Source organism: Pelmatolapia mariae, linkage group LG16_19 (genome assembly GCF_036321145.2).
Source record: "Pelmatolapia mariae isolate MD_Pm_ZW linkage group LG16_19, Pm_UMD_F_2, whole genome shotgun sequence".
Lineage (NCBI taxonomy): Eukaryota > Metazoa > Chordata > Actinopteri > Cichliformes > Cichlidae > Pelmatolapia > Pelmatolapia mariae.
This window is the reverse complement of record NC_086241.1, coordinates 37531982-37820339: the sequence shown is the minus strand read 5'-3', so window position 1 is coordinate 37820339 and position 288358 is coordinate 37531982. Positions and strand designations below refer to the sequence as shown.

General features: G+C 41.8%; 3 protein-coding genes and 1 long non-coding RNA gene across 8 annotated transcripts in view; 1 reads left to right on the top strand and 3 right to left on the bottom strand.

Moving 5' to 3' along the window:
* LOC134644162 (MAM domain-containing glycosylphosphatidylinositol anchor protein 2-like) overlaps nt 1-18142 on the top strand; it is a 186642-nt gene extending 168500 nt beyond the window's left edge. For both annotated transcript variants that reach the window (XM_063496913.1, XM_063496912.1), the window contains 4 exons: nt 7301-7453; nt 7542-7672; nt 10802-10901; nt 11509-18142. In XM_063496913.1, the coding sequence (XP_063352983.1) occupies nt 7301-7453; nt 7542-7672; nt 10802-10901; nt 11509-11597 (473 nt within the window). In that variant the 3' untranslated portion in view covers nt 11598-18142. The remainder of the gene's footprint in view (nt 1-7300; nt 7454-7541; nt 7673-10801; nt 10902-11508) is intronic.
* LOC134644163 (uncharacterized) lies at nt 17154-30984 on the bottom strand. The gene is made up of 4 exons (XR_010096467.1): nt 30901-30984; nt 30053-30148; nt 29561-29645; nt 17154-17248 (listed from the first exon to the last, which is right to left on the bottom strand). It is a non-coding gene; the product is annotated as an uncharacterized LOC134644163 (long non-coding RNA).
* Nucleotides 30985-49930: 18946 nt separating this feature from the next.
* On the bottom strand, nt 49931-54585 carry LOC134644771 (dehydrogenase/reductase SDR family member 13-like). The gene is made up of 6 exons (XM_063497824.1): nt 53839-54585; nt 52839-52957; nt 52146-52269; nt 51741-51913; nt 51190-51343; nt 49931-51033 (listed from the first exon to the last, which is right to left on the bottom strand). The coding sequence occupies exons 1-6, from the start codon at nt 53963-53965 to the stop codon at nt 50774-50776; spliced, it is 957 nt and encodes a 318-aa protein (XP_063353894.1). The 5' UTR covers nt 53966-54585; the 3' UTR covers nt 49931-50773.
* A 101972-nt stretch (nt 54586-156557) lies between these two features.
* On the bottom strand, nt 156558-279310 carry raph1a (Ras association (RalGDS/AF-6) and pleckstrin homology domains 1a). Of its 4 annotated transcripts, XM_063499656.1 has the most exons (21): nt 279117-279310; nt 201010-201131; nt 199450-199510; nt 184958-185092; nt 184759-184867; nt 184176-184315; nt 183845-184087; nt 182480-182635; nt 180155-180325; nt 175586-175660; nt 171127-171204; nt 169581-169655; nt 169403-169487; nt 167228-167349; nt 166625-166690; nt 166334-166477; nt 166146-166256; nt 165935-166033; nt 164923-165043; nt 164544-164674; nt 156558-162407 (listed from the first exon to the last, which is right to left on the bottom strand). In XM_063499656.1, exons 4-21 carry the CDS (start codon nt 185090-185092, stop codon nt 160068-160070), a joined length of 4401 nt encoding a protein of 1466 aa, XP_063355726.1. In that variant the 5' UTR covers nt 199450-199510; nt 201010-201131; nt 279117-279310; the 3' UTR covers nt 156558-160067. The 4 variants fall into 4 exon arrangements, with proteins under 4 accessions (XP_063355726.1, XP_063355725.1, XP_063355728.1 ...); XM_063499655.1 differs by lacking the exon at nt 201010-201131; XM_063499658.1 differs by lacking the exons at nt 175586-175660; nt 201010-201131.
* Nucleotides 279311-288358: the final 9048 nt, after the last annotated feature.

Genomic DNA, 288358 nt, shown 5'->3' with positions numbered 1-288358 from the left:
CGATGCTCACTTGTCTGAGCCTGAGCCTGATACTTGGTGGTGTCTCATCTTTTGTACGAGTTCATCAATGTTCGGGGTCAGGCTCTGAGCTGAGGAAATCCTCAGAATTGAGTCAAGGTGTTTATCAGTAAGACGGCTCCAGTGTGATGTTTTGTTTAGCTTCATCAAAGAGAACAATTGTTCACACAGGTATGTGCTGCCAAACATGGAGAGCGTCTGAGCAGCTTGGATGCGCAGCTGAGGCATTGTGTCGGGGATGAAATGTGCAAACTCAGTGGCACCCACTCTCTCATATTTTTCCCTCAGTGTGTCATTGCACTGGAGCTCAATCAACTCCATTTGGAGGTTTAGTGGTGCACTTTCCACATCAACTCCAAAAGGATTGGCAAGTAGTTCAAATCTGCTTTTTTGACCTTCAAAGTCAGCAAATCGGCGTCGGAACTCGGCGGCAAGTATGTTGAGTTTATCGGCAAACCGTGCACTTGGGAACACAGCGGTAGAGAGCTTCTCTTTCATGGTCTGGCAGCTGGGGAAGTGGCTCAAGTTTTCTTTCTGCATCTGCGTCTCCCACAGACTCAGCTTGGTTTTAAACGCCCTCACCATACTGTACATATCAGAGATGACACGCCCCCGTCCCTGCAGTTGCAGGTTCATCACATTCAGATGGCTTGTGATGTCGCACAGAAACGCCATTTCACACATAAATGTTTCATCTCAAAGCTCTGTTGTGTCTTTCCCTTTGCTTTCCATGAACAGACAGATCTCCTCACGAAGCTCGAAACATCTTTGCAGCACCTTTCCCTGGCTTAGCCATCGCACATCTGTGTGATAGGGCAAGTCACCATACTCTGTATCTAACTCGCCCAGAAATGCCTTGAACTGGCGGTGATTTAAACCTTTGGCTCTGATGAAGTTAATTGCACGTGTTATGATGGTCATTACATGTTCCATTTTCAAGGCTTTGCCACATAACGACTCCTGGTGTATTATGCAGTGATAGGCTGTCAGCTCCTCTGTGACATTTTTGTCCCGCATCCTCTCACGTATCCTTGCCACCAATCCACTCCTGTGTCCACACATCGCGGGTGCTCCGTCTGTTGTCAATCCCACGAGTTTTTCCCAAGGCAGTCCCATCTCATTTACACATCTGGATACCTCTTCATACAGATCTTGTCCTGTAGTCGTGCCATGCATCGGACGTAATGCCAAAAACTCTTCTGTTACGGTCAGGCTGGAGTCCACTCCACGAATGAAAATTGACAACTGGGCAATATCAGTTGTGTCAGTGCTCTCATCCACAGCAAGGGAATATGCAATGAAATCTTTTCCCTTTTCCACAAGCTGTTCTTTTAGATTGGTGGACAGCTGGTCTACACGTTCAGCAACGGTGTTTCTGCTCAGGCTCACGTTTGAAAATAGCTGCCTTTTGTCTGGGCACACTGCGTCACAAACTTTAAGCATACAGTTTTTGATAAACTCTCCCTCTCTAAGTGGTCGGGCTGATTTTGCAACTTCTTCTGCCACAAGAAAACTCACCTTGACAGCAGCCTCGCTTTGTGATTTTGCTTTTGTGAACAGAGCCTGCCGGGACTTAAGACCTCGTTTTAATTCTTCCACCTTCTGTAGCCTTTGTTCCGTGTCCATATTCTTGTCTTTGTCTTTGTGTTTCTTAGAGGTTTCATAGTGCCTTCTTAGATTATATTCTTTCATTACAGCCACACTTTCTCCACACAGAAGACAAACAGGTTTGCCTTTTACCGCGGTGAACATGTACTCTGCCTCCTACCTGGCTTGAAATTCCCTGTGCTCACCGTACACCTTCCGTTTAGCCATTATTGGGGAGGGGAGTTGCTGAAAGTTGACATCTGCTCTGAATGCTGATGAATAATGATGAATAATGAAGCCGAGTCCCGCTTCCAGCGCTGCAGTGAGTTCGCGGGCTTCCGTTGCATTGTGGGGAATGGAGTATTGGTGCGTGCAAAACCCCAGCAGGCGGCTGTGACCTGCGGGCCGATTCTAATACTAATCAAATATCATCCCGGGGGCCATAATAATTCATTCTGGCCCGCGGGCCTTGACTTTGACACATGTGAGTTAAAGTCTTTGTTGTAGAGTCTGACAGCAGTGGGGAGGAAAGACCTGCGAAATCTCTCCGTCCCACACCGTGGGTGCCGCAGCCACTGAAGGAGATGCTCAGTGCTGTCAGAGTCTCCTGCATGGGGTGGGAGATGTTGTCCAACAGGGATGACAGCTTAGCCACCATTCTCCTGTCACTCACCACCTCCACTGGGTCCAGAGGGCATCCTAGAACAGAGCTGGCCCTTCGGATCAGCCTGTTCAGTCTCTTCCTGTCCCCAGCAGAGATGCTGCCGCCCCAGCAGACCACACCATAAAAGATGGCAGAGGCCACCACAGAGTCATAGAAGGTCTTCAGGAGTGGGCCCTCCACTCCAAACGACCTGAGTCTCCGCAGCAGGTACAGCCTGCTCTGCCCTTTCCTGTAGAGGGTGTCTGAGTTATGAGTCCAGTCCAGTTTGTTGTTCAGATGAACACCAAGGTACCTGTAGCTGTCCACAGCCTCAATGTCCATACCTTGGATGTTCAGTGGTTGCAGTGGAGAATGCTTGTGCCTGCGGAAGTCTACCACCAGCTCCTTGGTTTTACTGGCGCTGATCTGGAGGTAGTTCAGCTGGCACCAGTCCACAAAGTCCTGAGTCAGTCCTCTGTACTCCTTGTCGTCCCCATCAGTGATGAGGCCGACTATTGCAGAGTCATCAGAGAACTTCTGCAGGAAGCACTGGGTGGAGTTGTAGGAGAAGTCTGCAGTGTAGATGGTGAAGAGGAACGGAGCCAGAACCGTTCCCTGTGGGGCCCCCGTACTGCAGACGACCCTGTCCGACGCACAGCCCTGAGTTCTCACATACTGTGGTCGGTCGGTGAGGTAGTCCAAAATCCAGGTAGTGAGGTGATGGTCCACTCCAGAGTTCTCCAGCTTGTCCTTCAGGACCGAGGGAAGAATGGTGTTGAAGGCACTGGAGAAATCGAAGAACATGATTCTCACAGTGCTTCCAGCGGTCTCCAGGTGAGCGAGGGAGCGATGTAGGAGGTGAATGACGGCATCATCCGCTCCAATGCCAGGTTGGTAGGCAAACTGAAGTGGGTCCAGTGATGAGCTCACCAGGCGCCGAAGCTGAGCCAGGACCAACCGCTCCAGGGTCTTCATCAGGTGGGATGTCAGAGCCACCGCCCTGTAGCTGTTGAGGTCCTTGGGGCGTGAAGTCTTTGGCACTGGTACAACACAGGAGGTTTTCCAGAGCTGTGGGACTCTACCCAGCCTCAGGCTCAGGTTGAAGAGGTGCTCGATCACCCCACACAGTTGGTCTGCGCAGGACCTGACGACCCTCGAGCTGATGCCATCTGGGCCCGCTGCCTTCTTGGCTTTAATCCTCCTCAGTTCCCTCCTAACCTGGGTGGTTGAGAGAGACAGGCTGGAGCCTTGTGTTGAGTGTGTGTTGGATGCTGTTATTGGGGGTGGGGAGGCGTGAGCAGGGTGAGTAGAGGAGGTGTGAAGCGTCTGAGGTGTCAGAGGTGGAACAGCAGCAGTGGGGGTGGGTGAGTCTGCAGCCGATGTTGGAGACTGCCTCATGGCTGAATCAAATCTATTGAAGAAATGATTCAGTTCATTTGCCCACCTCACATCCCTCCCAGGCAGAGAGTTCTGATGTTTGTGGCCTGAGATGGTTCTGAGGCCTCTCCAGACTTCACCAACGTTGTTTTGCTGAAGCTGGTTCTCCATCTTTTGCCTGTAGCTGTCCTTCCCATTCCTTATCAGTCCCCTCAACTCTCTCTGCACCCTTTTCAACTCCTCTTTGTCTTTGGATTTGAAGGCCCTCCTCTTCTGCTTGAGGACAGCTTTAATTTCTGGGGTAATCCAGGGTTTGTTGTTGGAGAAACACCGTACAGTCCTGGAAGGTACGGTGTTATCCACACAGAAATTAATATAGTCAGTAATGCATGTAGTAAGGCTGTCGATGTCCTCTCCGTGGTCGTCACAGATCACCTCCCACACAGTCGACTCAAAACAATCCTTAAGAGCCTCCTTGCTCTCCTCCGACCATCTCTGTATTGTGCGGGTGGCTGGTGACCAAGAAAGAGAGTGATGGAGTGCTGATGGCTTCCACAGTCACCTGACCTAAACCCAATGGAGATGGTTTGGGATGAGATGGATCACAGAGTGAAGGCAAAAGGGCCAACAAGTGCTCAGCATCTCTGGGAACTCCTTTAGGACTGTTGGAAACCATTTCAGAAGACGAGCTCATGGAGAGAATGCCAAGAGTGTGCAAAGCAATAATCAAAGCAAAGGGTGGATATTACGAAGAGTAACAGTTTAAAGTGTAGTGGACAGTGCAGTTGTAGTGTGTTAAGTGTTAGAATGTGGAGTTGAAATGCATTTAAATTGACATTGAAATTTGAATCATAACTAAGCGATCTGTACATGTTTGCCTATTTGAAATAAGGACCCAATAAAGAGCCCAGTAAGGTTTTTATGTTCAGCATTGTTAAATGATGATGATGTTATAACAGTGAAAGCGTCTGACAAAATCACGATTCATATACGTGAATGACAGTGGCTGTGCTGTTATTTCAGCTGCCATAGGCTGGTTTTAAAAGATGAGCATCCTGGTCGTTTTGCACACTGGATCAGCTGTATGCAAAACAGGATCAGGCTGACCAAAAGTGAGAGCGCCATCAGAAGAAAACTACATCATAATGTGTTCATTGAGAAAGCATGGTCATTAGAAATACAGAATTTTTTAAATTAAAACCAAGACTCCAATCAGCCAAAGAAGCTGCCTCACGGTGCTCTCAGAGGATAAGGAGTGTCTCACAGCAAGTTCTCACAAGTGGAAATAATGTTCTCAGGATGAGAATATTAAAATGTTTAAATACAAAGTTACGATCAAGATAAACAAAGTATCCCTGCAGACAAGGATTCATACTGAAGCAGACCGAATGAGACTGACTTTCCTCCAACCCTTTTATTTATGTAGACAAACAGTTTAGAGATTACGCAAAGTATGAAGCTGATATTGTCATTTGTAATGAAATTTATATTTAAATTCATACTGTGTCGGATCCCACTGTGCACACCTTTATCAACAGTGAGTAGTGTTGTCCTCATTTCTAAAATCTGTTGTAAATGCATATATTAACATGCATTAGGTACTCACATCCTGCTTGTTAAGATATGAAAGGTTTAAATAAAATGTTCCTGGCAGCAGTTGGCAGCTTAAAGTGGATTAACAGTACAACGTGGAAAAATAAAAATAGCTGTGCGTGCTCAGAGTTTAATCCCTGAGTAAACAAAGGTTAAAAGAAGTGAGAGCACACAGCTGACATGTGACAGCGGCTCTTTGGGTTTTTTTTTTATCTCCTTTTCATTTTCTTCTAGAAAATCTCTTCCTTTTCTGTGGCTCGTTTCCTTTGCAGGATCTCAGTCTGCAGCAGAATCTCATTAAAGCGAGCCCTTGGGGTAAACTGTGTAAACACGGCCGCGTCTCTCCACACTCGTGTACAGTTTAATTTGTTCCGATTGTTTCCATGCTGGATGAGCCCGGGGTGGATTTGCTTGCACTGCTGTTCCTGCAGCAGGACTGTGACATCACTTTTTACAGTTGCTGCCTCAAGGACGCATCTGTGCAGATCAACGGGAAGGAAAGTGAGGCAAGGGCAAGGTTATACGTTCAGTTCCCTGGACAGCTGCAGAGGTCAAAGGAAATTTCCTGGAGAGTTTGCCCTGCGGTGCTCATTTTCTTCTTTCTTGCTGTTCCTTCATCTCTCTAACTGTTCCTTTATCTCTCTCTCTAGCTGTTCCTACATCTCTCTAACTATTCCTTCATCTCTCTCTAACTGTTCCTTTATCTCTCTCTAGCTGTTCCTTCATCTCACTCTAACTGTTCCTTCATCTCTCTCTAACTGTTCCTTCATCTCTCTAACTGTTCCTTTATCTCTCTAACTGTTCCTTTATCTCTCTCTAACTGTTCCTTTATCTCTCTCTAGCTGTTCCTTCATCTCTCTAACTGTTCCTTTATCTCTCTCTAACTGTTCCTTTATCTCTCTCTAACTGTTCCTTCATCTCTCTGTTCCTTTATCTCTCTGTTCCTTTATCTCTCTCTAACTGTTCCTTTATCTCTCTGTTCCTTCATCTCTCTGTTCTTTTATCTCTCTAACTGTTCCTTCATCTCTCTAACTGTTCCTTTATCTCTCTCTAACTGTTCCTTTATCTCTCTCTAACTGTTCCTTTATCTCTCTCTAACTGTTCCTTCATCTCTCTAACTGTTCCTTTATCTCTCTCTAACTGTTCCTTCATCTCTCTCTAACCGTTCCTTCATCTCTCTAACTGTTCCTTTATCTCTCTAACTGTTCCTTCATCTCTTTAACTGTTCCTTCATCTCTTTAACTGTTCCTTTATCCTCCGTGTTGGTCAGGTGATTCTTCCAAAACAGGGATTAGTGTCTCAGTGTACAGTATGTATCCTGTATCCCAACTTTTATCGTTCTCTGTGTCTATAAAATCACTTACAAAGCAATTTCAGTAACATTAAACAGGTAAAAGTAAAATAAAAATAAATGCCTGAAATGTGAAAGAAAAGTAATACAGGAAAATTGAAATATTTGTGTGTGTACATTTCTTAAGAAGTCCAAGTTTCACAGTGAAAACAAAAACAAAAGGACTTAAACAATAAATTTAAAAACAATATATCTGAAATCTTTTTACTCTCACATTTAACAAATGCATATGTATAGCTACAAGCATATGCACATTTATGCACAGGTCACTATTGCAATGCCATGAATTAACATTTTTTATATTTATAGCATATATTTTATATATAAGCAGAGTTTTCAGTTAACATTGTTTGTAATTGTGTTGGCTATGTGATAGTGTAATTTTCTAAACTTATATTTTAACTCATTTAATGTTATGTTGACCATGTGAAAGGTTACTTTTAAAGGTTTTTGAATGTATTTATTTTCATTTTCCTGGATAATTGTCACATTCGTATGACTCTTCAGCCAATCACATGCTTGTTGCTTGGGGAATTTTTTTGCATTTGATGTTGGCTGATTCACAAAGTGTTTGCTCTGCTGTTGCTCTAACTAACATGTTGTATGACCACCTTGATAAAAAAGTCAGGTGTCATGTTACTGGCTGGCAGCGTTAGAGTTTTAATCATTGGTTAGTTTGTAAACCCTTTACCTGACCTCTGACCCCGACTCGTGTTTTTGTGATCTGTCAGGTTTCTACATGTACATAGAGACATCAAGGCCAAGGCTGGAGGGCGACACAGCCAGACTGTTGTCCCCAACATTCAACTCCAAAAGCTCCTCTGTCAGCAACAACCCCACCTACTGCTTTGCGTTTTATTATCACATGTATGGGAAACATATAGGTGAGAGTGAAGCAGAAATCCACGTGTCACAGCTACACCACGTGATGAATAAAAATAACGTTGAACAGCGCTGCTTCATGTCTTGTAGGAGCTCTGAACGTTTTCCTGCATCAGAAAGGTCAAGCGGTCACAGATACCCTGGTCTGGAGTCTCACCGGTAACCAAGGAGACCGCTGGCGTCAAGCCAAGGTCAACATCCACCCAACTACAGCCTTTCAGGTACAGACCACACCAATCCCCACAGACTCTTTACTGCACACCACCCAACATAACAACTGGCAGCTGTAGAGCAGAGCGACCTTCTGTAGAGACCACGCCACAGCAGCAGCACTGCTCCAGAAAGCATGCTCTATAGAGTTTCAGTCAACACCTATACTTGAGTCAAGTATGTATGTAACTGGAGACAAATAAAGTTCCTAACACGATTCATCACAGCAACGGGTAAAAAAGAGGAGAGCAACTTGGGGGTTAGTATCTTGCCCAAAGTTGCCGAATGAATGTGTGTGAATGTTAGTTAGAAGAAAGTGACTGGGTGAATGTGACATGTTGTATAGAGCGCTTTGAGTACTCCGGGAGAGTAGAAAAGCGCTATATAAGAATCAGTCCATTTACCAAGATGCTAGCAGGCAGGGCATACTTGGATCGACATAACCAAGTGGCCGACGTATTATACAGGAACATCTGTGCCGAGTATGGCCTGGAAGTCCTGAGGCAACGTGGGAAGCTTTTATAGAGCTGTCTATTTGTCGGCCAGCTAGATGTTTTATTATAGTGTTGGGACTATGAACCACATAAGGAATATAAAGAAGCAATTTATTACAATTACATATTGTGTTAAGGCAAAATAAGCCACTGTGAATAGATCCAAAATAGATGTAATGAGCTGGGAAATAACCAGATCCAGGGCTGATCCAGTCTGAATTCTTGATCCCCATCCACTTTGGATCTGTACCACCATGGAAGTGCCCGGATGTGGTTTGCCTATCCATTGTGGAGCCTGTTATACTTGATAGCAGGCAGAGTCACTGCTGTCACTGAGACAGATGTAGGTGATCTTGAGCAGAAAGTATGGGGAAGTTCTGTACTTTTAAAATGTTTAATGGCTGAATCTGTGAAAACACGTCATGTTCAGAGCACAGTCAGACTGTCTGCAGCTGCTTTTATGAAATCGCTTTAAATACATGAAAATCCTCAGGAGGAGACGATTTCACTCTGAGCTGACACAACTGCTTTCTCTGTCCTTATATATTGATGAGTTCTGTGTCACGGGTTGCCGGGGCAAGCCATGTGTGAATTGTTAAAGGACACAAGGTGCAGACTGCTTTGGAAGTGAGCGAGCTTTATTAACATGAAGGTGAAACAAACAGGAACGTGGTGGACAAAACCAAAACCTAAGAGTAACCTAAACTGGGAAAAGCTAAGCAAAAACAAACCTGAAACCTTGAAACCTTGAGACATGAAACAGAGATGCAGGGAGAACAACGCGGGGAGAATGCACAGGAAGACGGAGGAAGATGCACAGAATGACGGACGGAGAGACGCAGACGAACCAGCAATGAGGACGAGGGAACACACACTATAAATACACACACCAGGAATCAAGGGGTGGGAAACAGGAGGGGAACACACCTGGAAGACATCACAGCTGACGAGGCAGGGGAACGTAAACAAAACGCACTGACATCAGGCAGGGACCTTCAAAGTAAAACAGGAACACATACACGCAAAGACACAGACTAAGAAACGCGAACTAAACACAGAGACCTTACTACACAAAGGGGGATACACAGGCAGGGATGACACCAACCAGAGGGAACACAACTAAACCCTGGGAAACCAGGGTTTAGTTGTGACCCTCCAGCAGAGACACGAGACGAACATGAAGGCAACGGGCGCTGCGCTGAGCACTGGCTCTGCCCAGACAGCGCTGACACGGTGCAGTTCTCAGGGGGCTTCTTAGCCTTCAGGGATCCAGAATCAGCTAATGGCTGATACCCTGCCTCTGGGGAGGCCCTGAAGGAAGTTACAGTCTGTAAAGTAGCCAGTTCATGAGAGACACCTAAGGTTATCGTGAGATTCTCTCCCTGCATGTGTGATGTGATGTGTGCATGTCCGAATGAATGTGTGAGGCCGGTGACACTGGGGCCTGAGCTACGGGTAGCGGTGACACTGGAGCCTGAGCTACAGGTAGCGGGGACACTGGGGCCTGAGCTACGGGTAGCGGGGACACTGGGGCCTGAGCTACGGGTAGCGGGGACACTGGGGCCTGAGCTACGGGTAGCGGGGACACTGGGGCCACACTGAAGCCTGAGCTACGGGTAGCGGGGACACTGAAGCCTGAGCTACGGGTAGTGGTGACACTGGAGCCTGAGCTACGGGTAGCGGGGACACTGAAGCCTGAGCTACGGGTAGCGGGGACACTGAAGCCTGACCTACGGGTATCGGTGACACTGGGGCCTGAGCTACGGGTAGCGGGGACACTGGGGCCTGAGCTACGGGTAGCGGGGACACTGGAGCCTGAGCTACGGGTAGCGGGGACACTGGTGACACTGGAGCCTGAGCTACGGGTAGCGGGGACACTGGGGCCTGAGCTACGGGTAGCGGGGACACTGGGGCCTGAGCTACGGGTAGCGGGGACACTGGGGCCTGAGCTACCCGTAGCTGGGACACTGGAGCCTGAGCTACCCGTAGCTGGGACACTGGAGCCTGAGCTACGGGTAGCTGGGACACTGGAACCTGAGCTACGGGTAGCGGGGACACTGGGGCCTGAGCTACGGGTAGCGGGGACACTGGGGCCTGAGCTACGGGTAGCGGGGACACTGGGGCCTGAGCTACGGGTAGCTGGGACACTGGAGCCTGAGCTACCCGTAGCTGGGACACTGGAGCCTGAGCTACGGGTAGCGGGGACAGTGGAGCCTGAGCTACGGGTAGCGGGGACACTGGGGCCTGAGCTACGGGTAGCTGGGACACTGGGGCCTGAGCTACGGGTAGCGGGTTAGGGTTAGGACCATGACATTCTGAGCTTTGATGCCAACTTAATTAACGAGGAAATGAAAGTATCAGTCAGCTGGTTCATGTGCAGCAGGAGGGAAAGAGTCTGAGAGGAAACCTGTCAGCAAGCAGGTTAAATTGACAGAGTCTGGAAGCCTGCTAACTAACTCTGAGAGAAAACCTGGAGATTTCCTCATCTGAGGGTTAAGAAACTCAACCTGCGTCCTGGAATGGCAGCCACAGGGTATATAACAGATACCGTGTATATCCACTGTACTATATACAACTAGTCTTCTAGAAACCACAGTTACTTCCTCTCAAACATCCTCTGAGCTTCCTGTCACTGTGTCTCTGTAGATGGTGATGGAGGGCGTGCGAGGCTCTGGTATTGAGGGAGATATTGCCATCGATGATGTCGCCATTGAGGAGGGAGAATGTAAAGACCCCCCTCCCAACAGTGAGTATGCCCACAGCACCTTGATGAAAAACTTTTATTTGATTCATGGCTCCTTCAAACACACACTCAGTCTCAGTTCTTTTCTAACCAAGTTTTATTCTTACTGAGGTGGAAGACCTCCAGGACTTGTTCTTGAATACTTTTTGTTTCTGAATTCTGTAAACATGAAAGATGTTCAGAGCTTTCGAACAATAGCCTCCTTTTTAAACTTAAGTTTAAGCCAAAAATGGCCAAAAGTGTCGACACAGACATCTACAGCATGTATCGTCCAAATGAAGCTGCAACTTGGTGAAATCGCTGTGAAAGGATTGTTGTTGTTTTGTAATCGATCGTTTATGCTCTAAGTCTGTGTTTGCAGTAGCGCAGTGCACCATGTGGACGTGTGATAAGATGAAGTCCTGATAAACAGAGGAATGTAAAAGTCCACACTTTGATACATCATTAAATATTTTTGTCAGAGTTCTGCTTTCACATGCACACCTGCAGCTGCCGCTGTGCTTCACACTGCTTAAATGCAGCTTAAACTTGATTTGAATGTTTTATTTAAACATGGCAGTCTTTACCCTGTGAGTCATTCATACTCGCTCTCTTTCTTTTTTCCACACAGATCTAAGGTCACTCGCCCCACCCTCATCGCCACATATATGGCAGCACTGCATCACTCTGATTCTGGCTCTGATTGGCCAGCAGAGGTGACCCCCCCTCTCTGTCGGACATTGCGACCTTTGACTCTTTGCCCACCTATTCCTGCTCCATCATTCCCGACATTTAACCCCACTCCATCCCTCTGCTACCAAAGATACAGTCAGAGACGAGATAGCTAAAGCAGGAGGTCATGCGATGGTTTGGTGACGTGAGAGTTGAGTTTAAAGGTGCCAGATTTATTTTATTGGGCTCCTCTTCTCTCTCGAGTCACAGTGATCGGTTTCAGACAGAGCAGCTTCAGTCCAAGACGTGTTTGCAGTAGCTGAGCTTAGAGACTGGAAGCAGGGGGAAACTGCTGCGCGACAAGCTCTGACAATGAAGAACCTTCAAACCACAGCAGTATTGTCTGATTAGTCACCATATTTCTCTACGTGTTCCAGGAAAAGCATTCATTTTGTAAATCAGACAGCTTTATTTAGAATTAAATTGGCTGCTGGACTTTGTTTGGTTTGACATCGATGAGATAAACAGTTGATTTTTCTCTGGTGTTTCTTCCGTGTCTTCCGTGCACACGCAGTAGGGAGGTGACAGTTACCTGTTTGGCATTTTAACCCCCAAAGACATTCCTCAGGTATAGCTTTTTTTTAAGTTACAGCTTTATTTCAAAGCAGCATTTTCTTTAAATATGTTTTTTTGATGCAGTAGTACCTGTGGCTGCTGATGAGAAAAAGGACTTAGCTTTAACATCTTTTATCAGATCATTTCAAAGCAGAACCAGAAATTTCAGTCTGAATTTTCTTCTTCTCTCCTTCATCAATGTTTATTTTTGGCACTTGTGTAAACTGTGCCGTGGGGACCTGTGCTGGTATCATTAATGGGTATCACTCTGCATGAATGAAGGAACATGTCATGTTTATAGGCAGATCACACTTTGAATTATGTTCCCATCCTGCCAGAAGGCCCTGGTTATTAGTGCAAATCCAACATTACAAACACAAGTAGTTTTCCAGCATAAATTTCAGACACGTGAAGCCAGAAGGTCTGAGAGGCACTGCTGGGAAATGTTGGCATTTAGCAGCAAGCATGTGTGCAGAAGAAGAAAGAGGAACCAAAAAGAAAGAAAACAAACTATTTGTGTGGCGTCGTCACAGCAAATCCACGTCAATCAGCCGATCCTGATATTTGATTTGGCACTTCCTGACCCTTCCCTGTCTTTCCTCCTGGTCTTGAGTCAGGGATCTTTCACATGTCTGATGTTAACCATCACATTATGGAGTAACCAACAAATGATGCACGCTCTTAAAGTCTTTAGGTAGTCCAGGATCAGACTCACTCGTTGGTTAGACACCCTAATGTGGATTAGGGTGAAGAATCCATGGATGCCTGTTTTTAAAGAGTTTGCTGTCTTAAAGATACTTCATCAAATTCCCGTGTAAAAGTTTCCAAAATTATAAAGCTGTCAGCAGTAAAGCCGTCGATATTAGTTTATGTTTTGTGTTAAAAAAATGTCAAAGTTCAATTAGGCCCGGCCTGCAAACATCAGTTTGTACCATAAGATGGCGCAGTGGACCATCTGGGCGAGTTGTTACGAGCACATTATTGACGGTGGCAATCTGAGAAAAGGACAAACATCTGGAATAAATGGTGGGGTAGCTAAAGAGAAATAAGAAACAAAGCACACATCTGGACACACTGCAGGACACCCACTGAACTGCTGCCCACAGTTATTCATTCATTACAAAATGAGCCTTTAAAGTAGAAATAACTGATCTACAGTCAACCACTCCATGTGTGATGGAACAGTTACGTTTTTCAGTCTTTACTGCCAACATCACGGGCTGTTGTTCTGCTTTTACACAAGCCCTGAGAGCTAAACACAGGTAACCTACAGCTTAGTACTGCCCCTGAAGGCCTCCTGCCCTGAAGGTTTCACGTGGACATGCAGAGTTTCCCATCACAGTCAGGTTGTCCCATCAGCAGATGCAGCTTATGTCTCTGTTTCCAGTCTGACATCCAGTTTTCTACAGTGAAGCTCTTTAAACTTTCAGGCAAAGTCAGTGTTAGAAGAGAGGACATGCACAGCTTGAATGTCAGCCTTCCTCCCTGTCCCACCTTTCCCTCTCATTATCCACGTCCCCATGAATCCATCCTCCCCCTTAGCACATCAGCAGTACTGTACTGTGAGATGGACCGACAGTCATCTCTCGCTTATCCTTTTATGCTTTTGGAGGGCGGGTGGACCAAGCAAATGGCATTTAAAAAATAAAAAACATACTTTCAGAGCCTACTTTGACATCTGTCTGTCTGTGGCAGACCAAGGAGGAGAGGTCAGCATCTGCCATCAAGTGCCTTCAGATTCACAGAGGGAATGCTCGCTGGGCCATGGACCGCCAGCCTTCGTCACAGAAACGAAGAGTCAAACATCTTTCTGTCTTAATGACTGGCGTGAACATAAAATGTCCTCCGGTTTGATTATGCAGAGAAACACTTTATTTCTTTTTCTTTTCGTGGAGATGTTGTATTTTGTGAAAACCTAAGCCATGCTGAATGGCATTTTAAAAAGGCACCAATAAAGAAGCCATGGACAAGGAAACTGACTGTGGATACAGGACATCTGATTTATTTAACCACGTAAATAAAAGACCAACACGCGACCATCATCTGATGATATGATGATACCTGCGTTGGACAGTTCTCATCCCTGTTTCAATGGGATTCAAGCGTTGGCGTTTCAGAACCATTTTAGTATTCCAAAATAAGAGTTTCTGGTAGGAGCCGAAGACTTTAATGCTACCTGAGACCAACAGTTACCTTAAACTACAAAATTAGCTAAAGATTTTCAACAAATAAAACAAGAACAGTATGTCAAATCAAATCCTCTGTTGTTCCTACGATAGTTTAAAAATGGTGTTGGGGAGGGGAGGCTGTTTTTATTTTGTTGCTTTTAACATGTGTGGGGGTTTTAACTGAATTTTTCTTTGGGTTTTGAGATTTCTATTAAATCTATAAAAAGTATTAAAGAAGATTTTAAACTTCAAAGCATTTTTGTATCCTAAAGAAACTGACATCGTGGTTGAAGAGGTCATGCTCGTATTTCGAAGCATCTATTAGAAAAGCACAAAAGATTCATAATTATTAAACAGAGTCAACACACGTGCACACCTATGATTCCTGATTCATCGTCTCTGCTCATATATGTGTAGGTATGGAAGCCCATTTCTGCCAAGAAAAATGGCTCCACAGTTAGCATGATAAACACTGAAATAAGCTATCATTTACCATTTGTTTATTTTTGTCTTTATTTTGACTTATTTTGATTTTGTTACCATCCCCTCGTTCTGCCACAGAAAAGAAAAATACTGGATTACAAATGAGCATGATTAAAAATAAATAAATGGATGGATAAAAAAAGACAGCTGGGATAGGCTGCAGCGCCCCGCGGGGAGGGTAAATCATGGACTCCCTCTCTGCATGGGTGTTATCTCTCTATTGTAGGCGGCAGTTTGGGTTTAATGTATCATAGGTCATAATTCGCCTTACTAGATCCTGACTGAATTTATGTGGGTCTGTAGGTACAACTTTTATTTTTTTCCTTTCTTACGTATTTGTAAAATCTGGCTTCATTTCATCATTTGGAGTTTAAATTATACATTTTGATTTTTACATAATGATTAAAATGTCTTTTTTTGTTGTTTTAAGAACTTTCTTTCACAACTTTGACTCTTTTTTGCATGAATGGGCTTCTGTACACCAGCTGGAACTCATCCTACTTCCATTTTGATCACATGGTTTCATAAAATCATCTTGACCTGAAAATTTATTTTAATCAAAGTAATGAAACCATGCTTTGAATGTATGTGACAAAAGTTCTCTGAATAGATCCGAATATGTAAATCTGTGGGGACGTTTCGATCAAATGGAAGTGCACCGGACTTATCCAACCGTGACAACCTTATAAAAATAGTTTATTATTGTTATTCATTGTGATTCACTGTGTCTTTAAAAAAATTCCTCAGCAAACAAGTTTTCAGCCGATAGAAATGAGACGTATTTCCATCCCAGAGGATTAGCAGAGGATTCGTGGGACGAATGACTTCCCCGGATTTTTCTTCTTGCTTTTTCTCCCTCTGGTGACTTTTTCCTTCTGTGTTTTTCTGCTGCAGCTGATGATCAGATTATTATTTCAGCTCCTCTGGGTATTAGTTTTCCTCTGCTACATTATTATCACATTAGCTGGAAATGGGTGGTTGCCTCTGAAGAACATCAGTAGGTTTATGTATGTTTTTCACATATATTGAACAGTTTTCATGACTCTACAACCTTTTTACAGAAAGAAGCCTCATTTAATCAAAAATAGATCATTTATACAAATATATATTATTATGTTACACTTCAGCATACGCTCAACAAATGAAAGGAAACAATTCACACTTGTCATAAAAATAAATGAATAAAAAACTGTAACCCTGAGTTTTGACATACATGTCAGATCTTTTCAGTCACTGTCACAGTTTTACAGCAATACTTCAGTAAACATGGACACGTGACTTAGTCTGCACAGGAATCACATTCATTGAAATGTAACTGAGAGACAGTAAAGAACCAGTCAGCAGCCAATGAAGGGAAAACTATTCCAACACCACATTTACTACATTTATGTTCTTGAAGGTTTTTTTGCACATTATGTGAAGCCTCTATATTTTCCTTAGATGATATTTTCTCTTTATGTTACGTTTGGATAATATTATCAGTATTCTCCTGAACTGTAGATCAGCCACCCTGTTTTCCTTGTTTGACCAGATTTTTATGTTGGCAGCCACAGAAGTGAATGTACCAAAGTGTTCTTTTGGCACGCCCGGATTGATTTGTTTGCTGTTTGCATTGTTAGCTCATGTTTCAGAATGAAAAGGCCACTCTTGAAATTAAGACTTAATTCAAAGAAATAACAAAAGAACAGCCCAGATCTCTCCATGAAACCAGTTTGAGGCTCAATTATATCGGAGCCACTGGAAACAGAAGCGTTGTCCATAAAAATAAAATAAAAATACCTGTAATTTATCAATGAAGGCAGTAGCTTTGTTTTAATCCCCAGATGAAAGCTTAAGGTTATAACTTTCATAATTTAACTGCAGTCAGCTAAAGAGAAACAGTGGAGTCACTTATTCACAGCTCACACAGCTCTGTATGTGACTCACATACACGATGAAGGATTCGACTTTGCAGTTTTTCTCCCCTCCGCTCCTTCAGACTTGTTGTTGGTCCAAGTTCAGGTCCAGATGTGCAAGTGACAAAAGGCTCGATCCACAGTAACCCACACTCCTGCATTCAGTTCCATTTATTTCTCTTTATTTATTCGTGTGGCTGAACATAATATTTCTGATCCATTTCTGATCCATTTCCACTCTGATCCATTTCCACTCTTTAGTTCAATTCTATTCAATTCAATTTTATTTATACAGCACCAAATCACAACAGCAGTCGCCTCAAGGCGCTTTATACTGTAAGGTAGATTGTACAATAATAGATACAGAGAAAAACACAACAATCATTTGACCCCCTGTGAGCAAGCACTTTGGCGACAGTGGGAAGGAAAAACTCCCTTTTAACAGGAAGAAACCTCCAGCAGAACCAGGCTCAGGGAGGGGCGGGGCCATCTGCTGCGACCGGTTGGGGTGAGAGAAGGAAGACAGGATAAAGACATGCTGTGGAAGAGAGACAGAGATTAATAACAGTTACCCTGCAAACTGTTTGTTCTTGTATGCAGACCATAGCTGTAGCTTTGTTTCTCTCCACTTTGGTGCAATCTGCACTAACAATTTGAAGTATTATTAAACACTGGCCTGGGTGTCAGTATAGCTCACTGGGCCCAGGTCTGACTCCACCCTGAGTCATTCACAGTGTGTCAGCCCTCTCTCCCTCCCTGCCACTCTCTACTGCTCAATCATAAAATATTTGGGCTATTATAAAGTAAATGAAACCAAATCAATAACTTTTACATTTTAACTACCTACGGTGTCATAATAATTAATAATCCCTTATATTACATGAAACATTTTAAAAGACCTTATGGTAGAATGGTCAGGGTAATATTGATGAATATGATAGTTAAAGCAATAGAAAGTATTATTGTTGGTTATTTTTCTGAGGAATAACATAAAATAAGACTAAAAAACAGCAAAAATAAACATAAAAACACTGGAACTTAAAAGCTAAACTAAAACCTTTTTATTACTTTAAAGATTTTATTTCTGCAGGAATTGGTCACATGTTCTAAACTCAGGCAGCACGTAGGCAGGTATACTCAGGCTTTAATACCATATGACACTTGTTCTTTTTCCAGCCCAGACCTTACATTTCGAATAATCTCTGCTGGACAAAGCGTCTCCTGTCGACTTTCCAGGGGAAAAGCATATCCTCGTTAACTTCCTCAGAGGTTCTTTTGCTTGTGTTGTATATGTTTGGATTTTTGGAAAAGGAATGGGCAATAAAGTTTTAAAAGCTACCATCAAGTCTCTGTGGACATTGGAAGAAAATATTTTTATAACTTTCATTATTTTCCGCAGTACATTCTCACCTAAGTGATGCTACACTGCATACTGGTCATTATTATTATTATTATTATACAAATAAATACACTCCAAATGTAACACTGTTCTGTTGTGTGCGTATTCATTACTCCCATCACATTCACCCAAAGTTCAAGCATTTGAGCATGGTCAGCTGCAGAGCATGAACACAACACACAATCCTCACATTAAACTCAGACTGTGGTTAAGGCCAGTCTAAGTGCACAGCTAGCCTTTTAAGCCTAACGCTAATTACTGACTCAACGATCTTTGGAGCTCAGCATCTCCCACTTTAGATATGGTCTTCATAAGGTATAGTATCTATTTTTATCTAAATACAACAACATGACTGGCAGTAGGAACTGTTTGTTTTGTTTGCTTTAGCCATTGTTTAACAGTGATTGTGACGTTAATGTTCACTCCACACTGTGTTAGCAATCAAACGACACTCTAGTTTCCTCTATTGTCAAAAACGTGATGAAACTGTGCATTGCACTGCATTTATGGAAGCCTCTGAAAACTTTCACGTATTCAGCTAATCGTTTGATCAGGGAGTCTTTCAAGCCTTTTTTCCCGTCTGAAGCCACCAGAGTAAAACTGAACGTGATGACAGACCACAGACACCTTAAAAAAACATAATAGCTATAAATGAGAGTCGATGCCTGTGTGGTTTCTGCTGACTGTTGGCCCTGTTTGATTTCAGTCTGGAAAATGGAAAAAATGAAGGTAATTTCTATCATTTGAACAGAAGGACTGACAGGATAAAATGAAGCCGAGTAATGAGAGTTTGCAGCAGGCAAGAGGGAGCTGAACGAGAAGCTTTCACCTACTGGATGGAAATGACAGATTTCAGTCAGACCTGAAATGTTTTTACTAAATCAAGTGACGTCCCTGCAGGATAAAACACAGCACTCAATTCAACATACAATTGTTTTAGACACATTTTCCAAAATTAATCCTGATGTAAATTTGTTGATGTATGGATATCTGATCAAAAAATTGTTTGGGGGCGATAATGTCTTCTGTTTTGGTTCAGTAGTTTCAGCTGTCGGTCTGCTGCTGCTACTGGGATGACTTGTGTCTTTCCATTAGGTCAAACTGGAAACTGTCATCGATAATTATTTTTAGGAGTCCACTCGGACGTGGCCCGTGAGCCATGACACTGTAACGAGCGTGTACCCCAGCTGACCATGTTCAGCACTCTCACACTGCAGCAGACATGTTTATCCAACCTTCATTTACTGAATCCAGCAGCCTCAGGAGCCTTACAGCCACCATTCATCATCCTTCAATTGATTTTCAGTTGCAGCCCTGGCGTGCGTTAAGCAGATCACACTGAGGCTGGTCTGGACGGGCTATAAGTGGGTTTTGTTACCTGCGTTCTGTTATGATTCCTTATGATTTCTAAATTGCATAATTATGGTGTGAGAGGAGTGGCACTGAATTGGTTAAGGAGTTATTTAGAAAATAGGTCGCAATATGTACATTATCTCGGCAATATTTCTGAAAGATTGAAGATTGTATGTGGCGTTCCTCAAGGTTCTATTTTGGGACCTAAACTTTTTAATTTATATATTAATGATATTTGTGACGTATCAAAAAGGTTAAATTTTATTTTATTTGCAGATGACACAAATTTTTATTGCTCAGGAGAGAATTTGAAAGATTTGGTTGAAATTATGATTTCTGAGATGTTAAGATTAAAAAAATGGTTTGATGTAAATAAATTATCTTTGAATCTGACAAAAATGAAATTCATGATATTTGGCAATCGTGTAAAGGAGGAAGAAGTTATTATGTCCATTAATGGAGAATTGATTGAAAGAGTTACTGAATTTCACTTTTTGGGTGTAATAGTAGATGAAAATTTGACGTGGAAATCACATATTGAGTATATTAGAAAGAAGATGGTCAAAAACATTTATATTTTGGGAAATGTAAGAGATTTATTAGACCACAAAACAATTCGCATTTTATATTTTTCATTGTTTTTCTCATACTTTAGTTACTGTGTCGAAGTCTGGGGGAATACATATGAGAATACTATAAAACCTATAAACTTATTACAGAAGAAAGTGATACGAATGATTCATAATGTTAAATATAGAGAACATACAAATAAATTATTTATAAAATCGAAATTATTAAAATTAGGAGATTTAGTGAAACTACGGACACTATTAATTATGTTTAAGGCTAAAAATAATATTTTGCCTTTTAAGTTACAAAGATTATTTTTAATGTGTTCGGGGGGAGAAGACAGCAGAAGGAAATTTTCTTTTAAGCATCAGCTAGCTAGGACTACACAAAGATTAATGAGTCCAACGGTTAGGGGTATACGACTGTGGAACTCTCTTCATTATAATTTAAAGAATTGTATAAATTTACATTGTTTTAAAAAGTGTTACATGTCTAAAACGATAACTCAATATGAAGAATGTGAATGAAATTGGAGTTAATTGAAAAAGGATCCATTATTTTTTGCCTCATTTATTTTATTTACTTATCTTTTCTCCTTGTTACTATGTGGAGTGGTATGTTGTGATTGTTAATTTGTTGTTTGGTTTGAGTTAGGACTGGAGATAAATGTTAATGTTAGTTTGTTCCTTGATTTTTGGTGCCCACTTGCAATATAAGTTGGATTGTAGATAGGGGGCAGGGTTTAATAAGAATATATTCTTCTTCCTGCTCCTTTTCACACATGGTTGCAGTGCATTACTGATAGAAAGTGTAGTTGGTTTATCTGAAAGAACTAACTGTGGAAATTGTGTACCAAGTGTGAAATAAATAAATAAATAAATAAATAAATAAATGATTTAAACCAGTGATTTTTAGTGATTTCGCCCATTCAAAGTAACATTTTCTTTACAACATATCTAAATAAACTTGCCTATAAACGCTTTCCTCTCTGCCTCTCCTCCTTCACATTTACAACCCAAGAAGGAGCTCCTAATGTTTTGTTGTTTGATTTCTGGTTCCTGCCTTTATGTCACTGATATTCCTCCTGGTGTTAGGGTTCGTCTGGTCTTTCTTGGCTTCCCTCTGTTGGTCAGTGTGCTTTATTATCATTTTATTTGATTATGCGGAATGCCATTGTTGGGTGACAGAATTCATTTATTTGTTTATGCTGAGATCTGCTAATGAGCAGGTTCAACTTTATGGCTGTGTTTTGATGACAACCATCCCAAAAACTGCTTAAAAGATCCAGTGTCAGGTCAAATTTTGCAGTTTGATCTGGTTCAAGCATTAATCCACATAAGGAGAACAACAGCACCGCTTACAACCGCAAAGCTCTCCAGAGAGTAGTGCGGTGTTCTGAACGGATAATTGGAGGTGAGCTTCCCTCCCTCCAGGACATCTACAGGAAGCAGTGCCTGAGGAAAGAGGGGAGGATCATCAAGGACTCCAGTCACCCCAGCCATAAACTGTTCAGACTACTTCTATCAGGCAGGAGGTACTGTAGTATCAGGAGGTACTGCAGTATCAGGAGGTACTGTAGTATCAGGAGGTACTGTAGTATCAGGAGGTTCTGCAGTATCAGGAGGTACTGTAGTATCAGGAGGTACTGTAGTATCAGGAGGTTCTGCAGTATCAGGAGGTACTGTAGTATCAGGAGGTTCTGCAGTATCAGGAGGTACTGTAGTATTAGGAGGTTCTGCAGTATCCAGTCCTGAACCTGCAGACTGAGGGGCAGCTTTTTCCATCAGGCCATCAGCTGCTGAACACTTCATAGACACCTCACCGTCACTTACCGGAACCTCAACATCATGCACCCCATACTGTACATAAATGCCACTTGTTTTGCACATTTCCAACTGCCGACCTCTATTTTATTTTATTTTATTTTATTTTATTTTATGTATATACACACACACACACACACACATAGATATAAATATTTAGTATACATATTCAGTAATGTGCATACACTCTTATATTTGTACATATATTTATTGTTATAATTCTCAGATTTAGCCATTCTTATATTTTGCTTGTTCTTATGTTATTGTATTTTTGCACACCTCTGTTGCTTGTGAAGCTCGCACACAAGAATTTTACTCGCATGTGCTGTACCAGTGTACCTGCACATGTGATGTGACAATAAAAGTGATTTGATTTGATTTGAGAATGACCTGACCCTAAACCCCATTTTGTTACAATGCACCTGAAAATAACATGTTTAATTTTGTTGGTGTGTCGCTCTTTTGTGGGCAATATTTCTTCTATTGCCAACGTACATGTGGCTTTACGCCCCCAAATACGGGGGCAAAAGGGAGGAGACTGCATTTAGGGTTAGGCGTGGATACTTAAGAGGTTAATAGAAGGGTTGTGCCCTTTGCCCCACTGTGGTTTTGTTTCCAAGCACTCCATGTAACTAGTTAAAAACTGCACGTTTGGTTAGGTAAGATGTCAAGCATCAAAGCTATTTAATGGAATATCTGAAACCTGTTTAATGATCAGTTGGCTGTTATTAAGGTGGGAGGAACATCAGTGAGTATTTGCTGCTAACGAACAGTTTCAGCTCATGGTGCTTTGATGCTGACAGATGAAGATGAGGTTCGGTGGTGGACACATAGGTCTGGGAACAATCGCCTCCAAATTCTTTGATTTGTTGTGAACAGTGAGTTCAAACAACAGCACACTGACACATTTTGAATTCTCAGTCATGGTGGGAGAGGGTGGAGGGAGCTTTGGCGTCGTCATGTTCAGATCAAACAGCTTTTAGAGCAGCACAGTTAAGCAGTCACCTGAACACAAAGCTGCTCTCTGATCTGTCAGTTAACCTGAGTGAACCTGATGCCTCATAAGTCAGTGGAGGTTTGACTGTGTGGAGATCAACACTTGCAACTAACTGGAAGAACTCAGTGCAGTAAGCAGTCCCAGACTTTTCTCCCTGTTGGTGTATGATGTGATGGCTGCATGCAACCACACAATTCAAATACTTGGGTAATATTCATTTTACCTTTTTGTTTTATTTTTACATTGTGCATGTGAGGGTGCTGGGGAGCATCTCCCTCACTAAATGATGTACGCACTCACAGTGTCTGATAGGAAGTTTTGATTTTGTTATGCTTTTGTTTGAAGTCCATTAACCTCTCTCTCTCTCTCTCCCTTGAAGTCAACTTCCTGAAGGCCTTAGTCATGGAGTGCACACATGATTATGGCCTAATGATGTTCACCTGAAAGGAGTTTTCCAATCACCCACTGATAGTGGGTTGAACCATCTGAGCCTCGGGAGGAGCAGCTGCATCCCGAGACTACAGATTTGGATTCGATTGCGGGCCTGCTACAACAGTGTGTACGCTTCCAGCGGGACATGAGTGACAAGTGGGAGAAAGAATCAATAAAGCAAGATCAAAGATGGCGCCAGATGCAGATCCAAATGAATAACCTTCGAGATGAGCTGGAGCAGCAACAAAGTGCAGCAGGCCAGCCCCAGGAGCAGTCTCCGCCCCAGCAGCAATTGAGAGAAGAAATGGTGATCCCACCGAGTGTTCCGAGAGACCAAGAAGGTCGGATGCTGGGGGAAGGCAGTGATACCAAAACTGGAGGTGGGCGATGACATTGAGCAGTACTTGATAACCTTTGAGAGGCTGGCGGTGGCGTATCAGTGGCCTGAAGTGGAGTGGTCGGTGAGGCTGGTTCCTTACCTGTCAGGAAGAGCTCGAGCAGCTTATGTGGCCATGGCAGCAGAGGACACTGGGGATTACCAAAAGGTTAAGGAAGCAATTTTTTCAAAGTATGACATTAATGAAGAGGTGTACCGACAGCGGTTTCGAGACCCTGACATCCGGCCCGGCGAAAGTCCGAAAGAGTTTTATAATCGTCTGAAAGACCTGTATGGCAAATGGATCCAACCAGAGAAGAAAACCAAGGAGCAGGTGGGAGACGCCATTATCCTTGAACAGTTTTATCGCTCATTGACTCCAGAACTCCAGGTGTGGGTGAAAGAAAGGGGTCCAAAGTCAGCGCAGGAAGCTGCTCAGCTGGTGGAAACATTTCAAGCAGCAAGGCGAGGAGCTAGAAGCTTTCGATTTGGGGCTTTGGCCAAATCTTTCACTTCACTTGGTAAGTCATCTGGGGTTGGGGGTGGTCCTAAGGAGTTAGAGCCTTTGAAGTCGGGGGTTGGGTTCGTAAAAACAAAATTAACCACAAAACCTGTTTGTTACTATTGTGGGGGGGAGGGTCACATTAAGCCAGAGTGTCCTGTCAGAAAGGCTAGGGCAGCATATGTGTGTACCCTTCCAAGGCCCTGTGAGAATAAAGTTTGGGAAGGGAAGCAGCAAACCACTACAGTGAAAATAAATGGTAGGAAAGCCCAAGCCCTTCTGGACACTGGTAGTGTGCAAACATTGATACATCCAACACTAGTCCAGCAAGAGTTGCCTCTGGATAAGCCTGTCCTTAATATTTCATGTGTACATGGTGATTGTAAGGCCTACCCCGTAACAGTAGTTTATCTAGAAGTTTCTGGGCAGAAGTACCTTATCTCAGTTGGGGTGGTGGAAAGCTTGTCATATCCTGTAATTTTAGGTCAGGATGTGCCTATTCTGCAGGAGCTGGTACAAACTTGTAAACCTGTAAATATTGTCACAAGGTCACAGGGACAAAAGCAGAAGGAGGAGGAACAGTGCAATGAGCGGGTGCCAATGGCTGAGAGTGGTGTCAGTGCAGTTCCGAGGCTAACTAGTGAGCACATGTATGAGACTCAAAATGGGGCGGAGGACCAGAGTGAGCAATCTGATATTTTCGCAGAATTGCCATTTTTTGCAGAGGTGTTGCCAGACGTTGCCATTAAAGCTAGGAAAAGCAAAAGACAAAGAAGAATAGAGAAAATGGCAGGGACGGTTAAGAATACTGTTGAGCCGTCAGTGCCCGGTAGCGGAGAAACTGTCCAAGAAGACTTTTCAGAGCTGCAGAAACAGGATGTGATATTGGAAGGACCTTTTAAGCAGGCAGCAGAAGTGCGGCCCGGTCAGTTGATAGAAGAGGGTTATTACCTAAAAGGACAAGTGTTGTACTACAAAGGCACCAGGGATGACAAAGGGAAGTTAGTAGTCCCCCAGCAGCGGCGGGAGCAAGTTTTGAGACTGGGGCATAGTATTCCCTGGGCGGGGCATCTGGGAACGCAGAAAACAAGGGACCGAATAGCCAGCAGGTTCTTTTGGCCAGGTATGAACAGAGGTTGAGGAGTTTTGCCAGTCTTGCTCAATCTGTCAGCTGGCTGGGGATAAAAAAGTCCCAAAGTTTCCTTTACAGCCTTTACCTGTTATTGAGGTTCCATTTAGTCGTATTGCAATGGATGTAGTGGGGCCGCTAGAGCGAACCCAGGCAGGTAATCGCTATATATTGGTGGTTTGTGATTACAGTACCAGATACCCAGAAGCTTTTCCCCTGAGGGATATTACAGCTAAACAGATAGCTTATGCCCTTCTGCAGCTTTTTTCCCGAGTGGGAATTCCGTCTGAGATTTTGACAGATCAGGGAACAAACTTCCTTTCACATACCCTGAGGCAGGTTTATAAGCTTTTAGGTATTAGAAGTATCCGGACCACCCCTTACCATCCCCAAACAGATGGCTTGGTGGAGCGATACAATCGAACTCTGAAAGCAATGTTGAAGAAGTTCATCTCGGCTAATGCCAAAGACTGGGACAAGTGGCTTCCCTATTTGCTGTTTGCTTATAGGGAGGTGCCTCAAGCCTCAACTGGCTTTTCACCTTTTGAGCTCCTTTATGGCAGGCAGGTGAGAGGACCATTGGATGTTCTGCAGGAATCCTGGGTGAAGCCGAGGAGAGAGGTGACGAGTGTTTTGGACTTCGTCCTACAGATGAGGGAGAAAATGGAGCAAAACACCAAACTGGTAAAGAAGCATTTGCAGAAGGCGCAGCAGCGACAACAGGCCTGCTATAACCGGGCAGCAAGGGAGAGATCGTTCAGCCAAGGACAGCAGGTACTCTTACTACTTCCTACTGCTGAAAACAAATTGTTGGCTAAATGGCAAGGTCCATATACTGTGCTAAGAAAGCTGAGTTCAACCACTTATGAGATCCAGATGCCTGAGAGAAGGAATCCGAGACAAACATTTCACATCAATCTGCTAAAGGAATGGAAAATCCGGGATAATCCAATCCAGCAGCAGTTGCTGGTGCGAACAGTGGCGGAGGAGGATGAAATGGTTGAGGGGTTTATTCCTGTTGGGCTTAACGCTGCCTCTCTTGACCTCTCCCATCTCTCTGTATCTCAGCAGGAAGAATTGCGTGCCATTATTCCACCGGGTCTTTTTCAGGAGAAACCGGGGGCAACAAATCTTGTGGAGCATGACATCCGTCTGAAAGAAAGTACACCAATAAGGCAGAGAATGTACAGAATTCCACAAAAATTGCTGCCTGTTTTGGAGAAGGAGGTAGCTCTGATGTTGGAGTTGGGGGTTATTGAGCCCTCCACCAGTGAATGGAGCAATCCTATTGTGATGGTGGTAAAAAAGGACGACAGCCTCAGATTCTGCAATGACTTCAGAAAGGTAAATGCACAGTCTGAATTTGATGCTTTTCCTCTACCCAGGCTGGAAGATCTGATCGAGCGTGTGGGGCAAGCAAAGTTCCTCACTACGTTAGATCTATGTAAAGGATATTGGCAGGTGCCGTTGTCGGATGCTGCAAAGCCTTTAACTGCCTTCAGAACACCGCAGGGGTTGTGGCAATACACTAGGATGCCATTTGGCCTGCATGGAGCGCCTGCGACCTTCCAAAGGTTAATGAATAAAGTGTTGGCAGGTATGGAAAAATTTGCTGCGGCCTACCTGGATGACATTGTCATTCACAGTTCTTCGTGGCAGGAACATCTGACTCACTTGGAGGCGGTGTTTGGGAGAATCAAGGAAGCCGGCCTGACAATACACCCCAAAAAGTGTACCCTGGCAAAGCAGGAGCTTGAGTATCTGGGTTACAACATTGGAAACGGGGAAATCAAGCCAGTCAAGGATAAAGTGGAGGCCATCCGGATGAGGGAGAGACCTCACACCCGCAAACAGGTAAAGTCTTTCCTTGGACTACTGAGCTGGTACCGACGCTTCATTCCGAACTTTTCAGAAAGGGCGGCACCCTTGTCAGATCTCACCAGTACAGTAAAATCTAAACTGGTTTGGGGAGAGGAGCAAGATATAAGGCCTTCAAAGATTTGAAGGAGGCCCTGTGTTGTGAACCTGTGCTTCAGAGTCCCAACTTTGACTTGCCTTTTACGGTACAAACTGATGCTTCTAGTCGAGGAATTGGAGCTGTCCTGTTGCAGGGTGTGGGAGAGAACCAGAGACCAGTGGCCTTTATTAGCAGAAAGCTGTTTCCAAGGGAGACCCGGTATTCAGCAGTGGAGTTGGAGTGTCTGGCAGTGAAGTGGGCTATTGACACGTTGAAGTATTACCTGCTCGGGAGGGAGTTTGTCTTGGAGACAGATCATAAGGCGTTGCAGTGGTTGGAGCGGATGAAGGACACAAACAGCCGGATTACACGCTGGTTCCTGTCTCTACAACCATACCGGTTTATCATCCAATATCGACCGGGAAGGCAGAATAAAGTGGCTGACTTTTTGTCTCGCAACTGTGTTGGCGAGCCTGGTGTAGGGGGGGAGAAATGTGAGGGTGCTGGGGAGCATCTCCCTCACTAAATGATGTACGCACTCACAGTGTCTGATAGGAAGTTTTGATTTTGTTATGCTTTTGTTTGAAGTCCATTAACCTCTCTCTCTCTCTCTCCCTTGAAGTCAACTTCCTGAAGGCCTTAGTCATGGAGTGCACACATGATTATGGCCTAATGATGTTCACCTGAAAGGAGTTTTCCAATCACCCACTGATAGTGGGTTGAACCATCTGATGAGAGCTGAGGGGGGAGTGGGTTGAATTTTCAGTTTGATTTGATTTAGTTAGTTGGGATATTGTTTAGCTGGGGGTGTTTTGTAATCAGATATTTGTGAGGTGTCTTAAAATAACTGCAATGTTTCACTGTATAGGTTTTTGTATTTGGGCTGTGTCGGGGTAGGAAGACCTTTTTACATTTTATTGGTGATGGTATGACCAGCATCTATTTAAGGAGGGGTTTGTTGAGAGGCTCAAGTTAGTTATTTCTAGATGTGTTGCTGGTGAGCATGACAAAACCTCTGTACCACAAAAAAGAGAAAATATATTCAAAGCTTTGAAAACAACTGAAGGCTCGTGTGGTTGCTTTTTCCATTTGGGCCCCTTCATATTGCCGTGCCACCGTTACAGTGCATTAAAGCTTCTGTGATCGTAAGTTAACCAATTTAAAACTTTGAGTTTACCTGTAATGCATGACAGCAGTAAGCTATAGTCCAAATGGTGGCATAGACTCTGTTTCGCATTGTTTGTTATTTTATATGGTATATTAATTATATTTCTGTTCTTTTTGAGTTAGCTGGCTGCCGCTCCAGTCCTTCCTGGTTTGGGTGAAAGAGGAGGCTAAGGGTGGAGCTGGTTTAAATGCAGAAGCCAATAAAATGGACTGAACCATCTATTGTGATCATGTAGGGGGGATGGGGCTCTTCTTGAATGATGGTTAGCTGTTATCTCTCTAGTTTTCACCTTTGGTGTATATAATGGTTTATTCATTTGCTATATAACTGGAGCTGTTTCTCATTTGGGCAGGCAGAGTTATGTTTTGGTCTTGGTTCTTAAAATAGCTTGTTTTTGGCATTTTGATTTTTTGTAATCATTTTGTCCATTTTGAAGATTACATCTGTGCCTGTGTGTTCCTGGCTGCTTGGTCCATGATAACATCGTGAACCAAAGAATGATGTGACATTTTTAACTCTGAATAAAACAGTCAGTTCTGCTAAGACAGTTTGTTGAGATGACATCAGTTTAAATACAAAGTGAAAAAACTAAACACTTAAGCAGAGACGGACGATAACTACAAAGAGATGTCACTACACAAAGACAGAGAGAAACAAAATCAAGCTTCAGCCATAAACTGCACGAGTCCAGCTGTCCCCCCTCCCCAAACTGGTCCCAGCAGATGGCCCCGCCCCTCCCTTAGCCTCCCTTCTGTCTGAGTTTTTCCTTCCCACTGTCACCAAGTGCTTGCTCACAGGGTTTTGTTTGTTTTTTGGGGAGTTCTCTGTATTATTGTAGGGTCTATACCTTACTATATAAAGCATCTTGAGGCAACTCTTGCTTTGATTTGGCGCTGTATAAAAACATACCTGCTAAGTAAGAGACAAACAAAACACTCGAATTTTGCTCTATAAAACTGCAGTGCAGATCAGGGCCGTGCAGAGACGTTTAAAGGGGCGGGTGCTCAAAATTAAAAATTGGCACATTGAACCAGGCTGAATAACAACAACACACATTCATCAAGAATCTAATATGGGATCGCACCATACTATATCACTGTTGTGAGGTGGCGACAAGGCAAAGCAAACGTAGCCTATGTTTTACCTGATGGGTACATTGTTGCTGTTGAGGGGTTTCTGCTGCTCCTGCTGCTGATAGTGCTGGAGTGCAGGGCTGTGCTGATGTGAGACTGTAGACATTAAAAAGTCCATAGGAGAAATGGTAGCTGATTAAACAAGTGTCATGAGATAATAACAAAATGCAAAGAACATAACAAAATGTGCTTGGAACCATAAGGCAACAAAAAACTGTGAGAAATAAACTAGGCTCTGCCTGTAAATCTCTCTTTGCTTCTCTTCTTCCTTCCATCCCCTCATTTCATATAACACTCTTCACTTGCTGTCTATCTGAGAATAAGGCACAACTTGCTATTGCAATAAACTATAATTTAATTATCCACACCTAACAACTCCTGCACTTAATCTATAATAAAATGATGACAGAAAAATGTTATAGAAGCAAAACATTCCAGTTGTGCTTATTATTATTTTTATACTGGAATACCTCTCCAACAACTGGTACATGTGTTAATGTTACCTGTGCTCTTTGTAATCCAGCTGCTGAGGGATCCACTGCCTTTAGTAGCCTCACACAGCTCCTACTGTTTCCTCCTCATGTCCTTATCAGGCATGTCTGGACAATGTTATATCATTAGTAATTATTTTTAAAAATCCATATAAATAAAACACACACATGCACGCACACACAGTGACATTTTAGACCTTCTTCAGAATACTGTATACACTATGGGCATCATGGTGCTGATCCAGAATCCTTCCCTTATTATTTATTACTAGAGCTACAATAATAAAGCAATGAGGGGAAAAAAGTAATAAATATGAAATAATGTATTTATGATGATTCCATTTGTTTCACTATCCACTCTGTGCAGGCAGAAAGTTTATTAAATGTTTAAACTGCAGAGATACAATAATTTTACTGCTGTAAAATCAGCATTTTAAAATATAAATCTAATATAATCTGTGTCTTAATGTATGTTCTTTAAAATACAGCATATGTTTTTTTTTAAATATTATAATTATAATAATCCATAATTATGTGGACATGCATATTACATCGTTTTTAGTGAAATATAATCCCCCCAGAAAGGCAGGGAAAGCCCTGTAACTTACTTTAAAACTAAATATATTCCCTTAAACGGTGACAGAGCTACAGACCCATGACAGCCTTACACAGGTAGCCAGCAGCTATGACCAGCACTACTTGTGCAGTTAATAAAAGGACAGGTAATGTTTGTCGCGCTGTTACGCACACAGCATTTGTTTCAGTTCGTCAGTTGCAACAAGACAGCTTACCAACGTGTACACAATAAGCTAATACTCCTGTGTGCTATAGACTACAGTGTACGCTGTACACCTACTTACTGGTTTTGTCGCATCAGTCTGTCTCTGAGTTAATTTGTGTTTCTCCTACAGCTCCGGACCGCTAAAAATGCGCGTGCTCTTTATGAGCTCGTTCCCGGCTCGTAACCAGCGCGTTCTGCCGTCAAGGGCGATCATTGGTTAATAGTGATCATGTGACTGATGCAAGCCAGATCCTTTTATTTAGCAAAACTGTGATTAATAGTTAAATATTATTGTTGAGGGGCACAGACAGGACTCCACACGCACACACATTAAAAAAATAAATAATTTTTTTTTCTTTTTTAAAGTTGCCTCAACAAAAGGGCACTTTGGGCACCCATCAGGAAAGGGGCGGGTGCTCAAGCCCCTCCAGCCCCCCCCCTGCACGTGCCTGGTGCAGATTTCTTCCATGCAGTGAGTTCAATGAGTTGAAGCATTAAAAACAGCTAGAAGCCTTGTTGGGGTACCAGCTAAAACAGCTGAAAATTATAACCCCTGATGAGAATTAAACTATAAGTTATAAAAACAATTTTAGCCTCTGTAAAGTTATTGTGGAGTGGAAAATTAAGCCTGATGCAAAAAAAAATTTTCTACTGCATTTTAGTTTGTGCATGACTGACAGTATGGATGTAAAAACTCAGTGGCTGCTGCCATCTGTTGGTCACATCTGAGATTAAATGTAGGAAAATGCAGCAGAGCTCAGAGTCATTTTACATACTGCAATAATACATGAACTGAAGTCTACTACAATACATCTGACTTCATTCTGTTCCCCGATGGATCCACATGAATTCTGTATCAATTTTACTTTGCTCCTGGGAATACTCCAGTCGTTTAGCCACGTTTTGTTAAACACAAACATGCAGATCTTATCAGTTTGTCCTGAATATGATTGGAGGGCTAAAAGTGTCAAAATAAAAATAAGTGTACTCCAATGCGTACTCCAAATGCGTACTCCAAATGCGCCGTCGATTTCCCCAAATTTGAAGTGTGGTCCGGTGTAGACTTCGTGGTCCCATATATCCCACAATTCATAGCGCAGCGGTGGGTGTGGATAATTTTGCCGAAAAATACGGCAGACGGCAGAAGGGAGCGGCCGAAGAGTGAACTGTCAAAAGTAAGTACTGGTAACACCACCTGGGTCTGGGTGCAGTTTCCCCCTCCAGGGGCAAGGGTACCTAGACCCGGTTCTTAGAGTACGCTTGGGGAGTGTGATTGTGTGTACAGCGTCTCTTTATGTCTGTCTCCACGTTGGTTGAGTGTGGAGTAATTGCCTATGAGAGCATGAGGGTGGGAATGGATGTTTGTATTTGAGTGTGCCTGTATGTCTGTGTCTATATGTCAGGTTGGGTATCAGACGCCACCTCTCTGGGGACATCTCAGGCCCTCCAAGGTTTGGAGGCCTATCTCCCCCCACCACTTCCCCTGCCGGTGGCAGACGCCCTCAGACATCGGTGCGTTGGTGGTTCTTTGTGTCCGGGGGTGGGCGTCCGGGTACACACCGGCTCACTCCTTGGTGGCTGCTTATCGGGGCCTGGAACCTGGGGCTCGCTCGGGCCACTTCGGGGGTGGGGTGCCCTCGGCCTCTCGGCCTGGGGCTCGGTCACTCAGGCACAGCTGGCTGCCGGCGGAGCTCACAGGCACGTCACTGCAACCCCCCCTGGCTTCTGCTCCGCGGCTGCTGAGTGATCCCTCATCTGGGACTCTCCTCAGCTCTTTCTGGGATAGTGGCGCGGCTGCCCCTCTGTTGGTCTTCCTTGGTCTCTTGTGTTCTGGGGGCCTCTGGATGTCTGGAGTTTTGATCTCCTCCATACCTGCTTCATGCCCTGGAGGATGGGACTGTGGCCCCCCACACCCTCTAGCAGATCATTACATTAAGGAACCTTTTAAATACAAGCGCGCTCATGCTCACAGGTGTACACACAGGTGATCACACACACAAACTACACCCTTTTTGGCTCCTACCTCAAAGCACACTGTGCGCTGTCGATCTTACGTGCTGCACAATAATGTTTAATATTAAGTATTTAGTGTTATATTCCCATATATCATTGTGGTGTTGTTTATTCTATTACTCTCGTTTTCTTCTGCTTGTTTTCTTTTTTTCCTTCTCAACAGGTGATCCAGGCGATCGATATATGTATTTTTTGTCTGCTTATTTTGTTGGTTTTTGTTTTTTGCCCTTTATCCCCGTCCCTCTTCTCGGCTGTTTTTTTTTTTTCCCCCTCTTTCTTTCTCCCTTTTCTTTTCCCCTGTCCCGTATCTAGCAAGTAAAAATAAAAAAAAAAATAAAATAAACAATAAAAGGTAAATCAAATGGACCATTACGGCAAGGCTGGGATAGTCCATTTGGTAAAGTAAATCCGTTGGGCATCTTTCTTCGCCTTTAGACAATAATTCTGATGGCAAAAGAACCAAACGGGACAGGTTTATAAAAAAAAAAAAAAAAAAAAAAAAAGTAAGTACTGAATATTATGTCACTTGTTTATGTGCGAATGTTTAATAATGAAGAACATTAAAACATTACTGTTGGCCACATGACGGCAAAGTTATGTGACATTAGTGACGTTTGTACTAACTTGGTTTTAAAGCCTTTACTTTCAAATATACAATAGTCGACCTTAATCTTACAGAGAATGTGATGATTTTATGGATAATTAAAGTCAGTCATATATCCACAAACACAACAAGCTGAAAGTCAGTGATGCTGCTCGGTTTGCAGTCCTGAATATCACGGCACAAGCAGGATTCACTGCACTGTTAATGTTAGCTATGTTATATTGCTGCCTCTGTTCGGTGGTGTCGAGCCAAACGGACTTTAACGTGTGTTTGAACGAGCTGACGGTTCACTCGTTAAGCTGAAAGAAAGATGCTTTAATCACAGGAGTCACACATGTGTCCACTGTACCATCTGGGAACTCTTTTTGTTTAGCACCTGTAATAACACAAACACTAAATCCTCCTTCTCTTGTGCTGTTTTGTAGCAGTGTATACACCTGAGACTGTCACCTGTCTGTCTGTCCTGCACTCTCTCTCTGTTTCTTTCTCTCTGATTGTGGAATAAAAGTATGAACATGTATTTATAAGTTACACTTGTGTTTGAATCCTGCAGCTTATCACACATTTGATTTCCATGTGTGACAACTGCAAGTGTCCAGAGTGAGGACAGACTGAGGGACCCACTGCTGCACATCATCTGTGAGGCTTTGCACCCCTGATGATCCACCAGGACAAACTCAGCAGTGTGTGAGGAAGAGGAGGAGGAAGAGCCAGCAGCAGCTGACAGATGGAGAGAATAGACAGACTGTTCCCTGTTTGTGAAGGACTGCTAGGAAAGTTTAAAATAACTAACTGTCTGTCCTGAATCAGTCTTATTAGGTAATGTTCAAATAATTTATACAGTTATCACAGCTCGTACATTTTGTTTTTACACATATATGTAAGCATTGAGCCAAATGTAATAATGCCAACATATTAAACGAACAATATTTGTCTCTTATATATAATACATCTATATATACACTGTCAAAGGTACTTGTCTTTGAGTGAAGATTTAAGGTGATAGGAAATATAAATAACTGCAACTTGAATCTTTGACCCAGAGTTCAAGCTCGCTGCTGTAATATATCCTGTAATATATATATATAAATATATATATATATATATGAGCTGACAATGAATATAATATTGGCCATATTATATTTACATTACCACAGTGAGATGATTTTAGTCTCATGAACAACATTAGCTAATTGTTATTTACTAACTAATCTTGAAATGACTGTTCAGTACAGGAATGAAGCCCAGCAATCATGTTTTACAGTCCCGTGGTCTCAGCCTCAGATACTCAACTAATCAAAGTGATGTCTTAAAAAAATGGATGAACAAAAAAAAACATTTCTTCTCCTTCATTTCTGTCAAACAAAGCTGTATGAAACGTTTCTTGCGGTTAGTATCTGTCAGGGGTTGCAGTGTGGGGGAGGGAAGGAGGACCCAAACGCTGGACTCACAGGTAGGTGAAGACTGGTGTTTATTGCAGACCGATATGAACGAACAGAACTGAAACAGGAAATGGCTGACAGGCTGACTGGCTGGCTAAATGACTGACTGATGGAACTGAACATATGACAACCTAACAGCGACATCAATGACACGACACCGAACTGAGGAAAACCGAGGACTTAAATACACAGACTGATGAGGATGATTGTGCTGTCCTCGCCCTGAGTCTCTTAGTTTCACCAGCTAGACAGCGAGATAACGATGCTCCAATAACCAGACTTATTTTCCTTTTTGTGCTGATTTATTGAAGAATGGCCTCTGACCATTGCCTTCTCTTTGACCATCGTAAAACTGAAAGTACAAAATACTGTATTAGCTAACTAACATTGTAAACTAGCTTGTTACACTCTTACTGCAAGCTAACAAGATGAAACTTTCAAATGTACAAATTATCGTACCATTTTTACAAAAAACAAAAGATAATAATTATTTTATCGTCACTCTTACTTACAGACATATCTTGTCCAAGGCAACAACATTTTAAGGTCCGTATCAGCTTAGAATGATAACATTTCGGCATCACTTTCCGCCATCTTTGATTTCTTCTTCACGTTCTCATTTTTTCCCTTCCCAAAGTAACCAAACCCATATTACAAAGCAGCCACTAGAGGGAGCTCTAGGGCAGTTTACAACCGTAATATTCAGTTCAAGTTATAAAAGGCAGAACACTCCCTGCCTGGTACAATACAATTGTGCCACTACAACAAACTTTTCTGATAAACATTTAGAACAGTTTACGGCTATTACAAACACACTTATTTATCACTTGATAAAAGCAAAACCATATCAGCGATGGGTCTCAAAAACACTTCATTTCCATCTTTCACAGTCTTTACTTCTGCTTTTCGAACCTTATTGTCCTTGCTCTCAAATGTTTTTACAACTTTTCCCATGGACCAGTCATTTCTGTGTGCGAGAGCATCTTTTAATAACACAACATCACCAACTTTTATGTTTGCTTTACCATCAGTCCATTTTCTCCTTTGCTGTAGTGTTGAAAGATATTCACTTTTCCACTGTTTCCAAAAAGAGTCTGCCAAACACTGTACTTGCTTCCATTGCTTTGAGTAGAGGTCTAGCGGTCCAAAGCTTTCTGTTGGTGCAGATAATGCATTGACCTTTTGTGTAAGGAGCATTGCTGGAGTGAGAAGGTTTGGTTTGTCTGGATCTGTTGAGACTGGTACAAGTGGTCTTGCATTCATTATTGTCATTACTTCTGTCATGAATGTACTTAACACTTCATACGTTAGTTGGACATGTACGGCTTTCAACAGAATACCATCTAGGATGCGCCTTGCAACTCCAATAAGTCTCTCCCACGATCCACCCATGTGTGACGAGTGTGGGGGATTAAACAGCCATGTGCATCCTTTTTCTTGCAGGTATGAGTTTAGTTCTGTGTCCTTGTGATCAATTTGCAACTCACTGCATGCTCCAACAAAATTTGTACCTCTATCAGATCTGAGTATTTGAGCAGGTCCACGGATGCAGAAAAATCTCCTTAACGCATTGATGAAGCTGGATGTTGACATTGATTCAATGAGCTCAATGTGCACAGCTCTCGTGGACATGCAGGTGAAAAGCACAGCCCAGCGTTCGCTGTCTGCACTTCCTCCTCTGGTGCGACGTGTGGTGACCGTCCAGGGTCCAAAGACATCCAGTCCTACACTAGTGAACGGTGGCATTGGTGTCAGCCTGTCCACGGGTAAATCTGCCATCGTTTGGGCCTGAAGTCGTCCTCGAAGCTTTCGACAGAGAACACACTTGTAAATAACAGAAGAGACAAGCCGTTTACTGCCAATAATCCAAAATCCAGCACCTCTGAGCGCTCCTTCCGTTAGGTGACGCCCCTGATGTGCTACCTTCTCATGATAGTATCTAATAAGAAGGATGGCCATATGATGAGCATTTGGGATAATGAGTGGATGTTTCTCATCTTTTGTTAGGTTAGCAGGTGCCAATTGACCTCCTAGTCTGAGGAGCCCATCTTCATCAATAACTGGATTTAACCTTTGAAGACAGCTTTGTTTTGGAAGTGGCTGATTTTCTTTTATGCATCTGTACTCTTCCTTGAACGTTTCACTTTGTACTGTGTGAATGATGAACTTTGCTGCTTTAGACACTTCATCTGTGGTGTTAGTTTCACTGAAACACTTCCAGCCTTTACCTTCTGTGTTTGTTTTCTTGAATGATGCTGCCACACATTTTAGTGATGCAATAGTGTGACACAATCTCATCCAATGAGAGAATCTTTCAAAACGGCATGGCTCTAGCTGTGTTACTGAGGCTTTGGTAACAAAACATGTTATATCAGGTCTGATCTCTGCATCTGTGTCAGGATCGATCAGTGTGAAACTATCACAGTGAGACTTCTCTATGTCGTGTTGTGTCAAAAAGGAAGGACCACTAAACCAGTTCGTGGAAGCCAATGCAGAAGCTGCAATCGGTCTAGTGGCTGTGTCTGCTGGATTGTCACTAGTGGCTATGTAAAACCACTGTGCTGGATGTGTAGTCTTTCTGATTCTAATCACTCGGTTAGCCACGTAAGTGTGGAACCTCTTTGTGTTGTTGTGTATGTAACCAAGAACGATTTTACTGTCTGTGAAAAATCTGACAGTGACTACTTCAATGTCAATCTCATCTCTAATGAGTTCGTACATCTCTACAGCTAACACTGCTGCACATAACTCCAATCTAGGAACAGTGTGAGCGGGTCTTGGGGCTACTTTGGACTTGCCCATGATGAAACCTGTGTGCCACTGACCTTCACCATCAAGAGCTCTCAGATATGCCACTGCTCCTATGGCCATGGTGGAGGCATCTGAAAATATGCACAGTTCTTTTTTCACAGCAATGGCCTGAGAGAATGGGAGGTAGCACCTCGGTATCTGTAGCCGCTCAAGATCCTTCAGTGAGCTTCTCCATTTGCTCCATTCACCTTCTCTTTCTGCAGGAAGTGATTCATCCCAGTCCTTTTGCTCTGAGGTCAATTCACGGAGAAGAGCTTTTCCCTGCATTGTGATGGGTGACACGAAACCCAGCGGGTCATATAGACTGTTAACAGTGGCCAAGACACCTCTCCTGGTGAATGGCTTTTGTTCAGTGGTGACGTGAAAGGTAAAACAGTCATTTTTAAGATTCCACAATACCCCCAAGCTCCTTTGCAGGGGTATGTCGTCCAACTCTAAATCCAAGTCTTTTAGATCCTTGGCTCTCTCGGCAGCAGGAAATGCTTCCACTACTTTGTGGTCATTAGAGGCTATTTTATGTAGCCTTAAGTTTGACTGTGCCAGCATCTTTTGAGCGCTTGTGAGTGTCTCAACAGCTTCTTCCACTGTTGTTGTGGATGCGAGACCATCATCAACATAAAAATGTCTCTTTACAAACTGCTTTGCATCATGTCCGTGCTCTTCTTCTCCCTCGACTGCAGCACGCCTCATACAATAAATAGCCACAGCTGGGGAAGGGCTATTCCCAAAAACATGAACCCTCATTCTATAGTCACAAATACCTTTGTCGGGATCATTATCTTCATACCAAAGGAATCTCAGATAATCCCTATGATCCTCTCTCACTTCAAAACAATAAAACATTTGTTGCACATCAGCTGAAAATGCCACAGGCTCTTTCCTAAAACGCATAAGGACACCTAGTAGTGTGTTATTTAGGTCGGGTCCACTTAATAAGACTTTGTTAAGGGACTGTCCTTCAAATTCTGCACTTGAGTCAAAGACTACTCTCAGCTGATTAGGTTTTTGTGGGTGGTACACACCGAAGGATGGCAGTGTTCTTTGTTTGAGTCCAAAGGTGGAGCGACTTCTGCATGGTCATTGTCCAGCATGTTTTTAATGAATTCGATATATTGTCTTTTCATTTCAGGGTTCCGGTCGAGTGTCTTTCTGAGAGATTGGAGGCGCTTGAATGCTTGCTCTCTGTTACTTGGAAGCTCTGGTCTTGGAGAGCGGAATGGCAAAGGCGCCACCCAGCTGTTACATTCGTTTTGATACACCTCCTTCTCCATGATGTCAATGAAGTCTTTGTCCTCTACTGACAGTGCTGGTTTGTCATCATCCTTTGTCCTGTCAAAAACAGTTTCTCCCAGTTGATTGGTGTTTGTGTTTCCCCTGTCCTTTTTGGGGTTAGGTGTGGTGTTTAACTGGTCTTTGATTTGAAACGTGTTAGGACATGGGCAGAGGTAAGAAGCACGGCCATTCTGAAGAATATGTGTTTTGGGAACACTCACATTAGGGGGCTTATGAGTCTTCCCCATGCAGGCTTCCCCAACTATAACCCAGCCTAAATCAAAACGCTGTGCATAAGGTGTATTGTGTGGCCCATTGATTCTCTCTCTGACTTTGTGTACCTGTATAATGTCTCTTCCCAAAAGCAACAGAATAGGTACTTGTTCTTCTACAGGAGGTACTTTTTCAGCTATCTTCTGTAAGTGTGGGAACTTCATGGCCACTTGTGGAGAGGGAATCTCTCTCCTGTCATCTGGAATCATGTCACATTCAATCAGGTTTGGGAGTGGGAGCTTTACTTTACCATCCATTGACTCAATCATGAAGTTTACTGCTGTTCTGCCGACATTATCTGACAGTCCTGAGCATGTTCTGAGCTTGTAAGTCTCTGAGCGTGTCTTAATATTAAAGAGCTCAAAAAACTGAGACTTAGCTAGTGACTTGTTACTTTGTTCATCAAGCACTGCATACATCTTTCTAGCCCGTTCTTTTTCGCCTTCTGGATAGACTAACACAGGACTTATTTTTGAGCATGAATGTGGGCTATCTGCATCACCACAGACTTCTGTGCATTTGGAAACAACTGAGGCATTTGCACTATCCTGTGTCTCCCCACCATCATCTTTATCAGCTTCAGAGCTCTCAGCTGGAGCAGGGGGTGGACCTGGATGTAGCACTGCTAAATGCCTGTCGCTACCACAGTCCATGTATTTTATTTGAGCCCTGCAGTCTCTTGCTAGATGTTGAGTAGAGCCACAGCATTTAAAACAGATTCTGTTCTCTTTTAAAAATGACTTGCGCTCATCTATGGGCTTTGCTCTAAAACTCTTGCACTTTTTAAGAGGGTGAGGCTTCTTATGTATTGGGCATACCTTGTCAGGGCTTTCTATTGGCTTGCTGTAACTATTTTGAGGTGAACTAGTGTCTGTAGGAATGTCTGTTTTGTGTACACTAATCACTTGCCTGTTACTGCCTCTAAAGCTTTTCTCCTTCTTGAAGCTTGTGTCGGCAGGAGGTGTGATGACAAAGCTTGGGTCGTTTCTTATTTTGGCTTGTTGTCTTACAAACTTTGAAAAGATACTGAAAGGGGGGAAAGCAACTTTATGGTCTTCTTTGTACTTTGCTCCTGTTGCAATCCATTTTTCCTGCAGTCCATAGGGTAACTTTTCCACAATGGGGTTGACTCCGCGAGCTGTGTCCAAATATGAGAGGCCTGGTAGGTATCCTCCATCTTTTGCACATTCAATTTCCTGCAGAACGTCACCCAGCTCTCTTAACTTTGTGTTGTCTCTGTTGTTTAGTTTGGAAAACTGTTCAATCTTTTTTAACAGTGCATTTTCTACCACTTCTGGAGATCCATAACATTCCTCGAGTCTTTGCCACACAAGGTTGAGAGCTGCAGCTGGATTAAAGACATGGACTGATCGGATTCTTTTGGCCTGCTGACCAGACTCAACTCCAAGCCATTTGACCATTAAATCTAGCTCCTCTTGAGCTGTAACATGCAAGTCTTTAATAGCACTTTGAAATGACGCCTTCCACGCCCAGTAGTTTTCTGGGTGGTCATCAAACTTCAAAAGTCCAGTACTTAACATTTCCCTCCGTGTCAGGTACCTTGTAATCAGTGATGGGAATAACGGCGTTACTAACGGCGTTACTTTTTTCAGTAACGAGTAATCTAACTAATTACTATTCCTATCGTTACAACGCCGTTACAGTTACTAACAAGGAAACGCGGTCCGTTACTATTTTTCAACAAACAGACGGTTGAAGCTGTGTTCAGCTTACCGCATCTTATATCAGTTTCACGGAAGTAGCTGTCTATGTAAGTAATCTGGACGCTACAGCTTTAAGCAGCTGCGCGCGCTCCCGCGGACGCGAAAATCACGATCACTGTCTAGCACAACACCTGGAGCTAAGGGGGCAAAACAATCGCATGAGTGCTGCTGTTTGACTGAGGAAGAATAAAGTAGTCGTGGTAAGCCAATCACATGACCACTTAAAGACAAAGCAACAAGGTGACATATACCAGTTTATAAATTGTGCTGATAGGCCACGTAAAACCAGAGTCATGATAAACAATATATACGGTGTTTTTTCCTCAATAGTTTCGTCACGTTTACTGTCTAAGGACAGCGCTAGCAAGCACTCTCTGCTTATGACCAAAACAAAAAACAAAACAGCGGAAGTTTTAGGAGTGACAGCAAGAGAGAGAGAGAGAGAGAGAGAGCAGAAAAAGAGAGAGAGAGCGAGTTTTGAGATGTGAGAGATTTGTGACGTTTAGCGTGTTTGGAGTGTGTAGTTAATGTGTTGTCTTGTGTAGTTAGTGTGTAGTGTTGTGGATAGTTTTGTGTTGTGTGTCAGAACAATGAGGCGACTGCTGTCTCTAGAAACAGGAGTGATACACCTGCTGCTGTCAGACCTGCAGGTATCAGCTGTGATGTTCTCCTTTATAGTGGACAGAAATATTTGGAGTGGCACAAATAATTTGTGTGGCATCTTATTGAATGCAGAACAGCTGATTGTTCTGTAAATAGTTTGAAATGGTTATTTAAAAAAAGGTAAAAGTAAACTTGTGCATAGGATTTTAAAATTGACAATTTATAGTTGCATTTAAAGTTATGAAATATGATTCATTAAAGATGTTTGTGGTTGTTACAGTAAAGAATATAACTTTTTCTACTCTGATTTTATGGTTTTTGTCTGATTTTAGATCAATTGTGTTAATACAGTATGTCAAAATGAAAACATAACTGTAAATTCAGACACGTGAGGTTGTGCTGAAAAGGATGATACCAAACAAGGCAAAGTAAATAGTTTTTAAAGGTAAAATATGGAGGGAAAATCAAAAGTAGTTAAAATGGCCAATTATACCCTGGACCCCAGAGGGTTAAACTTTTTTTTTTAAAGTAACGCAATAGTTACTTTTCAAGTAATTAATTACTTTTAGAATATTGTAACTCAGTTACTAACTCAGTTACTTTTTTGAAGAAGTAACTAGTAACTATAATTGAATTACTTTTTCAAAGTAACTTGCCCAACACTGCTTGTAATATCCTGGACACCCTGTATCTCTGTTGATGTTTGAAGAGTGTTGTACGGATAAGGTTTGGGGGAATCCAGTCTCTGTCTCTGTTGTGTTTGGAGTTCCACTTTAACATTAGCCTTTTGAGCACCGTGTGAGCCGTCATTGTCTATCTCTGCATTCATAGCCATTTTGCATTGTTCACGTGCAGCTTTGTGACAGGCAAGTGGATCTACTTTTAGTTTGAATCCTTCAAGGCAAATATCTGAGTGTTTTTGTACATACTCTGCTGTGCGTTGTTTTGGACTAGCGGGTGGTCCCACCAATGGATAGCGCAGTTCACTTTTTGAGAGTCCCTCCTCCTCTTCTTCATAGACTGCAACCTCTGCTTCTGCAACTGCAACAGCCTTTTGACAACTCAAAACATGTAAATTAGCCTCAAGTTCAGTTTTTTGTTTCATTATAGCTGCTTCTCTTTCTGAATGCGCCAGCTGTGCACGTGCAATCTCCGCTTTTGCTCGTGCTTTAAGTGCTGCAGAACTTGTGGATGAACGCTTGGATGTACGCGAGCGTCTAGACTCCGCCTGTGTGCCTGCGTTGCTTGCATTATCCTTGTTCTCCATATCCTCTGCGTTGTGCACTTGTTCTGTTTCTTTTCTGTCTGGTGTTTCTTCCTCTTCTGGAAGATCCAGTTGATATTGCTTTCCTGACTGTAGGCTCATAACTGATGCGCTGAAAATAGCTCCTCGTGGTTGTGCCCGCAGCGCTAATGTCTTTTTACTGTGCTGTCCTCGCCCTGAGTCTCTTAGTTTCACCAGCTAGACAGCGAGATGACGATGCTCCAATAACCAGACTTATTTTCCTTTTTGTGCTGATTTATTGAAGAATGGCCTCTGACCATTGCCTTCTCTTTGACCATCGTAAAACTGAAAGTACAAAATACTGTATTAGCTAACTAACATTGTAAACTAGCTTGTTACACTCAAGCTAGCTAACAAGATGAAACTTTCAAATGTACAAATTATCGTACCATTTTTACAAAAAACAAAAGATAATAATTACTTTATCGTCACTCTTACTTACAGACATATCTTGTCCAAGGCAACAACATTTTAAGGTCCGTATCAGCTTAGAATGATAACATTTCGGCATCACTTTCCGCCATCTTTGATTTCTTCTTCACGTTCTCATTTTTTCCCTTCCCAAAGTAACCAAACCCATATTACAAAGCAGCCACTAGAGGGAGCTCTAGGGCAGTTTACAACCGTAATATTCAGTTCAAGTTATAAAAGGCAGAACAATGATAATGAGAGACCGGTGAGTACACAGCTGAACATAATCTGGCTAACGACACAAGAGACGAGCTGACACAGGAAAAACAGGAAGTGAGAACAACATTGATGTGGCAACATAAACTAAACATGACAAAACTGAAAACACTGGGTCAACGACCCAGGAACCGTGACAGTATCATGGTTGCTAGGCAACCTGAGTAGCGCGACGAAGGCTAGACCATCCAATTTTCACGAGCCTCTCACTTCCGCACTTCTCGTACTTCCTAGTACGCACCGTACCTAGTACGCGAACTGCGTGTACTCCGAAGCATGTGGTCGCTGGATTAGGACACAGCCAACGACAGAGTGAGGGGTGGGAGGAGCAAGAGAGGAGGAGGTGGGGAGAACAACACCACACCCACCCAAGGGCAATTTTCAAGAGGAGACCCCGCTCGGCCCGTTACACATACATATCATCAGTAGCGGTTTTTGATACGGGCGACACGGGCGGTTTCCCGGGGCAGCATCGTGGTGGGGGGGCGGCATCACGGGCATCGGCAAAAAAAATTTAAATGAAAAATTGCTCGTACTCATGCTGCCCCGACATCATGCAAGCGCATATCGGGAATGGCATAGCCACTGATCGGTTTTCTATCGCCCATTTGCTGGGAGTAAGGGCGCCTGCTGCTTGCGGCACAGGGAGGAGAGGGCGGGGTGGCGGGAGATTCTCTGGCTGGCTGGAGCAGCATCTAATAACCAACTCGCAAAATAAAACAAAATAAAAACAAAACAACAAACACGAAAACACCAGACATCATGATACAGACTTATAATTTGCACCGATGTTTTTTCAAAATTCTATTCGCGAAAAGTGAGCGCGAGAGCCCTCGGTGCGCGGGGGCAGAGGGAGTGTTCGCCCAGGGCGCCAAACAGGCTAGGACCGCCACTGCATATCATAATACTTGCATTGACTTAAATGTGACCAGAATTAGTTTCTGACATTTGAAGGAAGCATTCAAAGATATCACTAATGGAAACTGTCACATTTTCTAATTAATTATTTTTATTATTAATGAAATAAGTCTGAAAGATGTGGTTAAAAAAATTAATAGGAGGGTTAAGTGTGTGGGAGAGTTTGTGGCATATAAAGCACTAAAATAAAATTTTACTCATGATTTTCCACACATGAAGCCAGAGTCAAGACATTTTACAAAGTACTGTGTGATAATCATCAAAAAATACTCAAAAACACCTTCGAACATAGAGCAGCTTTTAAGGAAGACTTCTGTGCTTGGTGCTGAACTGGTACAGCATCTGTACAGATGTGAACACTACTACAACTGAAGAAAACAGATTTTGTGTGACTGTTTCAATAAGGCTACGTTCACACTGCAGGCGAAAGTGCATCAAATCTGACTTTTTTGACCCTATGCGACCCATATCCGATCATGGTATGAAAGTGTGAACGGCACAAATCCGATATTTTCAAATCCGACCTGGGTCACTTTCGTATGTGGTACTGAATCGGATACATATCTGATGTTTTAGAAAGCGACTGCTGTTTGAATGGTCATCTTTTACGTCACTTTTACGTCACTGACACAAGACAGACGCCAATTATCAGCTCCGGAGAAGACATCGCGAACGCTTCCTGGCCATCCAGTGTAGATGTCAGTGAAACTGTTGGGAAGACAACGTTGGAGAAACGTGAACATTTTATTTGTACTGTATAATCTGCAGATTCTGACAGAAATCTGCAACTATCCTTTGAAGCACCGCTCCTCTAAAACAGCAATAAGGATCATTATTAGGTTATTTACATTATTATGTAAATAACAAAATAACTTAAAGCAAAAATTGGGAAACGTAAAGTCCGAAGTCTTTATATTAAGGGCCATCAGTCAAACAATACTGTTTGCTCTGGGTCTAAACAGAGCGCGTTGTGTGTGACGTCTTCTTTTGCGCATGCGGGCCGCTTTGAGGGTTCACACTAGAGCGCGTTTGCTGTCACATTTTATTTGTAGTGTGAACGAGCAGACAAAAAAAATCGGATTTGATCAAAAAATCGGAATTGAGCATTAAGACCTGCAGTGTGAACGTAGCCTAAGACAGGTTTCAGTAAGCACTGCAGTGTAAATACATGCGAAACTCTGATATTCTGTTTCCTCTACAATAAAAAGCAGAAAATAACACAGTAAATGTCGGACAGAACATCCTTTCCATGTTCTATTCCACTGTTTTTAAAAACATTTAAACAAAGAAAAAACAAAAATTCAATTTCTGTTTGTCACAGATGCTAAATTAAACTGGATTGAAATTAAAAGTGGCTCCTGGTATTTCAGACTTAGGAAACTAGGTGGCAGCAGCACAACACATCCAAAAGAATTTCTGTGCTCTTCAACATGCTCCAAGTTTCAGGCATGGGCCCACACTTCCTGCACAGTAACGCCCACTCAGAGGTTTGAGTCCTTCCTGCAACATGGAGTGCCCCATGGCCTGAAGTGCTCTCTGCGGATGGAGGAACAACAGAATGAAAATCTCCTGGCACAGTTTCTGGACAGTCTCAGCCAAACCCCCTCACTGTACATGTGGAAGATAGTGTCTCTGTTAAATAAGCAGTAGTGCTGCTGTTTACTGTAACTGCAATGATATTTAATGGGAAGGTGTGCATAGATATTATGTGGTTTGGGTGTGGTGTGCTGGGAGCATATGACCTTATAAAGATATCTGTGATGAGCTGACATCAGAGCAGCACAGACGTTTTGTTTACTTCACAGACTGAAGACGTGACTACATGTACATCAAAGATCAATAGAAGATTTACTTTTCAGGAGTAAACATCTGTTTACGCTAACTTTATGAAATTGTCTGGTTCTTGAAAATATGAGGCGGCTGTAGCTCAGAAGGTAGAGCAGGTCATCTGCTCATCAGAACGTTGGTGGTCTGATCCCTGGCTGCTCCAGTCTGCATGCCGAATATCGTTGGGCAAGATACTAACCCAAAGTTGTTCTCTGATGCATCCCTCTGAGTGTGAATGTTAGAAAGAAAGCACTTAAGTGTAAAAAAGTGCACCAATGAGGCATGTTGTATAGACCGCTCAGGTAGAGTACAATAGTGCTATAGTATAAAAGAATCAGTCCATTGTTTTGGAAGGAGAAAAAGAATAGTTTTGAGAGACAGTGTGCTATGAGGATGAAGGAATCATTTTGAGAAAGTGATGGATGAAGAAAGTGAGAGAGATGAAGGGCACTGATGAATCTGGAAATGCAGAGTATTACAAGGAGACAGAGAAAAGTTGTCCTGGAGAGAGGGAAGTGAACTTTTTAACTAGATGTTTTATGTGATCTTGGAGACTGAGAGGATGCCTGAGAAGTGGAGAATTATCCTCTTATGAGGGCGAGGCTGATGTGCAGTGCAGTGGTATAGAAACTATAGAGGACATGAAGAATTGATCAAACTGGGTTAAGAAGAGAAGTGACGATCAGTGAGCAGCAGCATGGCTTCATGCCAAGAAAGAGCAACACAGATGCAACGTTTTCCCTGAATGTTGATGGAGAAGTATTAAGAAGGTCAGAAGGAGTTGCTCGGTGTCTTTGTGGATCTAACTGGACTGGTAGTTACAGGGGTTATGCAGATATGGAGCAGTGACAGGTGGGTGCAAGGTAGGGTGGAATTGCATTAGGTGTTGGCTCCTCTTGTTTGCAGTGGTGATGGACAGTTTGAGAAATGAAGGCAGGAGTCACTATGGACTGTAATGTTCACACACAACACTGTGATATGCAGTGAGAGTAGGAATCAGGTGGACACAGAGTCCTAATAAAAGGGTCAAGTGAACATTACTCAGGTGACGTGAAAGCAATGCTGCAGCATCTATTGTACAGGTGATGACCCAGATTACCGTGCAGGTGAAGAATGTTCTCTGCACTGTGAAGTATGAGGGACTGTTACTCAGCTGATCTGATATCGCGTCACATCGATGGAAAGGAATCCTGAAACAAAGAACCAGTTCAACACCAAAGTGTTCCTAGAGCTGCTCAGCAATCACAGACCTGTGAGTCAGACGCAGGGCTGCAGACACCTGCTGTGTTTTCACATTTGTGAGTCTGGATTTGTGAGCTTTGATCACACCAACCAGTAGCACTAGTGTTGTTGTGACAACGGCTATGCATACTTTGTCACTTCAGCTTTTATTTAGATTATTTTACATGTTTCCATGACACTGTGAAGAACGATCATAACAGATTTCAGGACTTTTGTCTAAATCAAAATTTAGCTTTGGCCAGAGTTTCTCTACCTGGTATTATCACTGAGACTTGAGTAAACTGAAATGTGACCAAGTGAAGGTACAGAAGCAACAAAATACCAAAAGCTTGAACTTTTATGTCATTAAAAAAAATGTGAAGAAAAACTGAAGAGCAATTAGTAAAAGTAGAATTTCTAAACAGGGAAGCAGAGGCTTTGCTCCATTTTACTAACTGAGCGTGGTGTGAATGTTGGCGCTGACCATGGCCACCTCTTTATCACTACAGTGTACCTGCCTTCTGACAGCTGCCTCCAGCAGAAAAACACGCCATATTACAAAGATCAGATCCCGTCAAACTGGTTATGTGGCAGTGAGTTCACTCTATTTGAATAGAGTGAACTCACTGCCACGCCACTTAAACGGCTTCCACGCTCACCAGATTTCAATCCAATAGAGCAGCTTTGGCCTGTAGTGGAGAGGGGCCACATATGTCAGTATAGACTCAAATATTTACAACACATTGTTGAATCTATGCCACGATAAATGAAGATGGTTCTGAAGGCAAAAGGGGCTCCAGCTGGGAAGAAGCAGAGCTTATTATTAAAATATCCATCGAGTGCATTATGCTGCCCAAGGAGAAACCTTGAGTGTGTAGTGTAATGAGACATGATTCTGCTGTTGCCAACAAACTCTCTGCACTACTTCTTGTTTCTATACTGGATGACATTACCAGCTTGTAACAGCGCTGAACTGAACTGTTTTGGAAGAAGTTATGATGAGAGTCTCTTTCCCACTGGGGCCTGAAACACAGGATCAAATGAGCGACAAAGGCAAATACTCACAGGAGCAACATGTAATGACATCAGTTATGGTGATAGCCCAGGTTACAGTGCAGGTGAGGTCCTCTGCATACAACATGTGTAAGTATAGTCTAAGGTGCAGGTGTATGACACAGTTAATCGGATAGCATGCCACACACGGACACAAAGCCTTCCTGAAACAAAAGAACCAGTTCTGCTGCTAAACACCAAAAACATTCCTTGAGCCTTTCAGTAATCACAGACACACAAATCTGAGGCAGAGCTGCAGAGACACCCCAGCCAGGCTCAGACTGAGCAGGCCAGATAGCAGAGCCTTCTGTGCCTCCATGATGTCTTAAAAGCAGCTAGCACCTGAACACCTGAGATCACATGCTGATCAACAACTTTGCATTCGTGTCATCAGATCTGACACTGAATGTCTGGGACACTGAGTCTAAAAAGGAAGCTAATCTGTCAACTGATTATCATCTTGTTGTTGTTGAGCTGATCGCAACGGAGGATCCTATTCATTCTTAGAGCATCTAACAGAGGCTCCTGTCTGGAAGAACTTCATGTCAGAGTTTTGACAGCACCTGAAAGAGGCTGCACAGTTTGCTGTGCCACGTGCTGAGCAATTCTCATGTGACAGTTTGTTTTGCACTTGCTGTTTTCACAGGTGACCCTGAATAATCTTTTCTAAAAATTACATCATCCAATAACAGCAAGTTACTGGTATAATAACATACTTTAAGCTTGTAGTCAAGATTGCACACAGCAATGTGCTGTACACTATCTATTGTGTATATTAAGGAAATTTACATGTGACCATTCTAGGCCACAAATGAAACAAAATGAATAAAATTTCACAGCAAGAATTAGATTCTGGCTTCTAAAGGAAAACAAAAACTTCTGTTCCCATGAAAGGAGGAAAAAAACCCAAGAGGCATACTTGCCAACCTTGAGACCTCAGAATTAGGGAGACAGTCAAAAGGATATTTTTTATATATATATAAAAAACTTGAATTTTACAATGTTTATTTATCAGATAAAATAAGTTAAATGTCACTGTTATTATTGTCCGGTAGGAAACAGCGGGGGTCTCCAGATTCAGAGGCTGCATCCACCTGAGGACCCGGCCTTCATGGTCTAAGTGGGCCAGGTCCTCCGAAAGATGGGTAGGCTGGAAGTGAATGACTGTGAAATTGGAGGGTCAGAATTACGGCACGAGCTCTCTCGGTGGAGTGAAACTCTGCCATCTGCTCCTCCTATCTAAAGTATACCCGGACACTGGCATAAATTCTCAACCATCTCACACTTCTGTTTAATCAGTTTTCTGTTTGACGTTTATTCAGTTGTGTGAAAACCCCGAAGGGCTTAATAAAGTTTTATTTAATCCAATCATCTCAGCCAAACCGATTTACTCACAAAGAAATAAAACACTGAAAAAAGCCAAACAATAACATTTTTAAGTTATCTGAGTGACTTATCATGTTTAACCTGAGTAGCGAAAAACCGCGGGGGTTTGCTGTTCTCACCGGCGCAGATATTTGAAGTTTACACAGCTACATTCTTGCCTGAAAATATGTTAAAAGTTTATTTTGTGACCCAGAAAGAGTAATAAGAGTAATATCAAAACTAAGTAGCTGCCGCCAGAGAATGGTGGCTCTGGGAGATTTTCGGGAGGGGCACTGAAATTCAGGATTCTCCCGGAAAAATCGTGACGGTTGGCATGTATGCCAAGAGGACAGATTCTGGTCGACATTTTTTATTAAGGCAAACTTCAGTAAGGACTTCAGTAAGGACCTCAGTATAAACAATGTACAGAGAATTCAAAAATATTTACATAAAAATACAAAATAAAAAATGATTTAAAAAAAAATATGAAGAAACTATTAAAACATGTTGCTGTTGTCTCACAACAGGTGACAGAACAGTAACATACCAAATATGTATCAGCTCCCAATAAATACACCATATTTAAAAAAAAAAAAAAAAAAGGGACACTGATTATTCCCAGCTTCTATCCTGCTGATGGCACTGTAGCAACACCAATTAAATTGAACACCAGAAATGATGTTTAAATTTCAGAAAAAAGAAAAAGTCTACGGATTAAAAAAAAAAGAAAGAGAAGTGCTGTACAGCAAACTAGATGTTCATATAGCACTGTACCACCGATACCGTTAGAAAGGACAGAATGACAGCTCATCGCTCATGGACTCGACAACCAGTTTATAGCAAGGTGAATAAATCTATGCCAGTCCACAGAGTTTCTCGCTGACCTCCCACAGTTTCAGGGCCACCTTGTCATCTCGGGCATGAGCGGACACTTCCTGTGCCTCACAGCAGGAGAAGTACTTCCCGCTCAGAGGTTCGAGTCCTTCCTGCAAGGCACAGTGCAGTGTGGCCTGAGCTCCTGTCTCTGGGTCCAGGAATAGCAACCAGGCCACAGGCTGGATGAAAATCTTCTGCCACAGGCTGACATTTCTAGACAGTTCAGTCCGGACAACACCTACAGGGCAGAAGGCAAAGAGCAATCACATACTTAGTGCCTTTAGTGTTCAATTTGGATAAAATGCTGATAGTAACAGTTAATTTAGCTTGAATTACAGTAATATATAGCTTAAAATGAGTGTTGATTAAAGATAAACCAGTGTGAGTGTGTTACCTGGGTGAACACTGTAGCATGTGACATCAGTTCCTTTCAGCCTCTTGGCAAGCTCATGGGTGAAAAGCACATTGCACAGTTTGCTGTTGCAGTATGCATGGAAAAATTGCCAGCTATATCTGCCAGTTCCCAGGTCTTTGTTTGCAACCAGAGCCTTAAGATACAAAAACAACCTTGTCAATAAGCTGTTCAGACAAGCGAAGGTGAAAGACGTGCAACAACATCATTCGTGAGGGTGATGGCCTAGATTACAATGCAGAAAAGGAATGTCTCTGAATACAACACAGAAAGCATCTGGGGCAGTCCATGTGAGATAAAGTATCTGATGTCATACCACACATTGATGTAAAGGAATCGTGAAGCAATAAAACCAGTTCTGATGCTAAAATCTCAACTTTTACTTTTATTATGATCACCTCTTCAGTCATACTACTGAAATACTAGAGCAGGGCATTTTTAAAAATAAGAGTCCCAAAAGACGGAAAAAGGCTTGTTCCAGAGTGAGGATGGCTTTATATCTCACACCTCTCTTTAAATTATTGTAAACTCACGTTAAAGTCAATGTGTCCCCAGCGATGAGCCATGGAGGACAGGGTGATCACTCGTCCTCCCCCAGTCTTCTTCATCCTCTCCAACAGCAGATTGGTCAACAGGAAGTGACCCAAGTGGTTCACCCCAAACTCGATGCCATATCCATCCTCAGTCCGCCCGTCTGCCACCAATCCTGTGGACATATTTTAACAATGGTTTTTGAAATCTTTGTACTTTCTTAATCTCTTGAAGCTGGTTTTCTATAGACATATCTCTGTCTCCATAGAACAGACAAATCACCACTGCTGCTGCACATCATTAAAAACTGTATTTGCATGTCTTTTTGCCAGATATGGCACTTAGTTGCAAGCACCTCGTACTTGCAACTAATTGGACATTGTGGTGTTGTGTAGTAGTGTGTGTACCAGCATTGTTGATGAGCAAATCCAGCCTGGACTCAGTTTTCAGGAATGTTTCAGCGAAGCTGCGGACAGACTTCAGACTGGCTAGGTCCAAGTGCATGTAGATCACGTCTGTACTTCCCGTTTCCTGGAAGAAGATTATTATGATTCAGTGAAGGTAATGTTACATTTAACTTACGCTTCAGTGTTTCACTTCAATCCCTTTTTACTGTTTTTTTTCTTAAAGCAACAGTTCAAACATTGCCATCAATGAAAGAAGTGAACGCTTCAGCTCCTTCCAGCAGGATCGTGTAAATCCCGTTAAAGTTCTGTGTTCATCATTTTGTGCTCTCTGTCAGCTAGGCCTTTAAAAGGTTAACTCCTTTCACAGCTTACGTTTCAATTCAGAATTTAGCTTCCCTTAAAAAAAGTCTGTCCTTTAAAATGGTCATATTGTACTTACTGAATAAATATAAATAAACAGTCATATCCACATACTACTTTAGCTTGTATTCTTTTTTCTCAGCTGCTTTAAATACCTAAAGCACACATCGGCCAGTTACAGTATGATAGGACTTTGTTACAGAGCCTCCACTCCCTGCTGACGACTGCACAAGCTATTGTTTTAAATGTCAGTGCTCATTTCTGAGAAACTTTGGATTAACTTTCATACAGCATGAGGAAATTGTGGCCAATGCATCAGTGCGTTCTTCTTACCGTTTCTATTTCTGCAATGGCAGCTGCAGCTTTGTTCTTGTTTCGGCAGGCCAGGATCACTCTGGCTCCTTTCCTGGCCAGATGCAAAGCCGTGGCTTTACCAATGCCTGTATTTCCTCCTACAGGAAGAGCAGGAAAAGAATAAGCAACATCAACCCAAACCATCACAAACAAGAACGATCATCCATTCAAATGTTTAATGTGGTGTTATCTGAAGGTTAGTAGAAACCTTTCTAAATTGCAAACAAGAATTCTAGATTTTCACTTCCACCTTTGTTGTGCTGTAAACTTCACTCCCATCCAAAGTAAAAAGCACAAAAACAAAGAAAACGCATCTTTAATTCTTTCATTACAGCAATCACATTTGTACAAATCCCAATTTTGTGATCGGCACAGATTTGTGACATATAAAATGGCCCCGACCTCAGAGGGAAGAGAGAGAAGGGGAATGCTCAGGTTTAGATGAGAATTCCCTCTCTGTACAAATCCAGTTTAGAGATGCAAATGTTAAACTGATTTTTATTTGAATTTGGAAATAACTGCTGAATCGGCTTAAATGTCATATTTACTGTTCACCTAGTTTTTGATGAGGTTTTTCCTGAAAGCCGATCTACATTTTCCTGATGGAGGTCGGTATCGTCGAAAGACTCAAAGCCTCTTTTTTGTGGCAATATTGAAGATAATTATAGGAAACATACATTTAACGGCTTCTTTTCTTTTGCTCATCATCTGCTTTTCCCTGCAGATTTAATAAAACTTGTTATGTACCTTTACTCACCATCGCTATCATAATCACACACCAGCAAACTTATCGCCTCGTAAGAGGAAGCAAAGAAACCTATTAAAGGATAATTCGCTGAACTCTGCGAGCTCTGTGTGCTGCACACACAGCAGCCACCCAACTGTTTGTAGACACACTTTCTACACTTCGTCATTTTTGATGCCGGTGTCATTAGCAGTCAGTCTTTTTGATACAAACTGCGCTTGATTCCGGTCTCACCTGTGATAATGACGGTCTTCCCTGACATCGCGGCGTTTCCTTTGCATTTGGATCTTTTGAAGAGAGTCTGTGTGAGGAGGATGTATCCTCCCAGAAGTACAACGGCCACAAGCAAGAGGTGAAACATGGTGGATGTCGGCTGAGAACTTCGTGTCTGGCTGCTGAGCTGGGGATCTGTCTTTATGCACACGCCTGTCGGATGAGTTTCATCTGAGACGTGCCAGCGAGTCGCTCCTCGACAGGTCGGACCAGTTGTGGAATGACGTAAGCGTCAGAGCACTGTGACCTACTTTTTTCACTCTGAACACCTCAGAGAGTCGAAACACATTCACTTCACCCGCGTTTCTCTTAATAAAGATTTACTGCAAAAGCATTTACACGAATAAATACAAATCCGCGATTGACAGAAAAATATAGATAGCATGCAAACATCACTCCAGATACCAAAGTGTCGAACTTTTACCTAAAATCTCATCACTGATCTGAGAGCAGTAAAAAAGTGAAAAATGTCCGCACTCATGGCTGGATTAAACTTCAGGGCCGTTTCTCAATTCTCAAGTACGCCAGTACGTACTCGCGTTGTCGGCGAGTACGTACTGGCCGAGAACGCACGGGAGTACGGACTCGCCGAGAACGCGAGCACGGACTCGTGATTTGTACAATTGGAACACCAGCGTACGTGATGATGTCACAGGTCCGGAGTTTTTACTGCCGTCCCCTCTTAATTTAACTGTGAGTAACATGTTATGAAGCTTAACTTTAATCACAGCCAAACCGGTTTACTCAGGAACAAATAAAACATTGAAATAAACCAAACATTAACATTTAGAAGTGATCTAAGTGACTTATATATCATTTTTAACCTCAGTAGTGAAACCTCTATTAATAAAAATAGTGTACATGTACATACGTGTACATACCTTAATAAAAACAAGCAGGTGAGATGTTAGAACGCTTTTATTTTTATTTTAGTGGACATTTAATACAATAGACAGCTGCTGGGGTTTGTTTAACCTGAGTAGCGAAAAGACCACGGGCGGGGGGGGGGGGGGGTTGAAAACGATGTGCCGGGAGTCCGCTGTTCTGGACGAAATGCATTCTGGGATATTTAGCTGTACCAAGTCCACACCGATGCATGCTCGATAAAACGGGCGGAGCGAGAACACATCCGGGACTTTTTCGCGTTCTCGGCTTGATGCGTACTTCGAATTGGAACAGTACTTGGTCTCCGACTGATGACGTATCACGAGTACACGAGAACGCAAGTACGCACAAGTACGCATATTGAGAAACGCCCCAGGTTTATCGGCTTTCTTGAACAGGACATTCAAAATGTGGAGGTTTTGGGTGTTTCTCTGACAGACAAGAGGTTTTGAATCGTATCATTCCTGCACACATGCACCATTCAGTGCCTTCCGTAATTAATAATTGCCTCTGATAGTTATAAGTCAGTGTAATTAATTCATTCTTTCACTGTCTAGATTTAGTTTTTAAGGAAACACAACACAAAAATCACAAATCTCGCTGTTGCTGCTTTTGCTCCCAAAATGTAACTTATTCTAAGAATGTTTAATAAGAATGTTTCACAACCTCTAACATATAGTCACAGTCAGTTATGGAATTAAACCAACTATCAAATCTGATTAGCAGATTTGAATATTTGGCTGTAAGATTTCCACGTCAGTGAAAGTGGTGGGATTTTTCTGGTGAGCAGGACAGTGCTGGGCAGCAGCTGCGCTGGTTTGAATACATGCATCTGTATTTGTCAATGAATGAATCAGTCCTCTTTGCTCTGACAAAACATGCAATATTTTTGAAACAACATGTTTTTTATCTGTACTTGCTGCAGGGTTTTGTTTTGTGTCTTACTTTTTGTTCCCCACGTTTCTCTTCAAAATTTCCCTCAGGTGTTCTGTTGGATTCAAATCAGGCAACATACTTGTTCAAGTCAGCGCTGTCAAACTTTATCTTAAACTTTTGTTTGACATTGAAAGCATTTTTTAATCATTATCATGCAGGAATATCTTTAGATTGTTTACTCCACATGTTTTGCACTCATGTAGCTTCATATCATATCTCTGCACCCTGGCCAGACATTACTATCATGTCTGCCCAGGGTGACTCCACTCTGTCTGCTGAAAAAAAAAAATCTTGTTATCTGACCAAAGAATGCTCTGGTGATGTTCTTCAGACTTCCAAGAGAGATGATTCTCAAAGAGGTTTTCAGTGGGAGAAACATTTCATTATAATCACTGCTGTGATCGCCATTTCTCAAGTCTCTCAATTTGGAGTCTCTTTATCTCACTGTAGCTTTCTTCATCAACTGAAGGCTATTCAGGACTTTTAGAGTGACCTAATGAATTACAATCATTTAGCTTCAAAGTAATAAGTATATGTATCATCTTATCAGCATCACTTTTATACCGGATGTTTCTAATGACATTGTGCAAATAAATTTTTGTAGTTTAACTAGTCATCTGACTTCATGGCAGGGGAGATTCTAGGATCAGAGCTTTGGAGGTGCTGAGCACCCAGAGAGCTGCCCAGCCAGGCAAGATAAACGTCACGATGAGACTTCTTCCCTGTCTCTGTCAGTCCCTGCATCCCTAAATGTCTCCAGTTGTCCCGAGTTCTTTATGACTGTCTCATTGGTGCATTTAAACCCCTGTTCCTCCCTGTCCTCGTCGTCTGTTGTCTTCGTCTTGGTTATTGGTCATCAGAATTTTACCATCTCTGTGCTCGTCTGCAAATTTCTTTATTAAATCATAAGATTCTTAAATTCATCAAGTCTCTCTGTGCCTGGGTCCTCGTCACAAAACATGACATCACTGGTTTGTACATTTTAATACAATTTAATCCCCACATTTGTGAAGGAAAAGCAAAACAATTTTCTGAAAAGTCTGTAACAAAACCATCAGATCTGATAAAGGTTATTTAAATACTCCAAAGAAGAATGGATTGGAATAAAAAAAATAAATACATATCCTAACCTTAATTACTGGGGGAGAATAATGAATGATGATCATAGTTAGTAAAAAGTAAACTGAGTGCATTTTTTGGACAGAGATTCACTTTTAATGTGAATGTACAATATAATACAGATACATGAATAAATACACTGCAAAAACAGAAGATTCCTTGAAATGTACAAATGTACAAAATATTAATAACAAATTATAAAAATGGAGGCAACTTTGCCTACAGTACAGTGTATACAATGTATGACCTGTGAGTGGAATAATGGTTTAGTGTGTGACAGCTGAAGGTATTTAAGGCTGCCAATTGTCTTTAGACCTGATGGTTGATGGTGCTGTGAAGAAGCTCGACGTGTGCACTGTGTTGTAAGGAGAGCTGTATGGCAAATAAACATAAGCTTGTTCCACTAAAATTGTCCCATCTGCTTCACTGTAAATCCAGCCATCAAGAGCCAACCTGTTACAATAACAAAAAAAAAAACAAAAAAAAAACACGCTTCTGCGACCAAAAGATAGTTTTGGTTTTCAAATGTTACCCTTCATACTAATATACATATATATATATATATGTATATATATATATATATATGTATATATATATATATATAGAGAGAGAGAGAGAGAGAGAGAGAGAATAGTCCAAATTTAATTTGCATTTCCATTAAATTAAAATTTTATTATTGACTCTTTTACAAACCCCATGCTGTCCAACGCCCTTGACCTTTTGTCTGACTGTTTTCTTTAAAACTGTTGCATCAAAACTTCTAATTTATCCCTATTTCATCGGGACGTGTTGAGTATTTTTTTTAAAGGCACTTGTTGCATGTTGCATGCACACATACTGTTCTGCCACAGAAGTAGAACAACTGAAGCAATGCTGTGGCGCCACCTGCTGGCTACTTGCACTTCCATTTGTTTGTCACATTGACAAAAAGCAGTTGAAATACTGAATAATTTTGTTATTATGTATTTAAATTTTCTAGTAGATATGAGAGTTAAAAACATCACTGCCATTTCTGTGCTATGATATACTCTGCATACAGTGTTTCATTGACAGAAATGAACAGAAATAAAACTGCATTTGAAAAGTGTAAATATTACTTTGAATGCAAGTTACTAATTATTTCCAACCAGAATGTTTTGCTAAACATATGAATATTTATTTTATTTTTTTTTTATTTCTTTATTAGTCCTTTATTTATCCAGGTAAAAAAATCTCATTGAGATTAAAAATCTCATTTCCAAGAGAGACCTGGCATCATGGCAACAAAAATCAAAATACATGTACCACACAAGTACATAACATTTAAAACAAATACAACATCCCAACTTTATAGATGAGGTCACACAAAATACTTAACTAATAATAAGTAACTGCCTGAATTACATTATGAAATCGTAGTTATAAAACCTCTTTAACATACTCACAACTAGCTCATTTTATAATCTGCAAATGTATCGATGCACATTGAAATAGTTTATGAATCAATTATTTAGACTTTTTAAATAATGCTACACTCTTAGAAACGCTGTATTAAAAATGACCCAATCAGTAACCCAACGCTGGGTCAAATATGGACCGAGCCAACGCTGGGTTGTTTCAACTTAACAGGGTTGGTTTACTGGTTTCACCAAGCACACTGGGTTAGGATAACTATCCAAAAATTGGGTTAAATTGACCAATGTTTGAAGTTGAGGTTACCAAAATTTGGGTTGAAAGTCAGAACCCATGGGTTATATTACCATTAATGTTTGGGTTAAGATTTCTACTCGCTATAAAATTCAGCATATAATAACTAGATTCAAAACAAAATAAAATAAAAAAATATTTTTATTGCCATATGATATACAGAACATATTACATAGAAAAAGTTTTTAGAACAAATTAAATGTGAAAACTCTTAAGGCTGAGACCACGGGACTGTAAAAACATTATTGTTGGGCTTCATTTCTGTACTGAACAGTCATTTCAAGATTAGTCTCATGACCAACATTAGCTAATTGTTATTTACTAACTAAAGTCTGTGATCCATATTTACACTTTGGTAATGTAAATATAATATGGCCAATATTATATTTATTGTCAGATTATTATGACATATTACAGCATTGAGCTTGAACTCTGTGTCAAAGATTCAAGTTGAAGTTATTTATATTTCCTGTCAACTTAAATCTTCACTCAAAGACCAGTATCTTTGACAGTGTATCTATAGATCAGGGGTCGGCAACCCTAGGCACGCGTGCCACAGTTGGCACGCGGAGGGTTAACTGATGGCACGACCATAGCTGGACTGGCCATCGGGCATACCGGGCATTTGCGCGGTGGGCCGATGATTTTTTATGTTTTGTAACATTATAAACATTGAAAGGTGGTGGATTGGCCAGATGCTGGCCGGTGTGTAAAAATAACTCAGTTGTTTGGTGGTGGCTATGGCGGAGTTTCCACAGATTCAGTAACATTAGCAAGTGGTGAAGGCCAGCAGGTGGATGAGGAAAAGGGGAGGCAGGAGGAGGAGAGACCCGAGGCGGCCGCCGGTCCGAGTGTCAGGTGAACTGAACTTCAGGTAAGAAGTTATGACCTGCAGTCTATCTGGGTCAGATATAAACCAAGTTTAGGTGGAGTTTAGTTTCATTATGCTGACTTTTTACAGTCAGTTACAATAACTTGTACTGCGTACTAGCTAGCATGACGGAGTTTATATACAGCTGGGTGGGTGCTATGATGTTACTGATAGTAAACTTTATTTTATTCATAAGGTTAGTGAGAAAATATTACGCGTGTCGTATTGAGTTGAAAAGGAACGCAGTTTGTCCCGTTCCATCCTACCTGACAAACCATCCTACCCGTTGTTTCTGCGCATGCGCACAACACGAAATTAAGTGGCGAACCGTACTACCTTTGTGAATACTAGCCAGAAAAATACTCTGATGGGTAAAATTAAGTGCCAAACCATCCTACCTTTGTGAATGTGACCTACAAGCATACTACCAGCTAAAATTTAGTGGCAAATCGTCCTACCTTTGTTAATCTGAGCTAGAAGCATATTTTCACAGCTAAAATTTAGTGGCGAACCATGCTGCCTTTGTGAATATGAGCTACAAGCATACTCTGATGGGCAAAGTTAAGTGGCAAACCGTCATACCAACTTGAATTTGTGCTGGAATTACTCTGTGACAGCAGAAATGTGCATAAACTACTTACAGTAGGACATTTTGCCAAAGTAGGATGGTTTGTCAGAACACCGTACTTCAGCTAGAATGGAAAAAGACACAAAGCTGGATTTATTCTGTCGTTATGCTGCACAGCTGCCTCTTCTTCTCTCATTCTCTCCCCCTCCCTCTCCTGTTTCTACTTCAATCATGAAATTGATCAATGATCAGCTGATCGGCTTTTCTCTCGTGTTTGTTTATCGCCCACTTTGCGCCAGAAAGAAGAAACCAGCGGATGTCGCGCTAAACAACAGCAGCACGTTTAAGCTTGATCAGCTGTTGTTAGAATTTATTTAATATTAATTTCTAGTATCAGCTGATGTTTGCTGGAGCCACAGCTGTAAAAGGTGCTGGTCATGATGTCGGTTTGGATATGTGGCGAGAGGGAAACATGAAGATGAAACCAGGAGATGTCCTTACTGAATCATCAGAGCTGAACAGGTGATGGAGAAACAGGTTTACCTTTTAGGTGACATGAATGAGTTGAAGGGAAGTTATGAACTGTTTCTGAGAGACAAATAACGCCAGGATCCTTTTCTAAGTAGCTGACAGCTGGTAACTGTGCAGGGGCGGGTCTAGCAAAGTTTTGCCAGGGGGCCAGGTAGGGCATTAACAGGGAGAGGTGGGCACAAAGAAATACTTTTCTTTCTTATTTTCATTTAAAATGTCTCACTTTTAATAAGTAATTATCTGAATCTTACAACCAAAGTTTTTATCTGACGTAAAATGTATAGAAATCATACATATACCAACAAGACAGTGTACATCACTGTCACAACAGCGTCTGTTTTCATTCAAAGGCTTTATGGCTTTTCCTATAATACCTGGTGGGCCGGTCTCTAGTCAAAATGCCCGGGCCGATTTTTTGTCCCAGTCCAGCCCTGGGCACGACACGCAGTGAATTAATCTGAGAAGGTGCATCAAAAAATAAATGGCCACGCCAGCGGTGCACATCGGAAATTAGCTCACATAGACACATTAGTTGTGCCGCTTCTTAATGACGGTATCTTAGCTAACAACCCCAACTACCAGATTCAACTTGTAATTGTCTAAAAATAACTTAGCCTACCGGTGAGAGGGACGTTGCTAGCTTTCTACATTCCGACACTTCAAAAGCTTCAGGAGCTGTCCGCTCAGTGCAGCATCAGCACCGTGGAAATACACGGATACATCCGTAGACTCGAGACAGAATTCACAATGTGTTTTCGGGACTTTCAGGTGTATGGACCAACGTTTTCTTTTCTGATCAAACCAGAAATCTTTAATGAGCAGCTGGATTTGTCTCGCATTAACTGGCTGAGTTAATGCCAGTTAATGCAACATCGAAGCAGCTGGAATCCACAGCTGTGCGTGTTCATGGAGCTTGCATTTTCACCTGCTGGACATCACTACCTGACAAGTTTAACTGTCTTCAGAACATTGCAGAGGCCTTATTGAGAGTACTTGGCTCTACATATCTGTGTGAGCAGATTTTCTCTCACATGAGTGTCCTCAGGTAGCCATCTGAATGCTGGACACTCGGAGACCTGTGTCTCTGAGCGGGAGACCAGAGATCACATTAACATGTGTGTCTCTGTATTAACAAACATGCCATATTTGCCCAGTTTATTTTTCTTATCATTGTTGTGAGGAGACCATAAATATAATTTGCATTTTCTGTTGTACAGTTCATTTGCTGTTATGGATAAAAAGTGTCTTTTTTTTTGTTTAAAAATAGCTGATAACTATTCGCTGATAGCTGCCAACATCTGCGAACAAATATAATTCTATAAAGATGTTTGATATAGTGTGTAACTGTTAATACACTAGCTAGCCAACACGTTACCAGGCTAACAGCTGACTGAGGAATCAGCTGACTGAACCTGCTACCAGGGTAACCAGAGAAAATGGGGCCGAAGAGGACACCGACAGTTGAGGAAGTCGAGGACATTAAAAAGTCTCTTGACTTCATAATGGAGGAAATTTCCACTATCAGGTTGCAGCAGAAAAATATCATTGAAATTGTGGAAGAGGTAAAGCTCCTTCGCATCCAAAACGCCGAAAAAGATAAAAAGATTGCATACCTGGAAAGTAAGGTCGCTGACCTGGAACAATACTCCAGGATAAATGACGTCATCATCACTGGGCTCCATATTAAACCCCGGTTATATGCTCAGGCGGTGACCGCTGACAGCAATGAGGAACCCGGAGAGCTTGAAATTAGCTACACGGAACACCAGGTGGCTGCTTTCCTGCGGTCCAAAGGGATTGACCTGGACTGTAACTCTGTCGAAGCATGCCACCCTCTTCCCAGGAGGAACGGCAACATACCGGCTATTATATTAAGGTTTGTAAATCGGAAGCACAAGATTACGCTGCTGAAACAAGGAAGAAAATTAAAAGGATCTAATGTCTTTATCAATGAACATCTAACCAAACACAACGCTGAAATAGCCAAAAAAGCGCGACACCTTAAGAAGCTGGGAAAAATCCAAAGCACTTGGACGACGAACTGTAAAATATTCACTAAACTAAACGGATCACCAGAGGAAGCCAAAATTCTGACCATTAAAAACATGGCGGATCTCGAAAAATATCAGTGAGCAACACGATCTGGACGGCAAACAAGGTAACAGACAACCACACACTCACTTATGACACACACTGGAAGGAAGAACTCAGATACATCTGGAAGAAACAGCTGCATCATCCAGACAGTTGCAGAATATGATCAATTGGAACTGAAAACATTTAACTATATGGATCACAATACACAGGACTTGGAATATGAAATAGATCCAGACAACAACTTCTTCTCATCTAACAGTAACAATTGCTGCTACTATACAAATAAAGACTACAATCAGAGGATTAAAACTGAGAATAAATTATCAATTATCCACTTTAACTGTAGAAGTCTCTATGCTAATTTTAATCATATCAAAGAATATCTTAACCAGTTTTCACATCCATTTAGTGTCATTGCCTTATCAGAAACTTGGATCAATATGGAAAAAGGAACAGACTTTGAACTGGAGGGTTATGAATTCACATTTATAACTAGGCGAAACAAAGGAGGAGGAGGAGTGGCCTTGTATGTGGACAAATCCTTGAAATTTAATGTGGTGGAAAAGATGACGATGGTGATTGATAATGTACTAGAATGTATTACAGTTGAAATTTGTAAAGAAAAAAGTAAAAATGTAATCATTAGCTGTATATACAGAGCTCCAGGTAGTAGTATTGAGACATTTAAAGACTGGATAGAAGAAACATTTATTGAAATAGCTCACAAAAAAGTTTTCATTTGTGGAGACTTCAATATAGATTTGCTGAACCCAAATAAACATATAACCACTGAGGAATTTATAAACACAATGCACTGTATGAACCTATTCCCTAAAATTACTAGACCTACCAGGATCACATCACATTGTGCAACTCTCATAGACAACATTTTTACAAATGACATTGAAAATAAGACTGTAAGTGGACTCCTGATTAACGACATAAGTGACCATCTTCCAATTTTTACAATCTATGATAGGAATTGCAAGATCAATAAAATGGACAGTAAAAAAGAGTACAGACGAGTAAGAACAGAAGAAAGAATGAATGCATTTAAAAAAGATTTATTGAAAGAGAACTGGGGTGAAGTATATCAGGAACAGGACGTTAATAGTGCGTGTAATGAATTCCTTAGAATATTTACATTACTGTACAATACCTACTGTCCAATAAAGCAATATAGTAGGAAACATAAATATATGGACTGTCCATGGATAACAAAAGGTCTGCAAAATGCATGTATAAAGAAAAATGCTCTATACAGAGAGTTCTTAAGAACGAGAACTAAAGATGCTGAAATCAGATACAAAAGATATAAAAATAGGTTAACTAATATCCTGGGAAAGCACAGGAAAAACCGGATACACTGATTGACAGAAATCCATATTCTATGTTTCTGACAGCCGTTGATGAAAATGAAGTTTTTGAAATTGTCAAAAAATGTAAAAATCAGAAATATTTGGATTGTAATGATATTGATATGATAGTGGTTAAAAGAGTCATTGAGGCTATTATAAAACCGTTTACATACATCTGTAATTTATCACTTCAAACTGGTCAATTTCCAGACAGAATGAAAATAGCAAAAGTTATACCGCTATACAAATCTAGCAACAAACACCATTTCACAAACTACAGGCCTGTCTCTTTACTACCTCAATTCTCAAAAATTCTTGAAAAACTGTTTAATAACCGACTGGAAAAATTTATAGATAAACATAAACTACTCACCGAGAGTCAGTACGGATTCAGATCAAGCAGATCAACATCATTGGCACTATTAGATTCAATAGAATACATCACAAATTCCATAGACAAAAAGCAATATGTGGCTGGGTTATTCATAGACTTGACAAAGGCATTTGACACTATAGATCATGATATATTAATAAGAAAACTGGAACGTTATGGTGTCAGAGGGGTAGCTTTAGATTGGGTCCGGAGTTATTTAGGTGACAGGGAGCAGTTTGTGAAATTAAATGGTGTGGTGATTGCTCCTCATGTATGGACATTGCTTGTGGTGTACCCCAAGGGTCAGTTTTGGGTCCAAAATTCTTCAACTTGTACATTAACGACATCTGTAAAGTGTCCAAAGTATTAAAAATGGTTCTCTTTGCTGACGATACAAACATTTTTTGCTCTGGTGATGAGCTGCAGAATTTATTGGAGGATATGACTAATGAAATAAGTAAAGTGAAGTTCTGGCTTGATAAAAACAAATTATCATTAAATTTGAATAAATCTAAACTTATGTTATTTGGAAATAGTAGTTCAAATACAAATGCAAAGATTCAAATAAATGGTGTTGATATTGAAAGAGTCAGTGAAAATAAATTTCTGGGGGTAATAAGAGATGAAAAACTTAACTGGAGAGCTCACGTAAGATATATTCATTCCAAAGTATCACGTAGCATTGCAATACTAAACAAGGCAAAACAGGTATTCGACAGAAGATCACTTCATATTCTCTACTGTTCACTGGTTTCACCATACTTAAGCTATTGTGCAGAGGTCTGGGGCAATAACTATAAAACCACATTACATTCACTTTTTACTCTTCAAAAAAAAGCAATTCGAATCATCCACAATGCAGGTTATAGGGAACATACAAACTCACTATTTTTGCAGTCTGAAATATTGAAAATGGATGATCTAGTGAAATTCCAAACAGCACAAATTCTATTCAAAGCAAAAAATAAAGAACTGCCAGGTAATATTCTGAGTATGTTTTTTTTGAAAGAAGGAAGTTATAATTTAAGGGGTTTTTGTAACTTCAAAACAGGGAAGGTACGAACTACAAGAAAAAGCTTTTGTGTTTCTGTTCATGGTGTGAAACTATGGAACAGTCTGAATATGGAATTAAACCAATGTCCAAACATAAAACTGTTCAAAAAGAGTTATAAAAATATGATCTTCTCGAACTATAAAGAAAAGGAAAATATTGAAATTAAGTGAATGTCTCTATTTAAAAAAAAAAAAAAATTAAAAAAAAAATTCATGATGTAATATTATAGTATAAAGTATATCAGAAATCTGTTCACTATTTCAATTACAAATTATATCAGTAAGGAAGCTGACTAAATATTAACTGATAATTTATGGCAACGGGGTGGGATTAAATAAGTGTTTACTTCTTCCCACTCCCTTTCAACATGTAAATTAATCAGAATGTTTTGGGGTTTTTTGTATGTATTTTGTATAGTATTTTTTTTCTCTCTCTTATTTTCTTTTCTAAATGTACCCATATATTGTTCACATGTTGAAATAAATTACTAATCAATCAATCAATCAATCAATCAATCAATAAATATAGAGCATTATTAAATTTATTGCTAATGCAATCATATGGCACATTGACTTCTGAGGAAATTTTAGATGGCGCTCATCATCAGAAAGGTTGCCGACCCCTGATATAGATGTATCATATATAAGAGACAAATATTGTTCGTTTAATATGTTGGCATTGCTAAATTTGGCTCAATGCTTACATATATGTGTAAAAACAAAATGTACGAGCTGTGATAACTGTGTCTGATAGAATGAAGAGTAGACTGATATATGAAATATTCCTTTATTGGGTGAGAAAATCAGACCATGTCATAACTGCTTTAAGTCATACAGAATAGATATCAGAGCCTTAAACAGGCTGACTTCTGCTAAATGGGTCAAACTGGGCAGAAAGTATACAAACACATAACATCCTTATAGAATATGATGTAACACTATAGATCAACTTACCTCAGAATATATAAAGCATATAAACAATTACAGCAATATGATGCAACAAACACAGCAGTACTACTAATCCAAAATACTCAAAGCTTCATAGAACTGAAACAAACATTTATTTTAGGTCCATTCTGCTGCTGATACATACTTTAGGTTTCTGAATATTAAACTTGTTGCTGCCTTTCATAGTGTGTAACTTGAAGGCCCTGAGTACTTTCTCCCACACTGAAAACACTGGAATGATAACATTATTTGAACATTACCTAATAAGACTGATTCAGGACAGACAATTAGTTCTTTTAAACTTTTCTAGCAGTCCTTCACAAACAGGGAACAGTCTGTCTATTCTCTCCATCTGTCAGCTGCTGCTGGCTCTTCCTCCTCCTCTTCCTCACACACTGCTGAGTTTGTCCTGGTGGATCATCAGGGGTGCAAAGCCTCACAGATGATGTGCAGCAGTGGGTCCCTCAGTCTGTCCTCACTCTGGACACTTGCAGTTGTCACACATGGAAATCAAATGTGTGATAAGCTGCAGGATTCAAACACAAGTGTAACTTATAAATACATGTTCATGCTTTTATTCCACAATCAGAGAGAAAGAAACAGAGAGAGAGTGCAGGACAGACAGACAGGTGACAGTCTCAGGTGTATACACTGCTACAAAACAGCACAAGAGAAGGAGGATTTAGTGTTTGTGTTATTACGAGTGCTAAACAAGAAGAGTTCCCAGATGGTACAGTGGACACATGTGTGACTCCTGTGATTAAAGCATCTTTCTTTCAGCTTAACGAGTGAACCGTCAGCTCGTTCAAACACACGTTAAAGTCCGTTTGGCTCGACACCACCGAACAGAGGCAGCAATATAACATAGCTAACATTAACAGTGCAGTGAATCCTGCTTGTGCCGTGATATTCAGGACTGCAAACCGAGCAGCAGTCAGTTCATTGCTGCTCAGTCACTGAGCCTTGCCTCAGTGAACTGTTCCATCTTATTTTAAACATGCTGAGGTAACTCCTCTGTTAAAAAAACAGAACCTTGATCCTAGCTCTACTAGTAATTACCGACCTATTTCAAAATTGCCATTTTTAAGTAAATTACTTGAAAAAATTGTTGAAAATCAGTTCAGCTCTCTATTATGTAAATTACACATCCTTGACCCTTTTCAGTCTGGCTTTCAAAAGCAGCACTCTACAGAGACCGCTCTCCTAAGAGTCTATAATGATCTATTGATGGCATCTGACGCAGGGAATTGTTCTGTGATCATCTTGCTTGATATTAGTGCAGCCTTTGACACCATCGATCACAAAATCCTACTTAACAGGCTCAAGGTTTTGGCTGGTATATCTGGCTCTGTCCTAGACTGGTTTTCTTCCTACTTATCAGACAGGACCTTTTCTGTTAGGACTGACAGGTTCACCTCTGACATTGCTGCCCTGACCTGTGGGGTCCCACAGGGTTCAGTTTTAGGTCCATTACTATTTTCTTTTTATATGCTTCCTTTAGCTGGTATCATTCAAACTTTTAACGACCTGTCTTATCATTTTTATGCTGATGACATTCAGCTCCATCTGTCCTTTAAGCCTCATCAGCTGGATAGGCTGTCCACCCTAGTCCAGTGCTTACCCCAGGTTTCTGATTGGCTTTCAAGCAACTACCTTGTTCTAAATACTAACAAAACCGAGACCATGATCATAGCTCCTCCTGAGCTACATTCTAAAATCAGTCAGGTTCTTGCCTCTTTCTGTCCATCTGTCAAGTCAAATATTCGAAATCTCGGAGTAATATTTGACTCTTCTCTGGGCCTCGACTCTCATGTAAAATCTTTGTCTCGTTCCTGTTTCTATCATTTAAGAAACATATCTAAACTGCGACATATGGTTTCCTCAGCTGAACTGCAAAAACTAATTCATGCATTTGTGTCATCACGCTTAGATTATTGTAATTCCCTGTTTACTAGCTTGGATAAATCATCTCTCTCTCGCCTCCAGGCAATATAAAACGCAGCAGCCAGACTATTAACTTGTTCTACCAAGTGTGTTCACATCACTCCCATCTTATATTCTTTACATTGGCTCCCAATAGAGTTTAGAATTCGCTTTAAAATTCTTGTTTTAACATATAGAGCACTAAATGGTCAGGCCCCAGATTATTTATCCAAGCTTCTTATAAAATACACTGCTGCTCGTCATCTCCGCTCACAGACTCAGAGTCTCTTAGTTGTTCCCCGTACACGACTGAAGACAAAAGGGGACAGAGCCTTTCAGTCTGTTGCACCAAGGCTGTGGAACAGTTTACCACTACAATTACGTTTGCTTGACTCTGTGGATTCTTTTAAAAAACAGTTAAAAACTTTTCTGTTCAAACAAGCCTTTTGTTGATCTACATATTTTATATTTTTTACATTATTTACATTTGATCTTTTATATTGTGTACATTGTCTATTGATTTTATTGTTTATTTTAATATTTGTGTACAGCGCTTTGTGATTGTCTGTCTGTGAAAAGCGCTTAATAAATAAAGTTTACTTACTTACTTAAACCGAGCAGCATTCACTGACTTTCAGCTTGTTGTGTTTGTGGATATACGACTGACTTTAATTATCCATAAAATCATCACATTCTCTGTAAGATTAAGGTCGACTATTGAACGGCTTTAAAACCAAGTTAGTACAAACATCACTAATGTCACATAACTTTGCCGACATGTGGCCAACAGGAATGTTTTAATGTTCTTCATTATTAAACATTCGCACATAAATAAGTGACATCATATTCAGCACTTACTTTTGAAAGTTTACTCTTCAGCCGCCCCGCTTCAGCCCTCTGCTGTATTTTTCGGCAAAATTATCCACACCCACTGCCGTGCTATGAATTGTGGGATATATGGAACCACAAAGTGTATAGCGGACCACACTTCAAATTTGGGGAAATCGACAGCGCATTTGGAGTACACTTCGGATTGGGACAGCCGTCGTCACGTCGCTGCGACGTAATAGGTTTCAAAATGCGCACTCAGGAGCGTGCATTGGCTGGATTGGGACACAGCCAGGGTCTGTAGCTGTGTCAGTCCAAGCTTGTGTGAGCCAGCGGTGATATCTGTACACGCAGTACCTTTAAAATACTCATGTTTCATTCTCCTGCTAGCAGTGAAGGAGACTTTTCTGCTGAGGAAGAGGCCCTGCTGTCTTGCCGTCTTACTGGTGCCATTGAGGGATCAGCGGCTGCTATATATTCTTCTCGACCTTGAGTATTTGGACTGAAGGACTCACAGACACGTTTCATATTTAGCTCTATACATTTTAAAAATTAAAAAATATATGTTTTCCTGGCCAGCCATTTTCTTATTCACAAAGGCTGTATGGAGACATTTTGGTTATTGCCACAGACGCTTTCTCTTACTACGGATGGAGGATGTTGCAATTTTACAACCCATGGACTGAGAAAGGACTCAATAAGTATTATATTCACATATTTCAGGGTTAAACACAAGTCAGTCTCAATCTGATATTAAGTGAAGTATTGAGAACTGATGCCAATATTTTTCTTCTTTCTCCCTGTTTAAATCCCATTCATATAAGGGACCCTAATTTTATCCTGCTACAAACATATTCACCCAGTGTTATTTAAGTTTCCTGTAAACTACACATGTAAATCAGATGTGAGAGAGGCTGTGATGAAGTCCTGGAGTTTTTAAGGATGTACGTGCTCCAGTCCAGAAATCTGTATGATATGTTGGACACAGGTGGGAAAGTGCTGTCACACCCTGAATAAACTGTCCTCTGTTCTTTGGTAAGCTGACATATTTGTTACATAATCATATGGTTTATCAGAGGGGAAGTGCCAGTTTTAGAATACTGGAGCCTAAGGTTAGGTGCAATAATATTCAACCGTAATATTAGCTTATAACTAGGTCTTGTCAGTTAGCCAGTGTTGTGTCAAAAAGTCATATCTGCCATAAACTAATTTCCGGTATTTGTCAAAAACCAGTTGATCATATTTAAACTGCTATAGACAACTTTTTGGTCTATAATATGTGAAACATGTCATATGTGAATCCCTCATGAGTGATATCGAGTCATCTTGTGCCACAAACAACATTCCTGTCACAAGGCAGAAGCTGCAATCACTTTTTGGCAGTGATTTTTACTTCTTATTCATTCATTTGACATTAAAATTACTTTTTTAAAGAATAATCTGGCCAAGAGGACAGCAGAAATTGCAACAAATATAATAATAGTTCTCTAAACATATTTTAAGTGTCCCAAAAGGACTGGGTTGGTTTTAATATAGTTACAATAACACAGAGTTATAAATATACTTGAAAAAATGGGTCGTTATTAAACTTGATATATACCCTTTTGTAAATCATGTTCACTAAAGTCTATTTACCAATATAAGTAAAGACATTGGAAATCAGTTTTTGTCAGACGGTGACTTTTTGGCACAACACTGGAGGTAAAACAGGTATGATCCTTCATATGTGGAGTCTGAAGGTGCAGACACAAATTCAGATATCCCTGGGATGTTTAAGAGTTTAGAATTTCTCTGGTTCATTGTCAGATAATTCAGTAATCACGCAAGATTAGTTCCCTAGTACTCCTGAATTCAAAGAAATAGTCAGGGTATTCGTTCGCTGTGCTTTCCCACAGGCGAACTCAGGTGAAATGAAAGAAGTAGTGGATGCCCTCCTCCTCTGGTACAATGATAACTCAGAAAAGCTCCTTGGAGTAAGGAGATCAGGCTCAGAAGTGTTTTTTTTTCTAAGAATGTATATCTGTATTCATAAATGACACGAGTAATGCTTAAATAATGAGGAAATTAAATGGTATTTGTATAGCACTTTACTAGTCCCTAAGGACCCCAAAGCACTTTACACATCCAGTCATCCACCCATGGTGATGGCAAGCTACATTGTAGCCATAGCCACCCTGGGGTGGGCTGACAGAGGCAAGGCTGCCGGACACTGGCGCCACAGGGCCCTCTGACCACCAACAGTAGGCAACGGGTGAAGTGTCTTGCCCAAGGACACAACGACCAAGACTGTCCAAGCCGGGGCTCGAACCGGCAACCTTCCGATTAGAAGGCAAACGCCCAACTCTTGAGCCACGATCGCCCCGAATGAAACAGTGACCAATGACACATTTAACAATGTCGATCTGTGGCTGCATTAACTCAGACCTGGCCCAGGCAAGTTCAAAGGCAGTTGTGGTAGAGAGAGCAGGGAGTATAGGCTGTATCCCAATTCAGGGTCTGCAGCCTTAAAGTACGCAGCCTTTACGGTCCACAAGGGCCGCGTACTCAAAGACCGCTAAGGCCGGAAGTGTGAGGCTTCTGAAATGGGACGGTCTAGCCTCCGTCGCGCTGCCCAGGTTGCCTAGCAACCATGACACTAACAGTTGGAAATGTTTCATACAGCATTATTTGACAGAAATGAAGGAGAAAATCTTTTGTTCATTTGTTTGTTTGTTTCTACATGAGCTTTGATTTGATAAGTATCTGAGGCTGAGACCACGGGACTGTAAAACATGATTATTGGGCTTCATTTCTGTACTGAACAGTCATTTTAAGATTAGCTAGTAAATAACAATTAGCTAATGTTGTTCATGAGACTAAAGTCATCTCACTTTGGTAATGTAAATATAATATGGCCAATATTAAAGTTATCATTTCAATCATTATTAATTATTACAGCAGTGAATGACTCTGTTTCAAATACTGAGCTGCAGTAAAGATTCAAGCTGCATTTATTTATATTTCCTGTCACCTTAAATCTTCACTCAAAGACAGGTTCCTTTGACAGTGTATATATAACTGTGTTATATATAAGAGACAAATATTGTTCTTTTAATATGTTGGCATTACTAAATTTCTCTCAGTGCTTACTTTAAATATCCATAAAATCATCACATTCTCTGTAAGATTAAGGTCGACTATTGAACGGTGTATATTTTAAAGTAAAGGCTTTAAAACCAAGTAAACGCTGAAAGTACAAACATCACTAATGTCACATAACTTTGCCGACATGTGGCCAACAGTAATGTTTTAATGTTCTTCGTTATTAAACATTTGCGCATAAATAAGTGACATCATATTCAGTACTTACTTTTAAAAGTTTACTCTTCAGGCGCCCCTCTTCCACCGTTTTTTTCGGCAAAATTATCCACACCCACCGCCGCGCTATGCATTCTGGGATATGTTGGGCCACGAAGTCTACACCGCCACATCCTTAAAATTCAGGTAAATGAAGGACGCATTTGAGCGCCGCATTTTGAGCAGCCTTTGAATTGGGGCAGCTTTCGTCGCGTCGCTGTGACGTAATCAGCCTTAAAATGCAGCCTTTAAGGCTGCAGACCCTGAATAGCCATAGACCATTTACAGCCATTGTAAAGCACTGGAAGGATGAGGTGGAAACAGGAAGTGTGTAGATTCAGTGGACTTGGCATCCTCCATCTACCTCCATGCTCTCTTTACTGGCCTTCTAAAAACTTCTCCTGTAGCTGCTTTTGTTTAGATGTTTAGGATAGCATTTAGAATTCAACTTTACTGTCATTACCAGTGTTGGGCAAGTTACTTTGAAAAAGTAATTAATTATAGTTACTAGTTACTCAAAAAAGTAACTGAGTTAGTAACTAAGTTACAATATTTAAAAGTAATTAATTACTTGAAAAGTAACTATTGCGTTACTTTAAAAAAACGTTTAACCCTCTGGGGTCCAGGGTATAATTGGCCATTTTTAACTACTTTTGATCTTCCCTCCACATTTTACCTTAAAAACAAAACAAAAACAAAACAAAAAACCCCCCCAAAATTTATAAAGACAAAAAGAGGCAGTGGAGGAGTTACAGTGAGTAGATTAGTTCGGCCGCAGAAACCCCATTTCAAGTTAGAATGTAATCATAAAATAGAATAAAAATTTAAGATTCCTATGTGGAACCAAACCTTCATGTTGAAAATTTGTAGAGATTAGAACGTCCACAAAAAGGCCAGTAATATCGGTTTCCGTCGCTGAACCCCTCGTACAGATTATATGTAGGTCTAAAGATAAAGCACACATATCATAATAATAGTAACAATAGAAGTTACATCCATAAAAATCCTCAGGGGAATACTTGTCGTTGTTGTTATGCTTTCCAGATAAGAGACAGTTCTCAAAGAGTAAAGTCAATTCTTGTGTCAGAAATGATAAACATTGACCACTTCTTCCAGTTCTGAGTAAAGAGCTGTAGTTTCAGTCGTAGTGCAAAAGTTAATTTTTCCATTATGTATACTTTTTGAATTATGCTTGTCCAGTGAAGGAAAGTTGGGGCCTCAGGCTTAAGCCAAAGCCTGGTAATGGCTTTTCCTGCTGCCGTAAGAAGAATCTTAGTTAAATATAAGTCCTCTCTTTTAACTCTATCATCAATGTTTCCTAAAAATAAAGCAGTACAGTCCTCAGGGACCTTGTAACCAAAGACTTTTTGTAAGGTATCATTAACTGTTGTCCAGAATGGGTTAATTTTAGAGCAAGACCAGAAGATATGGGAGTGGTTAGCTGCCAATTCACCACAGTTTCTCCAACAAGGCTGCTGTATGCCCAACTGCTTACTCCTAATGTGAGGAGTGATAAAAAAAACAAAACCTAATAAGGCATTTCCAATTAAATTCCCGCCACTGTAGGGAATTTGTAGACGTTTGAAGTGAACCACATAGCTGGTACCAAGATTCATCTGTAATTGATAGTTTTAGTTCCTGTTCCCATTTTTTCTTCACATATAAAGAGGTAAATCTTTGATTCTTCATCAAATTAGAGTATAATTTGGATGCTAGTTTAGTAGTTTTCTGCTGGTAGGCGTCGCACATTGTTTCAATTAGAGGGTTAATCATCTCAGCCTCAGCTATCTCTTTATTGTAATAATCTTGAAGTTGTAGATATCGGAAAAAATCCTGGTTTTCCAATTCAAACATGTCTTTAAGCTCTTGAAAGCTCCTAACTTTGTCTTTTTTGGTAATTAAGCAGAAAGCAGTTAGGCCCCTGTTGGTCCACTCTTTGAAAGCCTTGTCATATTGTCCTGGTTTAAAACTCTTGTCCAAGGCTATCCATCTCAACTTCCTATGGCAATTTTGCAGTTTTAAATGTTTGACAATAGAGTACCACGTATGTAATGAAAATTGGGATATGGGATCGAGTTTTGACTTAATAATGTCAGTTAAGGTATTTTCTCCTAACAGTGTCTGGACATTATAGTCCGTGCTATCCTGTGTCTCAATCTGTTTCCACTTTGCGGTGTATGAATTATCACACCATAGGCATAAAGGGCGTAGTTGTGCTGCCTGAAAATATGATTTAAGGTTAGGCAAAGCCATACCCCCTTTGTCCTTTGGCAACTGCAGAGTGGAGAAGCGTATTCTTGCCTTTTTACCTCCCCATATGAATCTCGACAACATTTTATCCCAGGCTTCAAACCGTTGAGATGCGATTTCAACCGTCAGTGCCTGGAAAATGTACAGCAGCCTTGGCATTATATTCATTTTTATCACATTTATTCTGCTGCTAAAGTCCAACGGGTATGTTGACCACCTCTCCAAGTCTTTTCTAATATCATCCGTGATCGGAAAATAATTTGAAGTGTACAATGAAGCTGGGCTTCTTGTTATGAAGATGCCCAAATATTTGATTTTTTTAGTTTTCCAATTGATATTAAAGCCTTCTTTAATTTCTTTGCTCGGTACATAATTGAAGTGAATCATTTGTGTTTTTGCGATGTTTAGTTTATATCCCGAGCATTCATGAAATTCTGCTATTACTTCCAGAAGCTTAGGAAGGGAGGTGTTCAAGTCCCTCAGATACAATATTACATCATCCGCAAATAATCCTATTTTATGTTCCCTTTTTCCTATAAAGACCCCTTTTATATCTACCTCTTGTCGTATTGCTTGAGCCAGAGGTTCAATATATAATGCGAAAAGTATGGGACTTAACCCGCATCCCTGCCTTGTTCTGCAATGCAGGCTGAATCTTGTTGATACGGATCCATTTATTTTAAGTCTAGCTACAGGTTGGTGATACACTGCTCTTATTCATTTTATTGAGTCTTGAGTGAAAACAAATCTTTCTAAGGTCTGATACAAGAATCCCCACCCAAACCTGTCGAAAGCCTTTTCGGCGTCCAGACTAATAAGAGCTGCATCCCATTTATTACTATCAATTTTGTGAAGTATGTGTAATGTCCTCCTGATATTGTCCTGTGTTTGCCTCCCTAGAATGAATCCACATTGGTCGTCCTCAATTATATCATTAATGAACAGTTCGATTCGTTTAGCTATAATTGAAGTATACAATTTGTAATCTACATTTAGGATAAATATCGGTCTATAATTTGCACAATTATCTCTATCCTTTCCTTCCTTGGGGATCAAAGACACGATAGCATCATTCCACGACGGGGGTATCTGGCCATTCTTTATTATCCAATTCAGAGTACTTAGCAGGATAGGGTTAAGCTTCTCCCGAAATACCTTATACCATTCTGCGGGGAACCCGTCACTACCTGGGGTTTTGTTGGCTTTCAGTCTACTGATTGCCTTATTCAGTTTTTCTACTGTGATTTCTTTAGTAAGTACTTCGTTTTGTTTTTCCCCGATGGTAGGCAGGTCTAGTGAGTACAAAATTTTTTTTATTGATTGTACATCTACATTTCCTTCTTGCATATAGAGATTTTGGTAGTAGTTGTTGAAAATGTTTTCTATTTCTTCCGGTTCAGTTTCCAACTTTTGAGTTATATGGTTTCTAATTTTATGTATTGCTGTATCCATCTGCTGTTTTCGCAGTCTGCGAGCTAATAATTTGGCAGATTTAGGGCCTAGGTCGTAATAATTTAGTTTCAAATAGAAAATAAATTTTCTATTTGTATTTTAACCTCTAAAATTTGTTGCTGTGTTATGGGGTCCTTTTTATTCCTGAAGATTTGTTCCAGCTCTTTTAAATTTTTTGTCAGCTGATTATATTTTACAATTCTTTTTTTTTTAACAAAAGAAGCTTTTGCTATCAAGCTTCCCCGCAGAACGGCTTTCATTGAATCCCAAAGAATTAGAGGGTTCACTTCTCCGTTGTCATTCTCTTTAATGAATGTATCTATTTCTTGTTTAATATCATTTGTAATAGATTCATTATTGAGGAGCCCTACATTAAGGCGCCAAACCATGTTCCTTGGAAGTGAGTCCAACTGAATTGTCAGAAAAATCACGTTATGATCTGAGACATCCGCTACCCCGATTCTACAGACTAACACTCTGTGACATTCTTCCTTTTCCATTAAGAAATAATCAATCTGGGTGTGCACTGAGTGTGCAATTGAGTAATGTGTGTAGTCCCTTTGTGAAGGGTGCAGTAATCTCCAGACATCCACCAGTCCCGTTTCCTCAAGTGTCAAGTTTAAGTGTCTGCTTATATGTGTTTTGCATCTAGTTTGACTAGTTGTGTCCAATACTTTGATTTTTTAAATAACCATTTCAAACTATTTACAGAACAATCAGCTGTTCTGCATTCAATAAGATGCCACACAAATTATTTGTGCCACTCCAAAAATTTCTGTCCACTATAAAGGAGAACATCACAGCCTGATACCTGCAGGTCTGACAGCAGCAGGTGTATCACTCCTGTTTCTACCTGGAGACAGCAGTCGCCTCATTGTTCTGACACACAACACATCTACCCAAAACACTACACACTAAATACAAGAGAATACATTAACTACACACTCCAAACACACTAAACGTCACAAATCTCTCACATCTCAAAACTCTCTCTCTCTCTTTTTCTGCTGCCTCTCTCTCTCTCTTGCTGTCACTCCTAAAACTTCCCCTGTTTTGTTTTTGGGGTTTTTTTGCTCATAAGCAGAGAGGTCTTGCTGCGCTGTCCTTAGACAGTAAACGTGACAAAACTATTGAGGAACAAACCCAGCGTATATATTGTTTATCATGACTCTGGTTTTACGTGGCCTATCAACACAATTTAAAAACTGGTATATATCACCTTGTTGCTTTGTCTTTAAGTGGACATGTGATTGGCTTACCACGACTACTATATTCTTCCTCAGTCAAACAGCAGCACTCATGCGATTGTTTTGCCCCCTTAGCTCCACGTGTTGTGCTAGACAGTGATCGTGATTACTGTCCGCAGGAGTGCGCAGCTGCTTAAAGCTGTAGCGCCCAGATTACTTACAGCTACTTCCGTGCTGATATAAGATGCGGTAAGCTGAACACAGCTTCAACCGTCTGTTTGTTGAAAAATAGTAACGGACCGCATTTTCTTGTTAGTAACTGTAACGGTTACTTGTTACTGAAAAAAGTAACGCCGTTAGTAACACCGTTACTTGTAATGCCGTTATTCACATCATTGGTCATTACACATGTCTAAGTACAGGGTAACAAAATACAGTTTGCATCTAATCAGTAAGTGCAATAAGAGCAGATGATATACAAGGAAGTTCAGTAGAGAGCAAATATACAGATTAGGGGTGGGCGATATAAACGATATACGATAGAAACGATATAAATTTGGCCAACGATAGAGATTTTGACTATATCGCTCTATCGCGATAGCGCATGTTGATGATATCAATCAATCAATCTTTATTTATAAAGCACTTTTCATACAGAAGTGTAGCACAAAGTGGTTTACATGGTTAAAAGCAGCCCACCCCACCCCACCCCGCCCTCCAACTCACTCCCCACACTCTCATTAACATAAACGCCAGGTGAGGAAACACTATCACAGGGAGCCGTCTGCACCGGGAGCCGGTCACAGACCGCAGCCACCAGGCTGGGCACACAGCAGGAGGGAGGCAAAGAAGCCCCCCAGCCAGGCTGAGAAGACCGACAGAGCCCCAGCAGCCACGGTCGATCACAGCCCCGGTGCAGAGAGCCCCCTCCGAGGACACACTGGAGATATGACCCAATGAGAATATATACAGGATAAAAAGATAAAATAAATAAGAATGGGATACAATAAAAATATAAATAGCGTAAGAAGATAAAAAATGAATAAAAATAAAATCAATAAATATTAGGTAAAACCCAAATTAATAATACAAATAGAATAACAGGATAGAATAAATAAGCATGAGATAAATAAACGTTAGGTAAAAGCTAGATTAAAAAGGTGGGTCTTGAGCCTGTTCTTAAAAACATGTACGTTCTCTGCAGCCCTGAGCTCCTCCGGCAGGCTGTTCCACAGACGAGGACCATACCACTGAAAAGCTGCCTCTCCGTGAGTATGTGTCCTGACTTTAGGAACAATCAAAAGGCCAGTACCAGAGGACCTCAGGGTCGGCGAGGGTTCATATGGTAAAAGCAAATCTGAGAGATAAGAAGGCCCAAGACATTTAAAGACATTTAAAAACCAATAAAAGAACTTTAAAATCGATCCTGAAACACACGGGGAGCCAATGCAGCGATTCTAAAACCGGTGTAATGTGGGCCCGCCCTCTGGTCTTCATCAGCACACGAGCTGCAGAGTTTTGTAAAAGTTGTAAAGGTGAAATATTCTTTTTGGGAAGACCAGAGAGCATTACAGTAATCAATGCGACTGGTAATAAAAGCATGCATCAGCATCTCCGTGTTGGCCCGAGAGAGAATAGGGCGGACTCTGGCTATATTTTTTAGATGATAAAATCCAATTTTGGTTACATGTTTAATATGTGGGATAAAACCAAGCTCAGAGTCAAAAATAACACCCAGGTTTTTCACTTGTAGCGAAGGACATAGTGAAAATGCCTGTAATTTAGACAAGAGTTTCTCTCTCTGAGCCTCAGGACCGATGATTAAAACTTCAGTTTTGTCCTGGTTAAGCTGTAAAAGTTTTCTGCCATCCAAGATCTTATATCTAAAATACAGTTAAAAAGGGCATTGTTATGGATTCAAAATATTAAAGGAGGGATACAGGAGGCAACTCAAAATAACAACTCTTGGTCCAACGAGGTAAGGTCAAACGAAGATTTTAATGATCACACGCGTGGGAGATGCACCCTGCAGAACATCAGCGGTGGATCTCTCGAACAATGCACAAAACAAAGGTTTTATATGGTCGGGGTAATACAACGCCCCCTCATGCATTAAGCAGATACAATACTTGCATACGTCAATCCAAAACCACAAACGTCTGTTAACGACTTTTGACACAGTTTGAAAAGAACATCGCCTCGTCTCCATCCCAGGTGTCTTCCCGTCACCACCGGACGCTCTCGCTTATCTCTCTGGAACATCAGGCACACGTTCTGCACAAACTGTTCTTTTGCAGGCACAACTTGCAGTTACAAGCAAAATATGATTAAACTCTTACCTATAAATGAATCTACTACTGTGTGTGTGTGTGTGTGTGTGTGTGGGTGTGTATGTGTGTACGTGACCTCAGATGCACTTGGTTTCACCTCTCACCTCGCCTACTAAGACTCACAACCAGACAGGGGCCGCTCTCGTATGTGTGTCAATCTAAAACTGCATATGTAGCAAATTGAATAGATGTTTCACTTGAACTGTCCTAAATGTCACTACTCAAAACTTAATCTTCTGCCTAGTATAAGAATATAAATGGGTAAAAGATAACAAAGAATAACCTGGTATAAATGTTTTGTAAGCGTGCATGCAATTCCTTCCAAAGCTCTAGTCAACATCACAGTAGATTGGCTGATCATAACGCCAGCCAAAAGCTCTTGACCCTCCATTCGCAGACTGAGCCACGATTCCTTTAAATGCACAGAATGCAATGTATAAAATGAACATAAAATGATTATAACCGTTCCTTTAGCAAGGGTTACAAGTTGCCAGTATGTTTGCTCTTCTTAATATAGTCTGAAGCTATACTTGGTTAACACAATATGTATGCTGCTGATTATATGATAACAAAAACATTTTCCTTAACCCCACAGCATCCATTGGTCTGGTGTCATCAGGAGACACGGAGATGTACAGCTGAGTGTCATCAGCGTAACTGTGGAAGTTCACTCCATGCCTCCTGATGACACCGCCAAGAGGGAGCATATACAAATTGAAAAGTACAGGGCCTAAAACTGACCCTTGAGGCACACCGCATGTCATTTTATGGATCTTAGAGGAGCATGTATCCATACTCACCATAAAAGTTCTGTCTGAGAGATAGGAAGTGAACCAGTTGTGTACAGCACCAGAGAGGCCCACCATGTGTTTCAGTCTGTTTAAATGAATAGCGTGGTTTACTGTATCAAAAGCTGCGCTTAGATCCAGTAGCACCAGGACTGAGAGCTTTTGGGAGTGCCAGTTAGATCTAAGATCATTTAAAACCTTTAGGAGAGCAGTCTCTGTGCTGTGGTTCACCCTAAATCCAGACTGAAATATCTCCAGGATCTGTCTATCATTCAAAAAGTCATTAATCTGAGTAAAAACAAGTTTTTCTAAAATTTTACTTAAAAATGGTAAGTTGGATACAGGTCTGTAGTTATTGAAATCATTACAATCCGAATTGCTCTTCTTCAGAAGGGGCCTCACCACCGCCGTTTTAAAGGCAGCAGGGAAGACATCCAACTGAAGAAAGCAATTCATCATGTATAAAAGTTCAGCTTCAAAAAATCCATAAAGTTTTTTAAAAAGTAAAGAGGGGATTGGATCTAAAAGACATTTGGTGGGTCTCACTGTGGAGAAAACTTTCTTAAGGTTCTCAGCATTAACCAGGACAAAGCTGTCCAGTGTCTCCTCAGGTACAATCGAGCCCTCAGATGTGTTTAAAATCATATCACGAGAAGATAAAATATCACATCTGATGGTGTTGATTTTTCCCCTGAAGTGGTCTGCAAACTGCTCACAGAGTGAGTCTGTGGGGGTTCTTTGGGAGCTGTTAAAATCAGGGTTAAATAAATGATCTATGGTGGAAAAGAGGACCTTGGGATTATTTTTGTTATTACTGATTATTTTGGCGAAGTATGAATTTCTTGAATTCCTTAGTGTGTTATTGTACATTTTAAGTTGCTCGCAAAGTATTTGATGGTTGATTGCATTTTTATTTTTCCGCCATCTCCTTTCTGCTGCCCTGCAATTCCTTTTGAGTTTTTTGACTTCTTCGTTTCTCCAGGGTGATACACGTTTTACGTTAATCTTTTTGGTGGTGAGTGGAGCAACGGAGTCAAGGCTTTTCTTCAGTTTGCTGTTAAAATGATTAAAAATAAAATCACAGGGTGCAGGTAGAATCACAGGGGGGCATTCGTCTAGAACCCTGGTAAAATTTGCAGCCACTTCAGAGGTTAGATAGCGCCTCCTCACAGTTCGCACCGAGGTCTCCCGCTGAATAAAACCGGTGATGCTAAAAAACACACAGTAGTGGTCAGAGACAGCCAAGTCAACAACAGAGGACACACTGGTGGACAGCCCATGGGTGATGACGAGGTCCAGAGTGTGTCCTCTGTTGTGAGTCGGCTGCGTGACGTGCTGGGTAAAATCCATACAATGAAGAATGTTTAAGAATTCTTTTGATGTAGGGTCAGAAGGATTATCTATGTGCAGGTTAAAATCACCGGTTAAAATTATCATGTTATATTTTGAGTGTATGTTTGTTAAAAATTCTGAAAATTCCTTGATAAAAGCAGCACTGTCTTTAGGTGGTCTATAAATTGTGACAGATAAAACTGGAGGGCTGCTAAAAACAATAGCATGGAATTCGAAAGTGGTAAAATGGTCAAATAAAATTTGTTTGGTGGTGAGTGTGTTGTTGGTTAAAGATGCAGTCCCACCACCTCTCTTACCACTTCTAATAGAAAAAGAGAAATTAAAATTTGGTGGGGAGGCCTCAGTGAGAACAACTGGTGCATCCGAACCCAGCCATGTTTCAGTTAAAAATAAACTGTCAAGTTTATTATCTAAAATTAAATCATTAATAATAAAAGACTTGTTCAACAGAGAGCGGACATTTAAAAGTGCCATACTGATCGAGACTGGTGGATTTTTGACAGTAGAGTTCAATGAATGTTGACATTTTTGAAGAGGCCGGAAGTTATTAATGTTTTTGGAGTTACTGGATTTATGATAATTCTGTTGCTCTCTGTTTGTGATTATGACGGGTATTGTGTTGACTGTGGGAGAGAGAGGTCCGAGTCCAGAGTTTTGTGTATTACTGTTAAAAGTAGAGCAAATATAGGAGCTGGGACCAGGGGGACATCAGTCAGTGGCGGACAGATCAGCAGGTAATGTCGGTTTGGGGTAATGACAGGGCCGTGTGCGGGAGGGCTGTACGCCAAATGCCAAATTGGCGGACAGCAGACGGCGTCCCCAGGTGTTGAGGGTGGAGCCTGTCTGCCCCAAAAAGATGCCTCCTCTCCCAGAAGGCATCAAAATTGTTAATAAAACCCACACCATGGGAGACACAGGCGGAGGAAAGCCAGGTGTTAAGGCTGAGCAGCCAGCTGAAATGGCCTATCCCTCTGCCGCAGGTGGGGGTGGGCCCGGAGATAAAAGCACTCACCTGCAACTGACCAAGGAGGCTGAAGAGTTGGAGGAAGTCCAGCTTCAGCAGCTCGGATTGCTGTTTGGGGATGTCATTGGTGCCGATGTGGATGATGAGCCGGTTGGCCTGTGGGTGGGACGCCAGGATGTTAGGAATTCTGTCCACTATGTCGACAACGGTGGCTCCCGGGAACGACAGCGTGAGCGCCCCCCTCATCCGCACGTTCCTGACGATGGAATCCTCGAGGACCAGCGTGGAGAGAGGAGGTGCCACCGGGAGCTGCTGGCCATCTGAGACGCCCGCGCCACGGCACCGGGGGTGTTCAAATGGAGATGCACCAGCCGGACCGCATGAGTGACTCCCAGGTAGCCGTGCCACAGGTCTTCTTCTCCGAGGAGCCGGGGTGAAGCACAGCTCTCCGCGGTGAGTTTGCACCACAGCGTCGGACTGCCCATCCACGGCTTCGGGGGCGTAGTGGTGGAGATGGCGCAGACCTCAGCGACACAGCGGGATGACGAGGGCTAGCGGCCAGAGGAGGAAAGTCCACAGGATCCAGGACATTGAATTTATTCTCCAGTACTACCGCACCGGAGGGGTGAGGGTGCGAGAGACGGATCCTCCTGGCCCCTCTGCAGCCACCGCGCATCTCAACCACGGTCCATGGCGCTGGTAGGAGTGGAGTGGAGCTGACCAGAGCCTTGGGTCTGGCCCCTAGCTGAAACCAGCAGTTCTCGTCCGTGGCAGAAACACCAGCGACGCAAGTTGACAGCCTGGGTTGACTGTTGGCGGGATCTTGGGACACAACAGCTGGGTGGTGCACTGTGTCGGCTAGTTCAGCGCTAGTAGCGGTGGTTTGAGCTTTGCCAAGGAGGATCGTGTCAAGTTCGCGTTCAGCCCCCTGGATGTGGTATAGTGTGGATATCCTTTGTTCCAGCTCGATCACTTTTTGGCTCAGGTTGATGCAGCTTTCGCAACTGGATGTTGAGGTAAGTGGTGCCATTCCGAAATCTCGTACCGGCGACAGCATCTTTGGGACTTGACTTTGGGACCTGAAGAGGACGGAGTTTTGGACCCAGATTACTCCGCGAAGCTCCTCACTACGACAGCCGTAATGCTCTGACAATCCATCAAGCAGTGCGGCTTACCAAAGTTGTACTAAAACATTTTTTAACAGATTTCTGCATGCCAAAATCGGTTCGAGGTCAGTAAGCACTACCAGAATTCATACATAAGGCACTCTCTCGGTTTTTGAGAAAATTAAAGGATTTTATGTGTGCCTTATAGTGTGGAAAATACGTTTTACAGAAGAAAATAATATATCGTGATTGTGAAATACACTCCACACACGTACACACACACAGAGTACTTTGTCGCCAGCGGCCACGTTTATTTATAGATTCAGGTTTGTTATGACAGCACACAGTCTGACAGCTCCGGTCTCAGCTGAGTCCCGGCTTCCTTTCCGCTCCTCTCCCGTCTCACTAAAAAGGCAGGAAAACTGTCATTAGTCCAAACGCCATCAGCTGTTCTCACCTGCCTCTCCAGCACCGCCCCATCGAGCTCACTGCGCCACTCCTCCCCTGCAGCCGCGCCCGGGACCACACCTCCGCCACAGTGATATATATCATTACCGCACGTGCTTCAAATTATATCGCGATATGAATTTTAGGCCATATCGCCCAGCCCTAATACAGATGTACTGATATATACAGATAAGGGTAGTATAAATGGTGAAATAGTTATGAACAGAGAGATCAAACATACAGCTGAACTACAGACAAATGTATAGCATACAGATGTTCTATATTGCTGTACAGACGGGCAGATATACAGGTGTACTATGGACAAATATACAGATGTGCTACATATATATAGATGTAGCGTTGTGAGATAAACAGATCTACAGAGTGCTATGACTATATCTTTTTTTTTTTTTTTTTTTTGCCTTTCCCGTTTGGTTCTCTTGCCATCAGAATTATTGTCTAAAGGCGAAGAAAGATGCCCAATGGATTTACTTTACCAAATGGACCATCCCAGCCTTGCCGTAATGGTCTATTTGATTCACCTTTTATTGTTTATTTTATTTTTTATTTTCACTTGCTAGATAAGGGACAGACTTGAATGAGGAAAAGAAAAGGGAGAAAGAAAGAGGGGGAAAAAAACAGCGGAGAAGAGGGACGGCGATAAAGGGCAAAAAAACAAAAACCAACAGAATAAGTAGACAAAAAATACATATATCAATCACCTGGATCACCTGTTCAGAAAGAAAAAAGAAAACAAGCAGAAGAAAACGAGAGCAATAGAATAAACAACATCACGATGATATATGGGAATATAACACTAAATACTTAATATTAAACATTATTGTGCAGCACGTAAGATCGACAGCGCACAGTGTTCTTTAAGGTAGGAGCCAAAAAGGGTGTAGTTTGTGTGTGTGATCACCCGTGTGTACACCTGTGAGCATGAGCGCGCTTGTTTTTAAAAGGTTCCTTCATGTAATGATCTGCTAGAGGGTGTGGGGGGGCCACTGCCCCGTCCTCCAGGGCATGAAGCAGGTATGGAGGAGGTCAAGACTCCAGACATCCAGAGCACAGAACACAAGAGACCAAGGAAGACCAACAGAGGGGCAGCCACGCCACTCTCCCAGAAAGAGCTGAGGAGAGTCCCAGATGAGGGGTCACTCAGCAGCCGCGGAGCAGAAGCCAGGGGGGGGTTGCAGTGACGTGCCCGTGAGCTCCGCCGGCAGCCAGCTGTGCCTGAGTGACCGAGCCCCAGGCCGAGAGGCCGAGGGCACCCCACCCCCGAAGTGGCCCGAGCGAGCCCCAGGCTCCAGGCCCCGACAAGCAGCCACCAAGGAGTGAGCCGGTGTGTACCTGGACGCCCATCCCCAGACACAAAGAACCACCAACGCACTGATGTCTGAGGGCGTCTGCCACTGGCAGGGGAAGTGGTGGGGGGAGATAGGCCTCCATACCTTGGAGGGCCTGAGATGTCCCCAGAGAGGTGGCGTCTGATACCCAACCTGACATATAGACACAGACAAACAGGCACACACAGATACAAACATCCATTCCCACCCTCATGCTCTCATATGCAATTACTCAACACTCACCCAACGTGGAGACAGACATAGAGAGACACTGTACACACAATCACACTCCCCAAGCGTACTCTAAGCCCCAGGTCTAGGTACCCTTGCCCCTGGAGGGGGAAACTGCACCCAGACCCAGGTGGTGTTACCCTTTTCCCTGCAGTGGGGAGAAGCAGACTGCCCCGACTCCGCAGCAGCAGGGAGGCCCCATATTCCAGACCCCAGTCGGATGGCCAACTCCTCCTCCTAGCCCCCCCGCTCCAGCAGGCCGCAGAGAATGGGGGTGTAAGAAGACTCCAAACCTCCCTCCACCCGCTCATATGTAGTGTTGATGCATGTGTGTTCTAAGGTGCATTTAAAAAACAGGAGGGCATGGAGCTACCTGCCAAAGAGCAGCTATGAATATATCTACAGCAGTGGAAGTGTAGCTCTCTGAACAGACTATAATGGTGAACAGTGTAGGCACTATAACAGAGACCATGTCAGTGTCCTAAAACTATAGCAGTAACCCATGTGAACATATGGTGAATGTTGAGAATGAAATGATCATGGTCACTGGGAGGAGGAGTGTAGAAGGGTTAAGTGAGTGTGGATGGAAGGGTTCAGCAGGGGACTGAGTTCAGTAGGGTGACAGCTGTGGGGAAGAAGCTCTTCCTAAACCTGCTGGTTTTAGTCTGAAGGCTCCTGTAGCGCCTTCTGGAGGGGAGGAGCTGGAGGCAGGATGAGAGGAGTCCCTGAGAATGATGCATGCTCGGCATAGACATCTCTTCTTGTGGACATCCTCAGTGGCAGCAAGTGAAGTCCCTGTAATGCGTTGGTTTTCACCACCAGCTGGAGTGCCTTTCGGTCAGCAACAGAGCAGTTTGCTTACCAGACTGTGACACAGTTGGTCATGATGCTCTTTATCACACAGCGGTAGAAGTTAACCAGTATATGAGTAGACAGGTGGTTCTTCTTCAGTGTCCCCAAGAACTTGAAGCTGGAGCATAAGAAGGAAAAGTATTTCTTTGTGCCCCCCTTTCCCTGTTAATGCCCTACCTGGCCCCCTGACAAAACTTTGCTAGACCCGCCCCTGCACAGTTACCAGCTGTCAGCTACATAGAAAAGGATCCTGGTGTTATTTGTCTCTCAGAAACAGTTCATAACTTCCCTTCAACTCATTCATGTCACCTAAAAGGTAAACCTGTTTCTCCATCGCCTGTTCAGCTCTGGTGATTCAGTAAGGACATCTCCTGGTCTCATCTTCATGCTTCCCTCTCACCACATATCCAAACCGACATCATGACCAGCAGCTTTTACAGCTGTGGCTCCAGCAAACATCAGCTGATACTAGAAATTAATATTAAATAAATTCTAACAACAGCTGATCAAGCTTAAACGTGCTGCTGTTGTTTAGCGTGACATCCGCTGGTTTCCTCTTTCTGGCGCAAAGTGGGCGATAAACAAACAAGAGAGACGTGACTTGTGTGTCTTGTGTCTTTTTCCATTCTAGCCGAAGTCCGGGACAAACTGTGTTCCTTTTCAGCTCAATACGAAACGCGTAATATTTTCTCTGAATGCAGGACGATTCCGTTTGTACGGGGCAGTTGGCAACTCTACTAACTAACCTTATGAATAAAGTTCAACATCAGTAACATCATAGCACCCACCCAGCTGTACAGAAACTCAGTCATGCTAGCTAGTACGCAGTACGAGTTATTGTAACTGACTGTAAAAAGTCAGCACAACGAAACAGTTTGTGTGTTTGCTGATGTTTGTTGAGCTGATAGAAACGTTGCATTTGAAATTACCTGCCACAACATGTTACTCCCTTTATGCTCGATCGTCTTCTGTAGGGCTCGTTAGATGCTGAAGTACAGCAACCGCAACTTACGGACAGCTGCAGTCGTTGCAGAGCTGTGCCAAAAAAACAAAACCACACAACGGCCCACTTGGACCCGTTACTATGGCACATGTCATCTCTTTGTATGTGACGTCCCCTGGTGATTATTTTAAAGAGGACTGAAGGTTTAGAGTGACAAAAACAATAACTCCCTGAAAATGTGTTAAACCAAAAGTAAAGAGAAACTGTAAGGAGTCCAAAGTACAGATATTTGTTTAAAATGTATTGAGGAAAAGTAAAAAGTACTCCAGTAAAGTACAGATACCTTAAAGTTCTACTTTAGTATAGTGGAGTACAAAGTATTTGTACTTTGTTACTTCCCCCTTGTGATGAACCTTAACTGAGGCGAGTGAGCTGTGCAGCTCCTTGGATGTTGTTCTGGGCTGTTTGGTGACCTCTTGGATGAGTCGTGGCTGGACGGCCACTCCTAGGAAGGTTCACCGCTGTTCCGGTTTGGTGGAGTCCCATAGCTGTAGACATGGCTTTATAACCCTTTCCACACTGACAGATCTCAATTCATTTGTTTCTGATTTCTTAGGATGCTGGCATGATGTCTGGCTTTGGAGGATCTTCTGATCTGTGACACACCAGTTAATTTATCTCAATAATAAACACTTTCATTTAGAAAGTACATTTTGTGTTTACTTGTGTTATTGTTGTGTAATATTTAAATGTGATGATCTGAAACATTTAAGTGTGACACTTTTTCACACCACTGTATGTTATTTTATTTTATTTTTTATATATTTCTTTCTTTTTCTGGAGCGATCATGATCGGCCACCTAGACCAAAAATGCCAGGGCCGATTTCCTCCAAGTCCAGCTCTGATACCTCAGTCATTCTTGTGGGCTACATCTCTCAGACCATGAAGGTTTTTACACGGCGGTCCACATACAGCCCACTTTAAACTTCAGTGGGCTGGACCAGTGAAACTCCCCTTTCTGTCAGTGTAAAGAAGTGACATATTTAACTGTTTTTCTACATGATAAAGAAAAAGCTGTTGGCACGGCTCTTTGTACTTAAATCGTAAGAAATAAATGTGTAAAATTACAGAAAAAAGCCCTGACAGCTCATTGCCCACACTGCACAGTTTTTTCCTTTTGTTTTTTAAACTGTAGTTGTAAAAAAAAAAACCCAGAGATTTCTGTAGTAAAAAGTGAAAAACAAACGTTTCTGTCATTTAATTGTTATTTGCTTGATGACTTTGTGTAGTATGAATGGCAATAAAGGAGGTTTTTATCACTAGGAAAAGCTGTAAAACTTTTCTCGAGGGCCAAATATAATTGTATATAACAGCCCTAGTTTAGAGCCTTTTTCTACCCAATAAACCATCACACAGACCCACTGTAAGCTTCACACATGTCTCAGTTTTTCTGTGTGCAGTTACCTGGAGGATCAGAAGCTATTTCTTCCTTGAAACTTGTTCCACTTTGTCTTCAGGCTGTCCGTGCACTAAAGAACTCTGGTTAACACACTATCCATTCACTCGACATCCTCATGAATACATTCACACTGCCAATATTCTGCACATCGACACATCTAGTCATATAGAAGGCTACAGGTGCTTAAGCTCTTTATCTCACCGTTAACAGTTCACTAGGTGGAGCAGTTTGACACAACAGGTTCATGTATACCAGGGGTGGGGAACCTTTTTCATAAGAAGGGCCATTTAAAGTTTTATATAGTTCTCTGAGGGCCATTCTATTATGAACACATACCTAGGAATGGAAAAAAGAAAAGTCTATAACTACTGTGTTACTAAGTCTCATGTCTGCTGCATTTCTGCTCGTCAGACTCGCCTAATGAGATGGCTGGAACTGTTTCTTTTTGGCGAGGTGTCTGATGTCAGCTGGCAGTGATGAAGAAGGTGCTGCTCAAAGCTGTCTTTTAGCTTTGAGCTCGTACTTGTTTTGCAGCCCAATTATTTCCATTGGAAGGTGTCTGGCACATCAGATGGTTGTACATTAAACGGCGTAGCAAACATGTCCAAATCCTTTTGGATATTCTTCAAATCTTGAAACCTCTTGTTACGAACTTGCATGTTCATGTGTTTTGTTTTGTGCAGGTGATGTATCTTTTTATGTTAATTCAGCTGTGCCAGGGCCCTGCTCCGATTGGTGCGTGGATACACTGCCAAGACGTGACTGGTTCCAGCTGGAGGACCCGCCCATTAAAAGGAGGCTGGAGTGCTACGGCGGGAGAGGTCCTCGCGTTTTCTCCTCATGACCCAGCAGTGTTACTGTGGCAGCCGCTGGCTACAGTGTGGCCTGAAAGTTGTGGAAGTGGAGTGGGTAGGGGTGAGCTGCCGTTTCTTTTTAATCACCCGTTTTCTCCTCTTTTGAATTAGTTAAGGAGGTCAGACTCTGTCTTTATTTTTGACTTTGTTTTGGTAAGGTCAGGGGTGCGGGATTTGCGTAGATTTGTTTTTGTTTATTATTTTGGCCTTGGCTCACCCTGAAGTGTTGACACTCCCGTTCTGTTGTTCCTCTTTCTTTTTTTTTTCCACTTTGTAAATAAATCACATTATAACGAACAGATTTGTTTCCTGTGGCTGCTTGGGTCTTGGGGGGGAAGCGAGTGCCTCACTCATGTTATTGCCTGGCCCTAGACGGGTTGTAACACTCTCGTCAAATGCCTGAATGAGTTTTGCACACTCACTGGCATATTCAGTTGTAACGTCAGGCTTTTGCTCCTGCAGGGTGGGAAAGTGTACAGTGTTTCCCTTTTCCAGTTGTCCTTGCCACAGCCTTAACTTCACTTCAAATGATTCCACATTTGAAAGCTGAGAGTTGATGAGCTGGTTGGGACCTTGCAGCTTGATGTTTAGCTCTGACATGTGCTTGGTGATGTTCACCATGAAGGCCAGGTCACTGAGGAAATTGCCATCACTGAGCTCAATGACAGGTTTCCCCTTTATCTCCTTGAAGCGTCTGACTTCTTCCCACAGTGTATAAAACCGTGCAAGCATATTAGCACAACTCAGCCGTCGCACTTCACAATGATAAACCAGATGGCTATACTCTGACTCAGTAGCTCCTTGAACTGACGGTTGTTCAACCCTCTGCTTTTGTTTGTGGTGGACACGACGGTTTCATCACAGTGTTAAGCTTCAGGGAATGTGCACACAGACTCTTTGATGTATGATGCAGTGGCATACAGTCTCAGCTGTTCCCTTAAAGTTATCTCTTTCTTCTCTTAGTGGTGCTGTCACTTGGTGTTCGCACTCTCTGCGGTAGAGTATAACTTCCTGTGCCTGTTCCAACACACAGTGGTGTTTTTGAGTAGCTTATCTGCATAGCAATTTAATTAAAAAAATTTAGATAACGTTCTTTTTCATAGTATAATCTTCACGTGCTTCATCTGAAGCACACTCTCTGTGTTCTCACTCCCTAATTTGTAGCCAAAGTACAGGGTGGGCCATTTATATGGATACACCATAATAAAATGGGAATGGTTGGTGATATTAAAGTCCTGTTTGTGGCACATTAGTATATGTGAGGGGGCAAATTCCTCAAGATGGGTGGTACCATGGTGGCCATTTAGAAGTCGGCCATCTTGGATACAACTTTTGTTTTTTCAATAGGAAGAGGGCCATGTGACACATCAAACTTATTGGTAATGTCACAAGAAAAACAATGGTGTGCTTGGTTTCAACGTAACTTTATTCTTTCATGAGTTATTTACGAGTTTCTGACCACTTATAAAATGTGTTCAATGTGCTGTCCATTGTGTTGGATTGTCAATGCAACCCTCTTCTCCCACTCTTCACACACTGATAGCAACACCGCAGGAGAAATGCCAGCACAGGCATCCAGTATCCGTAGTTTCAGGTGCTGCACATCTCGTATCTTCACACCATAGACAGTTGCCTTCAGATGACCCCAAAGATAAAAGTCTAAGGGGGTCAGATTGGGAGACCTTGGGGGCCATTCAACTGGCCCACGATGACCAATCCACTTTCCAGGAAACTGTTCATCTAGGAATGCTCGGACCTGGCACCCATAATGTGGTGGTGCACCATCTTGCTGGAAAAACTCAGGGAACGTGCCAGCTTCAGTGCACAAAGAGGGAAACACATCATCCTGTAGCAATTTCAAATATCCAGTGGCCTTGAGGTTTCCATTGATGAAGAATGGACCCACTATCGTTGTACCCCATATACCACACCAAACCATCACTTTTGTTGGTCCAACAGTCTTGGAGGGATCCATCCAATGTGGGTTAGTGTCAGACCAATAGCGGTGGTTTTGTTTGTTAACTTCACCATTCACATAAAAGTTTGCCTCATCACTGAACAAAATCTTCTGCGTGAACTGAGGGTCCTGTTCCAATTTTTGTTTTGCCCATTCTGCAAATTCTGTGCGCCGATCTGGGTCATCCTCGTTGAGATGCTGCAGTAGCTGGAGTTTGTAAGGGTGCCATTTGTGAGTAGCTAATATCCGCCGAAGGGATGTTCGACTAATGCCACTCTCCAGTGACATGCGGCGAGTGCTACGCTGTGGGCTCTTGCTGAATGAAGCTAGGACAGCCACTGATGTTTCTTCATTAGTGACAGTTTTCTTGCATCCACATTTTGGCAAATCCAACACTGAACCAGTTTCACGAAACTTAGCAAGCAGTTTGCTAACTGTAGCATGGGAGATGGGTGGTCTCGTAGGGTGTCTTGCATTGAAATCTGCTGCAATGACCCGGTTACTGCGTTCACCAGATATCAACACAATTTCAATCCGCTCCTCATGTGTTAACCTCTTCGACATGTCAATGGCTGTGAACAAAGAGAAACTTGTAAATAACTCATGAAAGAATAAAGTTACATTGAAACCAAGCACACCATTGTTTTTCTTGTGACATTACCAATAAGTTTGATGTGTCACATGGCCCTCTTCCTATTGAAAAAACAAAAGTTGTATCCAAGATGGCCGACATCTAAATGGCCACCATGGTCACCACCCATCTTGAGGAGTTTGCCCCCTCACATATAATAATGTGCCACAAACAGGACTTTAATATCGCCAACCATTCCCATTTTATTATGGTGTATCCATATAAATGGCCCACCCTGTATTCACTCACTATGTATTTATTGTTTCGCTATCTTAGCTTAGCTCGTAGCCAACTTGCTAGCAGCATGGCCTCTTTAAACTTATAACTGCTGGCTAAGGGTAAACGTAAATCCAGTAAAATCATAATTCACGTCAGCAGTAATGACACCCGGTTACATCAGTTGGAGGTAGGGCTGAGCGATATGGCCCAAAATTCATATCTTGTTATTCTTTAGCTGGATGGCAATATACGATATACATCTCGATATTTTTTTGAAAGCCATAAAGTAAGAACAAAAAGAGAGTTCTTAGTCAAAGCTGTGTCCCAGCTCTCACAGAGGCACTTTTATTAACATACAGCGCAGATATACATGAACAAAATTACTCCAAAATAAATTATCAGCATTTATTAAATAATAATGCTCCATAAATAAAATAAAACAATGTTGTTTTTGTGCATAACAAAACGCTCACAATTGTGCAGTCAAAATGTAAACTAACAGACGCTGAGCATAATAACAAAGAGACAGATTTCACAGCTGCTCTGCTCCCAAGTTCTACTTTGTAACCGTGTCTCTGAACAGGAGCCATCTGTGGTCTTTATACACACACACAATACGGTAATACTACGTTGAAGCACAGTACATATTACTCTGCGAGGCTCCTGACTATGCTAGCCATAATGCTCCGATAATCCATCAAGCAGTGCAGCTCTGTAGCTTACCAAAGTCGTACTTAAACATTTTTTGATAGATTTTTGAGCGCCGTGTACCACATAAAATTGGTTCACGGTCAGTAAGCACAACCAGAATTCATACATAAGGCGCACTGTTGATTTTTGAGAAAATGAAAGAATTTTAGTGTAAGCCTACAGTACGAAAAATACGGTATACAAGTTTTGTAAGGTGGTTTGTTTCGGGGCAGGAGGCTGGGAGACTTCGCGGTCGGGGATACAGCACACATTTTCACACACTCTTATGGCGCTGTTGTAAATGGTGAAAATACTAGTAGTGCTCCAACCCGTAGTCGGGATGCTTTCCCGATATTCTCTACATATTACATTATTCTGCTGCTCATCTGACACTCAAAATAATAGTAATAATATTTAGTGCTGTCAACGCTAATCTTGTTAAAATGATGTTAATGCCATAACTGCATTAACGTGGCAAAGCTCCGTTAACAGGTTAGCGCGAATCACCCTGTGTGTGGGGCTGCGCTGCGTCAACGCGTTAGCGTGGTTAGCTCATTAAAGCGTTGACACCATCCAGCTGTCCAACAAAACTGCTCAAAGAAATCCTGCCATTAATTAATGCTCCAATCTTAAATATGATCAACCTATCTCTAAAAATTGGCTATGTATCCCAGGACTTCAAGCTGGCTGTAGTTACACCTTTACTTAAAAAGCCATGTCTTGACCGAACTGTCTTAGCTAATTATAGGCCAATCTCCAACCTTCCTTTCATATCAAACATCCTTGAAAGAGTGGTTGTCAAACAGCTAACAGATCATCTGCAGAGGAATGGCTTATTTGAAGAGTTTCAGTCAGGTTTCAGAGCTCATCACAGCACAGAAACAGCTTTAGTGAAGGTTACAAATGATCTTCTTATGGCCTCTGACAGTGGACTCATCTCTGTGCTTGTCCTGCTAGACCTCAGTGCAGCGTTCGATACTGTTGACCATAATATCCTATTAGAGCGATTAGAGCACGCTGTAGGTATTACAGGTACTGTACTGCAGTGGTTTGTATCATATCTATCTAATAGACTCCAATTTGTTCATGTAAATGGAGAGTCCTCTTCACACACTGAGGTTAATTATGGAGTTCCACAGAGTTCAGTGCTAGGACCAATTCTGTTTACATTATACATGCTTCCCTTAGGCAGTATCATTAGAAGACATAGCATACATTTTCACTGCTATGCAGATGACACCCAGCTCTATCTGTCCATGAAGACAGATAACACACACCAATTAGTTAAACTGCAGGAATGTCTTAAAGACATAAAGACCTGGATGCCTGGAAGGCCCCATCTTATCTTAATGACCTTGTAGTACCATATCACCCCATTAGAGCACTTCGCTCTCACACTGCAGGCCTGCTTGTTGTTCCTAGAGTATTTAAAAGTAGAATGGGAGGCAGAGCCTTCAGTTTTCAGGCCCCTCTTCTGTGGAACTAGCTTCCAGTTTGGATTCAGGAAACAGACACTGTCTCTGCTTTCAAGATTAGGCTTAAAACTCTTCTTTTTGCTAAAGAATATAGTTAGGGCTGGACCAGGTGACCCTAAATCCTCCCTTAGTTATGCTGCAATAGGTGTAGACTGCTGGGGGATTCCCATGATGCTGATAGACCTCTCTGCACTGAATCATACTTGTTATTAATCTCTGTCTCTCTTCCACAGCATGTCTTTATCCTCTCTTCCTTCTCTCACCCCAACCAATCACAGCAGATGGCCCCGCCCCTCCCTGAGCCTGGTTCTGCCGGAGGTTTCTTCCTGTTAAAAGGGAGTTTTTCTTTCGCACTGTCGCCAAAGTGCTTGCTCATAGGGGGTCATATGATTGTTGGCTTTTTATCTGTATCTATTATTGTACAATCTACTCTACAATATAAAGCGCCTTGAGGCGACTGTTGTTGTGATTTGGCACTATATAAATAAAATTGAATTGAATTGAAATTCATGGTTTAAGTGCATATATCAAATATAAACATTTTGTTGCTTTGCGGTCCGACTGAAATGATCTTGCTGACCGTGTACGGCCTGGGGGCTGGGCGTTCTCCGTTCCTGATAAATACCATTTAAACCGCAGCACTTCGACGTTAACGCTGTATTTATGTTCCTCCGGTTGTTTGAAAGTAGTGATGGTGAAAATCTCAAGGCTTCAAAATGAGATGTCAGAAACCAGCTGATGATGTCACTGTATCTATGTCCATCTTTGAGATGGTGTGGGTGTACTTCAAGCACGTACGTCAGGGTTGGCAAACTTAAGGCCCGGAGCCCAGAATTGGCCTGGCAAAGACTCCAATATGGCCCACTTGATGGCTTTGGAATATATGAAGGAGGGCACAGATTTTGGACTTTTAACTGTATTTTAAAGTTTTATCAGATTTTCCTACTGATAGAGATTCATATTACACCAAGTAATTAATTAGATTAGATATTCACACTACAATTTTTTTCTTGTTTAAGCAAGTCGTACACAGTAAAAATAAATACATAAATTAATGAAACTCTGTTTGATTACTGAACAAAGTTTTTTTTAACCCTTGTGCGGCCTGGACCAAAAAAAAAAAAAGGGGGGGGGGGGGGGGTCACGCAGACCCCGGCAGCGAGGACCCAGGTCTCGTCGCGAAACAGGGCTCCGGCTCGGGGTGGGGGCGGATGGGGGTCAGGCGTACCCCTGGCTATAGCGGGTCTCGTCACAGCGTCGGACAAAGGTACCTGATCGGCTGTAACCCTCCATCGATCGCGTAAGTTACGATGGCAAACCTTGGGGTCTGGAGGGACCCCCAAGCGCACAACTCTCAACTTCACATCATCATCATCGTCTCCTTCTCGAGAGTGTTCGCGTAAACCAGCCTAAGTGAGGACCTTGGACTCTCCCTGCCTCCCCGTCCTCCTTCCTCCTTCTTCCCCATTCTCCTGCTCCCCGCAGGCGAGCACTTAGCCGGATGGGCCCCGGGTTACGCATAAACCGGCCTAAGTGGGGACCGCGGGTGCTCCGTACTCCGTGGGTACTCTGTGACTCCTTAGTGATCATGATGGCGTATTTCGCCACCCCAACCCACATTCGTAAGTTATGATGGCAAACACTGGGGTCTGGAGGGACCCCGAACCACCGGAGCAAACATCTCTCAACTTCACATCATCATCATCATCATCATCATCATCATCATCATCATCGTCTCCTTCCTCCTTCGCCTTGGTCCTTCTACCCTGCCCTTGCAAACGCTCAGCTTTACAGAGGGTTGTCTTCACGTAAACCGGCCTAAGTGAGGACCTCGGACTCTCCCTGCCTCCTACTAGTCCTTCGTCCTTCTGCTCCGTTCTCCTGCCTCTTGCAGGCAAGCGCTTAGCCGGGTGGGCCCCGGGTTACGCGTAAACCGGCCTTCGCAAGGACCGGGTGTGCTCTCTACTCCGTGGGTACACTGTGACCCCCTAGTAATCGCGATGGGGTATTTCGCAACCCCAATGCACATTCTTAAGTTACGATGGCAAACACTGGGGTCTGGAGGGACCCTGAACCGCCGGAGGAAACAACTCTCAACTTCACACCATCATCATCATCATCGTCTCCTTCTTGGCAGTGTTCGCGTAAACCAGCCAAAGTGAGGACCTCGGACTCTTCCTGACTCCTAGTCCTCCTACCTCCTTCTGCTCCATTCTCCTGCTCCTCGCAGGCGAGCGCTTAGCTGAATGGGCCCCGGATTACGTGTAAACCGGCCTAAGTGAGGACCATGGGTCCTCTGTGTTCCGTGGGTAGTCTGTGACCCCTTAGGAATCGCGATGGGGTATTTCGCCACCCCAATCCACATTCGTAAGTTACGATGGCAAACACTGGGGTCTGGAGGGACCCCGAACAAACTCTCAACTTCACATCATCATCATCATCATCATCGTCTCCTTCTCCTTCTCCTTGATGCTTCTGCCCTGCCCTTGCGAACGCTCAACTTTACAGAGGGCAGTGTTCGCGTAAACCGGCCAAAGTAAGGACCTCAGACTCTCCCTGCCTCCTAGTCCTCCTTCTTCCTTCTGCTCTGTTCTCCTGCTCCTCGCAAGTGAGCGCTTAGGCAGATGGGCCCCAGGTTACATGTAAACCAGCCTTCATGAGGACCGGGGATGCTCTCTGCTCCGTGGGTACACTGTGACCCCTTTGTAATCGCGATGGGGTATTTCGCAACCCCAATGCACATTCGTAAGTTACGATGGCAACCACTGGAGGATCCGCTGGAGGAAACAACTATCAACTTCACATCATCATTATCATCATCATCATCATCAATGTCTCCCTCTCGGCAGTGCTCGCTTAAACCGGCCTCAGTGAGGACATCAAGGTCTCCGTTGCTCCTCATCCTCCTTGCTCCTTCTCAATCTTTCTCCTTCGCCTCGCTATTGAAAGAGCAGCTGCTTGGCCTGCCTATAACGCGAACGCCGCCCTCCATTTGGACTTCAGACACTCCTTGCGTCCTCCTCATCCTTGCTCCCTCTACATCAGGGGTAGGCAACCTTTCTGATGGCGAGTGCCATTTAAAATTTCCTCAGAGGTCAGTGTGCCATATGATTGCATTAGCAATAAATTTAATAACGCTCTATATTAACAGTTACACACTATGTAGAACCACTTTATAGAATTATATTTGTTCGCAGATGTTGGCAGCTATCAGCAAATAGTTACCAGCTATTTCGAAACAAAAAAAAGACACTTTTTCTCCATAACAAGAACTCTATGACAGCAAATGAACTGTACAACAGAAAATACAAATGCTATTTATGGTCTCCTCACAACAATGATAAGTAAAATAAACTGGGCCAATATGGCATGTTTGTTAATACAGGGATACACATGTTAATGTGATTTCTGATCTCCCACTCAGAGACACGGGTCTCCGAGCGGCTATGCGAGAACACGCTTCATGTGAGAGAAAATCTGCTCACACAGATATGTAGACCCAAGTACTGTCAATAAGGCCTCTGCAATGTTCTGAAGACAGTTAAACTTGTCAGGTAGTGATGTCCAGCAGGTGAAGATGCAGCTCCATGAACACGCACAGCTATGGATTCCAGCTGCTTCGATGTTGCATTAACTGGCATTAACTCAGCCAGTTAATGCGAGACAAATCTAGCTGCTCATTAAAGATTTCTGGTTTGATCAGAAAATTAAACATTGGTCCATACACCTGAAAGTCCCCAAAAACGCATTGGGAATTCTGTCTCGAGTCTACGGATGTATCCGTGTATCTCCGTGGTGCTGATGCTGTGCTGAGCAGACAGCTCCTGAAGCATTAGAAGTGTCGGAATGTGGAAAGCTAACAACGTCCCCCCTCAAACAAGAGAGACGGGACTTGCGCCAGAAAAGCCGATCAGCTGATCATTGATCAGTTTCATGATTGAAGTAGCAACAGGAGGGGGAGAGAATGAGAGAAGAAGAGGCAGCTGTGCAGCGTAACGACAGATTAACTCCAGCTTTGTGTCTTTTTCCATTGTAGCTGAAGTCTGGGACAAACTGCGTTCCTTTTAAGCTCAATACGAAACGCGTAATATTTTCTCTGAATACAAGACGATTCCGTCTTTTTACGGGACGGTTGGCAACTCTAATAACTAACCTTATGAATTAAATAAAGTTCGCTACAACAATGCTGATGAAAACGTCATGCTAGCTAGTACGCAGTACAAGTTATTGTAACCGACTGTAAAAAGTCAACACAACGAAAATAAACTCCACCTAAACTTGGTTTATATCTGACCCAGATAGACTGCAGGTCATAACTTTTTACCTGAAGTTCAGTTCACCTGACACTCGGACCGGTGCTGCCTCGGGTCTCTGCTCCTCCTGCCTCCCCTTTCCCTCATCCACCTGCTGGCCTCCACCACTTGCTAATGTTACTGAATCAGTGGAAGCGACGCCATAGCCACCACCAAACAACTGAGTTATTTTTACACACCGGCCAGCATCTGGCCAATCCACCACCTTTCATTGTTTATACCGCTACAAAAAAAATAAATCATTGGCCCACCGAGCGTGCCATCAGTTAACCCTTCGCGTGCCAGCTGTGGCACGCGTGCCAAGGGTTGCCGACCCCTGCTCTACATTGTTCTCAATGGCCTCGCTAGTGAAAGCGCAGCTGTGTGGCCTGCCTATTACACGAACACCGCCCTCCAGTTGGACCTCGGGCTCTACGTGCCTCCTCGTCCTCCTTGCTCCCTCTCTATCATTCCAAAGTGCCTCGCTAGTGAAAGAGCAGCCGTTTGGCCTACCCATTACACGAACACGGCCCTCAGTTTATGCTCCTCGCTAGCGTATGCTTAGGTCTGCGGAGGGCGGGTTTCACGAACACCGCCCTCTAGTTGGACCTCGGGCTCTCCGTTGCTCCTCGTCCTTCTCGCTCATTCTCCTTTGTTCTCATGTGCCTCGCTAGTGAAAGAGCAGCTGCTTGGCCTGCCTATTATGTGAACACCGCCCTCCAGTTGGACTTCAGACACTCCTTGCCTCCTCCTCATCCTTGCTCCCTCTACATCGTTCTCAAGCGCCTCGCTAGCATACGCTTAGCTCTGCGGAGGGCGGGTTTCGCGAACACAGCCCTCCGTTTGGACCTCGGACCCTCGCTCTCACGGGCCCCGCTGGCGAGCCCTTAGCTTTGGGTAGGGCGGGTTTCGCGAACACCACCGTCTGTGAGGAACCCAGTACCTCCCACACACACACACACACACACACAGGAGGCAGTGAGGAGGAGAAGGAGGTTGTTGCTACGCCTGCGTCGCGAAACCAGGGCTCATTGTGTGTGCGCCCGGAGCAGCTACGGGGAAACACATGGGACAACCAACCAGTTTGGGGCCATGGTTTATTCAACGTGTATTTTCAGTTTGGTTTAACTTGCTAATCTGATCTGAAAGACTTTCCTTGAATGTGCCTTAATTTCACCTCTTTTTTCTTTCTCCTTTTCTTAGCTTACTGAAAATGTTGGCGACCAAAGGCTGGATCCAGGGATGTGTGCTGCTTGTACTACTCACGTTATGTGGGCAAACTGCTCGCTGTCAACATCGATACAAAGGTAAAGTGCAATCCCAGGATTGTGTGCTGCTTGTGGTACTCGCTTTATGTGGACAAACTGCTTGCTGTCAACATCGATACAAAAATAACAAAAGAATAGCCTAGTGTAACGTAGTGTTTTATTTTATTTTTTTTCTAGAATGATTCAAATGTTACCATCATTTCCCCAACCCCGCAAGCTCTGCGACCTGTGAAGAACTGAGACTCCTTCTGGTCGGTAAAACAGGATTGGGAAAGAGTGCGTCCGGAAACACCATCCTGGGGGATGCGAACGCTTTCAAAGAGGACGTTTCGCCCGAGTCTGTCACCGACGGCTGTCTCAGAAAAGAGGCAGAGGGCGAAGATGGAAGAAAAATCGCTGTGATCGACACTCCTGCATGCAACGGGTGCAAGACCAATCACCCCAGAATCACCCGAGTCTTGGAGGATGACTTTTACGCTGAACATTATTACAGCATCAGGAAAAGACTCCTCATGCCTCGTTTCATTCCTTCCATTCAACGTCTCCTGATCGCCCGCAACATGGAAGTGGACGACGTCAAGGTCGGCACCGTGGCGGAGACGCTGTTGCATGAGCTGAAATCGGCGAGGAAAATCTTCGACGCCATCACCGAGGCCTACGACAAACTGGTGGGAGAGGATGTGGTGAAAATCGGCCAGCTGCGGCTGGTCATAGAGTGTTACAAAGGAGATTACTGAGATTCGTTTGTCACGAAAGGCTGATTCTTTCAAAGCAGGCATCCTACGGTGATATTTTTATCATTTATTCACAGCCACCAGAGGTGCTGTACAGCACCGAGTGCCTGAAACACGGACAGTTTGTTGATATTGTAATCAAAAATACAGCCCCGGGGAGGGGGGCGTTTTAAAAACGCACCCCCCTATTGCGCATGTCCCTAAATGATACTTACTGGATAGGTCATCATTTCCCTCTGTGGCTGCCACTCCCGTTTCAATTTTTCTCCTAGTTTCGGGCAGGCTCTATGACGTTCGTCCACAGGAGGCGCTGTACAGCACCGAGCGCCTGAAACACGGACAGTTTGTCGATATTTTTTCATGTAAACCTTTTTTTTTTTTCATGTAAACCTGTTCTTGACATATCTACTGAGATTCAACCCGTTGTTGACTTTTATTTTGCCTTCCAGATTGCCTCAGTTGTATTGTGAGTGTAATTTCAAATAAAATAAAATAAAACTCAGAAGCGTCTGTGTGTTGTATTCTTATTATTATTATTATTATTATTATTATTATTATTATTATTATTATTATCATTATTATCATTATTATCATTATTGTGATTATGCTTCATTTTCATGTACTGGGGTATCAATGACCCCCATGCTGCCGCAGCAGCTTCTGTGCGTGGCCCCCAAGTGCTACGTTTTCTTTCCCGATCCCCTGACGAACCCATTAGAATCGCTCTGGGGCACTCTTCGACCCCAAATGATCGTTCTGTTTTTTTCATTTTCATTCACCTGTCTCTACTGAGGGTGGGGTACTCTGGGACCCCCGGGATCTGGGGCTGCCCCGAAGGGGAGCACAAGGGTTAAATACAAGTGTCTGGGCACCAAGCAAGAGAATCCTTGCTGTAATTTTACAGATTTATTTATTTGTTCTGCCACATTCACATAGGACAGAATTTAGAATAATCATAAAGAACCTTAAAGTCATACAAAACTGAGACATACTGTTGAAATTGCACTTGTTTAACTCATATTAATTGGGATTAAATGTGTCTTGAAACATCTTTACACTGACAGAAAGAGCAGTTTCACTGGTTTGGCTGCTGGTAGTATAGTGATGTTGTGGTCTTTGCTCAGGGAAGCAACGGCCTTCTTTTCTTGTATTGTGAGGTTGGACGGAGGGACTTTGGCACTGGAGAGGGTGGCTCTCCTCAGAATGAGGAGCGTGTGTTTTTGAAAGCAAGGTGTGGAATTTTCTGCGTTGTCTTTCTTTTCCTTTAGAGTGTTGGGCCTGCTGAGCCTTGTCCACAAACTTGTAAACCTCTTCTAAGATTGGAGAGGGTAGAAGGGTTTCCAGTTCCTGCAGAGTCTGGCTGATCTTGATCTGGAGGGCATCTATAGTGAAATGGACCTGTCTTATCCTTTCACTTAAAAGCTGATTTTGTGCTCTCTGTAGAATCAAGTCTGCGCTGTATCCCCTGACAGTGGATCCAAGGTGCAGGCTCTTAGGAACAACTCTGCTTTGTCTGCATCTTAGATTGAAACGGAGATGGTTCCTATAATCCAGTAGTTTCCTTGATTCCCTTTCATACTCCCGCACCAGTTGAAGGGTGTTCCTCCCAAAATGTACGGCAATATGTTGTACAGACATTTAAAACATGTGATTTATTTTTTGTGAATGGATCATCAGACAGTTTGTAAGACAGCCTGATAATAATAAATTACAAGAGAAGTAATTGAAGCATTAAGTAATAAATCCATAAACAAGCTTTTCAGTATCACTGTGAGGCAGGATGTTTCTAATTTTAGAGATATTACACAAATGTAAGAAAGCTGTCCTACATATTTGTTTAATGTGCACTTTGAAGCACATATCCTGGTCAAAAAGGACTTCAAGATTCAAGATAGATCATATTTAACCATATAAACATTAAAATGATGTGGAACACCTGGGGAAAGTACAAAGGAAGGCTGCGGTCAGTCCAGGCTCCCTTATGGTTCTGAAAAAAATGGGCCGCACACAAACTCGTACCTTGTACCTCTTGACTCGTATCAGCAAATGTCACTCCTGCTGGCACTGAATAACAAGTTTCTTCTGCACTGATTTAAAGTCATAACCAGAGTCACAAAGACAATCAGACAATAAAGTTGGTATAAACAGAGAGCAGCCATAAAGAGAGAGGAGCTGAAGCTGAGTACAGAACCTGCATCAAGACTCCATCAAGAAGCATCAAGAAGCCTGCAGTGTAGATGGTGAAGAGGAATGGAGCCAGAACTGTTTCCTGAAGGGCCCCTGTACTGCAGACAACCCTGTCCGACACACAGCCCTGAGTTCTCACATACTGTGGTCAGTCAGTGAGGCAGTCCAGTATCCATGTTGTGAAGTGATGGTCCACTCCTGAGTTCTCCAGCTTGTCCCCCAGGACTGTGGGAATAATAGTATTAAAGGCACTGGAGAAATCAAAAAACATGATTCTCACAGTGCTCCCGGCGGTCTCCAGGTGAGAGAGGGAACGATGTAGGAAGTGAATGACGGCATCATCCGCTCCAGTGCCAGGCTGGTAAGCAAACTGAAGTGGGTCCAGTGATGAGCTCACCAGGGTCCAAAGATGAGCCAAGACTAGCCGCTCCAGGGCCTTCATCAGGTGGGATGTCAGAACGTCCAGCCTCTAGCTGTTGAAGTCTTAGGACTTGGAGTCTTTGGCACTGGTAGCACACAAGAGGTTTTCCAGAGCTGTGGGACTCTCCCCAGCCTCAGGCTCAGGCTGTAGATGTGCTCCATCACCCCACACAGTTGGTCTGCGCAGGACCTGACGACCCTTGAGCTGATGCCATCTGGACCGCATGCCTTCGATCCTTTTCAGTTTCCTCCTAACCTGGATGGTTGAGAAAGACAGGCTGGAGCTGTGTGCTGGATGTGTACTGGATACTGTGGTGGTGTGTGTGTGTGGGGGGGGGGGGTGAATAGTGACCAGGGTGTGTGGAGGAGGTCTGAAGTGGCTGAGGTGTCAGGGGTGGAACAGCAGCAGTGGGGATGGGTGAGTCTGATGGTGAAGACACCCTCCTGGATGAATCAAACCTGCTTTTTTTATTTTAACCCAAAGGGCGGTGCTGGAATTACCAAGATCTGAGGATGTCTGGTGCCAGAAGGTCAATGATTTGCAGATTTGCAGCCCAGTAAGAATGTTTGAATATTGGTAAACTCAGACCTCCCTCCAATTTGGATTTTTGTAGGTGTGGTTTTGAAATCCTAGGATTCTTGTTTTTCCATATGTAAGAAGTAGTAATTGAGTCCAACTCCTTAAAGAAAGAGAAGGTGAGATAAATAGGAAGATTTTGGCAAAGATACAGAAATCTAGGAGGAGACCATTTTTATGGAATTTATACGACCGATAGGGGAAGAATCTTCCATGACTCAATATTATGCTTTAATGTTGATAAAAATTCAGCAAAGTTCAAGCTAAAAGTTAATTTGGGATCTTTAGGAACAGTTAATCTAAGGTATGTGAAATGGTTGTTAACTATTTTGAATGGAACATTACAGCGAAAACTTGGTAAACAGGTTTTAGATAAAGGCATAAGTTCACTTTTAGCCCAATTAATTGTATATCCTGAAATTTTGCCAAATTAAGTGACCAAATTAAAAAGGGATGGTACAGATTCTTCTGCATTACGCAGGTATAATAGTACATCGTCTGCGTACAAACTAATAATAGTTTCAACCCCTCTGACCAAAAGCCCTTGTATTTTTGGATGTGCTCTTATCTTCATTGCAAGGGGCTCTAATGCCAGAGCAAACAGAGCAGGGGACAGGGGGCAGCCCTGCTGAACACAGCGCTGCAAAGGAAATAGCGCCAACCTCTCTCCATTTGTGAGAACTGAACAAATTCGATTTGCGTATACTAATTTTACCCAGGATAAAAATATTTCACCAAACCCAAACTTCTGTAATGACTCGAACATATAAAACCACTCAACTTGATCAACGGCTTTGTGTGCATCAAGAGCTAAAATTGCTGCTCCTCCCGAACTACCATGGTCAGAATAGATGGTGTTGAGAAGACATTGAAAAAAGAAAGTCTGCCAGGGATAAATCCCATTCGGTCAGGGTGAATAATGGAGGTCAAGTACTTTTTCAGTCTAGTTGCTAAAATTTTGGTTATCACTTTTCGATCAAAATTTTGAAGAGAAGAGCAATTGGCCTGAAGTTAGCAGGATCAGAGTCATCTCTGCCTTTCTTCAAGATTAACGAAATATTTGTTTCGTACAGAGTCCTGGGTAGTTTTAGAATCACGCATCATCCTAAGCAAGAATGGAGCAAGACCATCACAAAATTTCTTGTTTCCCACAGTGTTGAATCAGAGACCTCTCCATTGTCATTTGAGTCAAGAAAATCCTTGAGTTTGGGTGTGATATATTTAATAAAATTTTCGTCACTGAGAAGGGTTGGATTGAAATGCCAGGAATAGTTCTGTTTAGGCAGACTAAGACTCAGTGATATGAATGTGGGACTGTGATCAGAAATCAAAATATTATGATATCTGGAATTTGAAATTTGTGAAATAAGGCTTGAGCTGAGCAAAAAATAATCAGTTCGACTGTAGGATTTGTGGACACTAGAGTAAAAAGAGTAGTCTTTATGAGTGGGATGTTTAAGTCTCCAAATGTCTACTAAATTTCTAGCTTTAGAAAGATTATTCAGAAGCCGCACAGAGGCAATCTCTGGGGGAGGGCGTGATGACAGCCGATCAAGGTAAAGGTCTACATAGCAGTTCCAATCTCCTGCTATTCATCATCATCATCATCTATTTATATAGCACTTTAAAAACACACAAGGCTGACCAAAGTGCTGAACAATAGAAACATAATAGATACCATAAGAATAATAAATACGATAAAATAATAAACGTAGCGAAAACAATAAAATACAAGTCAGTCAACCATTGAGTCAAAAGCCAGTGAATAAAAATGCGTTTTCAATCTGGATTTAAAAACCATCACTGATGTCGATTGCCTAATGTGAAGAGGAAGATTATTCCAAAGCTTAGGAGCCACAACAGAGAACGCTCGGTCTCCTCTCAGTGTCAGCCGTGATTTGGGGACTGAGAGCAACAGCTGCTCAGCTGACCGGAGCGAACGAGTGGGGACATAGGGCTTCAGCAAATCAGAAAGATACGCAGGTGCCAGACCATTTAAAGATTTAAAAACCAACAAAAGAACTTTAAAATGAATCCTAAATTCAATTTGAAGCCAGTGCAGGGAGGCCAGGACCGGAGTAATGTGCTCAAATTTCCTTTTACCAGATAAAAACCGTGCCGCAGCATTCTGTACTAGTTGCAGGCATGTCAGAGTGCCCAGTCCAACCCCTATTAAAAGGGAGTTACAATAATCCAAGCGTGAGGTTATAAAAGCGTGGATAACAGTCTCCAAGTCACGCCTTGAAAGAAAAGGTTTGACCTTCGACAGACGCCTGAGTTGATAGAATGACGATTTCACCACCCCATTCACGTGGCCATCAAAGGTAAGTGCAGAGTCGATTTTTAACCCAAGATTGGTAATCGAGCTCTTCAGGTGAGGGGTCAGAGCAGCAAGGTCAACATCAGGGATATCAGAGGAACGATTCGAGCCAAACAGAATTGCTTCCGTTTTACGTTCATTAAAATTTAAAAAGTTTTGAGCCATCCATGACTTAACATCACTAAGGCAATCAAGCAGGAGTCTAATTGGGGAGCTATCAGAATGACTGAAAGGAAAATAAAGCTGGCAATCATCAGCATATAGATGAAATGAAACTTTGTGTTTACGAAAGATCGCACCCAGTGGCAGGAGATACAATGAAAACAGTAATGGCCCAAGAATAGATCCCTGTGGTACACCCCATGACAGAGGGGCCACAGAGGGGCCACAGAGGACGATGACGAGCCCAACTTAACACAGAAGCTCCTGTTTGAGAGATATGATTTTATCTACAGGAGTGCCAAGCCAGAAATGCCCACACAATGCTGTAATCGAGAGGTCAGGAGGTCGTGATCCACTGTGTCAAATGCAGCAGTCATATCTAGTAGTATAAGCACTACGTGTTTACCACAGTCTGTCGCTACCAGAATATCGTTCATAACCTTTATGAGAGCTGTCTCTGTGCTATGAAACGGCCTAAAGCCGGACTGAAAAACTTCAAACATTTGAGAGTTGTTTAGAGAATCCATCAGCTGAGTGTGAACAACCTTTTCCAAGATCTTACTCAGAAAAGGAAGTTTAGAGATGGGTCTAAAATTTGACATTACTGAAATATCTGAGCCTGGCTTCTTAAGTAAGGGATGAATAACTGCATGCTTAAACTCACTTGGTACTTGACCTGACAAGAGGCTGGTATTGATTATGTTCAGAATATGTGGTCCAACAGTAGGAAACACCTCTTTCAGAAAACGGGGATGAACGACATCATTCGGAGAACCACGCGGTTTAGTAGTTAACACAAGCTTCTCTAGTTCAGGTAGAACAATTGGTTGGAAAGCAATAAGCAAATTTAAACAGGGAACATGCACAGCCGGGCCAACAGAAGATAAAGTGGAGGGTCTCAAACTGGCAACCTTATCCACAAAGAAATTAAGAAACCTATTACACATAACCTCAGAAGATTGCAAAAGAACATGATCCTCTGCATTCAGTACAGAATTAATGGTATTATACAGAACACGAGGGTTATGTGAATTAACAGTCAAACAGAGGAAATCCAATGCATGGGAAGAAAAGAAATCCTTCAGGATGAAGGTCTTATTCGCCACCGATCTGGCATTTATTAAACCCAACCTGAGGGGAGCTGGTTCAGAGACCTCCGCGGCAGTGACAACCAGATCCACCGATCGAAGGTTTGATTGGTCCATTCCCCTCCAACGCAGATGCCAAAGAGGGAATGATTTAACAGGGCTGCTCCCGATAGAGCCGACAACGGGAACCAACCAGGAATCCAAAGGATCCAGAGCACGTGATGGTATCAAGAGTCGTGGAAAAGACTGACGAACGGAGCGTAGATCGTGGGGAAGGTAAGTAATCCGGATTCTCAGCTTAACGAGGCGACCTCCACGGGTACCCCGTCTCCTGCGTCGCTTCCACATATCTGGTGGCAGTGGTAGGGGATGCCAGCACAATGGTACTGCTTCCAGGTAGGGAGGCAGAAAACCCTGGCTATCTTTACCAAACCAAACTGAAACTTTGGTGGATGAGACGATTTCCAATAAAGTCTGGCGATCATACGACAGTGTTGAACTGACATGTTGCACAACATTAGCTAAAAACAATAAAATCAAATAGATAAAAAAGAGCAAGACCAGCATGCCAAACACACAGGTGCCATCTTAACTCTCAGAATTGTTTTTAGAATTATGTAACTTTTATGGCATTTTGATAGAAAAAGCTAGAAAGGTTAGATGATGTCCCCTTGCTGAAGAGCAAAGGCAGAGTGACACCACAACAAGGCACAGCTGAAGGTGTCAGCAGTGAAGGTCTGGAGATGTATCACCACACTGCTATTACTATATTTGAGTCATTATCATCCAGTAGCAAGTCAAACACCTTTCTAAAAAACATAGACTCATCTGTATTTGGACCGTAGATATTTAGTAGGGTTAATGGGAGTGAAGCTATCATCCCTGAAACCATTATGTATCTTCCCTGAGGATCGTTGATTAGCGATTTCAGTTGAAATGGGACATTTTTCTTAAATAGTATGGCTACCCCCCTAGCATGTTATGTAAAGAGTGACTGATATATTTGAGATATCCAGTTACATTTTCCCATAAAAAAAATTTCCCAGGGAAAAGGGGAAAAGTGAATTTTCCTTTTCATGGGAAAAAGTAAATTTTTCCATAAAAGGGAAAAGATGAAAAAAATGCTTTTAAAGCTCTTGAAGGACATATCCTGGACATATCCTGGACAAAAATGACTCCAAGGTTCCTCACAGTGTTACTGGAGGCCAAGGTAATGCCATCCAGAGTGAGAATCTGGTTAGATACCATATTTCTAAGATTTTCAGGGCCAAGTACAATTGTTGGAGTCAAATTGTTAAATGTTGTCATTGTGTTTCTTAAATTTGTAAGTCTTAGTTCAAACTGCAGGATCAAAGACATTCCTTTGTCTTTGACCACTGAAGATATGCGTAGCTTATTTGAGAGTTTAGAAATGTGTTAGGTAGGATGTAGAATTAGTGTAGAGACACTGACACTTCCCTGGATGCAATAAAGGCCTGAGTGTGTCATGAATTTAGGAGTAGATTTCTAGGAGGCCCTCCCCCACTTTGAACTGTGAAAGTAAGACAAAGAGAAGTTAATGTTGAGTGGAAATTCCCCAGGGGATACCTGGGTGGGGGTCTCAGTGTTTGTAATATGTTAACTCTGTTTTCTGTGTTGTGTAGAGGAATTTGGTGTAGCTTGGGTGAGGAGATTACTTTTATGACCCCCAGGAAGTCACGTATACAGAGACACACACACACAGTGCTTTGACTGTTACGACACACCCACACCCACATGCACACTCATTCACGTGCACTCACATAGACACGCGGGTACGCGCACACACAGGCACTCACGTGCTCGTGCATACACACAGACACAGAGTTTGCAGCACATTATGGGGGTTTTATGAGAGGGTCGCTTCTACAAAACTGTGTTTCACAGACAAAGGAGTGAAGATCTGCAGAGGGACACCGGCCTTGCACATCTTCCCTTCTAGAAGAATGCATGCTTAAATGAAGATGAATAAAGGTTTTGTGAAATAACTACTGAGTTCCGGTGCCGTCTCTGGATGCCCAAGGAATAAAAAGAACCGGGGTGAAACTGATTTCTTAACACCACCTCTCCAGCCACTCTGTTGGTAGGGAAGGCTGAAGTGTTTTATTAGGCACATCCTATCTGAAAGTTCTGTTTTCTTGTGTAGTGAGCTTCCTGCTTTTATGATCCTTTTGGTGAGCAGGAGGTCACACAAACGCACCCCCAAACACAAACACACACACACACACTCGCACATACATACACGTGCTTACACGTGCACACACATACACACATAGTGCCTTATCTTTTGTAACCATAGGGGGGTTTTACAATGGGAGGTGCTTGTGTGTACTGTAACTGTTTTCAATAAAAGGCGGCAAGCGGAGGCCTAACGGTGTGTTCACACCGAACGCGATAGAGGCGGCCAGAGCGTCAGGTTTACATGTAAAGTCAATGGAAAGAGCGCGATGACACGCGATTGCGCGTCCAGCGAAAATTCGGAGGCAGATTTGCGTCGCGAAAACGCCAAAACGCCTGAAACGCGCGTCAGTGTAGCGCGTGGGGCGCGTTTGACTCGCGAAAAAACCACGCGCGTAAATTTTTGTGTTGCATTTTGTGCATACGCGTGTTTCGCCTCTACCGCTCGAGTTGGAAAATCTGAACTCCAGCGTCAAATCGCGCCGCGACAACCAATCAGGAGCCTGGTGACGTGGCTGTGACCTAGGTCAAAGGGGCAGATCCAGCCAAAGCCCTTCATTCTTTAATGAAGGGAAGGCTAATCAATCCCGTAGCAAACAACCCGGAGCTGTACGACACCAGCTGCTTTGTGTACCGAGACAGGAATATAAAGGACCGAGCTTGGAGGAAGAAATGTGAAGAGATCGGGCAACCTGGTAAGTTCATTCATTTCTCTTTTTACATTTTTCACTGACCCGGGGAAGCCGCACAAAAGCTAGCAAGCCACCGCTATTTTCCCACTGATGTACAAATACCGTTCTGCTTTTATGCATGTTGTCATATAGGAATATATTTTGTTTATTAATAAACAGCACACAGTGGTCCCGCTCATCTGTCACTGCCTCGCTTTTTCGCTGATTTCTTTTTATTTTTTTTGCACCGTACAGCATTGCATTCTGCAGCCTGATTGACAAATCTCCTCCGTGCTGTGTCTCCTGCGCTTGTAAAATTTATCATGTTTTGTTTTGATAACCATCACATCCAATAGATAAAACAGCACAAAAACACCCATAACTATGACCTTCATTCGGAAATAGACACCTGCACCGCGAGGGAAAAAGGCGCACAAAAGTGGCAGGCAGATGAAGACAAAACACAGCATAATAATACTTTTACGTTTTGCAATCTACAAAGGTTTGCACTTTGAGAAACAACTTGTGAGAACTGTGAGTAATGTTCATGTGTGTGGGGAAAAAAGTGTATAAAGTGCGTGGTGAGGGGCTAGTTATTCTGAGACCCCCTGCTGCAATAAATGAGGGACCACTGTATATACTTTCTCTATGATTATTGTTTAAAACCTGTTAACATTTAATATTGTCTTGATAGAACCAGCTGATTCTTCAGCAGATCATCCCCTGTTGCTTCTCTTTGCTCCCCAGTCCCTGAGCTCCTGCTGCTGCACCCATAGGTATGTAATTGTAGCATCAGATGTACAGCACGCACTGATAACTTTTTACTCGGTGGGATTCCCTTGTGATCACCTTTACTAAATATCTACAACCAATCTGATTATATCCTGTTTTTTTTTCTTTTCAATGTTGAAATGAAAATCTAGCATCAGCCTTCTCATTTCTTTGTGTTTTGTGCTGTTTTACAGGCCCAGAGAGGAGGACGGCTCCGAGGCAGATGAGGGACGGGTCCCAGGACGGTCCATCGGTGGTGGAGCTGGCCATCCTGGTGTCCCTGAAGAGGCCACGCCAGTCTCCAATGGAGCATTTCCTCCTCAGCCTTGTTCCTGCTCTGGAGAGCAGCTGGGTCCTTTTTATTCCTGTCTCTCTGTAAATACTTATATTTTATATATTTATGTTTAATGTTTTTCTGTTTGACAATTTTAATATTATTTCAAATAAATTTGTATAATGACTAATGTCTCAGTTCTACTACACACCAAATGTTGGCACACGGCTTGACACATGTAGAATTTATTTCATATTATACTAATGACAAAATATACTAATACTGTATTAGTATATTTTGTATATTATATTAGTATATTAGGATGCAAAAGTTTGGGCAACCTTGTTAATAGCCAGTATTTTCCTGTATAAATCGTTGGTTGTTACAATAAAAAATGTCAGTTAAATATATCATACAGGAGACACACACAGTGATATTTCAGAAGTGAAAAGAAGTTTACTGGATTTACAGAAAGTGCAATAATTGTTTAAACAAAATCAAGCAGGTGCATAAATTTGGGCACCACAAAAAAAGAAATGAAATAAATATTTAGTGTATATCAATATGTGTGTCTCCTATATGATATATGGGGTGCCTTTGTCTGGACGTGCTCCCCATCCAGAGCTCCACAGCAGAGAGGGAAGTTCCAGTGCTCCTGGAATCCCTCTGTGATGGACCGCCAGTCTGCAGCTGAAGGCACAGCCATGAAGTCGTCCACTAGACAGTCCCAGATGGCCGTCGCTACCTGGGGGGGTGATCTGGCACACCGTGGACACACCGACTCTGAAACTGAACATGATGGTCCTGAAGGAGTCCCCGGTGGCAAGGGACCTGGACAAAATTGTTCAAAATTAGTATTATGTGTACTGCAGTTACAAAATACATTATTCAAATTCCAAAATACTTTTGTGATGTCAGATTTAAATTACAAAACAAATCTTACATAAAACATTTTGTAATTATAAGGATAATTACATAATATATATTAGATATAATATAAAACAGTTGTTTTGTTTTAACTTTAACATATCATAATTTGATTGGTAGCAACTTTTACCACTACAGTGAGCCAATCACTCATAATTCCTAGACATGTCAGTCAGGTAGGAATGAAGTAAGACATTAATAGAAATAAAGAGTTGTATTTTGACATGTAGCCCTTTCCTTGCTTAAATCATTGTTAATATTTTTGAAAAATTAACCTGTGATAAGACAGCATATCAAGATATATGGTTCTATCTAGCATATTCTAACTAAAGATGAACCAAACTGTTCACAATTGTATCTAGCTCTCAGTTTGAAGAAAGGCTGGTGACCCCTGTTATAGAGTCTGACAGCTGCAAGGATTATATACAAATATTCAACTATACCAGAATTAAACCAGGTGTAAATAAAAAAAAGGAGAGTATCACTACAAAGATTACCAACAGTGGTCCTCATACCACAGTTTGATATCAGCAAACACCGAGAGCATACACTGATGGACACCACAGCCATGCTATCATTGCTAACACTGATAACAGCACAGATCAAATTAAATCGGGACTTGATGAGACCTTTCGAGAATCACTAGAAATATTATAAACAGTCGTCCGTACCACAGTTTGCTATCAGTAAACACCGACGGCATTCACTGTTAGCATACCACAGCCATGTTAGCAGTGTATAAACGGATGGTTTAGCATATAGTAGCACAGGTATCAATAAAAGACTACCACATTAAACACGTTTACTAACCTCAGGCAGGCGCTCTGCAGGTGGGATTGAGCGCCTGTAGTTGGTGTCTAGGCGGGCGATTCTGTGACCGACGCGGGACAGCAGGTCCTCAAACTGGGCAAGTGAAAGACAGTGATATCGCTGTCATCGCCGTCATCCAGACGCAGCTCCTGGGGCAAGTGGTGAAACTCATCAAACTGCTCACGCCTCTGGAGGACCGGACCCAGGTATGGCGAGGACGTCCTTAACGCCGCTGCTCTGCTCTCCACAGTAAATAGAGAAGGGAGACTCTCTCTTCAAGCGCTAGCTCGGCAGCTGCCATCTAGCAAAGATACCGTCTGGCACAACTTCCTCCCACATTCCTCCCACATTTCCGGTTCACGCGCGTGAGACGATGCAATTTTGAGGCGCGATGGATTTCTGTTGGACACGCGTTGAGGTGCGAATGTGCACGCGTCAAATTAGAGGCGTTTGGGGCCTGTGAACACACCGTAAGTTGGGGTCATTCTGCAGTTGGACTCAGAGTGCTTTCTGAGACACCGACCGGGGCATCCCTTGCACAAATAAAATGGATCGATCGCTGATTGTCTTGTTTTTCTAAACCAGTAGTGCCTGTGGAAGCACATACCCAACAACAGTAACCTCAGTTTTATCTGAATGAAGAAGCAGAAAGTTAGCGGCCATCCAGGTCTTTATGTCTTTAAGACATTCCTGCAGTTTAACTCATTGGTGTGTGTTATCTGGCTTCATGGACAGATAGAGCTGGGTGTCATCAGCATAGCAGTGAAAATGCATGCTATGTCTTCTAATGATACTGCCTAAGGCAGGGGTAGGCAACCTGCGGCTCCGGAGCCGCATGCGGCTCTTTAGTCCTTTTATTGCGGCTCTGCTTGGTTTGGGAAAATAAATTATATGTATTTAGCTGAAGTGTATTTTATTTATGTTAGTTCTTTTTTTGAACTTGTAGTTCTAAATTGGAAGATTATTGTGATATTGAAATATAAAAATAAATTTATATTTTATTATTTTTTCATCGCTGAAAATAACCGTCACACTAGCGGAAGCCGGTGTACCCGCCGAAACGCCGTGCATTTATCGAGACTTTCAACCCCAGGCAGGCCAGTTATGGATCTTCGGATCCACATTATGTCAGCAGCTGTTCTCCACCGTGAACTATGTTAAAAACAAACACCGCTCACACCTCACAGATGACAGCTTACAGTCCTGCGTAAAGATGAAACCTCTGCGCATATGGGATATGCGCAGAGGTTCAGGAGCAGAAGTCCCATTGTACCACGGCAGACCCGACGATGTTTGCATGAACATGCTTTTCAGCATCTCTTTATTGACCACTTTTCACACACGGTTGCTGTACACATACAGCTGTAGCTTTTCAGCTCATAGCCCGACACACACCAACACAACTACACAGATGTAAAGGCAGCGAGGCGTGATTGCGGGTGCCGCTCAGGTGCGTCCGCCTCCCCTGCAGCGGTGCTGCAGACCACACCCCGCCACACACACATTAACCAGGTAAAATACATATTTAGGCAGAATTTTGCAAATATCTATTTTTCAGCAGCATAGTGCTTTTTTTCCAATTATTTTTTAAAAGTCATGTCAAGGCTCCAAAAGGCGATATGAGGGTGGCAGCTAACAACAGTTTTTGTTTGCGACATGGATCATTTTAGTTCAGCTGGGTGTCTTTCCTTTTGTTATATTTCTTTAAGAGTTCAAAATGTGTTAATTACATGAATAAAATGTAATTTTCTCTGTAGCACTTCATGGATTTCATAAGCAACACACCTTAGTTGTTCACACAAAGCAATATATACAATATAACAATATATACAGTGTTATCTTCATTTTAGATGTCAAAAGTATTTGCGGCTCTCAGTGTTTTCTTTTGCGTGGAAACCGGGTCCAAATGGCTCTTTGGGTGTTAAAGGTTGCTGACCCCTGGCCTAAGGGAAGCATGTATATTGTAAACAGAATTGGTCCTAGCACTGAACCCTGTGGAACACCATAATTAACCTCAGTGGGTGAAGAGGACTCTCCATTTACATGCACAAATTGGAGTCTATTAGATAGATATGATACAAACCACTGCAGCACAGTACCTGTAATACCTACAGCGTGCTCTAATCGCTCTAATAGGATATTATGGTCGACAGTATGGAACGCTGCACTGAGGTCTAGCAGGACAAGCACAGTGATGAGTCCACTGTCAGAGGCCATAAGAAGATCATTTGTAACCTTCACTAAAGCTGTTTCTGTGCTGTGATGAGCTCTGAAACCTGACTGAAACTCTTCAAATAAGCCATTCCTCTGCAGGTGATCTGTTAGCTGTTTGACAACTACTCTTTCAAGGATGTTTGATATGAAAGGAAGGTTGGAGATTGGCCTATAATTAGCTAAGACAGCTGGGTCAGGACACGGCTTTTTATGTTTTTTTTATTTCTCCAGGCTACATGATGATCTTCTAAATTTGTGACACGCCATTTCCTCTCCAGCTTACGAGTTATCTGCTTTAGGCTACGTGTTTGAGAATTATACCACGGAGTCAGGTACTTCTGGTTTGAGGCCTTAGTTTTCACCGGAGCTACAGTATCCAGAGTCGTACGTAGTGAGGAGGTAAAATTATTAACAAGATAATCGACCTCTGTTGGGGTAGCGTTCAGGTAGCTGCTCTGCTCTATGTTGGTACAGGGCATTGAAGATGATAACAGTGGGTGGATTATATTCTTAAACTTAGTTACAGCACTTTCAGAAAGACATCTACTGTGATAAGGTCTACTCTCCACTGCTGTGTAATCAATTATGGTAAATGTAAATGTTATCAGGAAATGATAAGACAGGAGAGGGTTTTCAGGAAACATTGTTAAATGTTCAGTTTCTATGCCATATGTTAAAACAAGATCTAGAGTGTGATTAAAGTGGTGGGTGGGTTCTTTTACATTTTGAGAGAAGCCAATTGAGTCTATTGAGTCAATTAGTCCAGATTAAATGCCATGTTGAGGCTGTCATTTGTAGCATCTACATGGATGTTAAAATCACCCGAATAATTATTTGATCTGAGCTGAGCACTAAATCAGATAAAAAGTCTGAGAAATCAGACAGAAACTCTGTGTAAGGCCCAGGTGGACGATATATGATAACAAGTAAGACTGGTTTCTGAGTTTTACAGCTGGGGTGGACAAGGCTAAGCATCAGGCTTTCAAATGAATTAAAAGTCTGTCTGGGTCTTTGGTTGATTAATAGGCTGGTGTGAAAATTGCTGCCACACCGCCCCCTCGGCCTGTGCTTCGAGGTTTCTGGTAGTTAGAATGACTAGGGGGTGTTGATTCATTTAAACTAACATAATCATCCTGCTGCAACCAGGTTTCTGTAAGGCAGAGTAAATCGATTTGTTGATCAATTATTAAGTCATGTACTAACAGAGACTTGGAGGAGAGAGACCTAATATTTAAATGGACTGGTTCTTATATAGCGCTTTTCTACTCTATCTGAGCACTCAAAGCGCTTTATACAACTAATTCATTCACCCAATCACACCCATTTACACAAGCACGTTTTCTAAGTTGTTAAGTGCTTACTACCTGTCATTCATTCACATTCATACTCAGATGGATGCATCGGAAAGCAACATGGGGTTAGTATCTTGCCCAAGGATATTTGGCATGCAGACTAGAGGAGCCTGGGATCAAACCACGAAAACTTCCGGTTAGTAGCTGACCTGCTCTTCCACCTGAGCGACAGCCACCCCATAATTTTAATAATTTCACAGTTTTACTCTTTGGTTCAGATGTGGATACTGTATTGTTCTTTCTTTGTGATTTTTTTATGTTTAAGTTGTTTGTTGCTGGTTTTTAGTTTGTTTTTTGTCTGTTTGGGAGCTGACACAGTCTCTGTGGAGATGGGTTTTTGGGGGGGGTAACAGGAGGAGAGAAGCTGCAGAGAGGCATGTAAGACTGCAACTCTGCTTCCTGGTCTCAACTTTGGATAGTCATATTTTGGGGGGTTTAATAAATTGGTCCATATTTCTAGAAATGAGAGCTGCTCCATCCAAAGTGGGATGGATGCCGTCTCTCCTAACAAGACCAGGTTTCCTCCCGAAGGTTTGCCAATTATCTATGAAGCCCACATCGTTTTTTGGCCACCACTCAGACTGCGAGCAATTTAAGGAGAACATGCGGCTAAACATGAGGGGTCGATGGTGCGATATGGCAGCCTTGCTTCTGTCAGTCTGCCCCAGGGCAGCTGTGGCTACAACTGTGGTTTGCCTCCACCAGTGTGTGAATGTGAGAGTGAATGAATAGTGGAATTGTAAAGCGCTTTGAGGGTCTCGAAAAGCGCTATATAAATGCAATCCATTATTGTTATTATTATGTCACTCCTGGTCTGATTGGGGAGGGGACCAGAGAAAACTACAGAGTCCGACATTGTTTTGGCAAAGTTACACACCGATTCAATATTGATTTTAGTGACCTCCGATTGGCGTAACCGGGTGTTATTACTGTCGATGTGAATTATGATTTTACTGAATTTACGTTTACCCTTAGCCAGCAGTTTTAAATTTTCCTCAGTGTCGCCTGCTCTGGCCCCTGGAAGACAATTGACTATTATTGCCGGTGTCTCTAGCTTCACATGTCTGAGAACAGAATTACCAATTACCAGAGTTTGAGCCCCGGCGAGTGTGTCGTCGAGTGGGGAAAAACTGTTAGACACATGAACAGGTTGGTGGTGTACCTGGGGCTTCTGTTTAAGACTATACTTCCTCCTCACCGTCACCCAGCCGCCCTCTTTCCCCAGCTGCTTGGGGTCTGCCGGGGAACAGCTAGCGGGTCCTACGCTATCTTCGGCTGCACCAGCTACAGGGGCCTGGCTAGCTACGGGTGAATGAAGGGTGCAAAGCCGAGTCTCCAATTCAGTAATCCTGGCCTCCAGAGCTGCAAATATGCTACATTTGTTACAAGTATCATTACTGCTAAAGGAGGCCGAGGAGTAACTAAACATCTGACACAATGAGCAGGAAAGTGCAGGAGGGACAGGTGAAGAGACCATGCTGCTAGCGAGTCAGCTACGAGCTAAGCTAAGCTAGCGAAACAGTAAAGACACAGTGAGTAAATACATTGGCTATAAATTAGGGAGTGAGTACACAGAAAGTGTGCTTCGGATGAAGCACGTGAAGATTATACTATGGAAAAAAGAATGTATCTTACGGTTTTTAATTAAATTGCTAAGCAGATAAGCTACTCAGAAACATCACTGTGTGATTGAGCAGGAACAGGAAGTGATGCTCTACCGCAGAGAGAGTGAACACCAAGTGACAGTGCCACCCAAAGGAGCCAAGCAAGCCACCCTGTCCCTCTACTCACTTTTGAGTACAGTGATTAATAATCACACCATAGTGTTGTGTTTACAAGGTTCTATAATAAAAGAAGCGAATTAGTACATGCTGTTACCCTGTCAGACCAGGGGTGCCGCTAATGAGGCTGGGTAAGAGAGAGGAGAGAAGAAGAAAGTAGAGAGAGTTAACAAAGATGGAGTGCCGCTGTAAAGCCTGAAAAAAAGTGTTGAACCCAGACGTCGCCTCCGCTACCTGATTACAAACTCAACACATAGGCACACCAATAACTACGGATTAAATACCAAAGCCCAATATTTATGTACTGAAACCAACTACTCCCACTTGGCAGCGTAAGTAAACATGTGTGTTTAATTTTTCCACTGATTCATTTTTTAGTACTAACTGTGTGTTTTTTTTGTTTTTTGTTTTTTTGCTGAGTTTGTTGCAAATATTCAGCTTCAAAACACTGTCTGAATAATTGTTAATGAGGTATGTTCACAAAGAAACAGCTCATATGTCAGCAGAACTGTAGAACTGAAAAATGTAAAAGTAGAACTTCAGATCCCGAGTGTGTGAGGGCAGAGATGGATCAGCTTTATTTCAGATGTCTTGATGCGTGCTCAATCATCCAGGAAAGTAAATCTCCAAAAGTTGATTCTGTTCATCTGGAACAGTGGGAGAAACATTTTGTCACTCGTCCAAGTGACGTCTTCAGTCTCAGCTGACTGCAGATTTCCCCAAACATTGTGCAAATTGTACATTTGCACAATGACTGAAACCAGCCCACTGAATGAATAATGGGCTAGGAGGTCAGTTTCTTCATCATAATTATTCAAATTCTCATGACCATTGATCAACAACCACTGATCATGAGTACCCATTGTTCCCTCAGTGGTGCTACCACTGAGGGAACAATGCTAACACTCTAATCAGCCCACTCCCGCACCCGGAAATGTATGAAGGTCTAAATATTTATCCAAAGGGCTCACTAAAGATCAGCTGATTTCTACAGGGCAAAAAGTGCTTAAACTATTTCAGTTACCCACTATGACCATTGCTGCAATGCAGGATGAACAGAACTGATGGGGCTCTGATATATTCATGTGATATATTATAACAGAAAGTGCTGCAGACTGCTTTCAAAGTTTCATCCTCCACAGCATGTGTCCTGATCAGCAGGCTCCTCTTTGGCTCAGTGTTAACGTAATTATCTGATTATTCCTGTGAAGCAGTGCCAGAAGCTGCATTGCATTTCCACAGTTGATTGAGATTAAGCCGGACTGAACGTGCAAGCATAGCAGATTGGGCTGCAGTTCTGCTGGACCATGACCAGGAAGAGATGCAGCTCCAACAGACATCTCCTAGACTAGAGCTTTCCCAGGCACTGAGCAGGAAACAGCACTGAGGTAAGACACGCTACACTGACTATAATGCATGAACATGCCTGAACTCTTATACTTAATTACATATTAGGGGAAAAGTTCTTCTCCATTATTTAATGGGTTTTATGAACATTAGAGTTTACAGTGGAGGGACTACGGTCCTGCATTGGAGGTCTTTCAGATTATTTAACTTCAAGTTTGTAATCTGTGTTTGGCATTGCAGCCGAGTCCAGGGTAAGAAAACTTAAGTTCCACTGTGAGCTGGAAGAGTCACAACTGCGAAGGGTGAATTCTTTTAAGCATGACGCGAACAAGTTCTAAATCTGCCTCTCATGCACACATACACATGCACACACATGCAGACCACACACACATGTGCACCTGTCTAAAGACAGATCTGACTACAGTCATTTGATTAAATGTTTTGATCTGAAGTATAATAAATGAGGCTTCTGCTCTTTAAACTGTTGTCTCATATTAGGTCAACTTAAACAAATTATATTCATGCCATCTGTCCTAAAATATCTGATCTCAGGGCCCACATACATCCGTTGCCTGACGTTGGTGTGGATCTCCAAGCAGCTTTGCAACCCATTGAAACCCTTCTTTCATGCTGTGTCTGAATTATTAATTACATATCTGTCATCACTGATGGTTTCTCTTTCTGCTAGTCTCCTCATCAGATTTTCCACCTGATAGAAAAAGAGGGTGAGTGTTGGTCCGGAAGGAGAGACATGAAGCCATATTTAAATGACCACAGAGGGAAACAGTACTTTCCTTAGTGGTCATGATTTGTGGTTGCAGGAAGTGTTGAGATGCTGACTCAGCTGATCCTAGGATGGACTGCATTGCTAAGCAGCCTCCCCTCGGCTGCTTCCTCTATTACAACAAGTGAGTCAAACAATAACACTGAATAACAGTTAAGTCCATAAACACTAACACTTTCTCGCCTCCTAAGGTAAAGCACCCACCTCAGTGAGTTTCAGATTAAACCATTAAGATGTGATTGATACTTCAAATGGCAAGGGCCCTTCATGGTCACACGACAAGTAGTGGATATTGGCAATGAGGTGGTGTGGTCGAACAAGGGAGGGGCCACACAGATATATCATGTTGACCTCCTTAAAGCATGGAGAGAGGCTGAAAACACTTCTGTGCTGAGCCTGGTGAAGGAGAGAGCTGAGTTGGGGCCGGAGATGCCAAATTAACCAAAAATATTGAAGTAACTGTCTGTTAATTAGCATTTCCCTACCTGGCAGCTCCATCTTGAACGTCGTTTATTGAATATATCCACTGTGCAACTTTGTACATGTCCAAACCATCTCAGCCTTGCCCCTTTGTTTCCAAACTTCTCAGGCAGAACTGTTCCGATGAACTCATTGTGGCGTGAATAAGGCATGGTGGGACCACAGATTGTAATTTTGAGCCATTTATTTACACCGGCTGCAGCACCCAAGCTGCCAGCCGCACGTCACACCACAAGACCACTCATAACCCTGCTTCTCCGTGATTTAACACTGCGGCCGTGATCTGCAGATGCCATGCAGGTGCGTCCGCACGGCACCACAGACCACGCCCCACCACACTCATATTTAACCCTGTCCATCCTGCTCGCTCTGAAAATCCTAACATCTTATGCTCTCTTATGCCTTCTGTTTTTTTGTCAGTCCCACCATCTCCAAACAATACATCATAAGAGGTCTCACTAACATCTTGTAAACCTCCCCTTTCACTCTTGCTGCTATTGTTCTGTCACAAATCGCCCCTGACAATTCATCTCCACCCACTCCACCCTGCCTGCTCTCTCTTCTTGACCACTCTTGTGCACTGTCTATTGCCTTAGATGGCTGACTTCAGGTATGTAAACTCATCTATCCTTATTACCTCTGCTCCTTCCATGTTCACCTTTCCACCTGTCTCCCTCTCATTCACACTAGAGATGGCACGATACCACTTTTTTATGTCCGATACCGATATCATAAATTTGGATATCTGCCGATACCGATATGAATCCAATATAGTGTATTTTTAATCAGTAAAACAGGGTTTTTTTTAATATCTTGCTGCATTTTGTATAAGTTCATACTCAAGTTAAAAAACAAAACACAGAATAGGTTTAACTATTCTGTTAAACCTGTATGCAAAACATACACTGCACCCAAAATATTTCATAGTTCAGCAAAACTGATCAATCTAATAAACTTAAACCTGCACCAAATCAAATCAAATCAAATCAAATCAAATCACTTTTATTGTCACATCACATGTGCAGGTACACTGGTACAGTACATGTGAGTGAAATTCTTGTGTGCGAGCTTCACAAGCAACAGAGTTGTGCAAAATACAATAATGTAAAACAAGCAAAATATAAAAATGGCTAATCTAAAAAGTAATAAATATATGTACAATATGTAAAGGTATATACATTACTGAATGTGTATACTAAATATGTTTTTCTACGTGTGTGTGTTTGAGTGTGTATATAGTATGTATATACATGTTTTACAAATGAAATAAAGTAAACAATAAAATAAGATATATAAAATATACAGAGGTTGGTATGTGCAAAACAGTGGTATTTATATACAGTATGGAGTGCATAATGTTGAAGTTCCAGTAGTGAGGGTGAGGTGTCTATGAAGTGTTCAGCAGTCTGATGGCCTGATGGAAAAAGTTGTCTCTCAGTCTGCTGGTACGGGACCGGATGCTGCAGAACCTCCTTCCTGATGGTAGTAGTCTGAACAGTTTATGGCTGGGGTGACTGGGGTCCTTGATGATCCTCCCCGCTTTCCTCAGGCACCGCTTCCTGTAGATGTCTTGGAGGGAGGGAAGCTCACCTCCAATTATCCGTTCAGCACACCGCACTACTCTCTGGAGAGCTTTGCGGTTGTGAGCGGTGCTGTTGCCGTACCAGGTGGTGATGCATCCAGTGAGGATGCTCTCAATGGCACAGCGATAGAAGGTCCTGAGGATGCGGGGGCTCATGCCGAATCTTTTCAGTCTCCTGAGAAAGAAGAGGCGCTGCTGCGCCTTCTTCACTGTTTTGTTTATGTGTACTGACCACGTAAGATCCTCAGCCAGATGTACACCAAGGAAGCGGAAGCTGCTCACTCTCTCCACAGCGGCGCCGTTGATGGTGATGGGGGTGTGTACTCCTCTGCACCTCCGGAAGTCCACTATCAACTCCTTTGTCTTTGCGACGTTGAGGGTGAGATGGTTGTCTTGACACCAGTGGGTCAGGGCGCTGACCTCCTCCCTGTAGGCCGTCTCATCACCGTTGGTAATAAGACCCACCACTGTAGTGTCGTCCGCAAACTTCACAATGATGTTGGAGTTTCTAGTGGCCGTGCAGTCGTAGGTGTAGAGTGAGTACAGGAGAGGGCTCAGTACACACCCCTGTGGAGCACCAGTGTTCAGTGTGATGGGGGATGAGGTGGTGCTGCCCAGTCTGACCACTTGGCGTCTGTCAGACAGGAAGTTAAGGATCCAGCTGCCGAGGGAGCTGCTCAGTCCTAGATCCTGCAGTTTCCTGTCCAGCTTCGAGGGAACGATGGTGTTGAATGCTGAGCTGTAATCTACAAACAGCATTCTCACATACGTGTCTCTCTTCTCCAGGTGTGACAGGGCAGCATGGAGTGTCAGGGCTATGGCATCATCAGTGGACCTGTTGTGGCGGTATGCGAACTGTAGAGGGTCCAGTGAGTCGGGTAGTGCAGAGCAGATGAAGTCCCTGACCAGCTTCTCGAAGCATTTGCTCACGATGGGGGTCAGGGCTACGGGTCGCCAGTCGTTCAATGAGGAGATGGTGGAGGATTTGGGTACAGGGACGATGGTGGCCATTTTGAAGCAGGCTGGGACTACAGACAGAGAGAGGGAAAGGTTGAAGATGTGTGTAAACACTCCAGCCAGCTGAGCCGCGCATGACTTGAGGACGCGGCCGGGAATCCCGTCCGGACCAGTAGCTTTGCGTGCGTTCACCCTCCTGAAGCACTTCCGTACATCCTCCTCAGACACAGTGTGCGCACTGACGTCATCCGCGGTGCGCACACTGTCCGGTCTCGTGGTGTTCGCTGTGTCGAATCTAGCGTAGAATACGTTTAGATCCTCACACAGAGAGGCCGTGGTCTGCGGTGTGCTGGTTTTCCCTCTAAAGTCTGTGATCGTGTTTAGTCCCTGCCACATACTCCGAGGGTTGTCAAAATGTTGCTCCACCTTGTCCCTGTACTCACGTTTGGCTGCTTTGATCGTCTTCCGGAGTTGGTAATGTGCGTGTTTGTAGTCCGATGTGTTCGCGGAGGCAAAAGCGGTGCTCCGTGCCGCCAGTGCTGTGCGAACATCTCCGTTAATCCAGGGTTTTTGATTTGGGAAGGATTTAACTGTTCTGGATGGGACGACATCTTCCACGCATTTTCTGATAAATCCGCAGACTGAGTCTGTGTACTCATCAATGTCTTTAGCAGCCACGTGAAACATTTCCCAGTCCACGTGATCAAAACAGTCCCGCAGCGTAGACTCCGATTGGTCCGACCAACGGTGCACCGCCCTCAGGGTTGGAGCTTCCTGTTTCAGCTTCTGCCTGTAGGCGGGCAGGAGCAGGATGGAGCGGTGATCTGATTGGCCGAATGGGGCGCGGGGGAGGGCTTTGTATGCATCCTGGAAAGAGGTGTAGCAGTGGTCAAGAAGCCGGTCTCCACGAGTGCTGAAATGGATGTGTTGGTGTAGTTTTTGTGAGACTTTCTTCAGGTTACCCTTATTAAAGTCCCCGGTCGTGATAAACGCCGCCTCTGGGTGTGCGGTTTCCTCACTGCTGATCGCGCTGTACAGTTCCCTGAGTGCTCGGTCAGTGTCGGCTTGTGGGGGGAATGTAAACCGCCGTAATAATCACTGCTGTGAATTCCCTCGGTAGCCAGAATGGCCGGCACTTAATCATCAGGTACTCCAGGTCCGGTGAGCAGAAAGATTTGACCGGGTGCACGTTCGCATAATCACACCAGCTGTTGTTGATCATGAAACATACACCACCGCCTCTGCTTTTCCCAGTAAGCTCCTGTGACCTGTCCGCGCGGTGCACAGAGAACCCCGGTAGTTGTATTGCGGAGTCCGGTACCTTGTCCGATAGCCAGGTTTCTGTGAGGCAGATCACGCAGCAGTCCCGCATCTCTTGCTGGAATGAGATCCGTGCCCGAAGCTCGCACAGCTTGTTCTCCAGAGACTGCACATTAGCCAGTAATAAACTGGGTAACGGTGGTCTGTTAGTGCGCCGTCTCAGTCGAACCAGAACGCCAGATCTTCTCCCTCTGCGTCGGCGTTTGCGGCCTCCACGGGCCCAGAACAAAGGCGTCTCAGGTGAGATGAATGGGGGGTCTGCAAACGGAGGGTCCGTGTTGCAAAACTTGAACTCCGGAAAGTGATGAGAAAGTCCATCTTTTATGTCCAGTAAGGTTTGTCGGTCGTACACAAGGAGACATGTGGGGGAGCTCGCGACGAGGCTGCCATACTCGGCGCCATCTTAAAAATTCTGGTATTTTAAAGAGTACTTAGCAGAAATATTAAACAAACCTAACTAATAGAGTTGCAAGCTACCAGCACAAAAAAAAAAAGGGAACCACCCCCCCACCCTCCGCCTCGTGATGCTTAATCGACATAATCAACTTTAATTTAATGCACCTGTAAAAAAAGAAAATGCACAGAAATCTATTATTTTTCCACAATAATTAAATAGATTCAACATCTTTTTTCAACAGAATTGCAGACTGCACAGATGGTTCCCAAAGTAGTCAGATTAAAACTTCGGTTGTAAGATTCAGATAATTATTTATTAAAAGCAAGACATTTTAAATGAGAATAAGAAAGAAAAGTATTTCTTTGTGCCCCCCTTTCCCTGTTAATGCCCTATCGGCCCCCCTGGCTAAACTTTGCTAGATCCGCCCCTGCACAGTTACCAGCCGTCAGCTACGTAGAAAAGGATCCTGGTGTAGAAAGTAATATTAAATAAATTCTAACAACAGCTGATCAAGCTTAAACGTGCTGCTGTTGTTCAGCCACTGGTTTCCTCTTTCTGGTGTAAAGTGAGCCAAAAACAAACAAGAGAGACGGAGTCGCGACAGAAAAGCCGATCAGATGATCATTGATCAGTTTCATGATTGAAGTAGCAACAGGAGAGAGAGAGAGAGGCAGTCGCCCCATATATCGGTTGTAAAGCTTAACGTGGGAATGCTTTACAAACATTCAGAGATGAACTTACACACTTGCTTTACTTCTCTCTGGGATAGCTTTCTCCTAAATGAAATGCAGGCTCCAAATGCTCAACCAGACCGCCGACAGGTCTCGCACACCACAGCCGCTCTATCACGTGATGCATACTGCTCCTATGTGGGTAACGCCATGTGGCAAGTTTTGTGAGGTGCTTTCGTGATATTTAATGGATCGGATTACATTTTTTATTTCTCTCCGATATCTGATCCAGTAATTTAGGTCAGTATCGGACCGATACGTAATACTGGATCGGTCCATCCCTAATTCACACATATGTATTCTGCCTCGCTTCTACTGACTTTCATTCCTCTCCTCTCCACTGCATACCTCCACATCTCCAGGGTCTCTTCCACCTTCTGCCAACTCTCACTACAGATCACAATGTCATCACATCCACAGAGACTCCTGCATGACCTCATCTGTCAGCCTGTCCATCTCACAGCAAACAAGAAGCAGAGCTGATCCCTGACATAATCCCACCCCTACCTTGAATTTACCTGTAACTCCTACCGTATACCTCACCACTATCTCGCTATCCTTGTACATGTCCTGTCCTGTGTCCTGTGTGTGTCTCACATACTCTGAGTTCCTCATGCAGCACCTCAGTTCCTCTCTTGGCACTCTATTATCTGTGTTCTTGAGAGCCACAAAGAGTCAGTGCAACTCCTTCTGACCTTCTCCATTCTTCTCCATCAACACTCTCAAAGCAAACATCACATAGAGCTCTTTCTTGATAGGGAGCCATACTGCTGCTCACTGATTGTCACCTGTCTTCTCAGCCTAGCTTCCACAACATTTTCCTTTATCTTCATAGTATGGGTCATTGACTTTATCTCCGTGTAGTTACTAGAGCTCTGCATATCACCCTTGCTCTTGAACATCAGTACCAGTGTCATGCATGCTCAGTCATCCAGGTAAGTAAACCCCAAAAGTTGATTCTGTTCATCTGGATGCAGCGTTTTCAGTGGGAGAAATGTTTCGTCACTCATCCAAGTGACTTCTTCAGTCTCAGCTGACTGACATGACATGACAATTTACATTTTAATAATCAAGGAACTGACCTCCCAGCCCATTGTTCCTTCAGTGTTGCTAGTTTCAGTCATTATGCAAATGTACTGTTTATAAGATTGGGGAAACCTGCAGTCAGCTGAGACTGAAGAAGTCACCTGGATGAGTGCCGAAACGTTTCTCTCACTGAAAACGTCCAGATGAACAGAATCAACGTTTTGGGATCGGTACCAGTACATTTCTTTTCCATTCCTCAGGCATCTTCTCTTTCTCAAAGATTGTGGTGAACAGTCTGGTTAAAAAGCCTAAAAGGTCTGCTGCCCTCTCTCCTAGAAATCTGCCAACCACCTTTCCACTCTTCATTCTCTTCATAGCGGCCCACACTTGTGCAGGGCATTAGCAAGGATGAAGTGTGGGCCGCTATGAAGAGAATAAAGAGTGGAAAGGTGTTTGGTGACTGCACATGCAGCAGCATGACTGCTGTGCAGACAAGTCAGACAGTCAAATATACAAATCAAGAATCAATGCCCCACAATATTTAATGTCTGAGCCACAGATCATAGGATCACTCTGGATAACATGATGCCATGGATGGTACGTAAAATCAAAACACAAGATGTAATTTGTTTTAGAAAGTGTTCATGACCTTCTTTGTTTTCACTTCACATACTGCCTAAAACCTTCACTATGTCATGATTATAGATCTGATTGATCTCAGTGCCCTCCTTTCCCAGAATGCACAGGGAACACAGTAAATAACATGATTTTTGTACTCTCTGCCTGTGCAGGATTCCCATCCAGCAAAGGCAGCAGGTGGTCAGTTTCAAAATGTGAAGTCTTCATCCCTCCTCCTCTTCCACCACCTATGTTTCCTCCAATCAAATGGAAAGCAGAGTTAATGGTGATGATCTCCCTCCTCTCTGTTGCCCACAAGTTAGCTTTGTTTTAAAATGATTCCTTTAAGACTTTCTTCAGGAATAAATATTTCAAACCCTTTAGCCTAACCTTTAGCACCCACATTGACTCATTCAAAGAAAAAACAAAGGTGTGAAAATTGAAGCATGATGTGAAACAACCAATTTTTTGTAATTTCTCTGTAACTCTCCAGGTTGACATAACAGAACACATCACAGGACCTAAAGGAGAAAAAGTATGCAGGACCTTCTTTTTACATATTTTATTACCCCCCCGCGCCATATGTACTGTTACTGTAATGGTACTGTTACTGTTACAGGGCTGTAGGGGAGCCAGAGGATCGAAGGTACAGTGTAAAACAGTCATCACATCTTTTCAGGCACATAAATATTGCATGTAAGATGTCATAAAAGCAAAAGCTAACTGGTGAGTGTATTTCAGGGTCAGCTCGGTGTGTTAGGTCCAGAGGGAGAAGGTGGAATGCAAGGAGCCATGGGACAGCCAGGTCAAAAGGTTATACAAAGTCCGTCCATACAGACATACACCACAACACTGACTACATGGTAATCTGGGGGGTAACAAGGAAAGACTTGCTCTGATCAAATAAAAACTGTCACAAAGGAACAGGGAGGACTCAGGCGCAGACTGAAATCACAGAAAACTGAATTTTATTTACACACTCCCGGTGCACTATACACAGGTGAAGGGGAAAGGGGCCAAGGTTCCCAGGGGTACAGGGAAGAATCAGGAAAGCGTCCTCTCTTGCTCAGCTCCACACGAACAGCACAATTCACTTGGAAAGGTCCTTTTCAAATGAGGTGAGGAGCCACAGGTGATTGCTTGCAGGTGGTGAAGGCCAGGGGCGGGAGCCCACAATGAGCTCCGCCCAGGCAGCATGTAGAGAGTGAGAGGAGAGAGAGAGAGCGAGACAAAAGCAAAACACATGTAGCCACACAGTGCCAGCCTGGCAGACACGGGGACCATGACAAAAACAGAAATTACTATTTAATTTAAGAACTAAAATGAGGAGAAAAGAAGGAGTTCTGCCGGAGGTTTCTTCCTGTTAAAAGGGAGTTTTTCCTTCCCACTGTTGCCAAAGTGCTTGCTCATAGGGGGTCATATGATTGTTGGGTTTTCTCTGTATGTATTATTGTAGGGTCAATATAAAGCGCCTTGAGGCGACTGTTGCTGTGATTTGGCGCTGTATAACGAAAACTGAACTGAAATGTCAGGAGTGTAAAAGTAATGGATAAAGAGACCTAACATGTAAAATAAAGAATTGCAGATAATTGAAACAGTGGTGAAAAAATGAAAAAGAAACTCTTTGTGTAACACAAAGTTCATGTTTTCAGTAAAGCGACTATGTGACTAAGAACTCTGAGGTGTGCATTTATGCAATAATGAAGTCCTATCCTGTATTTGTAAAGCTATGACTAATACAGTTCACATTGCACCCTGCACGTGACACTGAGGCACTTCAGGGGTTTTTTCTTTGGCCCGAGGTCCCTGATGAAAATAAAAAGTTCTGCTTCATTTACGGACATACAGGGTGGGGGCATTTGTTCTTGGTTTGCTGTTGGCTGCCAGGGTTGATTTTGTTATTAATCATGGTTGTAATGGTTGTGCTACCTTTTATTTCTTGTGCACACCAAGGTCTTTCAAAGTATAAAAGACTCATCTTATACAGTTTATGTCATTGTGACACAGGACCCACACACACACGGTGTGTCTTTTTATTTTGAAAATAATCTGCGGTTTTTGGCACCCGCCTCGGACACAGCCACTCCGTCTCTCTGCCAGCATCATCTGCTCCATCTCACTGTGGGCACACAAAAAGACATCTCCCTCATTAACACAGTCCCGTACACCTGTTGCCTCCCCGCCTCCGTGCCGCCCAGAGAGCTCACTGTGTCACCCCTCCTCTGCAGCAGGCCAGCAAACCACGCCCCCGCCACAGTCATCCTTTAAAAAGGGGCAAAGTTTCATGTTTTTACAGGAAACACCAAGCATAGAAAACATATCACTAACTGGATTTCTCAGGTGTATCAGTCGCCTTTCCATCCAAAGCCAGATGTCATCAGTATTTAGAGTTTCCTTTTACCATTGTTATAGGTTTTAAGAATATTAGATGTGATAGAAATCATCAATGTTCCATTTATTGAAATAATGTGTAAATCTAAATTTTTACACAGTGAAAATATGAGCTGATATGAGTCAATGTTTCCACAGGGAGAGAAGGGAGACAGAGGCTGGAGGGGCCTGTATGGAGACATAGGAACTCCTGGGATGATGAAGGTACATTAAAGCCTGGATATATTATTTATATGACTAACCAGCCAGTAGCCATAGTATATACTACCTGATTTAGGACACATCCCATAAACTACATTAAAGACTGTGCTGAATGGATGAGTTAGTCCTCACCACATGTAGACATATATGTTATTCACACTCATCCCGACTCCTGTCTGGAAACCAAACAGCAGTTTCCCATTTGCCATCAGTTTGCTATTTGTATTTTGTTTTAATACTACTGATACTAAGTACCTTTGTGTGTTTTTGTAGGGCAATAAGGGGCAAAGGGGATTCAGTGTAAGTGTTTGTTTGTTTTTTACTGTTATACATTTTATACATATTTTCCGATGACACTTGCTATTTTTATTGTTTAGGGTGATAAAGGTGTCAAAGGAAAAACAGGCCTGAAGGGAGAGAAGGTGAAGAAATCAAAATCAAAAGAAGAAAAAACATTGCTCCTGCATATATTCCTGTTAGACATTATGTGACTGCCTTGGCTGATGAATCTGTGCGTCTCTGTAGGGGGAGCGTGGCATCCCTGGAAACCCAGGACAGAAGGTGAAGAACTGGCTGAGACACATTCAGTGAAAATCTCCGACTGTGCAGTATGTTAAGGCCATTCTGTTGTGCTGGTGCAGGGAGACCCAGGCCAATGGGGCGCTGCAGGGAAGAGGGGGGAGGAGGGATCCAGAGGAAAGCCTGGGGACAGGGGAAGCATGGTAGGCACGCAGAATGAATGGAAACACAGAGTGTGTGCATGGTGGAAAACCGTGCAAGGGGTTGGCAGTGCTAGAGTCGGAAGTATGACACACAAGTGTGTGTGTGTGTGTGTGTGTGTGTGTGTGTGTGTGTGTGTGTGTGTGTGTGTGTGTGTGTGTGATATTGTTCCCATTGCATTTATGCCTTTTTGTTTAAAGACCTGCCTGCTGAAACAAAAGCTAGCTGTGAGGTAGGCGTCTACTAAACTTGAAGTTTTGTACCGACTTTAGCCTTTGACACACACACACACACACACACACACACACACACACACACACACACACACACACACACACACACTGTTTATATGAATTCTAGATCTGAAAAACTGCTTAGTAGATTCATATATTTAAAAAGGCACCTATTTTCTAAGTATCATTTTGTTGATGTGAAACAGCAACTTCTCACCTCTCACTGTCCATAGACATTTGCTGCTTGGTGGGATGTTACCTTTAATAGGATATAGCTGAGTGTAAGAAGTTTGTACCTCAGTTTGTCTGCTGCATGCAAACCAAATGAATGGAGTGATCACTGTGTGCAGGGGCCGAAGGGATCTCGTGGGCCCAAAGGGTTTCAAGGTCATCTTGGTCATGCAGGGCGTCATGGTCAGACTGGAGAACCTGGACTTCCTGGACAAGGTTTGTGACAACACGTTTATTAGTTTTGATCTACTTTATAGTGCATATAAATATATAGTTATGATATTGGTACAGAAGATGAAGATTTATAAAGTTGTATTTAAATTTCATTTCACCTGAGAGGTCTGATTGAGGTTAGGAAATTCTTTTCAACGATCAAGACTTTTTAGACAGTGACAGCATCAGGGAGGCATGAAACTGTGCTAAAGAAACTATGCTCTGTAATGTAATTATTTATATTACAGAGAATACTCCCATCTACATGTCTACACTGTATAAAAATGTATATAATTACTTTTTTTTTTCTTTGATCATGCCTCATTGTGTGAGATTGTTTTTTACAGATGTTTGCACAACCACTAAAGCCACAAGAACCATTTTAATGCTGCAGACTCCAGGTTTATATAACCTGTAATAATCCTTTCATGCAGCATAACAATCGGTTTAAAACCACACTTTAGTTCACACTTCATTTCATCACGACTGGACTACTGTAATTCACTGTTTACATGTTTAAACAAAAACTTCCTGGAGCGTCTGCAGATTATCCAAAACACTGCAGCAAGGCTTCTGACCAAAACAAGTATTCACATGTGACACCGTTGCTGATGCAGCTGCACTGGCTCCCCATCAACTCCTTTTCAAGATTCTGGTTCTGACCTTTAGAGCTCTTCATGGACAAGCACCAGCTTACATCATTAAACTTCTGCAGCCCTATGTCCCTAGCAGCTCCCTGAGGTCATGTGATCAGGGCCTACTTGTTATTCAGCATACAAGGCTGAGAACTAAGGGAGACGGAGCTTTGGCCCCTGTGGCTCCCAGACTGTGGACTCTCTCCCACTGAGCGTAAGATGTGTGGACTCGGTAGCTTCTTTCAAAAAACAACTAAAAACATCTTTTTAGAACTGCATTTTGTCTGTTTCTGTTTTATACTTTGTCATCCTTGTGTCAAGCACTTTGTGATCTTTTATCTAAAAAGGTGCTATATAAATAAAGTTTTACTTACTTACACATTATTTAATAGGGCAATGTCGTTCAGGCCAACGACGCAAGCATGGAGCAGTCATACATACCCAGAAAGGATAAAGCTGTGACCTGATGGCCTTGTTGAAACAACTTAAAATATAAAATTGTTAGCAGAAAGCTGATTATGCCTTGTGTTTTCTTAGTGTATATCCTATCAGGCATGGAGGGAGAAACAGGAAACCCAGGTCCTCCAGCCACATGCAACTGTTCACAGGTTCAGACCCCACAACGATTGGTGGACAGAGTGCACACGGTCAGTGTCACACTCTGGTTAAACTGTATTACTCTGCTGGGGAGTAATCTTTACGCCATCTCACTCCAGTGCATTTTTTTAAAGCAAGACTTTTGTTTTATTGGACCTGAAAGAGTGTGGAGCTGCACACCCATAGTAACACAGACAAATGGACCAGAATTCACACATGCTAGCTTACCATAGACTTCCTATAAAATGTGATTCTAGCTATGATGACCCAGCAGCTCTGGATTCCTCATTTTGAAACCACTGCCACCAGTGAGCTTTTATAATCTGACTTTAAATAAGTCACAGAATAGTTCTGCATGCCATGAGGTTCATGTGCTTGTTCAGTTACATGTTCAGTTATGCTGTAATCGAATTTCTAATTTGTTAACAAAGCAATTCTTGTATGACTACTCGTGTTGTGACAGCTGTCAATCATAGTGGCAGTAATCCTTGGTCCAAACACAGGAGGTATAAACGTTTTCACCCCACCTGCAGTTGTCATGAAGAGGAAACCAGCTGGAGACCTGGACTTTGTACCATTGTGTAAACAAATTCTTTTGACTGTTCCTCACAGGCTCATGTGTCTCTGCAGGTGTTTGTTGCGGATGGAGAGAAAGCGATGAGAAGGCTGCGCGTCGAGAATGTGATGGTGCTTCGCACGGACAGAAAGGCTCTGTACATCTACACTGAGTCTCAGTGGATCAACGTATTGGTAACACACAGCAACAATAGAATGGAAACACAAGATCCAACACACAATACACAACTGTCTGATGTTTAATCATTTGTGAATTCATAAAGGCAGTGAAGAGTCTCTGTGTTGCTCTCTCTACACAAACACATGATTTGAGCATTTCTTCTTCCACATACTGAAGCTTTAAATTATTATTGATTATGATAATGATTATTCATCTTTTTTATTTTGGCAACAAGCACAAATCAGTGTAGCCCATATATCAACAGCTACGCAGCTAGAAGTGGGGATCAGGCTTTATTAACAATCACAGTGTCTTCTTTTCTGTGTGTTTTCATCCCTGCATGGAGCAGCAGGATCCCCGACACTGACGGCATAATGAAGCTGAACAAGACCTCCAACCTCAGCTGTCCATTAGCAGTGAGATCTGTGGAAGCGTCTGACCAGCTCCTCTAACATTTACAAGCATTTCCTTGGATTTATGTGACCACTCTAATATGACCTATAAACATCCTTTTGTGAAAACTCGAGCTGAATGTTTTTACCACCACCAAGTTGGTGTTGTGGCATGATGAGTGAGGGAAGGATCATCAGCGTTGTCTAATTGTCCATCACAGACTGTTGGTCACTGAACATCCTCCGGATCACCCCTGCAGCATTTCTAACTTTAGTAATCACCATCATTTACAAAATTTACGTTATATTTGATAAGATCCGACTCTGACAACCGAAAGCATAACGTCATCAGGACTCTACTGTGTGACTCTACTGAGGTCACAGAGTAAGGAGGCTCATTTCCTCACAGACACAAACAGAAGTCACTTAAAATAACGTTCCTGTATCGTTTACCTTTCCAGACCTGGAAGCTATGCCTGTCTTTTGTCTCAGCTGATGATTTATGCATGCATCATTTAAAAGCACTTAAACAAGTCTTCATACACACCAAAATGAAGTGTTTCTTTCTCGTGATGCTGCAGTGCTCCACCTCCTACAAAGAGGTCAATAAAAACAAATACTTTGTCTTACCTTGTTGTGAACATGCTTGTTTGTTTGCTGTGATTAACAACCTGCTCTGCCACCTGAGCTGCAGCCACACCTAAATGAGGATACATAGCCTTCCAATTTTCAAAACAGTTGTCAAACTTATGATTGTCACATTGAGGCGAGATTTGTAAAACTAACCTGGTTACACTCTCGTTACAAGGAAACGTCCATATAACTGCAAAACATGGAAATAGTTTCTTTTGCTTGCCTGTCTTCAGCTTTCTTTGCTGGCTTCTAATGGACTACATTCACACGGTGTTTCTGTCAGTAACATGACTGAGCATACAGAGTTTCTCAGAGAGAAAGACTGGCAGAGGTGCACCAAGCTGCAAAAAACTGTCATCATCAAACACCAGGCGACGGCACCCCTCAGTTCTCAGATGTTAAAGACGGGTGGATCCTACACTATGCTGAACACGTGCCATCAAATTCAAAAGGAACTTATTCAATTCAATTCAATTCAATTCAATTTTCATTATAGAGCACCAAATCACAACAAAAGTCGCCTCAAGGCGCTTTATGGGCTCAAATTGTGGTCATAAATATTTTGTACTTGTAAATCAGTTTTGTATGTGTAAAAAGAATTTGTGTGTGTGTGTAAAACAGATTTGTGTGTGGACTTAGCCAAAAAATACGTGTGAAACTCTGCACTCAAGTATCAAGTTACAAGTACGAATTTTGACCCTATTTTTCTTCCTTTCATCTGATTGGTCAATGTCATGTCAATCACAAATGTAACAAAACTCGAGCTGAATGTTTTTACCACCACCAAGTTGGTGTTGTGGCATGATGAGTGAGGGAAGGATCATGTATTTTCACATGTATTTTTTGGCTAAGTCCACACACAAATCTTTTTTACACACACACAAATTCTTTTTACACATACAAATCCTGATTTACAAGTACAAAATATTTATGACCACAATTTGAGCCCATAGGAACTGACATTTGGTTTATTGTCTGTGTTCTCTTATGAACAAAATTCTATTTCATTCTATTTTTATTTACATTTTACAAAGCACCTCAACACTTCAATCTTAAGTGAAATTATCTAACAAGTCACAAACACACAGCTGTCAAGAAGGTGGGACGTGGATATGGGGACCAAAACCAATTATTTTTTATACCAAGGCAAATGAACTGGTTCATGAAATGCCTCGTTCACCCAGTCACACACATTCATAAACACACAATCAGATGAGATTGGAGGTGTTCGGGGCAGTATGGCTGTGCGCTTGCTTACAACACATGGTAATTCCAGGCAGTCTCCCATTCAAGCCCAACCCTGCTGAGCTTCTGAATAATTATTTACTCCTTTAAATGGGACATTTCAAAGAAAGCCTGGGATGGTTTTGGCCTCTAGACCAGGGGTGGGCAACTCCAGGCCTTGAGGGCTGGTGTCCTGCAGGTTTTAGATGTGTCCTTGATCCAACACAGCTGATTTTAAATGGGTAAAATACCTCCTCAATATGTCTTGAAGGCTGTATCCCAATTCAGGGTCTGCAGCCTTAACGGTCCACAAGGGCCGCGTACTCAAAGACCGCTAAGGCCGGAAGTGCGAGGCTTGTGAAATGGTCTAGCCTCCGTCGGGCTGCCCAGGTTGCCTAGCAACCATGATACTAACCGCTGGAAACATTTCATACAGCTTTGTTTGACAGAAATGAAGGAGAAATCTGAGTCATCTTACTTTGGTAATGTAAATATAATATGGCCAATACTACAGTTATTATATTAATCATTATTAGTTATCACAGCAGTGAACTTGAACTGTGTCAAATACTGAGCTTCAGTAAAGATTCAAGTTGCAGTTATTTATATTTCCTGTCACCTTAAATCTTCATTCAAAAACAAGTATCTTTGACAGTGTATATGTAGATGTATCATATATAGTGTGTGAATGTGTGTGTGTGTGTGTGAATGTGTGTGTGAATGGGTGAATGACTGAATGTAGTGTAAAGCGCTTTGGGGTCCTTAGGGACTAAGTAAAGCGCTATACAGATACAGGCCATTTACCATATATATAAGAAACAAATATTGTTTAATATGTTGGCATTACTATGTAGATTTGTCTCAATGCTTACATATATGTGTAAAAAGAAAATGTACGAGCTGTGATAACTGTTGCTGATAAAATGAAGAGTAGACTGATATATGAAATATTCCTTTATTGGGTGAGAAAATCAGACCATGTCATAACTGATTATGTCAAACAGACTAGATATCAGAGCCTTAAAGATAAAAGATAAGATAAAGAAGAATTTTAGTGTCATTGTAGTTATACAACGAAATTTGTTTGGTAGCTCACAGAGGCCAGCAGCAATAAAACAAGAAGCAGCATAGTAACATAATAACCGTAGTAAAAGCACGAGATATAAAGTAAAAAGAAGGCACTTAGCACAGTAAATAACAAAGAAAATATAATAGTATTTAAAATATGATAGTTTGAGTGCAATCAGTATACGATAATATAACAGTATTTCCAATGTGGTAGTTGAGTGCAAACATGAATGTCCAGTAAATGACTTTGTACATTAGCAGCAGACATGACATGGGGTAAAGGAGAGACAGGGAGAGTTAGCTATTGTGTGTTGGGGGAGGGGTGACACAGGCTACAGCTGTGGGGAAAAAGCTGTTCTTTAGTCTGTTTGTGCAGGTAAACAGGCTGACTTCTGCTAAATGGGTCAAACTGGGCAGAAAGTATACAAACACATAACATCCTTATAGAATATGATGTAACACTATAGATCAACTTACCTCAGAATAAAGCATATAAACAATTACAGCAATATGATGCAACAAACACAGCAGTACTACTAATCCAAAATACTCAAAGCTTCATAGAACTGAAACAAACATTTATTTTTAGGTCCATTCTGCTGCTGATACATACTTTAGGTTTCTGAATATTAAACTTGTTGCTGCCTTTCATAGTGTGTAACTTGAAGGCCCTGAGTACTTTCTCCCACACTGAAAACACTGGAATGATAAAATTATTTGAACATTACCTAATAAGACTGATTCAGGACAGACAATTAGTTCTTTTAAACTTTTCTAGCAGTCCTTCACAAACAGGGAACAGTCTGTCTATTCTCTCCATCTGTCAGCTGCTGCTGGCTCTTCCTCCTCCTCTTCCTCACACACTGCTGAGTTTGTCCTGGTGGATCATCAGGGGTGCAAAGCCTCACAGATGATGTGCAGCAGTGGGTCCCTCAGTCTGTCCTCACTCTGGACACTTGCAGTTGTCACACATGGAAATCAAATGTGTGATAAGCTGCAGGATTCAAACACAAGTGTAACTTGTAAATACATGTTCATACTTTTATTCCACAATCAGAGAGAAAGAAAAAGAGAGAGTGCAGGACAGACAGACAGGTGACAGTCTCAGGTGTATACACTGCTACAAAACAGCACAAGAGAAGGAGGATTTAGTGTTTGTGTTATTATGAGTGCTAAACAAGAAGAGTTCCCAGATGGTACAGTGGACACATGTGTGACTCCTGTGATTAAAGCATCTTTCTTTCAGCTTAACGAGTGAACCGTCAGCTCGTTCAAACACACGTTAAAGTCCGTTTGGCTCGACACCACCGAACAGAGGCAGCAATATAACATAGCTAACATTAACAGTGCAGTGAATCCTGCTTGTGCCGTGATATTCAGGACTGCAAACCGAGCAGCATCACTGACTTTCAGCTTGTTGTGTTTGTGGATATATGACTGACTTTAATTATCCATAAAATCATCACATTCTCTGTAAGATTAAGGTCAACTATTGAACGGCGTATATTTGAAAGTAAAGGCTCTAAAACCAAGTTAGTACAAACATCACTAATGTCACATAACTTTGCCGACATGTGGCCAACAGTAATGTTTTAATGTTCTTCTTTTTTAAACATTTGCACATAAATAAGTGACATAATATTCAGTACTTACTTTTAAAAGTTTACTCTTCGGGCGCCCCTCTTCCGCCATTTTTTTCGGCAAAATTATCCACACCCACTGCCGCGCTATAAAGTTTGGGATATGTTGGGCCATGAAGGATACACCGACACATCCTTAAAATTCAGGGAAATGAAGGACGCATTTGAGCGCCGCATTTCTAGCAGCCTTTGAATTGGGACAGCCTTCGTCGCGTCGCTGTGACGTAATCGGCCTTAAAATGGTAAATGGACTGGTTCTTATATAGCGCTTTTCTACTCTTCTGAGCACTCAAAGAGCTTTATACAACTGTGCATTCACCCATTCACAACAGCACATTTTTCCTAAGTGCTTTCTAACTAACATTCACACACTCATACTCCGATGGATGCATCGGAGAGCAATTTGGGGTTAGTATCTTGCCCAAGGATATTTGGCATGCAGACTAGGGGAAGCCAGGAATCAAACCACCAACCTTCCGATCAGTAGATGACCTGCTCTACCACCTGAGCTACAGCCACCCTGTTAAGGCTGCAGACCCTGAATTGGGATACAGCCGAAGTTTTCCAGAGGCCTGGTAATGAACTAATCATGTGATTCAGGTGTGTTGACCCAGAGTTATATCTAAAACCTGCAGGACAGGGATTCTGGGAAGATGGCGGAGTGAGCGGTTCAACTTGAGTGGGCTCCGAGGCTTTTCCTGAAAAGAACCTCCTTTATGTCTAGACCGCAATCAAGTAAACCGGAATTAGAAGCAGACTAGTTATACTTCATCTCTAGAACTCAAAAACCTCCTCCCTGTGTTTCTCTCCGTCATTCTCGGCCACCTTCTCCGAAGCGGCGAAATGGCTAACATTAACAAAGATCATGGCTACCACTTAGCGGCTCTTCGGCAGGCATGCGACGAAGAAGATATTGAATGGATGGAGCAGCAGCACGACTTATCACAAGACAAACCGCAAGCTGATCGTCACCACACACCGGTTAAAAATCCAAATCCTAAAAAATGAAGTCTAACGAATCGCAGACACAAAACGAAGTTTCAAACACAGTTCTCTTCAATGCTATCCAAAACCTGGTGTGTAAATTCGACACCCAAAGTGAACATTTAAAGAGTTATGAATTCCAGCTGCAAGAAAACACCGACGCTGTAAGAAAAGTAAAGGAGTCCGTGGATGCTAATACTGAAGCTGCTAAATCTGTGGTGGAAGATGTGAAACGTATTAAAACGCAGATGGCGATGCTGAAAAATAAGAACGAGGCTCTTCGTGAAATGTGTCTGGAGTACGCAAGATACAAACGGAGATGGTCTTTGCTGCTAACTGGCGTTCCCGAAAAGGAGGGGGAGAACACAAGAGAAGAAATAATCAGAATTCTGACCAAGATAATTCCTGCGAACGCCGAGCAGCTGTACAATACAGTGGATACAGTGCATCGGCTGGGTCAGAAGGGACGAGTCGGCGACAAACCCAGGCTGATCGTCATACAGTTTGCCATGAGAACTGTTCGAGACCTAGCGTGGAAGATGTCCAAGGAGGCGAAGTTCTGCAAGGAGATGAAGATTCGGTTTAGAGAGGACTTTTGTAAGGAAGACAGAGAAGCCCGCAAACGTCTGTGGCCAAGGGTGGAGGAGGCAAGGAGCAGAGGGCTCAAAGCTTTCCTGAAGGACGGATATGCTGTCATCGATGGTCGTCAAATCAAAGAATGAAAGAACTTTATAACGACCTAGATAAGAAGGTATAACTGTTCAACTAAATTTAAGCCGGTAACTTGCTCAGTGGCCCTTAAATTTGACTGGGTTTAATAGTTAATAGGAGGTAAAATGTTCCATTGCCCTACTCTAGTCATTAAAGCACTCTCAAGCTATGTTCAATGGTTCTTTCAATATTTTCTTTAAATGTTCGAGGTTTAAGGAATAACATAAAGCGTAAAGCGTTTTTTCTTTTTTGTAAGGAACAGCCTAACACTAATTGTTTTTTATTTCAAGAGACACACAGTAGTAAAGATGATCATATATTTTGGAGAAAGCAGTGGGGAAGCAGTGACATTTATTTATCTCATGGTACCTCCCATTCAGCAGAAGTGGCTATTTTTCTACATCGTTTTCATGGAAGAGTTATTGATCATAAAGGTGGTAAGGAAGGTCATTGGTTAATGGTTAACATAGAGTTGGATGATATTAAATACATTTTAGTAAATGTTTATGGATTCAACAATAGAGCTAAAAACCAGAGATTAATTTCTGATTTGAAAAAAATGATAGAAGAATGGAAGATCATTTATTCAATTGTTCATGTTGCAGGTGACTTTTAACCAAATAATAATGGATTTCTCCTGCACCCTCAACCTAATCGATATTTGGCGTAAGTTAAACCCAGAAAAACTGCATTACACCTGGAGTAATTCTGAGCGTTCTCAATGCTCCAGACTAGATTATTGCTTAATAACTGGTAGTCTTTTCCCCCTATCATACAACTGTAAGATTCTTCACTCCCCTGTTACTGACAATTGTGCCATAACACTTTCAATCTCCCCGGATAATAGATCATCAGAACCGAAGAATTCTCACTGGAAGTTTAACAGTAACCTCTTAAGAAGCTCATCTTTTTGTATAAAAATTAAATCCTTAATAGGAGAGGCAAAAGAAATGAAGGATTTTTCTTCTACCAGTAAATGGGAATGGTTGAAGTTTAATGTCAGAAAAATTGCCAGTGAAGAAGGAAAATTAATGGCTAATAAACTCCTTTTACAAAACAGGCTGAAATCAGCGCAAAAATAAGTTTACTGTGCAATTTATCACGTCTGACAGAGGAAAACTCTATAGAACTAAACCAGCTGCAGTACAAACTAGATGAACTTTATATAGATAAAGCAAAAGGTGCCTTCATTCGTTCAAGGGCTAAATGGATTGAGGAGGGGGAAAAGAATTCTACTTATTTCTTTAATCTGCAGAAAAGTAGACAAACAAAAAAAAACTATAACGAAGTTACAAATTAATAATACCCTGACTGAGGACCAACAGACTATCAAAAACTATATTAATAAACAATTATATTAATATTTCTATTCAGCCCTCTACACTACAAATTATTCCAGTTCGGAAACCAATTCTTTTTTTAGTTCTATCCGGGAAAAAATTCCTCAAATTGACGCAAACTTTAAAAATCTCAATGAGTCTGAAATTACTTTAGCCGAATTGGATACTGCTGTTTCCCAAATGGCGAGTGGTAAATCACCAGGTCCCGACGGAATCACAAATGAATTTTACAGATATTTCTGGAGTGACATTAAAGATTTATTATTAGAGGTATTTAATGAATGTATAAATGATCAGATGCTATCTCCAACTATGAAACGAGGAATAATTTCTTTACTTCCTAATCCAAACAAGGACTCTATCCTTTTAGATAACTGGAGACCAATCACACTTCTTTGCTGTGATTACAAATTGTTAGCTCATGTTTATGCCAACGGATTAAAAACAGGAATAACTCAAATAATAGATGAGACACAGTCAGCCTTTATAAAAGGACGTCATATCCATCATCATACCCGTTTAGTATGAGATATGTTGGATTACAATTATTTAATTCCTCGTGATAGCCTTATTTTATTTCTTGATTTCTTTAAAGATTTTGATTCTTTGGAGCATAATTTTTTATTTAAAGCTCTGGAGGCTGTGGGTTTTGGTCCCAGATTTGTTAGTGTACTGAAAATGTTGTACAGAGAAATAACAAGTAGTATTGCACTCAATCAAGGGTTTTCTAATAGTTATAAAATTAATCGTGGCTAATAGGAATGCCCTATTAGCCCGTTATTGTTTATTGTTGCAGCAGAAATGCCATTTATATCAAACTCTCTTCAGATCTGGAAGGAATAAACATTCTTGATAAAGAATTTAAAATTAGTCAATTTGCTGATGACACTGCCTTACTTCTAAAGAATGTAAATATGGTCTCTACTGCAATTAATAAAATCCTTTCATTCTCAAAAGCATCCGGCTTAACACTAAACCTTAAAAAATGTGAAATCTTATCTGTGCACAGCTGTAATCAAAGTACTATTAACAACATTCCAGTAAAAGAGGAGGTAAAATACCTTGGTTTAATAATCAGTAAAATTATTAAGGATGGAGAGAATAATAACATAACTCCTAGATTAAATGTAGTTAAAAAAAATTTAATCATTGGCTAACATTTGATTTATCCATATTAGGTCGTATCCTACTGTCTAAAGCAGAAGGACTCTCAAGACTCATATACCCCTGTTATTCAATTTTTACATCTCCTAAAATGATTAAACTGTCCAATTCTATTATATTCAGCTTTATCTGGAAAAATAAAACACATTATATACGCAAATCACAATTAGTTAAAGACTATGCTTAAAAGCTTTAGACTTTGAATCCATTATTGCTGCGTTCAGGCTCAGATGGATGAACGACTGCATTTCCTATCCTCAATCTATGTGGTACCATATTCCAAACAAACTCTTTAATAAGGTCGGGGGTAGATTCTTTGCTCAAATGTGATTTTGAAATATCCAAGATTCCTCTTAAGTTGTCTAGTTTCTATAAGCAAGCTTTGAATTTTGGGAAACTAATTTTCACCCACAATTCTGTGTTGTGGAATAACAGGGTCATAGTCATCAATAAGAAGTCCTTATTTAAATCAGACTGGTATGATAGCGGTGTATGTTTTGTTTTTGATCTGCTTGATAAAAACAGAAACTTGCTATCTTACGAAGAATTTGTTGATAAATATAAAATTGACATTTTCATTTAATAATTATAATAAGGTTTGTAAAGCGATACCCACACCATTGTTAAATCTTATCGTAAATACTTTAAAGTATTCACTAATAAGAACGTGCTTACCTTCACTGACGATAGGTAATACCTCAATAAAAGACAAACAATTTAATAATAAGTTAATCTCTAATACCTTTAAGCAAATAGTATTCTGTAACTATAATGTCAATGTCAGACATGACCTTGTTAGCATGTTGAAAGAAAAGTCATTTTCTTTTTACCTAAAATACCCACCTGCGCCTAAAATGAAAGAAACACACTTCAGAATCATATCTGGCATTTATCCAGTTGGAGAATTCCTGTATAAAAGGTTTAATTTAGAGTCCGACTCTTGTGTTTTCTGTTCTTCTGATCCAGAAACATTAGAGCATCTATTTTTCACTTGTCAGTATGTTGATGCTTTTTGGTTCGAAATACACTGTTGGGTTTCACTCAGAATTTCCAATATACCTTCCTTCACATCTAAGGGTGTTCTTTACTTTATGGACAATCTGGATTCTGAAATCTCAGATGTTGTCAATTTTGTAATAGTGCTGTGTAAGTATTTTATTCATTCATGTAAGCGGAAAAATGCTTCTCCGATGTTTACCGTCTTCTTGAATTACTTTTGTCAGTATTTTAAGTCACTTGAGCTTATTTCAAATATGAATAAAAAGACTGCTGTACTATACTGTAAAATCACAAAGTACTTGCTATCAGTGGCGGTCCTAGCCTGTTTGGCGCCCCGGGCGAACACGCCCTCTGGCGCCGCCCCCCACACACACGCACACACACATATATGACCCTATATATGAAGAGAGAGAGAGTATGCATAGTATGCAAACGGCTACCAAACAGACATCATAATTCGTCATACAATGGGAACAGGACAATTCAACAATTGACACTGACTAATTAATATTATATTATTGTATATATTGTTTGGAGTTTAGTCTCTTACTGTTACTATTTTTACCATTTCTTCTTGGAGGAACTGTAACCCACATAATTTCCTTAGGGATTAAGAAAGTATTCTGATTCTCAATGTTTTAGGATACATGACCTGCCATTATCCAATGACACATCTGCTTACCTGTATCTTTTGCTCGTTTCTCCTTGTAGGAGCCATAATTAAATGTATTGAATTTTAATGATCACTGGGTTTTCATTTGTTTGGTTGCTATGGTGATGTGTAACGGGAGTCACGTGGGTGCTAGCGGTGACATTAAGAGGGCGTTGTCAGTCTGTCATTCACTGGTTTGATTTTGACAGAGAGGAGGGCTGGGTAGCCGTAGTTTTTGTTGACCGCAGCACAACGAGTTTCCCCTTGTTGCATTAGAGCTGTGATGTTTTAAGAGTTTGAATCGCGAGCCGATCACATTGCTCTGTAAACTTTTCAAGCACTTTAATAAACAAGGAAGCAATTCCACCTCTCGCATTATTGCGTACAGTTGACAGCGCGTCAGGCAAATAGGCAGACTCCATCCCCGGCCTCTAGCGACTGTGGAAGTCGCTAAACTCCTCCTCTTCTTTTCTCTTTTTTTTTAAACTTTAAAAACGGGTTGTGTGTGAGACTTTAAATCAACAAAATATAAAATATACATTTTAAATTGTTATTGATCCCTTTACCCCTGGTCCTAAAGTGTATATTTATTTTCTTACTCTTCTTATATTTATTATTTGTTTACTTGCACTGCTGTAACTGGAGCCTCGTCGTCTCGTCTCTCTATATACTGGACTGTATGTAGCGGAGATGACAATAAAGTTTACTTTGACTTCAGCAGCGAGCAGGCGCACCGAGGGCTCTCACGCTCGCTTTTCACGTATAGAATTTCGAAAAAACATCGGTGCAAATTATAAGTCTGTATAATAATGTCTGCTGTTTTCGTGTTGTTGGTTTGTTTTTATTTTGTTTTATTTTGCAAGTTGGTTATTAGACGCTGCTCCAGCCACCCGGAGAATCCCCCGCCGCCCCGCCCTCTCCTCCCTGTGCCGCAAGCAGCAGGCGCACCTCACAAACGGAGGGCGCCCTTACTCCCAGCAAATGGGCGATAGAAAACCGATCGGTACCTATGCCATTCCCAATATGCGCTGGCTGATGTCGGGGCAGCATGAGTACGAGCAATTTTTTTTTTTTTGCCGATGCCCGTGATGCCGCCCCCCACCACGATGCCGCCCCGGGCAACCGCCCGTGTCGCCCGTATCTAAAACCGCTGCTGCTTGCTATTCTGATGTTCCAGCCTGTGTCAAAAGGTCTATATTCCTTATTATTTTACCCTAGAAACTTTTATTTTCTCCCTGTAAAGTTATAATGACTTTCTTTACCATCTTTATAATGTCACTTGTTACAATTCTGGTCTGTTTCCTTGACTTGTTTTGTATATGAGAATTTCTTTCAATAAAGGTTCAAAAAAAAAAAAAAAAAGCCCTGCAGGACACCGGCACTCGAGGCCTGCACTCTAAGAAATGACAAACTGATGTTAGTAGCATTATGTAACTGTTTTATGCTAAAACCAATGTCACCAATTGATTTTTACCTTTAATTTGGTAAGTACAACAATTTAAGGATGACAAGTTTGATTAATGTATACTAACTGATAAACATCTGACACTTTCGGGAATACTTTTGCTCTTTTTTTTTTTTTTTAAACAAATGATGTATGGTAAATTTTCTCACATGTTAGAAGTATGAAGACATTTAACAAATATTGTTGGACCCACTTTGGTGTAATTTTCCAAAATCTTTTGCGATTCATGTTAACCCTTAGATGCACACGTGGGGTCAAAAATGACCCCATGAGTTGTTTTTCTTCAAAATCTTTAAAATGAAAAGTTGTAATATATTCATATTCCAGGTATTCCTCATAAAATATGTTTGTAACATGAGGCCAGTTGCATTTTTATTTATTTTTTCATTAATTTAAAAAAAAACTGCAGTTTTTGTATCACTACCCCACTCTTCCACAAGTGGGGTCAAAAATGACCCCAAGCAGTTCCTATGGAATCTTCTATGAAACTTTCATTCTTAGCAACTCTGACTGTCCCACTTACACATCTGATGGATCAGGAATTATTTTCTACACAATAACATACGTGATTTATAGTCAGGGCTGCACATAAGTGGTCCGCAGGTGCACATTCACTGTCAAAATAAAAGTATTCCCTGAAATTCAGAGAATATATGCTTCTTTTGCGGTGGAGGAACACCAAAGTAATTGCTTACGGAGCCTGCTTCTTCAACATCTTTAAGAGTTCTGAACAAATGTCTGTCCTCCTCCAGAACATCTTATGTACGTAAACGCGCATTCCAACTTCTTATCTGGTACGTGTCTTTTATCTTGACAGCAAATGCGCACCTGCGAACCATTTATGTGCAGCCCTGTTTAGTTTCCTGTGCATTTCAAACATTTTCCTTTCTGATGGTTTTTTTTAATATCTGAAGTAACATGGCTGCTATGAGACCAGCTAGAATCCCTGTGGACCTTGCCCTACAAATGATCCAGGTTGGATGGGATGAAGAGCCCATCGGAGGCATTGACTCAGAATCTGACATCTAAGATATAGAGGACCCAGACTACTGTCCCCCCAGTGAACAAGGCCAGTCAGATACAGAGGAGTCCTCCGATGAGTCCTCTGAAGAGGAAAGGGATATTGAGTCTAACAGAATGAGCCCCTCTTACTGCTCCAGCCACAATATTCTGAATTAGACGGCCAGGGCTTGCACCTGGGTTTAGTACTGTCTCCCCAATAGATGCATGGAAGATGTTCATGTCTGATAATATAATAGAAGAGGTGCTGTCATACACAAACATGGAGGCACGAAGAGTAGCAACAGACAGGGGAAAAGAGTGGAAAAATGTAATCAAACTTAAGCTCCTGGCCTTCATTTGATTGACCCTTCTTGCAGGAAGTGAGAAGAACTGGGATGTACCAGTCGGTGTGTTTTTTGGGAGTCCTCTGCATAACCCATTGTACAAGGCCACTATGTCAATTCAAAGATTTGAACATATTCGCCGTTTCTTGCACTTTGATGACAAGAGGACCAGAGCCTACCGACTGAAAACAAACCATATGGCAGCTTTCAGCTACATATGGGGCCTGTTCCTGGTCAACTGCAGGCAGAAATTCATCCTCAGTGATTGTGTTACAGTGGATGAACAACTTGTGCCTTTCAGAGGGAAGACCCAGCTTCTGCAGTATATGCCGAGCAAGCATACAAAAGTAATACAAGGATACAAAAACTGCAATTTCTTAAAATTAATGATATAGTAAATAAAAATGCAAAGTGCCTCATGTCACAAACATGTTTTATGAGGAATACCTCAAATATGAAAATATTACAACTCTTTGTTTTAAAGATTTTGAAGAATAACAACCAAGTTTATAGCAAAATGCATTGTTTCTATTTGGGGTCATTTTTGACCCCACTCGTGGAAGAGTGTAGGTAGGTAGGTTGGGCTGGACTGGGACAAAAAATCGGCCCGGGCATTTTGACTAGAGACCGGCCCACCAGGGTAGAGATTGAAAATGTGACGTCATTCAGGGGTAAAACCGCAAAGGATTCTGGGAACTTGTGGCAAGAGGTACTAGCGCACGCAGGCTTTCAATTGAACTCAGTTACACAGCAATAAAAAGAAACCCAAAAAATGGCAAGAAGCTGTTGTATTATTAACTGCAATAGCCGGTCGCATGACAGCCACGGGAAGCCGACGGGTAAAGAGATCATTTTTTATTGGATTACGTCGTTGAAGAGAAATTTTTTAAGCCATGTTTCCAAAGTAAGAGCCGACGGATGGTCTGGATATACCAAATATAACGTCTCAGAACACTCCAGCTCACATGTTAGTCTGCTCCAAGCATTCCCACAAAGGTCAGTGTTTTGTAGTAGTTAATACGTCATTTTTCTTAACATAATTGGTGATATAGGTTTACAAGCAAGTCTGGCGCTGAACAGAAATTGTCGCGCTATGCTCCTTTGTTTATTGTGCATAAATAGTGAATTGTCCTGACACAATATTGCGTTTCGCTTCTGTTATTACCACGGTACATTGACAAAAACATATACTTTTATTCACAGGATAAAACAGTTGTTTTGTATCACTAATTGTCCAGTGCGATTACAACATACAATATTATTGTCAATGCTACATTTCTGTAATGCGTACCAGAAATTATTTCCACTACTAATTAATTACCGTTGAGCTCAAAAGTTATATTAATAAACGGTTAACGAATGTGTATTTATGACGTGAGACTGGTAAACTTACCTTTGTTCGTACGATGGTCTTTCGTTCTACACGGTGCATTTCAAGGTCCTGTACCCATCCGTCGGTAAACTGTACCTGGGCTTGGTGCAGTGACCTGAAGTTACTAAAAACTTCATGAGTGTATGCACTCACTCCAAGAACCGTATAATTATAAATCTGAGCGTGGTGAAAGTTGGGCAGCACGCTAACTTCTTTTGTCCACTCTGTGTGCTCGTAAGGGTCTGACCCTTTCATTCCTTTGATTTTTTCCTCGTACCTTTTCTTTGCCTTTTTGTCGAGTCTGTCTTTGTACGGTCCGGCATTGTTCTCCTTCGTTTTGTACATTCCTTTTTTGTGCGGCAAAGAAGGTATTGGAACCGGAGAATGAACGTTTTGCGGTGCTGCAAATGCTTGCATTTGATGCGGTACTTGGATTGTTTTGCCACGAGTTCCCGGCATGCAATGCGCGAAAGTCACGTGATCTGTCAATCGCTATAGGAAAAACCATAAAGCCTTTGCATGAAAACAACTGCTTTGATGTACACTGCCTTGTTGGTATATATGTATCAATCTAATAAACTTAAACTTACACCATCCTCCCTATTCTGGATTTTAAACAGTACATAGCGGAAACAAAAAGACTGCTTGGTCGAGTTAACCTCCTGAACTATCTACAACACATGGTAGAAACCTTAAATTAAGACCAAGAACACTAGAGGTGAGACATGATCATTAATTAATATCAAAATTAATAAATGACAGATTTAGTGATATTTTCATAAACACCTCCTTTCCTTTTTTTGTTCTCCATTTTCTTTAGTTCGTCTATAAGATTGCTAAACAAGGGGGAGGGTGCATCCGGCCTCCTCGGCTGTAATTGGTCCAGCCCAGAGTCGATCATGACCAATTGGCCAATCCAACACCTTTCATTATATATACCCTTCCTAAAAAAAAAAAAAGAAAAAAAAAAAATCCATCGGCCCATAAAAACGAAAAATCGCCAGCAGCCCAGTATGCCCGATGGCCAGTCCAGCTATGTTGGTAGGTTGTGCATCCAAGGGTTAAGCTGAGACTTGCCTACTAAGACCGACAGTTTTAAAATTACTCCCAACATCTACCGTGCCTGCTCCCTGACATGAGTAATGACCACCGGGATCGCCAGCGATCCTGTAGTTTGAAGAATGGAATGTATGTTTAGTGTATTTTAGAAGCATGCATCAAATTGCTACGTTGTTTGAAAGAATTCTACCCCATGTTGATTTCTGGTTTAGTGTTAAACTCAGTGATTTAAGCGATTAACAATTTGATTTGTAAAGTATAAGACATGCATTCATCTGTTGTCATTGAAGTGCAGAATTACGTGTAATACTGTTATATGTAATGCAGTATAAATAATGCAGTTGTGCATTATTAAAGACGAGTTGACTCTTATTGTTAAAAAAAACTCATCTCCTATTATAGAGAACACTATGGAGCCTTTGAGTTGCATCCAACAAGAGAGTTCACAGCAGTTGATCAGAAGGAACTTGCTGACCACTATCCAGTGGCTGAATACAAAGTTGGATCCCTACAAATGGTAACCTTAAGAAGATTTGTACATGTTGCTGGTAAGTTTTATTTCTTATTTTTTCTTTGTGGTGACTTCAGATCTTTGACACATTTAGAGTAACACAAAGCCTAGTTTATACTGCTCCACCAGCAGACCAATACAGACACTCAGGCGGACTGACGGAGCTTTGAACCTTTCAAACTTCTCCGCTGCTTCGTGAGTGTTTCAAAGCAATTCGCCAGAACAGCAAGGTGGTGCATTGCTTCTTGAGACTGGCACAACCCATGTGACTCGCTATCTTTTAATCCTTCCGGGACCGATTGTTTAAAGCTTGATTACACATGTAATACAGACGCTGACTTTCTGCAGTCTGCCTAATTTATTTGACAAATGTGTGTTACATGTTTAATGTTAATGGCCATAAATGTGCTGCAAAAATGCATGGAGTGAGGCTGATGCAGAGCAGTGTTGAACCCTAAAGGCAACATGTATACGAGGTGCACGTATATGGATTCAAAGTGTAATCACATTACACTGAGAGCGCCACTGACACAGCGGATAAAGCAGCGCACTTAGGGAACATCAGTAAATTTCACAAAGGACAAATTGACACCAAATCAGTCCTAAGCAATGAGACGCACCAGTTTTATTCTCTCCTATTTATAAATCAATGTAAAATTAATAATAGCTTCTAGGTCATATGACCAATTTATTTACTACACACAAAAACATGAGACACACCAAACTTAAATAAATTTTAATGCATCTTCTATAGGGCTGGGCACTTATCGCATCGCTTATCAATGTTGTGATAACACACGTCCTATGTGATTAAAATGATGAACTGCTTTCAAACCTCTAAAAAAATGATAATTTAGTTGAGACTATTATTTCCCTTAATGTCAAACTTGTCATCAATTCAACAAGATAAATAACTGCTGGTTTGTCTAAATAGCACATTTGCTAAGTATAATTTGCAGCATTTGTGTTTGAGAGGCTGCAGTGATAGATTTATAGGCAAAAATACTATTATGAACTGTTATCTTTTACCATAACTCGTATTGTTATTGCAAAAAATACCACAAAATGTCGTGATAGGATTTTAAGTCCATATTGCCCAGTTCTAATCTTCTATTTAATTTTAATATTTATTGGGGCACAATTATTAATTATATTGTTTGATGGGTTTAGAGTTTATTATTGTCATTTGTATTAAGAAATATTTAACCATATATGCTTAGAGGTGTATAATCGATTGTGTAGTGATAGGATGTGTGATCTTCAGTAGGCTATAAAAGGCTTTGTGTGCATTCCAGAGTGCTCTGGCTTTCACACCCACATTTTGGGAGCATGGGAGAGGTCGTACCTTCTCTTATTGTTTTATGGTAGAATAAACGTATCTTAGGCTAAGTGCATTTTGTTTAGATGAACTGCTGGACTTCCAGGCCAGCAGGGTTAGGAAGTCATTTTATGGACACACACGCACACACACACACACACACGCGCGCACACACACACACACACACACACAGAGTATTCTTTGTTCACATGTATACCTATGTAAGCTGTTATATGTTAATGAACCTATGCATATTCATGTAACCACAATAAAAGGAGTACTATGGGGAACCTGGCTGAGAGTTTGACGGAGGTCAAGTGGCTGGAACGACACTTGGCTCCAGGCAGGCCTCCTCATGCATGAGTAACACAAAGAACGTTGCCTACTTGTGTCTTGTTTTTGCTGTGTAGCAAATTGTCCTTAACGTTCCAGCGAATAGGTTTATGCTACAAACCTATCATTGTTGAACAGTCTAGAATTGATTAAAGCAAAATTGAAAGCTTTCACGTAATGTCAAAATTGACAAGCTTCTATTTTTGGGTTCATATATTTGTCGATCTGACTCAGAGGAGTCAGTGCCTTACCAATCATGAACCACACTGCACGTCACTGATGTGAGTTATGAAACATTGCTTAATCACTTATCTGGATTATGTGTTAATATTTTTGACTTTGTTGTGTAAAGAGGTTGAAAAGAACCAAAATAGGAAACTTCTCTCATATTGAGTTCATACCTCCACCAGAATCCCAGCGTTGATGTTCGACGGGAATGCATTCTGAAAGCTGTCTTTGTCTACTTAAATGAAAAGCCAGATGACCTGTTCAAGGAATTCTTGGTAAGTTAAAAAACGAAAAAGATCAGTTATTTTCCTTTTTTTAATTTGGGATAGGAAATGGAAGGTGGACTTATTTGTCCATATGTGTATGTATGCAATTAACTTAACTTTTTTTTTGTTTTCATTTTAAGGATGTGGATCTTGGTGCAAGCAGAGAAACGGAGCAGCTGACTTTGGGAGTCTATGTTGTCAGACATGACGGAGCAAACTCTGCAGATTCGCCTGAGGACACTGGTGTCATCATAGAAGGATGCACTGTGCTGCAAGTTCTTAGTGATGTGTCCTCCTGCTTGGACTAATCTACAGTCTAAATCTGAGCTATCCAAAGCACCTGAAATACACATTTAAATTTCTTCAGAAGGTACTGATGGAGTTGGATGGGAACAACTTATCCATGAAGGTGTAGGTTCTGAAAAACAAACTGCTTGAGTGAAACAGCCTGCAGTGAACTATAGAGGACACTGAACTGCTTTCAGGTTCTCGAACTCTTCTCCTTGCACTTTATAAACAGGGTTCGTACGGGTGCTTGAAATCCTTGAAAATGCTTGAATTTTAATATTGTCTTTTCAAGGTTTGAAAAGTGCTTGAATTTCAGATGTGGTGCTTAAAAGTGCTTGAAAGTGTAACTGTATTTCATTCACCACAAATAACTATCTGACTGAATAGTTTTCTTATCAGATAGAGAAATAAAATGAGTCGCAAAATGTAAAAGCAAAATTTCTCCGCCTGGGCTGCCTTGCGCCGCTGTCTGTTTTAATGTGTGACCCCGCCCCTCCCCCGGACAGTCGGGGATGAGTGCGCTAACATACCTGGAGGTTGCTGTTTTAATGAGTGTTTGACAGAAAACGACAATGGCGGAGTTTGCGTTCTCCAGTCGCATGATAGGTGAGTGCTAGTAAATAATTTTCCAGTACATGTACAATTATGATTATTATTTCGCTAGCTATCAAACCCGCGGGATAAATGATTGAAATGCACTGAGTGTGATGCAATACGGCAGCGCTATTATAGCAGTTAGTTATGGCATGGAGATTTATGGAGCATGCTGTGAAATTAGCTAACATTACTTAGCAGTAGCAGTAATATGAGTTACTTTACTCAAGTGAAAGCTTTAAACATTAGCCCGATACATAGCTAGCCAACTTAAGGCTTTCCACGGACCCAGAGGCTCCCTTTCAACTTTTGTCACAAGTACTGACTTCAAACTATATACCAGGGGCTCTGTTTTATTTTTTCCTAAATAAAACAGAGGCGTTTACTATGGGAAGAGATGGTAAAAACGGCGTTTTCTAATGACAGTGCTAGCAAACATTCTTCACTTGTGAGCAAAAAAGGAAAAAAACACCCTTCCCTATTTGTGTCAAACAATCAAAAATATATATGGAAACGTGAGATTTGGTTGTTTAGGAAGAGGGGGAAGTTTTAGGAGTGAGCGAGCGAAAGAAAGGGAGAAAGTGAGTATTCACAGGTGAGAGACTTGTGACGTTTACCGTGTTTGGAGTCTCAAGTTAGTGTGTTGTCTTGTGTAGTTAGTGTGTAGTGTAGTCGTTGTTTTGTTTTGTGTGTCAGTTCTACTAGTGAATGTCACAGTTGCTGCAAAAAGCCACCAAAGGCAGATTTCAGTGTAAATGCTGTCTCCAGGTGGAAAACGTTAGGAGTGATGCACCTGCTGTTGTCATACCTGCAGGGTTTATCCCTGTGCTGGGTGAAATTAATGGTAATATGAGGGATCGATCCATATGGTCACAAAGAATAGTCACTTGTTTTTGTGCTACCAAGTTCCCCGGCTTTCATTCAAAATGTGTTTATCGTGAGCACCGACACATTAAACTACTTAAACATTATAAATGGCTTCAAGCTCACACTGAGGCCTGTGGGGCAGCATCAGCCACTGAGACCGTAGACAAATATGTCTTTTTGTATATGGATATTTCATACATTAAGGCTGCCTGTTCATTTAAGGGAGATGAACAATACATTATAATTGTACCTAATAATATCACTGATGATAGATTAAATAAGTAGATTTTAGGTAAATGCTTGTGCATTCTTTAAGTCGTATATATTAAACTGAACTGAGTATGTTATCTGTTCAAAGCCTCTCAGTCAGTGCTGTTCTTCATGCCTGTCTTACTGTACATGATGTTATTAGCACAAACACTAAAGGTGATCATTTAGGACTGCAATGTAGTTAAACATCTTACAGTTAGTTTTATTGGGAATTAACTTAAAAAACAAACAAACATCTGTCTCCTATTTTTTGTGTCATACAGGAAAGAAGCATCAATATCTGATGAGAAGACTTAATAATTTCTTTTTTCATTTTTTCAACAGAAGATGAATATCTCTAACAAGTTGATTTGTTCACATTTGCACATCTTAATTTTTTAAGTGAAATATGTTTTTTGAGTTTACTATATGTATCTAAGACAACCTTTTCCTTTTGCAGTATTTTTCTGTGGTCCGTTTTTCTATGTTATAACAAAAGGGGAACAAAGGTGTTTAAGTTCACCTAGAATGTCATGTTAATGATAATGATAATGATTTGTTTTAATTTTCACATGGTCTTACTGAGGTGATGTGAATTGAAGGGGGGGGGGGGGGGGGGGGTTAAAATGCGCTGGAAAAAGTTGAAAATGGACCTTGAAAGTGCTTAAAAAGTGCTTGAATTTGACCCTGAAAAAGGTGTACGAACCCTGTATAAACTGTTCAGTTTGAATTGCCACAAGAACCTCAGCAAGGCCTTTCACTTTTCTGCGTTCTTGGTTCTTGAACCTTTACCAACATCCAACTACACTGAAAAAGACTGCTCCTAACTTTGGACTTCAGTTTAAGTTTTGAACAAAAGGTTATTTTTCTAAATATGGACAAAAATGAAACTAAAGTAATTTCTACCTGCTGTATTGTAGGCTTTTCATTGTAGCCCAATCAAGTTTAAATTAAGTCATGTTAATGTTAAAAATGTTGGAATCACAAGTTTCCAGTTTTAATCATTTCAGTTTAACATGACATTCTGTATCTTGTCTTCTTGCACTTGAATGTATGTAAAGATTGTTTAGGATTGTTGTAAAAAATCTAGGAGCATTTGAATTGCTCAAAGTTTGCTTCAACAAGTTTTACACGAAGTGTTATTAAAGTTAGGTTAACTGAACAAACTTGTGTTTGATTTATTTAATTTACAAACTTAAACAGAGTAAGTTACAATTTTGTTAAAGTGATTTAATCCTATAGTTTCAATAGAGCATGTTTTGGTTGAATAGATTTATCACATTTACTTAAAATTTCTTGTTCAAATTAAATGTATCATGCATTTTATATTTCACTAACCCAGTTGTGTGGAACCGGTTGACATAACTGGGTGGAGTAAATACAACATTTTATTTCTTAGTGTGGAGTTGCCCACCCCTGTTATAGACAAACTACACTTTTTGCTTTGGTTGTTGGTTTGATCGACTCATTTTGTGGATGTTTTATAAACAAAGACTACAACGTAAATGTAATATCACACACTCTAAGCATACATCACTGTGCGCATTTTGTTGCATCAGTTTACCCTCTAATAGGCATGTTCATGATGGAGTTCAGTTCTGCTAGCTTGCCAGAAACATGACCCTAGGATCCACACACTAACACGGCTTACAGACCTGTGTACAAACTTTCAGATGTGCACACGTTTGAATCATTTCTCCTTTATTTTAAATGCAACAGCAGTCGTGACACCAAACAGCCATGTGCTCTGCTGAGTGTCCTTGAGCAAGACATTTTCAAGACATCAATCAGCGTCAAACTGTATCTCGAGTGTCGCTGAAATACACCGAGTGAGTACTTTCCTGCAGGGTAGCGGGTTATAGGAAGTATTTCTCTCAGGTGAATCCCTCCAACCTCCCCAACAATATCACAAAACAGGCGGTTGTAATGTTAAAACGAACTTAAACCATTTTCTCACCATAATTACAAACCAGAGGGGGAAAAAACAACTGAAAGCGGAGATGATTGCCAAACTGGGGCAGGAATATCATATTTTTGGCATCTGTGCTGGTGCAGTGGTGGTGACATGTCATGCAGAGGATTTTCATCAGACAGGATTAAAAACTGGAAGGTACAGACAGAGTGAGGTTAAGCGGCACATAAAATGAAAAAGAATGATCAGAAAATTGATTTAAAAACTTTATCAAAAATGACAGAGCGAGTTTCAGTAACTATAAGAGCGGAAGGATGGAGCATCAGACTAACTACTCGACTGGCCTGAAACGTCCTATCAGAAGACATGTTGCTAAAAACAGAATCATTCATGTGTGACTTTATCTACCGACTTATACAGGCTAACTACGATAGCTGACTGACAGTGTCATGGGTTGTATCCACTCCTTCTTATATGCCATTGCTTTTAGAGTCCTTAAAAATGCCTCTTGGCACCAGAGAAGTGTATTTTTTTAACAGGGTGCTCTTTCCTCATGTCAGGCACTGCTGAACAATATCCACAATGATTTACCCACAGCCCCAAAAATATTATTTTAACCAAACGTTAACCCTAAATGTTTAACAACATGTGGGTGGGATCCTGCAACCAGTGAATCTTGTAGGTAAACAGTTCACAGAGCTGTCACCTTAATCTGATAGATATTTAAACTCCAAAGGTTAACATCAGGGTAAGATATGGATGTTTCAGAGCTCAGTGTGAACAGTGTTACTGTTTAAACAGGGCTCAAAATACTTGCAGTTGACTGAAGCCCCATCCACGCTTTAAAAAAAACACCACCAGGGGGTGCAAAAGTAAATAGAAAAGTGAAATTGTGCATTTAATGGCTCTATGAGTTAATTGCACCTGAGCCTGTCTTAATAGAAGCTGTTGTTCTTTTCAAAAGCATGTTCCAGTAATGAGACATTAAGGCCGACAGAGCGCTGTGCTACTCTCGGTCATCCTATCTGGTTGTTGCCCCCATAAAAGCTCGTCCTACGGTTTTTCCGGATGAGTGTTTTTTGGCTACATCGTCACACAAAGATGCTAGTGAGTCTGTCACAGATCATACGACTCCAGGCTTTAGGGTGGTCAGGGCGTGATGTAAACACAATGCTTTTAACAGTTTGAGCATGTTGCTTTTCAGGCACTTGTTCCCAGCATATCCTTTAGTGTTTAATTACTTCAGTGGTCGCACACTTTCACTAACTAACAAAGTGACTGAATAATAGTTAAAACAACACACACTCGTACAGTCTTCTTTCATTGGTGGACTATTAGGCTTGGACAGTATTTTTGTCATATTTTACCAGGTTATTTCATGTTTGGATATTTTTCTATGTACAAAAACTTTGTCTGCATCTCCCCCCCACCCTGACCCCAGCTTGCACAGTTGGAAAGTATCTTGTAAATTTCACTCAGCCATGACCCAGAAAAAAAACAAATTACTGACACTGACACAGCTTACACATGGAAGGCTAGCATCAGCTAGTGCTAGCACTTCAAACATTAGCCACACGCTGGGTGGTTTTCTTACTTTGAGATCGCTGCATCAGTCTACATTTTAATTTCCATTTAACCCATTTCCATTGAAGGTCTGACTGTGAAACGCTCTTCGGCTAATGACTTGTCAGTTACAAGTATACCTGATAAACACAGCATGACAAGGATTTGCATAATGAACTTAATGAATGACCTGTTTATTCAATAGGACCAAAACGAGTGGCTCAGTGCCTTGTACTAGTGCGGGCAAAGACGTTACAGTGTGATGATATTCTGTGAGGACAGTGTGGTGACAGCGAGGGGTATGACCTTCCTTTTAACAGGAAGAGCTCCACAACATTGAGGGAGGCCCACCATCTGCTGTGACAGGGTGGGGAGAATACCACCCGAGCCTTCTAGCCATCACTCACTGATGACACAGTTTCTGTTTAAACAATGTGGTGATTATGTCTGTCATTAAAATGTAAGGATGTGTTTGATTTGACTAAAGCTGAGCTCAGAGAATTAAACCTGACTCATCATAACACTTAAATACAGACAGCTGAGAGAAAAGAAGTCCAGCTCTATCCCGACGGCTCTACAGAGGGAAGACGAGAAAACAACTGGCGCAAATATACTTGTGTGATGTAATTTCAGTCCTAATTTGTTTATAATCTGTGCCCAGCATCCCTGGTTGAATGTCTGCCTGACATACAACATGTTTTCAATCAGCAGATATTCAACCAATTGGTTTTACCTCCTGGGAGGCAGCAACCAATCAGCCGCGAAGCTGTCAATCTCTTAACATGCAGCAGGTCATCAGTGAACCTGCGTAACATTAACCTCACATCTGCTCCTTTCTATGGAGGGACTTGATTTCAAAAGTAGCATCTTCTTGTTTCTGAAACTCGGCTTGTTTAACATGTGGCTAAAATGCAACCTAACCCTAAATAGTTTGCTAGTTACTTGGCGGTTTGTTAAGAGGTTAAGAGTGGAAAAAAAGAGACTTATTTAGAAATGACCCAAATATAAACCCAGAGGAACTGGCTGTATAACAGTTTTGGCAGCCCAGATCTTTAGAGAAGAAGGCAGACCCATCCCCAGTTAAACTCATTCGCTCCGGACACTTCTTAAAATCTTAAAATAACTATAACAACAATATCTTTCCAGTATTAAATAATCTTATATAAAAACACACACAAAAACAGTTGGAAATAAATGGCAAACCTCCCTCTAAGGGCTCCCCGCCTTCCCGCCCCCCCCCCCTCAGTTCACAATACACATTTACACACCGTGCCGTCCTTCAATTATTCCCTCCTTCCCTTAATCAGTAACATTACTGCCACTGCTCCATGCAGTACCTGTTGTTTTGCAGCAAAGGTCTCTGTTGCCATTAAAGTCTTTGTCTCTTGTCGTGTTTCGATTAAGCTGCACAGACACTGTGAAAAAAGCTCGATAGGTGACTTTTCTGCTTTGCTTGTATACAGATATATACATATTTCATACTTACTGGATTAAACATGTATTGTTAATGATAAGAGTAATGAGGTTAATATTAACAATCAGGGTCTGAGATTAAGAGTAGGACACTTGCTACTTTCTCAGAGTCCAAGGGTGGATGGTTTAGGATGGAGAGAGACGGACGAGCAGAGAGAGACATTAATTATTCTTTCTCTTCAGAAACAATTACACCGAATTGGTGAGTTCAGTTATTTAAGCTCCACCCACAGGGTCCTCCTTCCCCTACCACTCACTGGTCAGTTTGGTGCTTTGGTCCCGTTTCGGCGGAGCAGGAGGCGGGCCTCGCCGCAGCGTTGCATAGCCTGAGATGTTGGCGTGTTTGGCGGAGTGGGAGTGTGCGTGGTGGCGAGATAAAGTCTGAGAGTGTCCTCGGACTCCCTGCTGCTGCTGTTGCTGCAGGAGCTCAGGTGGAGGAGCGGGGAGGAGTGCCATGTCGTCCATGGTGCCCACAAGCTCCATCTTGGAGGAGGAGATGAGGTGGGAGGAGGTAAGCGAGCCGTGGCGAGACACAGACTTCCTCTTAAGGGTTCGGTTTAGGTCTTCCAGGAAGTGAGATTTTAGTGCCAGGGAACCTGGAGCAACTGATTTGGGGGAGGTGGGGGGAACAGGTGAGGAGGAATAAGAAGACAGTGATGGGGGTGGGGTCTGAGAGAGAGGTGGTGGTGAGAGGGGCATTGAAGTTGTATTATCGTACTGGGCCGTGTTGCTCATTCGCCGGTTCAGTGTTGGAGGAAGGACCGCCCCCTTTTTCAGTGACCCTTGTTTCCATGATGACGAGGATAAGGAGGAGGTTGCCGGATGTTGGTGTGACTGCATCTGGGGCTGGGGGTTTACCACTGCCACTTTTGGGGGTTGGTGAAAATCTGATGGGTGGGGAGGAGGAGGAGGAAAGAGCTCAGAGTCACTGGGGGGAGGTGGGAAGTAGTCTGGGGATGAATCGAGGTGAGGAGGCTGGGAAGGAGGAGGTGGGGGCAGAGGACACTGAAACTCAGATGGCTGGTGGTGCTGCCCGGTCTGCAGTCCCTGGAGCGCCAGCGGCAGGTTCGCCAGATTCAGTTTCCCTGGTTTGGGTAGCGGAGCAGGAAGCGAGGAAGAGTCTTTAGAAGGCGACCCTGTCGCTGACGAGGAGCTCGATGAGGTCCCCATTTGAGGAGCTTGGCCAAATTTGCTAACCAGGCTCTCAACTGTCTTGGGCCTCTCCTCCTGGGTCTCTCCTGATGAACTGGAGCGGATAGAGGAGGCTCTCTGAGGGGTAGGTGGAGGTCCCCGTTTGGAGGATCCTGTGGACGAGGAGGAAGGCGACTTCTTTATGGGCGAACTTGTCTTGGAGGACGAAGAAGAAGAGGGAGGAGGAGGGAACTCTCCCAGGGAGCTGTCGGGAGGAGGTGGAGGGAACTCTGGGGATTGTGGAGCCACGACACTGCCAGGTTGCCACTTTGGTTTGGCCTTAACTGCTGGAGGAGACAGAGGGGCAGCGATCTTGGATCCCTCCATGTTGGAGTTAGGGGAGGAGTTTCCTGGGAACTGATTGACAATTTGTTTGACCAAAGAGGAGGTAGCAGCTGCAATGGAGACAGAAGAGGAGGTGGAAGAGGGAGAGGTGGCGAGATTTTTGGATGAAAGGCTGTGCTGCTTTGGCAGAGTGGGAGGTGGCTGATTTGGGGAGTGTCCAGTGGAGAAACTCTGCTGCTTTTTAAATGATCCGTGTCCAACCTGTGGCTGTGTTGGAGACACAGGTGAGAGTGCGATGGGAAGGGAAGAGGGGCCTGAGGGTTTGGGAGCAGTGAGAGGGGGAAATCCTCCAGTGAAGGTTTTGGGAGGTGCAGGAGGTGGTGCATTAGGTGACAGAGGTCGGAGACCTTGCAGGGAGGCTGGAGGAGACAGCTCAGCGGGAGGTGGAGGTGGGGGAGAGTTATCCTCAGGCACTGCTGGGCTGAAGTCATACACCATGTTGGGAAACTTCTGTGACAGGAACTGTTGGAGGCCCGTGTTGGAGAGTTGAGTGCATGAGCTAGGGATGGGCTCTGGAGGTGGTGGAGGTGGCAACCCATTGGCATCCGGGCTCTCAGGGGGAGGAGGGGGTGGGAGATAGGAGGGCTCCTGTGTCAGCTCCTTCTCCAGTGGGGGTGGTGGTGGAAGAGCGGATGGGCTTGGAGGGCCAAATTTCAATGCTGCCATGGCTGAGCCCGGCGCTGGTGCCGTGGGAGGAGGAGGAGGGGGAGGAGATGGTGGTAGCTGAGGGGAGGTGCTGTAGGCAGCTGGAAGGGTGTTGTAGTTGGAAAGTGAGGGTGGGGGGGCACCCGCCTGCTGTGGTCTGGATTGGTTCTGGCTCTGCAGGTGAGCCAGCGTGCTGTACTTCACGTACGAGGCGGGAGGTGCCGGCTGATGGGCCACGCTCGCTACAGGGGGCAGTGCAGGAGGCGACGGTGGTGACGGGGAGGAATCCTCAGATGGGACGAGGCTGTCAGTGAAGCTGGTCTGGGATGGTGGAGTCTGAGGCTGGGGGGAGAGGCTGGGTATCTGCACAGGGATGGGTCTACTGATCGGGTCGATCTTCATCATCTGCAGAGACGGAGATCAGAGCGGGGAGTGGGATGCAGGATAAAGACGTGGTGAAGGGAAAGGAGGAAAAAAAAGAAAAGAAAAAATGACCACAAACTAAAGACACCTGACTCACAAAATCCACAAGAAAGCGAGACATCAAACGAGTGCAGAGAGCACACACTGAAACATTTACTGAAGAGTCATTACAAATTCGAATCGTGTGAGGTCTTAACATGCCTTATACACAAAGGTATTGAATGTGTTTGTTATTAAATATGTGTTTATACACTAGTTTGTATTTAATCATTAATTATTATTAACATTCTCCTCCACCGTGTTCCTTTTCCTGTCTTCCTCCCTGCGAAAGGTTTCTTCCTTTAAAAAGGGAGTTTTTCTTGCTGGCTCATAGAGGGTTTGTCTGGTTGTTGGGATTGTCTCGGTATTATTGGAGCGTCTTATATATAAAGCACCTTGTTGTTGTGATTTGACGCTATATCAATAAAACTGAAAATATGCCTTGTTTGTTTGTTGCTTTTAAGTCAGTTTTTTATTTTTGTTAGAGTTGTATCAACATAGTTTATTGTTAAATCCCCCAAACTGATTTTATCTTGTATAAAATGTTACAAGTTGTCCTTTTATATTCATATGTATATTTATTCCTATATCTCTATATATTTATCTATTTATCTCAATATTTATCTATCGTAACTTTGTTTCTACACTAATTAAATACGAGTTCTTGTTGTTTGTTGTATATTTGCTGCTATAACAATTCAATTTCCATCTGGGATTCATAAAGTTTCTCTGATTCTGAAGTTACTATAATGTTAAAATGTTAGTGCAGAGGGGCACGTGAGGCCAGCAGCAGGCTGTCAGTATACTAGCAATGAACAGTGGAAACCTCATTAAATCATCACACTGCTGAATCACTGTATGTCCAAGTCATAGTTAGGACTTGTTTATCAAAACAGAAAAACATATTTCAACATTATTATTATTTTTTTCAATGTTTTGGGTTAGAGTTCAATGTTATTAACACATTTTATATTGTGGACAGGTGTAAGGTTCCTCTGACACGCTTGTCTTGGGCAGTTTGTGGTTTAGCTGCTGTTCACGAGAGCCTGTCCAAGTTACTTCCAGCTTTCTTTATAAACTCTGTGTTTAACGACCTCTGATCTGGCATCAAACTCAGCGATGTCACGTTCATCGTGAACCGGGCTCAAATATGTCTGGTTAGCTTTATTTAAACAGTGTCATTTATTAAAATGTTTGCTAGTTAGGGCATTCACACCACGAGGTTAGGAAGGAAATCCAACAGGTCAGCTGCAGCCGCTTAAAACAGGTGAAAACCAACATGTACATGTCGCCATAGAGACAAGCTGGCGGGATCATCCTGACTCTAACCTTACCGGGGTCACCGTGCCCATGAGCGTGACCACTTCACGTACAGTAATGGCAACAAGCCCGTGTTACATTACATGACAGAAATCTCTGTAAAAATCTTTATTGCTAAATTAAACCCAATTATAAATAATGGCACTGGCTGCAGCTCAGCAGCAAAAAGAAAATCTTGTAAAACCTGACTTGCAAACACTTGTACAACACTCTGAATGATTTAGCTTTGTGTTAGCAGCTACTTGCTTTCTGACGACCAACGAAAAGTCCTGAATCCTAACTATACACCTGCAATATGTACATTTGCTTGTTTTTACTGCAGGGCTTTTTAAAGACTCGTACAGTTTGGGGTATTTTCACAGGTTTGAATCTGAACGTATGATTTAGCACAGACTGTGTGATCCACTAACAGAAATGCTGGAGGAAGCACCGTAGGTCTAAAGTCACACAAAAGGAAAACATCTGTCACATCTGCCAGATTTACTCAGCTGTTCAATGTCGTGATTGTCAATTTTTATACAACTGCAGCTCAAGTGTCACTTCAAATAAAACCAGTGTTTTAAAGACTGCAGCCAAGCTGTTAACATGCCGGTTACATCACTTCCTGTCTAACCTCCACTCCCTCCTCCTCCTGCACAAAGTGGCACTGGCATACGTCCCTTCATCTTTGATCGCTGGTAGGAAAGCAGAGGGGAAACATGGGCAAAGGCAGAACACAAACAGATGATGAAGGAGCACACTGTGTGAGCATGACCGCACCTCTCCTTGCGTTCCTCTCCTCCAAGCATCAGAGAAAATGGAGCTGACGACACTCTGGGAGCGGGTGTGGCCCAATGATGTCATCTCTGATACACCACTGTCTGACTGGCTCGAGTGGTTGGACTGGGATTCTGGAGGGTTAACAAAACATTGAAAAACTGATGACAGTGCGTTTAGTGTGTCTACTTGGACGTGAGAGAAAAGATGAGCTCATGTTTGAAAGAATCCAGCTGCATCTTTTCACAGCAATGTTTATCGGGCTCTGAGTGCTCCTTCAGCCCTAATGTGTTCTTCTGTAGGTGAGATGTACATTCATATATAACAACACACTGCTATGAACCTGCCAATGAATGATCTCAACCAAAGGAGGCACACGAACCTGGAAGGCTGGAGGAGCTGGATCCAGACTTGATGGAAGACGAAGACAGGGAGGACCAATCATAGGCTGCCTCCGACCTCCTCATTGCCTCCTGGAAGTTGATGTACAGCTGCTTCCCGTACTGATGGACACATACACAGGTGACACTTTACACAAGAGAGGCAGCTTCAGCAAGTACAGAGCGTCCCCACAGTGCTCCCACCATGTGCATCAGGCTGTGGGCGGGAATAAACACTGGGGGGGGGGTCAGTAACAGCACGCCGATCATAAATCAGTGGTGAATAAGTGAAAATGACTTATTGACACTTATAGCAAGTGAAAATAAAATAAACAATAAAAGGTGAATCAAATAGACCATTACGGCAAGGCTGGGATGGTCCATTTGGTAAAGTAAATCCGTTGGGCATCTTTCTTCGCCTTTAGACAATAATTCTGATGGCAAAAGAACCAAACGGGACAGGCAAAAAAAAAAAAAGAAAAAAGAAAATGACTTATTGCAAACTAATAGCAGGCAATATGAGGCATGCTTATTAGATCCCATCTGTGGGCTGTCACACACACAGTCACAGCTCTGTGCACAGTGGACTTCAGTCAAGTCACAGGTTACACACTCTTATAAACAGGTAGGCTGAGAAAAAGAGCACAAGGGCAATCAGAGCGCTTAAAGTTTGGCAAAGTTAGCCGGTACAGGGTGTTAGACCATGGAAAAGAATTAGAGCTAAAACACATCATTTAACAATAAAAACAGGATCCGAGTTGTTGTTGTTTGTTTTTAAATAAACAACAGCATCCTAAACACTGGCAAACTCTTCAATTTATACTCGTTTTCATATATCATATCCAGAATAGTTTCCCAGTTTTTCATGGTGCAGCAGCATGGTCCTGTGTCCCACAGTCTGTGAGCCGCACTGACATCATATACTACGAGTGAACCATCTCAAATTAGAGCCCTCGTGTAATGTAATATGACAAGGAGACTGTGTGAAACTCGCAGCCGTGTCGCCACGTTTACCTTAGCGATGCGAATACTGTTGATCCACTGCTGCAGGGTTCTGACATCATCACAGCAGAGATATTTGATGTACTGGGACTTCTTCTGGATCTGAGGGTGCTACAAAAACACACACTGCATTAACTCACTGGATACTATTAGTTTTAGACCCATCCAATCGTCACTACAGTTTTTCACCACTAGATGGCAGTGGAAGATTATGTCCACCTACCTTCAGCACCATGCAGTAGTCTGTGGGAGCCTTGTACTTGCTCTTGTAGTCCTGACCAAGGTAGACATTAACATGATCCAGCTGGAGGAAACACGCCAGGTCTCTGGATGCCTACACAAACACACATATCTCACAACTTTGCACCCCAACACTTCTGACTGTATGACAAAGCTGCCTCCATTACACACCTTGGCCTTGCCCTTGGGAACGTAGTAGATGCCTGAAGCCCTCAGCAGAAAGTAGCGCTTCTTCCAGGACTTTTTGCCATCCTCCTTCAGCCATAAGACACCCTCCATCTCAGGGACGGACACTGAGCTGCCCCCGAAACACTCCTGATATACAAAAACACCATTTTTATTTAGCCTGAAATTAAAACCATCACGTGGAGCACTCATGCTACATGTTTAGCCAGCGTTTCATGTAAGGATCCAACAGAAGGGAATCTGATGAGGAAAAAAAGAATAAAAATAGAGACCGACCTCTAACAGAGCCTCCTTGTTCCTCTCGGCCATCTCGCATGTCTCCTTCCTCCCCAACAAGTAGTTCTGCAGTAGACAGTGAGCATGAGAAAGAAAGGGAAGGTGAGGAGCAGTGGTTGGAACTCCAAGAGAAGGTTCAGTCAAGGCTCATTATTGTCCAACTTCTGGTTTAAGGTCAACCCTAATGTTCAGAAAAAAGCCCCACTGTGACCTGCACTATGTTGCATGTGGAGGAGATCTGAGGCTCCACTGGGAACCCGGCACTCCAAGCTGGTGCAACATGCAAGAATCCGTCCCCATGAATGAGAGCGGTGTCCTGCGGCGCTGTGAGGGACAACATGCCACTTCTCCAGCTTGCTCATCACCTGTTACCATTTACAAGATTTGCGTGGAAGCTTCTCCACCTCCTCTGACAGAAAACTCAGCTGAATTCTTGAGTTCTGACAAACTGGAGGACACCCAGCTGGCAAAGAAGAGACACGCGTGACAAGGCGGCTTGTCACGCGTGTCTCTGCGATGGCGTTTGATTCTAATAAGCCGATTCCTGAACTTTTAAACATTGAGTCATAATTGCAGGGTGCTTTACAGGTTCATGTGTCTCACCTGGGGGTTTTTGAACAGAGCATACTTCTCTATACGCTCAGTGAACATCAGGCGGTTCTGGCTGTCTCTGGTCCAGTTCAGCAGGTTCTCCACGAGGTTCTCGTGATCCTCAAAGATCCGCTCTGCATACAGTCAAAGACCGCAGCATTAAAATCACTGCTAGTCCACCAGGTGGTCGAACACTTTCAAAGATTTTTTCATGAAGCAAACGATAAAGCACAAAGTGTTTCACACGAGCAGCCAAATGTTAAGAGTGAAAGATGTGGAAATGTCACCGCTGGCCTGATACAGTTCAGCTTTCAGCGCGTCCACGTTTAATATCTATAAATCTCAAAACAAATCTCAGTTTATGACTAACATGTGATTAAAGAGGCGTGTTTGTTGATACACGGCAGCTTTCCTTCAAATCCCTTCACCTATCCTTCAATCAGCAGAAGAATCCTCATTAGATTATTCCTGCTGTGCACAGTGACATCAGTTTCAGGTCTTAAACAGGAAGTCAGTTTATTGCTAAAGGGCGCCCAGCAGGGTGCTGGTGGCGGTGTGGGTATGTGAGGGTGGTGGTGGGTGGAAATAAACGTGGAAAGCATCACTTACTTGATTAATTAGTACAGCTTGATTTAAATCTAACACCAGGTTGTGGTCGGAAGCAGAGCTTTTCGAGACGTGTGGATTTGTGTAAACGAGGAAGAATGTGATCAAACACACTGTGACGTCCCTCTCTCTTTTATAACACTGCTGACCGCAGTTCAGCAGAAGCCCTGAAGATGTAGGTTAGATCCCACGCATCACTGCACAGGACCTACAAACAGACTCTGTGTGTGTGTGTGTGTGTGTGTGTGTGTGTGTGTGCGTGCGTGTGTGCGTGTGCGTGTGTGCGCGTGTGTGCGCGTGTGTCAAAGTCTGTTAAACTGAGTCGAAGCTTGTAGTACAGTGTGTGCTACATACACACAGTTCAACCCCCAAAGGAAGTGTGTGTGTTTGCAGCTGAATATCTGTGCTGTCACTGATGGCGAAACATCACTAAACACAATTACAAATCTAAGCTAAACACCAGAACTGAGCTTCACTAGTTTGGTTTAACTCACTGAATAAGTCTGTTAGCACCAGATCACAAATCCCAGCAGAGCATCTGAGTCTGCTTCACACGGTGAACTCGACTACGTTACACTCATTTAACAACAATGTAAGAGCATTTTAACCCTCTCAGGCTCAAATTAAGTTTTAGTTACAGCAGAAATCTGATATTCGGGGAAAATTATTAAAAAAACCCAAAAAACTCATAAAATATGTATGTGGGGTAATCAGGTTGTTAGTTGTAAACTGTTGCAAATCTGCAACGCCTGCCTTGAGAGGGTTAAAAAGAATCCTCTTGTTGATTGATGACCCATAAAACCAGGTTCAGTTTCTAAGAGCTCACATTGAACACATAGCTACAGTGATGCTAAACCAGATGTGACAGTGACGGGGGATCGAACCGTAATATCTGTCAACCACTGCTCATTAGCCAAAACATGGATTTAATGCTCCACATTTTTGTCCCAAAATAAGTGACTGAGCCTAGAATTTCACCTGGAAGATGTTTACTGGGATCAAGGCTAAAGTCAGTTTTCCCAAAGACTGTATGACTGGAAGTACGTGTGCAGCAGCGTGGGACGTCAAAAAGAAGGCACGTCACGTAGTGTCCATGTGTAAATATGGGAACAGTTTAGAAAAGCATGACTCAGGCTGAGTGTGGATCAGCTGGTGTTTAGGGATGAGGTCATCTAAGCGTCCACTGCAGCCACTAGCTGTACTTTCATACTGCATTTTCCATCTGTGATATATATATATGTTTATTTTTATGCTCCTCTTTTGCTCCCTTCCCATTTCTGACCCACTTGTCAGACGGACGTGTATTTGGGATTTTCGAGGACTGAACTGGAACATGTTTGTGGTGGAAACCTCTCTGCGTGCTGTGTGAAGGAGCTCCACATAGATGGAGACGTTCGCATTAGTCTGTACATATCAGGGACCCTCAACACGAACTTTTAGCAGTGCTGCACATTAAAAAACCCAACATATTATAACATTTTTTAGTAACTTCTCTCCCTGTGTTTGCTTTCAGGAAACAGGAGTATTTGACACATGACATCATGAGCAGACAGAAGAGCCTCTGTGTGCACGTGCACTCACCCATCTGCAACTCGCTGATGGTTTCCACCAGTGACCAGTCCGCACTGTAGCCACAGTGAGATTTCTCCAGCAAACTGTCCAGAACCTAAAGACAGGTACACACTGTGAGATTAGCGCTGTGCTCATACTCTACTGCTTTTTAAACTAACTGCACGGCTACAAGCAGCAGGAGCCGTACCTGTCTGACTGTTTGCCGTTCGTCCACCATCATGGTCTTTGAGCTCTCGTCTGACAGATGAACACGAATCACCAGCTGTGAGCAGGACCAGGAGGAGAGAGCAGAGTACGTAACACGGCTAAATGTGAGCTGCTAACATCTCGTAGGCTAACCTTAGTCAGGCTAATGTTGCAAGCAACTAACGTTTTCCTTCTAGGCTAGCGCACTGGCTAATGTTAGCTTTTTATGGGTTGAGGAATGGCTAACACAATGTTTTATATAAGCTAATAGCATCATTGTTTTCAGCTTCTTGTTTTCATTTTGCAATTTATTGTTTTTTTAATTAAATCTCCGACACTGAAACCAACGCTAAGCTACACTCATTTTATTAAAGCTTTTCTTGAAATAACTCCAGAAAGTTACAAACGTGACTGATTACTTTATATTTACAGTACTCGTTCATTTATTGGTTAGCATAATATAGACTTGTTCATTTTTTTGAAAATGATAAAATATGTTGCTATCTGAATATTTGTCCCATCTCCTAGTACGGTGTATGTCATTCCGTATGCTGCGAAACAGTGCAAACTTTGTAGACACTTCAGGTTTACCATCATCTACGCAGTGATGTCAGGGAACTGAAATCAGTGCACCATGAACTGAATTCAAACGTTAGGAAAAACATCTGAATACACTGTTTTCAGTAAGAAAGCTTGCACGTAGAATCTGACACTCATACTCGCAGAAGCTTGGGTGAGCACAGCTCCTGCAGGCTGTGGTAAAGTTCAGACAGGCTGCTGTCAGGTGGAATTATGGCCTGTTGTGATTGGTTCTCTTTGTCAGTCCTTTGTGTTAATCACGACCAATCACCAGCGATAGCAGTGCGTTTGAGTCAAAGCAAAGATTTCACTGTAATTCTGAGTTTCCAAAGCATCCAGAAACGTGAGCTGGTCTCTTTGGTGGGTCAGCGCTGCCACATACATGATTACATTTTTAACAACCTCATCTCAAAAGTCACCTTATATTACACTTTCCTATAGAGCCAGTTCTATGCAGCCAGTAAGTGTTAATTCTTGTATTATTAAAAAACGTGAGCGATTTTATTAAAATGGTTTGTGTGTGATTTTATGGGCTTTGTGCACACAGCTGTTCATACATCTGCCTCTTTCTCTAATGGGCGCTTTTGCAGACATGGTGCTGAAAGATCACTTTTCTGGAGCTTTGTGCAGGATCAACATACAGATGATTCATAAGACACACACACCCCAGCTACCTGTGTGTGTGTGTGTGTGTGTGTGTGTGTGTGTGTGTGTGTGTGTGGTAAATCTAGGTTGGTAATCCCTCCTCTCTCTCTCTCTCTCTGGGATTGGAACTTAACTTGCAGCGGTCATTATGTAGAGTTTGCTCAGTGTGTGTCTGCGTGTGTGTTTTATGTGCATGTGTGTCGACCCCAGCTGTTACTGACCAGAGCTTTCAGTGTGGAGTAAAACTGACTTGACCCAGAAAATAAAGTGCAGCAAACACGTGCCACAGACGCAGCTACCAGACAACAACATGCATGGCTCACCTTCTTCACCTGGGCCTCCTTGATCTTCTCGAGGGCCACTCGGATGTTCTCTGCCTTCAGTTTGGCAGCCTGCTCCTCCTACAGACACACACACAACGGTCAGTCAGTGCAAACTGCCAGCAGTCACTCAGCATCAAGCCCCGTCACCTACCTGATTCCTCCAACATGAGTTCATCGTTTAATTCCCTCAAACAGCCAACACTTCTGTGTCTGCTTAATGTCAAATAATATTTGCGAGGTTTAATTAAAGAAAAGTCCAACTCCAGAAAATGCCGGCGTTTAATGTTTGGGTAGGATCGATGCATTCCCAGCTGGCTGTGTGCCAGCTTCCCGTCTCACCAGGCTTTGGATACGCTGATGTAGAAAGAGCCAAAGAGGTTAGTGCCACCGCAGACAGCCACTGTCCAGGGAGCCCAAACTACGAGGAACCACGGGAAGAGTTTGGCTGGCAAGCGTGCCTGTCCTCCTGCGTCTCTTCATTTTAATCATCGTCATCAGCGCGTTATTGGACAGCACGGGAAAATGAGACTGGATTAATGCACGGCTGTTGGATTATCCAAACTGAGCGCACGCAGCTACTTCAGCCTGGACAGACGCCGCTGTATCACGTCAAAACAAGAAGAGGAAGGAGTGGAGGAGGAAGACAGTGGATCGGAGCAGCTTCAGGCACAAGACCTAGAATCAAACAGACTGACCGTTTACGCTCAGGCTGACTAATGCAACCATCCGCTGATCTGCATACTAACAGACTCGTGTATCAACGAGCTATCAGACTTACTGAGTCGATCCCAGAGTGAAAGATGCTACCCTGTCCTGTCACAGCCTCCCTGGCCGATTGAGACTGAGTCAATGAGAGGAGGAGACGGAGGGAGAGATGCACCCGGCTGGGGGAGGGGCATTGTTGCTGTGCCAGCTTACATGGAACAGCACTGATCTCTTTATCTCAGGCTCTCATGCCCCCTCCTCACTGACTCTCCACACTCCTGCTGTGCTCTGCCCAACACAGTCATCTCCTTTCACTTTTCTCCTGCTGTTGTCCTCACGACCACTCTACATCTCAAACTCTCTTTGAGTTGGATCCAGTTTTAAGGGCTCTGACACGAAGCCCCGAGTATGGAGGCGCTCTGCTGTCAGTCAGGTTACATGAAAACAGGAGCCATGTGGTGAGTGAGGAGGAGGAGATTAGCAGCCACTTTCCCTCAAACCCCTTCCCCCACCCCCTAAAACACACCGAAGGATGGACACACACACACACACACACACACACACACACACACACACACACAAACAAACACACGCACACCAAATTCTCCAAGCAGCACTGAAGCGAACAGCCTAAGCTCATAAATAGCTTCATAATCCAGTGCCCATATTTGACTGACCTTAATTATTCTACTTGGGCCACAGTTAACTGTCATGAAAAAACATATATGGAAGCAGACAATCATTCAGAGGTACAGTACTGTGCAAAAGTTTTGAGCCACCCCTCATTTCTTTATATTTTGCCTAGAAAAAAGTGCGATGAAACCAAATGTGCACAGATGGAACTAATCCGGCCTGACAGTCACCGTTCCACTGAGACCACGTCTTCACTGCTAGTGGATCAGTTTTAGGGCTCCTGTCAAACCGTTGGCAGGACTTGACTAAAGCCAGTGAAACAAATGGTGGGTTTTTGTGATGGGCTGTTAGTAACAAAGTGTCTCTGGACATCATTTAAAACTGGTTCTTTGCTGCTTCATCCTTTCAGTCGGGGCCGTTTTGATGCTTGATTAACTCAGAGAGGGTCAAGTGGCTCTAACGGTCTGATGGCTTGACTGAAAGTCAGACAAACAACAGCTAATGCCCAAAGTAGCCCAGAGAGCTGCTGCCCAACACCACGTATTAAAGATGTAAGGGGTTGCTCAGGCACAGTACTGTACTGAGGCTGACATTTAATAAATGGTAATAAATCGTGATGAATGATGACGTTTCCCAGAAGATGGCTATGGTTAGCTTAAAGTGCCAGTAGACTGTTAGTAAAATATGTTTCAGTGTTATTGAAAAAGCTTCATTTTTGAATACTTGTTCATTTGTACTGAACACGCCCGACCTCTGACATCACTGTGTTTTCCATCTTGCAGCATAATCATCGTCTCTCCGTCTCACAGATATTCAGCTGGCCTACATTATGAAGCAACTAAAATGAGCTTGTGCTCAGGGAGAGATCTTCTGCCTTTGAAGTTTTCTAGGATGAATCCCCTCTGAGCTGCAGCATGCTCAAAACACAGCGCAGAGATGAAATGCACAACTGGGCCAGCAGTGTGTGAACAAGAGTGTGGGTGGACTTATTGCTGAGGCAGTGTAACACTGACACAAAAACAGTATGCAGACCTGCTGCATCCAAACACACACACACACACACACACACACACACACACACACACACACACACACACACACACACACAGTCTAATGACTGCAGATAATTACGCCCGCAGTGTAATCACTGCTGCAGGAATTAGACTGGCCCAGAAGCTCATAATCTGCCTGGATGGTCGGGGCCGTTATGCGTCCTCTAATCTGGGACCACAAATGAAAAGAAAACACGGACTGTTTCCATTTTCCCAGAGACAGCTCGAGCATGTTGTGTGAATCAGAGTCAGAAGTAGTGCAGGGAGGCAGCAGCGAGACGGGTCTGACCCACAGCGGTGTGAGAAAACTGGTAAAACATTCGTTCGAGTATATTCACTGAATTCTTAGACACAAGAGTCAGGAACAGTACAAATACTCTGCAATGAAATGCTGCTTTAAAAGCTGCTTGATGCAGTTAATTTCGTGGACTAGGATGATATTCCTTTTTCCTCACATCAGTTTTTGAGCTGCTATTACAAAGACGGCTAATGCCAAGATCTCCCAACAAGAGAGCCCACGGGCAGCTGGCCACTTTGTGTGCACGTGTCTATGTTTGATGCTCCTAGGAAGTGAATCACCCCCTCTGTCCTCCAAAGGAGATTACTCCTGCAAATTTGGCACATTCTTGTAACATCCAATCAAAGTGCCACAGTTGCTTTTTCTTCCAATGAAATCATGTCATTGCCGATCCAATCAGGATAAAGCCTTCTTACTTGCTTGCTATTTAAGCTGGCCTTCCTAATACACACAAATAAAACCTGCAGCTTAAGAACCACAGATTTTCCGACAGTTACGATTGCCACGCTTCCGTCCACAGACGTCCACGTTCAGTGTTACTACAACTTCCACTGCAGTTAGTGAAATTATAAAGCGGCTAAATAAAAATAACAAAGTTCCAAAATAAACAGTAAAACACAAAAGACATGAAAATGTTGGAAAAAATAACATAAGAAGAAAAACGAGTTTAAAAAAAGAATAAAAAAATATTGAAAATAAACTGGGAACGCCTGATCTCCACCAGCAGCCGGGATGCTGATCCCAGTAACTATTAGAGCTAGTCCCAGTATCAATACCAGCACCAGTCTCTGTTACTGCTTCTGGCTCCAAACGCTCGTTAGCACAGAGAACACAGCCTGGCCTTTGGTGTTAATAACACCAACCCTACTGACAGCCTGTGGACCGTGGTTTCTGCTAACAAAGCAGCTAATATAAACTGTCCAGAAGAGCGCTCACACTCAGCCCGAGTTATGTCACAATATGAAATATTGAAATATTATTACACACGACGTCTTTTTTACTGGAATGCAGCGTCCAACACCGGCTCAGCTGGTTTGAGCTTGTAAAAGCAGACACAGAAGAGTTGGCTGTCACACCTGCTCACCTGTGCTTGGTCTCATTATCATAAGTAATCCTACATCCTCATAATCCCCAAGATTTTACATTTACAGGCGAACGGGGCAAAAAGAAAATCACACAGGTGGGGTGTGCTCCAGCGACACACTGACACGCCTCACTGGTTTTTAGCTGATGTTTCGCATCAGGCGAGGTTTCATAATTCAACATGCACACAGAATAAATGTACTGACATATTAGCAGGTACATACTGAGTTTATTCCAACTTTTTCCTGTGTGGTCTTAACCTTCAAAGACTTGGTACAGCAGTAAAACGTACATATGTCACACATAGTACACGTCCAGTGAAGCGGCATTTGTCTTCACTCTTACATGAAACAAACCTTAATTCAAAACTGTCTCTGCACTTGGCTGCAGGTATGACTGAAGGCAAACCAGCTTTTGCATCACTGTAACAAACACAAACCGAGCAGGTGCTCACAGCACACACAGCAACATCAGAACGAGCACAAAGCTGTGCAATACAAGGTTCAAACACAGAGTTAGAAAAGGAAGGCAAAGAGCGAGGTGAACAGAGTTAACATGCACATTGCCAAAACTTGTTTTATCGTGCACATGCATGTTTATTTGACTTATGTAGAAGAAGGTGGAGGAGAGGTTGGATGCTGACGTATGAGGGCAGAGGGGCAGTGTGCAGAAGTATGTGGGGTGTCACCTTGGTCAGTAGGTGAGAAGGTTTTCCCGCTATGTTTCTCAAAATCAGCGAGGTTTCCCTGTCCAAATACGAGTGCTTGAAAAAGAAAGAGAGAGTGCCGGTGAATCGATCTGGTGTTGATTGGTTGAACGTGGTAGTTTAGCAGAAAGCTGTATGGTCAGGCAGAGATCAGAGACAGAAACCTGTGAAGGAGAACTGCACACACAGCAAACACATTAAAGCACTGATCAGCTCTTAATGGGAAGGATATTACATCCCAGTGACCCATGTGAGGTTGGGGTTATGTTAACCCTGACCACAACCTGTTTATATGGAGTTTTCCCCTATTCGCCTACACCCAAAGTTCAAAAAGCAGTTGACTTCAAAGGTTACGCCTTTAAATTTCTTCATCTTAAAGTGTTTTTGTGGCATGTAGCACAAATACACGCTGATGTCAAGAGATTAAGACACATATCATTTGACAGTCATATGCAAAAACTTGTTTTCATAAAAATAACCCACACTGCCGACGGTACCTGTACTCACAACTTCAGTTCAGTTCAGTTTACTTATACAGCTCAACAGCAGTAGGTAAAAACGTGAAAGTCGTCTGCAGAGACCAGACTGAGCCGACTCTGTCAGACACGAACAAAATCATTTCATCATGTTGGACGGACCCTGGGTGAAGTTTGAAGGTTTTTAAAATAAACTACAACACAGTCACATGACCACAAAGCTCAGGATAGGGAAACTAGAAGTGCAAAGATACCAGTTAATTTAGGACTTTGGGCTGATTTTTGTGGCACTTTCTAAAAGATTTGTGTCGTCGTTTCTGGATTTGAAAGCATGAGATTAAACCTGCATTCTCTCAAATAGTCAGCAGGAGGCAACACAAGCAGAAGTCGCACAGAAGCCCACTAATGGGCTCCAACACTAGCTAATACAAACCAATGCAACTCTTATTTTGTAAACGGTCTCAGAATGAATATGGAGCATGTAGCAGGGTATTCTCAGGGGCTGCATGGAGACGCTGTGGTTTCACAGGACCACGATGGTGATGGCAAAGAGCACTGAGTGTGAGGCTTTACACTGGCAATCGGTGTCACAGTGGAGACATTCAGGTTTTATATGTCTCTGCAAATGTCAGCACATATTCTCTAAAAACCACAATAAATACAGGATATAGCACAATGAGACTGTTCCTTTGGTTGCAGTTTTCCATAAAGGAGAGGAAAATGGTGCCAAACATGCTGATGGATTCAAGGAATGACAAACTGTAGTGTTTAGTTTGCAGTTTGGGTAATAATGTGGGAAACATTACATCAAGGTTAAATCATCTAAACAGAAACGAGTACAGTGAGTCACAGCAGCTCTACGCTTCAGGGCTGTGCAGTAAAACACACAGTGTTTACTACTGATTCACTAAGTTTACTACAGTATTACTCGAATTTAAAGGCAAAGCTAAGAAAGAACCTGCAGACAAGTCTGTGGCACGGTGAGACTTCCTGTACATAATCAGAGCCACTTCACCCAGACTGAGTGCAGCACTACACTGAACTCTCTGACCAAAGACAAACCATGAGGCACTTTAAACAATGACACAGGTTCTTTCATCTGATCTACTATTTAGGGGGTAATGTTAAAATCTGACGCCTAACCCATCCTCTCTCTTCTCATCTTTAATAATCTGATCAGAGTGCACATTCGCTTCAATCTCTAGAAACTATTTTATAGAAAGCATTAGGTCTGTCGTGATAGCCGCAGATTAAAAAATAATATTTAGGTCAGACACACATAACTGATCTGACCCGTCCACAGTGTGTGTGATTCTCTCTATGAAAAGAGCTGCTACCAAGAAACAACCAGATCACGCGTGTCCTGTCACATGTAGAAAGGTGAGGCTGGAAACTGGAAATCTGACTGAAGTATTAAATATTCTGAATGGACAGCTCTCTGGAATGATGACAGAGCTGACCTGCACTGTTGGTGCCCTTTAGAGCAACTCGATGTATTTACGAGACAATAATAGACTCGATTTTCTAATAATAATAATCATTTCTGCTAACTCAGCTTCATCTAACCAGAGTACGCAGTGAACCCAAAGGTGTCTGACTGTCTGGTCATACACACCAGTTACAACTTTGTAACTGAGAAATTTCTTAGTACAACTCCATGCGTTACACTATATACTTATATATGCTGACAGTTTATTTTTTTATCTAACATGACGTCATGATGTTTTTAATTTGACCACATATAAATCTTCTGTACTGAAAGCTCCACGTTAACATTTAAAGCTGCATCACTGCCTCAGAAGCTGCTGCTGTTAGCATGATGAAACACAACATGTGACAGTTTTCATGAGTTCCAGGCAATGACTGAAGGATTTCATCCAAGTATTAAAACATTCCTTATATTCATAGTTAAGTTAATGACCGATTCCTGCAGCTCCTGTGCTTCAATCACAGGGTCACTGTTTTCTATAGATGATGTGTCACTGCCCAAATACTGACTTCACTGTGGTTTCTACGATCGGACCCCCTTTCAAACATTCAACAATACCCATCAGTATATTTCTGCTGTGTGGTGAAAGAGAAAAGAGGCCGGCGTGTCCTAAACTGAACAACAATCAGGCTCCCAGCCATGCTGCTAGCTGACAGCACTAACTCAGAGCTCATATAAAACCTTTGTGCGTCCACGGGAGAGCAACCATAACTAGAAAGTTCAATTTACTGAGTCCAGATATGGGGTTATTTTTACTGCCCTTAATACACGGTCGGAGTGAGAGCCTCAGTGATTCAGACTGCACCAGTCCACACTTTCTAATGAGCTGGTGGGAGAAATGCTCTTGGCAAACACAGTACAGCATTTCTCCTCTTCCTCCTCTGTGTGTCTTTCTTCCTCAGCCCTCTCAGTATTTGGATGTTTTGTGTTGCTAACATGTCTTACTCTCACATGCTGACTCACTCTTGCTTCTTCCTATTATTCTAATATTATTCATTCTTCATTCATTCCCTGTTTCTTCTCTGCTCTCTCAGACAAACTGGAGCAGTAACCCCGTTTCCTCACAGTAACAGGGTTTGTGTTTGCAGTGGAGCTGATTGGTTTTTGTTAAACAAGGTGATAACACTAACAAGGTTTGAGGTTCAACTTCCTCAGCAAGGAAGAAGAGAGAAGCTCTTATTTGTGGTGGTATGTGCGCGTCACTGAAGGTTTTCTGTTGGAGCAGTGTGGATTATAAAAGAGGCGAGGACAGAGCCTGAAGCAGCACGAAGCACCGCTGCTGCATAACCCAACACACACTAGTAACAAACAGCCGACAAGGTTGTGTTGTTGGAGAGGAAACAGTGTGACGTTGCATCGTTGGTGCTGGTCCCAAACACTTTGAGTCTCATGGAAAAAAGACGGCTAAAGTTGGTCGTTGGGGGTTTCTGGTTACAGGCTGAGAGCACGATCTCTGTCGTTGCTAAAACTGAAAGAAGTGGGTTAAAGGATCAAACTTTGGCAGGCAGCATGAACCACAGCCTCCTGTCCTATCTGAACCATTCAGCACGCAGCTGCCAATGATAATTTTGAACTTGAAATGGATTATTCACTTGTATATGTGTATGTTGGGTTTGGGCCGGTTGTTCACCCAGTGCTCACCTACACTGCCGTATGGTGTACACTTCCACACTGTGTGGCTCTCAGGGCTTCAGCTTTCTTTGTCTTTAAGGAGAACATGTGTGAAACACTGATGCGTTTTGACCATGAAGTGAGGGATGAATCAGACTGATAGCTACACAACAGTCACTGATTCATTTATCGTCAGTTTGACTTCAATGAGACCAGAGTTTACTGAACAGACACGAGGCTGCAGTAATAATAAGGAAGCCTTAAACTGGAACCTCACCTGGAACTGTTTACCCAAGTCACACATGAAGTAAGGACAACTGTATTTATGCTGCCTCCTGCTGGACTCCAAGAATCCATGTTTAAGGCTATTGGTGTTATTGTCATAATGTCCATCTTTTACATACAGTCTATGGAAACAAATTGCTTTACATAAAGAAAAAAACGTCTTTTTGGAAATTCATGTTGTTGGAAAGTCTTCTGAAACTGCGAACACTGTCCCTGTAGAAGGCAAACCAACAAAACAAACCTGCCCAGCAGTGTATACTTTTTACACTCATCTCCAGCTGCAACACTAGAATGATGTATGCATCCATTAATAATATCATGCATATGATTCTTTATGAGTGTATTTTCACCCTCAAGCCACTAAAACTGCAGGAGTAAACTACATGAACAAAACTTACCTGTGTGCATTTCTGATGAAATGTTTGGACTTGCTGAGCGCTCAACACATGTTCTATAATTGTGTGTGTGTTGTGTAAATGCAGTTACTGTGTGATGTGCTTAATCGGCTCATTGTAACAAAGGCGGACTCAGCTGTAATGCCAGTCAGTCAATATCTGTACTTTTAACCTCTAATCAACCACATGACCTACTTGTTTGTGAGTGAGTTTACTCGTCATCACATTATCTACAGTAAGGTATCTTATGTTCAGCTAAAGCAGCACAGGACAGTACAAACAGAGAGCCGTGTACCTCCGTGTTGGGATGACCTCGACTGGCTCCTTCTACTGGGGGCGCCACTTGCTGGCCGTCTGAGTCAGCGCACAGAACGCTGTCCAGCGAGTCCATGGAAGAAGCCGAGTTAACGGAAACTCCGGATGCTGAGGTGACGGAGGAGCGTGACGAGTGGACAATCGAACGTGCCTAAAGTGGCAAACCAGAAGAAATAAGAAGGAGGAGAGGCTCTGTCATCTTCAGACCAGCTGGACACAAACGCTGGACAAGCCAGTAGAGAGATAATAGGCTAATGAGCTTAAAATGCTGAGATGATGTGCTAAGAGACAGCAGTTTGCTGTTTAACTACTAACAAGCTGCTAGCTGCTGTCAGTGTCTGTCTCTGACGGTGTCGGTGAGTCTTCCTGTCTTTAAATACTAACCCTGAGCACAATCATCAGCACTAGGGCTGCCACAAACGATTATTTTGATTGTCGACTAGTCACCAATTATTTTTGCGATTAGTCGACTAATCAGATCATGCATCCATTGGACGTACAACGTACAGCTTATTGCACCAGCAGCATCTGCTCTTATATAACTATCATTAGCTTACAGCTTTAAGTGTTTCAGGTATGTGCTAACTAAAACTAAAGACAAGATGATAGTTTATTAAATTTTAATGACATTTGCAGATTGTTTCAGTGGAGTTTAATAAACTGAGCCGTCTGCTCCTTGCTATCTAAAACATAACAGGACACAGGAGTAAACTCTTGAGCATCTCACACTTCTGATAATCAGTTGTCTGCTTGACGTTTATTCAGCTGTGTAAAAACTATAACTTTAATCTCAGCCAAACCGATTTACTCAGGAACAAATAAAATACTGAAAAAAGCCAAACAATAACATTTTTAAGTTATCTAAGTGACTTATATATCATGTTTAACCTGAGTAGCCAAAGACGGCGGTGGGTTTGAAAACGATTTGCCGGGAGTCCGGTGTTCTCAGCGGCTCTAGTCAGCCTTGAACGCCGGCTAGCTATCGAGCTAGTGGGTAACAGACGTCTCCGAAAACGTCGGAGCGCTTTTGAAAATATGTGGTGTCTTGATAAACTGAGCAGATATTTGAAGTTTGCACAGCTACATTCTCGCCTGCAAATATGTTAAATGTTTATTTTGTGACCCAGAAAGAATAATGAGAGTAATATTAAAACTAACTAGCTGCCGCCATTGTTGGAAACTAAGCTGGGCTGCGCTATGAATTCTGGGATAGGTTGGGCCACAAAGTACACACCCGACCCATCATTCAAATCTGGGGAAATGAAGGACGCATTTGTCGGCCGCATTTGTCGGAGTCTCTGAATGTGGACAGTCTTCGTCGTGTCGCTGTAACGTATTTGGCCTACAAATGTGGCCACAGGAGGATGCAGTTCCTGAATTTGGACACAGCTACGATAATGGAGACTGCTTCTTCTTCTTCGGGGTTTAATGGCAGCTGGCATCCTGGTACATGCAGTGCTGCCATCTTCTGTTTCAGTCCGTTATTACACTCTTAAATCCTGCTACTTATTCCTGCGTCTTTCAGGATCTTACAAAGCTTCAAACGACGTGTCGACTATTAAATTAGTCGTCGACGATTTTGATAGTCGACTAATCGTGGCAGCCCTAATCAGCACTTATGCTTTGCAGTATAAGGTAGACCCTAAAACAGTGAAACACAACAGTCCAGCCTGGAAGTAACCACAGCGAGCATTTCAAACACAGACTGTGGTCACTGCGAACTAATCAACTTCTCTAAAGATCAGTCTACAAGTAAATGTATGCTATTTAAATATTGAAAGTCACAGTGTTTTCCCTCTAATTCTAAATATTGAAAAGAAGAACGAAGGCAGTCCTGGGAATGTGTCTGGTATAAAAAGGTTCACATTTGGTAAAGTTTAGGTACCCATGAAACGTCCGTTTATTAAATGCTTTCAAACTACAGTCTCTGTGTAGCAGAAGTCTTGATAACAGGCGCTGTAACCAGCACTGCTGTGTAATTGTACTCAACACCGTACTCAGCTTTGCTTTTATTAAACATACAAATATCTTTTATCTTATATGACATGGCTCCACGTAATCACAGCCAGGACACAGAAACTGAGTAGACGGGATTCGAGTTCCTTCTATAAAGACTGCAGAACAGTGTAGAGCCATCGCTCTCACATCTGAAGAGACCCATAACCAGTTTACTGAGCTGACTCTATCCTCCTGCTGCCGTTTTACTTCTTTCCCGCTCTTTCTTTCTCTTTTCTTTTGTTGCCTTTGTAACGCTGATGTTGTGATGAAGCCAGAGTGCAATCAAAAGCACAAGCTCTGCTCTTACCTCATGTTCGCTGACCGTGCCGACCGATCCTGTGCGTCGATGCTGCCTCTGAGAGGATCCGGGCCTTCGCATCGTGGCCGATGATGCGTAGGAGGAGGCTGAGCTAAGAGAGTGGGAGGAGGTCTGACGAGCAGCTTCGTCCATACTGAGCGAAGCCTGAAGGAGACACAAACAGAAGCAATGAGATAAAGGACGCACCGAGTACGTCTGCCTTAACAGCAGGAAGGGAGCGCTTTGGTGGTGCTGTGGATGTGTCATCACTGACAGATGATGCAGGTGGTGCTTGATGAATCAGCCCTTAAAGTTTTACCCACTAATATTAGGGCTGTGTCACATCTTATTGTTAGAAAACTAGAGAAATATTCAGATCTTACCTCAGGGTATCCAGGTGTGTATCCAGGACTGTCTTATGTTCAGGCCTAACATCTGCATACGTCCGTGCAAAAAACTAACTAGGAAGCATTTGGAGACCGACCCCCTCCCCCCTCGCCGATGCTTAGATACAGAAAAGCAGGAAAGGCCTTTATTTGCTGGTCAGTCACACGTCTGGCTTATCACGCTAAAGAGGAGTAACAACGCTAACATCCTTAACTGGTCCAAGTGCTGGTTGCAACCTGAACCCCTGAGCTGAGCTGTGTTAAAGGCCACCGGAATGAAGGGAGTGGCAAAGATGACATTAATGGCAGCACAGCGAACATAAATGTACATGAAAGATGGATGTGGTCACTGCGACGCCACCTGTGGGTTCTGAAGCATCAACATGTCCACAGCCATGTTATTTTTTTGGAGCTCGAGGTGATAATGGAGAATGCTGGCAAGCTCTGGTAGCAAGCTGCATCAGCCTGCAGCTACAGCTGTCAATCAAATCAGCCACGGCACTTCGAAGAGCATCCAAATGGGCGAAGTAAAACAAAGTTTATAGTTGTTAGGAAGCTGAAACAGTCCACAGAGACCAGCACTACGTCTGTCGCAGGGTGTGCTACGTCTTATCTGTGCTGTGAAGTTGGAGACCTGGACCTGGGGCCAGGCTCGAGTGAGTCCAGAGTCATACGTGGAGCTTCCAGAGGATAAATGATAAGGTCATACTATAAAACAAAACATAAAACATGTGTCTACTTGACTTTGAATCTTCCTTTAACCCAGACGTTGTATTAATGTGTTAGACTGTTATACTGTGATGTCTGGAACAAGTGTGATACTCATATCTGACGACTATGACAGGAACAAACAGAAGAAACAGACCACAGCTCAGAGAAACAGGGCTCAGCTGTCCTGCCCTTACTCTTTCTGCATCAAGTTTGATTTTTCGAGTCCCAACATTTCTTTCTAATAAAATTAAATGTGTACTTTTTACTGTTTTCACACCTTCTCCAGCTGGGCTGTGATGTCATCCAGACTGAAGTTAGAAGCCAGGGCTGGTCTCCCGTGCTGCCCAGCGGGAGCTCTGATGGTGCCAGCTGGTGATGCCCTGGTGCTGCTGCTGCTACTGCTCGCCCCGCTGCCGCCACCCCCACCGCTAACGCTGTTACTACCACTGCCGGCAGCACTGCTGCTGCCCCCTGCTGGCTGCTGCCTGCTGCTGCGCCCAGCTGGGGGCTTCTGGCGAACCTGGAGAGACGAGAAAAAAGAAAGCGTTAGCATAAGAGGCACAGTCGGTAAACGTACAGCCAGCGACAAGAGGGATGATTGTGCGTACCTTGGTATCGGTTATGCCCAGACGGGCCATGCTACCAGAGCTGTTTGGTTTGGCGTTGACGGTGCTGAGTTCCTGTTCGATGGAGCAGAGGTCGGCCATGAGAGCATCAAGATCCACATTCTCCCTCTGATTCAAGGCCTCTGCAGAAACAGAAGGATGTGAGGCAGGAACAAAGAGGAGGAAGCAGGCATGGCTGAATAAGAACAGTGGAAACGTCAGCGATCTGTACGGAGAAGGTCGTTCATTATGGATTAGAATGGCAAAACGCTTTATGGTAACTGAAAATGTACTGACAGAGTACATCTTTAACCAAACATCAGGGCAAAGAAATACGACAGAGAAAAGCACTTTTTTATTACGCTTTTAAAATCCAGATGAGCAAGCTGCTGAAACTTTTTACAGACGTACGCACACTTGCTGATAACGTGTGTACGTCTGATTAGCAGGACTTGGTTGTCATTTAATTCCTAAGGAAACAGTAAGTGTGGGCTGCATCGTCCTGTGGGGAAAAAAGGAAATCCGAGAGGAAAACAGGAAGACTACAACTGAGAAGAAAAAGAAGAAGAAATATCAAATGTCTGACCGTTGATGTTATACATGGAGAATCTGTAGGAGAAGTTGGCTATGTTGGTCTCCTGTCTGAGCGGAGGCTTCTCCTGAGGTGGCCGTTCCGAGCGACCGTCATCCAGGCTCTGGATTGGCAGGCGAAGCAGAAAGGAGAGTGTTTACATGCACCTGCATTTCTAACACAGATAAGCATGGACTATCCATGCTCTGTGTACCTGTGTCAGTTTGTCCAGCTCTCCCAGCCAGGCACCAAACATCTTATCCAGGTCCTGGTCCTCCTTGTCACTGTCCTCCTCTTCCTCCTCCTCCTCCTCTCTGACCTCCACCTCCTCATCTGACAGCTGATCCATCTGAGGATAAGAAGAGTCACGCTCACTAATGCTGCAGCTTCAGGAAAACCCGTGATCTCTGTGCTCCATCTGGTGGTCAATAGTGTGTACTACACCCTTCTTAAACCCCGTCTAAAGCTTGTTGTGTGAAAGCTGCAAATTCAGTGCAAGTGGTTAACGTATAATAAATAGACGGGCAGCAGGGATCTGGCTCCAAAGAGAGTCCAGCTCAGTAAAGCAGACAGGATGGAGACGTTCAGCGTTTCCTTTGGGATTTTCCAACAATTCAAATGCACATTAGAAGCTGCTCAGAAGATATTTGTAGTCTGATAATCTCTCAGATTTGAATTATTAAGATGACTGAGAAAATAGTCCCTGCCCCAGCACACCTTTAATAAGCCCAAATGATGGCCCTAAATTATTGTGGTTAGTGACCCTCTTACAGATAACCAGTAAATAGACTACAGTTTAAATGATAAGGCTATAAGACAAGTCATCACAATGAGTGTGAGCCAGTAAGCACTGCAATCAGCTGTTACACTGTTTGGTCCTTTGACCTTCAGTCTCCACTGTGCCCATCTTGATATTTTTGACATTGCGGTCAAAAACAACATTTTCTATAAATTACATAAAGAGAACTATTTAATTTCTCGAGCCCTTTGAGTCTGATTCACAGGAAGAGTTGGAGCGGTTTGTTTCCACAGCCCTAAAATAGTCATCGTAAGCAGGATTTCTAACAAAAGAGTCCGAGAAGCCAGAAATGAAAATCCAGGGGAAAGGTTAAGAGAGATTAACTGTCGGTGTACCCAGACAGAGAGCGAGTCAACACACTTCTGGAGGGAGCGTTGCTTTGATTAACGTCTCAGAGTTATTTAAATATACTGAGAAACAGATCAGAGACACAGACACGCAGCAGCTGTTATACTTTGGTGTGCTGACAACCAGCAGCAAAAGAATTTTATTGTAATAAAACCGATGCTCAAACGGTTTATCAACGTAAAACCATGAACTGCAACCAAACATGGATTTAGTCAACAGGCTAATTCCAACTACAAGCTCATTTCTTCAGTAAATAAAAATACTGCTGACAACACAGTTTAGCTGAATGAATCGCTTAACTTTGAAGAGTATTTTGAGAAATAATTTCAAATATACTTTTATTCGCCAGAGTTACACAAGTATCATATTTATGTCAGAAGCTAAGCCATAGTCAGAAGATAGCTAGCATAAAAACACAGTAACAATATTAGAAACACTGACACTCATGACACCCATATTAACACAGCATATATAGAATATGGGAAAACCCTCAGACAATGAAAACAACTAACCTAGCAATGCATCTCATGGTAGACACGCTAATGTCAAAGACTGTCTGGCTACATAATGTGATATCAACCCAATTCAGGAAAAACTGGAAAGTTGTGTAAAATGAAAAGAAACATAGAAAGAAATGATTTGCAGCTCTCAAAAACCCATATTTATTTCATAAAACAACAAAGGAAATGTTTAAACTGACATGTTTTATTATTTCATTGAAAATATTAACTGATTTTGAAGTCAGCTCAAAAAAAGTTTGGAATGAAGCATAATGACGGAAAAGTAAGTGGTGCTAAAATCAGCTGGAGAAACATGTTGTATGTAATTGTAACTGGTCACAGGTCAGCAGCACGACTGGGTTTCATCGACTACATAATATACTCAGTGTGGCGAGTCTGAAAAGAATCTTTGTGTGGAAGAGACGAGGCCTAAACTCCATATTGGATGTCGATGATCTTTGGTCCTTCTGGCAGCACTGCATTAAAAACATGATTCAATCATAGACTCATTGGATGGGCTCAGACCTCCAGACATCTGTGAACACAGGTCATCGTGCAGGTCAAATGTCTGTCATACAAAGAAGAACCTGATCCAGAAATCCTTTTATCAGGGCCAATGCTTGTTTAAGGTGGACCAAAGAAAAGCAGAAAACTGTTCTGAGGTCAGACAAATCAAAATGTAAAATTCTTTTCAGAAAAGAATGCCGTGTCCTCCGGACTAAAGAGGAGCGGGACCGTCGGGATTGTCATCAGCCTCAGGTCTGATGGTACGGGGGTGCATCAGTGCCTATGGAGTTGGCAGCTGGTGCATCTGCAAAGGCGCCATCAGTAGATTTTAGAGCTACACATGCTCAGACAACATTTTATGCAGGGAAGCTCATGAATATTTCAGCAAGATAAACTTCAAACTACATCTACAGGCTGCTTTGCAACCCGCTGCCACCCTAACTGCTGTGCAGCTGTTCTCCCCACCTCTGGCTTTCTATGTATGCATGCAGGAGTCACTCTCTCCCTACATTACACTTCTAAGACCAGCCACAGCAGGGCAGAAGGCCACAGAAAAGATCAATACAAGCAAACATAAAGCGCCTTGAGACGACTGTTGTAAATTGAATATCAATGCGAAGGAAGATAGTCTTATTTTGACTGTAGTGATCTTGACTCTGTTTGCTGTTTCTAACATCACACTGAAGGTAAATGAAAGCAAATGATCATAGTTGATATTACACACTATTCTTTCCTTTTCCAGTACATATGAAAAAACTGTCTTTTGGTAAAGATTATTTCTGATAAAAATGTGGATTTATCAAGTGAAGCTGCACATACAGCTTATCGAGTTGTACTTTACAGTGACAGTATTGTAGGCCTCATATAAGCAGCTCCTCCTCCACTCTGTCACCTCGCCCTGGCTCCTCCAGCTCTCCACCCAGACAACCCCACAGTGTTGCCCAGGGCACAGTATGCTATTCCTGGAGCGCTGCTTACTCGTCACCGCTCTGCCCCCTTTATGGAGATATATAGCCAACCAACACACACACACACACACACGGATATGAGGAGCGCTGCTACAATTAGATCCCTGTGGTTAGCAAGGTCTGTCATTTAGACAAGTGTGTGTGTGTGTGTGTGGGGGGGGGGGGGGGGTTGGGGACTGCTGAGGGACCACCAGAGGAGCGCTGTGAAAGCTCTCACAGCTGCACTCTTCTACAACAGTCTGCTGTTTCCATGCAGCCAAAGGTTTGACACGGTCCAATTTACAAAGAGGAAAATTCTCAGGTCTGACTCAGCTTTCAGCTTATCTGATGCTCTGACATTTGCTCACTGCACCACATATTTTAAATGAAGGAAGAAGACATAAGACCACACTGTCACACAACGCTGTTGCCGTACATTGAAACTGTCAGGATAGTTTTAAGGATGAATCATCAGGTATTTCTGCACAAAGAGTTCATTCGTCTAAAAATAAGCCTGGGATCAATATCAAAAGTCTTAAATGTGATATTACTTTGGAAGCAAGACAATTATTTTTCTCTGACACTCAAAAACTGAAGATATGGTGACCAGGTTGCTAAGGGCAGAAACAGTCTGCTACACATGAAATGTGCAAATCTGATAAAAACAGCAGCTCAGCCAAGCCAAAGTGTAGCAGGTGCAGGGAGTTAACCTTTGTCTGATGGCATCAGGGCAGTGGATCCACGTCCCAGTTCCAGCAGCAGGTTGGATTCACACTAATTAGAATATTAGTTACAAAGATAACAGGCAGACTGTCACCGTGCTTCATGTTCACAATGCTTGTAGAGAACAGTTGCAGCCCTAATGTGCAAAGCACTTATTTGACCACCATGTGTATCTGCCTCTCTCCCCAGAGTCTCCAAATTCATCCTGGGATCAGCGGACACGAGCAGGTTCCTGCTGGATGAACTGTTAGCTTAGCTTCAAATCAGGAGCAGCAGGCTGAGGAGCTGTGTCAGGCTACTGGACGCCCACTATGGCTCGTTCTGGCAGTACCGTTTGTAAAAAGCAAAAGGAAACCACTGAATAAATACATATATGAATAAAAATAATAATAAAGAAATGGTCACCAGAGGGTTCGTGTGAAAACAGGCCTGAATCTGTGTCACCCACACAGGTCAACGGCGTCGTTGCCATTCCTGCTCATGCTGTCTTCATTACTCTGTGGCTCTTTTCCTGTGTCGGCTGATAGAAACAAATAAAAAGCTGATATTTTTCCCCTTGAGTATTTCGGTGGCAAACATATTTGTTCCTCAAGTTTCTCACTCCAGAAATGTGCTGACATTTCTCATGCTTGATCCTATGACTCTTTATCCTGAGGCACTGATCATTATTCTCTCACAGATTAATTCAGTCTGAACTGTGATGGAAACACTTGACGTGTGGTTCGCATGAGGTGGATGTCAGGTAAGGCCGTAGGGTCTCAGAGGGGCTTGCAGGCGTAGCCTGGGTTTATCTCGCTCACTCGTTTTCAGTTCATTTTGTACATTTTAGTCATCGTTGCTTCGGTTCTTGCTTCTGACCAGTTGTTAGCCAGTGAGTCAGCAGATTCACAGTGACATCAGAAAATCTGGCTTTAAAATCACCAAAATCAAAACACATCACCAGTGTCCTGCTGTGCACCAGTACAGTAGGAGACTGGGACTGATTTAAAACAGCAAACAGCTGGTCCCTTTACTTTTTTAAAATATCTGTCATCACATCATGAAGGAGGTATGACTGCACAGCATGGCTACATGTAAACAGATGAGAGAGCATGATGTTACCGTCCAGCTCAGCTGCACACTCTCCACCCTCCTGCATCAGCATGCTGTCAAATGCACCTTCAGGTGGAGTCTTAAAAACAGCTCTGTGTCAAACAGCTGAGACAGCAACTCATTGTGATGGGCTGTAATTTGGCAGTGTGTGTGTGTGTGTGTGTGTGTGTGTCCAAAGTAAACAGTAATTACTCTGCTGCTGTAGCCACACTCCTCCTGTGTGTCACAATGAAACCATGCAATCATCCTCCCTTCCTTCATTCTTCCTACCCCCCTTCTTCATTTCCCTCCCTCGTTTATTGTCCCCCTCCTCCCTCGCTCCCCCATCCTCTCCCACTTGTCTGTTACAGTTTACTCAGAGGGAGTGAGACAGTGTTTCTCGATATCCTGTAGAGACGACAGCGCCCTCACATGTGCAGGACGTCGCTACGTTGCGCTGTTGCATGATGCATGCACAGCTCAGCATGTAGGCAGGTGTCTAAGCACACTGGTGCTGAGAACGCTGCTCACCCTGGGTTGTCTCTAACGGGCTCGGGAGGAACTGTGCCCGTTCGTATTATAATTGTACTCACGGAGAGTTGCTATTTCAAAGCTAACGCTAGCTAGAGTCCACTAGTCTGTATCAACTTTCTGGCTCTCAGCACAACGCAGTCCAACAAAGTGTCTTCATGAAGACAGAAAACAAAAAGCTGCATCAGATCATTCAGCATATTAGCGAGCTGAGGTCAGCCATGTTGGGTTTGCGTTCAGCGCTGAATTCTACTGCACGTCTTTGGCCGCAATAAAACTGACATTTTTTATTTTTTGGACATTTAGACGAAAGATGCTGTGACATGAGCACAGACAGGACGACGACCTCCGAGAGCTTTTATCTTGTTTCCAGCAAACTCCAACAACGCTCCCTGTAACCAGCTGGCAAACACTACAAATCATTACAGACGGGAGGGGGCCTAAACCTCTCCCTCAGGTGGCAGAGCAGGTCAGCCACTAACCAGAAGGTTGGTGGTTCGATCCCAGGCTGCTCCAGGTTGCATGCCAAATATCCTTGGGCAAGATACTAACCCCATGTTTGCCTACTGGTGGTGGTCAGAGGGCCCGGTGGCGCCAGTGTCCGGCAGCCTCGCCTCTGTCAGTGCGCCCCAGGGCAGCTGTGGCTACAATGTAGCTTGCCATCACCAGTGTGTGAATGTGTGTGTGAATGGGTGAATGACTGAATGTAGTGTGAAGCGCTTTGGGGTCCTTAGGGACTAAGTAAAGCGCTATACAAATGCAGGCCATTTACAAGTGGAGAACGACACAAAGTGAGAAGAGATAAGCGGAAATGAGGCAAGGAGGAAGGAGACAAGGAAATGAGTGAAGAGGAGGTGAGTAAACTGGGAAATGACAAAAGACAAAATCCGTGGAGAGGAAACTGAAAGTGATACAAGGAGAAAAAGAAATGAAATCAAGAGACAGAGGGGAAAAAGGTTCCAGTCCTTCATGACTTCACCAACATCTGCTGTCTTAGTGCCCTTGAGCAAAATGCTGCATCTGTACTGGCCAGTTCCAACTGTGGCAGCGCAACAACTGGTCTGCTGCCATAACAGAGCAACAAGAGAAAAGCCTTTACAGACCCCTCCAGCTCAAGTGCATTCAATGTGGCTCGTTCCCACGGCTCTATATCAGGACATCAAACACACACACACACACACACACACACACACACACACACACACACACACACACACACACAGAAAGGACGGTATTTTTAGGCCTGCTTGTTGGGTTTGTTGGGTTTTTGTGAAGCGAAGCTATAAATCAGGTCCAGAGAAAAGCAGCGGTGAGTAAATCCGGGTGGGACTCGTTTCTCTGTGGTGCTCGTTGATGGTGCACTCACACTAAAAGGCTCCCTCAACAGCTTCAAACGCACAGCGCTGTCTAATTACCACACTTACAAGCACCGTTTACTTTTTCAATGAGATATTTCAGTCAGGGCTGGGCCGGTCAAGAGAAGATGCACATCTGAATCTGCGGTCCCCGGACCTCCAGCGGTCCGCGAGTCATAGATTGTGCATCATCCAGGGTTGAGCTAATGGACAAATATTTTAATCAAGCAATGCCAAAACCAAACCAGCTAAAATTAGAAACAGTTACCTCGAGTTTAGCTTCTATCAGAACGACGATTGAAGAGTTTTATCAGCGGGGCGGGGGTCCTGGGAAAGTCTTTATCCCCAGTAAGGGGTCCCTGGCCCCTAACAGTTTGAGAGCCCCTGGGCTAGGGTAGCTTAAATAGTTCACCCTATACAAGAGCTTCCAGTCTGATGGGTTTGATCATGGACAAATACAAACTGTATTACTAAAATCTAGAGTCAAAGCTGATTTAAACAGAGGTGATGCTTCCGTCTCTGCTATCGTGGAATTCCACCTCAGATTTAAATCCAGGATCTTTGAGCAGATTTGTTTGAGTCATGTTTTGCGGGATGTCTCTTCCTTACTTACTCTCTTAACTTTGCCTCTAACATTTTTGCCAAAGCGGATCGTGCTGACGATGAAAATCAGTGTGAATGATTTTACACTGTAAAGTGTTTCACACTGAACTCGATGTGGAAAATGACCCAAACACCAGGGAGCGTAATTAGCCCACACTGTGTGTGTGTGTGTGTGTGTGTGTGTGTGTGTGTGTGTGTGTGTGTGTCAAACAGAGGCCTGAATGCTGCCAAGTCTAACACTGATTCTGTAGTGAGGCTCTCCCACAATGCTGCCTTCATATGACAGACGTGTATACTGGGAGTCTCCCAGTTTGTCTAACATGGAAATCAGCCATGTTTCAGCTGTGAGGTTACTGAACTGATCCAAGAGCCGAAGGAAACAATCATTACAAATGTCTCCAAAATTCTAAATTAGACAGCAAAAACAAGTATAATGACAAGTGTGTGTTTAAGTGGTCGTCAGTAGGGATCACCACGGGAACCACAGTTTACAGTTAATATTACACAACCTGGTAAAGCTTCTATACTTACTACATACTGAGCTCTTCATGTATTAATAACATGCTGTCTGTAACCAACAGCATGCAAACAAACAGGTGTCATTAGCATCATTTACTACAGTGAACGTTAAATACCGAGGCATCGGGCACAGCTGTGAGTCAGACTGACGCGAGCCAGGCTTCCTGTGATTCCCACACTCTTTCACCCCAGAGTGTGGGGAAGGATGCTTTCTGTTTACTTTGGTTCTATGTGCATCGTTGTGATGGTGACTAGGTGCCAGAATCGTCTGCAGCTCTGCAGCACAGGAAGCACACACAGAGTCATTAGTTCACAACACTCGAGCAGCCCGGTGAGGCGACATGAATGATGATCAGCCTCGTTCTCCTTTCAAAAACACCCTCACAGCTCGGAGTTTAGGTCATTTTAAAACTCTACCATGACAACATGTAAACAAATATCTAATCAACGAACATGGCAGCAGCTCAGGCATCGTTGTTGGTGTCAGATGGTCTGAGATTTCCCCACTCAAGCACCTGTGGGGTTTACAGTGAACGGCAGGTCCCTCATTAGCACCACAGGGCAGAGGAGAATTGGTAGATAGCTCTGAGCTAAAAGGAAGTAACTTTAACACTCACTATGACCAAAGTATGAAGAAGAGCATCTCTGAATGCGCAGCACGTCGAGACCACACTCTTGTCAACCAAAATAGCTAAAAATTCACAGACTCACCAAAACTGGACAACAGAAGTTTGAAAATGTTTGCTGGTGTGATGGGTCTGAATTTCTGCCGTGACATTTGTCCAGTAGGATCAGCATGGATTCATCCTGTCCATGCTGCTGGTGTGGGGGATATTGTTGATGGCCACGTCCACCCACAGACACAGACGGTGTTTTTCCATCGATCCAGCTAACATTATTAGATAAGACGTTTTCGTTGCTATGCAGATGACGCCAGCTGCTATCTGGATGAGGCCAAGGGGTCGCCACAGCTCGGCATGCTTGGTTTCTGACACAACCCCATAAGGGAATCAATGGCTGTGTCCCAATTCAGAGGAAGGATGCTTCAATGCCATATTTGGATGCAATGACGTCACAGCGACGCGACGAAGGCTGTCCGAATTCAAAGAGTACTCAGTAGCTGTGTCCCAAAACGTCGGCTGCATCCTCCGGAGGCCGCATTTGAAGGCCGATTACGTCACAGCCAGGCGACGAAGGCAGTCCCAATTCGTCGACTCCTTCAAATGCGGCCGACAAATTCGTCCTTCATTTCCCCGAATTTGAAGGATGGGTCCAGTGTATCCTTCGTGTCCTACTATATCCCAGGATTCATTGCGGGTCATACAGGAGATTTGTTTCTGATAACGATGGTTGTTGAAGTGGGAGAGGAAAACACTCTCAAATGTAAGTATATGAAAATCTGGTTGTACAAAAGTTAAATTGTTATAGCGGTCGTGTTGTTAAGCTTTGGGCATCTACATAGACATGTTTCTTTTATTTAAATAACCGTAAACCAGCTTGTCCCGCGGTTTTTCATGTATTGCCGCTTACATACAGCTAATTTAGATTTTTTCGAATTGGTGATATGTTGTGGGGAACAAAGACCAAACGGCTTAATTTATTAAAACGAGGAGAAAACGATCACCTCTTCACTAGGGTGAAGAATTGGGCCGCTACGGCGTGGAGGTACAAGAATAAATCAATGTACACATCATATTCATATGAGTGCGGTCCTATTAACCTTCATGCTGTACAGCAGCGGTCCCTTTTTTTGCGCCACAGACCGGTTTATGTCAGACACGGAGCGGCCTTTAAGGTGTGGCGGATAAATACAGCCACATAAAATGATCCGACCAAGACAAAAACTGTGGTATTTTGTAAATATATTAATAAACATGAATGTACTGTGTAATTGTGTAACTTTATTAGCAGCGTCCTCCTGAAAATGTGCCAAATTGACAGTAACATCCTCCTCTCTGCCGCTTAATGCTCTCTGGTCGCTATGGTAACACGTAAATATTTCTTTCAAAATAAGACACAACTACAACTAGGGAAAGACCCAGGGAAACAGAGTTAACGATAAAAACCCTGAAAACCATACATTTCACACCGGAGTCTCAACTCTCGTGGCCCGGTACCAATCGACTCACGGACCGGCCCGGGTGTTGGGGACTGCTGCTGTACAGGAGACACGGCACTAGATGGATTGACAATGGTCCACAGCAATCAGAACGCACAACACAATGTGCTGTAAAAAAAAAAAAAAAAAAAAAAAAAAAAAAAAAAGCGAAACAGCGAGTCCGCGAAAGGTGAACCGCGTTATAGCGAGGGACCACTGTACAATAATTTCCAGTAGCACTGCTGATATATGAAATGGTGAGTTTTGAGGTTGTCTTCAAACAAGTGCATTGAACCAGAAAAAGGTGCTTGAAGGATTAAGAATGTAAGAAGTAATGACTATTTTATATTTATGTAAAAACCTTTATGCAGAAAAGTAGCAAAGAAACAAAAACATAACACATGGACACTTTTGGCCATGAACAAGCGGAAGAGGTGATTTTATTTAACAAACCCAGAGTGTTAAAAACACTTAGAACCATGTTTATTTCTCAGCAGCATCAACAGTAACAAAAACGCAATTTAGTTTTTGCTGTCAAAGTCGATTTAACTGAAGTTACGTGTTTCCGGTTACTGTGGCGGTCGCAATATGGTGCTCCCCAGTGGCTGCAGCCAGGTGCTCTTGGTTATGTTGGATACTCAATAAAGTTTCTATGGAGAAAAAAAGGGGGCTGTCCACAGCCGCTCACTTCCTGACTACCCGTCCGTCTAAGGACACTACCTATGTAGGTAGTGCTCATAAGGACACTACCTATGTAGGTAGTGTCCTTATGAGCATCCTTCCCCTGAATTCGGACACACATGTGTCTCCAGCTGCAATCGAACAAGCAACCTTAGCCTTGCCAAGCGAATACGTTCACCTCTACACCAGTGGCACCCCAGGTTCCTGCTTTCAGTGTAACTTCTGCTCGCCTCTTGGACAGGTCTCCCATCTCAACCAGACTCTGACCTGAATAAATACAAACTGAGTTAAAAATGTTAGAAACAATAAAAATAGCTGGGGGTGTGAGCAGGTTTGATCAGGGTGTATTTGTAGGTTAAACCAAATGACTAATATGTAGGATTTTTTTAAACAATGAAATTACTTTTTTATTTCAGTTTCAGCAGGAGAGGCCATCAGGGGGACGTTCTGTCACCGATGTTACACTTGACAAATTTATTCACCTCATTCAGCCATCTTTAACTTTGTTACATCATCACCAGCTCAAACAGGATGGAGGAAATTACCCTGAAAGACCAAAAAGGCCATCCTGCACTTCCTGTGCTTTGTAAAAAGGTCACTAATAATATAACACACATTGTTTGCTTCTCTTAGCAACGTACAAAAGGCAACAGCAGATTACATCAGCAGATTTCACGTAAATACAGTCTGAAAGTTTCGAGAGTGTAATTTCTGCACAGCGAAGGTTTAGCTCATATCACACAGGAAGAAGAATGGTGGGAGGCAGAGGAAGCAGAGGACGAGCGGGGGGGGGCCGCCTGCTGATCCAGCACAATGATATCACTTCCCCCGAGACCCGCAGCAGGCATTACATCATTTCCTTTCTGTTTCCCTGCTTCGTATCGACACCTGCTTCTGTTTCTCAAGGAAGGGAGATGAGATGAATCCAGAGACAGAGTGGGAGGTGGAGAGAGAACGAGTGCTGTGCTGCTGCAGCCTTTCCTGCTGGCTTACACTGCTTATCACAGCCAGTGACTCTACTACATGTTACTGAGTGGCCACTGTGTCTGCAGGTGTCGTGCTGGAGGACAAACCCTGTGTCACAGAAACAGAGACGAGCAAATGGATACATGTACGCATGTATGTGGTGGAAATGATGGTGAGTGTCTATCCGAACCTCAAGACCCAGCAGATCCCCATCAGCTGCAGCCATGTAACATGATACTGCACACACACACACACACACACACACACACACACACACACACACACACACACACACACGCACAAAGAACAACAGTTCTATTTTTGCTCCCATAGAAACAAACAGGAGGCAGCAGGAAGTTGATTCTATTGTACGACTGAATGGAGTAAGTGGAGAGCTGGTGTGGCACACTCACTGAGTAATTCCCCTGCACACAAGCAGGCTGAAAGCTGAGGTGAGAATACCGGGACAGGCACAGTGACGCTACAACAACATGACTAACAAAGACAACCCCGACGCTGCAAAGACACAAAGCTGTGTTCCTTGTAGTTTATTGTTTTTAGCTTAAAGAAGTCACAACAGGACGAAAACATGAAAAAACAACAACGTTTACTCTTGCATAGAGACCGTATGTGGAGAGAAGTTTGTATGTCAGACACCACATAGTGAGACAAGCTTTATAATTACACTTGTTATATTTAGGATGCTGTAGGGTCTTCAGCCTCACAGCAATAAATGCTGCTGTGCTCTGATGAACCTGTATTCAGCTGAATATTATACAGTTAAATGTTGTGTTGGGTGCTGTTCCCACATCTCTGCTATTCTACCTTTGAGTTTTCTGAATATTTGTGGTTTGAAAAACAAAAAAGGAAAGAGGAAAATTTAAAAATCCACCTTTAGTTACAGCATTCACAAGACTTCCTAACAACTTGACCTCTGACGTTGACTTTGAGATTCAAACTCGTCCAAGATTTTTATTAGTTATGGAGTGACTTTAAAAATCCTGCGTGCATATGAACGGTGCCTTGTAGAAGATGACATGCAGGGCTTTGCTAACGTTTGATCATGTGATCAGTCACAGATTCCTGATGTAAACAGTCATCACATGGGCACCAGTGTGGTGTCATATGTTCTCACAGAGCACACAGATGTAACGTGTCCTCTTCTCTGTCCTGTTGTGGTTTGTATGTAACGTATATGTGCATATACTCCCAGTGCATTTGGATTCATACTTTACATATCCTAGTTCAAATCTATATTAAAAAGAATTTAAATAAACACTGGGTCGTTTCACTATTGATCTAACTTCACTCATGTTCTATGTATTTTGACCTTTCCATAAGGAGGGACACAAACCACTCCCTCACAACCACACACTGGTATATATGACACTTTGATATGTCACCAGTGTGGTACATGTGGTGTCTTGTGTGCAGCTGTGGGTTCATTTAAACTTGTGTGAAACTAAAGATATCAGAGCAGCAGCCTCATCCACATACTGAACACGCTGTGTGATCTCAGGGCTCCTAAACCACACACGCACGCACACGCACACGCACACACACACACACACACACACACACACACACACACACACACACTGCTCATTACAGCATTCATTTTTGAGTGGCACAATAAACTGTTACATCCAGTAACACATTGTGCTGAGAACCAAGGAAAAGAGAATTAAACTCTTTTTGTGACGCGAGGTAACAAAGGCCACCCAAACACACGAGGTATCCATGGAAAGCCCAGGATGTCCTCTGTTTAGTACATTAGAGACATTTTGTCAAAAGCAGGCTACAAATCCTAAAGCATTTAAAACGTTCAACACTGTATTTCATAACCCTTATTTACACATGTGTAATGACCATAAAGTTGAATCCTAATCTGAAACCATCGGCACAAGCTAACTGGCACATATGAAGCAGCAACATTGATGCTAGCTGTGCTTCAGATGCCAGAGAAACTTAATAAAGTCAAAGCTCAAGTCACATCTGGCCCCGCCCCTCTCTGAGCCTGGTTCTGTCAGGCTCAGGTTCCCACTGTCACCAAAGTGCTTGCTCATAGGGGGTCATATGATTGTTGGGTTTTTCTCTGCATGTATTACTGTAGGGTCTACTGTACAATATAAAGCACCTTGAGGTGACTGTTGTTGTGATTTGGCGCTGTATTAATAAATCTGAATTGAATATATCAACTGAATTTCTACTATTTATTATATTTATACTGAACCCCTGCAGGCTGTTGATTAAAATGTAAAGACTTGTGGCTCATGCTCTAGGAAGGAGTTCACACTGAGCACAGATTTATACCAGCAGCACTCAGAACCAGCTGTGGGTAAAGGCTGGAGCCACAGAGCTGTTCAGTTTTCCACAGAGCTCACAGTGGACCAACAACAATACAAGAAGCCCAAGAGTAAATGATAAATGGATGGACTGATTCTTATATAGCGCTTTTCCACTCTCCCGGAATACTCAAAGCAGGGGTGGGACTGCTTTTCCCTTTTTTATTTTGGAAACCACGACAGAACTTTGCACCATCTGTTGGGCGCCACCCACTTACCCTTACACAAATTTTAAGATCAACTATAAGACTGCAGTTCATAAACTTTTGGACATGTATGTGACAGAAGTAGAGAGGAGAAATACTTTATTTACTTATGTCTGGGAATTAAATAAATACATGAATAATAATAATAATGCTACTTTTGGCTGCTCACTTATTCACGAGGGGCTGCAAGCAAGAGCTTTTTGTCCTTCCTGATGAAACCCCCGAAGGATCTGAACTGGAGCTGGTGTAAATGTGTGAACCAGCAGGCAGAGGTGAGTCTGTCTCTGCTGATGTGATGCTGATGGCTGCAGAGGACGGTCGGGATCACCATGAACCATGTGCCTGCAGCCTGTTGTAGCAGCTCTTCTGTTTGTTTTTATTTTTTCTAGAAATAATTTTCTAAATCACTTTTCTTAACAGCTGTGTAAAGTGAACCCATTCAAACAAGTCAGCACATAAATGTGTCAGTGCGATTTAAAGGGCTCAAAGTGCTTGAAGGCCAATTACCTTTGGTCTGCTAACAGCTCAGTCCAGCTGGAGCGCAGCACACAGTGATGATTCAATCAGCCTGCAGACACAGACAGAAAAGGCATCAAGTACAAGAGCAGACTTCCTTCAGATGGACAGAGACTCACATGCAGTGTTGTTGAAAGCACGCTGGTCCTCTCACAGCTGGTTGTTCGTATGTGGGACCTGCTTACAGGCTAAATGTGGTGCAGGAGGAGAGCAGTGTCTCCCTCTGTAGTCCTACAGAGAAGACCTTTGGCTTAGAGGGAGTCCGACCAGCTCCGCTACATGTGACACACACACACACACACACACACACACACACACACACACACACACACACACACGCACACACACACACAGTGGCTGTCTACACACCAGATATGTTGTCAGCAGGTGGCACTAGTGTGTGCATCTACCGTGCTGAGTGTAGCCTGTGTGTGACCTAAAAATAACTGACAGGCCCCAACATTTAAAGACGCTGCTGAAGCTCTGTCCACGCTCTGGTCTCCATCTGTGCGTAGCTGCTGAATCAGCGACACTGCATCACTGCGGCTCATCCGGTCAGACCCAATCATGCTGTGATCACTTCAGGCCTCACACACAAACACAACGTGTGAAACTATGTGTGTGTTCTCAGATTCGCACTGCTCACCTGTCACATGGATATGTGTGTGTGTGTGTGTGTGTCCACAAACTGAGTGGACAAATGTATAAAAACGTCAACACTTCACCGAACAAAGTCACACTAATGCTGTGATCTTCCTTGTATAAGATCATTAGCAGCTCTCATGTGATCAGTAGCTGGAAGCTGAAGCAACAAAGAGGCTGTTGTTGGAATGAACAAAGAGTAACACAGTGCTCACGGGCACATCAGCGGCATTCAACCCAGCAACTGTTCACTGGAAAGCTTACATGTGGAGCGCGTCTTATTTTAGGACCAGTGCTGTTGGCACAGTTACTAACAAAACAGCTCATAAACATGAATAAACAGTAAGTTTAAAATCAGCCACGCCTTCTATAGTTTAGTGTTTGTCACATTTGGAAAGTTCTAGCTTGTTTATTAACCTCATTAATCTCAGGCTCATGTGTTCATGTCAGCTGTAAGCTTTTACATTTGGTTATGACAAATAAGCAAAAATCCATAAAACTGAGCAGATGCTGAGCTAAACCTGCTGCTCACCCCAGATGGGTTACTGGTGACCAGGTAAATGTTAAGAGGTTAATACCTTCCCACTGCCGTAGGATAACTTAACTCTGATGACTCTGATGACTCTGTGATGTTACGTCCTTATCGATGATGACATGTAATGCTAACTGTACGCTATGAATGAGGAGGAGCCCTTTACTAACGCTACAATGTTTCCCCATCAACAGTGTTACATGACTCAGAGGTGTACATCCTCCACCAGTCACATCGACCTAGAGACCAGTTAGCCAGCAAATAGTTACCACTGGTCACTAGTAAACATGTGTGTTGCCTGACCGGTTGTCAAGTATTGACTGTTGCAAGCTGCTCGCAGTTTGTAGGTGAAACTGACTGAAAAGAGGTCTACTAACCAAAGTACACCAAACACCTCCTCACAGCTGCTTCGGTCACCAGCAGATTATGGTCGTCTACTTTACTTCTCGAGTGCTCGCAGACGAGTCGGCATCTTCCATCTCATCTACAGGTCAGTAACCTAGCAACGAAGCAATCACAAGGTTGTTTTTGGAGCACAACAGTCACAGCAAGTCGATCAGAAGTCGAGACAACTTTTATCCTAGATTCAAACACTTCTCTCCGGATGAGAAGGATCTCTTCCAGGAGGAAAATGCGCCTGCTCAAATGTTTTGATGAGCATGAAAAGCATGTTTATAATATCCTATAGCAAGCACCAAGTGTTGGACAGTGCTCTCTGCAACCATCCTCAAAACACCAGCTGAGGTCATATCGTTTGGAAAAAGGTGTTCCACACTTCAACATGTTGTCAAGCTGTTCTGGACACACAAAGACATTTTTAGTCTTTCATTTTCCATCTGTGTGCTGAGAAGAATGGGAGTATGTGACAGACGCAGTAAGTGTACTGACAGAGTGGAGTAACTCGGTCAGTCTCACAACGTGGGGAATATAACAAAGGTTGAGGCCAAATCATCCCCGTTCTGTTATTCTGCCAGCATAAGAGTCACTCAACAGTGAGTGAATCAGTACTCAGTCATTTAGCCACGTTTGTTATACTGGGGGACATCTAACAGGAAGTTTTACCTAGTTTTTTAAAGCTATATGACATTGTAGATAATACACTCCAACATGAAATGTAATCCACTGTGTAAACCCATGGCAGTGATGTACAGTACACTGGTGTGGGACTGTTTAAACTATTCAACAAATTAAACAGAAGAGTTCACAGTCTGGATGACCTCTGGGTTTCGTGTACTCTTCCTTAAAGTGGTTAACCTCAGCTGCACTCCCATGTTTGTGCCATATCACTTGGCATTTATATCTTTCAGGAATTAAAAACTGATGTGTCATTTAAAATAGTTCCCCATCCTGCTGTGTTGCAATCGGAAAGCATTAGAAATTATTAGCCAATAACAGTGTTTCCAAACAGCTAGTGGTTGAACAAGTCTGGAACATGGACATCTCTAAAGAGTCCTTCTTTGTGATGCTCTGCCAGGCCGTTACTCCAGCTGATTTCAATAGTTTGTGGGGTTTTTCCACTCAGCTCAGCAGGGTTGGACTCATTCTGTTTACTCATTTATTTATTCTTTGGCTTGAATAGTTTTTCATACATGTCACATTTCCATCGTCAAACACCAGTCATCCATTTCCACCAACAGCCGTACATTGTCTCCACCATGTTTGGCAGATGAACAGATCCTGAGACCTTCTTTGGTGTCCACAGAATCTCTTCCACAGATGTAAAGTATACGTTGGCTTGGCATTCCTGCCCTCACTGTGATTCGTCTGTTACGTCACGTTTTTCAGCCTCATGACGACCTCCCTTACGTACGTGGACCTCACACTGAGACTGCCCATAAAGACGTACCACCTGAACATCAGTCATATAAATATCTTGTTCTACTCCCACAAGTACAAAGCAGAATATGTACCTGACATTTTCTGTTGGGGACTTCAAAACACTGACAGTGCTGTGCAGAGGCAAAGGTTAAACAACACTGTGTTACCTCCCCAACCTATGGCCATGAAGGGATTGCTAATATGTTTGTAATATTAAAGTTCTGCTTCTCCTCACCGGCAGATTGGTTATTCCCGGCTGCCAAACGGGCCCCATTAAAAAGTCTTATGAAACAACATGGGCAGAGACAGAGGCTTTAAGCTCTCGCACTGGAAACAATGGCGCTACCATTCTGTTACTTCAGTCATAATAAGACTTTTTATTATAAATCTTATTATTTTAAGAGTTTGATGTTATGAATACAGACTAGAGCAGAGAGGACCTGAAACACTCCTATGCTCTAATGCAGGACTTCATCCTCCAGTCTTCCTCAAACAGGACTGAGGCTCCACCCACTGGATTCTGATGATGCAGCATGTTTGTACGTGACCTATTAGTGAGTCATATGAATTCAAAATAACAACGCTATTATTAGTGATGCTGCAGAGTTGCTGCTGCAGGTTCAGGAGTTTTGTGGTAGCTGGGACGACCGTCTCATGGTTAGGATACATCAGTACAGCTGATCTGACTTTGTTGAGTTTGGAAGGATGTCAAACACACACTGAGGTACAAATACAAGCATAAAACACAGAATTACAGCAGACAGAGTTGAAATCCCAGAGGTCAGCTTAGACCCAGCAGCTGCCAGGCTGCTAATGCTCTCAGAGATTGTGACATGTGTTTGAATACTAAACTGATTACATTAATCTTGCAGTGTACTTTGACATTGTGTTGAATGTGGAAATCTTTCTGCTGTTTTCAAGTTTAAATGTGTGTGTGAAGAAGAAAAATGGACATTTAAAAAAGTTTAATCTCATTTATAAGGAAAACTGCCACTGTTAGGGCGACAGCCGCTAGTTGAAGTATTTCTTTGTACATGTGAAGAAGGTGAGATATGATTTGATCCTCTCCTGCTGACACACCTGTAAATGCTGCTTTCTCCTTGTAACCAGCTCCCTGACGTCCTGCGTCTGCCTCCTCCTCTCACTGTTAGTGCTTTTGTGGAGCATGTGATATTGATGTTTGACATAAAACAATCACTTCATAATTCTAAAATATCATCAAGCCACCTGTTAGTCCAAGCAGTCGGAGCAGTTCTGAGACACTGTGACAAAGGCACAGACGGACGGACAATAGCAGTCTACCAGAGCTAAACAAATGTTCACTCTGACTCCACATCTAATCATTTCATGCAGTTCAGATCTGGCAGTGAAATGCATGACTTATAAATTCCTCACAAAAAGAACGGGATAAAAGTATTCCAAGAAAATAAGAGCAAAGCTAATACAAACACATTGTGCGGGTCGACAGCTCATTTCCACAGCTCATCGTGTGCCGTTCATCAGAAAATCCCTGAAAGCACACAAACTCTAACGCTATTTGGAAAGAGTGCAAGTTTTAACTAGTCCAGCTGTGGAAGTTAGACTTAGACTGAATTCATTAGGCTGAGGCCTTTATGATTAAAAGCTCTGAATCACAAGGACCTGCAAGGACCTAAGATGTGTCATTAGACAGTGAGGCTCTATGTCAATGCTGGCATGCCTTCCACAAAGACACTGTACTACACACTTCAAAGAAGTCAAACACAATGACAGTTGACGTGTGGCGCGTGCAGCTGTCGGTGTCCAACCAAGAATAATCCCTGCTTTGGGTTTAGGGACTCGGTGGTGTCAGTGAGCATCCTCGTAGCTATAAAAACACCAGTGTGCGTGTGACATGTTCGAAAGTGAGAAGCTTGAGGCAGGGGCTGGTAGAAACCCCCAACACACCTATTTAGAGCACCGCGGCACCCGTCAGCACTGTTCAGTCCACAGCAGCTGCAGGAGTCTACTGTCCCACGCTGTCAGGAGAACCCGGCCAGGCACACAGAATAAAATGCTTTAAGAATAAAGACATCAGCAGATATACACAGGATTATTATTAGACGTTCCTACATGCATCCTTTTATACCGACTACTGAGCTGGCACACAGACGAGCGCGCAGACGAGCATGCAGACGAGCATGCAGAAGAGCGCGCAGACGAGCATGCAGAAGAGCGCGCAGACGAGCGCGCAGAAGAGCACGCAGATGAGCACGCAGACGAGCACGCAGAAGAGCGCGCAGAAAAGCGCGCAGACGAGCGCGCAGAAGAGCACGCAGAAGAGCGCGCAGACGAGCACACACGCCCTAGGGTTAAATCTGCAGCGTGCCATTTTTTTCCTTAAATTGTTATTCGGAAGGGTACGCGCTGCCAGAGGGCACATCCAATCAGACAGAATGAAACTGGAAACGTTCAAACTAAACTGAACTTCACATAAACATGGATGAAAAATCATTTTGTCACTGGATTAAAATGATACACATGGATTTACTTTTCTGATTTTCTAACTGCTGTTTCAAAATATCACGATTCCTGGAAGTAAGCTGACACCTGCACTGCAGGAAACCCTGTTCACATGTCAGCGTATTATTTCCTCTACATCCAACATGGCTGCTGACACAGCAAACACAGTATTTCCTCAGTGCCACAGTGTCATTTCTCCACTGGTGACCATCGGCACAAGCGCAGCACTCGCTGGTTCAAGCGTGGAAAATGAAAGCATCTGTTGCTCTATTTTAGCTAGCTGTCATATTCCAGCGGGCACTTTCTTAACTAGAATATGTGTCGGCACAGTTTGAATGAGGACAGAAAAGTTTGTCCCAAGTCACAGTTTTCACTCACGTATGCGGTAACCCCCTCTGCATGGAGGACAGAGCCAGTGGCACCTTTAACAATGCCACCTCAGTGTACATCCAGGCACTGCAATCTGAAGGCCGGCTGCTGATTGTGACAGCCTGCTGGAGCCGAGCTGAACGGCAAACACAAGCCTGCTTAGGTTTTAGGTTCACCAACATAGCACTGTTCAAAAGCTCATACAGTGATGCTGCAGTGGTCACACTGCAGAACTGTCAGGAAGATTCACAGCACTCGCCTATGCTGCAAACACAGAGTCAACACCTTCTCGGGCACTTAATGCAACGTCACTGAGCTACTGGGTTAAACTGCTGCTAGGAGGAAGAAGAGCAAAGAAGGAGGTCAGCAAACCTGCCTGGGCGGACTGCATTCCTAACGCTTACACTACCACAACTGGAAGAAAGGATTTGAACTGCTCATGTTTGACCTTTGAAAATCAGAAGATTGATTTTATTTCTTTGCAGTCAGAGATCGAATGAAAGCAGCTGCAGCGACTAACTGGTTGCCAAGAGACTGAGGCTACGTCCACACTAATGCGTTTTCAAACGAAGACGCATCGTTTTCTCCCCATTTTGGCCTCCCGTCCACACTGAAACGGCGTTTTCCTCAAGGAAAAACGCAGCGTTTTGAAAACGCTCTCGAAAACGAAGACATTTCAGAACGGAGCTGCTGTCGCAGTGTGGACACTCAAAAACACAGACTTTCTAAAAGGATGACGCATTTTAGTCATGTGATGCAGTCATGTGACCAATTAAACAAAGATAGCGGAGGGCATTACACAGCAGTTGTTTTGATTGCTCTCAATTTTGACAGCCCTAAAAAAGATTAATATCAGTTTGTACATGCTCCAGAGAGCTTTTCTTCAAATTCTTTAATTCTCACTCGCTTTTGCGCAGGACTGGAATGTAAGCGCTTCTGGCCGTTTCAATGTGGACGCACAACTCTGTGACAACGACTGAAAACGCTAGTGTGGACGCGGAGCGTTCTCAGACAAAAACGCGGTTTTTAAATCTCTCCGGGCTAGTGTGGACGTAGCCTGAGCAGGCGACACCCATAACCTCGGGGCACAACTTTCAAACCCACGGCGACTGCCCGGTGGTGCCATCTGCCACACAATCACAGTCCGACTCAGACTAACTGCAATCACTCTGTAAATAACTGCTATCTAACTTACAGACACACAGACTGCCATCAGATCGCAGTCAGTACACTGCAAATTATCTGGTGCTTGCCATGATTTAAAATCTTATTTTTAGACAGGCCAGATAATTTGCCTTGTTTTAAAAATGATTTACTTGTTTCTAAGTCTGGATTTTAGATAATAAACTTAAATCGAGAATAACCATATAATTGTGTCTATATTAGTACAGAAATCCAGAAATGGGAAGAATAACTCTTAAAATAGCCTACATTAGGTCTCTCACCAGATGTCTCTCAAAAAATCACTTGTTTCAAGATGAAGTGACAAACTCAATTTACTTGATTTAGGAAATTCACACAAGGCATCTGTTGAAAATATGATTTATTCAAAATCATGTCTGACTTCAAATTTGTACATATAAGGGAAAAAAATTAACCACAATTTATGATACAAATCACATTTCAAAGACAGCTGTTTGTCCCAGCATGCCAGCATTATGTGGTACAACATTGACATTGGTTTAGGGAACATTTAATGACTGTCAACTGATATCATCACAAACTACACTAAGCCAATACTTGGTGCAACCCTAATCTTAAGGGTGATTTCTATGGGAAATAATATCAGAAAGACTGTATTTTATTGGCACAAACACACTGTCCCTAAAACTAATAGAAAAGTATGAAGTATAATCAATGAGCTCATGGGCTAATTCTGTAGCTTGAGCAACAATGGGCACAGTTACTTCATATGCCAATAAGTCTTCATTTAAATTCAAAGTTTCATAGCGTTGGTACTCAAAAGCAATAAAAGATGAGTCAATCAAAAAGATATCCTTTATCAGTCCAAACACAGGGAAAGTGCCATCCACATCTGCAATAATCATGGACTTCCAAGTAATGTATTTATTGCCATTTAGAACATACCATTTCACTGAGGCAACAGACTGCATGACATCTATTCCAAAAAATTCTTTAATTTTTTTCCTAACATATTCATTATTTTTAACAGCTGATACTGGCCCGGATTCCTTTTCTTTTGCAAAAATAGGATGTTCAGTGCCTATTTCATTTTGACAACACTCAAGAAATTGATTGTGGTTTGCTAGGGATTTACAAACATTTTTAAAATTTAACTTAGAAGCCCACTGTTTAAAATAGGAGTGCTTTGCCTCAAAGCGCATGCACATACTCCTTATTAAAGGTCCAAGGGATAAGATTTGACTGGGAAGATGCAACATATAATGTTGCTTAGGTATTATATTGGCTTCGGGAAAAAGTTGCTTGAACTGATACAGGTGTTCTTCAATCATACTTCTCAGTTGCAATACAGTTTCTAAAGAAATAATGGGAGCAAGAACTATTTGAACTATCATAATTAACTTTCTAATAAATACAACATACTCACTCTCCACACCATACAAAAGAAAAAGTAATATTTTTAAAAGAATTAGCATCTGTCCACAAGACTGTTTCAATTTGTTGTCGTTAGCCGCTAAAGTGCCAAAGCTAATAGGACATGGTTTATCCCGTATTTCAAGAGGTGAGTAAGGAAAATTTTGAATGTCTGAATTAAACTTGTCTAATTCCAATTGCGCTGAGAGAATTAGGTGTTTTAATACAAATTTAACTTCCATTGATGCAACACCTTCAAAAATAACATGCATTATGTCCTGGGGAGTTTGTTTGATCAGGTCAAATGCAGGAACATCAACTAGTCTGCTTCTTCTATTAATTCCATAAGTAGTTTTGAGGGACGCTTTCAATAAATCTGTGCTTGCTTTATCTATTTCAAAACACTGCCTGATATGTTTCTCCAGGGTTCTTTGAACAAACTTCTTCTCCTCAAAAACACTTTGCATATCATCAAAGTTGCATTCACAGTGTCTACATTTGCTATAAGCAAAACCAATCCCTTCTTTAAAGCCAGCAATCTCATGCTGGGCTAGCGTGTCTCCGCAAATGGCTATAACAGCACCAAACAATTCAATTTCACCATTTGACATTTCAATCCTTACACCATTGTAAAGCAGTGACAGATCTTGAAGTATTCTTTTCAGTACAACATCAATACCCCACTGAGAAATGTCATTTGCTTTAGCAATAGCAAGAAGCCGTATTGCAGCTAACTTTGACCTAAATTTTGGATCAATATTTCCTAAAGTATAATAAAACATGACCAATTTGTTTGCAGAAGCATGGGACCCTAAGGGGCTACATATTTCAATTTCATCTGTGTACAGTATTAATTGCAATGCATTTGGCCTCTGAGAAAACAAGGGGTGAGATGTAAAGAGGGACCCGTCTCTAAAACCATAGAAGAATCCCTCTCTGCTTCTTTGTGGTGCAGTGTTCAACATGGTAAAGATTCTCTCATTAGTCATTAACTGCTTTAGACTTTCAATTAATGGTACATAGTAAAAACTTTTGTTCCTTATGGACATGACCCTTGAAAGACCTTGCTTTACCCAACATATCTTCTGGGATACTACTACTTCCTCTGCGTTGACTGGACAGAACATTTCCCCTATGGCTCTGCTCTGTCCATATGCAATGGTGGAGAAAGGATCCATGAATTTATCAAATGTAGCCAAAGCCTCATCTTGAAGCTGAGTGATTCCCTCGGCATGATCTTCAAACACTGTCTTCAATCTTTCCTTGAGCGTATCCAAAAGAACAGCCTGATATTGTTGCACTCCTGAGATGATATGTTTGACCGTTCTCTGTGAAAACATTTGAAACAAAAGTAACTTATTCTGCATTTATATAAAAAAAAATTCTGAATGCCATTATGAACAACTAAGACATTGATTGCCTTATGTAAGACTATAACATACCTGTGATAAGTGGCACTGTTCTTGAACACTGATAGCAAAAGCTGCAGCAGATCTGGTAATATCGTGTCTGGTAAAGGATGTTGTAGTAACAGCTTCTTCCTTTAGAGCAGAAAAACAAAGTTACTCCAAACTCCTGGCCAATTATAGAAATTCTTACATAACAGGTATAATGAGTTACACCTAATGATTGGTCCATTAAAAAACAAAGTGCATGACAGTGATTAGTGTTACAGTTGTGAATATTCAATATAATATAAGATAATATAATATTCATTCTTTGGAATAAAGAAAAAAGAAATGGAAAAGAAATCAAAGACAAAGAAATAATAAAAAAGGGGTTGTCCATTATTTTGATGAGACTAGGGATTGGATTCATGAGAACGAGATTTTATCTTTTTAAATAATGAATTTTTGTTCGCACTTAGATATTAGTTTCTTTACATGTTTGTTGTATTTATTAAATTATTTATGTATTTTTAAATCACATAATTTAGATTTGCACTTAGAATTTATGTTAGTATTAGTATATGGATATATTTTATTGTATGCATTTATTAATTTATTTAATTTTCAAGAAAATCATTCTTATCCATGTTTTGGCAATATTTCTGGCCAACAGATTTTTTTTACAGTGCTTCCAAACACTCTGTGTCTTACCTGAAACTGTATTCACCACTTATAATTCCTACGAGATACCCAAATTGCTGCCACATTGAACGATTTAAACGCGCTGAGAGTGTCTTTGATGCAAACTTCATCAGGAGACATGCCAGCCGCAGAGTGTGTGCCTGCTCCGGCTGCAGCATAGCCTTTACTATTTACACTGAACTGCTATTCTGTTTATTTATTTTTAATTTCATTCTGGTGATTTAAAATCCAACCATAGTGGAAATCGCTTGTAACAGTTTGAAGAGCAATATCTAGCGGTATAATATCGCGAGATCTCGTTAAATTTCTCTTGATTAAAAATGGAGAAAAGGATTAAAAGTAATATAGGACCAAATACCAGGAGTTAGACATGGCTAAATTTGTCATCAGAAGCCACACTACATTTTATTTAGTTTAACACTTACCGTGATCGGGCTGTCAACAACCTGAGGCTCCTGCACTTCAGGCAAAGATCCACCAGTTGATATTTCCACGGTGCTGGTTGTTGTTGTAGTACTACAGTTGGCAAAGACTGAAACACCAAAATTTTCCGATCCTAAAGAGTGGGATGTTGGGGGGATCCTCCATCCTCTTGGTGGGCTTCCATTCGTCAAATACAGAGGGTGCGTCCGTTTAATGTGGCGAAAGAATGAGTTAAAAACTCTGAAATCTTGTTCACAGCCATCTATTCCACAGTAAACCCAAAAATCCTGCCTTCGACCATGAGCTGCATTTATGTGGCTAAGGAGCACCTTCAGAGTTAAAGAAACAAAGATAAAACAGATCACACATCTCCAGAGCGCCATGGTGAACTGTTTTCCCGCTGTAGAAATGCAGCTTTACCGCTCTCCACTGAAGGCCACAGATGAGAGTGTGGGACCATGGGAAAGGTAGGCAATTTTAAAAATATATGTATCCTTAATTACCCAATTTTTCAGGTTTAAATTACATCAGTTATATTTATTTTTAGGCAATAAGTGTTTAAGACTGAATTTATATTTTTATTTTATTTTTTTACTTAAAAAAAATTAAATATAAATAATTTTCGCATGCGCATTCTCAGTTCCTGTCGTGACGTTACTTTCACGCGGGACAAAATCTTTTCCCCTGCTTTGTTAACCGTCAGGACCGTTACGAAGATCAAAATTATTTATTTAAACAAAGCGAACAGTAATTTAAGGTTGGTAACATTAAGTTGATTTGAAAAATACTATGGTACAACGGTGTTATTGAGATAAAGTCGTGTTTTGTGAGGGCTGCTAGTTAGCAATCTAGCTAATGTGCTAACTTTAGCTAAATGATCTTATTTAAGCCGTAGGATATTTCCAGGTACTGTGAGTGGAGGCTTTGGAACCGAACCAGAGAACTGCTGTCACGGCATGGACAAGTTTGACGATGCCATACTGTCTGTGTTGCAGGGTAAGTCTTATTTTTCAGTTATTTTGGTATGTTAGCTAAGCAGCCTTAGCATCTGTTAGCATCGTTTCTGAAACTTGGAGCTAGGATTGTACTCTACTCTGAACTTTATCCACATTATAGCCTTGAGCTGTTTTTGCCAAAATAGACTTGGAACATCATTCTTGAAGACAGCCAAAAATAGTTTTATTGCATTGCCAAATATTTGATAAAATTTTATTGTATTGTATTCTAGTTAACACATGTTTAAAGTTTGACATTTTATCCTGTTATTATTACTTATTGCTAAAATACATTTATTGACAAAAAATGACCTCAATATGTAATAAGCCACGCCCAGGAAAAGAGAAATAAATATCACTTTTAAAGTTGTTTTTCTCTTTTACAGCTGCGAATATTGATGAGGAAGCTTTGAGAAGCTTTACCCGGGATGACCTAAAGGATCTTTTTCCGGGCCATGAAAATTTCTTCCGGAGAAAGAAGATTTGGGATTTTATCAGCCAAAAGGTAAATACACATTATACCACTAAGAAGATGATTACTGTCCATATTGTCTAGCATTAATTTGCCTAATTGTGTATTTTTGTTAACTGTTATAGTTTAAGAGTACTGACCAAGATGCCAACACTTGCCATCGAAGCGAGAGTAACCCCTTAGGCTTTGATGTGTCACAATGTCAGCCTCAAACTTCCACTCCCATTTCCTACACTGCTGACAAAAAAATGAAAATGCCAGACCCACCAGAGTATGTGGTGTATATAGATTCAGAGTTGGACATGGTGCGCAGTCAGTACTTTGCATTGCTCCACAGTGGAAAGGAAATAAAGAACTGGACTGTAAGATGTCGAAGGAGCTCTGTTGCAGACTTGTAAGGAACACAGTCACCAGCATGGTTGCAATCCTCCGTGCTAGTCCCATGGGGAAAGAAGTAAGATACCCCTCCAAACTCGAAATGAGAGCAATGTCACAGAAGATTGTCGACTATTACCCCATGTTACGTGATGCTGACACACACATGCCATACGTAAGTCATTCTTTACCCACTACAATATCTAAAATTGAGTGAGATAATAAAAGGATGTACAAATATATATTATTTTACCACAGCTGACCATCTACACCAAACTGTACAAACGACTCCAAAATATGAAGTCTCCAAGGAAGAGGCAGGGCTCCATGCCGCAACGAGGCAGGCTCAGGAAGACTCTTTTCAGCTCAGATGACACAGACAATGGGACTGAAGGTGACCTAAGTGGTGAAGCAAGTGGTTCAAGTGACTATACCATACTTCTTGAGAGCAATGATGACCTCAGCGAGGATAACTCAAATGCAGGTGTGTACTTTGGTCTGCTGTACTAATGACTTTTGGACATATAAAACTTCAAAGAGACCACCTGCCCTCAGTTATCTGTTCAGAGTACATCACAAGATTTATACAGTGTTGAGTATTTTCCTTAACTTTCTAGCTATTCCCTGTTATTAAATTATGTTCATCTTCTGTTTTTTCCTCAGAGAAAGAATCCCAATTGCCGCTACCCTCCACTGTACCAACTACGTCAAACAAGACTACCCTGGCTTTACCACTATTATCCAAGTCAGCCTCATGCATTGCACCCAGGGCTGATATAGGTCCATCAACTGCACCTCCAGATGATGTTGTTGGTAAGTCCACCATCACCCTTATCTACCTCTCAGTCTGACTGTGGTTCCTCTTACAGCTCTTTCCAAAATATGGCTGCAGCAATGAACCCCGTTCTAAGTGTTTATTCCATAAATCATAGTGGTTTGGCATTAACTCAAGTTGGTGTGTAAAATCAACATATGATAGATCCCTCATTCCAGTTTGCCAGTTAGCCATAGTAAGTATTTTAACACTTTGTGTTGTAGTGGGTGTTATTCAGTGCTGATTATTTACACATGTAAATCCTCTTGCTGGTTACATCTATCATGCCTTATCACAGTGTTTCTGTCATAGATCAAATTACCTAAAAGATTTTTATCCATCAGCTTATAATCACTGTCCACACTGATGTGAACGATATACACAGTAAACAACCTTTACCTTATTTTCACCACAGTTTTATTCACGGGCATCTTAAACTTTGGTTTTAATATTTGATTCTGTTCAAACTAACAATTAACATAAATCCATGATCATTATAACAAAAGGACACAAAGTGAAATGATCAGGACATATAGGGTCAGTTCATTACTCAAACATATTTAACCTAAACATTAATTCTCATAAATATTATACTGAAAACAATAACTTAAAAACAACCATGCAACCTTACTAGAAATGACTTATTAGAAAAATCTGAATTTTGTGAAGTCTAGTTACACCATGTCTTACAATTGCTCTTTGCTTTCCCTAGCAGACCATGACAGCCTGAAGATGCAGGCAAGGCATTAGAAAACCTTGAGCAACATGTACAGGAAACCCAATGCAAAACCCAACCAAAGTGACGTTGCTCAAATTTTGGACCTGGAGTTTGAGGCCAGACGAGCTTTTATTGACGCAGATGTTACAAGGGAAGAAGACAGGCCCAGAAAAATATTTGAAGCATACCCGTGCTTCAAAGACATACGAAATGTAAGTTCAACTACCTTCAGTTACATTCCTTGCTTTCTCTGGATAGGTTTAGTTAGTTCTTGACTAACTGAGCACAACTTTGTCATAGGCGATGGATGAACTGCGTCACATTGTTGGTGGCTTCAACTGCAAATACATAGATCAAATGAAGGGTCGATGGGCAGAGTTTTGTTCGAAGGTGCAGTTCTATGGCATTTGGAAGAAGGTCCTGAAACCACCTCTCCCCTTGGATGTACATGGAGGTAAGTGGCCTTTTCATACATTAAATCCATACGTCAGATATGTTCAGATTACTTTATTAAGATACTTTTCTCTGTCCCGGGCCGGGCGCAGCCCTCATTGTAGCAGGAGACTTTAATAAAGCGAACCTCAGACAAGTCATGCCAAACTTTTACCAGCATGTCTCGTGTCCAACGAGGGGGGATCGAATTTTGGATCACTGCTACACGCCATACAAGCAGGGCTACAAAGCTGTCTCACACCCGGCTTTTGGGAAGTCTGACCACAACGCCATCTTCCTCATTCCCCAGTATAAACAAAACATACGCAGGGAAGAAGTAACCACGAGGGAGGTGAAACGGTGGTCTGCCCAATCAGAAGCTACGCTACAGGACGCACTCGACGACGTCGACTGGGACATGTTCAGAGCATGCGCAGTCGACATCAACGAGTTTACGGAAGTAGCAGTATGCTTCGTCAATATGCTAGCGGAGGAGATTATCCCCACTGCGAGAGTCACCACATTCCCAAACCAGAAACCGTGGATGGACAGATCGATCCGCGCTGCAGTAAACGCCAGGACCGCCACCTACAACGCGGGTCTCGCCACTGGCGATATGAGCGCCTACAAAGCAGCCTCATACGGCGTGCGGCGCGCGGTGAGAGATGCTAAACGCCGGTACCGGGAGCGTGTGGAGTCCCGCTTCCTCCAGGGCGACACACGGAGTATGTGGCACGGACTACGCACCATTACGGACTACAAACCCAGGGACACTGCGCCGATCAACGCCGACTCTGCATTCACCAATGAGCTGAACCAGTTCTACGCCCGTTTCGAGGTTAGCCAGGCGGCTAATGCCATCTACCGCCAGAGACCGGTGACCAGCATCGCGGAGCATGACGTCCGAGCGGCATTGAGGAGAGTGAACACAAGGAAAGCGGCGGGGCCAGACGGCATCACCGGCCGTCTGCTGCGCTGCTGTGCTGACCAGCTAGCAGGTGTGTTCACTTACATCTTCAACGAGTCCCTGGCGAAGTCTGTGGTCCCCACATGCTTCAAAAGATCCACCATCATCCCGGTGCCCAAGAACAGCAAACCCTCATCCCTGAACGATTACCGGCCAGTTGCGCTGACCTCGGTAGTAATGAAGGCGTTTGAGAGGCTGCTGAAGAACATCATCTCCTCCTCCATCCCAGACACCACAGATCCGCTCCAGTTCGCCTACCGACCCAACAGATCCACTGAGGACGCCATCGCCCACGTCCTGCACACCACCCTCAGCCACGTGGACAAGAAACAGGGTAACTATGTGAGAATGCTGTTTGTTGATTACAGTTCAGCGTTAACACAATAGTGCCCAGCAGACTGTTCACAAAGCTGAGGGATCTGGGACTCAACAGCCGTCTGTGTGCGTGGGTGTTGGACTTCCTCACTGGCAGAACTCAGGTGGTGAGGGTGGGTAGGTGTGTCTCCGACAGCATCACCATCAACACAGGAGCACCACAGGGGTGTGTCCTCTCGCCACTGCTCTACTCCCTCTACACTTCAGACTGTGTGGCCACCCACGGCTCCAACACCATTGTGAAGTTTGCTGACGACATAGTGGTGTTGGGTGCCATCTCCAACAGCGATGAGGCGGCCTACATGGACGAAGTGAAGAATCTGGCATCATGGTGCCAGGACAACCACCTCCAGCTGAACGTCGGCAAGACCAAGGAGCTGGTGGAGGACTTCAGAAGGAGTCAGCACAGAGACTACAAGCCCATTATCATTAATGGAGCTCCAGTGGAGAGGGTGCAGTCCTTTAAGTATCTTGGCGTCCACATCTCCTCAGACCTGACATGGGCTGCCCACATTCAGGTCCAGACCAAAAAGGCTAGGCAGCGCCTGTATCACCTACGACAACTGAGGAAGTTCAGGGTCTCTCCAAAGATCCTCAGGATCTTCTATACAGGCGCTGTGGAGAGCATCCTCACACAGAACATGACATCGTGGTTTGGAAACAGCTGTGTGAAGGACCAAAAAGCTCTCCAGAGAGTGATCTGTACAGCAGAACGCTGCTGCAGGATTGCTCTCCCCCCGCTTCAGGACACCTACACCAGTAGATGCCGGACTAGAGCAACGCAGATACTGAAGGACCCGTCCCATCCTGGCAACAAACTGTTCCAACTTCTACAATCTGGTAGAAGGTTCCGCATCATCGGGGCAAGGACAGAGAGACTCAAGAGGAGCTTCTATCCTCAAGCCATCCGGGCCCTAAACCCCCCCCACACACACACACCCGCCCTCTCACATCATCTATAATTGACTGAGACTCTCCTCCAGACACTCAATTCCTTTAACTTTAAATATGTTTATATTGTCCATTCTGTAAAATAGTCAGATGTCTATTCATATTAATGTACAGAATTCACCTGCTTGCTGCTACTACTGCACATTCACCCAATGTATATACTATATATATATATATATTTATAATGTTATTCCTCTACCCCCCCCCCCCCCTTTTTTTTTTGCACATGTTGAGGAGCGTGTCAGGATACATTTCACTGTGTGTTATACTTGTATAACTATGCATGTGACAAATAAAGAACCTTGAACCTTGTCCACAGTGGATTTTACTGTCACTCTCGTCAATGCACTTCCATCTCTTTTTCCTTCAAAAACTACACCACCAAAGCGGCTGGGAAGTGCCAGTGAGGCTCTCCTTCATATCCTCAAGGTGAGAACAGATGTTAGCAATACCAGCCACTGTAACTTGTACTCCATTTACTTGTATTATTATTATTAATATTATTATTTTGCTTTTCATGCTTAATAAGAGTGGGTCAAGTTCAATTCAGCAGGGATTAAATTACTCCTTATTCAGGATTTCTTAATTGTTATTCAAAACCTACTCCAGAGAGGCACCGCAGAGCAAAAGCACATTGCAGTTGGGATACAAGTAGAAGCAGTAAAATGATATATTTAAAAAGGCCTTCAAAAACTAGAATATGTAACAAAGTTAAAAGAAATAGTTTTAAAAAACAAATGAGAAAAAAGCACAAATAGACATGATAAAAATGCTGCAAACTAGAGAAAATTCATGCTCAGAATTAATACATTTCCAAAATTTCATATTTATGTAAGTCAGATATTTTATATTTATTTCTTCTATTCCAACAGTAAATCAGTTGGAGCATTCTAAACTCTTGATATTGCTTTTTGTGTCTTAAGCTGTTTGGATGCACAGCAACCCTTTCATTTAAAATCTTGAAGAATTTGTCCTTTTTTTGTGCTTTTCTAGCCGGGTGAAGATGCTATGCTATACCTGGAGAAGCGGCCTCTCTCCTCCCCAGTGCTGCTTTTTGATGGGACAACCAGCATTGTTGCTGTAGGAAATATACCAGTGACCACTCTCCCCTTGGAGGATTTCTGGGAAGGAATGTTGGTGTTGATGGCATATTACTACACCTTGCACTTAACATACCCGAAATGTGTTGCAACGGTCCTCTCTGTCATACAAACTGAGGTAATCACTGATGCCATCCATGATCAAGATGCCACTAGTGCATATAAGAAAGCAATAGCTGAGTGGAAGTCATTCTTTGAAAAATAGGTGAATACCAAGCAGAATTTTATCAGGCTATTTGCAGTTTGTTTAGTTTTGTAGTACGTTTGTACAACTTTGTTCCTAATTTGCCTAGCAATGTCCTGAGAAACTGCTTTACTTATAATGCCTTAAAAATGAAAGTTGTTGGGTTTTTTTTCTTAATGACACTTTACCTGAGGGATGTAAAGTTTTAAGTTAGTAATGCCGTTATTTACAACATTGTGAGACTATGTGACTGTCACAAAAGCTTAAGGCCAAAAATGTAATTTTTTTTTCTCTGTTTAGGCCTTCTAAAGGGTTGATTTAGACTTTTAGGGATTGTGCAGCAGCCCTATATTGTTTAAAAAAAGGGTTTTGTTCTCATGAGAGGTATAAATGTTGACATATATCACTCTTGTCCTGGCTGTGATTTCAGTAGAAGCCAAGGAGTATTCTAGGAAAAAGGTCTGTTTTAAGGTTTTTTTGCTTGGATTTAATATCGATTAGGCTATATTTTTAGATAAGCCAACCTGAATCGAGAAACAAATTAATCATACTTCACTAATATTGAATAGTTTTTCATAGTATTAGAACTATTTTTCTCATTGCAGTGCATTCATTTGCTGCAAGTAAGAATTCAAAACATAAAAAAGACTGTAATTTAGCATATTTAACTTACTTTTGGGACTTGATATCAAGTAATTTCATCTAAAATTGAGCTTTTTAAAGCTTATTTTAACCCTCTTCAATTCTCAAATGTGTTTTTATTTCTGGATTAAAAAATCTTATTTCAAGATTTCTTATTAAGTCAAATAAACTTGCTGCATGGACAGATAATTTCACTTGTTTTCAGTGCTTTTTGTATCAAATGTAGTATTTTTTTCCTAAATATAGACTAGCCAGTTTTTGCAGTGTATTAACTGGCTGCCAACCAGTTGTATTCTGGTCACAGTAAGTTCACTGCACACGGTCGCAGTCGTTTTGGCCCCGATGTCACCTCCAACTGTTTGCTGCAGTTTGACTGTAGTTGTCAGCAGGTCCACTCACAGAAAGTGTCCAGAATTATTAAGAACAATGAAAAATACAAAGCTATTAATGTCAGTCAGCCAGTACAGCGGCCCCTCGTTTATTGCTGGAGTTACCTTCTAAAAATAATCCGCGATAGATGAAATCTGCATCTTTTTTCAATTATTATAGATGTTTAAAGGCTGTAAAACTCCTCACTACACACTTTATACACTTTTCTCAGACAGGCATGAACATTTTCACACGTTTCTCTCTTGTTTAAACACTCTTAAAGTTCAAATCTTCGTAGAAAAATAAGTCGAATGTTATAGAATGAAACCAAAGGCACCCGCAGGTGACGACGTTTACAAACATACAGTACAGCACGTCAGAGTCACGCTGCTAGCGATCGAAGATTTAAGTACATTTGACAAGCTGAATGCATTCTGTACTGTACAGGAGACACAGCACGTGGAGAGTGATTGACAATGGTCTACAGCCAATCAGGACGCAGAACACAATGCGCTGTTAAAAAAAAAAAGCATGCAAAACTGCACACAAAAAAAGTCCGAGAAACAGCGAGGCTGCGAAAGGTGAACTGCGTTATAGTGAGGGAGCACTGTTTTACATTTTAACAAGCATTTCAAGCTAGCTGGAGTTTCAAGTTTACTCACACTAGGAAGCTAAAATGCTAACAATGAACCGAGGCTAACATAGCAGCTGTGATGAACAGCTGTGCAGCTGTGATGAACCAATAATCATATAAAGAGATCAGAATTAATCTATTAAAAGTAAATTAGCACCACTATACCTTACTGGTGTAACCCTCCATGACTTTTCTTATGCAGCTCCTTGAAAAAACATTATTTTTAGACTAAACAGGAAAACCACACAGAAGCTTGTGAAGTGACACTATGACAGAGTGTCAGTATTACAGAACTGTGTGAAGGAAACAAAACTGAAGAAAATAAAGAAAACAAAGCCCTGTCTGCTCCGGATGATCCATAGGGTTAGCATACCCCAGCCCGCTTATATACTTTCAGTTCTATGTGGTGTAGTTCTTACATTTAAGGCGATACACTCAGGCTACGTTCACACTGCAGGTGAAAGCGCATCAAATCCGATTTTTTTGACCCTATGCGACTCATATCCGATCATGGTATGACAGTGTGAACAGCACAAATCCGATCTGGGTCACTTTCGTATGTGGTGCTGAATCCGATACATATCTGACATTTTAGAAAGCGACTGCTATTTGAATCATCACGTCGCATTAAATCCGTCTTTTACGTCACTAAGACAAGACAGACGCCAATTATCAGCGCCGGAGAAGACATGGTGAACGCTTCCTGGCCATCCAGTGAAACTGTTGGGAAGACAACGTTGGAGAAACGTGAACATTTTATTTGTACTGTATAATCTGCAGATTCTTACAGAAATCTGCAACTATCCTTTGAAGCACCGCTCCTCTCTAAAACAGCAATAAGGATCATTATTAGGCCAAATGTAAAAAACTTTATAACTTAAAGCAAAATTGGGAAACGTAAAGTCCGAAACTGTTGGTCTGGGTCTAAACAGAGCGCGTTGTGTGTGACGTCTTCTTTTGCGCATGCGGGCCGCTTTGAGGGTTCACACTAGAGAGCGTTTGCTGTCGCATTTTATTTGTAGTGTGAACAAGCAGACAAAAAAATCGGATTTGATCAAAAAATCGGAACTGAGCATTAAGACCTGCAGAGTGAACGTAGCCTTTGTCATCCATCAGTTAAATAAACAGCCGTCTCATCTGAACAGTAAATATGAAACTTTAACAAACAACGTGTCAGCTTCTTTTTTTGGAAAACAGAAATGTTACTTCACAGAATGAAGACGGCCTTCACACACACACACACAGACACACACACAGACACACGCACGCGCGCACACACACACACACACAGACACACGCACGCGCGCACACACACACACACACAGACACGCACGCACGAACAAACACACACACACGCACGCACGCACGCACGCACGCACGCACGAACAAACACACATGCACACGCACACAGACACGCACACACACGCGCGGACACACAGACTCATGTTAGCTTTTAAAACCTTCTTTAACAACATTACAGAATAATGCTGGACTACAGTACAGTGTAAAGTATCACAGGGTCAGAGTGAAGGTTCCACAGCTGTGCTGACAGCCAGGACCCAAAGAAAGGCTCCAAAAACAGATCATTTTAGCTCCTATTACGTTACAGTGTTTAAAAACGTTGCTTCTGCACGTACACTGTGACACCCAAGCTAAACGTACAATAAAACTGAAACTTTCCACTTCGGTCCTCAGCTGAAATGATTCCTGCCAGAAACAACAACTAGGAACCAAAGACAACCTCCTCAACATGTGAGAGAAACAGGAAAAGGGTGAAGACACCATGACCACAGCAGAGTGGGTTTTTCCCCCCGATTACTTTCTGTCTCTTTTTGAGACTGTACAAAGAACACACACACACACACACACACACACACACATACACGTACAAGACGGGGAAAGGCAAGCAATACTTACCAAGTGAAAAACATGCTCAGGCACATATTCCCATACATAGAAATGACACACGCTTCTACAGATTCCTGCAGCTTACCGTATAATTAACAAAGCAGGCACTTGAGGAGGAGAAGCCACCGAATCTGACTCAGCTAAGTCTACCAGAGCGGGTCCAGTTCCAACAAGTTCACAGCAAAGACAGGCCCCAGGCCCCGCTTCACCTCACTATCCCAGTGACCCAGTACCATGCAAAAGTCTTGAGCCCCCATTTCTTTATATTTTGTTAGGAAAATGTGAGACTCATTGAAATGTAGAAATGTGATATTATAGAATATAATCGGGCAAACCCAGAGTTCATGAACACTTAAAGTGCTTTAGATTACAGCAGTGTATAGACTTTTCAGACATATTCACACAGGATTAGGATGATCCTGCCCACTTCACCCACACCCACCATAACCAGTCTAACCTGACTGATTTACAGATGTCTTTAAAGTATGGGAGGAAGCCAGAGCAGAGGTTTCCTTTCATTTCTGCTTTTGTCTGTAAAAGAACTCGTAACAGGTCATCTGGATGCTTTAAACAGACCAATGAGGGATAATAGCTACACTGTCACTGGAGCATGAGGACAGCTAAAGAAATACATTAGGCCAGATGACGGTCTTGCCTGTTTCCTGAATCCAAACTTGGTGATGGGTCTGATCCTGACCTCAGTCCTCGCCACAACAGCAACCCAAAGACCACACAGTTACCCCTGCTCCTTTTCCCCTTCTTCCTGCCCCTAAGCCCACAGTGGGAATCACCAAAATACCTGAGTCTGTGTGGCATTATATTACACTGTATATAAAAAGGAAATTAGAATACTGGTGATACTTTCCACCCAACCTCTCAACCTGGAATCCAGCCTACACTTATTAATAATCGTACAGACTGACACGCAGTGAAAACACGATCACACAAACCCTAGTGCTGCTTCCAACATCAACTTTAACCTAACCGGTTAACCCTAATCTACCAGAACCAAAGGCCTTTTGATACTCAATTCAATTCAATTCAATTTTATTTATATAGCGCCAAATCACAACAAAAGTCGCCTCAAGGCGCTTCATAGATACAGAGAAAAACCCAACAATCATATGACCCCCTGTGAGCAAGCACTTTGGCGACAGTGGGAAGGAAAAACTCCCTTTTAACAGGAAGAAACCTCCGACAGAACCAGGCTCAGGGAGGGGCGGGGCCATCTGCTGTGATTGGTTGGGGTGAGAGAAGGAAGACAGGATAAAGACATGCTGTGGAAGAGAGACAGAGATTAATAACAGATATGATTCAATGCAGAGAGGTCTATTAACACATAGTGAGTGAAGAAGAAACACCCAGTGCATCATGGGAATCCCCCGGCAGCCTACGTCTATTGCAGCATAACTAAGGGAGGATTCAGGGTCACCTGGTCCAGCCCTAACTATATGCTTTAGCAAAAAGGAAAGTTTGAAGCCTAATCTTAAAAGTAGAGATAGTGTCTGTCTCCTGAATCCAAACTGGAAGCTGGTTCCACAGAAGAGGGGCCTGAAAACTGAAGGCTCTGCCTCCCATTCTACTTTTAAATACTGACCCAAGTAATTGTGATTATGGAGAAGACCAGTACGCACTGACTAAACCATCATGAAGACAAGCTAATGTTACCACTGGAGCTTATGGAAATATCATGGACCAGCACAGCATCAGTGCTCTACGCGGAGCCACTCTGCATCAGAAGAATAAAGATTTGCTTAACAGCAAAAGAGTGCATGAATCTGTTTTTAACATAGTTAAGAAGTTCCTGCCTGAAGACACCTACAGATTAGCTGCTGGAGGAGGTGAACACACTCCTCATTCATTCTTTCCATCCCCACATTTTTCCAAACCAAGCGGAGGATTTGAGCTTCCAACTCCACAGTGAAAAGGCAGCCAGACTTAACTCTTACATGGATTTCTATTTAGTTTCTGTTTCTCAATATTCACTTCACAGAAAAAGTCCATAATTATCATATCCAAGTTGGCTAATTGCATGAGCAGCATAGGTCTGAGCGCGGGCCTCTGTTATATCCGAGCATCGCTCCATGTCCATCCAGACAGTGTTTGGGATCCACACAGAGACGGGAGGAAGGCTCACATACTTTCCATCTGTCCCAGAGAGCTGCTTGGATATAAAAAGGTAGCTGCGGTTTGGTTTGGACGTGGTACGCGTATGAGACTGTGTGTTTTCACATGTGATGGAGTGAGCACAGAAAAACAGTGGCTGTTCCAGGAGGACTGCGAGCCAAAACATTAACACACAAAAGCAAGGTTCACTGCTTCCTGTATGGAAAACAGGCAGCATCGACACAGTCTTCAAACACACACACAGCTCTGTATGTCAGCATTTACATCAAGACGACTAACCAACAAACCCCAAAGACAAACCTGTCCGTCCCTCTACATTTCTCACTCTGTGCGAGCAGTTAACAGACAGAATCGACACAAGCTCTTCAAGTCAGACACACAAACACACACACGTGCATCGCTGCCACACACGTGCTCTCCAATGTCTTCTGCTTCAGACATGAAAGGCTACGGGACATAAACAGCACTGCACCGGTTTACCACTCGCTACTGCAATGAAAAGCTTGTGAGGAGTTAACCTCAGTCTTTCTGCCTGTAATCATACCATCATCATACATCTGTTACATGTGTGTGCGTGTGTGCTTGTGTGTGTGTGTGTGTGCTTGTGTGTGTGCGTGTGTGCGTGTGTGTGTGCGCGCGTGTGTGTGTGCGCGTGTGTGTGCGCGTGTGTGTGTGTGTGTGAGAATGACAGGGAGGCTGGTGTAAAGTTGAAGATGCGAGGAGGAGCGGTAGCGAGCTTAAACACCGCTGGTCACCCATCTAAAAGCATGGACTGCACACAAGATGAGGGCGGAGCCAGGGTGAAGTGGGCGGAGACTGCTGTTAGAAAGAGTGAAAGGAAAGATTTACAAGATGGTAGTGAGACCAGCTATGATGTGTGGGAGGTCAAACCAAGGCCCCTTTATGCAGCTGGATCCAGCAGGTGGTCCACTGGGTGTACTGGGGTATCCAGTGGGTCCTGTCACGCTGGACAGTTTGATGCATTTCCCTTTGACAGCGGCTTCTGTTCATTTTCAGTGAATGAGTGAAAACATGTTCACTGTCACACTGAATGTTGAATGGACACAGAAGCAGAGTTTCAAACTAACAGTATCAGTGCTGCTCTCTCTTTGAGCCGAGCTGTAACACTACAAACTATCTATGACGGCCCACAGCCCACTTTGATCTGGAGTGGACCAGTGAAACCCTCCTTTGTGTCACATATCTAACTGTTTGTCTACATGTTCAAAAAAACCTGCTGTGACAAAGAAACAAATCTGTCAGCTCGACTCTTTGGTAGCTCAGTGCCCACACTGCCCGTTTTTGTGTTGTTTTTTGAACGTTAGTCATAAAAAAACAGAAACGTTTTTCACAAAGGTACAGAGGTTTTATTACAGACTCAGCTAGGCGTTTTTGCCCTTCGGACATTTCTTTGGTACTGAACAGCAGCAATGAGGCCTTCCTGTCAGATGTCATTGTTTGGGGGAAAAAGAAAACGGCCTGGTGTGTAATAAGCAGGTGAAGAAGGCAGAAAACAGAGATTTTCGAAGCACACTGAGCTGTGCAGGAAGTGCGATCATGATGGAAGCAACGCGGTCGAACTGAGAGGGAATTCTGTTTTTCAAACGTGAAGTTTTGGTCTCGTTTTGCTTATGGTTCAGCAAATTCCAGTTGGAGAGTGACGAAATCTGGATTTTCAGATTCTGTGAGATTTGGGCTTTCCGCACTCGGTGGGCGTGTCCTGTACGTGGGAGCCGCGCTTGGCGTCACCATTTTCTGGTGGAATCTATTTAGCTGCTCTTTCATCGTTTGCCGTTTTAGCTTTTTGAAACAGTAATCCATGCTTTTATTTCATCTCGTTTGGATAACTGTAATGTGCTGTATTTTGGAGTTAGTCTGTGTCTTCTCTCTTGTCTGCAGCTGGTCCAAAATGCTGCTGCACGACTTTTAACTAGAACTCGTGAAACAGAGCACATAACTCCCGTCCAGGCTTCACTCAATTGGCTGCCTGTATATCTTAGAGTTCATTTTAAAATTCTCATGTTTGTTTTTAAATGTTTAAACGGTGTTGCCCCAACTTATCTCTCTGAGCTTCTGCAAAGGTCTCTCAGGTCAGCTGACAAGCTGCTCCTAGAGGTACCCAGGTCCAAGAGGAAGCTCAGAGGGGGCGGGGCCTTCTCTATTGCTGCTCCTAATCTGTGGAACAATCTTTCCCAGCACATTAGAGAGGCCCCTTCACTGTCCACTTTTAAAACACGTCTTAAAACCCATTTTTACTCCTTGGCTTATGACACAGTCTGACCCTGATTTTATTGTTTTAAATGTAATTCTCATCATCATTTTTATACTATTTTATTATTGTTTTTCCTATTTGTGCTAATTTTATTATTTTAAATGTCATTTTAATAATCATCTTATTTTTTATTTTTTAAATATTTTTATTTTTTTATTATTTTTTTTATTTCTTATTTTTTAACATGTTCAATGTATCATTTCTGGCATGTCAGTGTACAGCACTATGTGTTCAGCTGGGGGCTGATCTGAAAGTGCTATATAAATTGCTTGCTTGCTTTTGGTGGTCATTGAAATGGCTTCAGTGGAGATTCTGACGTTTCCGTGGATACACGTCTATATTTAAATAACAGATGTGGTGGTTCATCACATTAAACTAGATGTTCTCCCTCTCACCCGCCGCACCGGGGGCAGTGGGGTTCACACAATCAAAATGCATCATGGCAGATGTAGTTCACGGTCAACACTTTCAAGCAGCAAACAGGAAACTGATTTGAAGACAATCATGCACAAGCTCTCGCGCCTCACATACAACGAGGTGGCGGGCCACATTTGGTTTGTGTTTCTGATGTCTGATTATTATTATAACGTTTTGCAGGTTTTTTTATTTAAGACATTAAATAATCAATTGTGTAAAATGGTGTTTACAATGTAACAATCATGCAAAATTAATTAATTACATGTAAAATACTTAATTGTACTTCCAAGTATTACTCATAGTCTGGGTTCACAGATTTTCAGTTCATAAAACAGATGCCCAAATCAGAAATCAAATAAAACCCTGAGAAAAAGATTCCTCACATTCATGATAGATGTGTTTCACAAGTCATTTAAAGTGTAGCCACCGTCTGTAAAACCAAACAAATCTACTTTTACCTGATGTCAAGCTCCAGTCTTTAAGCCTTACTTTTGGCTCCACAGTGCAGACCAACTGAATGGCTCATATTTAGAATGCAGTTAAAGGAGATTGTTTAAGAGAGAAGACACAACAATTTCAATCAGAAAGACCTGACTTTCACTTTAAGCACCTGACATTCCTGACAGAGATAACGCTGCTTGGTGCTGATAGGGAGTGTAAAAACATTGACGTTTATCTGACCATTACTCACTGCATCATTCACAAGTTACAACCTGCGATCCAGTCATTCGAACACATTAACCTCCAGAGTTTGTTGCTGTTCTCAGTAAATCCAAGTTTCTTTGTTCCCTGTACAGAGATCTGCACATTTGGGAAAACAGGCAGCGATGTCCTGCACTTAGCAGGAAAGCAGAAAAAGAAGCATACAGGAAGCAGTGAACCTATGCTTTTCCAGTTTTCTCTGGAATCTTCTGTAATGGAATAATCACTATTTTGTAAACGGCAGCATTCTGTGCTGTTTGAACGTGAGCTTATTAAAACCTAAAGTAGTGTAACAATTCAGCTTAACATCCATGAAAACAGGATTTATTCAATTTAACGGAGTTAGAAGTTATCAGGAAGTTAGCTCGCTAGTTTCCACCTAAACATGATACAGCATGTTCTGACTGAGAGATTTCTGAAACAAATTAAAACTGATAAACAAATGTTGAAATTTTATATATTTTATAAATATATTCAATTTAATTTTCAATTTAATTTTATTTACACAGCGCCAAATCACAACAAGTCGCCTCAAGGTGCTTTATATTGTACAGTAGACCCAGAGATACAGATACTGAGAAAAACCCAACAATCATATGACCCCCTATGAGCAAGCACTTTGGCGACAGTGGGAAGGAAAAACTCCCTTTTAACAGGAAGAAACCTCCGACAGAACCAGGCTCAGGGGGGGCAGGGCCATCTGCTGTGATTGGTTGGGGTGAGAGAAGGAAGACAGGATAAAGACATGCTGTGGAAGACAGACAGAGATTAATAACAGATATGATTCAATGCAGAGAGGTCTATTAACACATAGTGAGTGAAGAAGAAACACCCAGTGCATCATGGGAATACCCGGCAGCCTACGTCTATTGCAGCATAACTAAGGGAGGATTCAGGGTCACCTGGTCCAGCCCTAACTATATGCTTTAGCAAAAAGGAAAGTTTGAAGCCTAATCTTAAAAGTAGAGATAGTGTCTGTCTCCTGAATCCAAACTGGAAGCTGGTTCCACAGAAGAGGGGCCTGAAAACTGAAGGCTCTGCCTCCCATTCTACTTTTAAATACTCTAGGAACAACAAGTAAGCCTGCAGTGTGAGAGCGAAGTGCTCTAATAGGGTGATATGGTACTACAAGGTCATTAAGATAAGATGGGGCCTGATTATTTAAGACCTTGTATGTGAGGAGCAGGATTTTGAATTCTGGATTTAACAGGAAGCCAATGAAGGGAAGCTAATACAGGAGAAATCTGCTCTCTCTTTATAGTCCCTATCAGGACTCTTGCTGCAGCATTTTGGATTAACTGAAGGCTTTTCAGGGAGTTTTTAGGACTTCCTGATAATAATGAATTACAGTAGTCCAGCCTGGAAGTAATAAATGCATGAACTAGTTTTTCAGCGTCACTCTGAGACAGGATATTTCTAATTTTAGAGATGTTGCGCAAATGGAAGAAAGCAGTCTTACATATTTGTTTAATATGTGCGTTGAAGGACATGTCCTGGTCAAAAATGACTCCAAGGTTCCTCACAGTGTTACTGGAGGCCAAGGTAATGCCATTCAGAGTAAGAATCTGGTTAGATACCATATTTCTAAGATTTTCAGGGCCGAGTACAATAACCTCAGTTTGATCTGAATTAAGAAGCAGAAAGTTAGCGGCCATCCAGGTCTTTATGTCTTTAAGACATTCCTGCAGTTTAACTCATTGGTGTGTGTTACCTGGCTTCATGCTTGATACAAATTACTGCAGCGCAGTACCTTTAATACCTACAGTATGTTCTAATTGCTCTAATAGGATATTATGGTCGACAGTATCGAACGCTGCACTGAGGTCTAGCAGGACAAGCACAGAGATGAGTCCACTGTCAGAGGCCACAAGAAGATCATTTGTAATCTTCACTAAAGCTGTTTCTGTGCTGTGATGAGCTCTGAAACCTGACTGAAACTCTTCAAATAAGCCATTCCTCTGCAGATGATCTGTTAGCTGTTTGACAACTACTCTTTCAAGGATTTTTGATATGAAAGGAAGGTTGGAGATTGGCCTATAATTAGCTAAGACTGCTGGGTCTAGAGATGCTTTTTGAGTAAAGGTTTAACTACAGCCAGCTTGAAGGCCTGTGGTACATAGCTGATTATTAGAGATAGGTTGATCATATTTAAGATTGAAGAATTAATTAATGGCAGGACTTCTTTGAGCAGTTTTGTAGGAATGGGGTCTAAAAGACACGTTGATGGTTTGGAGGAATTAATTATTGAAATTAACTCAGAAAGATCGATTGGAGAAAAAGAGTCTAACTTAACATCAATGGTACTAAGAGTAGCTGTAGATAATATTACATCTGTGGGATGATTATTGGTAATTTTTTCTCTAATGATTAAAATGTTATTTGTGAAGAAGTTCATGAAGTCATTACTAGTTAACGTTAAAGGGATGGTTGGCGCAACAGAGCTCTGACTGTTTGTCAGCCTGGCTACAGTGCTGAAGAGAAACCTGGGGTTGTTCTTATTTTCTTCAATCAGTGACGAATAGTAAGATGTTCTGGCTTTGCGGAGGGCTTTCTTATAAAGCAACAAACTATTTCTCCAGGCTAAATGATGATCCTCTAAATTTGTGACACGCCATTTCCTCTCCAGCTTACGAGTTATCTGCTTTAGGCTACGTGTTTGAGAATTATACCACGGAGTCAGGTACTTCTGATTTGAGGCCTTAGTTTTCACCGGAGCTACAGTATCCAGAGTCGTACGTAGTGAGGAGGTAAAATTATTAACAAGATAATCGACCTCTGTTGGAGTAGCGTTCAGGTAGCTGCTCTGCTCTGTGTTGGTACAGGGCATTGAAGATGATAACAGTGGGTGGATTATATTCTTAAACTTAGTTTCAGTGCTTTCAGAAAGACATCTACTGTGATAAAGTCTACTCCCCACTGCTGTGTAATCAATTATTGTAAATGTAAATGTTATCAGGAAATGATCAGACAGCAGAGGGTTTTCAGGAAACACTGTTAAATGTTCAGTTTCTATGCCATATGTTAAAACAAGATCTAGAGTGTGATTAAAGTGGTGGGTGGGTTCTTTTACATTTTGAGAGAAGCCAATTGAGTCTAATAACAGATTAAATGCCATGTTGAGGCTGTCATTTTTAGCATCTACATGGATGTTAAAATCACCCACAATAATTATTTGATCTGAGCTGAGCACTAAATCAGATAAAAAGTCTGAGAAATCAGACAGAAACTCTGTGTAAGGCCCAGGTGGACGATATATGATAACAAGTAAGACTGGTTTCTGAGTTTTACAGCTGGGGTGGACAAGGCTAAGCATCAGGCTTTCAAATGAATTAAAAGTCTGTCTGGGTCTTTGGTTGATTAATAGGCTGGTGTGAAAATTGCTGCCACACCGCCCCCTCGGCCTGTGCTTCGAGGTTTCTGGTAGTTAGAATGACTCGGGGGTGTTGATTCATTTAAACTAACATAATCATCCTGCTGCAACCAGGTTTCTGTAAGGCAGAGTAAATCGATTTGTTGATCAATTATTAAGTCATGTACTAACAGAGACTTGGAGGAGAGAGACCTAATATTTAATAATCCACATTTCACTGTTTTACTCTTTGGTTCAGATGTGGATACTGTATTGTTCTTTCTTTGTGATTTCTTATGTTTAAGTTGTTTGTTGCTGGTTTTTAGTTTCTTTTTTGTCTTTTTGGGAGCTGACACAGTCTCTATGGAGATGGGGTTTTGGGGGGGTAAAACTGATAAACAAATGTTGGAATTTTATATAGTTTATAAATATATATTTTATATATCCAATATTTTAAGTTTTCAACATAAATAAGAACAGAAACTAAACAGCAGTGACGTTTGTAGGGTTACTCAAGTTCGGCTAGCTGGTATATAATGAGGTGCTATGTGATCACTAGCTACACAGCTATGTTAGCATAAACACAGTGAAGCTGGAGGATGAACGCTAACTTTTTTCCACTGGATAAAAGTTAACGTGAGGGTTCCTGATGGTTAGAGACAAATGCAATCGCATGGCAGGATGCTGTAAACGGACCAAACTTCAGTCAGGAGAACAACTGAGATAATCCATCCACAATACGAGGTTAGGCATTAATATACTGCAACAACATGGGAACAGAGCAGCTGCCAGATAATTCAATATTAATGAATCAATGGTACAGAAGTGGAGGAAGCAAGAAGACTGAGTTGAGCAAAGTTTGACTTATCTGACTGTTTTGTTTCGCTTAGCTTTATGTATGAAAACAGACCCGTTCATCGACAGCGCGCCTTATAATCCAGTGCACCAGATGTGGTCTGGTTACAGTACAGTAACCAGACCCCCTGTGTGTGGAAAACATGAGACTGAGAATACTGTGCTTAGTAATACAATTACAATCTGTCTGTGGTTATATTTATGTGTGCCTATGCCAAGAGGCACACATATTACTATTCCTCGGATTTATTATTGTGTGGATGCTTTATGCATCCACACTATTGAGTTCCTGTTTCTCTTTATTCTTTATTATCCTACTTTATTATTCTAGTTGCCACTTTTGCACTTTTTTTGGCACTTTTCTACTTCCACAATTTTCAGCCGATTTTCACCGTTCAAATTTTAAACTATTCTGCTATTTCTGCTAATGTGTGCTATGACTTTTGGTATTTTTTGCTATTATACTTTTTTCAAATCTTTTACCGTTTTACTTTTATACCTCTTAAAGTTTTGAGTTTCATTTTTGTGATTTTTCACAAAATACATGCGTTGTTATGGTTGCTATGGTCTTGGCTTCCAGTGTGCCACTGAAGGTTTTGCAGTCTTCTCTTCATGTCCGAACAACTTCTTGCTACTCGCTCAATTTTCACTCAACTCACAAAAATTATACATCAAAACGTAGGTATTTTTGCTGGCTTTCAGAAAATGTCACTGTCATTGTTGTGGGATTTATAGGATTTTGCCAAATCCCCTCAGACTAACACAAGGTCGGAAAAGTCTCCATACAAAGTCAATGGAGAGTTTGTTCAAAATCACCGCTGGATTTCTGTCATGAGAGGCATATTCGAATCGTCATATCTCCTTAACGAAGCGAAGTTAAAACATGAGGCTTGTCCCAGTATATCTTCAGACACTCCTGACGCTCACAATTCAAGAATTTGTTTCTCACCTATTACCGTTCTGAAATGAGTTAGACTTGTTTGAGGGTAGGAAATTCGTCCTTCGCTTAGATTTCTTCAGATTTCAAACTCTGGAAATGAACCACTTTTTTCTCTCGTCATAACTTTTTGTTGGATTTCCACAGAGACCTGAAAATTTCCATGACTGTTCACCAAAGCCTGCTGTCTCTTACGGTGAAAGAATGATATCGATACTCCAAAGAGATTTAGAGTTACAAAGCTTTGTTCGAGGGCACGTCAGGGCAGTTTTCTCTTCGCCTCTACTCAGTTATGTGCATTACAAGTCAAATATCTTTAATAATTCATATTTTAATGATAAATTGTCAACACTGAAAGATTCCCCCATCTCTTCTGAACAAAACGGTGTAAGAATGACTGTTCTAGCCCCTACGGTTTGAAAATTATAGCCATTTATTTGAGGGGAATCCTGACTATGAAAAATAGACAGCACAAATCCTGTCTCTGTGCTGCGTGTGTTTAAAAACAGGTGCACCTGTTTTGGCGGGAAAAAGTACACAGCCTCTCTGATTGGTGGATTCAAATTTAGCAGCTCCCAGGCTGCTTGACTGACCTAGAAACTTGATTTTCTCTCCCCGTGTGTGTGTGTGTGTGTGTGTGTGTGTGTGTGTGTGTGAGACAGAGAGAGAGAGAGAAAGAGAGGGCGAGAGAGAGTTTTTATGGGAGCATCTTATTGCATGATTTAAATTCAATATATTTAGACTGGTTGACTGAATTTGATCCTGTGTATGTCTCTCTGTGCTTGTGTGTTTCCATATGTGTCCATATTTGTGATTGTGGGACTTTTTTCAGCTGTTCATTTTGCTTTTCCAATTTTTCTATTTAAGTTATTACTATTGTGCTAAGTCATAGCATTTCTGCTACTTTTCAGTATTTGTGCTAAATACAGCATTTCTGCTAAATCATACTATTTCTGCTATTTTATAAGATTTGTGCTAAATACAGCATTTGTGCTAAATCATACTATTTCTGCTATTTTATAGGATTTGTACTTAATATAATTTTTCTGCTTAATTATAGTATTTCTGCCATTTTATAGTATTTGTGCTAAAACATAGTATTTCTACTAAATGCAGTATTTCTGGGTAATCATTGTATTTCTATATATTTCTGCCAGGTCCCCAGGGAGTCAGTCCTCTGTAAGGACTGTAATATTCAAATGAACATATCAGGACCTGGACAGCTTCCCAGCCAGCCAATCACATCTGAGGGCTTGCACATTAAAATTTGCATATTGGGGCATTCATGGCTTCTAAGACAACCAATCATATCTGAGTCCTGGCACATTCAAATTTGCATATTGTTGGCTTCATGGCTTCCCAGACAGCCAATCATATCTGAGTCCTGGCACATTCAAATTTGCATATTGGGGCCTTCATGGCTTCTAAGCCAACCAATCATCTATGTCATATATCTTTAATATTTCATATTTGTATTTTAAATGGTCAACATTTCAAGATTCCCCCATCTCTTCTGAACAAAACGGTGTAAGAATGACTGTTCTAGCCCCTACGGTTAGGAAATTATAGCCATTTGTTTGAGGGGAATCCTGACTATGAAAAGTAGACAGCACAAATCCTGTCTCTGTGCTGCGTGTGTGTAAAAAGAGGTGCACCTGTTTTGGCGGGAAAAAGTGCACAGCCTCTCTGATTGGTGGATTCAAATTTAGCAGCTCCCAGGCTGCTTGACTGACCTAGATACTTGATTTTCTCTCCCTGTGTGTGTGTGTGTGTGTGTGTGTGTGTGTGTGTGACACAGAGAGAGAGAGAGAGAGAGAGAGAGAGACTTTTTATGGGAGCAACTTATTGTATGATTCAAATTCAATATATTTAGACTGGTTGACTGAATTTGATCCTGTGTGTCTCTCTGTGCTTGTGTGTTTCCATATGTGTTCATATTTGTGATTGTGTGACTGTTATACTTTTTTTTTTGCTGATTTGTTTTCATTTAACAATTACATTTGAGGGACCCTTAGCATGTTCAGGATTTTTTCAGCTGTCCATTTTGCTTTTCCAATTTTTGTATTTAACTTATTACTATTGTGCTAAGTCATAGCATTTCTGCTGATTTACAGTATTTGTGCTACATACAGCATTTCTGCTAAATCATACTATTTCTGCTATTTTATAGGATTTGTACTTAATATAATATTTCTGCTTAATTATAGTATTTCTGCCATTTTATAGTATTTGTGCTAAAACATAGTATTTCTACTAAATGCAGTATTTCTGGGTAATCATTGTATTTCTATATATTTCTGCCAGGTCCCCAGGGAGTCAGTCCTCTGTAAGGACTGTAATATTCAAACTTACCTATCAGGACCTGGACGGCTTCCCAGCCAGCCAATCATATCTGAGCCCTGGCACATTCAAATTTGCATATTGGGGCCTTCATGGCTTCTAAGACAACCAATGATATCTGAGCCCTGGCACATTCAAATTTGCATATTGGGTCATTCATGGCTTCTAAGCCAACCAATCATCTATGTCATATATCTTTAATATTTCATATTTGTATTTTAAATGGTCAACATTTCAAGATTCCCCTATGTCTTCTGAACAAAACGGTCTAAGAATGACTGTTTTAGCCCCTACGGTTAGGAATTTATGACTATTTGTTTGAGGGGAGTCCTGACTATGAGAAATAGACTGCAAAAATTCTGTCTCTCTCTGTGCTGCATGTGTAAAAGCCTGCACTTGGTGCACCAGTTTTGGCGGGAAAAAGCACACAGCCTCTCTGATTGGTGGATTCAAATTGAGAAGCTCACAGCTGTTTTACTGACCTAGAAACATGCTGTTCACCTGCTGCTGCTGTGTGTGTGTGTGTGAGTGTGTGTGTGTGTGTGTGAGAGAGAGAGAGAGAGAGAGAGAGAGAGAGAGAGAGAGAGAGAGAGACAGGGAGGGAGGGAGAGAGAGAGAGAAAGAAAGACACACACAAAGACCTTTTTAGGAGCAGCATCTCATTGGTGGATAGAAATTTAATATATTCAGACTGGTTGACTGGCATAGACCCTGTGTGTTTGGCTCTCTCTATGCTGCGTATGTGTAAGCAGTTGCACCTGTTTTGGCGGGAAAAAGTACACAGCCTCTCTGATTGGTGGATTCAAATTTAGTAGCTCCCAGGCTGCTTGAATGACCTACAAACGTGCTGTTCTCTCCCTGTGTGTGTGTGTGTGTGTTTGTGTGTGTGTGTGTGTGTGACAAAGAGAGAGAGATAGAGAGGGCGAGAGAGAATTTCTATTGGAGCATCTTATTGTATGATTTTAATTTAATATATTTAGACTTGTTGACTGAATTTGATCCTGTGTGTCTCTCTGTGCTTGTGTGTTTCCATATGTGTCCATATTTGTGATTGTGTGACTGTTATACTTTTTTTTGCTGATTCTTTTTTCATTTAACAATTACATTTGAGTGTCCCTTAGCATGTTCAGGAATTTTTCAGCTGTTCATTTTGCTTTTCCAATTTTTCTATTTAAGTTATTACTATTGTGCTAAGTCATAGCATTTCTGCTGCTTTTCAGTATTTGTGCTAAATGCAGCATTTCTGCTGAATCATACTATTTCTGCAATTTCATAAGATTTGTGCTAAATGTAGTGTTTCTGCTAAAAAATACTATTTCTGCTAAATATAGTATTTTTGATTAATTATAGTTTTTCTACCAAATCATAGCACAGTTTTACTGCTTTTTCAATGGCTTCTAAGACAACCAATCATGTCTGAGGGCTTGCACATTCAAATTTGCATATTGGGGCATTCATGGCTTTTAAGACAACCAATCATATCTGAGGCCTGGCACATTTAAATTTGCATATTGGGGCCCTCGTGGCTTCTTAGATAACCAATCATCTATGTCATATATCTATAATGTTTCATATTTTTATTTTAAATGGTCAACATTTCAAGATTCTCCCATGTCTTCTGAACAAAACGGTCTAAGAATGACCGTTTTAGCCCCTACGGTTAGGAATTTACGGCTGTTTGTTTGAGGGAAGTACTCACTATGAGAAATAGACTGCAAAAATCCTGTCTCTCTCTCTGTCCTGTAAAAGCCTGCACCTAGTGCACCAGTTTTGGCAGGGAAAAGCACACAGCCTCTCTGATTGGTGGATTCAAATTAAGAAGCTCACAGCTGTTTGACTGACCTAGAAACATGCTGTTAACAGCCCCTGTTCACTTGCTGATGCTGCTGCTGCTGCTGCTGTGTGTGTGTGCACGCGTGTGTGTGTGTGTTTGTGTGTGTGCGAGAGAGAGAGAGAGAGAGAGAGAGAGAGAGAGAGAGAGAGAGAGAGAGAGAGAGAGACCATTTTTAGGGCAGCATCTCATTGTTGGATAAAAATATAATATATTCAGACTGTTTGACTGGAATAGACCCTGTCTGTGTGTCTCTCTCTGTACATTTGTGTACCCATATTTCGATTTCTGTGTATTTGGTGATTTGTGTATCTTTATTTGATTTTGTGTATATCTATTGGCTGTTCTTATTTGTTTTTTTTCTAAATGTATTTTTATTTTATTTTTTCACAGGTGAACAAAAATTAGTTTTGAGCGAACTTAACCATGTTCCTTTTTATTCAGCTTGTCATTTTACCTTTCCAATATTTTCACTTAAGTTATTACTATTCTGATCAATCATAGTATCTGTTCTAAATCATTGTTATTAAGCTATATTGTAGGATTTCTGCTAAATCATAGTAATTCTACTATATTATATTTTTCTTTCTAAATATAGCATTTCTGCTATAGAATAGTATTTCTGCTATGTTAATAACATTTGTGCTAAACTGGAGTATTTTTGCTAAAACAGTATTTATTTTAAAATTTCAATATTAATAGTATATTACAGTGTCTCTGGTAAATCACTGCATTTCTGCTATGTTGTACTGTTTTTCTAAATCATAGTATTTCTGTAATGTTTAAGAATGTTTGGCTAAATATATTCTTTCTGTTATCTTATACTATTTCTCCTAAATTCTTGTATTTTTGAGAAGTTATCGTGTTTCTAATAAGTTACAATATTTCAGCTAAGTTCTGCTATGCTATTGTATTTCTGCCAAGTATTATGTTTCCTCTAAGATATTACAGTTCTGCTAAGTTACTACATTTTAGCAAAGTTCCTTTGCTTCTGCAAAGTTTTTACAATTTCTGCAACTTTTCAACTTTTTCAGCTATTTTTAGCAGACAGCTTCAGCGTTCCAGCATCCACACTGCATTTTCGCAGGAAATGCAAATTTTTCTAGTTGTGTGGATGCTTTAAGGCATCCACACTATTGAGTTCCTGTTTCTCTTTATTCTTTATACTTTATTATTATTGTGTGGATGCCCTAAAGGGCTTCCACACTATTGAGTTCCTGTTTCTCTTTATTCTTTATACTTTATTCTTCAAGTTGCTCCGTTCTTCGCCGCTTAACTACTCCCTCAGTTTTCTGCCGATTTTCTCCGTTCAAACTCTAAACTGTTCTGCTCTTTCTGCTAATTCCTGCTATGACTTTTGGTGTTTATTACTATTATACTTTTTAAAATATTACACTTTTTTCCTTTAATTTGTCCCATCCCATTGAAATAAATGGGAAAATTCCACAATTCTGTGCAATTAACTCAGAGTGAGTGCTGGTCTGTTCTGAATTTTCTCTTCATGTCTGTACAACTTCTTGCTACTCGCTCAATTTTCACTCAATCCCCACAAATTATACAACAAAACGTAGGTATTTTTGCTGGCTTTCAGACAATGTCACTATCTTTATTGTGAGATTCACCGTTTTTTCGCAATTTGCCTCGAAGTGACACAAGGTGTGACAAGTCCCCATTCAAAGTCTATGGGGAGGTTTTGAAATTCAGAGCTGAAATTCTGTAACGGGAGGCATTTTTAAATCGCCATATCTCCTTAACAAAGCAAAGTTAGGACATGAGGCTTGTGCCAATACATCTTCAGACACTGCTGACACTCACAGTGGAAGCAGTTTTTACAATTATCTTACCGTTGAGCAATGAATTACGTTTGTTTGAGGGGTGGAAATCTGCCCTCCTCTCAGTTTTCAAAATCCAAAAATGAAGCCGTTTCTTCTCTCGTCATATCTCCGCGACGGAGGTACAAAGAGCTATGAAAATCGCAGTCAAAGTACACCAAAGTCCGCTGATTCACCCAGTACGAGAATTATGCTGCTAGCCCTCCTAGTTTTTGAGTTACACGACGTTTTGTAAATCCAAAAACCGGCGTTTTTCGCCTCTCACCGCGATCTATTTCTGATTGCTGATCTCTTTGTTTTTCAGCCGCCCGCACCCTTGCCAGGTGGCGCAATTAGTAATGACACGGCTCTGCAGCTCAAAGGTCGTGGGTTCAATCCCACCATAGTCAACATTTTTTTTTTCACTACAAATGAGTAGTGCAAAAACATACTATGTCTACAACATCACAGTATATCTGTTATGTTATAGTATTACTACTAAATCACAGTATTTCTGCCAATTCAAGGAGGCTGACTGTTACTAAGTGCATCAGTGTACATAGGTCATCTCTTGTGTTGGAGTGCCCTCTTGTGGCGCCTTTTGGGTAGTGCCTTGGTAAACGTGAACACTGCAAACAAGTGGTATTAGACTGGTTTATAGTGGAGGAATTTGTTGCCAGTTTCTTTCATCTTTACTCCGTATTCATGTTGTAATGTAGTAGTACCACAATATGGCAGAAACACTATGTTTTGGCACAAATACTTTGATTTGGTATACTTTAGCTTCTTCACCCCTTTTCAGCACAAATTCCTGCTTTTTTGTCTGTTTTCAGAAAAAAAAACCTCTTTTCAGCAGAAACTCTGCTGATTCATCTCTTTTCAGCGCAAGTTTCTGCTTCTTTGCCTCTTTTCTGCAGAAATTCTGCTGATTCACCTCTTTTCTGCAAAATTTTCAGCCTTTTCACCTCTTATCAGCACAATAAATTTGCAGAAATATATACAAGTACACAGCCTGATGAGGCAGACAGAAGCAGTACCTCTGATTGGTGAATTTGAGCAGAACCAGGTTGTTCTGCCTCTTTTCAGGAGAAATTGTGCTGATTCACCTCTTTTCAGCGCAACGTTCTGCTTCTTTGTCTCTTTTTTGCAGAAATTCTGCTGATTCACCTCTTTTCTGCAAATTTTTCAGCAATTTCACCTCTTTTCAGCGCAATGTTCTGCTTCTTTGCCTCTTTTCTGCAGAAATTCTGTTGATTTACCTCTTTTCTGCGAAATTTTCAGCCCTTTTACGTTTTTCATGACAATTCTCAGCAGCTTCTGCTCATTCCACCATAATTGTCAGTCTCTCCATCTCTTTCTTTGTCCGAGTGAGTTTGGAACAGTAAGATGAGTTGCTGCCTTGAGCCCAGCAATGCCAGGTTCAAATCCTGCTTAGGAAAACATTTTTTTTTCACCACCATACAACTTTTGCTACTTTTCATCTTTTTCAGCTTTTCAGCAGACAGCTTCAGCGTTAAGGCATCCACACAGCATTTTCGCAGGAAATGCAATTTTTTCTAGTCTTTATTATTCTTCTAGTTGCTCCGTTCTTTGCCGATTAACTACTCCCTCAGTTTTCAGCCGATTTTCACCGTTCAAACTTTAAAAAATTCTGCTCTTTCTGCTAATGTGTGCTATGACTTTTGGTGCTCATAACTTCTATACTTTTTGAGATATTGAATTTTTTATGCAATATTTTTGCCCATTGAAATGAATGGAATACATTATCAATGTGGTCACTTATTTCTGCTCGCCGGGCTGAGCTGTGTTTTAGCTCAGTGAGATGAGCAGCCGTTCTCAGACTGGGAGGCCCGGGTTCAAATCCCGCTTGTGGCAACATTTTTTTCAGTTAACAGTTAAACTTTTTTAACTCAATTTCAGCTTTTTCACCCCTTTTCAGCAAAATTTTCAGTTTTTTCACCACTTTTCAGCACAAATCCCAGCTTTTTCAACTATTTTCAGCAAAAACATCTTTTCAGCAGAATTCTGAAAAGAGTTCTGCAGAACTCTTTTCAGCAGAAATTCTGCTGATTGAACTCTTTTCAGCAGAATTTGCACCTCTTTTCAGCCCAAATTCTGCTTATTCACCTCTTCTGCAAAATTTTCAGCCTTTTGACCTCTTATCAGCACAAATCTCAGCTGTTTTCAGAAAATACACTTTTGAGCAGAAATTCTGCTGATTCATCTCTTTTCAGCGCAACTTTCTGCTTCTTTACCTCTTTTGAGCAGAAATTCTGCTGATTCACCTCTTTTCTGCAAAATTTTCAGCCTTTTCTCCTCTTATCAGCACAATTCTCAGCAGCTTCTTCTCATTTCAGCAGAATTGTCCATCTCTCCACCTCTTCTTTTTGGAGAATGAGTTTGGGTCAGTGAGCTGAGTAGCTGCCTTGAGCCCAGGAGGGCCAGGTTCGAATCCTGCTCAGGGCAATGTTTTTTTTTTTTTTTTCACCACCACACAACTTTTTGCAACTTTTCATCTTTTTCAGCTTTTCAGCAGACAGCTTCAGCGTTAAGGCATCCACACAGCATTTTCGCAGGAAATGCAAATTTTTCTAGTTGTGTGGATGCCCTAAAAGGGCTTCCACACTATTGAGTTCCTGTTTCTCTTTATTGTGTGGATGCCCTCAAAGGGCTTCCACACTATTGAGTTCCTGTTTCTCTTTATTCTTTATTATTATTATTCTTCAAGTTGCTTCCGTACGTTTTTTGCCGTGGAACTACTTCCTCAGTTTTCAGCCGATTTTCTCCGTTCAAACTCTAAACTGTTCTGCTCTTTCTGCTAATGTGCGCAATATCTTTTGGTGTTTATTACTATTATACTTTTTAAAATATTACACTTTTTTCCTTTAATTTGTCCCATTGAAATGAATGGAAATCTTCAGAAATTCTGCTAAAACTTGCTTGTTTTTGAAACTTAACTACTTCCTCATACTTTCACCTAGAAACTCCATTCAAACTTTAAAATGTTCTCAGATTATTGGGCTATTCCTGTATGATTCAGCTTTTTCAGATCTTCTACCGTTTTAATCTTATACCTCTTTATGTTTTCAGTTGCAAAATTGTGATTTTTCAGAAAATACATGCGTTGTTATGGTTGCTATGCAATTAACTCAGAGTGTACACTCGTCCATTCGGAATTTTCTCTTCATGTCTGAACAACTTCTTGCTACTCGCTCAATTTCCACTCAACCCACGCAAATTATACATCAAAACGTAGATATTTCTGCTGGCTTTCAGAAAATGTCACTATCATTGTTGTGGAACTTATAGATGTTTTGCAAATCTCCTCAGAGTAACACAAAGTTTGAAAGCTCTCTATAGAAACTCAATGGAGAGTTTCTTCAAAATCAGCGCTGGATTTCTCTAATGACAGGCATTTTCAAATCGTCATATCTCCTTAACGAAACAAAGTTGAGACATGACGCTTGTGCCAATATATCTTCAGACACTCCTGATGCTCACAATTCAAGAATTTTTTCCTCACCTATTACCGTTTGGCCATGAATTACACTTGTTTGAGGATAGGAAATTTGTCCCTCGCTCAGATTTCTTCAGATTTCAAACTCTGGAAATGAGGCACTTTTTTCTCTCGTCATATCTTTTTGATGGATTTCAACAGAGACCTGAAAATTTCAATGACTGTTCACCAAAGCCTGCTGTTTCTTACGGTGAAAGAATCATTTTGATGCTCCATATAGATTTAGAGTTACAAAACGTTGTTTGAGGGCAAGTCAAGGCAGTTTTGCTTTGCCTCTACTCAGTTACAGTGTATTACAAGTCATATATCTTTAATAATTTATATTTTATCTCTGAATTATGAAGACCTCCAGATTCCCCCATCTCTTCTGAACAAAACGGTGTCAGAATGACCGTTCTAGCCCCTACGGTTAGGAAATGATGGCCATTTGTTCGAGGGGAATCCTGAATGTGAGAAATACACTGAAGAAAACCCATAGCTCTCTCTGTGTCTGTGTGTGTAAGGGCTGATTACAGCAGGTGCAGCCAATTTAGCTGACCTAGATATACCAAGCCCAGACTCTTAACAGCCCCTGTACACTTTGCTCTCTGTGTATGTGTGTGTCTGTGTGTATCAATATTTCTCCCATGTTAAAGTATTACTCCTCCATAATAGTATTTGTGCTAAATCAAAGTACTTATACTACATCTTAGTACTTCTGCTCAATCATAGTATTTCTGCTAAATCATAGTATTTTTGAAAAATCATGGTATTTGTGCCAAATCATGGTTTTGGGGCAAAACCATAATATTTATTTTATGTTATAGTATTACTACTAAGTAGAGGAATATCTGTTATGTTATAGTATATTTGCTGAATATAGTATATCTGCCAAATCATAGTATTTATCCCAAATCATAGTATTTATGCAAAATTACAGTATTTCTGCTAAAAAGAAGAAATAGTACCTTTTAGCAGAAATTTCTGTCAAAAGATATTATTTATGTTAAAACATAGTAGTTCTGCTAAATCATAGTATTTGTGCCAAATCATAGTATTTGTACTAAGTCGTAGTACTTGTGCCAAATCATAGTATTTGTACCCAATCATAGTATTTCTGCCATATCATGGTATTTGTGCCAAATCATGGTATTTTTTTGCCAAATCATGGTATTTGTGCCAAATCATGTTATTTGTGCCCAATTAAAATTTCTGTTATGTTATAGTATTACTACTAAGTCGTAGAATTTCTGTTATGTTATAGTATATCTGCTGATTATAGTATATGTGCCAAATCATAGTATTTATAGCAAATCATAGTATTTGTGCCCAAAGATAGTATTTCTGCCAAATTGTAGTATTTGTGCAAAAACATAGAATGTCTGCAAAATCATAGTATGTCTGTCATGTTATAGGATTACTACTAAGGCATAGTATTTCTACCAAATCATAGTATTCCTTCAAAATCATAGTATCACTGCAATTTCATAGTATATGAGCAAAATCGTAGTATTTGTGCAAAAACATACTATGTCTGCAAAATAACAGTATATCTGTTATGTTGTAGTATCACTACAAAGGCATAGTATTTCTACCTAATCATAGTATTCCTTCAAAATCATAGTATTACTGCAATTTTGTAGTATTTGAGCAAAATCGTAGTATATGTGCAAAAACATACTATGTCTGCTAAATCACAGTATATCTGTTATGTTATTGTATTACTACTAAGGCATAGTATTTCTACCAAATCATAGAAATCCTTCAAAATCATAGTATTACTGCAATTTCGTAGTATTTGAGCAAAATCGTAGTAATTGTGCAAAAACGTACTATGCCTGCAAAATCACAGTATATCTGTTATGTTATAGTATTACTACTAAGGCATAGTATTTCTACCAAATCATAGTATTCCTTCAAAATCATAGTATTACTGCAATTTCATAGTATTTGAGCGAAATTGTATTATTCGTGCAAAAACATATTGTCTGTTAAATCACAGTATATGTGTTATGTTATAGTATTACTACTAAGGCATAGTATTTCTACCTAATCATAGTATTCCTTCAAAATCATAGTACTACTGCAACTTCATAGTATTTGAGCAAAATCGTAGTATTTGTGAAAAAACCATACTATGTCTGCAAAATCACAGTATATCTGTTATGTTATAGTATTACTACTAAGGCATAGTATTTCTGCCAATAAGAGTATTTGTACTAAATCATAGTACTTGTGCCAAATCATAGTATTTCTGCCATATTGTGCTAGTTGTGCAAAAACATAGACTGTCTGCAAAATCATAGTATATCTATTATGTTATAGTATTACCACTAAGTCGTAGACTTTCTGTTTTGTTATAGTATATCTGCTGAATATAGTATATGTGCCAAATCATAGTATTTATAGCAAATCATAGTATTTGTGCTAAAACATAGTATTTCTGCCACATTATAGTATTTGTGTAAAACCAGAATGTCTGCAAAATCATCATATATCTGTGATGTTATAGTATTACTACTAAGGCATAGTCTTTCTGCAAAATCATAGTATTTTTGCAGAAACATAGTGTTTCTACTAAATAATAGTATTTCTGCCAAATCATAGCATTCGAACCAAATCATAGTATTTGTGCCAAAACATTGTATTTGTACAAAGTCATACTATTTCTTCTAAATCATAGTATTTCAATCAAATCTCAGTAGTTTTGCTAAAACGCAGTATTATTGTCAAATCATAGTATATGCACCCAAACATATCAGTTCAACTTATTTAACTCTTCTCAACAGCCCAACACCCCTCCTTCACCCCGTTTCAGCAGAATTGTGAGTTTTTTCACCCCTTTTCAGCACAAATCCCAGCTTTTTCAGGTGTTTTCAACAGAAATCTATTTTTTAGCAGAAATTCTGTTGATTTACCTGTTTTCAGTGCAACGTTCTACTTCTTTACCTCTTTTCAGTAGAAATTCTGCTGATTCACCTATTTTAAGCATAATTTTCAGCCTTTCACCTCTTATCAGTACAAATCTCAGTATCTTCTGCTCATTTCAGAAGGAACCTTTTCACCTCTTTTCAGTACAAATTTGAACTTCCTTACCCCTTTTAAGCAGAATTTTTTCCTTTTCACCTCTTTTCAGCAAAAGATTCTGCTTCTTCACTTGTTTTCAGCAGAATTTTTCAGTTTCTTTACTGCCATACAATTTTTGCAGCTTTTCATCTTTTTCAGTCATTTTCAGCAGACAGCTTCAGCGTTCCGGCATCCACACAGCATTTTCGCAGGAAATGCAAATTTTTCTAGTTCTTTATACTTTATTCTTCAAGTTGCTCCGTTCTTCGCCGCTTAACTACTTCCGCAGTTTTTGTGCTATTTTCTCAGTTCAAATTTCACAATATTCAGCTATTTGTGCTCATTTGTGCTATATCTTTTTGTACTTTTAACTATTATACTTTTTAAAATATTAAGCTTTTTATGCAATTTTTTGTCCCATTGAAATGAATGGGAAAGTTCTAAAATTCTTCAGAAATTCTGCTAAAACTTGCTTGTTTTTGAAACTTAACTACTTCCTCATACTTTCACCTAGAAACTCCATTCAAACTTTAAAATGTTCTCAGATTATTGGGCTATTCCTGTATGATTCAGCTTTTTCAGATCTTCTACCGTTTTAATTTTATACCTCTTGAAGTTTTCAGTTGCAAAATTGTGATTTTTCAGAAAAAACATGCGTTGTTATGGTTGCTATGCAATTAACTCAGAGTGTGCACTTGTCCTTTCTGAATTTTCTCTTCATGTGTGAACAACTTCTTGCTACTCTCTCAATTTCCACTCAACCCCCACAAATTATACATCAAAACGTAGGTATTTTTGCTGGCTTTCAGAAATTGTCACTGTTATTGTTGTGGGAGTTACAGAATTTTGGCAAATCTCCTCAGAGCAACACAAAGTCTGTAAAGTCTCCTTAGAGAGTCAATGGAGAGTTTGTTCAAAATCAGCGCTGGATTTCTGTAATGAGAGGCATTTTCAAATCGTCATATCTCCTTAACGAAACAAAATTGAGACATGAGGCTTGTGCAAATATATCTTCAGACACTCCTGATGCTCACAATTCAAGACGTTATTTCTCACCTATTACCGTTCTGAGATGAGTTACACTTGTTTGAGGGTAGAAAATTCATCATTCGCTCAGATCTGTTCAGATTTCAAACTCTGGAAATGCGGCACTTTTTTCTCTCGTCAAATCTTTTTGATGAATTTCCACAGAGACCTGAAAATTTCCATGACTGTTCACCAAAGCCTGCTGTTTCTTACGGTGAAAGAATGATTTTGATGCTCCATATAGATTTAGAGTTACAAAACGTTGTTTGAGGGCAAGTCAAGGCAGTTTTGCTTTGTCTCTACTCAGTTACAGTGTATTACGCGTCATATATCTTCAATACTTTATATTTTATCTCTGAATTATGAAGACCTGCAGATTCCCCCATCTCTTCTGAACAAAACGGTGTCAGAATGAGCATTCTAGCCCCTACGGTTAGGAAATTATGGCCATTTGTTCGAGGGGAGTCCTGAATGTGAGAAATACACTGAAGAAGACTCATACTTCTCTCTGTGTCTGTGTGTGTCAGGGCTGATTACAGCAGGTGCAGCCAATTTAGCTGACCTAGATATACCAAGCCCAGACTCTTAACAGCCACTGCTCCCTTTAGGCTCTGTGTATGTGTATGTTTGCGTGTATCAATATTTCTCCCATGTTAAAGTATTACTCCTCCATAATAGTATTTGTGCTAAATCAAAGTACTTATACTACATCTTAGTACTTCTGCTCAATCATAGTAATTCTGGGTAATCATAGTATTTTTGCCAAATCATGGTATTTGTGCCAAATCATGGTTTTTGTGTCAAATCATGACATTTCTGATATGTTATAGTATTACTAGTAGGTGGAGGTATTTCTGTTATGTTATAGTATATATGCTGATTATAGTATATCTGCCAAATCATAGTATTTATCCCAAATCATAGTATTTATGCAAAATTGCAGTATTTCTGCTAAAAAGCAGAAATAGTACCTTTTAGCAGAAATTTCTGTCAAAAGATATTATTTATGTTAAAGCATAGTATTTCTGCTAAATCATAGTATTTCTGCCAAATCATAGTATTTGTACTAAGTCATAGTACTTGTGCCAAATCATAGTATTTGTACCCAATCATAGTATTTCTGCCATATCATTGTATTTGTGCCAAATCATGGTATTTTTTTGCCAAATCATGGTATTTGTGCCAGATCATGTTATTTGTGCCCAATTAAAATTTCTGTTATGTTATAGTATTACTACTAAGTCGTAGAATTTCTGTTATGTTATAGTATATCTGCTGATTATAGTATATGTGCCAAATCATAGTATTTGTGCCCAAACATAGTATTTCTTGCCAAATTGTAGTATTTGTGCAAAAACATATTATGTCTGCAAAATCACAGTATATGTTATGTTATAGTATTAGTACTAAGGCACAGTATTTCTACCAAATCATAGTATTTCTACCAAATGATAGTATTCCTTCAAAATCATAGTATTACTGCAATTTCATAGTATTTGAGCAGAATCGTAGTATATGTGCAAAAACATACTATGTCTGCTAAATCACAGTATATCTGTTATGTTAAAGTATTACTACTAAGTAGAGGAATATCTGTTATGTTATAGTATATTTGCTGAATATAGTATATCTGCCAAATCATAGTATTTATCCCAAATCATAGTATTTATGCAAAATTGCAGTATTTCTGCTAAAAAGCAGAAATAGTACCTTTTAGCAGAAATTTCTGTCAAAAGATATTATTTATGTTAAAGCATAGTATTTCTGCTAAATCATAGTATTTCTGCCAAATCATAGTATTTGTACTAAGTCATAGTACTTGTGCCAAATCATAGTATTTGTACCCAATCATAGTATTTCTGCCATATCATTGTATTTGTGCCAAATCATGGTATTTTTTTGCCAAATCATGGTATTTGTGCCAGATCATGTTATTTGTGCCCAATTAAAATTTCTGTTATGTTATAGTATTACTACTAAGTCGTAGAATTTCTGTTATGTTATAGTATATCTGCTGATTATAGTATATGTGCCAAATCATAGTATTTGTGCCCAAACATAGTATTTCTTGCCAAATTGTAGTATTTGTGCAAAAACATATTATGTCTGCAAAATCACAGTATATGTTATGTTATAGTATTAGTACTAAGGCACGGTATTTCTACCAAATCATAGTATTTCTACCAAATGATAGTATTCCTTCAAAATCATAGTATTACTGCAATTTCATAGTATTTGAGCAGAATCGTAGTATATGTGCAAAAACATACTATGTCTGCTAAATCACAGTATATCTGTTATGTTAAAGTATTACTAGTAAGTCACAGTATTTCTGCCAATTCGTAGTATTTGTACTAAATCATGGTACTTGTGCCAAATCATAGTATTTTTTGCAAATCATAGTATTCGAACCAAAACATAGTAGTATTTGTACGAAGTCATAGTATTTCTTCTAAATCATACTATTTCAATCAAATCTTAGTAGTTGTGCTGAAACGCAGTATTATTGCCAAATCATAGTATTTGTACTGAAACATAGTATTTGTGCCAATAAGAGTATTTCTACTAAATCATAGTACTTGTGCCAAATCATAGTATTTTTGCCACATTGTGCTATTTGTGCAAAAACATAGACTGTCTGCAAAATCACAGTATATCTGTTATGTTATAGTATTACTACTAAGGCATAGTATTTCTACCAAATCATAGTATTCCTTCAAAATCATAGTATTACTGCAATTTCACAGTATTTGAGTGAAATCGTAGTATTTGTGCAAAAACATACTATGTCTGCTAAATCACAGTATATCTGTTATGTTATAGTATTACTTCTAAGTCATAGTATTTCTGCCAATTCATAGTATTTGTACCCAAACATAGTATTTCTGCCAAATCATAGTATTACTGCTATTTCATAGTATTTGAGTGAAATTACAGTGTTTCTGCAAAAACATTGTAATTCTGCTAAATCATAGTATTTCTCTCATCTTAAAGTACTCAATTATAGTATTTGTGCCAAAGTTTAGTATTTTTCTGCCAAATCATATTATCTCTGCTAAATCATAGTGTCTGCCAAATCATAGTATTTGTGCCAAATTATGGGATTTTGTCAAAACATGGTACTTGTGCCAAATTATAGTATTTGTGCCCAATTAATATTTCTGTTATGTTATAGTATTACTACTAAGTCGTAGAATTTCTGTTATGTTCTGCCAAATCATAGTATTACGGCTATTTCAAAGTATTTGAGTGAAATTACAGTGTTTCTGCAAAAACATTGTATTTCTGCTAAATCGTAGTATTTCTGTTATCTTAAATTACTTGCACTCAATTATAGTATTTGTGCCAAAACATAGTATTGCTGCTATATCATAGTATTTGAGCCAAATCATAGTATATGTCCTAAAACATAGTATTTCTGCCAAATCATAGTATTTGTCCTAAAGCATAGTATTTCAACAAAATCACAGTACTTCTGCTATGTTATAGTATTTGTGCTTGTAGAAAAACCTGTGTTATTGTGAGCTACATTACCCAGCAGCCTCTGAGCAGTGAGGGAATTCATGGGACTTTTGATCTAGATGGTCTTCCTTCGTTCCTGGGCTAACGATTGAGGAGAGAGCTGCTGGGAAGGGGAGCAAATAGCCCATCCTGTATTTGTTGGGGATGGTGTGTCACATAAACGTGAGTTAATGTTCCATGCTTAAGATGTTTACCCTGCTACTTGTGTGTATTGGTTTTAGTTACCTTTAGCGTATGTGCTAGTTAGCGATAGCTATGGCAGCCCAGTTATTTGATTGCTTTGGGCTTGTTCCTGCTTTGTTTGTTTTCCCTACAAATTTATGTGAATTTGTACACTGTAATATCGCTGTATTATCTAGTGGCTAAGTAGGAGGCTGACTGTTACTAAGTGCATCAGTGTACATAGGTCATCTCTTGTGTTGGAGTGCCCTCTTGTGGCGCCTTTTGGGTAGTGCCTTAGTAAACGTGAACACTGCAAAGAAGTGGTATCAGACTGGTTTGTAGTGGAGGAATTCGTTGCCAGTTTCTTTCACCTTTAATCCGTATTCATGTTGTAATGTAGTAACTTTTGTGGCACAAATACCACAATATGGCAGAAATACTATGTTTTGGCACAAATACTTTGATTTGGTATACTTTAGCTTCTTCACTCCTTTTCATCAAAATTTTCATTTTTTTCACCCCTTTTCAGCACAAATTCCAGCTTTTTTGGGCTGTTTTCAGAAAAAAAACTCTTTTCTGCAGAAACTCTGCTGATTCACCTCTTTTCTGCAAAATTTTCATCCTTTTCGCCTCTTATGAGCACAATTCTCAGCAGCTTCTGCTCATTTCAGCAGAATTGTCAGTCTATCCACCTCTTCCTTGAGAGAATCAGTTTGGCTCAGAGAGATGAGTAGCTACCTTGAGACCAGGAAGGCCAGGTTCAAATCCTGCTCATGGCAAAATTTCTTTTTACCACTTTTCAGCAAAAATTTCTCCGTCTTTACCCCTTTTCAGTAGAACATTTGGCTTTTCACCACTTTTCAGCAAAAATTTGTGCTTCTTCACCTGTTTTCAGCAGAATTTTCAGTTCTTCACCACCATACAATTTTTTGCAACTTTTCATCTTTTTCAGCTATTTTCAGCAGACAGCTTCGGCGTTAAGGCATCCACACAGCATTTTCGCAGGAAATGCAATTTTTTCTAGTTATTATTCCAGTTGCTTCCGTACGTTTTTTGGCACTTAACTACTTCCACAATTTTCAGCCGATTTTCACCGTTCAAATTTTAAACTATTCTGCTATTTCTGCTAATGATCGCTATGACTTTTGGTATTTTATGCTATTATACTTTTTAAAATATTAAGCTTTTTTCCTTTAATTTGTCCCATTGAAATGAATGGGAAACTTCCGCAATTCTGCTAAAACTTGCTTGTTTTTGAAACTTAACTACTTTTTCCTACTTTCACGTAGAACAACCATTCAAACTTTAAAATGTTCACAAATTATTGGGCTATTCATGAATGATTCAGCTTTTTCATATCTGTTACAGTTTTACTTTTATCCCTCTTAAAGTTTTGAGTTGCAAAATTGTGATTTTTCAGAAAATACATGCGTTGTTATGGTTCCTATGCACTTGGCTTCCAGTGTGCCACTGTAGGTTTCGCAGTCTTCTCTTCATGTCCGAACAACTTCTTGCTACTTGCTCAATTTTCACTCAACTTCCACAAATTATACATCAAAACGTAGGTATTTTTGCTGGCTTTCAGAAAATGTCACTGTCATTGTTGTGGGATTTATAGAATTTTGCCAAATCTCCTCAGACAGACACAAGGTCGGAAAAGTCTCCATACAAAGTCAATGGAAAGTTTGTTCAAAATCACCGCTTGATTTCTGTCATGAGAGGCATATTCGAATCGTCATATCTCCTTAATGAAGCGAAGTTAAAACATGAGGCTTGTCCCAGTATATCTTCAGACACTAATGACGCTCAAAATTCAAGAGTTATTTTCTCACCTATTACCGTTCTGAGATGAGTTACACTTGTTTGAGGGTAGGAAATTCATCCTTCGCTCAGATTTCTTCAGATTTCAAACTCTGGAAATGAACCACTTTTTTCTCTCGTCATATCTTTTTTTTTGGATTTCCACAGAGACCTGAAAATTTCCATGACTGTTCACCAAAGCCTGCTGTCTCTTACGGTGAAAGAATGATATCGATACTCCAAATAGATTTAGAGTTAGAAAGCGTTGTTTGAGGGCAGGTCAAGGCAGTTTTTGCCTCGCCTCTGCTCAGTTATGGTGCATTACAAGTCAAATATCTTTAATAATTCATATTTTAATGATAAATCGTGAACACTTTAAGATTCCCCCATCTCTTCTGAACAAAACGGTGTAAGAATGACCGTTCTAGCCCCTACGGTTAGGAAATTATGGCCATTTGTTTGAGGGGAATGCTCACTATGAGAAATAGACTGCAGAAATCCTGTCTCTCTCTGTGTCTGTGTGTGTAAAAGCCTGCACTTGGTGCACCAGTTTTGGCGGGAAAAAGCACACAGCCTCTCTGATTGGTGAATTCAAATTAAGCAGCTCCCAGGCTGCTTGACTGACCTAGAGTCTTGCTTGTCTCTCCCTGTGTGTGTGTGTGTGTGTGTGTGTGTGTGTGTGTGTGTGTGTGTGTGTGTGTGTGTGTGTGTGTGTGTGTGTGAGAGAGAGAGAGAGAGCCTTTTTATGGGAGCATCTTACTGTATGATTTAAATTCAATATATTTAGACTGGTTGACTGAATTTGGTCCTGTGTGTGTCTCTCTGTGCTTGTGTGTTTCTATATGTGTCCATCTTTGTGATTGTGTGACTGTTATACTTTTTTTTACTGATTTTTTTTTCATTTAACAATTACATTTGAGGGACCCTTAGCATGTTCAGGATTTTTTCAGCTGTCCACTTTGCTTTTCCAATTTTTCTATTTAAGTTATTACTATTGTGCTAAGTCATAGCATTTCTGCTGCTTTTCAGTATTTGTGCTAAATACAGCATTTCTGCTAAATCATACTATTTCTGCTATTTCATAAGATTTTTGCTACATGTAATGTTTCTGCTAAAAAATACAATTTCTCCCAAATATAGTATTTTTGATTAATTATAGTTTTTCTACCAAATCATAGTACAGTTTTACTGCTTTTTATATGGCTTCTAAGACAACCAATCATGTCTGAGGGCTTGCACATTCAAATTTGCATATTGGGGCCCTCGTGGCTTCTTAGATAACCAATCATCTATGTCATATATCTATGATATTTCATATTTTTATTTTAAATGGTCAACATTTCAAGATTTTCCCATGTCTTCTGAACAAAACGGTCTAAGAACGACCATTTTAGCCCCTACGGTTAGGAATTTATGGCTGTTTGTTTGAGGGGAGTCCTCACTATGAGAAATAGACTGCAAAAATCCTGTCTCTCTCTGTGCTGTAAGAGCCTGCACTTAGTGCACCAGTTTTGGTGGGAAAAATACACAGCCTCTCTGATTGGTGGATTCAAATTAAGAAGCTCACAGCTGTTTGACTGACCTAGAAACAAGCTGTTAACAGCCCCTGTTCACTTGCTGATGCTGCTGCTGCTGTGTGTGTGTGTGTGTGTGTGTGTGTGTGTGTGTGTGTGTGAGAGTGTGTGTGTGTGAGTGAGTGAGTGAGTGAGAGAGAGAGAAAGAAAGACACACACACAAAGACCCTTTTTAGGGCAGCATCTCATTGTTGGATAAAAATATAATATATTCAGACTGGTTGACTGGCATAGACCCTGTGTGTGTGTCTCTCTCTGTACATTTGTGTACCCATATTTGATTTTCTGTGTATTTGGTGATTTGTGTATCTATATTTGATTTTGTGTATATCTGTTGGCTGTTCTTATTTGTTTTTTTTCTAAATGTATTTTTATTTTATTTTTTTCACAGGTGAACAAAAATTAGTTTTGAGCAAATTTAACCTTGTTCCTTTTTATTCAGCTTGTCATTTTACCTTTCCAATATTTTCACTTAAGTTATTACTATTCTGCTCAATCATGGTATCTGTTCTAAATCATTGTTATTAAGCTATATTGTAGGATTTCTGCTAAATCATAGTATTTCTACTATATTATATTTTTCTTTCTAAATATAGCATTTCTGCTATAGAATAGTATTTCTGCTATGTTACAATATTTGTGCTAAACTGGAGTATTTTTGCTAAAACATAGTATTTATTCAAAATTTCAATATTAATAGTATATTACAGTGTCTCTGGTAAATCACTGCATTTCTGCTATGTTGTACTGCTTTTCTAAATCATAGTATTTCTGTAATGTTTAAGAATGTTTGGCTAAATATATTCTTTCTGTTATCTTATACTATTTCTCCTAATTTCTTGTATTTTTGAGAAGTTATCGTGTTTCTGGTAAGTTAAAATATTTCAGCTAAGTTCTGCTATGCTATTGTATTTCTGCCAAGTATTATGTTTCCTCTAAGATATTACAGTTCTGCTAAGTTACTACATTTTAGCAAAGTTCCTTTGCTTCTGCAAAGTTTTTACAATTTCTGCAACTTTTCAGCTTTTTCAGCTAGTTTCAGCAGACAGCTTCAGCTGTAAAGCATCCACACTGCATTTTCGCAGGAAATGCAAATTTTTCTAGTTATTATGTGTGCCTATGCCAAGAGGCACACATATTACTATTCCTCGGATTTATTATTATTATTGTGTGGATGCCTTCAAGGGCATCCACACTATTGTTTTCCCGTTTCTCTTTATTCTTTATCTTTATTGTGTGGATGCCTTCAAAGGCATCCACACTATTGAGTTCCTGTTTCTCTTTATTGTGTGGATGCCTCAAGGCATCCACACTATTGTTTCCCTGTTTCTCTTTATTCTTTATCTTTATTATTCCTCTAGTTGCTCCGTTCTTTGCCGATTAACTGCTCCCTCAGTTTTCAGCCGATTTTCACTGTTCAAACCTTAAAAAATTCTGCTCTTTCTGCTAATGTGTGCTATGACTTTTGGTGCTCATAACTTCTATACTTTTTGAGATATTGAATTTTTTATGCAATATTTTTGCCCATTGAAATGAATGGAACACATTATCAATGTGGTCACTTATTTCTGCTCGCCGGGCTGAGCTGTGTTTTAGCTCAGTGAGATGAGCAGCCCTTCTCAGACTGGGAGGCCAGGGTTCAAATCCCGCTTGTGGCAACATTTTTTTCAGTTAACAGTTAAACCTTTTTAACTCAATTTCAGCTTTTTCACCCCTTTTCAGCAAAATTTTCAGTTTTTTCACCACTTTTCAGCACAAATCCCAGCTTTTTCAACTATTTTCAGCAAAAACATCTTTTCAGCAGAATTCTGAAAAGAGTTCTGCACAACTCTTTTCAGCAGAAATTCTGCTGATTGAACTCATTTCAGCAGATTTTGCACCTCTTTTCAGCCCAAATTCTGCTTATTTACCTCTTCTGCAAAATTTTCAGCCTTTTCACCTCTTATCAGCACAAATCTCAGCTGTTTTCAGAAAATACACTTTTGAGCAGAAATTCTGCTGAGTCACCTCTTTTCTGCAAAATTTTCAGCCTTTTCTCCTCTTATCAGCACAATTCTCAGCAGCTTCTTCTCATTTCAGCAGAATTGTCCGTCTCTCCACCTCTTCTTTTTGAGAATGAGTTTGGGTCAGTGAGATGAGTAGCTGCCTTGATCCCAGGAGGGCCAGGTTCGAATCCTACTCAGAGCAATGTTTTTTTTTTCCCACCACCATACAACTTTTTGCAACTTTTCATCTTTTTCAGCTTTTCAGCAGACAGCTTCAGCGTTAAGGCATCCACACAGCATTTTCACAGGAAATGCAAATTGTGTGGATGCCCTAAAAGGGCTTCCACACTATTGAGTTCCTGTTTCTCTTTATTCTTTATTGTGTGGATGCCCTAAAGGGCTTCCACACTATTGAGTTCCTGTTTCTCTTTATTCTTTATTCCACTATATTATTCTAGTTGCTTCCGTACACTTTTTGGCACTTAACTACTCCTTCAGTTTTCAGCCGATTTTCGCCATTCAAACTTTAAAAAATTCTGCTCTTTCTGCTAATGCCGGCTATGACTTTTGGTGCTCATAACTTCTATACTTTTTGAGATATTGAATTTTTTTTGCAATATTTTTTGCCCATTTCTGCCATATTATCAGTGGCCTCACTGATTTTCTTTGCTGGGAAGACCTGTGTTTTAGCTCAGTGAGATAAGCAGCCGTTCTCAGACTGGGAGGCCCGGGTTCAAATCCCGCTTATGGCAACATTTCTTTCAGTTGACAGTTAAACTTTTTTAACTCAATTTCAGCTTTTTCACCCCTTTTCAGCAAAATTTTCAGTTTTTTCACCACTTTTCAGCACAAATCCCAGCTTTTTCAACTATTTTCAGCAAAAACATCTTTTCAGCAGAATTCTGAAAAGAGTTCTGCAGAACTCTTTTCAGCAGAAATTCTGCTGATTGAACTCTTTTCAGCAGAATTTTCACCTCTTTTCAGCCCAAATTCTGCTTATTCACCTCTTCTGCAAAATCTTCAGCCTTTTCACATCTTATTAGCACAAATCTCACCTGTTTTCAGGAAAAACTCTTTTGAGCAGAAATTCTGCTTCTTTACCTCTTTTCAGCAGAAATTCTGCTGATTCACCTCTTTTCTGGAAAATTTTCAGCCTTTTCTCCTCTTCTCAGCACAATTCTCAGCAGCTTCTGCTCATTTCAGCAGAGTTGTCAGTCTCTCCACCTCTTTTTGGTCAGAGTGAGTTTAGCTCAGTGAGATGAGTAGCTACCTTGAGACTAGGAGGGCTAGGTTCGAATCCTGCTCAGGGCAATGTTTTTTTTTTTAACCACCATACAACTTTTTGCAAGTTTTCATCTTTTTCATCTTTTCAGCAGACAGCTTCAGCGTTAAGGCATCCACACAGCATTTTCGCAGGAAATGCAAATTTTTCTAGTTATTCCTCTAGTTGCTTCCGTACACTTTTTGGCACTTAACTACTTCCTCTGTTTTCAGCCGATTTTCTCAGTTCAAACTCTTTACTGTTCTGCTCTTTCTGCTAATGATGGCTATGACTTTTGGTGTTTATTACTATTATACTTTTTAAAAATTACACTTTTTTCCTTTAATTTGTCCCATTGAAATGAATGGAAATCTTCAGAAATTCTGCTAAAACTTGCTTGTTTTTGAAACTTAACTACTTCCTCATACTTTCACCCAGAAACTCCATTCAAACTTTAAAATGTTCTCAGATTATTGGGCTATTCCTGTATGATTCAGCTTTTTCAGATCTTCTACCGTTTTAATTTTATACCTCTTGAAGTTTTCAGTTGCAAAATTGTGATTTTTCAGAAAATACATGCGTTGTTATGGTTGCTATGCAATTAACTCAGAGTGGACAGTGGAAATTTCTGAATTTTCTCTTCTTGTCTGAACAACTTCTTGCAACTTGCTCAATTTCCACTCCACCCCCACAAATTATACATCAAAACGTAGGTATTTGTGCTGGCTTTCAGAAATTGCCACTATCATTGTTGTGGGAGTTACAGAATTTTGGCAAATCTCCTCAGAGCAACACAAAGTCTGTAAAGTCTCCTTAGAGAGTCAATGGAGAGTTTGTTCAAAATCAGCGCTGGATTTCTCTAATGACAGGCATTTTCAAATCGTCATATCTCCTTAATGAAACAAAGTTGAGACATGACGCTTGTGCCAATATATCTTCAGACACCCCTGATGCTCACAATTCAAGAATTTTTTTCTCACCTATTACCGTTTGGCCATGAATTACATTTGTTTGAGGGTAGGAAATTCGTGCCTTACTCAGATCTCTTCAGATTTCAAACTCTGGAAATGAGCAACTTTTTTCTCTCGTCAGATCTTTTTGATGGATTTCCACAGAGACCTGAAAATTCCCATGACTGTTCACCAAAGCCTGCTGTTTCTTACGGTGAAAGAATCATTTTGATGCTCCATATAGATTTAGAGTTACAAAACGTTGTTTGAGGGCAAGTCAAGGCAGTTTTGCTTTGCCTCTACTCAGTTACAGTGTATTACAAGTCATATATCTTCAATAATTTATATTCTAACGCTGAATTAAGAAGACCTGCAGATTCCCCCATCTCTTCTGAACAAAACGGTGTCAGAATGACCGTTCTAGCCCCTACGGTTAGGAAATTATGGCCATATTTTCGAGGGGAATCCTAAATGTGAGAAATACACTGCAGAAAACTTATACCTCTCTGTGTGTCTGTGTGTGTAAGGGCTGATTACAGCAGGTGCAGCTAATTTAGCTGACCTAGATATACCAAGCACAGACTCTTAACAGCCACTGTTCCCTTTAGGCTCTGTGTATGTGTATGTTTTTGTGTCTGTATCAATATTTCTCCCATGTTAAAGTATTACTCCTCCATAATAGTATTTCTGTTGAATCAAAGTGAGCAGTTTTTACAGTCATCTTACTGTTGAGCCATAAATTACGTTTGTTTGAGGGGTGGAAATCTGCCCTCCTCTCACTTTTCAAATTCTGAAAATGAAGCCGTTTCTTCTCTCGTCATATCTCCGCGACTGAGGTACAAAGAGCAATGAAAATCGCAGTCAAAGTACACCAAAGTCCGCTGATTCACCCAGTAGAAGAATGATGCTTCTATTCCACCTAGTTTTTGAGTTACACGACGTTTTGTAACTCCAAAAATCGGCGTTCTACGCCTCTCACCGCGATCTAAATCTGACAGTTCATCTCCCTGTTTTCCAAGCGGCCGCCATCTTCTTTCCCAGTGGCGCAGTTGGTAATGACGCTACTCGGCAGCCTAAAGATCACGGGTTCAACTCCACCTTGGTCAACATTTTTTTTCCCCCTACAAATTAATACACTATCACAGACCTGTCATTTATATTGATCATTTATTACAATTCTGCAAAGTTTTATAATTTTAGCAGCTTTTCTAATATGGACCGAAATACATACAAGTACCCAGCCTAATGAAGCAGACAGAGGCAGTAGCTCTGATTGGTGAATTTGAGCAGAATCAGGTTGTTCTTTCATTTCATTTCTTTATTTATTTCACACATGGTTCATCGTGTTTCTTTTTCTACATACAGAACCTTCTGCCTCTTTTCAGCAGAAATTCTGCTCATTCACCTCTTTTCAGCGCAACGTTCTGCTTCTTTGCCACTTTTCAGCAGAAATTCTGCTCATTCACCTCTTTTCAGCGCAACGTTCTGCTTCTTTGCCTCTTTTCTGCAGAAATTCTGCTGATTCATCTCTTTTCTGCTCATTTTAGCCTTTTCACCTTTTTCAATGCTTTCATCTTTTTCAAATCATAGAGTTAAAATCAAAATATAGTATTTTTACCAAAGCATTGTATTTGTACGAAGTACAGTATTTCTGCCAAATCATAGAATTACTGCAATTTCATAGTATTTTGAGGAATCCCTTTTGTTATAGTATTACTTCTAAGTCATAGTATTTCTGCTTTGTCATAGTATTTGTACTGAAACATAGTATTTCTGCCAAATCATAGTATTACTGCTATTTCATAGTATTTGAGTGAAATTACAATGTTTCTGCAAAAATATTGCATTTGTGCTACTGTATTTCCGCTGTATTACGTAGTGGCAAAGTAGGAGGCTGACTGTTACTAAGTGCATCAGTGTACATAGGTCATCTCTTGTGTTGGAGTGCCCTCTTGTGGCACCTTTTGGGTAGTGCCTTAGTAAACGTCAACAATGCAAAGAAGTGGTAGCAGACTGGTTTGTAGTGGAGGAATTTGTTGCCAGTTTATTTCATCTTTAATCCATATTCATGTTGTAATGTAGTAACTTTTGTAGCACAAATACCACAATATGGCAGAAATACTGTTTTGGCACAAATACTTTGATTTGGTATACTTTAGCTTCTTCACCCTTTTTCAGCAACGTTTACATTTTTTTCACCCCTTTTCAGCACAAATTCCAGGTTTTTTTGGCTGTTTTCAGAAAAAAAAAACTCTTTTCAGCAGAAACTCTGCTGATTCACCTCTTTTTAGCGCAAGTTTCTGCTTCTTTGCCTCTTTTCTGCAGAAATTCTGCTGATTCACCTCTTTTCTGCAAAATTTTCAGCCTTTTCACCTCTTATCAGCACAATTCTCAGCAGCTTCTGCTCATTTCAGCAGAATTGTCAGTCTGTCCACCTCTTCTTTCTGTAAATGAGTTTGGGTCAGTGAGATGAGTAGCTGCTCTGAGTCTGGCGGGGCCAGGTTCGAATCCTACTCAGGGTGACCTTTTTTTTTCACCACCATGCAACTTTTCAGCTTTTTCAGCTTTTCAGCAGACAGCTTCAGCGTTAAGGCATCCACACAGCATTTTCGCAGGAAATGCAAATTTTCTAGTTCTAGTTGCTTCCGTACACTTTTTGGCACTTAACTACTCCCTCAGTTTTCAGCCGATTTTCTCAATTCAAACTCTAAACTGTTCTGCTCTTTCTGCTAATTCCTGCTATGACTTTTGGTGTTTATTACTATTATACTTTTTAAAATGTTACACTTTTTTCCTTTAATTTGTCCCATTGAAATGAATGGGAAACTTCCACAACTCTGCTAAAACTTGCTTGGTTTTGAAACTTAACTACTTCCTCATACTTTCACCTAGAAACTCCATTCAAACTTTAAAACGTTCTCAAAGTATTGGGCTATTCCTGTCTGAATCAGCTTTTTCAGACCTTCTACCGTTTTAATCTTATCTCTCTTTAAGTTTTCAGTTGCAAAATTGTGATTTTTCACAAAATACATGCGTTGCTATGGTTGCTATGCAATTAACTCACAGTGAGCACTGGTCCTTTCTGAATTTTCTCTTCATGTCCGAACAACTTCTTGCTACTCGCTCAATTTCCACTCAACCCCCACAAATTATACATCAAAACGTAGGTATTTTTGCTGGCTTTCAGACAATGTCACTATCTTTATTGTGAGATTTACCGTTTTTTCGCAATTTGCCTCAAAGTGACACATGGTCTGGTTACTCCCCATTCAAAGTCTATGGGGAGGTTTTGAAATTCAGAGCTGAAATTCTTTAACGGGAGGCATTTTCAAATCGCCATATCTCCTTAACAAAGCAAAGTTAGGACATGAGGCTTGTGCCAATATATCTTCAGACACTGCTGACACTCACAGTGGAAGCAGTTTTTACAATTATCTTACCGTTGAGCAATGAATTACGTTTGTTTAAGGGGTGGAAATCTGTCCTCTCAGTTTTCAAACTCCGAAAATGAAGCCGTTTCTTCTCTCGTCATATCTCCGCGACTGAGGTACAAAGAGCAATGAAAATCGCAGACAAAGTACACCAAAGTCCGCTGATTCACCCAGTACAAGAATTATGCTGCTAGCCCTCCTAGTTTTTGAGTTACACGACGTTTTGTAACTCCAAAAAACGGCGCTTTTCGCCGCTCACCGCGATCTATTTTCTGACTGGTCAAGTCTCTGTCTTTCAGCCGCCCGCCCCCTTTCCAGGTGGCGCAATCAGTAATGACACGGCTCTGCAGCTCAAAGGTCGTGGGTTCAATCCCACCTTGGGCCACATGTTTTTTTTTTTCACTACAAATTTATACACTATCACAGACCTGTAATTTATGTTGATAATTTATTACAATTCTGCAAAGTTTTATGATTTTAGCAGCTTTTCTAATATGGACCTCAGATTCTTGTCAACACCTCAGCACAACTCTCAGCAGCTTCTGCTCATTTCAGCAGAATTGTCCATCTCTCCACCTTTTCTTTTTGAGAGAGACTTTGGCTTAGTGAGATGAGTAGCTGTCTTAAGACTAGGAGGGCCGGGTTTGAATCCTGCTCAGGGCAACCTTTTTTTTTTCACCACCATACAACTTTTTGCAACTTTTCATCTTTTTCAGCTTTTCAGCAGACAGCTTCGGCGTTAAGGCATCCACACAGCATTTTCGCAGGAAATGCAAATTTTTCTAGTTATTCTTCTAGTTGCTCCGTTCTTTGCCGATTAACTACTCCCTCAGTTTTCAGCCGATTTTCACCGTTCAGACTTTAAAAAATTCTGCTCTTTCTGCTAATGTGTGCTATGACTTTTGGTGCTCATAACTTGAGATATTGAATTTTTTATGCAATATTTTTGCCCATTGAAATGAATGGAACACATTATCAATGTGGTCACTTATTTCTGCTCGCCGGGCTGAGCTGTGTTTTAGCTCAGTGAGATGAGCAGCCGTTCTCAGACTGGGCGGCCCGGGTTCAAATCCCGCTTGTGGCAACATTTTTTTCAGTTAACAGTTAAACTTTTTTAACTCAATTTCAGCTTTTTCACCCCTTTTCAGCAAAATTTTCAGTTTTTTCACCACTTTTCAGCACAAATCCCAGCTTTTTCAACTATTTTCAGCAAAAACATCTTTTCAGCAGAATTCTGAAAAGAGTTCTGCACAACTCTTTTCAGCAGAAATTCTGCTGATTGAACTCTTTTCAGCAGAATTTGAACCTCTTTTCAGCCCAAATTCTGCTTATTCACCTCTTCTGCAAAATTTTCAGCCTTTTGACCTCTTATCAGCACAAATCTCAGCTGTTTTCAGAAAATACACTTTTGAGCAGAAATTCTGCTGATTCATCTCTTTTCAGCGCAACTTTCTGCTTCTTTACCTCTTTTGAGCAGAAATTCTGCTGATTCACCTCTTTTCTGCAAAATTTTCAGCCTTTTCTCCTCTTATCAGCACAATTCTCAGCAGCTTCTTCTCATTTCAGCAGAATTGTCCATCTCTCCACCTCTTCATTTTGAGAATAAGTTTGGGTCAGTGAGATGAGTAGCTACCTTGAGTCCAGGAGGGCCAGGTTCGATTCCTGCTCAGGGCGGCATTTTTTTTTCACCACCATACAACTTTTTGCAACTTTTCATCTTTTTCAGCTTTTCAGCAGACAGCTTCAGCGTTAAGGCATCCACACAGCATTTTCGCAGGAAATGCAAATTTTTCTAGTTATTATTATTCTTCAGTTTCCGCCTGAAATTTTGCAGCGAATCTCGCCTCGCAGTTTTGAGACAAGCTTCATATATGTTACCTCATTTTGTGCGGCTGGATCAGGAATGGTGTGCTATGACTTTTGGTGTTTATGACTATTATAGTTTTTTAAATATTAATATTTTAGTGAAAATTTCCCCGCGCTTCTCTGCCAAACAGTTTTGACAATAGGGTTACATATGTTAGATCATTTTGTGCGGCTGGAGCTGGACTAGTATGGTATACACTTTTGGTGTTTATGACTTTTATAGTTTTTTAAATATTAATATTTTAGTGCAAATTTAGAAAGATTCTTCTTTTGGCGCCATAGAAACAGACTTCATTTGTGGTGTGTTGGCTCCATCTTTTGGTCCCACTGATACAAATTTCAAACTTCATTTGTGGTGTGTTGGCTCTCTCTAGTGGTATGCCAGGAGTAGTACGGCCTGTCTACCCTTATTTGGATTACCGTAATGATGACAATATCAACGGTGCGCACAGCGTCGCTGCTTTCAGGAGCCATTGGAATGTTTAAGGTTGCGCAAATCATTCAAAAGTTACGGTAATGCTTGGTGGAAAACTCAATATCCCACAATTCATAGCACGCCTCTGCCGAGTCAAACAATGGCGGCCATCACTTAGTTTTTATTTTCCTCTTAATACTGTTTCTAGGTCACAAAAGAAACTTTTAAGATATTTTCAGGCGAGAATATAGGTGTGTAAACTTCAAATATCTGCTCGTTTTGTCAAAACATCCCATATTAGCGACAATGTTCTGACGATGTCGTTTCTGCTTGAGGCTAGCTGGCTAGTGTGGCTAGCGCGGCTTTGCTAACAAGCTACAGCCGGCCTGGATGACAGTGAGAGCGGCTTACTCTGGTTTCACACCCGGTCCTTCGTAAAGTCTCGTGGTCACAGCTGGACTTATTTTTCGTTTATATGGACTGATGATTTATTTATTTATTCATTTTAGTAACGGTATAAACAGTGAAAGGTGGTGGATTGGCCAGATGTAAACTTCCAATATCTGCTCGTGTTATCAAGACATCCCATATTAGCTCTGATGGTTTCGGTGCCTGCAAAGAGCTAGACAGCTAGCTAGCTAACCGGAGTTGGCTGTCTTTTTGACTCAGGGTCATAGCTGGACTTATTTTTCGTTTTTATGAGCCGATGAGAGTTTTTTTTTTTTAGTAACGGTACAAACAGTGAAAGGCGGTGGATTGTCCAGATGCTGGTCGATGTGGAAAAAATAACTGAGTTGTTTGGTGGTCGCTGACACGGAGCTACAACCGAGGGCAGCTATCCACCGGTGTGTGTCAGACAGAGCATGCAGGGAACGAGACATACGAGGCGGCGAGGCGACCGCCGATCGACCGGTGGTAGATCGTGGATCAGGGAAACCGAAGGCAGGAGAAGCAGGCGGCTGCCGGTCAGAGCGTGAGGTGAACTGAATTTCAGGTAAGAAGTTATGAACTGCACTCTATTTGGGTCAGATATAAACCGAGTTTAGGTGTAGTTTATTTTCATTGTGCTGACTTTTTACAATCAGTTATAATAACTGGTACTGCGTGCTAGCTAGCACAACGGAGTTTCTATACAGCTGTGTGCGCGCTAAGTTACTGATGTTGAACTTTATGACAGCCTCCCCTGTCATTCTCTCGCCTGTTCAAACTTCAGTCATGAAACTGATCAATGATCGGCTTTTCTCTCTTGTTTGTTTATCGCGCTAAACAACAGCAGCACGTTTAAGCTTGATCAGCTGTTGTTAGAATTCATTTGATTTTAATTTCTAGTATCAGCTGATGTTTGCTGGAGCCACAGCTGTAGAAGCGGCTGGTGGAATCCAGGAGATGACCTTACTGAATCATCAGAGCTGAACTGGTGATGGAGAAACAGGTTTACCTTTTTTTTAGGTGACATGAATGAGTTGAAGGGAAGTTATGAACTGTTTCTGAGAGAAATAAACACCAAGCTCCTTTTTTATTTAGCTGACAGCTGGTAACTGTGCAGGGGCGGATCTAGCAAAGCTTTTGCCAGGCGGCCAGGTAGGGCATCTTACAACCAAAGTTTGTATAATAATACACAAGATTGGCTGTAGACCATTGTTAATCATTCAGAACACTGTGTAAAAATAACAAAAAACAAAAAGTGAATGCAAAAGTGCATAAATATTTATTTTACGTGATTGATGTGTGTGGCGGGGCGTGGTCTGCAGTGCCGCTGCAGGGGAGGTGGACCCACCTGAGCGGCATCTGCAATCACGCCTCTCTGGCGTAGTCTGTGATCTCTCGGCTGTTTTTTGTGTGTGTGTCAGGCTGTGAGTTGAAAAGCTACAGCCGGCTGTGTGGGTACACCAACCATGTGTGAAAAGTGGTCCATAACGTAATGCTTCAAAGCGTGTTCATGCAAACATTGTCGGGTCTGCCGTGGTACAATGGGACTTCTGCTCATGAAACTATGTGCAGTCACTTCATCTTTACCCAAAACTGTAAGCTGTCATCTGTGAGGCGCGAGCGGTGTTTGTTTTTACCATAGTTCATGGTGGAGAATGGCTGCTCTGCTGAGTTTTGCTCTCTGTAGCTGTATGAATGGCAAACTACACTGATTACCAGCGGCATAGGCACACTTAAAATTTCTTCTGAAATTTTCGCTTTCTAGTTTAGTTTTGAACTTGTTTAATTAAGTTGATAATTCTTCTTTAAATGTTAGCTCCACACAGAGAGCCCGGCCTGATGGTGGAACTGAACTCAGGACCTTATTGCTGCGAGGCAACAGTGCTAACCACCGTGCTGCCCAGTTTAACAAACACAAATACAAGTGAGTGAGTAGTATATAGTATAGTATGCTGTTAGCATTAATGTTGGTCTAAATATAAATTTCCAACATGTTTCGATGATGAAAACAAATCTAGTGCACTGACTCACTCTGGGCTCAGGTGAAAGTTTGAAGGTCACAGTGACTAATCTGAACAACAGATGTTGTGGTTGAACATGGCACTCGGTTCATGTTGTGTTTAATAGGGCACCGACGTGGACAGCGCCTGCTGTCCTGGACCATGTAAGCTAGGACAGTGTGCGTGACTCCACGCATGTGTGCAGCTGCCCTGAACAGTGCCACACTCTGCCTGGTTGGTGCAGGTTGCCTGGATGGGCGGTGCCTGTAATGAAGTAGGGTTTGGAGTAGGGGTGGAGCCGAATCCGAATCCGGTATTCGGAAAGGCACAAATAACGTGTTTTTTACAAATACTTATTTCAAACAAATACTTTAAAAAATATTTGTATTTGGGAACAAGGAAAAACTCTATATCAAAAAGCTGAGTTTCCTCATGAGACCGCAGAACATGACTGGATGAGTGACGTGTGACAGAGGTGACTGACACGGGCTGCTGCACACAGCAACAGAGACGGCTGAGCGAAAAAAGCTGAACTGCATCACTATTTTTGTTGAATAGATGTTTTTGTACCTTAACTGGATTCCGGAGGCAGTTTATAACTTTCGTGAAGATCGGGAGATTATTCCATTACGCTGCATTATTGACGTCTCTCATGCTCGCTCTGTTTACGTAGCTCTGTTAGCTCGGTAATTTAGACAATAGGGCTTTGGAGCATGATGTCACGGGAGCGGGGCCGCGCCCCCTCCCGCCATGACAGTAGGCCAAGGAAAGCACACGGAAGCGTCAGCTATGGTTCGTACGTGCTGTGTTGCAACGTTAGATCACACGATAAGGAAGGCAAGAAGCTGGAAAATTGGCTCTCTTTTCATCATTTCCCCTCTTGGAGGCAACGGGAGGGATCTCATGTATCCGATATTACTAAACGAAGACGTCAGGCTTGGATTGCAGCGGTCAGATGAGCGGATATCGAGTTCTCTGCCATCCCCAATTTTTTGTTGGTTTGCTCGCGGCATTTTCTTTCCGGTGAGTTCTAAATAAATTCATATTTCTCTTAATAGGCTTTTAGTGTTATTTTGAATGCACTGAGGTCATAGATAATTAGATAAAACATCCTAATGTGTGACGCTGCAGAACCACGTCATGTTGACGGAGTAGCATATTATTTGGCATTATTGCAGGCAAACCAGCATATGAAATATGAAACAGAAAAGAAAAGTATGTTTATTTTTTTTATTCAAGATCTGTTGACATGTACTTAGCAAGTACATACACATGAAATGCAAACTATTTACATGGCAACGCACAGCTGGCAACCTCTGGCTGTATCTTGGTCATATGGTCAACGTACTCACAACGTGGAGGCTTAAAAACGGCCAAATCTTGTACCCAACCGTTTGTGAATTAGATGTGCGCCTCCAGGAATTTATAATTCCGAAAATGATTCGCCGTGTATGCGCTCACTCCACAGACAAGGTACGCGAAGATATCGGGATAGGACAACGGCGGTAGGCTGTCTGGGTTTCCGCTCCACTGCCTTTTTTCATACGGGTCCACATTACCGATGCACGCTCTTTTTTCCATGTACCGTTTCTTGGCGTCTGGGCGCAGTCGGTCGCGATACAGCCCTTTGTCTTTTGCGCTGATTTTAAGCATGGTTCTGGCAGTCCTGCTATCAACACAGTGTGTTTGTTTTGATTTGTGGCCTTCTGACATGGCGCCGCGATCCCACAATGCACTGCGGCGTGACGTCAACTCCAAAGCTCTATAGGCTGTTGACAGAGTAACGTCAACATTTGGTTTAAAAGGTTAAAACAATGCTTGTGTAGTTGTGTTGAATTGTATGCACTTGTGGGAGTTATATGGTACGTTTAAGTTACTCTGTCTTTGGCAGACAGCAAGATGTAGACCAGTTAACCTTAGTATAGCTTCCTGTCCCTCATTAACTTGGCTGAAACTCCCCACATGGATTTGGGCACCAAATAGAAAAGAGTGTAACTGCTGCTGATCCACTTCTTGGTCTCCAGCAGCCAAAACAACTTGGTCAAGTTCTGTGTGGAAGCATTTTACAGTCAGTGCTGCAGATGAAACCAAACTGATATGTAATGTGTGCAAAAGTCAAAGTCAGCAGAGGCAGTTATATCAAACATCTGTCAACATCTGCTATGCATAATCACATGCACTTAAAGCATCCTCTCCTGGTCCTGTCTGCCAACTCCCCCACCAGCACCAGTTCATCATCACAGCCATGTTCTGCCCCTGCAAGTCAGTTTCACTGTCTGTTCAGTGTCCTCCAACAAGGACGGGTGGAGGTGGGGTTCATAATGCTCACAATGGTATTTTATTAGTTGTTGGTTTAACCATGGATGATGGCTGTTATGTTATTTTCTTTTTAATGACGTTCCTTGTCACGTGCTCATTGCTGGATTTATGGAAAAACATCAACTAATATTGCATATCCATAATTACTATAACGGATATAATAAATGAATACTTACACTATAATGTTAATTAGAAGTGTAACGCAAAAAAACTGGATTTTTAAGCCTATTTTGAGAGACTTGCTTGGTGCCCACAGCAAAAGGACATCAGGTGGTCCTGACCCTGCACTGAGACAAAGGCGGCCTTCTACATAAACCCTGTGAGCTTTACTTGCTGCACACTCCTCGTCTAAAGCAGGGAGAGCTTAGTCTGGACCGCTCTGCAGTGACCTCAATATTGTAACTGCTAGTTTTAATGATTTAAAACTAAAAAGTGAAACTGGCCTTACACATATACATGTGTTACCAGGAGAAGGCTTTACAGCTGTTGCTGTCGTGATTAGGTGGTGTATACGACTGAAGTGATTGGTGGATACAATACAAACTACTTCAGGTGTATGACAGACCCAACTCAAGTATAAAACAGCGCTGTAGGGAGGGAAGGGCAACAAAAACCCACAAAAACAAAGACGTTCAAAAACTTCAGGGCTGCCAGCATGTCTCTGCATTTCAAACAATAATAATAAATATAAATAACGCTCCACTGAATTTGGAAATTTGTAAAAATAAAGAACGTACTGAGTCACTGTAGAGATTTCTGTGCTGGAAATGACTTTACAGGGAATTATTACGATACAGGCACATGTTTACTTGCATTTAGTTCAAACTTGTTTTCTTTGCCTGCAGAAAGCACAGACTGGATTCTGAGTCCAGTCGTTTCTCAGTGTTTAACTCTGATCCTGTTTTTACTGCGTGTCAGGCTCCGCCTCCTTGTGAGGGCCATGAGCATTTTCTTGAATTTGAATCTGACGTAAAGCATTTGAATGCTTCTTGCACTGTTCCCCAGGCGAGCTTTAAAAAGAAGGAAACAATGTCAGGCTCCATTCAATGCAATCAGAATGATAGTCCTGATTCCCAGCTGCACAGCCGGCCACTGGATCTCCGCGAGGGTCGAGGGACATAGACGCACAAAGACGAGACGGAAACAGAAAGAGAGAGAGTGGCTTGGCCGAGTCGTGCAGCTCAGGGGATAAACATGGAAGGAAAAGAAGGAGAGAAGAAAAAATCACATTCAATTTTCCAAGAATGAGGGCTGTGCAGTAATACAGCAACAGCAGCCTGCATCTGTCTCCACATCTGTGTGGAATTAAAGAGACAGCGCTGCTGAACTTCAGCGTTTGCTGGAGATGACTACACACATCTGCAAACGTCCTGCCACACAGATCCATACCAACACTTCACTGTGCTGTATTGCTGTGGGGCAACCGTGGTTCAGGGGGTTGGGAAGCTCATCTGTAACCGGAAGGTTGCCCATTCGATCCCCCAGCTCTCTCTGTCCTGGTCGTTGTGTCCTTGGGCAAGACACAACGACCCTACCGCCTACTGGTGTTGGCCAGAGGGGCCGATGGTGCGATATGGCAGCCTGGATTTGTTGACATCTGTGGCTGATGGTGGATAAAGACCAGTGGAGACAGGCTGTCGTTATCACAGAAGTACTGAAACCTTTTGGAAACTCAGCAGCTGCTGCAGCTTCACGCTCTTGCTAAGATAACTCAGATAGCTAACCATTGCTTTCTACCGCAACGTGTCCTGAACTTCCTGTGTCGGGTGTTTCCTACCATTTTCTGCTCAGTTATATGTGGACGTTTTGGGGTTTTACAAAAACACATTTCTAGTTGTCACATTAGAGACTGATGCAGTATTAGTGTTTGAACCTCATTTGTTTGAACCTTTTATTTGTGTGAGTCTGTTTCTTCCCCAGAAGTCGGTGTTGTTCAGCCATGCCACTGAAACTATGAGAGGAATGTGTCTCAGACCAACAGCAGCCTTCTCTACGGCATCTGTGACCTCTGAACCGTGAGTGGCGTGTACGTGTTTCCCTTACGCACAATCCAATAAAAACCACTGAGATTTGCTAACAAGTACAGGAAGGATCACTGTACCAGTCTCTGGTTTACCCACTGGGTGTTTTCTTTACGAAGATGTCCACTAAGGGGAGACACTGGAGACCAGAGTACTGTTACTCATCTGGATACTCCATTAATACTGTGTGTGTCTATGTGGGAGGCAGAGAAACACACAAAACCAGACACGCACACAGGCTGAGTCATTGCATTCAGCTGCCTGTTTCAACGACAAACAGTAAAAACCATTTACTTCTACCAGTGTGCGCGCGCACACACACACACACACACAGACACACACGTGCAGCTTCATCACTGCACTGCCTTCATAAATTCATATGTTCAGTGCTTAAACACTTCATGCATAACTCGGTCGTCCAACCCTCGTCTTAAACCAGTCTCAAAGTTAACGAGCAGGAAAAACCCAGCTCTTAGTCAGGGGTCAACTTGGAAACCCCGTGTGTGGGTTTGAAACAATATCAACCAACATCAACAACACGTACAATCACCAGTGGGTGTGGGCGTAACAGTGGGGCAGATACCATCAGTGGACTGATGTCTACTTTTAGACTTGCGGTTGACAACCAGTGGAAAACAAATAGCTGAGGAGGAAGCTGCTTCCACCAAGCTGTGACCAAGCAGACTGACAGCATGTAGCATCTCCAGGTGCTGACCATAATCCCACTGTGTGATAATGTGTGTCTGCAGGCTTCACGCTGACACAGCACCACGCACAGGTGGTGCGTAACGATACCGTGCAGCTCACTCTTTGGCCATTTATGACACGGTGTGTGCACACTAGGACATTTCCAATCCAACTTCAAACAGCTGAAATATGTGAGAAAGACAATGTCGGAGGTGCTTTAGCATGAAATCATGTCTTTGTTAAAGGTGAAACGTCTGCATGTGCACCGCGACGTCTGAGGGGTGGCGTTAATGTCCACTTTAGTCCCGCTCTGAGGTTTCTAACCATGTGATCTTTGTTTTATGAACAATATCTTGGGCGTTTGGGCGACATTTTTTCCTTTTATTACTGTCGTCAGAGCTCCGGTTAGGGTTGATGACGGCCTCAGGAGTAACCCGCTGTAGTCTGGTGACAGCTTTAAGGTTAAAGAATTATTGAGCTGCTTAGGACTGCAGGTCCTACAGCCTTCCTCGGCTGTCATCGTGGCACATCGAAGGGCTAACATGATACACGATCGTATTTGTTTTTTGTTATTTCTCCTCTTTAAAGCAAAGAACTTCATGGCTGAGATCCATCCCACGTAGTGCTGGGCGATATGGAAAAAATATTTATCACCATATGAATTATTTTATATCACGATAACGATATATATCGCGATATACCACCTGACCTGTGGTCATCTGAAAGGTACGCAGTCTGTAAACAGCGAGCGCAGAGTCTTTGTTAATGAAATGGATGGTTACGCTCATGTAGGGCTGCGTATCTCTGCTCGTCCACAGGTCAGCAGCGAAGGCATAATGCACGACACTGCAAACATCCTTCTCTACTTTGGCCCGGCACGCGTCATATAAGCGAGGCAACTCGACTTTACTGAAGTGCTTACGACCGGGCATAATGTACCTCGGATCAAGGACTTTGACGAGGTCACGAAAGCTGTTCTTCTCAACTACATAAACAGGGGCCATGCCTTTATAAATGTAACGCGAGACGGCTCCTGTGATTTGTTTATGGCGCTGGGACATTTTCTCATACGGCGTGCCTTGTGTGAAAGACTGCTGTATCTTCAGCTGGTATAGTTTTTCTTTTCCCAACTTGCTCCCGTCGTTCCACAACTTGGTTTAGCTCGGATTTTCTGGATTCTTGAGTATTCTTTTTCGTGGACCTTCTGTAGGTGATAGAAGAGATTTGTTGTGTTGCCATCGGGTGCAGGAATAGTTTTATAGCATAGCTTGCAAATGGGCGTCTTCTGCTCCGTGTTGGTGCTGTTGAACCCAAAATGTAACCAAATCACAGACGTACCCCCTCTTTTTGGTAAAAGTGCTTCTTCTTGTGCTGCCTGTGTAGCAGTCTCTGCCTGTTGCATGTCCGGGTATGAAACTGCAACCTGTCACACGTCCATCGTTTGGAGTTACCGTAAAGCATGTCGCAAATCCGGGTGCACGTAAAGCAGCACCATGTCGCAAAACCACAAGACGGAGTTTCTTTGCGAAAAATACCATTTTTTTATACTTTATTTTCTCTTGCATAAAGTTAAGAGTATGTATAGTGAGAAGACAACACTAATATATTTGCCACAGGCTATTTAACCCTTTAAGACCTACCATAGAACCAAGTCCGCCAGAGCTTATGTTTACATTTTACATGCTGTAGTGCCATTTGTGGGAGCATTTCAAGTTGTTATACATCAATACAACCGTTACAGCCCAAATTTTAATAATATGTATGCATTAAGTCCATGGTAACTACATAAATTGCAAGAAAGTGCAATAAACTAAAAAAAAAGTGAAAATCGTTTTTGTTTTTGACATATATTTCTAGTTAGAGAAATTTAAGAGGCTTATCCCTCAAAACTGTAAATACAAAAAAGTTGCACAAAATAGTTTCCAACTACAGGAAATTTATTTTGAGTGTCTTCATAGTTTTGTTTTTGAGATACACCAATTTTTATATACTGCAGGAAAAATGAAAATAAATATTATAATGCAAATTTGCAAAAAAACCCCAGCATGTGCATCAAAATAAACTATTTCCAGCAGTGCAATTTGAGTTCTAAGCATCCCAGAAACGACACAGAAAGTCATAAAGTCAAACATGACTTTTAAAAACAAAAGTATAGGCTTATGAGGCCCTGAAGGTAAAAAACGACATTTTCCGCGAAAATGACGTCACTTCCGGTTTCGGGACGGTAATGGTGGACATGCGATTGTTCGCGCTGACGTCTATTCCAGACGTAGAAAGTGTTACGAACAGCTGATCGGATCAGCACAGCGTGTTTCTGGAATATTATGTTTTTGTTGCTGCAAGTGGTTTTTATGCAATTTTTGCAAAGCTGGGACAAGCTGATGGCATAACTTGTAAGTACAACTCCTCCGGTTTCATATGCAAAAAAAATTATTGCGCTAGCTTACGTGGTTGCAGTTCTACCGGGATTTAAAAATAGTTACGCAAAACGGAGCGTGCCCGCTCCAACCGGCTTTAAAGGGTTAATGATATATTTTATGTAATAATTTATAAAATGAGGTTAGAAACGATAGAAACGATAGAAGACAAATGGCACGACAGACGCTTTTCTATCGTCCACACGATATATATCATCATATCGCCCAGCACTAATCCCACGTTTCCAAACGGTTCGACTTTACCACTTACAGTTGATTGTGGGATATCTTGATACTTTCACAGCTGCTCGTGAAGGCAGACAGCGTGGCTGGCTGTTTGATTTTCTACACCAGTGGCAGTGGGACTGAAAACAGCTGAATTAAACTCTTTAATGTCTAAACACAAACAGTTCAATGTGCTGAATAAGAAAGAGTGTCCCTGCTGATGTGCTGCTCCTTCACACCCTCTGTCTGTCTCACCCCTGGGATGAGATGGAATTTCCTGAGAGAAGGAGGGATGACTTTTCCATACGCTTGGCTAGAGGAGGACAGACATGCAAAAAAAAAAAAACAATCCCAAAAACCAACAACATCAGATGGTGACCTAGTTTGACCTCTCTTAGCCTCCAGTGGCAATATACTGACAAACTGCAGTAGAGCAGCTGATACAAATGCCAGAGGAAGCACACAAGGCCAAACGTCGACTCCGTGCTCGTAGGCCTCTGCGCTGCTCGGAAACACAGATGGGCTAATTCCCATAACAGAGGTCTAAATGCTGCTGAGCAACGAAGCAGAGCCTCGCACAGTCACTGAAAGAGCTCTGGATCATCAAAATAATGATTCCAATCACATGTCTTGATGCATTCTCAATCATCCAGCAAAGTAAATCTCCAAAAGTTGAATCTGTTCATCTGGACGTAGCGTTTTGTGGACTTCTTCAGTAGAAGTCACTTGGATGAGTGACGAAACGTTTCTTCCACAAAACGCTACATCCAGATGAACAGAATCAACTTTTGGAGATTCCAATCAAATGCATGTCCAACTGGAACAAAATGAGAACGCACAGTGGAAGCAGCAACAGACGACAGGAGAGAGCTAAAAGAAACAAACTCATCGTCTGTGTTATTAATTGAACAGCAACCTGCTCCTTCCATTGTGTCAATACATAAGAGCAGATCTTTCTTTTATTTTGAAGGTGCGAGGGCAAAGGCCTCAAGGTAGCAGAAATAACAGGTTAACCCAACGTGTCCTCGCTCCATGCTGCAAACATGGTGGAAATTTCCTCAAAAGTGTCAGCGTGCGTCTAATGATATGGCCGTGTGTTTGGAAAGCCTTGTGAATGCCGTGAACTAAACTAACGTCATCTTTGTGCAAACATGTTTGTTTGTAATGTGTAATTGTCTACGACATTCCAAAGCCATGGTTTGATTGACTTAAGTCTAGTGCCATTTCCTGTTTGTGCTAACGGTGCACAGATAAGCCCGTCATGCTGTAAATGCATGTTACACAGTGGATATAAGCGTGGAATGGGAACAGCCAATCAAAACATAACTGTTTAGATCATCAGCTTTGACATCATTCGTCATCAAAACGCATACATTTACCCTCAATACATGTTAAATTATAATCTATGTACCACATAATTTTACAGTTATTATGTGCATTATAGTTTATTGTTGGGCAATTGGTGAAGATGTAAAGCAGGTACGGTGCTGTGCAAAAGTCTTCCCACATTTCTTTTGATTTTTTAGGAAAATGGGAAATAGGTGCAGTTACTGAAACATGTGCAGACATCCATGGAAGTATCAAGTATAAAACAGTTGAGCTTGACAGTCAATATTTGGTATGACCACCTTCATTCATCCATACAGCCTGAATTCTAAGGCAAGCTTTCCAGTCATTTCTTAAATGGTCTTCAGAAATATTTCTCTAAGCTTTTAAAGGGCGCTCCTAAGCTCTTCTTTGGATGTCGGCTGCTTTTTGTTCTGTTAGATGGCAGAGGAGGGCCAGTCCATGACTCACAGCTGCACTTTGGTTTTTCAACTAGGGCTGCCACAAGCGATTATTTTGATAGTCGACTAGTCACCAATTACTTTTGGGATTAGTCGACTAATCAGATCATGTGAAACGTACAGCTTATTGCACCAGCATGTAACTATCATTAGCTTACAGCTTGAAGTGTTTAAGGTATGTGCTAACTAAAAATAAAGACTAGATGATAGTTTAATAAATGTTTAATGAAATTTGCAGATTGTCTCGGTGGAGTTTAATAAACTCAGCCGTCTGCTCCTTCATATCTAATGTATAACAGGACACCGGAGTAAATTCTCGACCATCTCACACTTCTGATAACCAGTTGTCTGTTTGACGTTTAATCAGCTGTGTGAAAACTGTAACTTTAATCTCAGCCAAACCGATTTACTCAGGAACAAATAAAACACTGAAAAAAGCCAAACAACAACATTTTTAAGTTATCTAAGTGACTTATATATCATGTTTAACCTGAGTAGCCAAAGACTGTGGGGGGTTGAAAATGATGTGCCGGGAGTCCGCAGTTCTCGCCGGCTCTATCGAGCTGGTGGGTAACAGACGTCTCCGAAAACGTCGGAGCGCTTTTGCAAATATGTGATGTCTTGATAAACCGAACAGATATTTGAAGTTTACACGGCTAAGGCCGCATTTGGAGGAGTCTTCAAATTTGGACAGTCTTCGTCGTGTCGCTGAAACATATTTGGCCTACAAATGCGGGCACAGGAGGATGCGGTTCCTGAATTTGGACACAGCTACGATACCGGACACAGCTTCTTCTTCTTCTTCGGGGTTTAACGGCAGCTGGACTCCTTGTACATGCAGTGCTGCCATCTTCTGTTTCAGTCCGTTATTACACTCTTAAATCCTGCTACTTATTCCTGCGTCTTTCAGGATCTTACAAAGCTTCAAACGACGCGTCGACTATTAAGTTAGTCGTCGACGATTTTGATAGTCGACTAATCGTGGCAGCCCTATTTTCAACCCATGTATGTTTTACTGCACTGGCAGCATGTTTGAGATCGTTGGACCTCATTTACTAACATCTGCTGCAGTTTGTACCGGACTGTTTTGTTCTGATCACCGTGCGTATTTATTAGTCAATCTGAATCATTTGAACCGACAGTCTAGCAGGATCTCCATACAGTTTACATACCATCTGCATTCTGCCCCACCCCCATGACTGTCTCCAGATGAAGTGGATATCGTAGTGACGCTGGTGTAAAAGAGAGGCCAGCACCTCTAAACCTAACAGTGGACCTAAAATGTCTCCATTGGAGCATTTTTCATGGCTTCAGCTACAGAAATGGGAACAAAATCAAGCTAATGACACAACTGATAAGTCTGGTACATGTAAACACAACACTAACTCAGCTCTCTCTAGTTAGGTGTTTTATGTTTAATGCTTGGATGACTCATGGGTACAAGGACTGGATTAAAAGGCAGTGCCTGTACTGCCTCGGTGAGCTGAGGTGGTTGGGTAAGGCAGCCAATGTCCCAAGAAGCCTGGCAGCTCAACACTGCTTTAAAAGACTACAGGAAATTCTGACCGTTTGGGAGCAAAATATGGAAGAGTGCCTCAACACTTTTGTGCAATGCAGTATAATTATCAGTTATATTTGATCAAAATGTCTGGGAAATAAAGAACATCACCTTTTCTCCCCTCAGGCTGTACTTGTACCACACATGCACAGCTTTTCACAGCTGCTTCGTTAAGTGCTTTATGCAAAATGCTCCTTCCACCAAAACAGCGAACCGCTCTGAAGCCTGTTCATGTTCTGGTTTGCCAAGAAAAGCAACCAGTATACTTATTAGCAGTGATGATTACTCAACAGTATATTATTGTTTATAATGTTTATGCGCTTGGTAATTAGGTGAGTTTAACTGCAATGGTTAGCCAAATGATGGTCACAATATTTAAACAATTTAAACATGTAATCCACACCTTGCCAGCGATAAGCAGAAACTCGTACTGCATCATTGCTAAAACCATCAAAAATGATGTCACGCTGTTTAAAAAGGTGCTAAATCAGCATGTTAGTGTGGGCACAGTGGACAGTGTAGTTCACAGGCTGGTCACACATAGCTGGGGAAGCCTTGAGTGGAATTAGGGCATCAGAGATTTTTATACTCCAGTTCACTCTCAGCACTACCCGGAGACACGGGATCCTGCCCCACTTTGCCGCACGCGACCGCGTTATCGAGGCGGGACTTCTCAAAACTGCCAGAACGATTAGACTGGAGCTCTGACGAGCCCAGTTACAGACGGCAGCATTTACGCCTTTACGAGTGGTTTTAAGAACATTTGGTTGAAATGAGGCATCACACATCTGAATGAGAAACGTTTAAAACTGTTAGTGTGGTGAAATCATTCTGAATACTTTATATATCATTTCCTGTCTTATGTCACCAGTGGACACGATTAACTCCTCAATTAAAGACGAGTTTGTGATCACAGTCTTACTCCCACAAAATCAGTCGAAAGTACAACTCCTTGTTCATGTTGCACTACATCAGTACACTTACATACTATCAGAGACATCAGGCTTCTGTGACTGAACATACTACACTGCTCCTACATCTTCAGTCACACTTTGGTACAAAGTCTGTGCCATAATTCTGTGAGAGCTCTTCTTTTTACTACAATGGTGAGTGAATGAAGTTTAGATCTTGTAGTTGTGGAGAGACTTGATGATAAAAACGTGTGCAGCTGTAGCAACAGGTCCACTGAGACATGAGCAGGAAAAACAACACGAGTCTTGTATGGAGATGCTGGAGCATCTGACCAGCAAAAACCAACATGCATCGACACGGACCCTCTGAAACGAAAGGAGGATGCCTGTCGAAGACGAGCACGGCAAGTGAACGTGTCAGGATGTTCGTACCTGAAATCTTCCCAGCAAAGCTCCTGGAACAATTTCCCATGTGGAGCTGCAGGTTTGCCTGTTCAGTCTGGTTTTCAATCAGCTGTCAGAGTTTAAGATTAACAGTAACCACGTTAATCATGTGAGAAACTTCACCATATTCTGGTCTCTCTCACAGACTGTGTATAAAAGACAGACATGAGTAACCATTGGATACTTCAAAAGGAAGATTTTTTGTCATTGCCATCTTAGTACTTTTTGAAGTGGTCATGGTAAACAGACTGGTTCTTATATAGCGCTTTTCTACTCTACCTGAGCACTCACAGCACTTTATACAATCCTCATTCAGCCATTCACACCAGCATGGAACATACAATTCAAATAGTAATACCAGCATGTGATACAAAGTACTGAGCATACTGCCCAGTACTGGTGCTGATGCAACCAGGGATGATATTCTTCTTGGTTATAAAAAACAATGAACTAATCACAATAACTGTGGTTTGACAATAACCATGATATTGAAATATTAAACATTGTGTAAGTGCCTGCATATTATATTAAATAATAAGATAATTTAGTGTAATTTTAGCATTATTACTAACATGGCCTGTTGGGAGCTGTATCAAATCAGCGCCTGCTAAGCCACACCTCTAATGGCTGTAACACAACTAAACCACGCCCCCATATTTAGTGTAAATAATATGGCTGGCTGTGTAGGAAAGGCTTCCAAAAGGTCGGTTGTTGATATGTGAATCTGTGTGTTGTACAGTTTGTGGGTTCAGCCTGCTAACTGCCCTGCTAGCATTTACTAATAACACTGCACATCTCTATGGACTCAAAAACAAACAAACAAACCAACAAACACTGCACACACGTAACCACCAACACTGAGGCATCAAAATGTGGAATCCAAAACAAATGGATGACATCAAGGAAACATAATATTTATAATTATGTTGTATATATACAGTGGAATCACGTCATTTAAACACCTGACAGCTTACAGCAACACACATAAAAAATGGCAGACCACCACTTCAAACCCTGCTGGGGTCCGTCACTGTAGACGGACAGCAGTGTGAGCAGGAGGACAGACAGACAGGTTCACATAGAGGAAGTCAGACCCTGACAGTGCACGGGAGGAGGACAGACAGACAGATGGCAGGCCTGCATGTCTAATGATGCTGCATTTGAAATGACTTTTAAAGAAGCCTCAGGGCGAACCTTCGACAGTCTGCTTATTACGCAAAACATCACGAAAATGGAAACTGATGCTCAAATCACATCAATGCGCGCAATATGTGGATGTGATTTAACCGGACAGCAGTAAGTTGTGAGGCAGCTGCGGAGGACACGCCCATATCTGTGTAATGCTATATGAAGGCCACGCCTAGCTCGTGTTAGCCCGGCACGCCTGGCCTCGGAGCTACCCGATATTCCTCCTGGAAAGGCGATGTCAGCCGGCTGCTGTTCCCCGGCGACCCTGCGCATACAGGCCGGGAGTGTGTGCGCTGCAGGCCCCTGCGCAGTCTGGCAATACGAGCAGCGAGCCCGTGTGTGCACATGCAGACACTCCAGTGCCTTTTTTTCTGTCACCCCCCCTCACATCCTTCTCCTTTCTTTGCACACACATGCAGCTTCTAACGGAATTAATGAGCTTTTATTGCAGCGGATGTTAACGAATGGAAATCGTGATGCATTTGTCACAAAATGAAAAAGCTCCGGTGTTTCACCAGCCAGGACAAGCCGCTTTAGTGCTTGATCCACAAAGGTTACCGAGAGAGAGAAAAAGGGTGAATGCGGTGTGATGAAGATGCGTTTAGGTGAGCGAGGAATCGGGCTACTTACTGTGCGGATCCAGGGAGGAAAAACCGCAGCCAGCAGCGGGAGACGGGACAGAGGAGTCCGCCGGGAGCTTCTGCGGTGTCACGGTGGACACTTCGCCGGGATTCTTGCCGGTTTAGTGCCGGTTTTCACCGACTGCCCTTTTCCCAGATAGCCCAGATTCCACTGATTTCCCTTGCTGCCACACTGAATCCCAACACCGCTGCTGATACTGGAGGCTGGCACTCGGATCACTTCCGGCGTGACTTTCACAATAAGACTAGAAAGATGAACCCTTTTAATTATTATTATTATTATTATTATTAATCATATTATTTAATAACTGACAATAAATAATAATAACATATTTATGTCGTGTTTACATTATAATGATAACTTTGTGGTAGCAGGCTACTCTCTTGTGTTTTAATTGTAGCTCATTTGCCTGAGGAAAAGAAAAAGGCACACTAAGCATGAGTATAATTACCTTTGTTGTTATTCAGATGTTTCCCCACAGTATCTGGTCTCCATGGTTCTCCTCACTCATCTGTAATGATTAGTATTACTGTCAGAAATTAGCTGGTAAGATGTGTTTAAAGGACTGGTATGAAAACCAGTATAGATTCCATGACAACAAGATTCCATCTTGTTGTCATGTCCTAATGTCTTCTATTTGTTTATTTTTATTTATTTAATCTATTTGTTTGTTTGTTTCTTCAAGCAGAACATTTCCAGATTTTCCAAATATATATTTTATTATTAGTACTGACATTTGAGAATGCCACTTCTCATGTTTATTTGGCTAGGCTACACAATATTAGACACTTTTAGGTTCTATTTTTTATTTCACTCAATTTAGATTGGATTTTTTTAGTTTTTTTTTTTTAAATTTTGTCGTTGTACAAGTTAAACTGAGGGAAATAATCCAGTTCCAGACCCCACACAGACCAGTGTATATTACATAAAAAAAGGAAGTTTTTGTTTTTTCTCTGTATATCAAATTTTTAGATTTAAGGATTGAGAATAAAGTGCACACAAGGACCATACAAATAGGAATTAAGCTTTTACTGTGAAGCCGAAAACGCCTCACTTCCGGCATTCTGCAGTTTGACTTGACGGTACACCGGATCCCAAAAAAACTTGTGGGAGCGCGTATCCTCACCCTGCGCGTTCCCGGTGGCTCATTTCCTGTCCTGCCCAACCCTTAAATCAGCCTTAACCAATCGGTGCTGATGAGTTCATTCTATTCTATCCTATTCTAATGTATTCAATTCTATTCTCATGTCATCTGTGTGAAAAGTTCATAATATAATATAATATAATATAATATAATATAATATAATATAATGGGCCTATATGTACCACACACACACAAAATAGGCACCTGGTCCGATTTAAGCGCTTTTTACATCCAAGTCTGACCACTAATGTTAACGTGGTCAGACTTGGATACATCACCGTGTGCATGTGTGCACATCCACACAAGCTTCATATTTTAATTTACTAAAAGGAGACCCCGACAGGATCAAATATAAGACGTTATATTTTTGCTTGTTTGTTTTGTTTTGTCTATAAATAAAAGCAAGTGTGTCTGGGAGCTCATATTAACACAACCCAACAATTATTATTATTATTATTATTATTATTATTATTATTATTATTTTAAAGGGTCTAACACCTAGCACACTTTTATAATCAATCATTATATGTACAAAAGAAAAAAATATTGTGCGTTTTTCAAAGCATGTCCTGCAGGAGGTACGTCAGTTAGCGGAAAACAATCATGGCTCTCTCTCCATAGGACAAATATTTAGAACTGAAATGAGTTTCCAGAGAGCTCCCTCTAGTGTCAGACTGTCAGACTGTGCTGACACGTCATTCTGCGCAGCAAAATCCAAAGATCTACGTGAAAAGCAAAGAAAGGCAAGGAGTGCAGAGGGTGCTGTAACACCTGTATCACAGCCTGCCAAAAAAGTGTTCAAACACACTCTACTCTTCCTTTGGACATTTCTCTGACAATGTGTGACAGAAAGTTATTAGTTACTATTTTTTCTGTTTGTACTGCCAAGCATCATCATCATAGTCAAACATGGTGCATTTTTCACAGTGGGCTACCAGCTAAGTCCCATCCAGAGCCAATATGAAAATATTACTAGTAGTATTTTTATTTTCTAGCTACCAGCTTGCTACAAAGAGCACAACATTCTCCATGTGGTATGTCAAATCATAGTTATGGTTCACGAGACAATGGGAAACACACACCTGTCCCTTATGAACGCCCTCACACATGACTTGAACGTTAAATGGACTGATTGTTATATCCTGATGTTTTTCTTTTCTCCCGGAGCACACAGAGCACTTTATACAACAGGCCTCATGTTTTCCTGTGCTTAAGAGGATTCTTGCCCATTGATATTTGCATATTTGGCATGCAAACTGGAGCAGCCAGGGATCAACCCACCAGTCTTCCAGTCAGTGGATGACCCACTCTACCTCCTGAGCTTCAGCCAGCCCCAACCAGTGGACAGTGAAAATGTCCTCATTGCGCCTCACGAAGAAACCTGTGAACACAAAGTCACATCTGGACTATTGTCATCAGTGCACCCAGATAAAGGTGCCGCCCAGCTGGTGAACATTAGAACTGGTTGGACACGATTATGCTGTGATTTCGAGCTCGGTAAAAGATGCTAAATTAGCTTCTCTCTCTCTCTCTCTCTCTCTCTCTCTCTCTCTCACAAACGCAGTTTAACAGGAGTGGCACAACCGAGTTTTAACAGTGTAACAGCTGTATTTCATTTTCTAGTCTTTGCACTCACAGAAAAAACTTTGTCTAATCCCAGGAATTCACCTGTCAGTGTTACAAGAATGGAATTAAACAATTTTAAATGGGATAGCTGATGGATTCAATAAGACGGTTGATTTTTTTTTTTACAGCAGAACACTTGGGGCTGCTGCAGAGAGGAAGGAAGAGGAGGAGGTACAAGCTGCAGCTCTAAGCCACAGACTTGCATGCTGTGTTTGGCACTAACTAGTTGAAGAGAGCCATTGCTATAAATCTCTGATGGGGTTAACTTTTTTATTGTTGCTCAAATTTTAGAGCTCAACCCCGCACTTGTTGGGTGCAAAGAGACTGCATGCCAAACAAGAACACCAATTTTCCAAAGCCAGAACCAACAAAGAGCCGCAGATTAGACAAACAGAGACAAGCAGGCAGTGGAACTTTAACCTGGTGGTGCGCTCAGCGGGAGCGGGACATCCCCTGCTGGCTTCCTCTGTTGACTTATAATAGAAAGACAATGGAAAAAGCAATCAAAGATTTCCACCCACTTATTACATATATGTATATTTTTTAAATGTGCATTACGTATCTCAGTACTTTGATGAGCTTTCCAACTCACAGCCCACGCTGCTAATTTGAAATGTCGGGACATTTTATTTTCATCCCCTTGCACAAAGCTGTGAGCTCTTCACTGGAGGAACAAGGGAAGGTTAATGGCTGCACATCTACACACAGTGTGTGTGTGTGTGTGTGTGTGTGTGTGTGTGTGTGTGTGTGTGTGTGTGTGTGTGTTCAACCCGTCTACGAAGATGCATATTTTAAATATCAACTCGACACATTAAATGGAAGCATAACCACATTATTAACCTTTCCACAGAGCAGTATTTGAAAGCAACTTTTGAAAAGGGGACTTCTTCCTCCCCACACCTGCGGGTAGTGACTGCTCACAGGGATCCGACTGATGGAAGCTCAGACCCTCAGTCTCAACAAAGCATGTTGAAGCGACTCTTGCTGTAAACTGGCACAGTATAAATTCATGTAGCTGAACTGAATCCACATTATTTAAACATTTATGTAAATTCTGAAAAACTGAATGTTTTAACATTATGTGTTAATTCTTCACGAGGCAACTTTGTTACACTCTTACAGACACAGTTACAGTTACCATGTACTAACATACAGGCCAGCTACTCACCAAATGGATTTCACTGTTGTGGATATACTAACGTCTTAACTGGTTCATTGTTAATTATTATTAGATTATTAGATGTTAATTATTTATTAGAAATATTATTATCACAAAGACACCAATCGTGTTGCATAAGAAATTGTTTTTCAGTGTGTATAGACATGAAAATTAGACCGGCAGAGCAAGAACAGTTCAATCTAAAGCACAGTTGTGTACAGGGCTGTGGAAGAATGGACTTTGTTACCAGTACAGATAATACAGCTACAAATACAACAACTAAATACAACTAAAACATTATTCATTTGGTCTGACTGTTAAAAATGGTAACATGAATTTAAAACATTGTGTGTGTGCAAATTTTATATTATCAGTGTTTCCCCTGATTTGTGTTATACGGAGAACTTTTGTGTGTTTTTATAGTGTGTATGTTTGTCTAGTCAGAATGTTACATTGTATATGTGTGTCTGTCTTATAACGCATTGTTAAAATGTAACGATTTGTGACCGCAGGAAGAACGGGGATCTTAATAAACACAAAGTGCATCTCTGGGTGAACTAACCGTGTCACACTGGCAGTATTAAGGACATCTAAAGCCACTGTGGCAGTACACACTGGGCAGACAAATGCAGACCAAAGGAAAAACTGGGAAATGTTTAAAGGGGAGTTTGTGGGTCTGTCACAGTAAGAGATGCTTCTGTTTTGTTGTAAATATACCAATATCTCCTGTGCCATGAAACATGTTAATAGCTTACTGTTTCTATAAGGATGTGTCACTGAAAGTGTGTGTGTGTGTGTGTTTGTGTGAGAGAGAGCACAAGGGAGATTATGCTGTGTGCAGCTGCTCAGAATTGTGGCAGATGTGGGTTGAAGCTTTCCTGAGAACTGCTCGTCCAAACAACGTGGCATGAGAAAGAACTCGTCTTTCACATGAAAACTAACGAAATAATAAAGTCTGTAGTTATAGCAGTACCACATTCTTCCAGGATAATGTATGTGTCATTGGTGGACCAAACTCAGCATATTTTTAAATGCATTGATCAATCCATCCATATCTATCCAAAGCTAAGCTGCTGTAGCAGCAGGCTACATGGGCTATTCCAGATGCTGTGTTTTTCAGTTCCTCATAAAGGATCATGAGGGCTTCCGTGTCCAGATGAGCTACAAAATCTATTCACCAAGGTCTGGGTCAGGAATGGAACCCCTGACCAGGGCGTGCATACCCAGTAATGACCCCCAGACTAGGTCCCCCATGCTACCCAAGCCTACCTTGGAATATGTGCGAGAAAACAAGTTTGCATCAGTTGCTGATTACCCAGCTATGGAAGTTTTGATACCCTGCATCTAAACCAACAGCAAAACAACTATTAGCTCAGTGTCATAGGAATGTCAATGGGACTGGAGAGCTGGATGGCAACAAAGAGACAAAGATAGTCAGAACTGAGACTACCAGAGCCAAGCATTGCAGACATTGAGGACAGCTGCAACCTCCAAATATCTGCACAGAGTAAGGAAAGTCCTGAGGAGTCAGCTGAATAGATCTATCTATCTATCTATCTATCTATCTATCTATCTATCTATCTATCTATCTATCTATCTATCTATCTATCTATCTATCTATCTATCTATCTATCTATCTATCTATCTATCTATCTATCTTTTTAATTAATTAATTAATTTATACAGAGAGCGAGAGAGAGATAGATTCATATGGGCCACCCTTTTCATTTGTGTCAGTTTCATTAATTTACCACCAAACCTTTCATAGAAGCTGCTTTTCAAAACCCACAGATTTGGTCTTTTTTCCACTTTATTTTAATTTCTTCTTTGGAAAGAATAAAAAAATGTGTGAAAGTGAAACATGTGAACACCCTCAAAACTCTTCTTTACACACACGCACGCACACACACACACACACACACATGCGTGCACACACACACACGCACGCGCGCGCGCACACACACACACACGTAAAATCTTCTTGAATTTCGACCACTTACAGTTGCTTTTGTTTGTTTGCCTTGTTTTTGAAGCAGTGGGCAGTGAAACTAAACCTGCAGTTTGGTGTTGTACTTATACATCTGGGTGTCAGTCAGCTTTTATTCGCAGAGTAACAAAAAAGAACACAAAACAGAGACATTTGATATGATCCACTTTCACCCATCTGTGTGATTTGCTGTGGTCTGTAGTTTTCCCTCACCCACTAACTGCATGTGTGCTTTGTTTGTCTCGCACGTGTGTGTCCGTGTATGTGTGAAAAATCCATTGTAAATATGTTTGTTGGGTGTGTTTATATGGGTGTACATGTTGCTGCAGGCTTACCCGTAAACTGTGCGCGTGCGTGTGTGCGTGCGTGCGTGCCTGTGTGTGTGTGTGTGTGCGTGTGTGTGTGTGTGTGCGTGTGTGCGTGTGTGTGTGTGTGTGTGTGTGTGCGTGTGTGCGTGTGTGCATGTGTGTGTGTGTGTGTGTGTGGGGACACGTGGGTATTCGTTTTCTATGGTTTCATAGCTTCACACAGGAAATGTTCCTGTCTGACAGACTCACACACTTCTCTTTACTGAACATGGTGTTTGTTAGCACGTGGCAGATAGCTTTTACATAGTGAGGACTGTGATAACCCCCCTCACACCTTCCAGGAAACAAAATCTGTCCTCACCACAGACCAGCATCAAACACGGGCAGCTTAGCGGGCTTCAGAGGAGAGCAAGATGAGGGTGAGGGCTCTGTGGATGGTGGTGATGGTGTGCTTCAGTGATGGAGAAGGCACAGAATGCTTAGGTAAGACCAGTGAATTTGTGAAATAACTTCAGTTATTTGTATAAGTGAGTGTATTAATCAATGTGACAACTTTCAGAATGACTGAGAGCTGTCGCGTTCGCTGTCGGATTCTCGTGCTTTTACTTACTTTGCAGTGGTTATAAAGTGAGTTTGCTATGAACAGTCCTCAAAATGTTCTTTCTTGTGTTCTGTCAGCCTGCAGCTTCGTGGTACTGCATACTGTGGGACAACGAATTAAATACTAATACATGGCTCACAAATAACTTTTAGTACACAATATGTACACTCTGAGAAAAAGTAAAATCTACACTGACATAAACCCTCACACAGGAAAGTTTGATAAGCTGGCTTGACTTGGAAAACTATGCAAACTGACTGGCTCAAAAAATGAGAAAAACTAAAGAGTGAGTTATTCTTTAGTGCAGCTCTTTGACTTGATACTAAATAAATCAGATGTGAGGTATATAACCTCAGTTTAGCAAAGTTAATGACACAATGAATGACCTAGATTCATATAAGAGTACTTATACTCAACATTAATGCTTTGGGTTGGTCATATTATGCCACATACACAACTCTGCTACACCACAGAAAGAACAGATCTGAAAATGAGACAATATCTCTGGGCAACATTGCCTTTTTAATTTGGGAGTTCAGAGGAGAATGGCCACACATGTTTGAGCTATTTAAAGCAACAGCAGAAAGCTGACTGAGAAGACGAAACCATCCAGAGAGCAGACATGGAGACAAAAGGTAACCAAGAAAACTACAATCAGCACAGCAGGGCGAGAGACAAAGGAACAAATGATCCAACCACTAACAGAAGACTATAAACATATGAACATAAATCCTTTCTTAAAACAAAGACAGTCCAGAATACAAAACTAGAGATGCTAGCAATAAAGAAGAGTAAACCAAGAACACCCTGTACCATGACTGTGAATGACGGCATCCAACATTTACTTTATTGTTTCATTCAACACAAAGAAAAACTGTTGAAAAGCTCTTAATAATAAACAGAAGATTCTTCTTTTATGGTCACAAAAGTGTGACAAATTGTAAACACTTAAAACTAATAATAATAATAATAATAATAGTAGTAGTAGTAGTAATTTAAAAGACTGTGAGTTTAAATTGAATTTCCTGAGACAGGCAGCTCTGTGTTTGTTCATACACAGTGTCAGCAGCACTTAAAGAAAGAACTAATTCAGATTTGAAAACATGGATAAATCAGTGATTCTTGCACAGTTTATGCACTGATATGTATGTACACTGTAAAAATGGCCTTCACAGTCACCAGGTGTTCAGCCTAGCAGCGAACCTTTGCTGAAATGGGAGGTTTGTATGATAGATGTACAGCTGATAAACCTGCAGCTGCAACTGCATGATGTGATCATGGGAATATGGTCCAAAATCTCCAAGGACTGTTTCCAGCAGCTTGTTGAATCCAACAAAGAATCAAGTCAAAAGGGTCCAAGTACTAATGAAGCGTACCTCAGAAACTGGCTGCTGAGTGATCCCAGTACAATATTTTAAAGAGACAATCTGTGTTTGGACAAATAAAAAAAACTTGGTAACAACAGGATTATACTCGTAGGTTTTAGTCAAAGAGCCTTTTCATTCTGACACGTTTCATTCAGTGTGTTGTGTCAGTGGTGCTTCAAGTTCCTGGTTTCTTACCTTTCTGGTTTTGATTTCCCTGTCCATGCTGGGTTGTCTGGTTTCTTCCAACAGTATAAAGACACTGAGGTTAACTGCTTAACTTACGCCGTGGATAGAAGCTCCATGCATGTGCCATCATATTTAGCTTAAAAACAGTCATGAGAGGATCAAGTCTGATGTCCAGGAACACTCACAGTTTAAAATAAAATACAGCGGTGTGAAAAAGTGTCCCTCTGTCAGGGGTACAGTAGCACGACCCTCTCTAGTGACGAGCGGCCATAACTAATGATTCAATGAGATCAACTTTTTCTGAGCTATAAGAGTCCAGCTTCCATTAGAAGGATCCATCTTAGCAGTTTGGAGTTCATGTTATTGTGTTAACCCCGATTTTCCTAAAACTTGGATCATATTTTACTTGTTGACTGAAAAATTGTAAACTAGGGTATTCCAGGTAAGAAGCTGAAAATGTTTCGGTTCATGTTTCAGTTCATGTTTGACAACAACTGACAGAAATCCCAGTTCGACCACAGATCAGAGCGTGCCTGCAGGGATGGAATTTGAGCCTGGAGTGGCAAACCTGAGCTGGACATCAGAATAGTGTCAGAGCAGCATGTTCCAGCAAGTTTGCAGATGCTCTTTTGTAGTAAAAGCAGCAGAACCAGTGATAATACTACAGGTTGTGTCAATAACATCAAAGAAGGGCAGGCTGAATGCTCTGTTTTGTTCATTTTCATTCTAGGAGTTTTATTTCTACACCCGTAGGGAACAAAAACAGACTCCTTTAAATCTTTGAAGTGACCACTGATCTGTTACTAGTGTCAAAGCTGGGTCATAAAGCAGCCCTGACCGTGCTGCACCTTT

Excerpts from the sequence above, each read along its gene's own strand:
- LOC134644771 (XM_063497824.1), bottom strand. The coding sequence starts at position 53,965 with ATGTTTCACCTCTTGCTTGTGGCCGTTGTACTTCTGGGAGGATACATC. Across the intron at positions 52,270-52,838 it reads CCATTGCAGAAATAGAAACG|GAAACGGGAAGTACAGACGT; the intron begins GTAAGAAGAACG and ends ATCTTCTTCCAG. Across the intron at positions 51,344-51,740 it reads GGGGACACATTGACTTTAAC|GCTCTGGTTGCAAACAAAGA; the intron begins GTGAGTTTACAA and ends TTGTATCTTAAG.
- raph1a (XM_063499656.1), bottom strand. The coding sequence starts at position 185,092 with ATGGATCAGCTGTCAGATGAGGAGGTGGAGGTCAGAGAGGAGGAGGAG. Across the intron at positions 164,675-164,922 it reads CAGCTCCTCCAGCCTTCCAG|AATCCCAGTCCAACCACTCG; the intron begins GTTCGTGTGCCT and ends TTAACCCTCCAG. Across the intron at positions 162,408-164,543 it reads GGAGAGGAACGCAAGGAGAG|ATGATGAAGATCGACCCGAT; the intron begins GTGCGGTCATGC and ends CCGTCTCTGCAG.